Raw genomic sequence first — 207,500 nt, 5'->3', positions numbered from 1 at the left:
TGTAATGCTTTAAATTAGTGCAGTAATTGTAATTCTACCGAAACTATGAACATATTGAAATGAGTGTGTTCAGAATCTGACATTTATTTTCCATCTTTTGTTTGCAATTAATTAATTGAGTGAGTGATGTTGTGTAATTGCGTGCGTGCTTCACATGATTGTCTCTTTCTATCTCGCCGTGGATTCTTATTGCTGAAACCACTGAGGCAGGAAAATGAACAAGGTCCAATTTTCTCCCTGCAAAGTTAAATTGGACAGCAGACTAAATGAGGCTGTGCTGGTAGAAAATCCAAAACAAAGCTGTCATAGAAGAGGTCCAGATTTGTACCCGCTCGCTGCAGATCAGTCTCTGGCTTCATGTTATAAATCTGATTTTATTTTTTTTTAAACTAGAGAAACACAAAGAATAGGGAAAATATGGTTTGCTTTTAGCACATCAGCAGGCTTGGCAAACCCAAAAGTAATGACGCCACTAACTCTATATTTAGAGTGCTCGTTTCAGCTCATTTCACAAATTACTGTAGCTTTTTCAGCACCACAAGCAATAGTGTACCTCAACTAAATCATTAATTTGCATATTCATGTTCAAATGTAGTTTTCTGACAACATAAATATGCACTTATTGATGAAAAATAGGCTCAATTATGTAAACTGACATACAATAAAGGCACACGTGATCAACCTTGATGGCTATGCAGTTTCCATATAAGCATAAACATAAAGTCCTGGAGTAATAATGTAATATTAATTCATAATCTAATCAATAACAGCAATCTGAGATGCTTATTGGAAACACTTTCAAATACATTTTCACAATTTTTTACAAAAAAAAAACAGCACATATAATTCACTGCAGTTTCCAGCTGAAATGAAACAGTAGGACTTTTATCATCTTATTCTCTTTATTCATCAGTTGTCGCCACAGCGGAATGAACCGCCAACTTATCCAGCATATGTTTTACACAGCGGATGACCTTGTAGCTGCAACCCAATACTGGGAAACACCCATACACTCTCACATGCACATTCATAAACTACGGCTAATTTAGTTCATCAATTCCCCTATAGCGCATGTGTTCGGACTGTGGGGGAAACCGGAGCACCCCACGCCAAACACAGGGAGAACTTGCAAACTATAAGCATAACAAGTGAGGTTATTGATTGATTCATTCATTCATTCATTCATTCATTCATTTTCCTTCGGCTTAGTCCCTTATTTATCAGCGGTCGCCACAGCAAAACCAAAACCTCTTCAAAAATTGTAGTTCTGAGCACATATTACCAATGAGACAAATGCTATGGTAATTTATAGTAAATACTATAATGATTTGAACCTTAGTATAGTAGTGTGTTATACTGTATATTATAGTATTGACAACTCTGTTAATGAATGCACAGCATACTGTAGCATCAACTATAGTGAACTGATTAAATTTCTTAAATACTGTAGTTTTATTTATTTTACTACAGTAAATTGTGGTGAATTGTAGAATAATATACCCTATAGTTTAAAAAAACTATAGTATTTGATTATTTGTTTATATTACTATAGTGGGTGGCATGATGGCTCAGTGGTTAGCACTGTCGCCTCACAGCAAGAAGGTCGCTGGTTTGCGTCCCGGCTGGGTCAGTTGGCGTTTCTGTGTGGAGTTTGCATGTTCTCCCCGTGTTGGCGTAGGGTTTCCTCAAAAGTACATTATGTTGTCCAATATTTGTCAAACTGTAGTGAGTTTATATAATTCCGTTCATGTTTATTTCTATAGCTCGTTTACAATGTAGATTGTCAAAGCAGCTTAACATAGAAGTGGCGGAGTAATACAGAAGGGTGAAGAGGCTGTAAAAGTGCTGATATTGCAGAATATCACACGGCTATCAGCCAATCAGATTCGAGAATAATCTTGTATAAAGCATAACAAGTGAGGGTAAGCAAAATTATCTGTCAAAATGAAAAACCCCAGTTTAGCTTACCCCATTGGCAGATTTAACGTGTTTTAAGGATAAACTCACTACCTTTTGGCATATTATTTCTGATAAGAAGAAGATTTTTTTGCTTGTCTAGAAAATGCTTCTTCCTTTAGAAATGTTTTAGATATTTGGACTAGAAACAAGACAAAATCTGAGAAAAAATGTTTTAGTTTTTCTCTTTTCCCCTTTCACCACTCTCTAAAGTACCTTATTGTCTTTATCCAGCTACAGTTCTTTCAAATAGACATAACATATGAGAAACAATTAGCCCTCGGTACTGTAGGCTTAATCTCAGACCAGCTTTGTAAGCACTTCTGCTCTCTCATTCCTTCTTAATTACCCATTATCAGGTTTTTTTTCTCCCCCAGCAATAAATGGTGTTCAATGGAGGCTCTGCTAAACTACAGCACACTAGCTAACTCACATCAAGCATGGACTTTTCACTTGATGGGGAAACTTTTAAGATGAAGAGTTGTTGCATTAATTTGTGCGTCTGTAAATGCGTTATAGCAATATATTTTTAATGAGGGAGAAGATTATTTGGGTGAAAGCACAATTCCATTAAACTACTATACAGTGAGTGATAAAGAAGTGCACTACGGCATATAGGGGACACCTTCCTGTATTCACTACACTATATGTTATCAATGCCTGACTCTACAAACAACCTCAAATACGCTGCAAGCAAACATATTTCAGTAACACGTTACAGTACATGAATAATGATGTACTAATATGTCTTCATTAGGAACTAGTCATGTGCTAATCATGAGCTAACTTTAACTCCAACATGAGTCACATGAGTTATGTGTGAATAACGGTTACCTCAATTACTTGTTAGTTCATGTTTGATAATTAATGTATTAATTAGCACGTTAGTTTAAGCTAAATGTTACCAACATTAAATCATGACCTGTTAAAGTGAAATCAAAACTAATCATATTGATTTTGTTAGCTCACATTGCTAGTTTTGTGCTGAACAATTCGCCTGTGCATGTCATTTAAGACAAAAACAAATAGTTCGCCCTTATAATCTGAAATTAAAATCTGAAAATCCACTTCCTGTTTGTTTCCAGTTAAATTCTCAGATTAGGTCTGTCTGAGCTAATGGGCGTGGCTAACATATTTAACCACGCCCCTCCAGCTGTCAGTTTTTACAACAAACAGAAATGGTGAGGGGGAGGAGTCTGTTAGGTTGTAATAACTCTCCTCAAACCCTTTTCCGGATCTTTCTGAATGACACGCCTACTTTACTACATCCAATCAACTCGTAGTAGAAAACCCAAGCCACACCCACTGTTTTCTCATTTAATATTCTGTTTCTCTAGGGACTGTCACACTATGAAAATAACAACAACAACGGTCACAGCTTCTGGCTTATGCAGACCTTAATGTATCTTTTTGTCATGACTTTACTTGGAGGGTCACATTATTATCATTAATTCATTCTTAACTACTCATGAACTCCTGTGTTTAACAGGATGTCTATCTAGTGCAGGGGTCACCAATCTCAGTCCTGGAGGGCCGGTGTCCCTGCAGGGTTTAGCTCCAACTTGCCTTAACACACCTGCCTGGGTGCTTCAAGTATACCTAGTAAGACCTTGATTAGCTGCTTCAGGTGTGTTTGATTAGGGTTGGAGCTAAAATCTGCAGGACACCAGCCCTCCAGGAATAAGTTTGGTGACCACTGCTCTAGTGCGTCTTTACATTGAAACAATACAGAAATGTCCTGTCTACATCAAAATGAACAGTTTAAATAAAGGGGATCATGAGCTTTTGATTAAGAAAGTGATCTGAAAACTATGAGGTGTTTTGTTCTTTGTTTGTTGTTGCCTATTTTGTAAGATTGTTCATATTTTGGCTGTTTAAGCACAGAGGTCCCTTTTAATTTCAAAAATACGATCAAACATTCATCTGCTCTCTGTGATTATAAATGGAAAAAAGTGACACACACAGTCTATTCGTTCGGATGAAATAAACTTAAATGCATCTATTTTAGAGCTCATTTTCAACGCAATCTCACGGCAATTCGTAACTTTTTGATTTAGTGGCTAATTCGTATGAATTCGTATGATCTAATTCGTACAATTTAGTATGATTTGCCCATCACCCAATGACGGTAGGGGTTAGGGGCGGGGTTAGGTGCCACGCAGTGGTGTAGTCCTAAAAAAATAGGTGGTGTACTATTACCCACCCAATCCAAATTTTAAAAGTAGGCAAAGAAACGACGAAAATCAATGTATCTTTGATTCATTTAATTTATATATATATATATATACACACACACACAAACACTGCACGAAACGAGTTTGGGAGCGGAATTCTGTTGCCGTTTCTATATCAAATTTAAGGGGACTGAGGCAATCATTTAGTAGTGTACAGGTAATCGCAAAGGTGTTAGGGGGGCTGAATGTAAATACAGGAGGGCTAAAGCCCATGCTGTTTTATAATTTTACTTAAATGTTTCAGCGAGACTTCATTCAGCTGATTTGTTGTGATCTTCGAAAAACTCAAATACTCAATACACAAAAATTAGGGAAGTCTAATCACCAAAACAAGTGAGTATACTAAGAGTATGATCCTCAGAAGTCGCAATACCGAAACAGCTCGTGGAAAAAAGTAGGCATACTGAGTATACGTGCGTATAGCAAGGACAACACCGCTGGTGCCACGCCTCCTTTTTAAAATCGTACATTTTCATACGACCTTACAAATTCGTACGAATTAGCCACTAAACTGACAAAATGTAAAATACTTATGTTTCCTCGTGAGATCAGGCTGCTTATTTTAGATTAAATTTGATTTGTGTAGCACTTTTCCCACATAACATGCAACTCAAAGAGCTTCGCTAGCATAAACAAATATTGAAAACAACATTAACGAATTTGGTACTTTAAATATAGAAACAGAGTAAGCACAGAATAATACTTTTATACAAAATATACGCTAGAAATGTAGTATTTCTAAATAATATTAGATAATTAATCAAGTAATAGTGATAAATAAAATTATGGATAGCCTAATAATAATAAAAAAAATCATGACACATTTTTACAATCCTGTCCTGAGATAACAAAACAAATAAAATCATGAACAAGTTCAACAGTTGAAAACATCAGAATGTACTCTTCTTATTTTATATGTATATAGTGATGCTTGCTATAAACTAAGTATGTGTGCACTTCGTTGATTTGTAAAAATTCATTTGCCCTCAAAAACTGGCCTCCCTCCTTGAAAAGACTTTTCTTCACTTCTGGTCACATGGAATGCTTTTGGGTGGGGTTATCAGGGATTGGGGTGGGGTTATCAGTGATTGGGGTGGGGTTATCAGTCCATTGAGGCTGGGCTATCAGTAATTTAGGGCGAGCTTTCACACTGTGTCTCATTTCTTTTCTACCTTTATCCATTCAACTGTGGTCACACCGGGCTTTGTGTGTGCGAAATTCTGTCGTGCGGCGCTGCAAAAAGGGGCGGGATTAAACAAGATGATTAGACATTAAAAAAGCGAGCGATTGCTCCATGCTTTAAGTTTCTGTCCAGACAGGTCCTGTTTTGATCCTCGATTGGTCTCACGCAGTCAAGTGATGCGATTTCTCAGGTCAGAGTTCACAAAGCTTTAACTTTGCACCGCAGCAACATGCGAAACTTAACGCATGACCCCGCGTTTCCGGTCTGACGCATTTGTGTGCGTATGAATGGAAGTCTATGGGAAGAAAAGTCAAGTGTGACCGCAGCTTTCATCACTCTTCGTTTCATTTTGTTAGCAACAGTCATCTTTCAACAATCCAATCAGTTTCCCACCCTACCACCCTAGTTTTTTTAATAATTTCAGGACATTTTTCAACTGGATGTACATCACAATATTGGAAAAAAGGACAATCTTCCGTTTCAAGCCAACTTTAAGGTGTACAAAGGAAAAATAAAATATAAAAACCTAACGTGGTGCATTTTACCTTAAGTTTTTGTTGTTATAGTTAGTTATTTTATTTTTGTCACCTCCTTCTTGCTCAAATGTGGAGCTACACCTATGATTTTAGTGAAATATACTCAATATGTGACATAACCTCCCTACATTTGGTACATTTGGTAGGCAAATTGACCTGCCGGTTCATCTTCTAATTGGGTTTTGCAGCTTGCAGCATAACTTACAAAAAGTCTGTTTGAAGAAAATAGTTGACATTTCTCACTTCTCAATCAATATTCAATTTCAGGTGGGTCAGAGCAATGCTGAGCTATGTCTTGTATACCAGCGGCTCTTTTGCAAACGTCTACTGCTACTCTAACTCAAATACAACCTTGTTTTATAAATGGTAAACTGTGCATTTACCTTTTAAATAAATGTATTAATTCTTGCAAATGAAAGAACATTTGTGAATATAAAGCTGAATTTAGTATAAAAAGCATGAAAGCCATTGCAAGAAACCCACCATATATAAATAAATATATATATAATGTCACACGCTGGTTCGAGCCCTGGCTGGGTCAGTTGGGATTTCTGTGTGGAGTTTGCATGTTCTTCCCGTGTTGGTGTGGGTTTCCTCTGAGTACTCTGGTTTCCCCCACAGTCCAAAGACATGCAGGTGAATTGAATAAACTAAATTGGCCGTAGTGTATGAGTGTGAATGCAAGAGTGTCTGGGTGTTCCTCAGTGTTGGGTTGCCGCTGCGCAAAACATGCTGGATAAGTTGGCGGTTCATTCAACTGTGGCGACCCCTGATTAATAAAGGGACTAATCCGAAAAGAAAATGAATGAAATATATAAATTTTAATGTGTACAGAACAAATCATCATTATACAGTGACTTTCCTAATTACTCGAATTAACCTAGTGAAGCCTTTAAATGTCACTTTAAGCTGAATACTAGTATCTTGAAAAATATCTAGTCAAATATTACGTGCTGTCATCATTAAAAAGACAAAAGAAATCAGTTGTTAGAAATGAGTTATCAAACTTGTTGTTTAGAAATATGTTGAAAATTGATATATATATATATATATATATATATATATATATATATATATATTGCCACATATCAGATTTCTACAAGGGTAGACTACCATTACATTGCAGACTTTCTAATAGTGATACAGCTTCCTAATAGGCCCATTTTCCAGCATAAAACAGTGATGTTTATTTCCCCCAGAGTTAGAAATAGACAGCGATCATGATCATTTGACTGTGAATTTCTGAATCTATTTCAGCAATGCTAGTTTGTGATCACATTGCTGCTGTTCAAAGAAGCTGTTTCTCATTTCACTGTCTGAAAGTACTGCACCAAACTGTTTATTTCTCAGATAGGGTGAATATCTCATTAAAAAAGCAAAACAACATGATTATTTTCTGGCACAGAAAAACTGTAAGTGAATGTCAGGAGAAAAATGCAACAAATAATGTAATGTGAGCCCTATATCAAAGAAACAAAAACAGTTAAATTCAAAGACAAGTCAGAAAAATAGGCAAGGCAAGGCAAGTTTATTTCTATAGCACATTTCATACACAGTGGCAATTCAAAGTGCTTTACACAAACAGGAATAAAAGAAACAAGTATAAGAAAAATAAAAACAAATAATAGAAATGGTTAAAAAAATAAATAAGCATAAAAGCTGATAAAATGTGTTATAAAAGAATGAAAAAGAAGAGAAAAATAGATAGTGCGATCTGTCGGACGTAGCACAGTGCTCATTCAGTAAAGGCACAGCTAAACAGATGTGTGTTCAGTCTTGATTTGAATGTGCCTAATGTTGGAGCACATCTGATCATTTCTGGAAGCTGATTCCAGCAGTGAGGGCCGTAGTAGCTGAAAGCCGATTCACCCTGCTTTGACTGAACTCTTGGGATTTCTAGTTTATTTGATCCTAAAGATCTGAGTGATCTGTTAGGTTTGTATTCAGTGAGCATATCTGTAATGTATTGAGCTCCTAGGCCATTTAGTGATTTATAGAGCAGTAATAATACTTTAAAATCTATTCTTAATGTAACTGGGAGCCAGTGTAAAGACCTGAGGACAGGTGTGATGTGCTCTGATTTCCTGGTTCTGGTCAGAATTCTGGCCGCAGCGTTCTGGATGAGCTGCAACTGTCTGACTGTCTTTTTGGGGAGGCCAGTGAGGAGGCCGTCACAGTAATCCACCCTGCTGCTGATAAAAGCATGAACAAGTTTCTCTAAGTCTTCACTGGAAACAAAGCATCTGATACCTGCAATGTTTTTGAGATGATAGTATGCTGAAAATAATCAACTTGACAAAAAAAAAAAAGACAGAGAGAGAGAGAGAGAGAGAGAGAGAGAAGAAACTGCTCATAAAACGACATTGTAAAGAATGCAGGGTTCCACACAATTCATTCAAGTTGTTCAAACACAAATTGATTAAGTTAATGTAAAAAATTTAAATGACTTGAAGATAAAACAATCAACCCAGGCTCATTCTGAAAACGTACCCCTATATACATTTCTGCAGAGCGCCAAATGCGTCCCAGGAGGTATGTTTTTGTTTTCATGAATCCATTCAGTTTTGGCATTCCATATAACAAACAATATGTGTGTAAGCGTTCTCTTCCATACATTAACACGACGATAAAGACCCTAAATAAACTCTAAATGTAAATGATCAAAATTCTCTTACTTTTGCAAATTGGGGTAAAAAACCCCCCCAAAAAACAGGGCAAATGCAAGTCATTTTCCGCTTGGAATCATAAGCTTCTATCTGGCAGATCATTCATTGAAGCATTACTTTTCAACAAATACAATCACTAATAATAAAAATTTGTGTTTTAACAAAATGCCGATGCTGGAGAGTACAATTTTGCTTTCTATAACATTTATTTAATGTTTTAGGATGAATATTTTTTTCTTGTTCAAATTACACATACAAGGCTGTGCTAAATATTTTATCCAGTGCAGCTGTTAAATTTATGTAATTAATATGGTCATATTTATTGAATTTTATGCTTTTATTGAATTTATTTATTGAATTATATGCCCATGAATTAAATTTTTGCCCTTCAAGCCTTAATGTCAAATGTAAAGAATTTAAAAGACAACAGACAATGAGCAAATGAGTTTAATGAACACTGAAAAAGGTTTCACTGACTATATATACACAAATAAAATAGTTCACATTTAATATATAGCCTTTTTGTAACAACTGTTTCATTTTCAACAATGTAAAATTGAACATTTCATCTCAATGTAAAAAAAAAGCTTTTAAATCATCACATTTACACACACCTTTCCAGCTTCAGGTTTCTTCTCAGTTTTGTGTGGTGCAGCATTATTTAGTCAACCCGTAGTGAATGGAGCAGTCCGAAAGGACAAAGAAAGCTGATCTTGATTGGTCCTCTTCGAAATGCTGATTGGCTCACAGAAAGAATCTTATAGAGCCAAGCTGGAGTTCGACTTTGTAGATAAAAACCTTTTTAATTTTTTAAAAATAAAAAGTCTTAAAGGGCCCATAGTTGACCTCTTTTTTATGATGTAATATTAATATTCTGGTTCTTCTGAGTGTGCCAGTTTAGGTTCAGTTTAAAACACAATTCAGATTTGTTTATTATAATGTGTTAAAAAGTGTCATGTTGGGGGCGTGTCCACAGCTCGCTGATTCATGGGTGTGTTGCTTCACATGTAGATTAGTTTCGGCTTCCCGCCAACGTAACAAGGGGGCGGGGCCATGAGCTCACCCGCTCTGTGTTTGCAGAGAGAGGATCACCATTAAGTCGTACATGTATGACTCGGACACAGACCAAGCAGAGAGTACAAAATCATTTGTGTCTTTGTACAGTTTTACAGCCAACTGTGTGCTAGTTTCAAGTGCCGAGCTTGTACACAGAAACTAATAACCACACACACTGAATTACCTTTGACTGAGGCACCGGATGCGCCGCTCGAAGCCGCGACACGGTACACCAGACACTCTCTGTGGCGTGGCAGAGACATGAAGTGTCCCGAATCGTCGCGCCACGCATTTTTGAATTCTAAACATAGGTTTCTGCAGCGGTCCGCGGCGCCCAGCCGTCGACTTGAGTGTACCCTGATAGAAACCTATGTTTAGTATTCTAAAACGCATGCTAGTTAAGATCACAGGGAGCTTCTGGGATCGCCAGAAATGCAAACGGCTGAAGTATAAGGTAGACTCAATGAGAAGTACACATGTTTGCAAACCTACCTAAAGATACAAGCAATAATTTCGATTAGAGCGATAATGTGGAGAATATTGATCTTGTGTTGAGCCCAATGAGCCTTGCATCTAAAAATAGAGCTAGCGTGTTCCTTTAGTGATATCGCTTCGACTCACGCTGAAAATGGCAGACGTGAATCAGCAAACTGAGGATATGATGACGCGCCTGTCAATCAATATTGGTGGGCGGGGGGACCGCTCTCCTATGTAAAGTAGCGGTCGATTTGAAAACCGCTCCAATTGGTCCACCGTTTTTTATGTTGTTAAATTGAAAAAAAAAGCACTGGGTGTGTTTATATCACCCCAATATGACGCTCTATACACCATACATGCACATATGTCTGTCCAAACAGCTTGAAAAGTAGATTTTTTAACATAGGTGCCCTTTAATGTAAACAACTTTTACAGAAAACATCACACAATGTAAATAAGTTGTCATTTAATAAGAATATGTGAATAACTCAATTTGGACAAAATTGTCAGATAAAACCTTATAATTCTAAGGTGACGTCTTCACTGTGGTAAGAAAAAGCAGCAACAGTAAACAAAAAATCAACAATTAAAGAGCAAGGCAGAAATCTGCATAATTTACTCATGCTATGCTGCATCGCTGATCTGCATTCATTACAATACTTTGTGCACAGCCTGCTCAAAGAATGAATCATCTTTGGCAGAAATGTAGAAAACAAGTCACAAAAAAAATAAAGCGTACTCTGTTAATATGTGAGTGCTCACTGTTTAATGTTTAAAGCATTTCCTATGAATTTATCAAGAAAAAACAGGGATGAAAGGCATCCGATGAGATGCGAAGACATTGTGAAATTATAACTATGAATTTTACATTGTGAATATTTTAATACAATCTGCAGACCTACCTTTCTGCAAGTATTTATTTTGAATACACAGAGATGTCAGATCGAAAAACAAAAACAAAACAACAACAGCAACAACATTTTGATATTTAAAATTTTTGTCATGTAATAATTTAAGTAAAATCCACATAATACCATGACTTTTCCTAAATATGTGTGCATTTGGTAACCCTAATAGTTCATTATTTAATGTATTAACAAACAATAATTATGACTTGTCTTATAAAGTATTTATTAATCATAGTTCAGCATTAAATTATGCATTATTAAAATCCAAAGTTAAGCTTGATAACATTAATTAATGCACAATAAGTTAACATGAGCTATCATCAAATAACATTATTTAACTTAATTAACGTTAAACAATATTAATAAATACCATTATAAATGTATTATTAATTGTTCATTTTAGTAAATACATTAACTAATGGACCATTATTATAAAGTGTTATAATCTATTTATTTCTAACATTGTTATTTTATTAAAATTACAAAACACAAGCTAGTATATATAGATTCAATAAGTGATCCCCAACCTTTTTATCAGCGCAGATAAAGTCAACTCTTGACTATTTTACCGCAGTCTGGGGGTGGGTTGGTTTACGTAGATTGCAAGGCGACCATTAACCGTTTTCTCAGAGGATGACAAGCTGACAAAACATTGCTGCAGCTCTGATACACGTTTTATATATGAAGAAAATTAAAAAGCATTGCAGTGTTTGGGTATTTGTCTGAGATAAGATCCTTCTGAAAAGGTCAAATGTTTCTACACCATCTCACGGCAATCTGTAACTTTTTGAGTCAGGGGCTATTTTGTATGAATTTGTTTGATGTCATCCGTACAATTTAGCACGATTTGCTCATCTCCCAATCATGGTTGCGTTTAGGGGTGGGGTTTGGTACCACACCTATTTTTTCAAACCGTACATTTTCGTGCGTCTGAACTCGACTGTACAAATTTGTATGAATTAGCCACTAAACTGATAGTTACGTTTCCTTAGGCTGGATGTTTTCAACTGAGTGTACCTGGAAGGCGCGCAGTTTATGCGCATTGCTCCCAATATGCATGCAAGACGCAGGTCTCCATTGAAAATAACAAACTTGTGCATGGAAAAGACTTTCCAAAGTCTTTCTGACACTCAAGTGACCGAGATTGACCAAGTGAGAGTATAGGGTCATTATTCAAAATAAAGGATTTTTCAAAATAAAAGGCTGTTCAGACTCAGATAATGAATAAAATGGAAATAATTAATGATTTCTTGTGTTCCCCGGTACCAATTGATCTATGGACCGGTACCGGTACCGTTCCTCTGTTGCCTAGCAACTTCATGCTAACATAAACATAACTTTTTTGATAGCAAAAACATAACTTTACTTCAGGCATGTCTTTCAAAACCACATATGTTAAGTAGTTGCGAAGTTTCATCAGCAGTCTAGTGGCCTAACTACACATTTATAGGCTGTATTACCAAAAAGATTTCATTTTTAGGGTAATGACAGATAATTAAAGCTTAATTTTAATATATTAATAGAAACTATGAATGTAAATAGGATGTGACAATATGATGTCTTGCATGAGAATGCTCACAAATACCACTGTGGTAATTCTAGTAGTTACAGACTTCTGGTAGTTCCAGTGTTAATTCTCTCACACAAACACACACACACACACACACAAAACTCACATGAGGTGGTTTTGGACTCTGAAAAAGGGTTTAATTTGAATAATGGGAGATGGAGGCACATTTGCTGAATAAACTCTGACATAACGAAAATTACACTTAAGTGACCACTCAGCTGTCACATGGAGGTAACTTCACATTAGCAGTGGTCAACAGCATTCTTCTTGTTTTTGCCTATGTGTGATCAAATGTGGCTTTATGTTTTGACTAACAATAGCAATCCTAAACCTTCTTCTTGTAAAAAAAAAACATTTTATTCACTGAAGTATTTCTAAAATTAAGCATCGACAGCAATGATACGATTTCAGCTTCTCTGCACGAAACACACACACACAGATTGACTGACAGCTAATTCGCGTATCATGTTCTGATTTCTTAATTAAGTGTCTTGTCACTACCAGCATCTGTCATCGGTTCACAGTGTATTAATTTGTTTGTTTATCAACCAGCAGGAATGACAAAAAGACTGAGCAAAACATATTAATCACTACACTGCTGTGACGGACACACTGTTCTGTGTCAGATTTTTGAACGGGCCTCCGGTCCACTTGAGGATCGAAGCTATTTTTGACACGTCAATGAAAAATCCTGTCAGAGATACAGCCATGGTCTGTTTAATTCAGTTTAATTCATCTTTATTTCTATAGCGCTTTTGCAATGTAGATCGTGTCAAAGCAGCTTATTAAATTGTCTAGTAAATTGAAACTCAATTATACTCAGACTATAAATACTGAACTCAAATTCAGCTCAAAATACCACACTAATAATGTTTTCTAATTCTCTGAAACTGACCCTTTTAGGCTTTGATCCTAATTGTGGAGTTTTGGTGACTGTCGCTTTAAATTCAAATGAGATTGTGCTCTTTTCAGAAGAGGGCGGAGCTACAAATGCCTGTGGGTCAGCATAGTGGCAGATTCAAAAACAAGACTAACATCCTATGCTAATGAGAGAGAGATAGTCACTAGTGGACGGGGCTTTATCCTTCTGATGACACGTATAAAGGGAAAATGTCAATCAGAGTGTTTTTGCAGACTGCTTTCATCAAGTCTGATTATAAACAATACAATTAATACATGTTTACCATTAGAAGCTGGATATATTCAAACACTGCTGACAGACAACTGTGTTTAAACCCCTTATAAAGTGCTTTTTATATAATAGACCCCCTTAATAGATATTTACAGTAGGAAATGTACTAAATGTCTTCATGGAACAAGAAATTCACTTTATATTCTAATTATTTTTGGTATAAAATAATAATAAAAAAGCTAAATAAAAAAATTAGACTGATACAATATATTTTTGGCTATTTCCAAAAGTGCTTATGCAAGTTAAAGGGTCTGTGAAGTACTTTTTAAATGTGTATTTTTTGTTCAACATAACGTAATTTCAACGTAACGTTCAACGTAATTTAAACTGAAACACAAAGGGCAGGGCAGGACAGAGTAGCTCCTCCCCTTTTCAACAAATAGCCAATAGAATTTAGTTTTTTCTTTGCCAGTTAACCTCTGCTCACACTGTGAGATTTCAGCAACGGTCTCGTCATCTGAGACAAATTTGGGAAATCCTAAAAGATTCTTGAAATCCCAGGTTAAAGTTCACAGATAGCCGCTTAATGCACGTTACGGTCAGATTTTCCCTCTGATGAAGTTCTGGCAGCGTCAGAAGATTTCAGACACTTTCCTGAAGTGTGACAACAGCTGCGATGAGCGTCGATTCAAGAACCAACAGGAGCGCAGAATCTGATGACACAATCCGTGCGACCATTCAAATGACCACGGGGAAATGTTAAGAATTTTTTATTAGTGAGACACGCTGTGTGCAAAATTGCCGCTACAGATTGTTTACATTTGCTATGAGGAATCATTTTAGAACGTGGGATTGTGAAAGTGTCACGGGTGGATGATGTCAAACTCCGGGGGAGTTTTCTTCCCTGTTTGGCGCGTCTTTATTGTCGTTCAGTCTGACTTTAAGACAGCTGAGATCTTACAGTGTGACACGGGAGTCATGTCCGTGCAGTCTGACATGCTACAATAGTGGGAGCCGGCGTTTAGAGTTGTTGAGCTCAAGCACATCAAATGAAGAGCAAATTAGAAGAAGGGGGTGGGGCATGGCAGACATTAGAGAGCATTTGATTGGTCAGGAGATTTGATGAGAAACTGAAGTGTGAAGTGACAGCAAAAAATAGCATTGACCCAATTAGGCGTAAGTGACAAACTGCATAATTTGGATGTATATATCAGGTTTATATCTGTTATATCACTGTATTGGAGCACACTAGCTTATAGATAGGCTTAAGAATTTAGTGATACTAACATCTAAAAAAACTTTAGGACTGGTTTTGTGGACCAGGGTAACATCTTATTAATGTATTATTACGAATAATGATAGTAATTAGAGGTTTATTTTGCATTGAAATGTTACCTGCATGTTTTTGAGATCCAACCCAGTACCGCGGTGACTGATGGGGCTTTTCATAAATCCTCCTCTTCATTGTTTTTCCTGGTCTGGCTTAAAATACGTCTGTTGATAGCAGTGATGTTTTTAATGACAGAGGCCTGCAGGGATTTATTTTGTTGTAAATATGCTTTGATGAAGCAGGCTGTTCAAGCTTCAAATGTACGGCACTAATTCAGCCGAATGTCTTTGGAGTGGCTCGCTTTGATTAATACGGCTTGAGTTTAGAGAAAAGCTCTTAGTTTGATTAAAACGGAGAGGAAAAGGAAACAAAGTCAATCTGGGTTGCAATTTTTCTTTGTTTTATGAGTTCTTGGAAAAGAAGCAGCTTTTAATTTCATCGTAACTATTGCTTCACAGTGTTATCCGAACGCTGTGTTCCCAAACTAAAGCTCATTTTCTCTTCTTCAGACATGTTCTTCCAGTTTTTTAATATATGTAGAACAATGAATAATTAACTGCTTTACAAAAACCAGTGATTTACTTACTTGCAATCAATCATAGATGGTTTTTAATTTGTTTTTCATGAGCAATCAGCTAAATAACAAATATCTCAGCATTTCTCAGCTCTGTACTCATACCTCTCCTTAATCTACAAGAAAATAATTTCATTTTAATACATTACTTTCACAGTAAAGTGAATGCATTAGGATAATATCGCTGCTAAACCAAGTTTTAAACAACCCACAGTGAAAGTAATATATGATTTACATTCATTTTCCTTTGGCTTAGTCTTTTTATTTTATCAGGGGTCGCCACTGCGGAATGAATCGCCAACTTATCCAGCATATGCTTTATGCAGCGGATGCTGTTCCAGCTGCAACCCAGTACTGAGAAACACCCATAAACACTCATTCACACACCAGCCTGATCTCATGAGAAAACGTAGGTATTTTACGTTTTGACAGTTTAGTGGCTAATTCGTACGAATTCGTACGAGTTCAGTCGTTCGAAATTGTACGATTTAAAAAAAAGAAGGCGTGGCACCTAACCCCACCCCTAAACCCAACCGTCATTGGCGGATGAGCAAATCATACTAAATTGTACGAATTAGATCGTACGAATTCGTACGAATTAGCCACTAAATCAAAAAGTTACGAATTGCCGTGAGATTGTGTTGCACACACATACACTAAGGACAATCGGCTTATTCCTTCACCTATAATGCATGTGTTTGGACTGTGGAGAAAAGCGGAGCACCCGGAGGGAAACATGCAAACATGCAAAAAAAATGGCAACTGGATCAGCCGGGACTCGAACCTGTGAACTTTTTGGTGTGACGTGACCGTGCTCACCACTGAGCCACCTTGCCACCCCTAATATATAATAAACAAAAATGAAATGCACATTTAACTGTGTTGTAGAAAAGCTTTAGCTTAGTCCAAAGGTTCCACCATTTTCCTACACATTTCAGCCGATTATACTATCTAGAAATATTGCAGTGCAATGCCTGATTTAGGACCCAAACGTTCTTTTCCGTTCTGAGAAAGTGAGGTGCACCGTGCTGCCTTTTTTGTTGATAAGAAAAAAAAAAGCGTTTGCTTCGCTTTTTATGTTGCTAGGCAACCACTGAATAAGCTACGTATTGTCCACGAACGCTGCTGTTCATATTGTTATAATTATAAACATATGGCTGCATTTCATCTTTAAAACGAACGTTATGGGACGCCGTTCTGTAGCGCTGCCACATAATTGAGTTATGCTGACTGTAAAATTCATTAAATGTGTGAATAGGCCATGCGGTTAAGCATACTCACACTTAGTTTTTTTGTAGCCCAACTATATAATTGAGTAATGGTCTTATTTTGCCGTCTTTATTTTGAAGTGATGAGGGGAAGTGAATGTGTCTAGTCTATTTCCTGTTCTAACTGTTGCTGTTTTTTTCCATAAATACACATTTACATAACATACACACCACAAGGGGGAGATAGTGGGCACATGGACACTGCTCAGTGTGTCATCTGAAGAAGCCAGAGGAGCACATGGAGTGAGAGTTTGCCAAATCTACCTTGTATTGTTTTTTTCTTGATTCGTGGGCAAAGGACAATTGTTTTGCGTGGATTTTTTTGCTCTTTTAGGACTCATTAGTCTTGCAGACACACAGTCAAGACTATCCTAGGAGGACCTTTGAGGTACAGCAACAAGGCATGGTTCCTATTATCTGGATTCAAACTTTGGGGTGAGCGCGACCCATTTTGCACGTACACTCATCCACGGACTTTTGGACTTTACACACACTCACACACTCAGGGATTCACCATTTTTGTATTGTGTTATTGTATGAATGTTGTTTGTTTTTACGTTTGATTGTAAGGACATTTTCAGAGAACTGTGTATCCTTTATCAATCCATGATAAAATTTGAAAACAGGAACTAGAGAATTGAACCATTTTTTATTTTTATTCTTGTGTATCCCGTTGATTTAAAGACAAGCGTTACAGTTCCTTTTCGCGTTTGCAGCTGACTGCTTACCTCTGTATGGACCGCTTTTACGCTGTTGTCCAGTGGCTCACCGAAAAAGCCAAAAAATAAAATAAACAAGTGAGAATGAGTGAGACAGAGTGAGAATCTGGAAACGTGGTAAAAATCAGGCGGCTGTGAGGGCTTTTCTTTTACTGGATTGCTTTCGGTTGGGTTTAGGGAAGGCAGTGGGCGCTGGTCAATCTGTGCTTTTGAAAACACTATCGGTTGGGTTTAGGGAAGGAGGAGGATGGGTCAGTCGATTGGGCAGTCAGTCAGTCAGTTGGCAGCGGCCTCTGGTGGATTTATGTGAAAACAGCAGGCGCGAATGGCACTTGCGAGAGTAATTTAAGATCTCAAAAAGCGTACACAGCTGCCTCTGGCAAAAAAAACACAGCGGCCTCTGGTGGATTTAGGTGAGAACAGCAGGTGTGAATGACACTCGCGAGAGAAATTTGCGATCTCAAAATCTGTACACAGCTGCCTCTGGTGGATTCACGAAAACAAAAACTGCCAAAAAACGTACCTCCTAGGACGTATTTGGCGCTATCCAGATATGTACATAGGGGTACGCTTTCAGAATGAGCCTGGGTTGTATTTACATGTTTACATACATGCTTGGACTTACTGTGCAGTTCATTACTAATTACAGCAGCAACTAAATGAAGTTATAAATGTAAAACAAGCAGCACTTATTCATCGATGCTCATAAATCATATCACAAATACATATTTTAGAAGCTGCACAGCTCATTCCCAAAACGATTCCTCTGACATTTCTCCATAACTGCCGCACTTATTATTATTACTACACACATTACCTGACTCCAGTGTTGCTGACCTCTACTTGTGGTCATCCGGGCTGTAAATTGATCTGTTAGCGCTGCGTTTATTCAGCCTTCCTCTATTGAAGCTATTCAGAATGATGAAATGGACATAGAAGAAGGGCAGCTGTTATTCCTATTACTCTCAGAGCTTTGAGAAGTGAGACAGCAAATCACTCTCATTCCTATACAATTGCATTAGAGGTTACAGATAATTATACTCTCCGTCGAGCTGCAGACATTTCATAGAAAGATTATACCCTTTACATTAGAGACTGCGTGAAAGCTTCATTCACCAGACGTGGATTGAAACTACAACCACCAGTGACAATTAGCAGATCATAATGTGTCACACGTGCATTATGACTGCTTTTGTACGTTTCATTTTCTGGCAATATTTGCAAAACAAGCGCTGGAGCAACACTTTACAACTGTGAGAAGCGAATCACCAACCTGAAACTGAGTATGTACCTCTGAATGGCTTTAACCCATGTGCATTATTCAAATTGTCCACCATTTTGTTCTGTTGGTGACTGTTTTTGCTCCATTGACTTCCATTATAATGACTTTTTTTAGACCTCACTAGATTGTTGCTGGTTTTTTCTCTTAGGAAGAGGTAAAATTGGTCATTTTACTGTTGATTATCAGTTGTCAGCTTAACCTAGGATGGTTGGCTGGTTTTAGCTGGTTGACCAGCTAAATCCAGCTAAAACCAGCTTGACCAGCCTGGTTTAAGATGGACATAGCTGGTTTTGGCTGGGCTCCCAGCTTGGCTAGGCTGGTCAAGCTGGTTTTAGCTGGTCATTTTCCAGCCTGACCAGCTAAGACCAGGCTGGAAATGGCTGAAAACCAGCCTGGAAATGGTCAAAACCCCTCTAAAACCAGGCTGGTCAACCAGCTAAAACCAGCCAACCAGCCTAGGCTGGTTTAAGCTGGATTTTTCAGTAGGGAGGCCTGTGCAAAAAAAAAGTTTCCGGCTTTTATATTGAGTTCAGTAGAGTCAAAGAGCTTAGAATGACCAAGAGGTGACACTCAATACAACATTCCATTGTAACAGCAGCACCCAGCACAATCTTGCGATTCCGCCATTTTGGAGTGAAAGCGATCGGCCGTCCATTGGATCTTATTGCTGTCTTGTAGGCAAGCAGCTGCTTTGTTATTTATTTTATTTATTTTATTTATTTAAGAAGCGCATTAAAGCTGAGATACAACCTGAAAGACGACAATACAACACTTAATATCACAATCATCAGCACTTTTAATAGTTTATTTTACAGACTTTTAATATGCTGTTGTTCTATTGGAATTTTCATTCCAAAATGGCCGCCACGCCATCTAGTGGCTGTTTCCCAAATTGCACTAGAATGTCGCCTCTTGGTGATTCTATGCTCTTTGGTAGAGTAAAACAGCAGATTATAGTGTGTGTGTGTGTGTGTGTGTGTGTGTGTGTGCATAACTGATGATAAACATTAAAAAGGTCACATTGCACCTCTTCCCAACAGGGAATACCAGCAACGATCAAGAATGTATGATTATATGCTGTCATGGCTTCGCAATCAATCAATGTGATTATAATGGAAGTCAATGGGGCAAAAACAGCCCCTAACATAATGAAAGTTCAGTCAATTCGCCCAGAGTGTATTGTTGAATTTTTGAACATTTTCAAAGCATTTTCTCAAAATATGTGTCAAAATAAGATTTGTCAGCAAAAATCATCACATTTGCTGAAACACCGAGAAATCTGTGGCCAAATTAAGACTCAAAATCAACCCAGAGCCAAGAAAAATCTGCTTTGAGGTCAGTGCTTATGTATATTAGAGTAATGTTTTTGATTCAGCTTTAATAATTTAATCCTTTAACTTCTGTTTATTATGTTTGATTATCAGTTTTAACCGATTGACAGATTTGAGTTTATTTCACTTTTGCTGTTGCATCAATTCATGAAAACATTTCTGATTTTAATTGCCTAAATTGCCTCTAATTTTAATTGTCAGCGGTTTGTTTAGTTTGTAATTGTCGTTCATTCACATTCATTTATTCAAAGTTCTGCTCAACCAATTCAAGCAGTTTTGTGCAAGTCAACACTTATCGTTCTCAGACACACATACACACACACACACACACACACACACACACACACACACACTTCAGTGACCTTTATCTGATTAAATGTATTTGATGAAATGCAGAGCTATATGACACACTCCAGCTTTGTTTTATTATCAGATCTATAAGATATCTGCGCATGCTTTATCAGTGCGGAGGCTCAGTGTGATATTGGTGTAAACATTATGTGTGTTTTATCCTGTGGATGAAAAGAATAAACACATATCATAATCTCTAACAGAAAAAATTCTATTACAGATATGAGGTATAGATATTTTGATGTCTCTTACACCAGACCAAATAATGTTTAACATTATTTCCACCATTGTGACTTAATTTTTATTCATGCGATGCAAATGTCTGCTGAAGTTCAGAATTTCCAACTCGAGTGATTAAGCACGTTAGGTGTGTCAAACACGCAAAATGCTCAACTCCACTTCATTCGCGCGAATCGTGCTACAGTCTTTGTATGGACTTACCATGTAAATCACTCGTACTTGACGCTTCATCTGCATCTGGTGTGAATGTAGTATTAGAGTGCTCTACAGGTGAGTGGGCTTGACAAACCACCTGAAGTACACTTTCCTCTCCATATGCTTGGAGAAGAAAAACTCGTAGTTTTAATATCTTAGACTTCATCATAACATTCACAGTAGTGTGAAAAAGTGTTGTGCATGTTTGTCGCCCTTAAGATCATCAAAAATGTTAAATAGTATACAAACATAACAATTAAACACATCATGAAGTTTTGAAATTAATGTTTTTATTATTAAGAGAAATACAAAACTATATTGGATTCTGCAGCAGGATCCAAAGCACACCAGCAAGTCCACTTCTAAATGGCTGAAGAAAAACTAAATGAAGAATGAAGAGTGGCCTAGTCAATGTCCTGACCTGAATCCAATTGAGATGCTGTGGCATGGCTTTAAAAAGATGGCTTATGCTAAACAACCCTCTAATGTGGCTGAATTTTCAAGTGCTTCCTTTCTCCTCACTTGTATGTCGCTTGGATTAAAGCATCTGCTAAATGAGTAAAAGGTTTGTTTTGGGATGCAAGTAATCCTATGCGTTTATTATGAATTTAATTTGATCGGTCAGTGTGATGTAAGTTGGCAGAAAATATGTCTGGCATCTAAACAGACATAAAGCATGTAAAAAAAAGGGTTCGTTCACCATCAGGGCAATATCAAAATACTAGAGAAAGTATGATCAATGGCTGTCCATTTCAATGGCTAGCGGGCTAATAGACCCTCACAAAGATTGATGAGAAATCTCACGGCTACAAAATGAATTCACAGAAGGGAACGAGAAAGGAAAACACCAAACAACTGAAATAAATCTAACAGAAGTATCCCGGTATCACATCAAACACCCCTAATATAAGAATGACAGCGAGTAAATGATGGCAGAAAATTAATTGTCGCTCCAAACATCCACTACATTAGCGCAAGTGAATTATGTGCATCCAGTAGCGTGGTAAACATCAAACCCTGGAGTTGAGTTGATGTATTTATGTGAACCACGTGCTGTTTTCAAGTCAGTCTCTCCTCTGAAATTGACCAAGATTCTTACAGAAATCAGTCAAGTTTGGTGAAGGAAAAATCATGGTTTGGGGTTCCATTCAGTATGGGGGCGTGCGAGAGATCTGCAGAGTGGATGATCAACATCAACAGCCTGAGGTATCAAGACATTTGTGCTGCCCATTACATTACAAACCACAGGAGAGGGACAATTCTCCAGCAGGATAGCGCTCCTTCTCATACTTCAGCCTCCACATCAAAGCTCCTGAAAGCAAAGAAGGTAAAGGTGCTCCAGGATTGGCCAGAACAGTCACCAGACATGAACAGTATTGAGCACGTCTGGGCTAAGATGGAGGAGGAGGCGTTGAAGATGAACACAAAGACTCTTGATGAACTCTGGGAGTCCTGCAAGAAGGCTTTCTTCGCCATTCCAGATGACTTTATTAATCAGAGATTTGAGGCATTGCAGAGATGTATGGATGCAGTCCTCCAAGCTCATGGGATACATACACAAACAAAGCATTAAAAAGGGGGATCATTCACCATGAGGGCAAAATGAAAGTGTGAAGTTTATCTTTATGATCAATGGCTGTCCATTTCAATGGCTAGCGGGCTAATAGACCCTCACAAAGATTTATGAGAAATCTCACGGCTACAAAATGAATTCACAGAAGGGAACGAGAAAGGAAAACACCAAACAACTGAAATAAATCCAACAGAAGTATCAAACACCGCTAATATAAGAATGACAGCGAGTAAATGATGGCAGAAAATTAATTTTCGCTCCAAACATCCACTACATTAGCACAAGTGAAATATGTGCATCCAGTAGCGTAGTAAACGTCAAACCCTGGAGTTGATTTGATGTATTGAAGTGAACCACGTGCTGTTTTCAAGTCAGTCTCTCCTCTGAAATTGATTCAAACGCTCTCGCCGTAATCAAACACATTAACACTGGAGCAGGTGTAAATGATCACAGACTGGAATGAATCTGTGATTTGCAGATTAAATTTAGGACTTGGTTTAATGCTAAATTGCAGAATTATGCGCGGATAGTTTCAGTCAGCAGTAAAAGCTATTACCGATTTACACACCGTCCCTTTGTTAAAGGAGGAATCGATGTTTAATAATCATTAGAGATATGGAGGCACGCTGATGGAAATATGCGCCTTAATTATGAGCTATTTCACAGCACAGAGGACAGCAGACGCGTACGCCGAGCTCCTTTCTGAACTTCTGCCTGCTGCTTTTACTTAGATTTAAATGACCTATTTTTCCATTTCCATGCGTGAAATATATGGGCCGTCATTTGCCTTTTAAATGTGCATTGATAAATCACAGACACACTTGCAGGATTATAACATTTGACTGCTTTACGGCTTCTCCCAAGCCTATGACATGAATCCACAGCTGAAGGTTTCTCTTTTTTTTCCACAGAGATGCATCTTTAGCTGCTTGTGACACATTAAGAGGAACTAGATCACTGGCAACACATAAACTCTAGCACATAACTATCACTCATTAAAGAGAAAAGATCGTATGAAGAAAATAAGGGTTTGATATATTGTAGAAGTAATAAATGCTTGAATAATTGAAACAATACTTTACAAATAATTGAAACAACAATGGCCAGTAGTCACTGCGTTTGTCACTGAATCATTCAATTTACTCATTCAAAATTATTGATTTATTGTGAAACTAAGCAAGTGATTGTCTTTTATAAATCTGCAACTGTCTTTATGATTCTGTCTTTACCACTAGACTGACTGATTCACTTTAGTGAATCTATCAAACTTTATGAATCTGACTGTGTTTATCAATGAATTGACTGATTTGCTTGAGTGAATCTATATGTCTTTATCACTCGATTCGCTGATTCACTTTAGTGAATCTATCAAACTTTATGAATCTGACTGTGTTTATCAATGGATTGACTGATTTGCTTGAGTGAATCTATATGTCTTTATCACTCGATTCGCTGATTCGCTTTAGTGAATCTATCAAACTTTATGAATCTTACTGTCTTTGACTGATTCACTTGATGGAATCTTTTTAATCTGATTGCCTTTATCTCTGAATTGACTGATTCACTTGATTTAAATTTTTGAATCTTGGTGAGATTGACCAAATTGACTGATTCATTTGACTGAATCTATGAATCTTTATGAATCTGACTGTCTTTATCACTACATTGACTGAATCATATGCTTGAATCGGTGAATCTTTATGAATCTTATGGACTTTATCACTGGATTGACTGAATCACTTGATTGAATCTATGAATCTTTATGAATCTGACAGTCTTTATCTCTAAATTGACTGATTCGTTTGATTGAATCTGTGAATCTTTATGACTTCAACTGTATTTATCACTGCATTAACTGATACACTATCAATCTTTATGTATCTCACCGACTTTATTACTGGATTGACTGATTCACTTGATTGAATCCATGAATCTTTATGAATCTGACTGCTTTCATCACTGGGTTGACTGATTCACTTTAGTGAATCTATCAAAGTTTATGAATCTGACTGTCTTTATCATTGAACTGACTGATTCACATGCTTGCATCTGTGAATCTTTATAAATCTTACTGACTTTATTACTAGATTGACTGATTCACTTGATTAAATCTATCAATCTTTATGAATCTGACTGTCTTTATTGTTGAATTGACTGATTCACTTGATTGAATCTATGAATCTTTATGAATCTGTCTATCACTGGATTGACTGATTCACTTTAGTGAATCTATTAAACTTCATGAATCTTACTGGCTTTATCACTGGATTGACTGATTCACTTGATTGAAACTGTGACTCTTTATGAATCTGACTGTATCACGAAATTGACTGGATTCACATGACTGAATCTGTGAATCTTTATGAATTCAACTGTCTTTATTACTGGATTGACGGACTCACTTGATTGAATCTCTGCATCGTTATGTATCAAACTGTCTTTTTCACTCCATTAACTGATTCACATGCTAGGATCTGTTAATCTTTATGAATCTTACTGATTTTATCACTGAATTGATTGATTCACTTCAGCGAATCTATCAAACTTTCTGAATCTGAGAGTGTTTATCAATGGATTTACTGATTCACTTGAGTAAGTCTACATGTCTTTATCACTGGACTCGCTTGAGTGAATCAGTCAAAGGTTTTACTGACTTTATCACTGGACTGACTGATTTACTTGATTGAATCTTCAAATCTTTATGAATCTTACTGACTTTATCACTAGATTGACTGGTTCACTTGGTTGAATCTACAAATCTTTATGAATCTGATTGTCTTTATCACTGGATTGACTGATTCACTTGATTGAATCTTCAAATCTTTATGAATCTTACTGTCTTTATCACTTGATTGACTGATTTACTCGATTGAATCTTCAAATCTTTATGAATCTTACTGACTTTATCACTAGATTGACTGATTCACTTGATTGAATCTACAAATCTTCATGAATCTGATTGTCTTTATCACTGGATTGACTGATTTACTTGATTGAATCTTCAAATCTTTATGAATCTTACTGACTTTATCACTAGATTGACTGATTCACTTGATTGAATCTTCAAATCTTTGTGAATCTTACTGACTTTATCACTAGATTGACTGATTCACTTGATTGAATCTTCAAATCTTTATGAATCTTACTGACTTTATCACTAGATTGACTGATTGAATCTATGAATCTTTATGAATCTGATTGTCTTTATCACTGGATTAACTGATTTACTTTAGTGAATCTATCAACTATTATGAATCTTTCTGACTTCCTGAAATGTATTTATTGTATTTTTTTGACAGAACTGGTTGTTTTTGTGACTGTTATTGACATTTCACTTAAAATGGGATTTTATTACTTTCCAATTTGATAATGTCCTAAAATGTGGTATAATTAGTTCTACTTTTGGGAAAGTTGGCGATTACAGTACAGTAGGAAATGTTCTACCTCTTGTAGTGGGCAGTAAACGCATCTCTCTCTCTCTCTCTCTCTCTCTCTCTCTCTCTCTCTCTCTCTCTTTCTCTCTCTCTCTTTGCTAGTGCAATAAATTCAGCTTTAAGCAGATGTGCAGCAATGCTTTCTTTCCCGTTTATTCTTCCTCTGTCCTCCAGTCCACATAAAGACTCTTATTCTGTCACTGAGACGCCTGACAAAGCACTGCATTAGGATTACGTAAATAAAGATGAATAATATTAGCCTTTTGAACCAGCTCAGCCTCTGAGTAAAAGATCATGCGACTGTAAAATACTTCACTGACAGAGAAAAACAGACGGGAACTTTATCCTCAAAGCACTAAAGCGGCTTTATCTGTTTCCTGGAATAGACAATGTGTAAATTCTCTTCAGAGAAGGTAAAGTTTTGCTGTGCGGAGGCTGTTTTTATATCAAAGTGGAGCACCAATGCTTCAGATGCTAACCTTGGATTAGGGTGAAATAACGTCACGGTTCACACTGACTCATGATCTCTTCTGTTCGAGCACGAGCACAGATATAACTATAGGACTTGGTGAATACACTGTAAAAAATGCTTATTAATTTGTATTTGGGTCAAAGACAAAAAGGGGTTTTCAGATATCCAACAACATAATACAGCTTTGATATTTGTTTATTTCTGAGAAAATAGATTTGACTAAAACTCCCACTACAATGCCATTCAATAATATAACAATGAGTTCATACGTTAAGAAAACTAGTCAGGCATATTTAATTCATCTGGCGTATTCATCTGATCACAGGGCGGCTCTGGTTGTTATAAAATCTACTCTATAAATCTTTATACTACTATGATTTATCCTTTTTAATAACCTTTTTTTAATAATTTAAAATATAAAAGATTCAGCATATGATCGCTTATTCCTTGATGAAAAAGGTCAGGTTCATTTTTCATTAAGGTTTCTGCTACGCTGAGTGATATTATATCATCTGTAATTGGACAAATATTATATAATATACATGCTATCATTATTTTCAGAAATTGTATTTCACGTTAACTCTCTTGGGGATGTTCTCGACCACTCTGGGGTGATTTCGAGTCTTACTTTGTTTGATATGTTACTATGGCACACACATTGAACACATTTTATTTAGGCCTGTTTATTTCTTTATTGGTCCAAAACTATGCAAATTCATAAAGCTTTACCTTTTAACGTTCATTCAGTAAACCATATTTGCTTGTGGAATATATTTCAGAAGAAAACTGATTGTGTTTTTCGACAGTTCAGGCACAAAGAGATCAGATCGCTTGCTGTCCGAGGAGGGATACAACCATTATAGATTTTGAGAATGTTTTTAACTTGGAGCACCTGGAAAATGCGAGCGCGACACTTGCACACAATGTGCTCCTCGCTCCATATTTGCACTTTGCGATTAGAAATAACCCTAAGCTTATTGCCATTTCTTCCAAGATGCTCAGCAGACACATTCTAATAAAACTATAGCACTTCATATCGAAACTTCATACCAAACTATATGTTCGGTCAATAAATATCAATACCGATTTATTAATGCGTCACTGCATGTAAACGCATCAACTTTTCACAGTGTAATTAATATTTACTATTCTTGATTACTTTTAAAAGGGCTACTTTTTACTCATGTTTTGAGTAATATTTACCGCAGAAACTTACATTTTGGCCAAGTAATGGCACTTTTACTCAAGTATGATTTTCAGCACAATCACTGAGTCATTTTTTCTCTGTATGAAAACTTCCCAAAAAGTTTTTTCAATTTTCCCACGGAGTCTGCTGACACCAGTCTCTGTTTATTGAAAGGTCAAGTGGGAAGTGCTTTTCATTATGGCAGCTTACTTCAAGGGCAGAAAAACTGCCGTGCTAAATATATAACAAGAATATTGAGTTACATTCACCAAAGAATGAAAGTGGCATGTTAGAGGAGAAAAGGGGCAGATAGTCGAACAATAACCGTCACATTAGCAGTCCGCCGACAACCGCCTCAAGGTGCCTTTTCCAATGACGGCCTTGTCAAGATGAAGGAACAATAACCGCATGAAACACTTCTGTGAAAACATTTCAAAGACAGAACAATACACTCATGTGATTACCATTGAGCTGCATTACACACTCAGCATTAGTATACATACACTCCGGTGGATAACACTAGTATTTTCGCTAACTACAATTTTGAAGTCACTTAATTTTGTATTTTGTTTTAGTGTAAGTGGTAAATATTAGTTTACATTTCCAATTCCTAAGCCAGTGAAATTACTGTATGCACAATGAGTCTCAGAGCAGTTGAATATGGATGTGTGTGTGGTATTTTTTGTAAGATATTGTGTATTTATATTGCACATTTATGGGGGGGTGGTCTCTCCACACCACACCACCACTAGTGTGTGCGGCATCCACTTTCGATGATGCAACGGCAGCCACAGGACAATGGCACCAGTGCGCTCACCACACAGTGATAGAGCCAATTCTGTTGATGGGGGGATGATTGGGAGGCTATGATGGGTAAGGGGCGATGGAGGGAATTTGACCAGGGTTACTCTTTACAAGAAGTGCCATGGGATCTTTAATGACCACAGAGAGTCAGGAGCTCACTTTAACATGTCATCTGAAAGCCGGCACTCACTGACAGTATAGTGTCCCCTTCACTATACTATACTGGGGCATTAGGACTCACATAGACCACAGGTTGAGTGCCTCCTGCTGGCCTCTCTAACACCACTTCCAACAGCAACATAGTTTTCCCATGTGGTCTCCCATCCAGGTACTGACCAGGCTCAGCCCTGCTTAGCTTCAGTGAGTAACCGCTCTTGGGCTGCAGGGTGATATTGCTGTGACATATCAGGACACACATGTGTATAATGTTTATTGCACAGGTATTACAAGGAGATGGTGAATTATGAGGACATTGCTGATGTTGTCATTTTTCTAAATATTATTTAATCAAAAATACAGTACAAATTGTAAAATTGTGACATGTTATTGCAATATAAAATAACCATTTTCTTACTGAATATAGTGTTATGTAAAACTTTGAATTAAAGCAGAGAATTCAGCATCGTTACTACAGTCTTCAGTGTCATCTGATTATCTGATCTTGCAAAAATCATTGTTATATCACAATTTGATGATCAAAATTATTATTATTATTATTGCTATTATTATTGTTATTATTGGTATTATTATTATTATTATTATTATTGTTATTATTGTTACTATTATTATTATTGTTATTGGTATTATTGTTATTATTATTATTATTGTTATTATTGTTATTATTATTATTATTATTATTATTATTGTTATTATTATTATTATTGTTATTATTGGTATTATTATTATTATTATTATTATTATTGTTATTGGTATTATTGTTATTATTATTATTATTGTTATTATTATTATTGTTATTGGTATTATTATTATTATTGTTATCATTATTATTATTATTATTATTATTATTATTATTATTAATAATGTTGAAATGTGTAGGGCTGCTTCATGTTTTTATGGAAACCAATTCAAAGGCGACCAATTCACCATATATATATATATAGGTCAAACTTTAAAATAAGGTTCATTAGTTAATTTATGCATTTACTAACATGTACAAACAATGAACAATACATCTACTACAGTATTTGTTCATGTTAGTTAATGAAAATACAGTTGTTTATTGTTAGTTCATGTTTATTCACGGTGCATTAACTAATGTTAACAAGCATGGACTTGTATGTTAATAATACATTAGTAAATGTTCAATTATGATTAATAAATGCTGTACAAGTGTTGTTCATGATTAGTTCATGTTAGTAAATGCATTAACTAATGAACCTTATTGAAAAGTGTTTTATATATATATATATATATATATATATATATATATTTATTTATATATATATAAGTGTCAAATGTCAAAAAAACTCAACACAGATGATAATAATAATAATTATTAATGATTTTGTACAAATAATAATTTATCTTCATAAAACATCAAAGCAGCATATTATAATAATTTCTGAATAGGTATTAAATCAGTTTCCCAAGACTTTCTCATCATATTGTAGTATTAACTCCCTATTATTTTTCAAATGTAGTTCTGTTTGATAAGATTAAAATCTTTCTTAAAGGGGATTTATTATGCCCCATTTTACAAGATGTAAAATAATGTATTTTTGTAAAGTATTAGCTCAAAATACCCCACAAATAATGTTTAATAACTCTATAAATCTGCCCCTTTTAGGCTTTGATCCTAGTTGTGGCGTTTTGGTGACTGTCACTTTAGATTTAAATGAGATTTTGGGATGAGGGCGGAGCTACAAATGCCTGTGTGTCAGCTTAGAGGCAGATTCATTAACAAGACTAACGTCTTATGCTAATGAGGGACAGATGGTCAGTAGTGGGCGGGGCTTCCCCCTCTGATGGCACGTACAAAGGGAGAATGTCAATCAGAGTGTTTCTGCAGACTGTTTTTACAAAGTCTGATTATAAAAATTAAAGTTAATACATTATTACAACTAGAAGCTGGTTACGTTCACAGACTGTTGCCACATAACTGAGTTCAAACCCCATATTAACGTTTTTTTTTTACATAATAGGTGCCATTTAAACCTTGATTTGACTGAACTACAGACCTCCATTGCACTAGAGGGTGCTGTCTTCACGTCTCTGTGCTGCAGACAGATGGACGGAGTTGTCCAAACTTCATTTGAAAGTCATCTCGGGCCCTGAGCAGGGCCTCCTCATCGATGTAGACTGCCGCCCTTCTGGCGGTGAGGAAGTACTGCACCTTCCGGAGTTTCCAGCCGAACACGTACATGAGAAGTCCACAGACGGCAGCAGTGGAGCGACCTACTCCTGCGTTACAGTGGACGTAGACGCTGTGACCGTTTTCCAGCAGGCCAAACAGCAGAAACACTGCCTGGGGCAGCATCTGTATACGCCCTGCAGAGATGGGAAGTATTCAATTCAATTCAAGTTTATTCGTATAGTGGTATTCACAAGAATTATTGTTTCAAAGCAGCTTTACAAAAGGCGCATATTATTGCATCACAATTCGGAAAAGTTAATGTTATTAGTTACTGTAAGAGCCATCATTTGACTTCATGAAAATTTCAAATAATACAGAAATTAGATTTAAATGGTTTTTCAAAAGACATCTGCGTCAGTCATTCAAGAACATACAGTCTAACCACACACACACACAACACACACACTGACCTTCTGTGCTCATGTCCTGCGTGGGCATCCAGATGTAAGAAAGGCCAGAGTCTCTGTACAGATGCATCATGGTCTCGGGGGTCATGGGTTGACTAAGGTCCCGCCGGCAGCCGTGCGAGTTGTTTATCACGTCCCACTCGGTCTGAAAGTTCATGACTGCTGTGACACCCAGCTCTTGTTTTAGCTTTAGGGTTACATGTTCGACGCGTCGAGGACAGCTGCCTAACCAGACACGTGGCAGCACCCTAAAGAGAAAACAGACACATGAATGAAGAGCTTAAACTAATTGTGTGAGTAAACACTGCAGCTATTCAGAGGAGGCAAGAAAGGCTGAGCCCCCACAAATCTATTAGAGACACATTGTGAAAAACAAAGAAATAAATAAATATTTGTTGTCCTTTAGAATGTGTTGTTCAAGTTCAAGTTGGGCTTTATTTGTAATTTTAGAGCTTTATTTTGAGGATCTGAGGTGAACGATCTGCTGCTTTTTTCAGTAAATGATATGTAAAATCATATTTAAACTCACATTCTGAGCATTTAAAGGTGCAGTTTGTAAGTTTGACACCCAGTGGTTGAACTAGATGGAAAAATACGATCTGCGCCGGGCGCATGGTCTAACAGTGTTGTGCTTACTCTCTTAATGAGTTATGGGTGTGTTTTGAGCAGAACGTGCATTAAACCAATCATACCCTTTAAGAGTCAGTTGCCTCAGGCCATGGCGCATTTGCTATTTATATGGCGGACTTAATAAAAAGTAAAAACTGAATAAAAGTAAAAACTGAAGGCTTCACTAGCGAGAAAACAGTTAAACAGCATCTGCAGAGGATCAAAAAACTAGCCTCCTCCATTCAGCCTCTTTACTTTCTCTTTACTTTACTTTTACTCCTAACTTTACTCCTTTACTTTGCTGGGGTAAGGAAACGGTGGAAACTCACTCCACTGAACACATCCATTATCCCACATATTCAATTTCCTTTGTTAAGCGCAAAGATTTGTTTCAAAACTATTTCTAAATTCAGTTCTGATTTCCAGCAGAGGAATAAATGAACAATAATAACGAAGTGTGGTCAAACAACTGAGTTATATCCAAACAAAGCGGCGCAAATTGATTTGCTATTTAAACAACGTGGCGTAAAATGTAAAAATTAAAGTTGTGCTGGTCTGAAAACAGCAACAAATAACGGCATACACATCTTGCGCCTTATTGCGCCGGTCATATAATAGAGCCACTTTATGTTTCCTTACTTCACTTGGTCTTTTTAGTTTTTTTTCCAAGTGCTTTTTTCTCTTCTTTTCTTCTTTTTCCCTCAAGCTTTTTTTTCCTTTTCATTCCTTTCCTTACATTTTCTCTCCACTTCTTTCCTTCCTTGTTCTTTCTTTTGTCTTTTATTATCTCTTATATTCCTTTCCAATCCCTTCTTTTATGTTTACTTAGTTTTCATGGTCTTTTCCTTTTCTTTCATGTACTTTTTTCTTTTCTTTATTTCGATTTCTTTATTTTCTTGCCTGTTTTTAACTTTCCTTGCCTATTCTGCTGTATTTTTACAGTAACTTACAGTATTGTTTCCTGTCGACTATTTTCTTTTCCCACTTATCCCACTTCAATGTCTTTCTTTTCATTTAGTGTCTGATAATAATGCGACATGACAAATTTGCAGTCTGCAGTTTAATGTGTAAGGTTAGAGGTTTGTTTCTGTGGCAGAACGCAGTAAAGAGTGAATCACTGTGCAGTAACACTGTCAGTCCGCAGCTCTTAAAAGGTTTTCATCCAGTATATGTTTTATGATCTGGTCTGTCAGCCTGCCACATCTGCCTCCACTTCTTGCTCCAGGATCTATCACAATTAAGCGCTGGGGTGATTGTGTGTTATTGAGGTGGTGCATCATGAGGATGTGTGTGTTTTTCAGGAACGTTGACCTGTGCACAACTTCAATCCAAATAATTTCATGACCTCTACTTTAATGATCTCTATACTGACACTATGCTGTCAGTGAGAACTGTCTTTCTGATGAGAGGTTAAACTGAGGTCCTGACTCTCTGTGGTCATTAAAAATCCCATGGCACTTCTTGGGTGTAACCCTGGTGTCCTGGCCAAATTCCCTCCACTTACCGATCATAGCCTCCCAATCATCCCTGTCCACAAAATTGACTCTATCACTATCTCCCCACAGCACCAATAGCAGGTGTGGCTGAACGCACTGGCGCCGTTGACCTGTGGCTGCCGTTGCATCATCCAAGTGGGCGGGGCATGTCAGTAGTTAGTGATGTCACAAAAATAATCAATCCATTTAGGCGGAAGCGACAAACTGCAAATGTTTAAAAGTGAATTTCTCACTGTTTTGAAGCACACCACCTTATAGATATCCTTAAGATTAACATACTGATACTAACATCTAAAAAAACAAACCTTATTTTGATTTCATGGGGACTTTAATTCTGAATGTAAATACGTTTATTACTATACTCATCGCTATCGCTTCTAATGTACCTTCAGAGGAAAGTAGAGGAGGTACTTTTGGTTTTACATTTCCAGTGTATCTGCGCATCAAACGCAGAGATGTCAGCGGGAGTCTCAGTATGTGGGAGCTCCAGACTGCAGTAATGGAAATGCTAATGAGTGTTTAGCGGCGTGAGGAGACAGACTGACAGCCTGGGGAATGAAGCCAGGAAGGTCACCAGCTTCAGCCGAGGGGTGTATTTTTACCTCAGAAACCCACACGCCCGTTTGAGGATGAAAAATAAGTGAGACGATTGAAGGAAAGGGAGTTTGTGGAGGTTAATGGTCTGTAGCATTGACTGCAATCTATTCTATACCCCCTACAAAACTTTCACCAGATCTGGGGTCTGGTTTATAACATTTGCATAGAAACTTTCCTAAAATCCTGCTGAAAAATCCAGCTTAAACCAGCCTAGGCTGGTTGGCTGGTTTTAGCTGGTTGACCAGCCTGGTTTTAGAGAGGTTTTGGCCACTTTTAGGCTGGTTTCCAGCCATTTCCAGCCTGGTCTTAGCTGGTTAGGCTGGAAAATGATCAGCTAAAACCAGCTTAACCAGCCAGGTTTAAGCTGGACATAGCTGGTTTTGGCTGGCCTTCCAGCCTGGCAAGGTGGTCAAGCTGGTTTTAGCTGGTCATTTTCCAGCCTGACCAGCTAAGACCAGGCTGGAAATGGCTGGAAACCAGCTTGAAAGTGGCCAAAACCCCTCTAAAACCAGGCTGGTCAACCAGCTAAAACCAGCCAACCAGCCTAGGCTGGTTTAAGCTGGTTTTTTCAGTAGGGAAGTGAAGGTAGAAAATGATAAATGTTATTTAGTTATTTACTAATGAGTATGGCCCATATGATGAGTTAACACTAGGTTTTATTAATTTTGTAATTAAACGTAGATTGACCTGTGTGTGCACGAGATGAGACCGAGTCTTATATTTCCATTGTTTTTCTATGTAAACACAGTTGACATGTGCAAGATCACTCACATCTTTTGCAACACCTGTTAAGATAAAACTGTTTCAATGTTTACATATAGTGACGCTAATGGATGTCAGTCCAAAGCAGTGGTACGGAGGTGGGGCTAGCCTTGCAAGCATCGGTTTATGGCAACAAATCGACATGACAACAGCATTTCTGAGCCCTCTTCCGTTCTCTCCAAAGATTTTCTTTGTGAATGAAAGTTGCTAATGCTCAGTTATTTGATGGCTGTGGTCTTTTCTGTCGACTTCCAGTGATTGGCACATCTGGATTGACTGTATTCATCATCAGAGTCCATGAACTGAACAGCGACTACCGTATTATAGGGATGGCTGATGTGAAACTGACGTTTCGACACAGTGTCGAGATCCCGAAGCGCAAGAGTTTCAAGTGCACTGAAGCATGACCCGAAACATCCAGGTTACTTGACTAAGGTGATTCGAAGTGAAGTTTCATAAACTAATTTCGAGAGGAGCACGTGATATGATTGAGCACGACTGGCTGCTCATCTGTAATAATCCAATCAGAGTGATCCTAGTTTACAATAAATGGATCGTTTTCTCCTTCCTGCTCTATCTTCGTTTTGAAGAATCCCCCCTCCCACCCCATCTCCTCCTTTTCCTCTCTTTTCCAAGGGGGAGCTCTCGAGACCTACCTGATCTCAGATCTCCAGATATGCTTATTTGGCCTGGCGGGAGCCCTGGGCTCAAATATCTCCGAGCTCAGGGTTCTCTCCCGGGACAGCATGCCAAACATGCTATAAATGCTAAGCTTATCTAAGTGGGAACTCTTGAAATACACAGGTAATGTGACCAAAGTGTTTCAAAACACCTGGTCACGCGACTAACGCGATTCAAAGCATTGGTCATTTTAGAAGCGTTTTGGGACCTGGCGAATCTGCGTTTGACTGACAGGGTCGGAAAGAACTTCTCTTATGTAGCCTAGTGGACCGTGTGTGTGTGCAAATGGCTCAAGTCCCAACTTATAAATACTCAGAAATTATCACGATGTAATTTTAATGGTGTTACTTTTTTATGACCATATGTATTTATTCACAAAGTGTTCATTTGGATGTCAGACCAATGTTAAAACAAAACGTTACCAGAACAGAACATTTAAACACTATTACAATAGCTGCATCACTCTGGATTCGAACCCGTTATCTCTGCATACTAGTAAGGAACTCTCACCGCTCCACTAAATCAGTTGAAGCTTCAACTCTACAAACTCTCTTCCTTTGCTGAAGCTGTTCCAGAGCAATACATAAAAATTACCACTAGGTGTCACTGTAGAGACACATTCGCTTCGACTGTTTCATAAAGCCTTGCTTTGCCCACCACTAGCGTATCGTGATGAATACATGTAACATTTCACACCTAATAACAATAGAAAACTGCTATAATTTACAAATAAACAATGAGATGTATGACTTCAAAGTAAATCCTGAGCATAGGTTTGTACTGAAGCAGAAACAAACTAAGGTTAACCAAAAAACATAGCAAATGAACCATTATCAAACACACCATAACTTTGTAATCACTGTTTTCATTTCTGTTGTGCTACAGATCCGTAACAGGGTTATTATGCTAGAGTTTTAATGGCGTTTGACAGATGATTATTGCAATTGTCTTACTGATTGTGGTCTTGCGAAAATGGTCTCACGACATCAAAAGCCTTCCAGTCCTGGCTGAGCCAAGAGGGTTTTCTGTGTGTCCAGGTGCTCTGGTTTCCTCAGTTCAAACTCATGTGCTTTAGGCAACACAGGCTCATTGTGAAAACGTAGCCCTGCGGACGTTTCTGGAGACAGCGAATTATGTAGGCGGAGGTACGTATGGCTGCATTTCATTTCTTTAAAAAAAACGCAACAGGGCGGTGTGACGCCGTTCCTTTTCGCGCTTACCAGCTGACCGCTTACCTTCGTATGGACGGCATTCCGGCTGAAACCAGTTTATCCCATTAGCGCGCCACGTCCGGTGGATTTGAGATGCAGAGAGGAGTTGACCAGGAAGACGGGGGTTCGAGTCCGGTGAAGAGCGGTTCCAGAAAGCAGGTAAGACAAAAACAGAATCCAAAATATAAAACAAACAAGTGAATAGCAGGGTGAGAATGTGGTAAAAAAGAAAAAAAGTCAGACGAGGGATTTTATTTTTTTGGATTGCTTTTGAAACGTGTTGGTTGGGTTTAGGGAAGTGGGTGGGCGGGTCAATCGATAAAATTAGTTGGGTTTAGGGAAGAGGGAGGGTGGGTCAGCCGATCGTTCGCTCAGTCAGTCAGAAAGTCTGTCCAGAAGTGAGTCAACAGCGGCCTCTGGTGGGTTTACGCGAGAACAGCAGGCTTGAATGGCACTCGCGAGGAAAATTTGAGATCTCCAAAAGCGTACACAGCACCCTCTGGCGGATTAGCGAAAACAAAAACTGCAGAAAAAAGTGCCGCCAGGACGTATTTCGCAGTCTCCAGAAACGTCCGCGGAGGTACGTTTTCAGAATGAGCCTAGGTTGGCTTTAGGTTAAGTGGGTAAACTAAATTAGCCATAGTGTATGTGTATGAGTGTGTGTATGTGTTCTAGAGTGTGTATGGGTGTTTACAGTGCTGTGTTGTGGCTGTAAGGGCGTCCACCCCATAAAACATATGCCAGAGTAATTGGTGGTTCATTTCACTGTGGCGACCCCTGATAAATCAGAGACTCAACTAAAGGTCAGTGAATGGGTGAGTGAACTTAATAGAGAACAGTCCCATATTCATGAAGTTTACCCTCACTCTAATTTTATAAAAGGATGTATTAGTTGTGTATGCAATTGTAAATAAATGATTTTAAATTTGATCTCTAAATTACCCCCTACCCTAAAATAATAATAAAACAATCTAACTCCAATCATTTTTTGACAGCACTGTACACAAACATGAATAATGTAACCAGTTTGAAGAAGATGACATGTTTTACTTTAGCTTTTAAAGAAAGGGTGCCGTCATCTTGGAATACCATTGCGTCTGACGTCACTGGGTTTAAGCCATTCCCGGTGAACAGATACATAAGTAATGGACTGACCATAACGACTCATTGCACCTTATTACACCTTTTTCTGAAATACTTGATTCTGATTGGTCAAACCACCACATTGCAAATGCTAAAACTAATAACACAGGCTCATCTGGGTACTGATTTTGGTCCAAATGTGCAAAGTGAGAGATGTGTGCATTACCTTCTCTCTCTGACAAAATTTGTTTGTGTGTACTTGAGCACTGCATTAGTAGTGGACACATGTAGTGTGTTTTAATTAGGCTGAGGTGACAAGTACAGGTTGCATTTAATTAGTGGTCAAAGACCCAACAAGGTGTACTTGATCGCGGAGACAAAAGGTCCTTGCTTTTATTTCTTCCTTGGGACTTCTGTTCTTTCAACAGCCAGAGTTTATTTTACATTCCCTTTGTGGTGTGAATAAGACTTAGTAATTATAAAACACAGACCTGTGTCCTGAGCTTCACAGTCGCTGGTTTCTTTTATAAAGTCAAAGCTGAGTTCTTAGTTGGTCCTACGGTCTTTTAAGATTCAAAATGACATAACTATTGCTGCACAAGTCCTTCCTTCAGTGTTTAATTGTACTAAATGTAACCCAGGGTCATTGGAAATATGTGCTCCAAATACCAAATAGGTTGCTTTGGTTACGTTTCATTGCACGTTTCAGATGACAAATCCATCAGAGGGCGCTGTTTACATTTTTGCAAATCTGAAATGTGTTACTTAGCATACATTTTATTACACGTTTCAGATACACATCCATCTTATGTCCAGGAGAAAGTCCACTGACGAAACCCTACCAATAGTGTTTTCAGAAGAAGACATGAGTGAAATGTACTGCGACCACATAGTTTTACCTTGATTTTTTATTGGTTTTATCTATGTTGTGGAAGCATGTGACTCCAGACTCGAACCTGAGTGCTTTGCATCACAAGTACAATACTGTATAAAGTGAGCTACAAGCAAATTGACAGACGCTGGAAAAGTTGTCCAATTGGAGATAGATAATTGAGGCAAACATATTCAATTACAAACCATATACTCTATTGTGAAGAAAGCCCAGCAGAGACTGTACTTCCTTCGTCAGCTGAGGAAGTCCAACCTGCCACAGGAGCTACTCGTACAGTTCTACTCAGCTGTCATCCAATCCATCCTCTGCACTTCAATCACCGTCTGGTTCGGCTCAGCTGCCAAAACCGACCTCCGTAGACTACAGCGAATAGTCCGGACTGCTGAACGAATCACTGGCACAACCCTTCCTACACTTCAAGAACTGTACTCTTCCAGAGTGAGTAAAAGAGTGAGCAAAATCACTCTGGACCCCTCACACCCAGCACACTACCTGTTCGAACTGTTACCGTCTGGTCGGCGCTTCAGAGCACCAAGCACAAAAACAGCCAGACACAGGAAAAGTTTCTTTCCTCAGGCTGTCTACCTTATGAACTGTTAAATATTCCCCTACTGTGCAATAAATATGTGCAATACTTTCTCATACGCACTTGTACACAGCACCTTATATCAATATACAATGCAATACTTTCTACATTTGCACTTGTACACAGCACCTTTTAACCTGTATATTTATAACAATCTGTACATACAACTCAACATCCAGGTTTCTTCACTAACCGCATCTGTTTAATGTTCATCATTTTTTATTATTATTATTTTATTTTTTCTGATTATTTTGTGTTGTCACTTGTCACTTTATGTACACTGGAAGCTTCTGTAGCCAAAACAAATTCCTTGTGTGTGTGAAGCACACTTGGCAATAAAACTGATTCTGATTCTGATACACAACGTTATATTGTCTTGCGGGGTTTATTTGGTGTTGTGCAAAGAACTGCTAGAGTGATCCATAAATCCCTGTAAATATCCTCAATGTAAAAAGGAACAAAATTCTGTATTATATTCAGTTTGCACTTCAGTATATTCTCTTAAAGTTTATTATTTACATAATGGTTGGTTTTTAAACTTTTTTCCTTCTCCTTTTTTAGTATCAGAACACTTCAGCTTTTATTTTCCATCTCTTGTAGCACAGCCTTAAAAAATTGTTCCATTATCAGAAACTGCACTCAGAATACCACCATCAAAACACAAAACTCTGTGTCAAGAGGTTTTTTTTATTATTATTGTAAAATTTATGAAGCATACTGCACTGCTTGCTGGCATGACATGCTATAAATGCACCATTACTTCTACACTTAGTGTGTACTGTAACTACCATCATTCTGACATCTCTGGCCATTTCCCGTTCAGCAGTACAGACTGCATGCACTCAGCCTCCAACAGGCAGCACCGGAAAGCAACAAGATGCTAGATTTGCCGAAGTTTGTGGCGTTAAATGTTTAAAATTAGTTTTTAGAGTGCTGTTAGAAACTCCTGTGAACACTCAGTGACGAGCAGCTTTATTATTGTGCTGTTGCTGACCTCAACATGTTCAGACAGGTCAGACGTACACTTCCTCTTTTGTTTATAATTTGTAACAGAATATACTGAAATTTGAAGATCAGACGTTAGGCTTGACAGATCAATCAAATCAGACAATCCAGTAATTATATGTAAAATTCAGGATTGCTTCGCAGTGAAGCTGCGGCAAAAAATTGTTTGAGAAATTGAGGCGCTCTAGGCTACTTTTTAACAGCAGACGCCGCTCTAGTCTAATTTTTAACAACAGATGACGCTCTAGGCTACTTTTTAACAGCAGACGCCACCCTAAGCTAGTTTTTAACAGCAGATGGAGCTCTAGGCTAGTTTTTAACAGCAGATCGCACTATAGAAGGCATGGGCAAACTTGATCCTCGAGGGCCGGTGTCCCTGCAGAGTTTTGCTCCAACCCTAATCAAACACACCTGAAAACCCTAATTAGTGTCTTCAAGATCACTAGAAAGCTACAAGCAGGTGTCTTTGATTAGGGTTGGAGCAAAACTATGCAGGGACACCGGCCCTCCAGGATCAAGTTTGCCCATCCCTGCACTGTAGGCTAGTTTTTAACAGCAGATGACACTCTAGGCTAGTTTTTAACAGCAGATGGCACTATAGGCTAGTTTTTAACAGCAGATGGCACTATAGGCTAGTTTTTAACAGCAGATGCCGCCCTAAGCTAGTTTTTAACAGCAGATGCCGCCCTAAGCTAGTTTTTAACAGCAGATGGCGCTCTAGGCTAGTTTTTAACAGCAGATGGCGCTCTAGGCTAGTTTTTAACAGCAGATGGTGCTCTAGGCTAGTTTTTAACAGCAGATGGCACTCTAGGCTAGTTTTTTAACAGCAGATGGCACTCTAGGCTAGTTTTTAACAGCAGACGGCACTCTAGGCTAGTTTTTAACAGCAGATGGCACTCTAGGCTAGTGTTTAACAGCAGATGGCGCTCTAGGCTAGTTTTTAACAGCAGATGGCACTCTAGGCTAGTTTTTAACAGCAGATGGCACTCTAGGCTAGTTTTTAACAGCAGATGGCACTCTAGGCTAGTGTTTAACAGCAGATGGCACTCTAGGCTAGTGTTTAACAGCAGAAAGTGCTTTAGTCTAATGTTTAACAGCGAACGGCGCTCTAGGCTAGTTTTTAACAGCAGATGGCGCTCTAGGCTAGTTTTTAACAGCCGATGGCACACCAGGCTTGTTTTTAACAGCAGAAAGTGCTCTAGTCTAATGTTTAACAACGGACGGCGCTCTAGGCTAGTTTTTAACAGTAGATGGCGCTCTAGGCTAGTATTTAACAGCGGACAGCGCTCTAGGCTAGTTCTTAACAGTAGATGGCGCTATAGGCAAGGCAAGTTTATTTATATAGCACATTTCATACACAGTGGCAATTCAAAGTGCTTTACATAAACAGGAATAAAAGAAACAATTATAAGAGAAATAAAAACAAACAGAATAAAAATAAAATAAAATAAAAGCTGATAAAATGTGTTATAAAAGAGTTAAAAAGAAGAGAAAAACATAGTAGTTCGATCTGTCGGACGTAGCACAGTGCTCATTCAGTAAAGGCACAGCTAAACAGATGTGTTTTCAGTCTTGATTTGAATGTGCCTAATGTTGGAGCACATCTGATCATTTCTGGAAGCTGATTCCAGCAGCGAGGGGCGTAGTAGCTGAAAGCCGATTCACCCTGCTTTGACTGAACTCTTGGGATTTCTAATCTATTTGATCCTAAAGATCTGAGTGATCTGTTAGGTTTGTATTCAGTGAGCATATCTATAATGTATTGAGGTCCTAGGCCATTTAGTGATTTATAGACCAGTAATAATACTTTAAAATCTATTCTAAATGTGACTGGGAGCCAGTGTAAAGACCTGAGGACAGGTGTGATGTGCTCTGATTTCCTGGTTCTGGTCAGAATTCTGGCCGCAGCGTTCTGGATGAGCTGCAACTGTCTGACTGTCTTTTTGGAAAGGCCAGTGAGGAGGCCATTACAGTAATCCACCCTGCTGCTGATAAAAGCATGAACAAGTTTCTCTAAGTCTTCACTGGAAACAAAGCATCTAATTCTTGCAATGTTTTTGAGATGATAGTATGCTGATTTACTAACTGCTTTGACATGACTATTGAAACTCAGATCTGACTCCAGAGTCACACCAAGATTCTTGACCTTATTTTTTGTTGTTTGACCCTTAGAGCCAAGGTACGCATTCACCTTGAGAACCTCATCTCTGTTCCCAAACGCAATGACTTCAGTTTTCTCTTTGTTTAACTGAAGAAAGTTTTGGCACATCCAATTGTTAATTTCATCAATGCATTGGCAGAGGGTGTCAATGGGGCTGTAGTCATTAGGCAGTAAGGCTAGGTAGATCTGAGTGTCATCAGCATAGCTGTGGTAGGAGATTTGGTTCTTTCTCATTATTTGGCTCAGAGGGAGCATATAAAGGTTGAACAGGAGTGGTGCCAGAATCGAGCCTTGTGGGACTCCACATGTCATGGGTGTCCACCCTGACCTATGGTCACCTATACTGACATAGTATCCTCTCCCTTCAAGGTAAGATCTGAACCATTTGAGGACCGTCCCAGACAGCCCAACCCAGTTTTCCAGCCTATCCAGAAGTATGCTGTGATCGACAGTGTCAAATGCAGCACTGAGATCAAGCAGTACCAGCACTGTTAGTTTGCCTGAATCTGTATTTAGGCGGATGTCATTGATTATCTTTATAAGGGCGCTCTCTGTACTGTGATGTGGTCTGAAACCAGATTGAAAATTGTCCAAACACCCCTTGAAGTTTAAGAACTTGTTAACCTGGTTAAAAACAACTTTTTCAATGATTTTGCCAATGAAAGGGAGATTTGAGATGGGCCTGTAATTGCTCAATATGGTGTTATCTAGGTTGCTCTTCTTCAAGAGGGGTTTAACAACTGCAGTTTAAGTGAGTTAGGAAAAATCCCCGAGAGAAGTGAAGCATTTACCACTTTTAGAAGATCCATTTCTAAGCAGGTAAATACCGTTTTAAAGAATGATGTGGGGAGCGTGTCGAGACTGCAGGTTGATGTTTTCATAATTTGCACGATCTCTTCTAAGATTTTGCCATTAATTGCCATGAAATCGGACATCATGTCTGATTTCTTAAGTTGTGGTTGAGCTAGTCTGACGTCGACACAATTTGGCTGATTGGATGAGCTGATTGCCTTTCTGATATTATTGATCTTGTCAGTAAAGAAATGAGCAAACTCATTACATTTGCTTTCAGAGAGTAGCTCACTGGGAATCCGACTGGGGGGGGTTGTGAGTTTCTCTATCGTTGCAAAGAGTTTACGAGCATTGTTTACGTTGCTGTTTATAAGGCTTGAAAAGAAAGTCTGCCTAGCAGTTTTTAGTTCCATATTAAAAGCACGAAGACTGTCTTTATAGATATTATAATGGACTACTAGTTTCGTCTTTCTCCACATACGCTCAGCTTTTCTGCACTGTCTTTTCATTATTTTAATTCTTGGGGACCTAGTCCAGGAACCCCTTTGGCTGCTAGTTATCTTCTTGGCTTTAACAGGAGCAATGTCATCTATGACATTCTTAACTTTAGAGTTAAACAAATCAAGAAGAGAATCAACAGAGTCTGCAGATATACTTGGTGCTAGCGATAAGGCCTTCATAAACTGCTCATTAGTGTTCTCATTTATGCATCTCTTTCTGACAGAGACAGATCTGTCTTTAATAGCTGGAGTGATCAATATATCAAAGAAAATACAGAAATGATCAGATAGTGCAACATCCTTAACAACAGTTGATGAAATGTGTAAACCCTTAGTTATAAGTAGATCAAGAGTGTGTCCACGATTGTGTGTGGGTCCTTGAACATGCTGAGTCAGATCAAAAGTGTTCAAAACAGTCATCAGTTCTTTTACAGCATTGATTTCTGGATTATCAATGTGAATATTAAAATCCCCAGCAATGGTAAAATAGTCAAATTCAGAGGTTACTATTGATAACAGCTCTGTAAAATCATCAATAAAAGCTGGAGAATATTTTGGAGGTCTGTAGATAATGATCAGTAAGATACGTGGAGCACCTTTTAGTGCTATACTCAGATATTCAAAAGACAAAAAGTCACCAAATGACACTTGTTTACACTCATAGACATCTTTAAACAGGGCAGCAATGCCTCCACCTCTCCTATTGGCTCTGCAAACACTCAAAAAGTCAAAGTTTAAAGGAGCTGTTTCATTCAGAACTGCTGCGCTACAGCTGTCATCTAGCCAAGTTTCATTTAAAAGCATAAAATCAAGGCAATTTGAGCTGATAAAATCATTGACTAAAAGTGACTTATTGTTGAGTGATCGGATGTTTAAAAGTGCTAACTTAACAGTTTTAGCTGTTTCTGCTACAGTAGTCTCAGATTTATATTTAATAGACACAAGATTTGAGTGATTTGCTATACGGCCTGAACAAGTCTTCGGTTTTCTGTCACGTAATACAACACATATATGTGTAGAGAAAGCTACAGGCACACTGGGTTCCTGCTTGTTCTGTAAACATCTGATAAAGACACTGTTATCTAAGCAGGCACCCGAGACACATCATGGAGAGCAGTTTTGTTCACCAGCTGAGGATGGTGCGTTGTTGTTTGGGCCCTGGCGGTGGGGCAAATGTCGGAGGGCTCTTCCACGTGGGCTCAGAGGTGGTTGTGGAGCAGGCCGCTTTTTGGTTGGTAACTGGGGGCTTGCGGCGATGGAGTGTGAAAGTTTAGTTCCAGCATGCACCAGTTCCTCCATCTTTTTTGAGAAACCCAAGAGAGGCGAGCAAGGTGATAATGGGAACGTGTCTGGCGACAGAGGCTGTGGCTCTGGAGATTCTGGGTGCTGAAATATGTTTTCCTGGGTGTTTTCCTGAGGATCATTTTTTAGTGACGAGACATGATGATAGTGACGATAACTATAGGCTAATTTTTACACGTCAGATGGCACTCTAGGCTAGTTTTTAACAGCCGATGGCACACCACACTTGTTTTTATCAGCAGACTGTGCTCTTGTCTAATGTTTAACAGCAGACGGCGCTCTAGGCTAGTTTTTAACAGCAAATGGCACTCTAGGCTAGTTTTTAACAGCCAATGGCACACCACGCTTGTTTGTGTTTTTGTCTAATGTTTAACAGCGGACGGCGCTCTAGGCTAGTTTTTAACAGCAGATGGCGCTCTAGGCTAGTTTTTTAACAGCAGATGGTGCTCTAGCCTAGTGTTTAACAGTGGACTGTGCTCTAGCCTAGATTTTAACAGCAGACGACACTCTAGTCTAGTGTTTAACAGCGGACGGCGCTCTAGGCTGATTTTTAACAGCAGATGGCGCTCTAGGCTAATTTTAAACATCAGATGGCACTCTAGGCTAGTGTTTAACAGCGGACGGTGCTCTAGGCTAGGTTTTAACAGCAGATGGCGCTCTAGGCTAATTTTTAATTTAACCTAACCCTAACCCCTAACCCTAACCCTAATTTTTAACAGCATCATTTGCGATTGACAAAGCATAGAAAGTCTTGCAGGTTCAACCCAGGCTCATTGAGATACGCAACTCTACAAGTATTTCTGCAATGCCCAACTTATATAACACGTATGTTTTTATGTCTACATCACATATCACAATATGAATGCCTTTTTTTGACATAGTTTGCTTGATATCTATGCGTCTTGTGAAACATGGTTCAACTAAAGATCAAAAAGTAATGAAAAGTCAAGGTAAAACAGTATGGCTGCTTCAGCAGTTTTGTTTCATATGTGTTTGCTTTTATTCACTAGTGGTTACAGTAGGTTTAAGAAGTGGTTTTTGGATAGATGATACATACAACAAACAATGCCCTTGACTCATGTATTTGACAGAATTACATCACACAAAAAGTGCAGCAAAACATAGGCAGAATTATGTATTTCCCTGAGTGTTTATGGGTGTATAATTGCTTTTAACAAGTGGTGATGCTCCTTACCTGCAGTTTTTCTGTGTTCTTCACAGTTTTGACTCTCTTTATCGGAGATGACTGTGCATTCTGTCATAGCAAGACGTAGCATCTCTGCCCTCTAAGTTACAAAGCCTCTCTGACACTGTAAATCTGTCTTTACTCTAATGGATTCCCCTACACCGGACTCAATGACCCAGCCTTTTTTTATCCACCTACACTCTCAACTTTTTTTTGCCTTCAGAGCAAGGTCAGAGGTTAAACCAAACAAGCATTTAAAACTCACTGCCAATGAGACCAGAGACTCAGAGAGGCATTGAGCTAATTATACAGTGCTGTTGAAACACCACACACATGCACACGATTAAAGAGAGAGCAGGGAAATCAAATGCAAATGCTTCTGGGTAATTAGATGCTACTATTTGTGGATTTGAGGTTTGGCAAATGCTTAAATTTTAGCTAAATTTGTACATTTATCTTTAACCTCTTGTTAGGTGCTATAGAATGCATTGATACTATATTTTGAAACTGTTTTCTAGGTAGAAGGTACACTCACCGGCCACTTTATTAGGTACACCTGTCTAACTGCTCGTTAACGCAAATTTCTAATTAGCCAATCACATGGCAGCAACTCAATGCATTTAGGCATGTAGACATGGTTAAGACGATCTGCTGCAGTTCAAACCGAGCATCAGAATGGGGAAGAAAGGGGATTTAAGTGACGCTGAACGTGGCATGGTTGTTGGTGCCAGACGGGCTGCTCTGAGTATTTCAGAAACTGCTGATCTACTGGGATTTTCACGCACAACCATCTCTAGGGTTTACAGAGAATGGTCCAACAAAGAGGAAATATCCAGTTCTGTGGGTGCAAATGCCTTGTTGATGCTAGAGGTCAGAGGAGAATGGCCAGACTGGTTCCAGCTGATAGAAAGGCAACAGTAACTCAAATAAGCACTTGTTACAACCGAGGTCTGCAGAAGAGCATCTCTGAACACACAACACGTCCAACCTTGAGGCGGATGGGCTACAGCAGCAGAAGACCACACCGGGTGCTGCTCCTGTCAGCTAAGAACAGGAAACTGAGGCTACAATTCACACAGGCTCACCAAAACTGGACAATAGAAGATTGGAGAAACGTTGCCTGGTCTGAAGAGTCTCCATTTCTGCTTCCACATTCGGATGCTCGGCTCAGCCTTGTATCAGCGGTTCAGGCTGGTGGTGGTGTAATGGTGTAGGGGATATTTTCTTGGCACACTTTGGGTCCATTAGTACCAACTGAGCATCGTGTCAACACCACAGCCTACCTGAGTATTGTTCTGACCATGTCCATCCCTTTATGACCACAGTGTCTCCATCTTCCAGCTACTTCCAGCAGGATAACACACCATGTCATAAAGCGTGAATCATCTCAGACTGGTTTCTTGAACATGACAATGAGTTCACTGTACTCAAATGGCCTTCACAGTCACCATATCTCAATCCAATAGAGCACCTTTGGGATATGGTGGAACGGGAGATTCGCAACACGGCATGTACATGACATTTGGAAGTCTCGTACACCAGACGCACACATTCGCATTTCATTTAAAATGAAACTATTCAGATGGCGCTCTGTGGCGCAGCAGAAATATGAACAGTGTCCTGAGTTTTAGCTGGGTGCTGCGGACAGCCACCAACTCGCGGCAGTGTGCGTACCCTGATAGAAATCTATGCTTAGAATTCTATAATGCATGCATAGGCATTTGTAGCTCCGCCCTCTGGATGGGAGGACAATGTTGTCGCAACTTTTTCTGATCTGGGGCAGGACATATAAAAATACGAGTAACTTTTGATTTCACAGTGTGTGTGAGTTATATTAGTCTGCAATCCACATTGCAAATAACATGATGTTTTGGTGTTTGTGTCTGGATGATAAACTTTTTAAATGCATTCTAATCTTTAAAACTTTGCAGTCCTTTTATATTCACACACAGCTACATAACCCACCGTAATGAAGGTAATGTTTGAAAAAGCATAATAGGGTCACTTTAAAACACACGTACTGAGAGAAGTGCATGGCCTGCTGTCCTGCTATGCTGAAGTAGAAGTTGGTGGTGTGTTTCATCTCATCTGTGTGGCCCGTCTCCTGGATCCAATGACCAATCGGATGGCAGTAAACCCCGTCCACCATGTTTCTGTCATCATACACACAGCACCGGTTATGATGTGGTCCATTGCCTACAGACAGACATCAACACAACACTTATCAACTACATTTGTACACAATAGGATAATTGAGAGGATGATAAGAAACCTACTGTATTAAATGCCTAAAATTCTTGCCATTGCAACAATATCGACATAATTTGACTATGTATGATGTGTGATAACATTTTTTATTTACATTTCGAATGTATAAAATTGCACACATGTTTTTTTTTGTGGATTATGAAAATCAAAACGCTTTTTATTTGACATTCTGTTTCTGTTGTATTATTATATCTAATTTCTAATATTTTAAAAGCAATACTAATCTTACTGCCATTGATTCGGCAGACAAACATTTAAAGAATTAAACACTTTAAATATTAATGTTTCTAGGAGACTTTGCTCATTACGGTCTCAGGATGATTATACCCCATCGGATTTTTAACATTAATCCCTAAATTAATTTTATTCCAGAAATCAAAAAAAAAAATTTTTTGTGACAAGAGATGTGAATGGAATTTTAATGCATTGGAGAACATTTAATTTGTGAATGAATTGACCCAAACAAAGTTCTAATCTACAGCCAACTAATTGTTTTATTTAATCTTTTACACTTATGTTAACAATTCGCTAATGTTACATTTTAAAAAACACTCTCATTCTAGCCTAATTATACCATAAAGGTAGAATTTAAACAAATTTTGTCCCAATTTGGTTGTAACAGATTCAGAGATTTTTTTTTTTTTTTACATTAAAATGAACACAAGACACTCAGGAAACAACCGCAAACTTCATTTCCATCAAAAGACGCAAATTAAAACTCGTCACATTTTAGCATGAGGTTCCTGCTTATATATATATATATATATATATATATATATATATATATATACATATATATATATATATATATATATATATATATATATATATATATATATAAATGTATACATAACATTAATGCACATCAGTAACTTTTTAAAATATATTTTTTTACATTTTTTTAAATGTCCCTGTAAGAAAACATCATAAATAATTGGAAATCTGGTGACCCAGCCTGATCTCACGAGAAAACGTAAGTATTTTACGTTTTGTCAGTTTAGTGGCTAATTCGTTCGAATTCGTACAAGTTCAGTCGTACGAAGTTGTACGATTTTTAAAAAGGGGCGTGGCACCTAACTCCACCCCTAAACCCAACCGTCATTGGGGGATGAGCAAATCGTACTAAATTGTACGAATTAGATCGTATGAATTCATACGAATTAGCCACTAAATCAAAAAGTTACGAATTGCCGTGAGATTGTGTTGGGTGACCGCAATAATCAAACCCTTGGGAACAACTGTGGTCGGAACCAAAGTTCACAGTGACTGTGTTCTCTGGACTCTTCTCAAGCGGTGGACGTCTTCATTGCGATTGCTTGCCACTGAACCACGTCATAACTCATTACCATAAAGTTGACTTAATTTGAATTCCCTTGACGGCCACACCGGCGAAGATGTGTCGATACGCTTTTCGCTGCTGGCTCCCATTGAAAATGAATGGCTTCCGGCTACTTTAACACTCTTGCCCTTTTCGGTATGAACGCACAGTTAACAGGCCAGAAAGAAACAGAACTAAAACACAGATGATAAGAGCAACCAATAAAAAGAAACCAATGCAGATTTGCTTCGTGAGTCACCTCTTGAAAAAAAGTTTCAAAATCCTCATTATTATCCCTTCCCTAGAAAAGCTACTTTACATGAAAGCCTTGCATTTCTGAAGGGCAAGGTCAATAGCCAATTAAATGCCTGTGTTTTTGTCAGACTCCGAAGGTCACGCGTTCACGACCTCAAAGAGTTCACATCTAAAAGCCGAGGGCTTCTATCATTAATTCAGCCACTTCCTGTAATGACTGTAACTCTGCATAAATTCCATAATCTTGATTCATAACATAATAAACATTCAAATGAGTCCTTGCATTGACAAAACTCCAGCGGACCGCTACATGTACTGCACAGTAATGAGGGAGAGCATATGGCTTTCTGAGCTCGTTTTGGTCCCAAACTCGCATTCATCCTGGAAGTACGTGGGAGTTTTATATTTGTCCAGCATTTATCGGCTCAGCCGCTGTCTCACCGCTGAAGCCCACACAGCAAACAACACTGAGTCATATAGCATGAGCTAAACCTGTGCAAGTCTCACGTTAATTAGCCTTAAAATGTGTCATAAACACTCACAGTATGCAAATCAGTACAAGTTTTAAAGGTATAGTCAGTGCTTAATTTGTGAACTGCAAGGTCCCGGAACAGATTGGGGTCCCGGAACACAAAAGTGCAGGGGCTTTGGGGGTGAATGGCGGAGGGGTGCTGCGGACGGATGTGAAAAACGGGGGGTTGTCACGGACGAAAGTGAAGAGGGTTGGGGAGTCGCGGAAGAAAGTGAAAGTGAACAGCGGACAGGCGAGGAGGGCGGTTGAGGAGGAGGACTGGTCAAATAAGGTGCCGGATCAGATTTCAGAGGTGCCGGATCCCGCGTGTTCCGGCACAAATTAATCCCTGGGTATAGTTCATCCAAAAATTTATATTGTGTCATTTATTCATCCTCCACTTTCTTCTGTTGAACACAAAGGCAGATATTTTGATGTATGTTGGATAAAAGAAGACGTTGACAACCATTCACTGTAAAAAAACTGAAATAAAATGTTGTTAATGTTGTTTTTAAGTTGAACCAATTTAACTTTACAAGTCATTTATACTTGCATCAATTAAGTGGACTTAAAACATCAAGCTTAAATTTGTTTAACTTAAAATAATAAGTTGAAACTTAATAAACTTAAAGCTAAAGTAACATAAAAAACGTACAATGTCATGACTTTTTATTTCTCAGAATGAAACTAAGATTGTTTCAGCAAAAGCTGCGATTCCAAATATGAAATATGGCTCTGTGATCAGTAGTAAATCTCCTTCGAAGGCGAGAGGGCGCTCTCACATGGAAACTGCAGATATGCCACAAGGAAGAGACATGGGAAGTCAAAGAGATTTAACTGCTTTTATTGATTTTAAGTGACTGATAAACATATGACTAGAATCATCCCACAGAATGATTTATTTAGACTCAAGTTATGATGTGGAGTAAAAATGTAAGTAAATGTGGCATTTTTACGTGCTTTCAGATGTTGCAGCACCATAGAGCCAAAGTTCACTGACAAGTGATGCAAAAAGCTATCAAATCACAAAATGATAATCTTATATTGCTTTCTCACTACAATTGATCGGCTCCAGAGTTCGTTTCAATCGAGCCGAGAACACCTCATTCAGGTGGCCTCAGACAGATTGTTTTGGGATGGAACGGAGCACGATTGCGGGATTCACATATTTCGAATGAACCGAGCTAAAAGGGGAAACTCACCAGGTTCCTAAACGAACGTCTAGGTGTGAAAGCACACTTGGATTTCAGGATTGTGGCAATTTATTGTATGCAATTTTTTGTATAGCATGTCAGTCAACTATGGTTATATGTCCAGAAATAATAGCCATGGTTTAACAGTAAAAAAAACCTTTAAAAATAGTACAGTAAAAACAGGTTTGGAAGATGGAAGCCTGAGGAGAGACACAAGAGAAAGGAGAGAGGAAAAAAAATTGGGGTTTGGTTCTTGAAACACATTGCCACTCAGTCCTCATCCAGCTGAGAGATCTGATGATGATGTCGAAACACATTGCCAATCAGTCCTCATCCAGCTGAGAGATCTGATGATGATGTCCCTGCGTAGTAATCTTTCCACCCATCCGTTTTTCTGGTGTCCGGCGATGGCTCCTCCAGTTGGCGGAATGCTCTTGTCTCCTGCTGCACTCCCGCTTCGGTTGACGGTAGCAGACTTCAACTTCATGGCAGACGGCAGGGACTCCCCCGGCCTCTGCCGGTGGTGAGCCCTGTGTCCCCTGCCTGCAGGAGGAAGACTGCTCTTTTGCCAGCCTCTAGCCAACCCAGCACCTTTTAGCAGACAAACGGGTTTCTCCCCCACTCGGGTCAACTCTCAAACACTCGCTCTCCCTCTCAGCAGCGAGGACATCTGGACAACGTGTCCCTCCTTCTCGCAGGTTTCAGCACCACTGTAATGAAGTTACTGGCCACAGGAAGGAGGCAGAGAACCAATTAACTAATTTATTAATGGAAAAATAAAACAAACAGACGGCAGCTCCTCATGGAGACTACCGCCAAACTGAAAGCAAAGGTAAAACAAAGTGTCCAGGCCTGGTCCGCTCTCGTCTTCCACTGCTGTCTCTCCTCCTTTTATGATCCAGAGCTCCTCCGTGGGACTCGAGTACAGTGTGTAAAACAGGTGCTTCTCATTATCACACAAGCGCCAGCCTCACTTTGTTCCCACTCCCTACAAATAGTACAAAGTGTATGTTATTACTTCAAAAAACACTTCAAATAAATGAACCACAGTTGTTTATTTTAGTTTCTACTGTGCTTCCATTGATACAATTCTTGCAACCACTACTGCCATTTGTTTTACCACATAACTTTATAGATTTTTCTTTTTACAGTAACACTGTTCCTCCACTGCTTCCATCCCACTCCGCATCAATGCTCTCACAACTGAAAACTGGTTCACACTCTCTGTGTGTGATATTTCCAATTAGGCGTCACCAGTGCTTAATTTGTGAATTGCGAGGTCCTGGAATAGATCAGGGAACGGATCTGGCATGTTCCCCGAGGATGGGGGGGGGGGCTGTTTCTGGTGGCGGGTGTAATGGCGGGGCGTTTGATGGTGGAGGGGTGTTGTTGATAAAAGTGAGGAGCAGGGGGGGTTGCCGCGGACTAAAGTGAATACGGTTGGGGAGTCGCGGAAGAAAGTGATAGTAACCAGCGGATAGGGGAAGATGGAGGAGGATCGGTAAAATGCAGTGTCGGATTCGATTTCAGAGGTCCCGTATTCAGATCCGGAATGTTCCGGCACAAATTAAGCCCTGTGCTTCACATAAAGAGTTTAAGTCTTAATTATTAGCCCTCCTACATTATTAGCTCCCCTGTATATGTTCTGTAGACAATCTAAACCAAATATTGCGTAAGGGGGCTAATAACATTGACCTTAAAATGGTTTTAGGAAAATTTTAAATTATTTGTTTTATTTTGGCTAGAATAAAACAAGACTTTCTCCAGAAGAAAAAAAATATTTTAGGAAATACCAACACAATCTCACGGCAATTCGTAACTTTTTTTAGTGGCTAATTCGTACGAATTCATACGATCTAATTCATACAATTTAGTACGATTTGCTCATCCTCTAATGACGGTTGGGTTTAGGGGCGGGGTTAGGTGCCACGCCTCCTTTTTATTCGTACGAATTAGCCACTAAACTGTCAAAACGTAAAATACTTACGTTTTCTCGTGAGATCAGGCTGGAAATACTGTAAAAAAATGCTTTGTTAAACATCATTTGGTAAATGTTTGAAAAGAAAAATTCACAGTACTAAGAGGTCATGTACAGGGAAAATGGTGCAGAACGAGGACCTACTGAAGCAAAAACAGGCCAGAATGTCCTAAAGTTAAACCAATCCACGTCTGGACACGGCCAGTTGATTCACTCCACTGATCTGAGTACTTTTAGCTCAGCTGGAGGACTATCAACTCATGCTTGCTTACCTGAGGCGTGCTCAGAGACAATTCATGCGCTGCGGCTGCCATCATTTCAATCAGCAGAACACAATGAAGTCTCCACACAATGAAAATCTCAGCCGTTTTCACAAGACGCCAGCAAACAATGGCTCAATCAAAACCTCAGTCAACAGACGGCGTGAGCACTGGAGCAGATCTCTCGATTTGTCACACACGGGCGTATTCATCTGTACGAGAAACATGACAGAATGAGAAAACCGATGCGACAGGTCTGACAAAACAGGCCGTGTTTGGATGTTTGAATGCTCCTTCGTTTTTTCTTTGCTTTTTAATATTTGCTGCATTGCTCCCAAAGTAAATCTCAAAGTGTGGTCTCTTCACAGTGAAATGCTTTTTTTACAAGGTGCATGCTGTGGATTAGAACAAAACAAAGTGTCAGAGTGAATACACGTAATATAATGGTGACCACTTTTATTTTAATTAAATTTTTCAATTCAGGTTTATTTCTCTAGCGCTTTTACAATGTAGATTGTGTCAAAGCGGCTTAACATAGAAGTTCTAGTAAATTGAAACTGTGACCACAAGTCCCAAACCAAGCAAGCCATTGATGACAAACAAACTTCGGCAATTGACAAAACTGAAGGAAAAAACCTTGCGAGAAACCAGGCTCAGTTGGCCACGACCATTTCTCCTTTGGCCAAACTTCCTGTGAGGAGCTGCAGTCTAGGCGCCGGAGGTTGGAGAATGCTGGACGTCCATTGTGGAGAAGCTGCAGGTGTGAGTAGGTCACCGGCAGGTATACAGGCTGGACCACGGGATCAATGCGAAGACTCATCTGTCACTGAGGTCTTTCAGGAATCAGTCTCATGCTCTCCACTCCTTCATGACCAACACAGCATCTGCTCAGGATACAGCCTGGTCCAGGATTATGGAGACCTCGGGATGATGAAAAACAGACTAACAAGTGTAGATGTCGTTCTAATTATAATGTCTTTTAGGATGTGTTCATGGCTCTGGTTGCCCTAATTAATACAGTCTAACAATCCTTTAGAGGATTTGTGTTTCAAAAGCATTTTGAGATGTCTTTCATCTAGTTTTTAACTGACAGAGTGTGTCTGCCTTCCAAACTGTGCTAGGACGGCTGTTCCAGAATTTAGCTGCCAGATATGAGAAAGATCTACCGCCTACAGTTGATTTTGATATTCTGGAAATAATCAATTGTCCAGAATTAATTGAGCGTAGTGGATTTTACTTGTTCAAGTTTGTGCTTTTAAAATTATCCAATCACAGTGTACACACCGGTCATCATTGGGATGTAAAAATATGAGATCTTTATCACTACGTTACATTAAATGACTGATTCAGAGGTTGCATATGAGGGGTGATGATTGATGCATAGCTCTAATAGAAATGAAGTGAATGCGGCCGTTTTAGTGTTAATTTCAACGTTTTTTATGCCAAAGTAAAGCTTTAAAAAGATTAAAAATATGGGAAATACTTAAAACGGGATGATAGCAGGATAGAAAGGTAAAATATGGGGTAGGCTAAATTGTCTGTAGTGTATGAGTGTGTGTGGATGTTTCCCAGGGATGGGTTGCGGCCGGAAGGGCATCCGCTGTGTAAAAACGTGCTGGATAAGTTGGCGGTTCATTCCGCTGTGGCGACCCCAGATTAATAAAGGGACTAAGCCGAAAAGTAAATGAATGAATGCAATATCATACTCATTTGGATGTATTAAAATGTCTTACACAAAAAGGTCTGGGACCCCATTACTGCTGAGGTGAAAGTTTAAACCTCTTACAAAAGTGATTTTTGTACTATAGGTATCCTTCAAAATACCACGAATGACTGAAAACATGGCAGGAAAGTCTGATTCTCATTGGCTGTTGACATTTTCCTCTCATCTCCCAGCATTAGTGTTTATTTTCAGCTCTGGGTTCAGCTAACAACAATGGAGAGGAGGGGCTAATTCATTTAATTTATTGCACTTCTCTGCTATATGGATACATAGCAGTACATGCATTTCCAAAAGATACACATTTGTCCCAAAATTCGCCACATTGATCTCATAAAAGGTTCACCGTAGCCTACTTAAAGTAAAAACAATGAAAAATAAAATAAAAATAAAACAGTGTAGCCTACATTAGGGGAAAAATTGCAGTTTATGCACAGATCATAAACACAGGATCCTAAAAAATCATATATAATAATTATAAATATATATATTATTTATATATATATATATATATATATCAGTAAAACCTGAAATTATTCATATCCTTGGCAAATTCTGACTTAAAGTTACTTTTATTCAACCAGCAAGTTTTTCTCACCGGAAATGACTCAGGCTTTTCCCGAAAGATTATGTACAAAAGGCTTCATTGTGAAAAAAATAAAAGAATGTGTGTGTGTATATATATATATATATATATATATATATATATATATATATATATATATATATATATATATATATATACAAAATAACATTATCTAAAGGAGCATAAGCTGGGTTAGCCTATTAATTAGCTTATTAAAGAATTAAGATAAAAAGTTGATAAAATCATGAGCTCCTGTCAGACTGTGGATCACCGGCACCATCCAGTGATCCAAATTATGCATTACAGCTTTTCTCCTTTATTCAACATGATCTTTCATTTAAAACTGAGAGACTTGTTTGAATTAAAAACACTGTGTTTCTGTTGCCACTCCTCACACACACACCAGGGTATCCGCAGGGTCCTAAAAAGTATTAAAATGTCTCAAATTTCAAAATCAAAATATTAGGCCTTAAAAGTAAAACCTTTATGTACTGTTGGGAATGTTTTCATCCACTCAGGGGTGACTTTGAGTCATAATATTAAAACTCAACAATACACTCTGGGCAAATTTACTACCCTTTTGTTATGTTCGGGATGAAAACATCCACTAAATTAAACTGCTGTAAAATGCATCAGATATTTTTTCTTTTTTTCCCATAAATTAACCTCAGTCTTTATAAAAACTACTAAATTGCTTAGAAAATTACAGGATTTTAACTCTTTAATTGCCAAATTCATCAATGATGTCACTGATTTGTTAAAAAAAAAAACGTATTTTCAATAGAAAAAGTAATTGTGGACTGTATTTTTAACCTTTTATCAAAGTCTGCTGAGGGTTAAATTCACTGAAATATTGTGTTGTAGGTCTTAAATCATTTTAAAGAGATCTTAATTTTCTTATTTGAATGTAAAGCTACCCAATCAGGCCGACACTCATCCAATCACCAACAATCCATCTCTATAAAACTTTAAATCTTTTTAAAATAAAATCTATGTTAAAAATGCATGTTTACAACTATATTTTGCTTGTATTTACATACTATTTAAAATATGTGGCTAAGAAATAACTAAATTAACTAATATATATTTACTAATAACATATTTATAAGTAACTAAATCTTTTTCACTACCAGACCATTAGAAAAAAATCCTTAGCATTTAGCCCAGTATAAGTCTGAAATAAATAAGTCTTATTCATAATGGTCTTTAGATGTTTGTATCAAAATTGCCCATATTGTTTCTTAAAGCTACAATAGCCAACCAAAAGTGTAAATTTTAGTACCTATAAAGCAAAACAGCATATCTTAAAAAGTATGTCCCCAATGATAGCTCTAATACCTTAATTTCTGAGAGTGTACAAAACATGAAGCACACAAACTGGGTTTTATATATGAAGAGTTCAAGTGTACGTGTTTAACTTTGCACTGTTTTTGCATGCAAATGTGACAGGATACACTGCTGTATGAATATCCGTTACATTAATACAAAATAAACCTGATTTAAGTCCACGAACTCAAAATGGGAGTATTTTGGATCCTATTTTAACGTCAAGAAATTAAAAAAAAAAAAAAGACTTATTGTGTTTCTATTACCCCAATATTACTGTGGACACACTTCACCTACACACAGTTCTGTCCAAACAGCTTACAAAAGATGATTTTCATCATTGGCGCCCTTTAAAACACATCAGTTTATCTGTTGCTTTACTGGATGAGCACTGTACTACGTCACACAGATCACACTATTATATCTTTCTTTTCTTTTTTATTTCTCTAAAACCTGTTTTAATATATTTTAATCTGTTTTTAATAATTTTTATTCTTTGTTGTATTTTATGTTTTTTACTCTGGTTTATGTAAACCACTTTGAATTACCATTGTGTATGAAATGTGCTATAGAAATAACCTTGCCTTACCCTTCAAAGTCTAAAATATGACTTAATGAAACCTGCTGAAACCCTGACTCACCTTCCCAAATGAAGTCCCCATCAACTCGCTTTATGAACTTAAACCACAGCGGGTCTGTGAGTGGCTCGGACAGCAGCACGTCCCCGGTCCACAGACATGGCTCCTGGCAGGACAGACCTGGGCTCGGGCTCGGGCTCATCTTCACAGCACGCTCCAGATCCCACAGATTGAGGTAAAGTTAGTCTTATACTCACACATTCAGACTTTCTCCTTAATAATATAAATTTCACAAAAATATTCTTTGCAAATTCTGAATAGTGAAATCATATTAGCAGCCACTGACCAGTGCTGGGGAAATTACTTTTGAATAATGCGTTACCATATTGAGTTACTTTGCAAAAAGTAACTGTTACTTTTTATTGTAAGTAATGCGTTACGTTACTTTTCAGTTACTTTTCAGCTACTTTTTTCATACTTGGCTGAGGCTTGAGGTCTATCGAAATTTGCAGTTCTCTTTCAAACATTCGCTCGGTATCTCACTATGGGAAACGCCTCAGGCGTGACAGACTGTGGAAGCACCAATTACACCACGTCCGTCCGAGGACGGACAAATCACAGCTCGCGATTAGGAGCCCACCCTCTCCTTTATAATCCGCTGTGATTCCCCGAATCGGCATTCTAGCACTCTTCCTCGTGAAGACTTTCCTTAAGCACCCAGGCTGCGCTGCTCTGTTCACAAACGTACCGTCAAGGCTAACGTTGCCGAACGCAGCTCAGTCATCTGAATCTGTCGTGGGTTCTTTGCTCGTTACGGAGTATTTTTTACTGCTTTTACTAGCAGCAACTGATATAGCTAACGCGTTAAGGCGAGCTAACTTTGACTTTGACTCACCATGTCTAAAGTCACGGTGGAGAAGGGGAAGGAGGCCTCTTCGCGCTCCTGTCCGTCAGCGTGCGGATTTATGATCTCGGGCAGGGATTCACATCCGATGTGCATCGCATGTATGGGTGCGAAGCATGCCCAGGCCTCGTTGGCGAACACCGAAAGCTGCGTGCACTGCCAGGCAATGCCGATGAGGATTTTGGAGAGAAGGCTTCGAGTGGCGGCATCTTCCAAGGATGATCCGGTCCTCTCTGCCGCTCCGTCGTCAGCTAATGACGCCAAATCCTCTCCTCCGCGGGATCTTGCTTCGTGGGGGGACATCATGGAGGTAGAATCCCCCGTGTATGAGCCGCTGTTCGACCAGCAGCTACTGGCGGGCGGGGATGAGATGGAAGGGGATGAGGAGGAGGATGATGAGACACTAGCCCGTCTCCTCCGAGATGAGCCGGACGATGAGGAGGAGGATGTCATCCGCCCTTCTTCCCACACATCCAGGCCGACTAGCGCGCAAAGCGGTGAGGTGGCGTCGACCGTGGTGGATTGCGACCTCACAGAGGTTTGCAAACGTGCTGCCGCCAAGCTCGGCGTGGCGTGGCCTGTGACTCCTGGTCATCCAGGAGTTAAACGGGATGTGTATGACGGGAAAAGGCTCGCTCCCCGCGCTCCCCCAGCAAAACAACTACTTCCCGCTCTCCCAGATTGCATCACGGAGATGAAGCGGTCATGGGATAAACCCTTTACCAACCGCGTGCCCGTCAAGGGTTACTCGTCACTCGACGTGAGCGAGATGGAGGGACTAGGGCTCTCTAACCCTCCAGTGGTCGAGCAGACGGTGGCTCTTCACCTGCATCCAAACAGGCGGGCTGCTGTTTCATCGGCCACACCGTCCCTCCCTGGTAAAATGGAACGCTTCACTGCTTCCATGTATCAGAAGGTATATAAATCTTCGGCGCTAACAGTGAGGGCTTTGAACGTCACTTCATTGCTGACGGCCTATCAAGCCGAATTATTGGAGGAGCTTGGCACGCAGCTGGACGCCGGCAATCCAAACCCGGCAGTCTGGGAAGAGATCTGCAACATTACAGACCTCAATCTGCGCGCCTCATGCGGGGCGGTGCAAAGCTCCGGCCGTACCATGGCTCTCGCCGTTGCGGGCGAGCGATCGCTGTGGCTGAATCTCTCGAGTATCGGGGACAGGGAAAAATTGGATTATCTCGACGCTCCCGTAGACTCGAGTGGGTTATTCGGTCAGTCGGTCGCGTCGATGAGGCAGAGATGCGACCTTAAAAAGAAGGACGAGGAGACTTTTGACCTCTGCTTGCCTCGTAAAAGGACATCACGTCCTCCTGTTCCTGCTACTCGGCCCACTCCTCCGACGCAGGGCAGAAAATTTGTCAGTGCGTCCAGACCGCCTAAACCCCACAGCACAGAGCAGACGGCTCGCCCCCCCGCTGCTCCAAACGCTAAGCCATGGGGAAAGCAGTCATTCGCGGCAGCGGCTGCAAAGTCCAGATCCGCTAACCCCTCCGCCAAAAAGAAGAGGGACTCCTAGGACGCTATGTTTGGAGAGGAGAGACGGGCAGCACCTAGGGTTTTCTGCGATGTCTTCTCCACAGTCCGCCACGGTTGTTTCCCCACCCGCAAAAATGCTGAGGAGGTGGAATTTGGGCGGAGAAATGGTTCAGAGTTGTGTTCAGGCCAGTTCAGCTTCCCCTCAACACACAATGTTCCGTGGATTGCCGACGGCAGTTCCACAAGTTCATGTGCAGAGCATTCGGCCACCATGCGGTCTGCCGAGTTCAGGCACACGTTCGCAAGTGCGTTGTCACAAAGCACTTCATTCCCTGTGTTCATGGCAAATAAAAAATGCCCTGTCGCATCCAGGCTCAATGCCGAGGGCGCAGAAAGCCAAAAACAAAATAAAGACACAGAGAAAAGCGAAAGCTCAAAGCCGAGAGACGGGCCAGTCTCTGAGCCAAACAGATTCTGGCCAAATTTCTCTCTGGCCACAAGAGGGCGCCAGCACTCCATCAGTGGGGCCGGTTCGGCAGCAGCCTCTGTCTCTTCACCCGGAGGCCTGGATAGAGTGTTCTCCGCACCCGTGGGTCCTCGCAACCGTAACCAGGGGTTACAGGCTTCAGTTTGCTGGAAAACCCCCTCCTTTCAACGGGGTTATAGCATCTGTGGCAAACGAGGATTCGGCTCAGGTGCTGGAGGCAGAGATATCCTCCCTCATGGGGAAGGGAGCTATAAGACGAGTTCCAGTGGAGGAAACTCAGACGGGTTTTTACTCACGTTACTTTCTAATCCCAAAGAAAGATGGGAGTCTGCGCCCAATACTGGACCTGCGTGCTTTAAACAAGCACTTGAGGAAGTACAAATTCAAGATGCTCACAGTAGGAGCTCTCACTCGTTCGATCCGCCGGGGCGATTGGTTCGCCTCGATCGATCTCAAGGATGCTTACTTTCATATAAGCATCTATCCAGCACACAGGAAATATCTCAGGTTTTCCTTTCAGAACGAAGTGTTCGAATTTGTTACTCTTCCATTCGGGCTCAGTCTAGCTCCGCGGGTGTTCAGCAGATGCATGGAAGCAGCGCTGTCTCCGCTGAGACACAAGGGTCTGCGCATATCCGCTTATCTGGACGATTACCTGATATGCGCCCGCACACGCGAGCGCGCGGAGCGGGATGCAGAGACTCTTTCGTCTCATCTCACAAGGCTGGGATTCAGAATCAACAACGCCAAAAGCCAGCTGATTCCGTCCCAGGAGATAGAGTATCTGGGCCTGCGCCTAGACTCGGTAACTTACCGCGCCATGCTTTCGGAGAGAAGGATTACGGCGTTCGGTCTATGCCTGACCCATTTTCGCAAAGGAAACCTGGTCTCGTTCAGAACCTGTCTCCGTCTGATGGGCATGATGGCTTCATCTCTGTCTGTGATCCCACTGGGTTTATTAAAGATGAGAGATTTTCAGCGTTGGATTTCCGCGAGGCGCCTGTGCCCGCGCAGGCACCTCGCGCGCAGGGTACGGGTATCCACGGAGTGTGTGATGGCTCTCCACCACTGGAAAAACCCCTGCATATTCCGATCAGGGGCTCCGCTGGGGAGCGTGTCTCTGAGAAAAGTCGTCACTACGGACGCATCCCTAACGGGATGGGGAGCCGTATTTCAGGGCAGATCGGTGAACGGTCGTTGGACACACCGACTGCGCGAGCTTCACATAAACATGCTGGAGCTGATGGCAGTTTTTCTGGCTTTAAAACATTTTCTACCATTCTTGAAGGGTTTTCATGTTTTAGTCAGGACGGACAACACAACGGTGGTGGCGTACATCAACCGCCAAGGGGGAACGCGATCGTTGCAGCTGCACAATCTAGCGCGCAAGCTGATTGTCTGGAGCGCCGCTCACTTGAGCTCACTGCGCGCGACGCACGTCCCGGGAGTCAGAAATGTGGGGGCGGATCTTCTGTCGAGGGGCAACCCGACGTACGGAGAATGGGTTCTCCACCCGCAGGTGGTGAATCAAATTTGGGAGATGTACGGCAAGGCTGCCGTAGATCTCTTCGCCTCGCGGGCAAACGCAAAATGTCCGCTGTATTTCTCTCTCGAGGACGAGGATGCGCCGTTGGGTGTGGATGCGCTGGCGCACCCGTGGCCAAACGTGCTGCTGTATGCATTCCCACCGTTAAGTCTAATTTCTCCCACCCTGGACAGAGTAAGAGAAAGCGGGTTGTCTCTCCTTCTAATAGCCCCCCGTTGGCCGGGCAGGCTGTGGTTGGCAGAGATCGCCGAACTTCTGCAAGGAGAGCCCTGGCCGCTCCCGCTGCGACGGGACCTGCTGTCACAAGCGGGGGCACAGATATTTCACCCTCACCCAGAACAAATCAACCTTTGGGTCTGGCCCGTGAAGGGTTAAATCTAAATGCTCTCGGGCTTCCACGGGAGGTCATAAGCACTATCCAGAGCGCTAGGGCTCCTTCAACGCGCTCACTGTACGACCTGAAATGGCGTGTGTTTGAGGACTGGTGCACTAGTGAAGGGCTTATCCCCTTCCAGTGCTCGGTGAGAGATATTCTCTGCTTTTTGCAAAGCTTACTGGATAATGGGAGAGCGTTCTCTACCATTAAAGTTTACCTGGCCGCTATTTCCGCTTGCCATGTAGGGTTCGAAGGGGTTTCAGTGGGACGGCACCCCCTTATATGCCGTTTTATGAAAGGAGTGAAGCGCGTGAGACCAGCGGTGAAACGGCTGGTCCCGTCATGGGATCTGTCTCTCGTTCTGGACGCTTTAACTCGAGCCCCTTTCGAACCTCTGGAGGATATTCCTATTAAGCTCATATCACTGAAGACGGCCTTACTACTCGCTCTAGTCTCAGCTAAGCGAGTGGGCGAGCTGCATGCTTTGTCGGTGCATCAAGCGTGCATGGATTTTAGCCGGGATGATGACAGGGTTAAACTGCTACCAAACCCGGCATTCGTTCCCAAGGTCAGTGATTCTGCTTATAACTGTTCTGCTATTGAGTTGCATGCCTTTCACTCCCCTCCGCATTTGTCAGCGGAGGAGAGTAAGTTACACACTTTGTGTCCCGTACGGGCGTTACGCCTCTACGTGAACAGGACGCGATCGTTTAGGAGAAGCGATCAGTTATTTGTGTCATGGGCCACTCGCCGTAAGGGTGAGGCTGTTTCATCTCAACGGCTCTCGCACTGGATAGTGGAGGCGATCGAACTGGCCTATACATCTAGGGGTCTTCGTTCCCCAGAGGGTTTAAGAGCTCATTCTTCAAGAGGTATCGCTACCTCATGGGCTTTGTTCAGAGGGATTTCGGTAAGAGATATTTGTAAAGCGGCAAGTTGGTCTTCCCCGCATACATTTATCAGGTTTTACCGCCTTGACGTCACCGCGCCTTCATTGGCTCACGCGGTTCTTAATGTGTGTCCCTTATAAGCTTGAAAGGTTGTCTTTCTACCGATTCTGTCCGGGGCTTCGGAAAGCATGCGTTACGGGAGTGGTATATATCATTCCCATAGTGAGATACCGAGCGAATGTTTGAAAGAGAACGCTAGGTTACTTGCGTAACCCCGGTTCTCTGAGAACAGAGCGAGGTATCTCACCAGACTTCCCTTCACGCATTACACTCGGGAAGAGCGTGCTTCGAATGCCGATTCGGGGAATCACAGCGGATTATAAAGGAGAGGGTGGGCTCCTAATCGCGAGCTGTGATTTGTCCGTCCTCGGACGGACGTGGTGTAATTGGTGCTTCCACAGTCTGTCACGCCTGAGGCGTTTCCCATAGTGAGATACCTCGCTCTGTTCTCAGAGAACCGGGGTTACGCAAGTAACCTAGCGTTTTTCTCATTTGGTTTGGCTCATTTCTTGAAACAGGAATTACATTCTCAATATTATAAGGTTGTTTTGTCTTCCAGTTCAGCACAACACTATAGCTCACTTGCAAAAGCTCACATATTTCCCAAAACTGTTTACTCGTGTGTCAAAACTAAATTTCCTTCTCATTTAAACAGTCAGTGCCCCCCAAAATCCTTTGTCCCTTTGGCATTGCGTAAGCGCTGGGTCACTTGGCGTTTCTGTATGGAGTTTGCATGTTCTCCCTGCATTCGCGTGGGTTTCCTCCGGGTGCTCCGGTTTCCCCCACAAGTCCAAAGACATGCGGTACAGATGAATTGGGTAGGCTAAATTGTCCATAGTGAATGTGTGTGAATGTAAGAGTGTATGGATGTTTCCCAGAGATGGGTTGCAGTTGGAAGGGCATCCGCTGAGTAAAACATGTGCTGGATAAGTTGGCGGTTCATTCCGCTGTGGCCATCCCGGATTAATAAAGGGACTAAGCCAAAACGAAAATGAATGAATGAATGAATAAAATCGCGTTACTTGTAATCATAGACTGTAAAAATGTAATGCGTTACCCCAACACAGCCAATGACTATCAACGTGCAACATTATTCAGTCAAATAAATAGTGCTAATGTTGCTTTTAAATAATACTTGCATTTAATTTTATACCGAATATTTAAAGTAGCATGGTAAACAATATGTGTAAAGTGTCACAAGTTGTCAGAGACTGAACAAACGTGCGAATACAAAACCAATTTTACCTCAGTATCCCAGAGTCCCATTTCCGGCCGAGAGCCCAGCACAAACACCTCTATATCAGGACACTCTGGAGTCAAAATAACACCAAACCTGAACACGACCATTATGTCCTGTGCAGTAAACAAAATACACTTGTACTATAACTGAAGCTGATATTTACGTGTCTTCGGTCACTGACTGACTAAAATCTGTGCGCTAAAAATACAGTGTTATTGACATTTAAAGCGATACAGTGGCTACGAGAGGACAGCTGTGAGTCTGACTTCTACAAACCGCTCTCTCTCTCTCTCTCTCTCTCTCTCTCTCTCTGTCTGTGGTTGTCTTATGCGCTTTATAAAGTATTTATATATCCCTCTTTACACAGGACGGCAGATGTCAACACTTTACGGCAACGGTGAGTAGCTTCAGTTCCTCTAGAGGGCGCACCGCGGCTCAGACAGACGAATCCTCCATAGAGGTGCATTCATACACCAATTTTTTTTAGTTTTTTTTCTTACACTGATAGACAAATAATAACTTGTAATGCTGGTTTATCAATTAAATAATATAATAATAATTATTATTATTTATCAATTCATTTATAATTGTTATATTAGGCTATATACAATAGACAATATGGAAAAAATGTAAAGAATAAAACAAAATAGAGATAAACATATATAAGATAAACAGAGATAGATAGATAGATAGATAGATGTCATAAAATGAAATAAAGATATAGATAGATAGATAGATAGATAGATAGATAGATAGATAGATAGATAGATAGATAGATACTTTTTATCTGATGGTTTATGGTTTCCTTTGCAGTTTTTCTATTGTTATTTATATCTCTTTAGTGAGAAAGCACCTTCCACCTACAAGGAACTGAGGCTCGAACCAGCGACCTTCTTGCTGTGAGGCGAACGTGCTACTCACTGCACCATCGCATTGCCCCATTGTGTGTTTGTGTGAAATGTAATAAAGATCAGGCACGTCACGGTGGTACAGTGGGTAGCACGATCACCTCACAGCAAGAAGGTTGCTGGTTCGAGCCTCGGCTGGGTGAGTTGGCATTTCTGTGTGGAGCTTGCATGCTCTCCCCGTGTTCGCATATAGGTTTTCTCTGGGTGCTCCGGTTTCCCCCACAGTCCGAACACATCCACTATAGGTCAATTGGGTAAGTGTGTATGGGTGTTTCCCAGTATTGGTTTGCTGCTGAAAGTTGTCGGTTTAACTATGTGTAAGCCAACACATATCAGTGATTCAGCATCTACATTTAATAATGTTAAAGAGGTTTAATATGTATTAATTAGATTATAAACCTTACAGTTTCGCTGGAGTGCAGTAAGTGCACTATTCTGTGCTTCTGAATGGCTGTATTTACATTTCTGTCGTGTTTCGTTTGGTGCGAACAGCCAAACTGCTCATCACTGCAAATCTCCTCATGTATCGTGTTGTTAGAACATGGGGTTACAGTGTAACCTGCTCACCTAATGTTTACGCTCATAATGTTTATATTATTTGCTAATTAATAACCACCTCATGTGCAACTCTGAATCTGCGTCTCATTTCGGAGTCTGCTACTGTCCACCGGAGGTCACATTTCCATCCCAGACACACACTTTGAGAGCACTGAATGAATGAAATAGGTGCTGAAATTTAATTGGCTAAACTGGCATTGGGCGGGTTAAATGACCAAAACAAAGACAGCCGTTCCGGCATGTAACACACATGTTCAAAGCAGAATATCTAACTTTAGCATTGTTTTTCAGATAAACAAGAATGTTCACTGAGCATGTTTCTGAATATCTGCAAACACATTATGGTGTTTTATCCTTTAGAAGAGTCAAAAATATACAAAAATCAGCTTTAAGGACTGTGACTGATTGAGAAATTCAGAAGAGCTTCAAAATAATAGATTTATTAATGCACAATAAACCGTATCATTTGTTACTTTAATAATGGCTAATTTGATAGAATTATTAATATGAAGGCTATAGTGTTATATTACATTTGCTTATTCAATTTCTGCACCCGAATACTATTAATAATGTACACCACTGTTTAATTCATTCAATATTTGCTCTGATGAATTTATCAATGCTTAAAATATGCAATTTATTTCTAAATGCAAATGATTCAATCCACTTCAGAATCAACCCAACCGACCTAAAATAAGGATTTCTTTCCAAATATCTGATAAAATTGTATTTAGATCGCAATATTTAGTGCAGAAAAACAAAATATTGCAATGTCAGATTTTTTTCAATATCGTGCAGCCCTCAAATGATATCGTACAAATTAGCTACTCACAAAACATAAAATAGTTACGTTTCCTCGGGCTGGTCTGACAGCCATTTCTTCTTCTTTACAAACACCAAGCAAGAATAAAGATAATAAAATATATATATTTTTAATTCATAAGTCAAACCCTCCAACACATGCACCTTCAACCAAACAGCTGTACTGGCAATTTCTTAGATCCTAAACAATCCACTTAAATACCAGAAAAACAGACTTCATATAACATGGCTTCAGTAATACAATATATGGACTGAATTACAAAAAAAAGCACACACACACACTTCATTTCGATTACAAATGAACACAGCAATTGGTGACCCACAGTTTTGAGAAGCCTAAAACAGCTCCCAGCGTGTAAATACTGCACAGCTGTTCAGAAACAAACAAAAAAGAAACACTTGGGTTGCATTTCATCAGCTGCAGATCATATCAAATATCAGCGTTCACAAATTCTCACAGCACACGTTAAAATGCAGACAGATTATGATATGCCACACGTCACATATATGCAAGTTAAATAGAGCTCATCTGTGTACTCAAAGTGTCATCAAAGGTTTCCATCTCGAAACACAATATTAGCTCCAGGTTAGTGAGGAGAAGGCGGGTAAGAGTGCAGACATCCACTAGTTTCAGTAAAGTGCAAGTATTGTTGATATAAATATATTTATGGTTGGCATGCTGGTACTAAGTGATGCAGTACTGGAGAATGAACAAACAGTTCAGCGTGTTTTATTATGTATGCTTCGGTACATACAAGTTAATGAATGGACTGTAGTTTACGCCGATTTACTGGTGTCATTTCTTCAGGTAGAGAGTATTGGGAATGAAAACCACATTTTCGATGACAATGTGTTTGAAGAAGTTCTCACTCTTAAGGAACATTTCATATATAGGCTCATATAAGGAAATAGGCTGATTTTACATAGCTAAAGGTCTGGCAGAATCACTTTTAGCTTAGCATAAATCATTGAATCAGATTAGACCATTAGCATTCAAAACATAACAGGACATAATTTGCTATTGAGTAGTAGATTAATTTGTACAACTAAAATATCAAATCAATCAGTAGTTTTTTCAATAATTAATCAATCACTTTTAGCTTAGCTTAGCATACATCATTGAATCAGATTAGACCATTAGCATTCAAAGCATAACAGAGGACATAATTTGCTATTGAGTAGTAGATTAATTTGTACAACTATTTTTTTAACAAAAGAAATCTAATCAATCAGTAGTTTTTTCAATAATTAATCAATCACTTTTAGCTTAGCTTAGCATAAATCATTGAATCAGATTAGACCATTAGCATTCAAAACATAACAGAGGACATAATTTGCTATTGAGTAGTAGATTAATTTGTACAACTATTTTTTTTAACAAAAAAATATCAAATCAATCAGTAGTTTTTTCAATAATTAATCAATCACTTTTAGCTTAGCTTAGCATAAATCATTGAATCAGATTAGACCATTAGCATTCAAAACATAACAGAGGACATAATTTGCTATTGAGTAGTAGATTAATTTGTACAACTATTTTTTTAACAAAAGAAATCTAATCAATCAGTAGTTTCTTCAATAATTAATCAATCACTTTTAGCTTAGCATAAATCATTGAATCAGATTAGACCATTAGCATTCAAAACATAAGAGGACATAATTTGCTATTGAGTAGTAGATTAATTTTTACAACATTTTCTTTAACTAAAAATATTAAATCAATCAGTATTTTTTTCAATAATCAATCAATCAATCAATCAATCAATCACTTTTAGCTTACCTTAGCATAAATCATGGAATCAGATTAGACCATTAGCATCTCGCTCAAAAATGACCTAAGAATTTCAATTAATTTCTTATTTAAAGCTTGACTTTTCTGGACTTGGTGTACTAAGATCGACTAAAAATTATTCTGAATGGCATCTCACAAAGTTCTCCAAGGTGCAACATGTTTAGGTGCTTCATAATATAATTATGCCTGCTCAAATCATGGTTTGGCAACAAAATTCCTTGATTATTATACCAGAATAAGAGCATAGTTCCAAGCCATATCGACCTATAAAATAACAACCGTCGGTACATGATGTAACTGGAGAAGATTCAAGCTTTAAAAAGAAAAATGATCAAAACCCTTTGGACATTTTTGTGAGAGATGCTAATGGTCTAATCTGATTCAATGGTTTATGCTAAGCTAAGCTAAAAGTGCTCCCGCCAGACGCAGAAATCAACTGTTTAACTCTAGCTGAGCTGTAAAATGAGCCTATTTAAGAAAAAAGTGGAGCGTTCCTTGAATCTTATTATAAATCCAAGCCCTTAGATTCTGAAGCATGACAACCGTTCCTGGATCTCATAGAAACAAACATGTTTTTAATATCTGCATAAAACGGAGCAAAAAAAAATCCATGCAGAGATAAACAAAGACTTTAGTCACAGTTTCACAAGCCTTAAAGAGATCACAATCCCTCTAAATCACAGGTGTCAAACTCGAATTCTGGAGGGCTGCAGCTCTGCAGTTTTGATCCAACTGTAATGAAACACAGCTGATCCAACTAGTCAAGGCGTTCAAGACTACTATAGACTATTAAGCAGCTGTTTGTTGGAGGTGGTTGGGACTAAACTATGCAGAGCTGCGGCCCTCAAGGAATTGAGTTTGAGACCATTGCTCTAAATTAAACCTTGTTTATTCAGAACACCAGTTTTCGTCCTAATAAGAAGCAAATGTGTGTCAGAGGAAGCCAAACCATTTCATTTTAGGAGATGAACTATTGCATCAAACGCCATCAGACCAAATTTATCCTTGGTATATTAATAAAAAAATAATCTTAACATCACATCAACAGAAAAAAAATACTTTGTTTCCTTTTATTTACAAAGTGATAGTGTTTTGTAGATGGAAGAGGTTAGATACTGTAGTTTCAGTTTGCGTTGTGTTATGACACTGGTTTGAGAACCGACCGCAGTGATCTGCCATCCCGTGTTAGCTCTCGGGTCGTGCACATGCAGGGCAGCGGGACGGCCTCCACTTGTCGGAGGACTTCATTATATGGGCAGCGTTTCAGGTGGTCCGCCATGCTAGAGATTTCCGCAAACTTCCAGCTGTTAACCGGGCTGAAGGCTGTGCTGAAACGCCAAACCTGCGGAAAAACGAAACAGTTATTGCATGGATACTTAAAGGCCTAGTGAAATTAAAATGATGTTTTTTTAGATGGTAATTTGATAGTTTTAAGAAAGTCTGTGCTGCAAAATTTGTGTTTAGATTATATAAAACTATATTTACATGTAAAGATTGCAATTTGTCATTTCCGCCTAAATAGATCAACGATTTTTTGTACGTCAACTCATATTTCAGTTTCTCATCAATTCTTCTGACCAATCAAATGCTCTCTAGTATCTGACATGCCCCGCCCCCTTCTTCTCTTTTCGCTTTCATTTGATGCCACTCTCACTGGTAGAGCTGTGATTAAACTAAACGCTATTGGCTGTTTTTTTTTTTAAAGGGAGGAGCTACTCTGTGTCCCGCCCTCTCTTCATGTTTTAGCTGAGATTACGTAAAACATTAAATAAAAAACTACACATTTCAAAGCACTTTACAGGACCTTTAATAATGATTTTATGATGAAACGTGTTACCTGATCAGACTGTTTCTTCCACTGAGTTTAAGAAAGAGGCACAGTCTGAAGAATATGTGCAAACTAGGAATGGGAGATCTGGCAACAACATCTTGTCACGTTTTTTTTCAGTAAAATCAAGATTTTAATCACAATTCTTTATTATTATTATTATTAATTATTATACTGTAAATTGTCTGAGCAGTGCAGCCAAGCTAATTTCTTTATTTTAAAAACAAAGCCTTACAAGCCAACATATCATCAAATAAAAAAAAGAATGGTGGACACTTGGCCAGTGTTTAAAAATCTTTGGTAACACTTTAGTCGAAGAGGTGTTCATAAGACTGTCATGACATCTTTATAAATATGGCATGACATCATGTATAAAGTTATGCATGATTTTGACAACTGTCATTAAATGTCATTCGCTGAGTAATGTCATTTTAAATGTAAATGCGACATTGTTTGAGATGCCTTTATGACAACTTGGCAAACAAATACATCATAACCTGGCTTTGTCATGACAACTTGACATTACCAAGACAACATAAATCTGTCATAAACATGATTGTCCAAGGCCATTAAAGTTGTGTAATCAATATTTAGAGTATAATATTATAATATTTCATTAAATTACTCAATAAAAGTGTTTTATATTTATATAAACTTTATAACAGCATCATTATTATTTAATTACAATTGTACAAATGTATTTGTATCCCTCTAATTATGGTAAAAATATTCATGATGCTGTTATAAAAGTCACGACACAGTTATTATGGCCTCACGACAATCATGTTTATGACAGATTTATGACAACTTATGTTGTTTTGCTAATGTCAAGATGTCATTACAAAGAGAGGTTATGATGTATTTAGATCAAGTTGTCATCAAAGACATCTCAAACAATGTCACCTTTGCATTTAAATTGACATTACTGAGCAAATGACATTTAATGACATAAGCATGCAAAAAATCTCATTGATATTCATGATGTTAAAAATTGTAAAAAAAAATAAAAATAAGGGATTTCTGAAGTATTTAAATTTTTTTATTAAAACCATTTTTCTTTATTTTGTGAATTTTTTATTTGCATGATTTAAAGGGCACCTATGGTAAAAAAAAATTTACTTTTCAAGCTGTTTGGACAGACATATGTGCATGTATGGTGTATAGAGCGTCATATTGGGGTGATATAAACACACCCAGTGCTTTTTTTTTCAATTTAACAACATAAAAAAACGGTGGACCAATTGGAGCAGTTTTCAAACCGACCGCAACTTTACGTAGGAGAGCGGTCCCCCCGCCCACCAATATTGATTGACAGGCGCGTCGTCATATCCTCAGTTTGTTGATTCACGTCCGCCATTTTCAGCGTGAGTCAAAGCGATATCACTAAAGGAACACGCTAGCTCTATTTTTAGATGCAAGACTCATTGGGCTCAACACAAGATCAATATTCTCCACATTATCGCTCTAATCGGAATTATTGGTTGTATCTTTAGGTAGGTTTGCAAACATGTGTACTTCTCATTGAGTCTACCTTATACTTCAGCCGTTTGCATTTCTCGCGATCCCAGAAGCTCCCTGTGATCTTAACTAGCATGCGTTTTAGAATTATAAACATCGGTTTCTATAAGGGTACACTCAAGTCGACGGCTGGGCGCCGCGGACCGCTGCAGAAACCTATGTTTAGAACTCAAAAATGCGTGGCGCGACGATTCGGGACACTTCATGTTTCTGCCGCGCCACAGAGAGTGTCTGATGTGTTGTGTCGCGGCTACGAGCGGCGCATCCGGTGCCTCAGTCAAAGTTAATTCAGTGTGTGTGGTTATTAGTCTCTGTGTACAAGCTCGGCACTTGAAACTAGCACACAGTTGGCTGTAAAACTGTACAAAGACACAAATGATTTTGTACTCTCTGCTTGGTCTGTGTCCGAGTCGTACATGTATGACTGATTGCTGAACCTCTCACTCCTGCTCCTTCTCGCAGTCTGATGCGTCCTTCTCGCAGACTCTGTTGCAAACGCAGAGCGGGTGAGCTCATGGCCCCGCCCCCTTGTTACGTTGGCGGGAAGCCGAAACTAATTTACATGTCAAGCAACACACCCCTAAATCAGCGAGCTGTGGACACGCCCCCAACATGACACTTTTTAACACATTATAATAAAAAAATCTGAATTGTGTTTTGAACTGAACCTAAACTGGCACACTCAGAACAACCAGAATATTAATATTAAATCATAAAAAAGAGGTAAACTATGGGCCCTTTAAAACCTGTATCGTTTACATACATATTGTTACCGACAGGGGTCATACTGCCCACCCATGATTCATACTGTACCTTGTCCTTGATCTGCCAAGTTCGTCTACCATCCAAACACTGCCTCTTTTCCCACTGCACCACCACCATGCCCCGGCTCTGCAGCAGACTGGCACAAACGTCCCTCATTGTTCGAGACACCATCGACAGCTGGCACAGGCTAAAGCCATCCAGGAACCGGGCTACGTGTTGAAGCACTTCAAACGGCAATCCACTAACGTGATCACACTTGGGTTCTGTCACAGGATCCAGAACAGGCTGCACCCCGAATGACCTGAGGTGGCGGTCATGAACAATCTTCGACCCTTGAGTGGATGGGCAGAATCTGCGCTGGGAGAACGTGCAGCCGTAATACGCTAACGGGCAGCGTTGCTCCATCCAGCCATTGAGTCCAGAGTGGATATCTCCGTGAACATTATGGAAATGCGAGAGGAACTCTTCTCGGCGGAAGAGTTGTCCACATTCGAAGGTAAACATTGAGCCCTCACGTGGAGCCCAGCTTGGACGAGGCACGAGCTGCTCCAGCGTCAGATCAAGGCGAAGTGTGCAAAACGGACTTGGTTGCGAAAGGCGTGGTGCAGCTCGATCGCAAGCGGATGCAGACGCGACCTCTCCAACCATCGTACTTGTTGCCAAGATGGCAGCAGGAAAACTAAACGTCTGGGTGCCGAAGTCAACACGTGTTCCCCCGTATGCATAAACCGTGTCAGATATCCTCCGTGCTCTCGGCGACTCCTCCAGGCAGAATAGAAGTGCGGCTGCCGTGAAATCAATTTCTCCAAGTCCCATAGGGTCATCCACTGGCTCCTGGTCTAAATCTGATGTATCCACAGCTTTGTCCTCCATTTTGCAGCGTGAACTTCTATAGGGGAACGATTCTGTAAAAGAGCCCTTTCGTCCATTAAGAGCAAGCGGCATAAAACTGCGCAGAAACTGCAGGTTTTGGAGTTTCCTCTCAAAAGCCCGGTCTTCAAAGTCTAATGCCATTGAAGGCAGCTCAACGTCTCTCTGGATTGTCAGAGTCTGAGCATGTACAGGCTGCTGTAGCAATGGGGCTTGTGATCCAGAGGCCTCCTGGATCAAGAAAGCATGTTGGTCATGTCTGATCTCAGGTCTATGGGGAACTAAAGGACCAACAATCTCCCAAGAGCCTCGGGAATCTGGGTTTTGATGGCGTTCTGTGGTAGACTCCAATAAGTGATCTACCATACTATGAGAGCCATTACAGAAACCTTGCCTATCCATGTCCACTAACATGTCTGGGTAACACTCATCTGCTGCCGCATGAGCAAGAACATCCAAAGTAGTTTCTCCACCATCAAACCCCCCAATAGCCCCAGACTCACCATCAACCTCCTTCATTTCAACATCCACAGACTCCAAAGTTTCTGATGGGATAAGCTTACCGTTCTCATTAACTATCGAGCCACTAACAGGTTCAGCGCCTTTAACAGCATCTCCCAGTGCACCGAGGGCAGAGGCCAAGCTCCTGCCGAGCTCCATGAGTTTGTGGTGCTGTTGAGGCTGTAGCTCCTCCTTTAGACCATTGACTCCACTGGCTATTTTAGAGTCTTCTGTAGTCCTCACCCTCTCATGTAGTTCCCCATTGCGCTCTGGAAGTGCAGCTGACACATCATTGGCTGTACAGTCCGTTTCCGATGAATTGAGGTGGATTAGGACGTTCAGAGCTGCAGCCAGGCTTTTGGTTGTCTCTACCGTGGTTTGGTAAAGCTCTCCATAATGCTCTTCCTTTAGACCATTAATCCCATTGGATATCTTGTCTTTTGAGCAGCCTGCTGTGTGCTCCATCTCAACAGTTTCCGCCAGCACACATGGAGATTGCGAAGCTAAGACCCGACCAGGCTTTTCAGTTTGTCCAGTCTTTTTCTCTGGGCCGCTTGTGGGAGCCAGAGAGACGAGTTTGAGAGAAGCTAACATGGTACGCTGGTCCTGAAGGGCGAGCGCCATGTCCAGCTGCTCCACCTCATCTGCTTCTTGACTCAGTCGCTCGTAAGAACGATAATCCTTGTCATTCACTGGCCACCTATTCCACTCCATAGAGCAGCAAACCACACCTGCAGGACACACCTCAAGGTGCTCTGCCATCTGGCCACGGGCAAGGGTAAAAGGGCAGCCAATGCTCTGGTTAAGACAAGGCACCCTTTCCAGCGGGCACAGCAGCTTGTGTTCAGTAGCCTTGCAGCTGTGAAAGATGGCGCCGCATACAAAAGAGCAGCTGATGAGGTCACATGAAGTGCCAGGTTCAGGTTTGAGCATGCATCGCCTGTTTATGCAGGACATGCAGTGAGAATGGGGCTCCTCCATTATTAGAGATGACAGAAAGAGCAGGAGTCTCAATCCCTGTAAAACAATGAGAGCAAAGCTGAGATTTGACTCTCCAACATGAAGGCTATACAATAAGTATACATTGGCAGTAAATGGTACCAAATGATCCTAACTCTTCACTGTCATTTTATGAGAAGACCTGTGATAAATATACATCACTTTACCTATGAATCTTTATTATTATCTCCTGTAGATAGCAACATCAGTATTAAAGGATTATCTAAAAGGATAGTTCACCCAGTTTAAAATTTACTCAAGTTTAAATCAGCCCCCAAGTAGTAGCGAACCTTTATTATTAGGTCAGGCTGGTAAAAACCTTTGAACTACCATTGGTCTGTGATGATTATGTAATAGTTAAGTGCCGCCTTCTTTGACTTGGAAAATCTTCTGCAATTCATTTGTTCTACAAAACATTAACACAGAAAAGCTGCGTATAACTAGAAATTGAAGTGTAATGACTGAAAGCAAATATTTAAAAGCAAATCTGCATGCTTTAAAGCAATCTACTGTATGAAGTGAGATTTAAGCGTGGTTTGATTTTACTGTGCAGAATTGAAGAGTTTGTACACACATCCAAATCTTTATTAACAGATGACTTCATAAAGTATTAGTTCACTTCTATAAATGACAATTTCCTGATAATTTACTTATTCAAGATGCTATTTTCCCCCAAATTGTTAATTTTAAGTAAAAATAAATAAATAAATAAATAGGTTAAGGAAAACATGCAAGATTTTTCTTCATATAGTGGACTTCTACGCTACTCAGCGGTTTAATTTCTAAACTGCAATTTTAGTGCAGCTCTAAATAGCTCTAGCAATGGAATGCAAGGTTTTATGGTAAAAAAAGAAGCTTTTTTATTTTATGTAACTGTTTCAATAAGTAAGACACTCACTCATTCCTCTGCTGGGACGGTTTAGAGCTCTTTGAAACTTACATTTGAAAGTCCACTATATGATACTATAAGTCTGCAACTGTATTTAAAGAAAGACTTAGAAGGAAAATAATGTCTTGGATGACAAGGTGGTGAGTAAATTATCAGAAAATGTTTATTCTAGAAGTGAACTAACCCTTTAACTGTTGTTTTCTCACCACTGTAATTTTAGGTATCTTGTCATTAAAAGAAACAAAACAAGCAACAAATGTTACATAGCAGTTTGTGAGACACTAAGATAAACTAAAAAAAAGTCCTGAGAGCATAATGTGGCTTAAATCTTATTTTTAACCAATGTACATTAATTTAATATTGCTCACTTTTCACTTGACGGTACTTTAAAACAGTTCATTGTCAAATACCTATTGTCAAATACTATCTGCATTGTTAAAACACCAACAATTAAATAATTTAGAGGCTCACACTAATTGTATAAAAGTCTGCCAAGTGACATATGCTGATATTCAGTATTTCATAATGAACAAATATTGATATGGGCACTTCAAAATACAGAGAATTATTATTTACAATATAAACTTTGAGAATGTTTTTAAAGAACATCCACACAGTATTTGCAGAACTGTTCATAACAGCACCAAATGCTTGGAGACCAACCAAATGCTTTTTACTACCTTAAACATGAACATTTTCACGTTAATGTGGCCTACTACATGCTGAAATACTAATTGGAAATTATGTTATAATAGTGTAGTAAATGCCTAATGATGTGTCTGAATACTAGTAATAATTGTTTTATTAAATGGAGTCATTAACTAATAGTGTTCAGCTAATCTTTTTAATTTAACATTAACACATTAAATGTAATAAATCTGTTTTTCCCCCTCATTGTTGACTTTAATACGTTAACATTAACGTTTACTAATGATTCTTTATTGTAAACTGTTACTTGTAGTTTTTAATATTTTTTGCAATTTAATTTGGTTGAAACGTTTGTTAATAGTAATCTACAATAAAAGTACATTATGTAAAATTATATCGCATGTTATGTATATTATTAAAGTAACCCTTTGCCGCTTAGGGCAATGTCAATTATATTTCTGTAATAAAAGTTTTAGCAATCAACAAGAACTTTTTGATGATGGCATACGCCTATAATGTATGTTTAAAGAAAAAAAATTACATTCAGATAAAACTGATATGAAAACAGCCATAATTGTCGTTGTCATTTTTCTCATTGAATTAATTTCTGTTAATTGAGCATAGAAATGCATTGAGGTAAAGTTGGTTTTATATTCGCACATTCGTTCATTTAACTGTCTCTATTTTTTTACCACGCTAAATTGAATATTCGGTGAGAATTAGCATGCAGGTATGACTTCAAAACAACATTAGCACTATCTAACTGACTGTAAACAATACTGTACTTTGATAGTCATTGGCAGATATGATTTCACTATGTAGAATTTGCAAAGAATACTTTTCTGAAATAATATTATTAAGGAGAATGTCTGAATATCTGAATATAAAACCAACTTTACTTCTATTAGAAATACTAATTGGGGTAAAGTTGGTTTTATATTCGCATATTCTGATGTTCACCTTCATAATATTGTTTTAGATGTCAAACTTCAAATATTAGCAGCTAATGACTATCAAAGTACAACCTTGTTGACAGTCAATTAAAGAGTGACAATGTTATTCTGAAGTCATATTTACATAAGATTTATGACCGAATATTCAAAGTACTGTGGTAAACAATATAGGGGCCATGTCATACGTTGTGCTCACAAACGTACATCACTATAATTAATCTGTATAAGGCTTGTAAATTCTACTTTTCTATTTTATTTAAGTCTGAATGTGGGAATATAAAACCAATTTTACCTCAATAACTAGTTACACTTATTAAATAAGCAAAAACTTGAATGAAAATGTTTTGTCTGTCTGTCTGTCAAATGTTTGGTTAAAGTCTTCAGGCTTCTGTTAGTCTGACCTACACTTATTATAAGTTAGTTAATATAAGTTTCATATATGCTGCTGTAGGAAAGTTAATAAACAAACTTACTGGCTGATCTCGGTTTACAAGATTGAGGTAAAGTTGATTTAATATTCGCACATTCATTCAGTGACAACTTGTGACATGCTCCCTATATTGTTTACTATGGTACTTTGAATGTTGTGTCTGAAATCACATGTAAGTCTTGTCTTGAAAACAACATTAGCACTAGATATTTTACAATGAACAATGTTGTACTTTAATAGTCATTGACTGCTAATGCAAAAAAAATATACTTTACTATTTAGTATTTGCAAATAATACTTTTGTGAAATTATATTATTAAGGAGATAGTCCGAATGTGTGAATATAAAACTAACTTTACCTCAATGTTTACAAGGGTTAGTCGGGTTAATTTTAACGTCAGCTTGTTTTAGCAATTGGCCAATATGATATTCCTATTGAGAATTTGCAAAGAAAACCTATCGTGAATTATATTAAGGTGAAAGTCCGAATGTGCAAACATAAAACCAACTTTACGCCAATCTTAACGCTGACTTGATTGTATCCAACAATGTCCTAGTTAGCATAAACAAAACTGGCCCAGTTAACTCATGTGTTGCTGAAGTCCTACAAGTATTTAAGGAATTGCACCACATCGAATCACATGCTAAAAAAGAGACAACTTTTAGGTTTTCCATTCACTTATTTTTTAAAGTTTCTCAAAATGCGATAAGTTGGTAAGTTAGACAGACATTTGACAAAACTGACAACTTTACACATCCACAAAACTTCATGACACTTCAAACAGTACAAAATGAAGTTAAGAAGCCTCCTTGGGCCTGCGGTAGTAATATTTGCATCTTTATTTTGTTGATGTTTAACTTTTGCTGTACTTTATTGCATTATGTTGAGGTTAGCCTGTTAGCTAGCTCAACTTTCTGCCTGGAGTCAACATAAACAAACTCCTCACTCACCCACAGACTGTCAACTGACTGCCCGCGTTGCCGGCTCGCGTTCTTCTTCACTTGTCCGGTTTTATGGTCAAACGTGACACTTTAAAACACTGCTGTATTATAATATACACAATCATCACCGTTTGCCCTGTCCAAAAATACTCAATCCGGCCGGGACGCGCCTCGATGACGTCATTACGTAAAGTAAAAAAACGGCCGTCATGATGACGCTGATTTCCATTTTTGCTCGGATATTATTTATAGACAACTGAAAACTGTAACCCACCTCATTTGGCACTGTAAGTTAGTTATGTTAGAAAGTTATGATATGATATATGTCAAAGAAATGTACTCTTTAATTGTATGTGCTGTTATTGAGGTAAAGTTGGTTTATTTTTCGCACATTCGTTCATTTAACTGTCTCTGTATTGTTTACCACGATAATTTGAATATTCGGAATTAGCATGACTTCAAAACAACATTAGCATTATCTAACTGACTGTAAACATTGTTGTACTTTGATAGTCATTGGCTGCTAATATGATTTCACCATTTAGGATTTGCAAAGAATACCTTTTTTAAATAATATTATTAAGGAGAATGTCTGAATATCCGAATATAAAACCAACTTTTCCTCTATTGTGCTGTTTTATAGCACAGCCTTGTTTAGGTGCAGTAGCTGATTGTCTTCAGAAACGTTGTGCTGGTTGAAAGTCTCTTCACATTTTAACAGTAATGATTAAAGTTAATAATCTAAATGTATTAATATGTATTTCTCTATTCTGGGTAAGGCATAAGACTAAACAATGTTCATTCAATTAAAATTCGTCGGGCCAATAATTCCCATAATTCTGATCAGTAGCCCAAACTGTCTGTCACGAAATCTAGATTTCTACACCTGTGCAGCCATTCACACAGACAGATATGCCGATTATGCGTTTACGTGCACACAAGAGAGACTAGCAGTAAAAACAAATGCTTAATCTAAACTTTTAAAAATCCTGAATCAATATTGGAGTTAATTTAACTTCAATATTGGAGTTTAGTTGAAGGAAGAACAACACCATGGCTGAAGTATTTCTTTTAGACAAGTAATGTTCTGTTTTAAAACTATTTTAGTCACGCAAAGCGGATGTAAATTGTGTTGTTTTACAAATGGGTTATATGCACGGAAGTGTTGTTCAGCCAATGAAATCTCCCGGTGAAAGATTGATGTGACTATTTTCAGTTTCATAAGGTCCTTTTACAGCATCAATAATATAGATTTTTATTTTGTTTAACAACAAAACATCAGTAAATAGCGCTATTCCGCCTAGCCTGCTTTACTGAAGTGAAGTTGGTTTTATATTCATATTGGTTCATTTTTTAACAATGACAACCTGTGATACACTCCCTTGGCGACAAGCGGGAGCGACCCAGTGCAAATACACTGATAACGTCTGCTTGTCTCCTCCAAGAACGACTTCTGCAGACATCCCATTATGTTCTGAATGTTTTTAATATTGTTGTAGATAGATGCAAGTCACTCTCTGTATGTTACTAAAATCAAAAAAATCAGTAAAAGCAGAACAACCATGATGTGCATATGTCTTTCCATTTTGGCGCCTTGGCTTTCGTGGCCGTCCATCACCTAGCAAGGGGGGACAATAGAACTTGGGTTCAGACCAGGTAATTGAACCAAGTGTCAAAGCACCCTTAGTCATGTAAAAAAATACCTTTATAAATCCAGATATCCATCTTACTGTCAAGATATGAAAGCTGTTGCACTTTTTTGGTCAAAATTGGATGAGAATCACTTCAGCAAAATAATACATGAAATTTAAAACATGGAGCAATCGCTCGCTTTTTTAATGTTTAATCATCTTGTTTAATCCCGCCCCTTTTCGCAGCGCCGCACGACAGAATTTCGCACACACAAAGCCCGGTGTGACCGTAGCTTCACTTTGCTGGAAGGTTGATCTCCAGGAACAGGGTTGAGCACCACTGGTGTAAAACATATGCTGGATAAGTTGCCGGTTGACTAAGCCGAAAAGAAAATGAATGATCGGTATGATTTTATCATGAGATAAAAATAAGTGTTCTATTATAATTGTTTAGATTTATTTAATGAAAATAACTTTTTATTAAAAATACATTTAATATCCAACTGTTGATAAAAAAAAAATCATGCAACATGATTTTCGAAGGGAAGCACTTTGAATTATACTGGGGGATTAATTAAAATGCAAATAAATAAAGATGCCAATTATTAATACATTAATACATCATTTGAAACAATGTTTCTTCATTCACAGACTTTAATTCTTTCATATGACTTTATGCATAAAAGTACTACTGCAGATTAATAGTAATGCTACATACTCTTAGTATACCTCAGATAGCAAATACAATATATGGCTTAAAAATAATGCTTGATAAATTAACCATTTATTAGATCTAACTAAATAAACATTCTTGATTGAATCACCTAAAGATCTATACAGACTGGACTTCTGAAGATAAATACAAAACCTTCATTAAAAGAAGTCGTTACAGCAGGTTTCTATGAAAAATCAATGTAATTTTGATTTTAAGACACATTACGGGATCTTTTTAATCAGCAGAAATGATTACATATTACACTACAAAAATTCAATCATTCGTTTGATTATGATTAAGTTCATTGTAAAGGACATAATCAGTCAAGAATTTTAAGTTATATTATTTTCTGACAGCACAGTTTGATTTTGTTGTTGTGTTCAGTATGCAATATAAGATAGCGGATATGCTAGTTCACAGAAGGAAGTGCATTTGTGTTGTTGTAGTTGTTGTGTCTACATTGCTGTACAGTTGACCTTGCAGGCCTCAGTGAAGACACACACGGCTCTGGAATATTCGCTCTGGATTGCTCCATCTTTGGCAGACACGCTGACGCAGTACAGTGATGCCGGTTTCAGGTCAGTCACAGTAGCGGTCTCAGTCTTGTAGATGGACAGGATCTTTTCTGCAGGTGGAGACGGGGTGTCCTCTGTGACGATGAGGGTGTAGGACTCGGCTCCTGAAACCTGAGACCACTCCACATGCAGGGACTGTCCCGCCACATGGACACCCTTCAGCTCGGGCACCGGCAGTGTGTCTGAGGAAGACAGAAATGAGCAAAGTTGTAATTCTGAGATTAATTACTCCCCCTGTTTTGTTCCAATCCCAGAGACCTTTACTCATCTTCAGAATACAAATGAAGATATTTTAGATGAAAGCTGAGAGCTCCCCCATCCTCCATTGATAGGAAGTCCAGAAAAATATAAACATCCTCAAAAGCCCATGTGACTTCAGTGGTTCAGTTGATATTCTATAAGACCATAAGACTTATTTTGTGGGCAAACTAAAACAAAAATAACTAATTTATTCAACTAAAAAAAAAAAACAGCCTACGCTGGTGTCACGCTCACACAAGGAAGACAAAGATGGATAAATCTTTAAGGGTATTTATTTGTGCAATGCAACAAATGCTAAGAGATGAAGCAGGTAAGTGGTGTAGCAGAGGAAGAGACAGTTCAAATGGCAAGAATAAGATCATCAGTAAGGCACCAACATAGCTTTAATCACTTCGCTTAAGCAGGTGTGTTTGCATCCACAGGAGAAGAAGGGCATCCACGGAAGAGTACAAGCGGGAGAGCCGTTGAGGAGAACCATCAGACTTCGATTCCAGCTGGTGAGTGAATGAATGAGGTGAGTCTTTATAGTGCATGGGTGATTACGGGTGCAGGTGATCAGTAATCACTTAACGGGTGAGGGAGAGCGGTGACAGGAACGAGCCAAGGGTGTGACAGCTGGTTGGCTGGTCATGTTTTAAGCTGGTCTCTTAGCCTGGTAAAGTTCAGAACACACTGAGCCGATGGTAAAAAAAAATTGTGCCGACAAAAACTAACTATTGTCGGCACATGTCTGGACCAAAACAGAGGATTGAAATGCGATAAGTGTATTCTGTGCCTGCACAGAAGGGGAGCCTTTCATGGGGAGCAGTATCTTTTCTCATTTCACAAAGAGATAAGAGGACAGCTTTTGTTCTCAAACTCTGATTTGTTGCTGATCAGGCCATGTCCACACATTCACAGGTATTTTTATAAACTGAGTTTTTCCCTACTACGATAAAAAAAATCTCTGTCTACAAGAAAATGCACAATAAACTTTCACCAGCATGGACCACGCCACACTATGAGCTAGACTTTATTGTAGGGATGAAGGGTATGGTAAAACAACAGTGGGATGAAGAGAAAGGGAAGTAAGAGGATAAACAGTGAACAGGTAGGAAGGTTGATCGGGTGTCCTATGATAATGCCCAGAGACTCGGGGTTACCGTCTCTGTAATATTTCTGTAAAGTGATTGGACCCCCTTATTCAACCTAGGAGTGAAGAGAGGGTTATAGGATTGTGAATGGGAAGCGAGGAAATAGATTAAGGGAGAGTGGATTCGAAAGAACGAGAAGAACAATGCTAGAGGGCTGGTCTGCCTTAAATAAGTTTTAGGAAGTAGGTGATTGGTTAAAGCAGGGGTCACCAAACTTGTTCCTGGAGGGCCGGTGTCCTGCAGATTTTAGCTCCAACCCTAATCAAACACACCTGAGCAAGCTAATCAAAGACTTACTAGGTAAACTTGAAACATCCAGGCAGGTGTGTTGAGGCAAGTTGGAGCTAAACCCTGCAGGGACACCGGCCCTCCAGGACCAAGATTGGTGACCCCTGGGTTAAAGAGACAATCTGAGGCGTGGTTCCGATGCCGAGCCATTGTTAAACAAGTAAACTCCATGTGATGCATATTAAGACATGTCTAACCAACAGGCGACAATAAAAGCCTTTCATGCTGGGTTAAGACCAAACGTATAATTAAGTATTTGCTAGAATTAAGTACATTGTTTACAAGTAAACGCAAGCGTGAGAACAGAGGTGAATTACCGTCCCATGGTGCGTACAATGCATGTGCTGTAAACGTGCGAAATTTCCTTAATTGCATCATCTGGGTTTGGTGTGAACCCAGCTGTGTTGTCCAATCAGAAATAAGAAAACAGCACACATGCTGACGTCATGAGGCGACTCCAGTTGTAGTGTCCACATAACCACACTGTACGTGTTTTGTAAATTCTTCACCCAGGACAAGGTTTTCATAAAGTTTTGATTTTAGTCACCTGATACTGCATTTTGTGTGGACAAACAGCCTTACCATGTAGAAAAAACGTTTGTGTGCGGACAGAGACAGCCGATGGCGATTCTGCATGCTGAATCAGACCAATTTGATCTGACGTTAACCCAACAAGAGCACATCAAACAAATTAGCCTGACAGATGCTTACGATAACCCGGCAAATTACACGATACAGTTGAACCACTGAAGTCATGTGTAATGTTTTGGTTCCTTATTTGTAAATTGAGCATCTCTGGACTGCTGCTGTCTATGGAGGTTAAGGGAGCTCTCAGATTTCATCTAAATTATATTTTTTTGTGTGTTCTGAATGTGAACAAAGGTCTTGGGATTGAGGTGACATGAGTCTGAGTAATTAAAGTGAAGTGAATCTAGTCTGTAAATCTTACCAATCAGTTCTGCATTCATCCGTGCAAGTTGCAGATGCCTTCTTCGCCGGTTTATGGTCTGACCTGTAAAAGATGCGCAATGAAGGTTTTATTTTGCACATTCAAGGTTAAATAGACAGACAGACAGATAGAAAATATACACTATCAAACATAATACATTTATAAGTGTACATTATGTGTGTCTTGTATTAAATAGGGTGTTAAAATGTGTTTTTATGCACTATGGTTTGCATAGGACAAATCACCTGTGGTAGAGGAATTATTAGCTGTGAAGGTGACATTCATCGTCAGACAGGGTGCTGCAAGAGAGTCATAGATCAGTCATAGATCAGAAGAGAAGATGCTTTATATTTAATATATCTAGGCTTAGAAGCTACCTTTAATGGCTTGGCATGACACATTCTGATATTTTATCAAGTTTATCTCAATAAAAGTGTGACTGGTACCTGTAACTCCAGTAACAGTGTAAGACGGTGAGCTGATCCCAGCTGAGTTTCGTGCAAAGACTGTCACATTGTAAGAAGTGCTGCAGGGCACTGGAATCTCAAAGAAGTTAACGTCTGTCCAATAGGAGGACACGTCCATGGTAGTCTGTGGGTTTTGCTGGATGTATCCGGTCACTCGCACAAGGTATGTAACGTTTGGACAGTCCACAAAGTTCCAGTAGACCCTGATTAGTGTGGCATTGTCCATCAGATGAGTCCTCACTCTCACACTGCTAGGAGGACAAGGCACTGCAGGAGAGATCAGCACAGGGATCATTATTAATATGGCCCTGTTTACACTTTGTATTAAGATACATTTTCATTAATGTGATTACAAGTGGACCACGATAAGAACAGGTGTGAATGGGTTGTAAAAATTTTGAGTTTTTTCATTTTCAACCACTTCCAGAGTGAATGCAGATGTGGTTATTTGTGTTCAAACAGCCGCTAATTGGGGTGATCATTGTTTGCAGGTGTGATTAGATTTTGACTATCGATGTATCCGAAATCGCATACTTCCATACTACACAGTACATTAAAAACAGTATGCCAGCTAGTATGTCTGAATTTATAGCATTTGAAACAAGATATACAAGAAGTACCTGGATGACCTACTACCTCCGGCGAGATTCTGAAGTGTGTATCTGATGGATGATGTGTTTTCCCATGATGCCACATGAGAGAATTCATGAATAGGAGTGAAATGACGTGATAATGACAAATGGCTGATGTAGTACGTCCATGCTTTTGGTTAAGTAATGCTAAAATCTGTGGTAGTGAAATGAGAGAAATGCTAAAGCAAATTCTGATAAGAGACGAGCGTGATGTGGCACAAAAACAGCAGAGCTGCTGTTGAAAGTGATGTGCTGCCCCTCTTCCTATGTAATCTCCACATTAGTCAAAATCATAACATTTACTGCACTGTTGAGCCCATTCGAAAACCTGGTTTCTGAGTGTGCAATCCATTCTAAAACATGGACAAGTATAAGCTACTTTGTGATTCACAAAGCTTTGCTTAGGCCCCCCAGAAGTGTAACATTTTTAAGCATTTCTGATAGTGTACCTGCTCCCTTCTGGATTGGAGCAGTCTGGGAGCTGTTACAGTTTCCATCTGAAGACAGCACCGTGAAGTTGTAGAGCGTCCCACATGTCAGTCCAGAGATGCTACAGGAAGTGTTAGTGGTGTTGCAGCAAATTGTGTGCCCATCCAGGGTTTTGGCCCATGAAAAGTACTGTAAGGAACCTTGGCTCTTTCCCCAGGAGAGCGTGGCAGTCCTGGTGTCGCACTGCACTGCCACAGTCAAATTCGGTGGTGCACAAGGCACTAAGTAAACAAGAAGAAATACACTGAGTAAGGGATTTTACATGAAGACACAAATTTATTTTTGCTGCTTGTTCATCATGACAAAAAATTACTTAAATTATATTCATCCACTTAAATCTGTGAAAAAAAAGATTGTAATTGTTTATTGTGCTGGGCAACCTGGATGAATTGTGTTGATGTAACTACCTGGTTAGTGGATGTGTTGTTCCCAGCATGCTTTTGTGTGGGATCGCATTAAAAAAGAAAAATGCTGAGAATAAGAAACTTTAGGTGTTTTAAGCTAAGAGAAAGACTTGTTAAAGTTTAATCTTAAGTTATGGGCTTCCAATTGAGTTTCCAATGAGAGGTACATTTCAATACAGTGTTGTCACGATAGCGATCTAGCCTAAGCAGATCGCTGGAGAACTACACATGTGCCACTGATATGAACTACAACTCCCAGAATTCTTTACACTCATCGATTCTTCCACAGCTGACAATCATTCAGAGACTGACACACACACATCTGAAGCTCATGACTGACTCATTACCTGGACTGTTTAAAATACTCACTTTCTCAAACACTTTGCTGAGTCTTGCTCACTGTTAACCTGTACCATTACGAAGCGTTAATCCTGTCTAGTCTTTCTGTGTTTTGATCCTTGCCTTGTTTTCCTGTTATTGAATCTTTGCCGCCTGAACTGACCATTTGCTTGTTTTTGGATTACCTTTATGCTCCTGTTTGCTACCTGTTTGACCGTTGCCTGCCTGACTACTCCTACTGATAAACTGCACGTGGATCCTCAACTTCGCTGTCCTGTGTTGAGAGTTACAAGTGTAGTACTATAAACATTTATTTCTGTTTCCACTGTCACTCTCTTTGGCTTAGTCCCTGGTTTATTTTTTTTTACCGCCACAGCACAATGAACCACCAATTACTCTGGCATACGTTTTTATGAGACAAATTCCCTTTCAGGCTCAACCTTTGAGCAATTTGACCAATCAACTGTTGTAATATGTAAATGGCTCATACAGCTTTCTTCTTTGATCAAGAATGACATTGATCACAGCATTCTGTCGTACACCAGGCCTACCAAGTAAGAGTACTTTTGGCAGTAGAAGCACAAGTCTGATCAGGGTTACCATTATTGAACTGTTCCACTCAGTCAAAACAAGGCATTAATTTGAAGATTCAGAACATTTTCAGTTAGGTCTTGATTTTTAAGTTCACCATCTTGAGGAGTATCACTCAAGCTTTTAATTTGGGCAGCTTTATTAACCACATTAATGTTTGTTGCACCACTCAGAGAGCCATAACTGAAACCATAACTCATTTAATATGTTGCATATAATAATAGAAACAATAAGTATTTTATATTGAAGTTTTTGAACTCCAATTGTTATCAAAAAATATGGTTTTCCAAATTTAGTGATTAAGATTGATTACCTTAACCGTGCTAATTAATGTTTTTAATTTAAATTAAAGTTATTTGATCTCATTGGTCTAAAATGAACCAATTGGATGATCCCTTGGGTTCCATTTGCCTAGAATAGGTTTAAATAAATAGTTGAACCATACACAATATATAAAGATATATAATAGTTAATGTGATGTAAGTGGAAATTTGTGCCACCCGCAATTAAGAAAAATCAGTGGCGCAGTAGGTAGTGCTGTCGGCTCACAGCAAGAATGTCGCTGGTTCGAGCCTTGGCTGAGTCAGTTGATGTTTCTGTGTGGAGTTTGCATGTTCTCCCTGCGTTCGCGTGGGTTTCCTCCGGGTGCTCCGGTTTCCCCCACAGTCCAAAGACATGCGGTACAGGTGAATTGGGAAAGCAAAAATGTCCATAGTGTATGAGTGTAAGTGAGTGTGTATGGATGTTTCCCAGAGATGGGTTGCGGCTGGAAGGGCATCCGCTGTGTCAAACATATGCTGGATAAGTTGGTGGTTCATTCCGCTGTGGTGACCCCACATTAATGGGAGTAAGCCAAAAAGAAAATGAATGAATGAATTTCAGGTTTTTCATCTTGACTTTAAACCAGTATGTGGTCTTACCAGTATGGAAGTTGACCTGCTGACTGGCCGGGCTGGTGCAGTTTTTATCAGAAGCAGATATGCTGACATTGTAAACCTGTCCGCAGTGCAAGCGAGGCAGGGTGCAGTTGTTTGTGGTGCTTTTGCAGGTCAGCACATCTCCGTCGCTACTGCTGGCCGTGAGCAAGTATGACTGGGCAACCAGAGATGGTGACCATGATGCCATCATGCCATTTGAGTCGCACATAGGATTAACTACTACATTCTGAGGAACACACGGTGCTGGAAGAGGGTTAAACAGAGAGGTTATACTATAGGTGCTTGACAATGATCTGAAATCTCATAAGGCATCAGGTCTGAGTTGTTGTGTACCTGTGCTGATTTCGAAAGGTGGGCTTCGCAAGCTGCTGCATTTGTCAGAGGATGCAGAGACAATAATAGTGTACTGCATTCCACACCTGGCACCAATGAGGTCGCAGGACGTGCTCGTGCTGTTACACATCAAAATGCTTTGGTCATTTCCTTCAGCTGAGGCCACATATAATGAGGATCTGTCATTCAGCTGCCAGCTAACTGTTATGTGGCTACTGTAACAGTCTGTGTGTGCAGTGATGGAGGTGAGAGTACATGGAGCTGGAAAACCAAAATGACAGGGATCAGTGACCACAAGGGCAATAAACACATGGCATGGCTTTAAAGCTCTCAAAGTTAAAATGATCAGTAGTTTGTGTGTTCGCACCTGTCTGAATCTGAAAGCTTGTTCCAGGGCTACTCTGGCAGAATGAATTCAGAGCAGTGACATAGAAGGTGTACGTTCCTCCACATTGCAGGTCAGGAACATTGCAGTTCAGAGTTGTAGCTGAGCAGCTGGAGTTAGCGCCTCGCTTTTCCACGGCCAGTACAGAGTAAGACACCGCCCCCTTTGCTTGTAACCATGTCACCCAGACTGAATTGGTAATGCAGTCCAGGTTTCCTGTCTCTCCTTGAGGCACACAAGGAGCTAAAACATGCAAATACAAGCTGTTAACTTGCTCACTGTTGTAAGATATTGTGATAATTAGAAATCCAGTCTAATGTAAAAAGCTGTGACAAGCACTAGTAGTAAACTGATTTGAATTTGCTGTCATTAAATTGCCATCTACATCCAACTTTAGTAGATTTCTTGTATTTGTGTGTAGTTACCTGAGGTGACATTAACAGCTGTGCTGGGCTGGCTCTCACAGTCTCCTCTGACAGATGTCACAGTGACGGAATATGACTCTCCGCATGGCAAGCCAAAGATTGAGCAGGTGTTGCTGGTGGAATTACAGGACAGGAACGTTCCTTCACTTGTTACTGCCTTCACGCGAAATGATTGTGCATCTGGATTGGCTGACCATGAGATGGCTATAGAGCCAGTAGAGCAGTTCACCACCACATTTATGGCCTGAGGAGGACAGGGTGCTGAAAAAAAAGATATATGTCATGCATATTTTAAAACCTAGTATAGGGTCATGGGGGGAGTAGGGGAGGATTCTGTGTGTGTAAAGGGGTTTTTCCATTGCATGGTATGGCATGGTTTGGTCTGGTACATTTAAATTCTAGGGGCTTTTTGACTGCATTCCATACCATGCACCTGGTACTTTTTAGTACCACGTCGAGTGAGGTTCCAAGCAAGCAATACTATTACCAAAAGATGATGTACACAAACTGCTGATCACAGACTGGTCCCAGAGTATTCACCCACTATAGTTAAATAGTCAGCAGCAGCTACCGTTCCATCATTATAGCACCCATTGCCTCTGTGTTGTGGGTTGGTTTGTGTCACATGTTTACTCATGTTGCCTTTACAATGATGTCACAGCAGTAGAAGTGGCGCAACAATAGCAATAATCTCACCCACTTTAAGAGGTGCTCAACTGAATTAATTTAATTAACATATAGGACATGTTCCTAGATCAACATTCCAATCAGGTTTAAGGGATAAGTCTACAGTTTGTGTTAAGTTTAGTCTTACAGTTAGGGTTACAAGCTTCTACATAGTTTTTATCCAACTATTATTCCCCTCTGATTTTTGGGAATAATTTACAGTTCCATTAGGTTAAGGGGTAGGGATTAGATATGGATTACATTTTAAAACAGAAATGATATTGCAGGACCCGCATAGGTTTTAATCCAGGATCACATCCTTCTTGGCAAAATCACATCCATTAAACTGCAGTGGTAATGCAAACAAACCAAACTGAACCATTCCATACCGTACCATACTGTGCAGTGGAAAAGTAGTTTAAGTGGTTGTTGCCATGTGGCTACTGTTCTAACAAATAGATTGTTTGAAAATGCTAGAAAATGCTACAGTTGTTCAGGGTTTCCAACCAGCTCCTAGAGAGTTACCTTCTTGCAGACATCAGTTGCCACCTTGCTCCAATGCTCCTGATTGTAATTTTTCAAGCACATTTTTCGAGACCCAAATTTACACCCAAGCATGGAGTTTAAAGAAGTAATGGTGTAAAGTTTACAAGAATGGAGACCCCTGGTTTAGACTTTTTAAAAAGACAACCCCAAAATAACATACATAGTTTTTTAAAATGCTGAACAAAAAAATGAATGTTTACCACTTACCAGTATGCAGTTGTGTGAACAAACTATATTCGCTGCTGCATGCTTGGTCCATGGAGAGCACAGAGATATTGTATGTCTGTCCACAGCTCAGGTGCTCCAGGTTACAGTGAGTCACATTGCTGTTGCAGTAGGCTCTTTGGGCTCCATCTATCGTGATGCCTGCAGCCTGGTAGGACAGCGCCCCACTGGCACTTTGCCATGTCACAGCCGCAGAGTTGGACAGGCATACAAGAGATGCTTGCACACTGGTAGGTGGACATGGAACTGAGGAATAGGAGGAAGTAGAGGTGTTAATTTTAATTAGCGGAATAGTGTGATTGCATGATGGCAATGATGAATTAGCCTTGGCAATTATCTGCGCATGTTCCTCCCATAACTTGTTTGAGAAACTTCACATTGTTGAAAAATGTCTAACCTGATTGTAACTGTGCAAAGCCATTTTGACTGTCACACTGGCTGTCTTGGGCAGTGACTGTGAGGTTGTAGGTTTGGCCGCAATGGAGGCTGGGTAATCTGCAGCTGGTGGCGGGACTGGTACAATGTTGTTGGTCCCCATCTGAACTTGATGCGAAGACCAGGTATGAAGTAACGAGCTCCCCTTTTTCCCAAGACACTATTCCAGTGTGGCTGCTGCACTCCATTTGACCAATGATTTTCTGTGGCTTACATGGAACTGCTCAGACACAGATGTTATGGGATAGACAGGGAAGAATTAGTTTGTTTTATTGGGTATTCAAGTAAATCTCAGTAAATTATTTCCAATGATTCATCCCACCTGTGTCCAGACTTATGCTATTGCTCTGTATGCTGGTACAAACATTATCAGAGGCAGACACACTGATGCTGTAAGTGAGTCCACACAGAAGATCAGTGAATTTACAAGTGGTTCCACTGCTGTTACAGGATGATGCAAAGCCCCCTTTGCCCTGAGCGACAGTGTTGTAGGACAAAGCCCCCAGGCTAGGCTGCCAGGACACATCAACCATACCAGATCCACAGCTCAGGTTTGCATGAATTTGACCAGGAACACATGGTACTAGGGGAAATGGAAAATTATGTTTGGGTCATTCTGAAATTGCATTGGGTGTTGCTTACGCTCACTCTGTTATGGGAAAAGTAGAGCTGCATTGTATTGTGCACTTTTAGAAGTTACCAACCTGAATGCAATGTTGTGATTGCACTCTTTGACACATTACAGTGATGACCAAGGGCAAGCACACTGATGTTGTAAATGGAGCCACATTGAAGGTTAGGCATAACACAGGACGTATTTGTGCTGTTACATCCATTTATTTGCCCATTTGCGCTAATAGCATGCACCTCATAGGATTCGGCTCCCATAGCTGGACTCCACTGCACATTGGCAGAATTTAAAGAACAGAGCATATTTGAAATCACATTCTGGGGTGGACAGGGTACTGTTCACAAAGAGAGAGAGAGAGAGAGACAGAGAGAGAATAAAGCATGTAAAGACCCATTCTTAAGAAAATGTAAAAAATAATTTAATAGTTTACAATTTGGGGGGAAAAACAAAGTAAAGAACATCATATGCACATTTCTGTGAATTTCCTTTAAAAAAATAGAATTACTGTGTGGAAGTTGCATTTTAAGTAATTTTTTTCCCTACCTGACGGCACTGCCAGGGGTGTGCCAGGTCTGCTTTGACAACTTCCATCATATGATACCATGGTAACATTGTATGTTTGCCCACAAGTCAGATTGCTCAATTTACAGTTAGTAGAGTTGCTGGAGCAGGTAGAAAGCAGCCCCTGTGTTGTCCTGGCATTAGCAGTGTATGAAATTGACCCAATGGTGGGTTTCCACTGCAGCAGTACAGAGTCAGTGTAGCAGTCAAGCTGTGTAACAGTAACTACTGGGGCACAGGGAACTTAAGAACACACAAAAATATAATCTGTTATACAAACAACAGCTATATAAGTGTAAAACAAAATAGAAAAAATATGTCAAATTATTATTTTATCTAGAAAAGGGGTGTCTAAAGCTGTTCCTAAAGGGCTATTGACCTGCAAAGCTTCAACCAACACACCTACTTGGTAGTTTCTGACTCAAGCCCAAATGGCACACTTCATGCACACTTAAGTCCACAAGACTATAGGATGTCATCACAGCTCATCATTTCAGTTACTTCTGAGACAGTACTGAGACTGCTCTGCAACTGACTTTTTACATTCAATGCAATTTAGATATAAACTGATGTTGAAGACATTTTCAAATGGACAGGTCCCATCCAAATGGGTGGGGTTTGAGCTCTAAGTGGGCTGTACGAACGTCCTGGTTTTTAAAAAAATTTATTTATTGTCTTGTACATAACAGCAATACGCCTACATTTCTCAGTCCTGGTCCATGTGAATTAACATCTCCACCTACCACAAATCTAAACCTAACCCCTACAGTAATACAAAGCATCACAAAAAATGACATTATATTGATATTCATCAATAAACACATTTTCAGTAGCCACAATTGTAAACTCTTCTAGTCTTGACCCAACATTTCCCTGTGGAAGTCCCTTCCACTTGGAGATCTCCCAACCTACATGTGGCTTACGTCTTTCCCACTTGGAGATCTCCCAACCTAACTTTTGTGTAAGTATCTCCTACTTGGAGATCTCCCAACCTACATGTGGCTTATGTCTCTCCCACTTGGAGATCTTCCAATTTATTTGTGGGGTAAGTCCCTCCAACTTCGAGGTCTTCCAAACTACTTGTAGTGTAATTTTCTCCCACTTGGAGATCTCAAAACCTAATTGTGGTGTAAGTCTCTCTCAGAAGGAGATCTTCCAACCTACTTGTGACATAGGTCCCACCCATAAGGAGATCTCCAAACATACCTGTTGCATAAGTTCCTCCCACTTGGAGCTCTTTAGGTTGCAGGGATATATACTTGGTCAAAGCAGCATTACGTTACTTAAGAATGCCACTTGGTCTCAAATGAGTCAGAAAACCTAGCTGGTTTATGTGTGTTTAATTAAAGATTGTTCTAAACTTTACAGGGCAGTGATCCTCCAGTAACAAGTTTGGACACACCTGATCAAGAACAACAAACCCAACCATTACCATACCTGTTCGGAAACGTTCTGTCTGACTGGGCAAGCTGGAGCATTGATCTCCAACAGCAATCACCTGAACAGTGTAATTATCTCCACAGATCAGATCACTAAGAATGCAATGTGTATCAGGCCCAGAGCTATCACAGGATATGAAATTGAATGTAGTGCTCCAGGCGTACACAGTGTAGTACATCGCCCCCATGCTTGCATTCCAGGACACATGTGCTTCAGCAGTTGCACAGTCCATCACCACAGACACACCTGTAGGAACACAGGGTACTAGAGAAAGAAAAATAGAAAGAGTTAGGTGAATTCACAAAAATAACTATTGACAACTTTTAAACATTGAAATGCATATGAAGCTCATACTATCTGGCCTCCATTACACTCGTCACCCTAATAAACCACTCTCACATTCGGGTCACAATAGATTCCGGTTCTACAATTACCAGTTTTAAGTGGAACTTGTGAATTGGATATGGCATGAAAGGCAAGTTCTCTACCAATTATACTAAAGACCAAAGCCTCTAATTTCTGTCTCTTGTATGTTTTTTAGATAAGGGGAGTAATCTCGGACAGCTTGTTCAACCTCACACATCTCACAAATTCAAGCCTACTGGAATGAGTGGAAGCTTGTGAGTCACTTGGCTCATAAGCTCCTCTTACATGGTACAAGCCTCGCTCATATAAGCATCAACATTTTCAGATGACTTCTCCAGATTTTAAGAAAAATTTTAAGTTTGTTTGACAGCAAAAATCACACAGCATATGTCCAGCTTAAAGTTACCTGCAGAGCTCTTTATACCTAGACTCCGTCAGTGGTTATTTAGCTGAATACAAATTTTGAGGTTGTGTCTTAAATCTTGTTGTGTGTAAAATGTATATTTAGGTTAGTTTGCATGCATTACCTGTGTTAAGAGCAGACATCGCACTGGGTGTTGAGTTACACTGGTGATTGGAAGCAACCACACTAACATTGTATGTTACACCACAGGACAGTTTAGTCATTCCACAGCTCGCTGACCAAGACATGCATGTTCCTAAAGGCCCAGTTGGGCCTTGCACTGTTGCAGTGTAATATTCGGCACCATCAGCTGAGTCCCATGATATTGTAGCAATGTTGGAGATGCAGTCCGTAAACCCGGTGACAGATGTGGGAGAGCAAGGTTCTGCAAAAAGATAAGATGACAATCCAAGTCATTCAACGAGTGTGTCAAACTAATTTTGTCCTTATGAAATCAAAAAGGTTACCTACATGTTTTGACACTGTGCCTGTGCATGTGTGTAAGAGAATTCTAACCTGTCTGTAGCACTGAAACATTGCTGGCTATGCTCCAACATATATGTCCCACGGCTTGCACAGTCAGAAAGTATGACTGACCACACTTGAACTCAGAGATCTGTGCACTTGTGTCATTGGTAGAGAGTTCCACCTGGTGACCGATGTTTGATTCTGCAGACACCATGTACATCTGAGCACTTCCACTTGCTTCCCAGCTGAGGGAAGCTACTTTCATGGCACAATCATAAGAGGGCACCAGTTTCCGAGGGACGCATGGAGCTGTAAACAATACAGGTCTTAAATGGTAGATGGCTCTTGGTTGATAACCAACAATTGTGTAAGCACACAGTCAATCTAGAACAGTGAATGGGTTTCTGTATAAAATTCTACTTTTATTTATTTCTTAGCAACTCACCCATGTGGATGTTTGTTCCTACACTGGGCTTACTGCTGCAGATTTGGGCACTGGCAACAACTTGGACAACATAAAGTTCTCCACAGTGCAGGTCCTCCCAGGTGCAGGAAGTTGCATTTGTTATGCAAATATTAGTGTGGCCATCCTGTCCAGTGGCAATGGCGGTGTAAATTTCCGCGCCTTCACTGGCAGCCCAGCTGACAGCACCAAGGGTATTCTGGCATTCCACAAAGGTCTTGGTATTGTATGGCACACATGGGGCTATAGAAGAAAATGCACAATAGATACACAGCCCAGTAAAACAACTCAAAAATTGTATGAATGTCAGAAGTGGTCACTTTTATTAGTCATTATGAGTGTTGGTTCATACCAGTCCTAAAATTGGCAGGGGTGCTTGGTAGGCTGTCACATATATCATTTTCCCCTACTGTTTTAAAGGTGTAGGTCTGTCCACAGAGAAGATCCACTGTTAGCATAGGTACAGATGTTTGGAGGGATTCTGTGTATCCTAGATTGCTTGTGATAAGCACGGTGTATCTCGATGCACCTCTGCTGATGTTCCAGTTCAGATGAACAGTGTTATTATCACATGATCCTGTAGCTGTCAGTTGGGCTGGCTGACACGGTTCTGAAAAAACAGATAAAGTACAGGTTTTCAATTCATTGAAATATTGTGTTTTTAAATGAACACTAAGAGTGCTGTACTAGTAGAAAGTTTTCTACAAACTTTTGCTGCTGTCATCAGAATAATTTAGGACTGTAGTGTGAGAGCAATGATCAATCTATACACTGGAACTGGAGTTTCCTGTATCAGGGTTAGGGTTACCTTGAAACTTCCAGACAAGTTTGTTGAGTTGGAGCTAAACTCCGCAGGACACCAGTCCTCTATTATTACCAAACCTACCCAAACATTCTGTTTCAACATGAACTGCTTTAATTTTAATTTACACAGTTTGTCGCTTTGCTAACAGCTTACAGAAAAAAAAAACGTTTTCAAAAAAAGTTTGCAGTGTTGCACAAGTGACATTGAACTTCATCTTGCAACCAGATGTTTTATATTATTTTATATAATACAACGTGCATTTGAAGGACAGAATCCTTTACCTGTTGTAATATATACTGTGCTGCTGATGTTACTGTTGCACTGTTTACCATAGGCCGTGACGGTGAATGCATACTCCTCTCCACATTTTAATGCACTTATATTACACACATCAGTTGTAGAGTTACAAACTGTAGCTGCTTCTCCTGTGCTGAGGATGCCTCTTACAAGGTAGTATAGCACATCACTGCTTTGTTGCCAAGTCACTACAGCTGTGTTAGACTGGCACTGAAGATTTCCATTTACATGCATTGGAACACATGGACCTAAAGGGCAAGGATGAACAAATAGTACATTTGATGATCCAGATACCAGTTGAATGTTACAGTTACACTGCAAGTTTCTAATAAATAAATAAATGGCAACTCACGTGTTTGGAAAGTTACTCCTGTCTCCTCTGTAACATGACATCCATGATTGATTGCTGTCAGCCTGACTTTATATGTCTGTCCGCAGACTAGGTTACTAATATTACAGTAATTTTCTTGAGAAATGCAGGTGGAAATGTAACCATTGTTACTGGTGGCAGTGAGCTCATAGGATTCAGCTCCACCACTCCATGCCCAGCTGAGCAATGCTGTGTCATGCGCACAGCTCACATTAACAGCGACTGAACTGGAAACTGGTAGACAAGGAGCTAAACACAAAGATAAAACAGTAAATCACAAGCCTGCTTGGACATTAAACTGGTAGATGGTTAACCATTTAACCAGAGCTAGTAGTACTATACACAATTGTTTCTACAGATACACACTCAGGTATTGGTTCAGTACTCAGTATTGCAATACCCTGAGTTCAGGTATCGGAATCGGTAATGGCAAGGGAAAAAGAGGGTATCAGAACATTGCTTGTGTTATATACACATAAAGTTACAAATTTATATTGTTTATTCCAGTAGTTTTCAACCTGGAGGTCTGCTATTTACTCCCTTACATTCCTTTGGCTTATTCCCTGCTTTATCAGAGGTTGTTACAGAAGAATGAACCGCCAATTACTCTGGTATATGTTTTACTGGCAAATGCCCTTCCAGCCACAACCCAGCACTGAGAGTACAACACCTAGCTGGGAAACACGCATACAATCTCACATTCTCACATTACAACCAATTTAGTTTATGCATTTTACTTATACTCCATGTCTTTGTATTGTGGAGGAAATCGGAGCAGCTGGAGAAAACAAGGGGACAGACACATGTCGAACATGAAAACTCCACACAGAAAGGCCTCCTGGTTCAGCTGGGACTCAAACCAGTGAACTTTTGCTGCAAGGCAATCATGCTAACCACTTCAGTGCTTCAGTTCTCTGCTGGTTTTGACTGCTCTTCTTATCTGATCTGCACTCATAGCCCAATTCAACCAGAACAATATTTAATACATGTGTAGCAACTTGCTATAAGGTGTATGCTTGTTCAAGATTCAATAGGTGAATTCTGATGAGGCCTTATAATTGTGTGGGTTGTGGGTGCTTAAAATTATCGGCGGGACTCCGACTCTGGGACTGCAAAAGGGTTTTATGGGCAAAGACCTTTTAGCCATTCCCAGAACACGTCTTAAGACTAAAGGTGACCGTGCCTTCTGTGGCCCCAAGGCTCTGGAACTCTCTCCCTCTAGCACTGAGAACTCTGGGATCAGTTAAATATATTTAAATAGGTTATTAAACAGCGACAACAAGGATGGCCCATTCACTTGAGACAAAGCAAGTGATGAACTGCAGCATGTGAGTGCTTGTTTATGAAGTTGACCATTGTGGTTGTGTCTGACATCACCATGACATGGTCACATTTGTATTCTGCCTGTTTTCTGGTTGCTCTACTGTCAGTCCGCCTACTTACGACATCTGTCTGGATTTTGATTTTAATGTTTCTCAGCCATTAATTAGTGTTTCTCTGAGATTGGTGACCTGTTATGTGAATTGTATGTTTATTTAAGTCATTGGCAGTTTGAAAACAGTTAACTGTCTGCCTTGCGTCTGAGATTCAATACCAAATATTGTGTTCAATTAAAGATAGTAGTGGACCCCAGAAACAGACATCTTTGCTTGTGTGGGTTGAGTTTATAAATGTTGAGAACCACTGGTTTATGCCAACGAATGAATATGGCTCATGTTTTGTGCTTGATAGATGCCTAACCTGATGTGAGAAGCACGGTCTCGCTGTCTGTGCCATTGTAAGTTCTTCCAAGAGCCCGTACTTGAGTGTTGTAAACAGTACCACAGATCAACCCCTTCACGCTACAGTTGGAACTAGTTGTGTGGCAAGACAAGCTTTGGCCATTACGACCCTCCAGGAATACCATGTATGCCACTGCCCCCAAACTCTCTTCCCAAGACACCGTGCCGACATCACTTGAGCAATTCAGATGGGTTTGGACATTATGAGGTGGGCAGGGTTCTGGTGGAGAAGACAGAAGTTAGTTCATGGATGTCAATACCAAAGTGGTTCTTTACACTTGTTACTTCATGCATTTATTCTTGATCGAATAGCTATCTGATCGTGAAAAAGACAGGGGTTAATTCCCTCCGAAACGCATTTGAGATTATTTTAAATCTGCTTACTCAAACCACTTCTGAAGGGGGTCTGGTACATCTCTCAGACAAAAGTGGACAGGTGCATCTAAATGCATCTATTTGTTGAAACCGCATATGTAAATTTTACTCCTCCCAAAAAATGATCGGAATAATATCCGTTTAGCAATGACGCATTTGTATGGTCAAATGTAAATGGAACCATTTTCAGAAATCAGACAGCTATCCAATCAGAAAAAACAAATGAAGTGACTAGATTTAAACATGCCCAAAGGTACTTAAATCACTGTGAAAATTGGAAACATAATGCACCTGTTTCAAGAAAAGTTGATGCAGACACTGCAGCTCCATGGCAGATGTTGTTGTGTGCTGCTACAGTGATTTCATATGTCTGACTGCAAGACAAGTTATAAAGAGCACAGTAGGTGTCACTGGTGGAACAGGAGAGCACTGATCCCTGATCAGTGGAAGCCTGTGCTGTGAACATAGAGGCGCCTTTGCTTCTGTCCCAGGACAACTGGCCGATAGAGAGCCCGTATTGCACTTCAGCATGCTGAGGTACACAAGGACCTGAGATCATAAGAAAGATAAAGAAATTCAGTACAATGGTGTACACAGCAGTATAGTGGTGTACTACTAAAGTGGGTGTATTTGTACTGTAGGTTGTTGCCAGTGCATTGCTAACTTGTCCAGGAAGTGTTACTAGGGGCTATAAGATATTGTTAGTTTATATATTGTTAGTATAATGTGTTGATTTTTGCTAGTACATTGCCACAGTATGTTTTTGGACACTGTCAGGGGTAGTTCCTGTTAACCAAAACATCTGCTGACCTTGCTTCAGTATAGCAATGTGTTTCCAACTAAAAACAGAAAATTTAAAAGATGGTGGATTGTTTTATACTAATTCTCTCTCAATATAATAGTTTTAAAGCATTGGTTAAGGACATTCTGCTCAAGGCATCAATCTGACCTTATCAGAGAAGGAATGATGATTTTTCTTCTGACGATTAAATTGCATAGATTAATTGTACACCTCAAGAATCACAATATGAGTTCAAGTAAGTACTGTAAATTCTGCTTTCATCTGGCTGAATGGGTCTAGGTGATTAAGCGATTTCTAGGGTATGGTTAAGTTGTTGCTTAAATCAAAATTGTTAAGTATTTGTTGAGTAGTTTCATATTGATGTCTGGATATTTTTTAGGGAATTACTAAGTGGTCATTTAGGTGATGATGTGGGTAGTTGGCAATGTTTTAGAATGTGGTTTAAAGGAAGTTGTTGGTGGTTGGCAGGATGTAACTAATAATAATAATACTTCCGTGCATTTATATAGCATTTTTGCTTTACAGAGTTGGGGGGGGGGGGGGGGGGTACTAGTGTGCTGTATCCACCTGGATGATGCAATGACAGTAATTTTGTGCCAGACTGCACACAAGTTTATTGGTGAAGAATAGATAGAATGATGAAGCCAATTATGATATGGGGATGGTTAGGAGGCCAGGCAAATTTGGCCAGAATGCCTAGGACACACCGCTACTCTTTTCAAAGGACATCCTTTTACACCTACAGAGAGTCAGGAGCTCAGTTTAACATCTCATATGAAAGATGGTGCTTACTGAACAGTATAGAGTCCCTTTACTGGGGCATTAGGACCCACACAGACCTCAGGTAGAACACCCCCTACTGGCATCTCTAGCACCTCTTCTGGCAGAAACTTAGGGTGCACTCACACTATGCTATCCGAACCATGTCCGGGAGCGTTTCCCGGTTCGCTTGACAAGTGTCAGTGCTCCGAATCAGGCCCAGGCACGGTTCAGTTGGCCAGCCCTGGCCCTGTTGGAAGATGTGTGCCAAATTGGTGAGTGCAAAGCGCATCTGAGCCCGAATCTAAAGACACGACGTCACTTTTAAGGGACTGTTTAATATAGATTTAATAAACATTTAGCATTAGGGATTTAGCAAATGTCTCGCTGCAAGCTAACTTATGAATGTCAAAAGTTGTGGATCTGTTCGGCAAAATATTGACTGCATGTCTCTGCATCTCAAACGACTAAAACAACATAACTAAAACAATCTCCACTGTGCTGAGTGAGAGCGGTTCTCTTCCTGTTAAACTAAACAGTCGCATCATCAATGACGTAAGCATGCTCCGGCTCGGAAAGCAAAATGCAGTGTGGGTGCAAACAATCGGGGGAGAAGGGACAATCGCACTTTGGCACGGTTCAAGGCAACTGTAACTAGTGTGAGTACACCCCTAGTTTTTCCCTATGTGGTCTCCCATTCAGGTACTAACCAGGCACATGCCTGCTTAGCTTCATTGGGTGACAATGTGAGAGCTGCAGAGAGCTATCTAGCTAACTATGTTGTTGTTCGGGTGTTCTGAGTGTTTAAAGCATGCTGCTGTAGGACTGATGTAGGAGGTGTTCTATGTGTTTGCTGCAGTATTGTAAGGGGTGTTTTTACCTGTCTTCAGGCTTCCACTCATGCTTGCAACACTGCTGCAGGTCTGTCCTTTTGCTAATACGGTGACATTGTAGGTCTCTCCACAGGCCAGTCCTGTCAGCTCACAGTTGGTATTGTTGCTTTGACAGCTGATATTCTGACCAGACTCTGCTACTGCTGTGGCTGTGTATTGTAGTGCTCCAGTGCCTGGCTGCCATGACAGTATAGCCGACCCAGACTGACAGTCCATTAGTGCCAGAATGTTACGAGGCAAACAAGGAGCTGAAATACAGACAAATGTCATGATACATCCAAAACAGTTAGGGTCCAAATATATATATATATTTAAATATTCACTCTCAGCATGGTTTGTCACATGTTGTATCATGTTGGGTAAAACATGGACCAATCCAGTGGCTGGGTAATTAGTTTTAAACACAACCCTTGAGTTGGCCCATATTTTCCCTACTGAAAAAAACAGCCTAAACCAGCCTAGGCTGGTTGGCTGGTTTTAGCTAGTCAACCAGGCTGGTTTTAGAGGGTTTTTTTCCACTTCCAGGCTGGTTTCTATCCATTTCCAGCCCGGTCTTAGCTGGTGAGGCTGGTAGATGACCAGCTAAAACCAGCTTGACCAGCCTAGCCAGGCTGGGAGCCCAGCCAAAACCAGCTATGTCCAGCTCAAACCAGGTCAAGCTGGTTTTAGCTGGTCATTTTCCAGCCTGACCAACTAAGACCAGGCTGGAAATGGCTGGAAACCAGCCTGGAAAAGGCCAAAACCCCTCTAAAACCAGGCTGGTCAACCAGCTAAAACCAGCCAACCAGCTTAACTAGCTGGTTTAAGCTGTTTTTTTCAGTATGGTTACCCAAATTTGTGTTAAAACAACAGAATTTACTGTAAATTTTGGACCTTCTAATGGTATTTTTGAATATTCCAATTGACAATGTGTGGCACTCTACATGTTTACCAAATGTGTGAATTTACCTACATTTTCATAGACTTTTTAATATGATTTAGAAATATTTTACTCTAAAATTTGTGTTTGGTGGCTGTGTTCAATTTAATTTTCAGTTTGTCCATTTTTCCTTCTTGTTGTTCTGGTCTATCGCATTGTAGGGAATTTGAACCAACTGGAATTTGGAATTAAACCATTGAATTCAATCAAATCACATCTCTTTGAGAATTTAAAAGGAATAGCTCAGCCAAAGATTTTAATTCTCCCATTATTTGCTCATCCTCCGCTTCCAAACCTGTTTAATTTTCTTTCTTCTGTTGAACAAAGTAAGATATATTGGGAAAAAATGCTGGAAAGCAGCAGCCATTGACTTCCAAAGTACTTTTTTGTTCCTACTATGGCTGCTGGATTCAAACATTGTTCAACAGAAGAAGGAAATTAATAACATGTTTACAACCACTGAGTGTGAGTAAATGAAGAGGACATGTTCATTTATGTTTGTACTATCCCTTAAATTGGTGTGCGTCTGTGTAGATCTGTTCTCATTGCTTTCTACCTGAATGTGTGTCAATGACAGCACTAGGCAAACTATCGCAGTGTCCGTCTGATGCTGTCACACTGATATGGTAGGTCTGCCCGCAGGGAAGTCCATTAATTGTACAGGAGGTGTTGTTCATGCTCTGACAGCTAGTGAAATGGCCGCTGCTGTCCTCAAGCATAGCCGTATATAAATCTGCTCCGCTGCTCTTCTGCCAGGACACGGACAGGCTGTTCGATTGGCATATCACATTAGCAGCCACGAAATCCGGCACACAGGGTACTGGACATGAGGAAAGTGAATCAAATCAGCAACTGTTAGTAAATTCAAGCGATTAGAAAAAGTTTAATGCTACATCCCAATTCGCATACTTATACTATGTCCAGCAGCAGCAGGTTAATCTGTTCAATTCTGTTTAATCTGTTAATCTGTGTTTAACCGCCAATTTCGATTACTATGTAGGACGGATAGTATGCGAATTGGGACGCACCATAAGAGTTCATTGTGAGTAATAATATCATGTTTCTTCAAGCTTCTATGATGCACATGGCAATGTAATTACACATACCTGTCCTGATAGGAGCAGCTTGGCTTGGTGCACTGCTGCAGATGCTGTCTTCTGCTACTACTGTGGCAGTGTACGGCACACCACACACCAGCTTTGTGAGATCGCATGATTGACCAAACGCTGAGCAGCTGTCAGAGTAAAATCCATCAGCGCTGATGGCCTGGACTGTGTAGAGCTCACCAGCTTCATTGCTCACCCATGACATGGTTGCTACATTATCAGTGCAGCTTGTATTGGAACTCAGACTCTCAGGAATACAGGGTACTGTGGACAGAAAGGCAATGTAATAGCTAAAAGAGCCTCCCCAGGCAGATGTACAACCGAGATAGTATGTCTATTAGGGGTGTAACAGTACATGTAATCACCCCGAACTGTCACAATTCAGCCATTATGGTTTCATTCATGTACTACAAAGATGAATACGGTCAGTCCAAATGTGCTCGTCACTGGAGTTAAGCATAAAAAAACACAACAGTGAAACAACTTACCTAGCACACCAAGCTAGTATTGAACCATGACCATAAAGCAGAGGTACGTACAGAGCCATGACTTCGTTGTACCATTACTGATTTATACTTCTGTGTCGAGTGATCGGCGTGACCCACAGTGCCTGCCTTGTGCGTAGTCGTGCATTTATGTTGTGTCGTGCATGCAGTTTGTGTTGCTCTGCAATAACACTTCTAACACACTAGCTGGCAGTAGGTTTTTTTGTTCTTCTGTGTCGAGTCTGTGTCGAGTTGTCGAGTTTAGCTAAAACTTCCTCATTCAGGGGTAGGAACCGGTGGACATGCAACAACATTAAATATAAGGTAAACACAAAACAACAGTTTCCATCCAGAGCTACTTCGAGAGACTCGACACTTGTAAACACTCGCTCCAATGGGTCTCGGTCCCGCCCACACTGGTTACAGCTACCAAGCCGACCAATGACAGAGCTTGTGCTACGCGTCATTGCGACGTGTTGTTAAATTTTTTGAGAGGTGTGTGTCAGGGTTATGCGACCGTGTAAATGCTGCACCGGAGCATACGCGTGCACTTGGCCTAGAAGTATAAATCAGTCTTTAGTATTTATAGGCACCCAACACAATCTCACGGCAATTCGTAACTTTTTGATTTAGTGGCTAATTTGTATGAATTCGTACGATCTAATGCGTAAGATTTAGTACGATTTGCTCATCCCCCAATGACGGTTGGGTTTAGGGGTGGGGTTAGGTGCCACGCCTCCTTTTTAAAATCGTACAATTTCATACGAATGAACTCGTACAAATTCGTACGAATTAGCCACTAAACTGACAAAACGTAAAATACTTACGTTCTCGTGAGATCAGGCTGAGGCACCCCTTAAATCTTGTTCAAATTTGATATTTGAAGTATTCATGAGATTTCAAGTTTTGAAACCTTTACCAAAATTTGGGAGATTAATACAGTTTACCACTGTAATGGGGAATTTAGTTACTACTGAATAGACATACAAATGACAGTAAAATCAGATGTAAATATTACCTGACCGTACGATGACCTCAGTGCTCTGAGAGCTGTTGCATTTTTGTCCCTCAGCAGTGACTGTAAGGACATACATCTGTCCGCAAGGAATGGAAGTGACCTCACAGGAAGTGGAGTTTGCAGTACAGCAGATGGTCTGTCCGTCTGTACGCTCTAACATGGCAGTGTAGCTCAATGCGCTAACGCTCTCATCCCAGAACACAGTCACTGAACCAGTGTCACAACCCACTAAGGTGGTCACATTTTGAGGTGGACAAGGGGCTGAAAGAGAAAGACAGAGACAGGACATTTGAAATCATCTTGTCCTAGAAGGTGTCCTTCAAAACTGCATTCTCTTACCTGTCTCGGACTCCAAAGTGTTGATAATGAGACTATCACACTGAATGTTAGAAGCAGTGACACTGAAGTTGTAGAGTCTTCCACATTCTAGCTCTTCAACTGTGCACTGGTTCTCGGTTGAGTTACACTGGTACATCTGTCCATCACTGTCTGTTGCCGTGGCGATGTAGAGCTCCGCCCCAGCTGATTCTTCCCATGTCAGCCAAGCCGAATCAGACAAGCAGTCCATCTCGACATCCAACATGAGCGGAGCACAAGGAGCTTTATACACAAGCACACATTGCTAAAGTTAACCTTGTTAAAGACAAGCAGGATCAAGATTGGGTGGTGGAATACCTAATATTAGGTATTAAAACTACATTCAATAAGACTAACCTGCAATAATATGGTGAACTGGTGAATTTGCCCCAATGCAGCCATCCCTTAATGGTACTACTGTCACATTATAATTCATGCCGCATCTCAGACTGATATTGCAGCTGGTGTCTGTGGTGTTGCACATGTAGTAATCATGGTTGTTATTAGAGTAAAAGGCCTTCGCAATGTAGAGGACACCATCAACACTAGAGTCCCAGGAAACAAATAAGGTGTTTAATTCACAGTCCAAGTATGGGAAGACCATATGTGGTGGGCAGGCAGCTGAGGATGTAGAAAAAAGATGTTAGAGACTTTCAAAAAATTTATTTCAATACTATATGTAAACACTATATGTACCTGAAGTGACATGTTGCACAGAGCTTTGGGAACTGTTGCAGGTTTGACTATAAGCAACTACTGTCACGCTGTAAGTCAAGCCACAGTGGATGTGGGGAACTTGGCATTGAGTAACATTAGAGTCACACCCCAACACTTTACCATCACTGCTCCTCACTGTGGCATGGTAGTAACTGGCTTGACCTTGCTGTTGCCAGGTAATGTTGAGAACAGTGGACTGACACTTCAGGATAGTCTGCACATTCTGAGGCACACAAGGGGCTGAAGGAAGCACAGAGTTCAAAGGTCACTACAAGTGTTCCACTCTCTTAAAAGTCCACTCGAGAAGTGAAAAAGTTGCTTGACAAAGTTGCATAAAAATATAATAAAACTTGGCAACTCTCAGCTTAGTGTATCACTTCTTTTGTTATAGACGTCATTCAACTGACCACATTGAAAACTTTATAGTAAGTGTTCCCTGTGCAAAACATTTAGCCTCAATCCTAGAGTGCTCGCAATTGTTGTAGCATTCTGGGAGGATTTGTAGTAGCATTCAGACTCAGAAAAACTTTAAGTCTTACCTGTTTCAAGAATGTGAACTTCACTCTTGGGACCAGTACAGTTGCCATCCACACCAGATACATAAATTTGATAAGTCTGTCCACACTGCAGGCCAGTAATATTGCAGGTCAGCTGGGCAGTGTCACAAGTCACCCTACGACCTCCATTGTCCTCAGCAACAGCCATGTATGTCACAGCGCCCTGGGAGGATTGCCAGGAAACGGACACAGTGTTTGAGGTACAAGACGATTGGATGGATACCTGAGCAGGTGGACAGGGTGCTGGAGAAGCAAAAGAAATTCAGTTCAGGTGTCAATATACTATCTTATCTTTTTTGGTTGTTGTTGCTGAGTAGCATATGACTAGTGGCTTGAACTCATTACCTGTTTTAAGGGCGATCCACTCATCTGATTGGGATGGACAAGTGAGCCCTTCACCGTCCACAAGAACTTGGTAACGGTTGCCACAATGCAAGTTGGTGACATTGCAGGAGGAGCCAGATGTGCTGCAGCTGACTTTATGATTTACATCAAAGCCTTCTGCAGAAGCACTATAATTCAGAATACCATTACCGGGCCTCCAAGAGATCAGAGCTGAGTCTGTGCTACAGTCCAGAGTTGCTTGTAGATTAGACTGTGGGCATGGAACTGGTAAAGGGTGATACAAACATGTAGTAGTTTTGTTAAAACACCGCTATAATTGCAGCAATGGTACCTTAATCTGTGTTCTGTTGAAATTCTTGATTCTGATTGGCTGGAAGGTGTGCAATAAAATCAAAATCAAGTTCCAGTCAGATTTGATCACTGTTTATAAATGTGCTCCCCTTAATCAATTTTCAAACATGCTTAAGAATATTGGCAAAGAGCTAGCTAGCACATGTTACAATGAGCTTTTAGATATGCCTGTGTCATTTACATGCACTCACACAAGATTAGAGTGTGGGCATGGGACTGGTAAAGGGGATACAAACAGGTGGTAGTTTTATTAAAACACCACTAGAATTCCAGCAATGGTACCTTAATTACTCGTCTGTTGACATCCTTGATTCAGATTGGCGGGAAGGTGTGCAATAAACTCTGAATCAAGTTCCAGTCAGATCTGATCACAGTTTATAAATGTGCTTCCCTTAACCAACTTTAAATATGCTCAACAATATTTGCAAAAGAGGTAGCTAAAACATGTTACTATGAGCTATTAGATATGCTTGTATCATTTACATATCACACAATCTTTCTCTGATTCAAGCTCTCCTGACAATACGTTGATGTGCACTCAGTTCTTGCTTGTGTTTATGGTCTTGGACTTTATACTGACACCTATTGGCCTGGATGTGTCATTTTTTGGGTTTTATTGACAGGGCGTCACAGCAAAGTGTTAACGCTGTCTCAAATTACACACGTCCATATTGTGTACATGAAAAAACTCAGTACCTGTCGTAACATTGATAGGTGTGCTGGTCAAGCTCGTGCAGTTGTTGTCTTCGGCGGTGACTGTTATGGTGTAGTTCTGTCCGCATTCCAGGTCTGCGAAAGAGCAGGTCGTATCTGTGTTGGAACACGTGCTGTGTTTCCCCAATGTGTTGTTGCCCTGAACAATGTATTTGCTGGCACCACGAGCAGAATCCCAGGTTACAGTGGTGATGGATGTGTCACAGTTTGTTGTCGCCACAACATAAGTGGGCACACAGGGAGCTGCAGGAAACAGCATTGTGTGTTAGGAAAGCCACATATCCACAAACATTTGACGAACGTTTGACGAAAAACCCATAATCCATGATAATCTTAGATTTGGTTCATGATTGTATTTCTAAAGGCCGAAAAGAAGCATATTTCGTGTTTCATACTTATTGTTGCATCATGGGGCACTATAACAGGCATGAACACAAACTAACTTCTGTCCAGTTCTTCTTCAGGTGCTCTGCTGCCATGGCAGAGCAACAGTTTAAAGAGAATCTCACTGCTTGGGTTTGTTTAATCTGTGTAAAGTGTCAACATAGCAACTTGGAGTGCTGGTGTTTATTACCATTATAATGTAATTATAAATCTGTGTTTGCAGAAATCCACAGAAAACTCCACAGATTTCTCCAGGTTGTTGACCCAGTCATTCTATCTATTTACTTATGTTTTTTCAATTAGCTACCAAACAAACTATTGTCCAATGACTTGCCGAATTACACTAACTTGCCTAGTTAACGGGTGACACGGTGGCTCAGTGGTTAGCACTGTCACCTCAAAGCAAGAAAGTCACTGGTTCAACTCCCGGCTCCCTGAGCCCCCGTGTTCGCATGGGTTTCCTCCGGGTTCTCCGGTTTCCCCCACAGTTCAAACACATGCGCTATAGGTGAATTGAATAAACTAAATTGGCCATACTCTATGTGTGTGAATGAGTGTGTATGGATGTTTCCCCGCACTGGGTTGCAGCTGTGGCGACCCCTGATGAATAAAGGGACTAAGCCGAAGGAAAATGAATGAATGATTGCCTAGTTAACCTGATCAAGCTAGTTAATCATTTAAATTGCACTTTAAGCTGAATACTAGCATCCTGCAAAATAACCAGTAAAATATTATGTACAGCCTCATGGCAAAGACTAAGGAAATTAGAAATTAGTTAATACTATTATGTGTAAAATGATTTTGTTCTACATCTTTGAAAAAGAATTTAAATGTCACCGAAGCGCTTATAATCTTTAACTGTATATAACGTATTAATTAAAGTATCTCTAACCTGCGTGCAACTACTTCTCACCTGTGTTGAGGCTGAAGGTCTCGCTGGGCAAACTGGTGCAATTTCCATTGAATCCAACCACACTGAGTGTATACGACTCACCACATCTTAGCTGTGTGAATGTGCAGGATCTGTTTGTGCTGTTACACATCGTCATACCGCCAGTAAAGTTGAGTGCAGTCACCATGTCAAACTGATCCGCTTGATTATTGTCCCATGTTACTGTAGCAATGTTAGTGCTGCACTGCAGGTGAACAGATAGACTGTGCGGTTGGCAGGGGGCTGATGGGATATAAAAGATTGATGATAGCTTTTATTGCAGTACAGTTTTTGGAAAGGTTGACAATTGTTGGAATTAATATAGCCAGGTTACCTGTCTGGATGCGGTAGTCTGAACCCTCGACTACACAGTCTGTTTTGGATGTTGTCACAGCAATGCTGTATGTGCGGCCACATCTTAAGTTCTTAATGGTGCAGGAAGTTAAACTTGTGTTACAGGAAACTCGAGTGCCATCCGTACCAATAGCCAGGGCTGTGTAGGAGTCTGGGTTGCTTGCACTGCGATCCCAATGTACAGCTAGTGTGTTATTACAGTCTAGCTGTGCTACAACATTACTTGGCAGGCATTGGGCTGTAACACACATAGACGTTGAAGAGAAGATTTGTTTACTAATTTGAAAGTATGAAAGAAATCCCATATGAATAGTAGACTGGATTTGTCCGCTCAATTACCTGAGTCAAAATGAATGCTGTTGTTAAAGGTGCTGTTGCAGAAGCCAACAGTGGAAACCACTGTAGCTGTATAGGTATTTCCACAGTCCACCTTCACAGAACAGGATGTGGTGTTGGATGTACAGGAAACAGTTTGTCCATTGTTTCCAACTACACTGGCAGTGTAGGAGTATGCCCCTAATCCAGGCTGCCAGCTGATGGCGGCCATATTTGTGCCACAGCTAGGAGCAGCAGTCAAGTTACTGGCTGAACAGGGAGCTGTGGGGCAATAGATGAAACTCAGATCAACACAACTCATATTCTCCTTAGGAATTCAGAAAAACCTTCATTATTGTTGATTAGGATTAGTTCACCCAAATTTAAATATTATAATTATTAATGAATCAGCCTCATACTGTTCTAATCCCCTGAGGCTTTTGTTCATCTTCAGCTTACAAATTAAGATAGTTCACATGAACTCCATGAGCTCCCTCATCCTCCATATGTGTCCAGAAAAGGAACCAAAAACATTGTCCATGTGACTCCTCCATGTCACAAGCATGGTCTTGCAGAGTCAAAACATGATTTGTTGTCATATATAGGGCAGCCATGGCCTAATAGTTAGAGAGTTGGATTTGTGATTGAAAGGGAATCACCAGCACCCTCACCACATTCAATACCATGGCAAAGGTGAGTCCCTAGAGCAAGTACTTCAATACTAATTTATCATACGTTAAAATCCAGCTCTCAGTTGCTGATTCCCAAAAGTGTATATAATAAAAAGTTATGTAATTAAAATGTAGACAAATGTGATAACATGCACTTTCAAAAAGGGCTCAGAGTGAAATAATTTAACCAGTCAAAAGCTGAGAATCCAAATAAAAGGAATATGAATCACCACAATGGTGACTTAAAAGTTTAACTACTTTAATTAAAGTAGAATATGATAGAAATTCTGTAAAAATAGTTAATAAAAAAATCAACATTGTGATCATTTCCTCTAAAGAGTTACTGTTTTCATGCACCAGCAGACCAGTATCCCAGTATGCAACTCGTACCTGAATGCTGGACTTATTTTTAGGGTTGCGATATGAAGACAACTGCACATTTGATGGTTTTTACCTGTGTAGATCTGCATTGGACCTCCATATGGACTGGTGCAGACGTTGTCCTGAGCTGCCGCTTGTACGATGAAGCTCATTCCACAGTGCAACCCTGTTAGATTGTGTGATGTTGTCACTTTGCTGATGGTGGAGTTCAGCCCATTGATCTGACTGATGAATAGGAAGTAAGTGACTCCCAACTGAGGGTTCGGGTCCCACGTAATGCTGATGTCATTAGTAACGCAGGTGGTGTGACTGGCCAGATTCGAAGGTGGGCAGATAGCTAGAAGAATGAGGAATTCGGGCCAAACCAAAAGGTAGTCAGTAACGCAATATGATAAGAAGAGAAATCCTATACTACTACTTGTCCTGATTGCTGACCTGATCGTAGACTGACTGGTGTGCTGGGTAGACTCTTGCAACCACGGTCTACCGTAACGACAGTAATGGTGTAGTTATCGCCACACTGCAGTTGGCTGAAGGTGCAGTTGGTGCTATTGGATGTGCAAGTGTAGTTAGAGCCATTTCTACCGGTTGCTGTGGCAATGTACATTTCAGCATTCTTGGCGGCAGTCCAGTGGACAAATCCGACATTACCATTGCATTGTAGAGAAACTTGCACATCGCTGGGAGCACAAGAACCTGAAGGTGTGTGGAGGGAATAATATGAATTTTATAGGACCAAAATTAAGTAAAAACAGTTAAGTAACGAAAATAAACTGATGTATCACAAAGTCTAGTGTATTTTTTTATAGATTTAAATCCATGTTTAGTTATAACATCAATACTAATACAGAATAAACGCCTTTATGTGCAACCATGTTACAATCACAACACAAGTGGTTTATGACATGCATCAACTTCCTTCCTTCCCAAGATATTTGAGAAGGGTATAAACGGAGGTCAGAGCCAGCTCTAAGTGGGTGGGACCTCCTTGTGTTTCAATTTATTTAATGTCTTGTACATGACACGTAGTCCAATATTGTGCTTTATGAATGTGTACACCTACCCCAACCCAACCTCACAGTAACCTGATGTGTTTTATTAGTATTTATTTTATTAGTATTGTCTACTCCACCTACACCACCTAAACCCAGCCTACTTGTGGCATAAAGCCTGGTTTATACTTCTGCGTCGAGTGATTGGCGTAACCCACGGCGCATGCCTCGCACATTGCCGTGCATTTATACGTCTGCGCGCTGTTTCTGTTGCTCTGCAATAACGCTTCCGAAACGCTATTTAGCAGGGAGGTGTTTATGTTCCTCTGTGTCGACTTCCTTCGCTGGTGTTTTGTTTTTCTACCTTAATGTTTGTTTGCTACCTTAATGTACAAGTGGCTCAAACTCGCTCATTTTGAGGTTTGCAACAACTTTACTCATCAGGTAAACACAAAACAACAGTCTCCATCTAGAAATCCTTCACGGGAATACACACTTGTAAACACACGCTCCATCGGACTCACACGGCTCCTGGTCCCGCCCACACTCGTCAGTGCTACCAAGCCGACCAATCACAGAGCTTGCACTATGCGTCGTTGCGACGTGTAGATACATTTTTTGAGAGGTGCGCGCCAGCGACGGCCACGGCAAGAGCTATGCTTTGACGCACAAGCTGCGTAGGAGCATAGGTGTGCCCTTAATGAAGGAGTATAAATCAGCCTTTAGTTGAAAGTCACTCAACCTACTTACGATCTAAACCATCCCACTTGGAGGTCTCCGGACTGCAGCGATACCTACTTGAAATATTTTGCACCAATTTTCCAGGAAGTGACTGTTTTGTACTCTTCGACACATGGGACTGAAATTGTGCTTTATCTGCAATCCAAGGTAATTTAGCAAATTTGAATGAAAACATACCTAATGTTGTGAGTCTAAATCCAGTTGTTTATGTCACTTCCTATATGTTACTAGTTTATTTAAAGGGGATCATCAAAATAAAGTGCTACCCAACTATTTAGCTATAACAACAATTTTCCCGTCAATTAATTTAAAGAATGATGCTTTATTGTTAAACAGTAAAAAATGCATGGTGCAAATATCGCAACTAGTAGCATCTTAAGTTAATTTCATCTTGTGTAACAGAATAGCTAATAATGGGCACAGCTAGTGTTTTTCAGCCAACGATAAACATCCGGTGAAAGGTTTATGTGACTATTTTCAATTTCATAAGGTACCTTACACCTTCGGTACACCATAAGGTACCTTACAGTGTTATGAAGCGGACAGGAGACAGAGGTAAGGAAACGTTAGGGTGTTTATTAAATGACAACAAGGAGCACATGAAGGATAGCCAGGAGGATCAGGAATGATGTTGGGGTCTTTTCCTCCGTGGCTGGGTAACAGGAATACACGAGGATGTACAGCACACACCAGATACAGCTGACAGAGGATGACACAGACTTGGAAGGACTGGAAGACAGGACGATTCGGGTGGACCAGGAAGACTAGGAGGAATACAAAGAGAACAGGTAAGTAAAGCGTTTGTTTTAGCTGAGGATGACTACGCTGAGTGGTCGCTCAGTTGTCCGCTTTCGTCGAGACGAGCCCGGACAATGAGCGACTGGAGTGCTGTGCTTTTATCTGGTGCTCGTGAATGTGATGCAGCTGTGTGCTCATTAGAAGTCAGGTGATGGTGATCTTCGTGAGTGGGGATCGTGAGAGCCTGACCAATCCGTGACAGTACCCCCCTCCCCAGGGCCCGCTCCTGAGGGCCGACACCTCCGACGCCGTGGTGGTCTCCCTCTGCCTCTAGGCGCTGGGAACTCAGGGTGGCTCTCATGAAACTCCACCATGAGACTAGGATCGAGAATATCAGCTCTGGGAACCCATGTCCTTTCTTCGGGGCCGTACCCTTCCCAGTCCACCAGGTACTCCAACTGGCCACCACGACGTCGGGAACGCAAGATCTCCTTCACTGCGTAGACGGCTCCTTCTTCTAGGAGCAGTGGAGGAGGGGGTTCCTCTTCGTGGTCAGGCTCTGTGGAGGGAAGAACAGGATCGTGATAGGGTTTCAGGAGTGATACGTGGAATGTAGGGTGAATACGGTAGTGAGAGGGTAATTGTAGTTTGTAGGTGACGGGGTTAACCTGTTCCACGATGGTGAAGGGACCAACAAATCGGGGACTTAACTTGCGAGAGGGCAGTCGCATGCGTATGTCCCGGGTGGATAGCCACACCTTTTGTCCGGGTGTGTATCTGGGTTCTTCAGACCTTCTTCTATCGGCGGTTACCTTGCTTCGACGGACTGCCCTCTGCAGATGTTGATGAGCCTCGTCCCAGACTCTCTCGCTCTTAGATTCTTGGGTCCTGGACGATAGGAAATGGAGAAATCAAAACGTGAGAAGAAAAGTGACCATCTGGCTTGACGTGGACATAGTCTCTTGGCCTCTTTGATATATTGGAGGTTTTTGTGATCTGTGATCACCTGGAACGGATGTTTGGCTCCCTCCAACCAGTGACGCCACTCCTCCAAGGCTAGCTTGATTGCTAGAAGCTCCCTGTCTCCTATGCTGTAATTCTGCTCCGCCGGGCTCAACTTCCGAGAGAAATAGGCACAGGGATGCAGTCGGGGCGGTGTATCATGATGTTGGGATAATACTGCCCCGACGCCGGTGGTGGATGCGTCCACTTCCACCACGAAAGGAAGATTTGGGTCAGGATGAGTCAGGAGTGGGGCCCTTGTGAACTCCTTCTTAAGAAGGCGGAAGGCTGCGGCTGCTTCTTTGGTCCACTCCAGTCCTTTGGGTTTACCCTTGAGGAGATTAGTGAGAGGTGATGTAATCCTGCTGTAGTCCTTGATAAACCGTCTATAAAAGTTAGCAAACCCAAGAAACCTCTGGAGCTCCTTAATGGAAGTGGGTTCTGACCAGGATAGAACAGCCTCAATTTTCTTCCCATCCATACGTATACCGGTTTGGTCAATGATGTATCCCAAGAAATGAATCGACTTCTGGTGGAATGAGCATTTCTCCGCTTTGAGGTAGAGGTGATGTTCTCTCAATGTGTGTAGGACCTCCGCAACGTGTTGGCGATGTTCGGCCTCACTCCGGGAGTAAATGAGGATGTCATCTATGTACACTATTACAAAGTGGTGAAGAAACTCCCGGAGGACTTCATGAATGAAGTTTTGGAATACGGAGGGGGCGTTGACCAGACCGTAAGGCATGACCTCATATTCATAGTGGCCAGTAGGGGTCACGAATGCTGTCTTCCATTGGTCCCCCTCACGTATTCTTATCAGATTATACGCGCTGCGGAGGTCCAATTTAGTGAAGACTTTAGCTTCTCGGAGCTGTTCCAAAGCGGCTGGTACCAGAGGAAGGGGATATCGGTATTTTACTGTACCGTTATTTAGGACCCTGTAGTCGATGCATGGACGCAGCCCTCCGTCCTTCTTGGCCACAAAGAAGAAGCTTGAGGCGGCTGGTGATTTTGAGTGACGTATGTACCCCTGACTCAGAGCCTCCCTTATGTAATCTTCCATTGCCTGATTCTCTGGAAGCGAGAGCGGGTAGATCCTACCTCTTGGCAACTGGGCATCTGGAACTAGGTCGATCGCGCAGTCCCATGGCCGATGCGGCGGTAGCTGGGAAGCTCTCTTGGGGCAGAAGACATCATGAAAGGAGCTGTACTCCTTAGGAATGTGGATAGACTGCTTCTCAGGAGGACTCTCGACCGATGTTGTAAACAAAGAAATGGGGGTTCCGACCTTGAAGAGGGAGATTTGGAAAACAGGTAGGTGTACATCCAGATCCCCATTTCTTTATCTCTCCTGTGCCCCAAGAGATGATGGGATCGTGCTTCACCAGCCACGGGCGCCCTAGAATGATGTCCATATTTGCACCCTCCAGAACCAGAAATTGAATCCTCTCTTGATGTAACAACCCCACTTGAAGAAGGATGTCTTCGCATTGTCGATGGATACGGGTCGAAGATCGAGTGCACTGGGTTATCGGTTGTATCTGGTATATATGCGAGGACGCCTCAGTACGTAGGTGGAGTTGACGACAGAGGGATTGGGAGATGAAGTTCCCTGCTGACCCGGAGTCGATGAGGGCTGTGACAAGGAGAGAAATAGAGGCAGTAGTTATTTGTACGGTGGTAGTAAGTGGTTTACATTGTTCAATATTCGTACTGAATACACTCACTGAAGTCCGAATGGGACGAAGGGGACACTCCATACGGGTGTGTCCACTGACACCGCAGTATAGACACAGACCCCGGGTCAGCCTCCTCTGTCGTTCCGCTGATGTCAGTCTTCCAGACTCTATTATCATGGGTTCTGGTTCTGGAGAGGCTGTTGACTCAGGCGATTGGAGGAGTGCAGACGAGGGGGTGATGGTGTCCTGTTGATAGGAACGGAGACGATCGGAACATCGGAGAGAATGTTGGATGAATCTCTCCAGACCCATAGTATCATCTAATGTGGCCAGCTGGATTCGGAGAGTGGGTTCCAAGCCGAGCCGGTACGTGGTCAACAACGATCTCTCATTCCATCCACTTGCAGCTGCTAGAGTGCGAAACCGGAGAGCATATTCCTGTGTAGATAGAGTACCTTGCTTTAGATGATACAGCTGCTCTCCAGCGGCTACTTCCCCATCAGAACGTCCAAACACCTCTTTGAAATACTCCGTGAAGGTAGTGATGGAATTCATGACCGGCCCGGCTTGGTTCCAGATCGTCTCAGCCCATTTAAGTGCAGGCCCAGAGAGTAGTGATACGATGTAGGCGATCTTTGATTTATCTGTGGGATATAGAGAAGGTTGCATTTCGAATATGAGGGAACATTGTAACAGAAAACCATTGCACTCCCCCGCTCCGCCTGAGTAGGGCGCTGGTCGGGCCATGGGACTGGAAGGAAGGGCCGAAGAAGAAACTGTGGAGGCGGAAGTGCTCGGTGCTGGTGGTGCGTTGGAAAGTGGAGCTGGTGGCTGTAGAATCCGCTTCAACTGGTCCACCAGCTCTTGAAAGTGATCGGGGGTGCTCATGTTGTCGTCGTTATTGGTCCGGGCTTCTGTTATGAAGCGGACAGGAGACAGAGGTAAGGAAACGTTAGGGTGTTTATTAAATGACAACAAGGAGCACATGAAGGATAGCCAGGAGGATCAGGAATGATGTTGGGGTCTTTTCCTCCGTGGCTGGGTAACAGGAATACACGAGGATGTACAGCACACACCAGATACAGCTGACAGAGGATGACACAGACTTGGAAGGACTGGAAGACAGGACGATTCGGGTGGACCAGGAAGACTAGGAGGAATACAAAGAGAACAGGTAAGTAAAGCGTTTGTTTTAGCTGAGGATGACTACGCTGAGTGGTCGCTCAGTTGTCCGCTTTCGTCGAGACGAGCCCGGACAATGAGCGACTGGAGTGCTGTGCTTTTATCTGGTGCTCGTGAATGTGATGCAGCTGTGTGCTCATTAGAAGTCAGGTGATGGTGATCTTCGTGAGTGGGGATCGTGAGAGCCTGACCAATCCGTGACATACAGCATCAACATTGTAATGTAATTAAACACACTAAGTTAAATAGACTTAAACATTCATTTAGTTTTTCAAGCGTATAACAAGATGAAAGACTGTGTAAACACTAGCGCCGTCAGTAGTAGCACAGACACTCCATTGAAAATACTGGGGTAAAATAAATGTCCATAATTGAAAGACATGGCCGGGGAAAATGGAATTTAATGCAGTGCTTCTTTTCAGAACTGAGACCCACTTTATTTCATATCTCAATCAGGCAGTGAAGATCATTGAGTTTTAAAGAAATCAGATCTTAAAGTGGCGATTTTGTAATGGTGCAACAGTTCACCGGAATCGCTTGGGCTGGCTGACTGAAAATTAAAAGTCCTAGTCCATATACCCCAATCTCACTGAAAAAACCCACAAGAATAAATAAAACTGCTAGTACCTACCTGCACTGAAAGTGTATGTAGCTGATGGGAATCCCGAACACGTCCTAGAAAAGGGTGTGATTACAATGTCGTAGATCTGACTGCAGTGCATGTTGGGTAGTTGACAGCTGGTGCCATTGACAATACTGTTCTTGAAATCCCCATCGTGGCCCAAAGCCGTGACATTATAACCCACAGCCCCAGGACTTCCATTCCAGGACACAAAGGCAGTGTTGTTCGAACACTGTAGTGCTACCGTCACATTCTGTGGGGCACAAGGAGCTGAGGGGACATCATATCTAATTATAATATATAATAATATACATATAGACATAACATTCAAAATATGTTCTCCAGAGATTAACTATAGAATACTATCTCTATGGAGTATTTAGTGAAACCAATTGTCTATACATTGAGAAAATTCATGCAGGATGTACATGTAGAGTAGTATAAAAGAGAGTGCATAATGGTTTTTACTGTTTTTGGTTCGAGATATGATATGGAGGAATGAATGAAAAATCAGTAAATGAAATGGCAGAGGTGGCCTGTTGCTTGAGAATTTTTATCCACCATCGTCTGTTTGCACACATAGTGTGAGAAATTAACTGCAGTTGAACTTGTCACAAATTAAAAACAAAACACCCAAAATCACATATGGTGCCATGATGAACAAGAACTGTTGTTGCATGAAATGCCGGAGGAAACTAGCGTGGTGATGTAATGACGCTAATCGAACTATGTAGTATAACATGTAAAACAGGATCATGAAACCATTAATCATACCATTGTCTTATTCAGATTAAGGTGAATAATTAGATTACTGATGTCTATGCCAATGTTGGGTTTTGACAACACAGAATTTTTATGTAGTGAATGTCGAAAAACTGAAGTGAATTAAATTTATTTGCCACCTTTTTTTTTAAAGAACCTGTGTTTATATCAACACAGGCTCATTCTGAAAACGTAGCCCTATATATGTTTCTGGAGATTAGGAATTATGTAGTCCAGGAGTGGCCAAACTTGGTCCTGGAGAGCCTGTGTCCTGGAGAGTTTGGCTCCAACCCTAATCACAAACACATAACCCAGCTTATCAAGCTCTTACTAGGTATACTAACTTCCTGGTAAGTGTGTTGAAGCAAGTTGGAGCTAAACTCAGCAGCACCGGCCCTCCAAGACCAAGTTTGGACACCCCTGATGTAGTCAGAGGTACGTATGGCTGCATTTTGTCTTTAAAACGAACGATACGGGGAGGTATGACGCAGTTCCTTTTCGCGCTACCAGCTGACCGCTTACCTCCGTATGGACAGCATTCCCACTGTTACCAGTTTGTCCAGTGGCTCACAAAATCGTAGTAAAAATCAGGCAAGGGCTGTTCTGGATTGCTTTTTAAAACTGTCGGTTGGGTTTAGGAAAGTGGGTGGACGGGTCAGTCGGTGCTTTTGAAAACACTGTGGCTGTTTCTCAATTCCAAGAACGCAGAGAACGGACTTGCGTTCTTGTGAAGACCAGTCTTGCCAGGTCACCTCGGAAGAAGGAACTCGGGAGACCACGAGAACAAAGAACGCGTCCTGTGAGAAATGGGATGCTGCGTTCTCCCTGATGGTCACATGACCTTCACGAATTACTCCTGACTGGTAAATAAGTTATAATTCGGAACTTTAATAATAAATCTATGTAAAATGCTGCGCTTCCCACCTCCAGTCGCAATGACTTCTGGGACTTCTAGAGCGAGTTCAATTTTCAAGTCTGCATCGGTGCATCCTCAATATCAAGAACATATCCGGGAACTTTCACACGTCCTCCGTTCTTGCGGTCTTGAGTTTTGGATCTGAACTTTGGCGGATGATAAAGACGTTACACGAGAACACGAGGACGCAAGATCACATATTGAGAAACAGCCTATTTGTTGGGTTTAGGGAAGAAGGAGGGTGGGTCAGTCGCTCAGTTAGCCAGTCAGTCGATAGCGGCCTCTGGTGGATTCGCGCAAGAACAGCAGGCATGAATGACACTCGCAAGAGAAATTTGAGATCTGAAAAAGCATACACAGCAGCCTCTGGTGCATTCGCGAAAACAAAAACTGCAAAAAAAACGTACCTCCTGTGACGTATTTGGCGCTCACCAGAAATGTACATAGGGGTATGTAATCAGAATGAGCCTGGGTTGGTTTATATGAGGTAAATCTTCATAGGATGCCTGTACAGTGTGTTTATGCGTGTTCACCTGTCTGTAGCTGCGTGCGTGCTGCATAGCTGCTGTTGCAGTGACTAGAAATGGATTGCACAGAGACATTATAAAGACTCCCACACATCAGCATGTTGATGGCACAGTGGGTTTGGTTTGTAATGCAGGAGGTCGAGTGTCCGCTTGTCTCCACATATGCATAGAAACTCTCTCGGCCCAGACTGTCAGTCCAACTGAGCTCAGTGCTGGTCCCGCAACTGTAGTTAGAGCTCACTGCTGCAGGGGTGCATGGGGCTGGAAAACAGCAACAGAGGAAAGTTTTATTTTGAGACTATAAAGTATGTATAGCCCTTATTCCCATAATACATTTGTGTTCTTAAAGGTCCTGTTAAATTAAAATAAAGTTTTTTAGATGTTAGTAGCAGTATTGTTTGTTTGTAGGAGCTCTTTAAGCTAGTAGGCCAAAACAGCGAGAATACTTTGGAAGATATTAAACAGATATAAACTTATAACTCCTCAAAATTTCTTACCAAATCGTGACCAATCAAATGCTCTCTAGTATCTGACATGCCCCGCCCCCATCAAGACACTTCACAAGAGCCCACTCTCACTGGTGGAGCAGTGATAAAACGAAATGCGATTGGCTGTTTTTATAAAAGGGGCGGGGCTTCACTATGCCTCTCAAACATTGAATAAAAATGCACATCATTAGATTCTGAACTTTGAATGTGTGGTGCACGTACCTGTGATAACACTGAACGGAGCACTGGGTGTACTCCCACACTGTGGGCCCTGGGCTACACCATACACACTGTAGGTCTGACCACACAGCAAAGTGTCCAGGGAACAGCTGATGCCAGAAGAGTTGCAGGAAGCCGTGGGTCCTAGGACAGATGTGGCATTGGCCTTTACCCACAATGCATCTGGGTCCTTGACCCAGGAAACCAGGGCCACATTAGTGCTGCAGTTCAGTGATGGAGACCTCATTGTTGGAGGACATGGTGCTGAGGCATCACACAGACAAGTAAAGGAAGATTATGCTGAAGCTCAATCAATCCAGTCTGAAGTAATAAGGACTAAACCAAGGATAGGCGAACTCAGTCCTGGAGGGCCAGTGTCCTGCAGAGTTTTGTGTTAGCATTAATCAAACACACCTGAATCCTTTTTTTCAGTGTATGGACTGAACAAATATGATGCGCTCTGTTTTCTCACTGTCAACTCAGAAACTCTGGAACAATATATATTTTATTTTTATGTTTCTTTTTTTCTCTTAATGCTGTGGTTGTGGTAGGGGAGGGGTAATGTACCCCTTTAAATTGTAAATGCAAAAACTCAATCGATAAATATAAAAAAAAGTTATCATATATAAAAAAGGGCTTCTTCTAACACAGCAACTTCCATTCTTCTTTTGATATTTGATGCCAGTTTATCGGGAAGTGAGAATTTCGTTCTCTTGGACTTGTTGAATGAAAACTGTGCTTTATTTGCAAATGTTTTATATTATTCTAGTTTTGCACATAAATTAATTTCGCATCTTTGAGTGTAAACATGACTAGCGTCTTCTATAAAGTCATAGGCAGGTGTGTTTGATTAGAATCGGAGCTAAACTCTGCAGGACACCGACCCTCCAGGACAGAGTTTGCCCATCCCTAGACTGAACTCTTCATACCTGTCTCCAGTGTGGTGCTGGCCCGTGCCGAGCTGTTGCAGGTTCCATCATTAGCAAGCACAGTGACATTAAAAACCTCCCCGCAGTGGAGCTGCGTCAGGTCACAGGATGTGTTGGAGGTTTGGCAGGAAACAGAAGGAATGGTCTGATTCTGTGTATTTGCCAGGGCGGTGTACACGCTGGCACCAGCAGAAGCATGCCACGACACGTGTACCGTCTGCGAGTCACACTTCAGCACTGCGGTCACGTTCTCAGGATCACATGGAGCTGGAAAGGGTCAAAAATGTGAAAGCCAAATCAGATTCATACTGAGACAATATAATCATAGTTCCACCATCTCCTAACATTGATTGATCTTGTGTAGGGGTGACCAACCCTGTTCCTGGAGATCGACCTTCCTGCAGATTTCAGTTGCAACCCATATCCAACACACCTGCCTGTAATTATAAAGTGCTGTTCAGGTCCTAATTAATTGGTTCAGGTGTGTTTGATCAGGGTTGGAGCTGATCTTTGCAGGAAGGTCGCCCCCAGTGGTTTTAAAGAATATCACAACGGCAAACGTGGCAAGTATAAAAACCTTGTGTCACGATCACCAGCGATCATACTCCCAAGATCGCTGGATCTCACATGGACTACAACTTATGGACTACATATTCAGTCATGCCACACACACACACACCTGCTCCAGGTCTCCACTGATTGGACAGCTGATGCTGCTTCTGGACTGATTGCACACACTACTTTAGCAGCACACACACTCACTTCCTTGCCAAGTCTTGTTATCTGTATAGTGACAAGTCAATGTGGTTTTTCTTGTCTTGCTTTCCCGTGTTTTGACCTTAGCCTAGTTTATCTTATTGTCCCTGTCTGCCGCCTGCCTTTTGACCTCTCGCCTGTTATAGTGACTACGATTCTGGATTACCTTTATACATCTGTTTGCACCTGTGTTGACCTTTGCTTGCCTGACTACCCAATAAACCTGCACGTGGATCCAAACCTCAGTTGTTCATGTCACTCCTCGTGTTACACCTTGTCTGTTTCGTTAGGAGCGCGCACAGTCAGCGGAGGCCCGCGATACGACACCAGGCGAAAGTATAAATCAGGCTCTACGCTGTAGATTTAAAATGTAGGTGCCATTTTCTTCTAAGGGTTTTTTTTAAGCTTACGTTCAAATATTGGCCAATCATGTCCTGTAAATTTAAATTGTTCAAACTCTAAAGAAATCTGATGGAGTCAAACTGTTTCTTCATCTGCCACAAATGTAAACTAATATCTAATCTTTAATATAAATAAGTTTGAATGTTTATTTATTTATTACATTTAAGATTCATTTGTTCAGTTTTTGGTTCAGTGTTTGTTCAAATAATCATTTAATTTTGGTACTAAGAGCTTCGCACAAGAGTTAAAGTAAGCTGTGCAAACATTATAATTTGCTTAGGGTTACACCGGAATTGTACACTTCACCCAGCTACTAAACTACTAAAACTAAATATATAAACAATAATTATGAATTTTCGCAAAATAAAAGTACACTAAAACTAACTAAAGCATCAATCAAACTAACTAAACCAAAAGAAAATGTATGCAGTTAAATTATAGTGTAGTATATTGAGATAAAGTTATTTTAAATAGTCTAATCTACAAGAGCCTTGGCCTTCATATCTGGTTAAACTAATGCGTTTCCCCACCTGTTGTCACAGAGACGTTGGAGCCGGCTAAGCTGTGGCACTGATTATCTTGAGAGATGACGTTTAGCATGTAGGTCTGTGCGCAGGTCAGGCCCTTGAAAGAGCAGGAGAGGTCAGAAGTTGTGCAGGATTGATTGTACTGGCCTGGGCCGGTCAGAACACTGGTGTAGGATAATGCTCCGGCTGTGGGACCCCATGATGCCTTCACAGCGTTGCTCACACACTCCACACTGGCACGGACAGATGAGGGCATACACGGCACTGCCAGGAGAGAGAATTGTTTTTATATTTATGGAAAACACGATTGGTAAAATCACTCAGTTTAAAGGTGAAGTATGTATGATTTTTAATTATGAGGAAGGGAGTAAAGTTTAAGGCAGGCTTGCTCAACTACGTTCCTGGAGGACCGCCAACACTACATGTTTTGGATGTCAACTTTGTCTGTCACACCCATTACAGGTCTTTCAGGCTGCATCTGATATCTCATACTTCCATACTACATAGTATGTTAAAAACAGTATGCGAGCTGAGTAGTAGGAAGTAGTGACAGAATTCGAAAAATAGTATGCAAGAAGTACCCGGATAACCTACTACTTCCGGCGAGATTCTGAAGTGCGCATCCAAATGTGTGCGCACATGAATGCATGAGATTTAGTAAATATTGACATCCAATGATGTGATGAATTTAGTCTAAAGCGTACAGCTCAAAACCTTTAAGGGCGTGTCCGAATCCACTTGTACTATTTTAAGAATGGAAAACAACGCTCTGCGCCACAGCGCATGGTCTAACAGGGTTGTGCTTATTCTCTTAATGAGTTCTGGGTGTGTTTTGAGCAGAATGTGCATTAAACCAATCAGCGTCTCATCTCACATTTCCTTTAAGAGTCAGTTGCGTCCCACGATGGTGCATTTGCTATTTACATGGCGGACTTTTTTTTAATTTTGTTTGTTAAGCGCAAAGATTTGCTTCAAAACTATTTCTAAATTCAGTTTTAATTTTCAGCAAACGAATAAATGAACAATAATAACAAAGTGTGGTCAAAGGTTATATCCTAATACACATGCTGTACCCCATATGGTCCAAAACCTGACAGGTGGACAAATCTAAGCTTGTTTTTAATAAAACAAATATAAATATGTATATAATAAATACTACTACTATTACTAATATTAATAATAACATTATACAAAAGCAAGTTGCCATGAATAAACTGAAAAAAGCCCCCCAAGATGATGGAGGCAGTGGTTTTTATGTTTGTTTATGTAGAAAGTAATAATTTTTGTAATATTTTAATTTGTGTATTGCTGTACACCCTGTATGTTTTAAGCAATGTGTAAGAGTTTGGACCTGCATAGGCGCATAACTAATAACTTTAGACCTGCTTTCAGCTGGTCTATTGCACAGTCTATTTTAGTTCCTCAAAATAACAATGCGCCTTAACACACCTCCTTTCTAGAACACCCATGAGTCCACAAAGTGGTGCAAATTAAGGTTGCGCTGGTCTGAAAATAGCTACACGCACCTTTTGCGTCGGGTGTATGATAGTGCCCAAAATGTTCAAGCTTCTAATTACAAACGAATAGCACCATCTGTTTGCTCAAGCCACATCTGGTGTGAACGCCCCATCAGAACTGCCTTATGTTATGAAGCTGCCATGTGGTCTGTGTGGAGGAAGAGAAGAGGGGGTTCTGGTTTTGTTCACAGGGGTTCGGGTGATCTTGGAAGTGATGGGTTTTTATTGTCCGTGTTTAGTGCGTCTTGATTCAGTTGTTCAATGTGACATTATGACAACTGAGATCTTACAGTGTGGGATCACATCCTTGCAGTCTGACAAGCTACGATCATTCAGGATTCTGAAAAATCACATACTGTGAGCCTGGGCTTATGTTGTGTCTGCTAAGGATGTTTGAAAAATAAAATACAACATATTTAATCTTTAAATGCATTTTTTCAGCTCTTCTGTCATACCACGATCAGGTCAGCGTTGCAGAAATCTCACCTGTTTGGACAGGACGGCTCTGGCTCCCTGGCCCTTGACACTCTCCATTGGATGCTGTGATGACAGAAGTGTAGTTCTTACCACAGTCCAGGCCAGTGACAATACAACTGGAGCTCTGGGTGGTGCAGTTGAGCACAGCGCCACCTGGTGTCATGGCCAGGACAGTGTAGTTTAGAGCTGTGACGCCTGGAGCCCAGCTGACATTAAGGCTGTTAGAGGAACAGTCCACGAATCTGGACACATTCTGAGGTGCGCAAGGTGCTGGACAAAAACACATGAGGAGTGAAACATTTCAGTGTAAATATGGAAATATTGACTACTGTGAACTGTACTGTGAAACACAGGCTCATTGGGAAGATGTACCCCAGTGTACATTTTTGAGAACCCTTGTAGATATTTTTCCCCCAATTTCCATTTAACGGAGAGATTTTTTTCTACACATTTCTACACATAATAGATTTAATTTAAGTTTAACTCATTTCTAATTATTGATTTCTTTTCTCTGCCATGATGACAGCACATAATAATTGACTAGATATTTTTCAAGACACTAGTATTCAGCTTATAGTGACATTTAAAGGCTTAACTAGGCAAGTTAGAGTATATTGGCAAGTCAGTGTATAACAGTGGTTTGATCTGTAGACGATCCAAAACAAATATAGCTTAAGGGGGCTAATAAAATTGACGCTAAAATGGGTTAAAAAAAACTGCTTTTACTCTAGTCGAAATATAACTAATAAGACTTTCTCCACAAGAAAAAATATTATAGGAAATACTGTGAAAAATTCCTGAATCTGTTAAACATCATCTGGGAAAAAATCTAAAGAAAATTCACAGCTGGGCGAAAAATTTTGGCTTTGGAGTTGTCAAACATGCACATGACGCCCTCTTGTGGATTTGTGAAAACTGCAAGACAACGTAGTCAGGGGTACATATTTGTCAGTTCTCAAAACTGTAGCCATGGGCACATATTCCAAAGAAGCCTGGGTTGCTAATACACTAATGAATTGTGCTACCTGTCTGGTGTCTGTTCTCTGCACTGTTTGGACTGTCACATGTGCCATCAGAAGCACTTACGACAAAAACATACTCCTGTCCACAATGCAGGCCGCTTAACTGGCACCCTGGAGTTTTGGCATCACATGTGATATTATGGCCATCTTTGCCCAATGCGGAGCCTCTATAGGAAACAGCGGCAAGACTGGCGCTCCATGACAGAGAGACGGAGTTGATGCTACAATTCACAACGCTCTTTACATTAGTTGGTGAACAGGGAACTGGAGAAAGAAAACAATTCGACAGGAAAAAGAGACAGTGAATACATTTAGGGTGCTTTCACTCCTGTAGATCGATTGTGTTGTTCCGAATTCCGTCATTACTCGACAAATCATTTTTAAGAGCTTGATTAATGTTTAGTGACATTTTAATGACAAATTAGCTCGTACCACTGTAGTTGAGGTTAAATAAAATCATTAATGACACTAAGAAAACTCATCACCTTCATATTTATAACAGCCTCAAGACAATCATGTTTATGACAGATTTATGACAAGTTTTGTTGTCTTGGTAATGTCAAGTTGTCATGACAAATACAAAAACTGGTTGGGGTGTATTAGTTCATGTCTTAAGTTCAATATTTGCATTTAAAATCTCATAGCATGAGCAAATGACACTTAAAAATAGTTAAGCATGCATTAAATCTCATTCACATACATGACGTGTGTCAAAACTTATAATAAATATGGTAGCAATAAACTCTCCATCATGAGTGTTTAGTATTAATTATGCATGCTCATATGATTTACTGATATTATATCTAATCTTTTATTTTTATATTTTGAGTTGTCATTGATATCAACACCAGTATAGCCTGACCTGTGCGCAGTGTAGCGTTCTGACTCTGCAGGCTGGAGCAGTTTCCGTCTACAGCGCTCACACTGATGGAGTACATGATGCTACAGTGCAGGTCAGCGAAGCTACATGAGGTTGTGTTGGAGGAGCAGTTTGTATGGTGTCCATCTTCACCCACAGCAAAAGCAAGATAAGATAAAGCACCACGGCTTGCTTGCCATGATGCATTCACCAAGCTGCTGCCACAGGTCCGTGTAGCCGTCACATTAGTGGGCACACAAGGCACTAGCAGGGACAAGGAAGAAAGCATTAGAATAATACACAAAGAGCACCACTGAAATACAAATAATTCATGATGTAGTGAATAGGCAAATGTACTGACAGTTGTTGGCAGCATAGATTGTTATGAGTAATGATGCTACTAGTGAAAGTAATGTTTTAAGAATGAATCTGTGCCTCACCCTCTCTGATCACTACAGGTGCACTCAACATGCTCAGACAAGAGCCGTTGTATGACTGGAGCTTTATTGAGTAAGAGTCTCCACACTGCAGATTGCTCATGTTGCAGGACGGCACGGTAGAATTGCAGTAAAGCAGCTTTCCAGTGCTGCCAGAAACCACAGTGGAAATATAACCAACAGCACCGTCTGTTGGATCCCAGCTGAGCGAGAGAAGACCTGAGGGGCACTGTACATCAGCCCGGACATGCGCTGGACCACACGGTACTGCAGAGAGATCATGGTATTTGTTTTAATAGCAAACTATAGTAAGATTTTTTAAAATATCTACAGTTGAAGTACATTATTAGCCCTAAGGTGAATTTTTTTTGTTCTTCTTCAAACTCTATACTTTAACTTCGACTTCAAGTATATATTTATTACATTTTCAAGTATTACAGACAACAACAGATGAACAAGATAAGGGGAAGAGAAAAAAAACAGAAAAGGAAAATATCCGACATCCCAACTCTCCCGCAAATGAATAGAGACTCCCGGACGCCAGCAAACGAATGAGAACCCGCCGGAAATTAGGCCTCTCTACCCCTCCCCCCCACTTTTTCAAATATGTCGCGCTACACCCCAACTCGCTCCTCCCCCCTTACATCTCCGACAAATCATCTTTGTTTCCCCCGGAATTGACTTTTCCCAAGTTGGCATGTCTGAAATACATAAGAACTTTTTAAAATAAAGATATAAAATTAAGGAAATTACACATTCATACTTCACAAACCTTCACAAGTTCACACCTCGTTAAACTAACCCTCTGATAAGTACAGAGGTTATGTTTAAACCCATATGCGTAACAAAAATAGACCCCACCTCTCATGGAATACGTTTGCTGTGTAAAATAAACATTGGTTTAATAGTCCAGAGGGACACAATCAAGTATAACCCTGTGCCAAGTGTAACCCTTCTGCAGGATAGTGGACTTGAGGGCCTGAGGTACAATACTACAAAAAGTAAAGCCTTAAAATGCAGAACTTCTGAGTTCATATTAATGCAAATAAGCAGCAACTACAAGTGCAGTGTGAAGTACAGCTTGGAAGAGGATCCAAGTCCAGCCATTTACTTTATTGGCGAAATAAAGTCGTCCATATGACAAAAGAGCGAAAACAAAAAAGTAATCCACAATAGGAAGTCCAAAATGCAGCAGGAAAACCACAAGCCATGGAACATAAAGTAAAAACCTCAGAGAAAGCATACCGAGCAAAATTAAGAAATAACAAGTAATAAACCCAAGGGACATATAAAGGGGAAAACTAACAAGCAAACATCCCAGGCACTCCAACTAAAGTCAGGACAGTTCAGAAGGGAGGTGAAACAGGGGGATGAGGAATGATGGGCCAGGCTGATGTGGTGACAAAAAGACAGGTACAGAACAGGCAGGTGCACAGACCCAGGGGAGAACCATTGAGACAGCAGACCAGATGGGAGATCACCATGGTGGTTCAATTGGAAGGGGATGACCAACAGTGGTGCAAATGGAGGTGCCAAACACTTCAGTGAGCCAATGACTACCATGGTGGCGCAAATTGTGCTGAGGACCATTGAGCGGTGTTGTAGACATCAACGGCTGGCTTTAAATCAATGTCACAGACTGGGACCTGCTCCCTAACCAGTTCTAGTACAGGCTCTGAGACTGGAGTGAGTTCATGAGTGGAAAGTTCTCTGGAGTAGACTCAGAAAACACTTGGACTGCTGTAGGTTTTGAGGTGGACTCTAAATATTCCTGACTGGGCACAGGTTGGAGCATCTGGCATCTGATCCTTGGAGTGTGGGTGATATCACAGTGACCCCTTGTTATGCCCTTGGTGGCCAATAGAGGGCACTTTGTTTACTGAACGTGAAGTGAACGTTGTCAAGTATAGTTTATCCATACTTGGTCCTCTGCCTCGGTCCTCCCATACTTGGTCCTTTTACCAAAATTGGTCCTCTGATTTTAAATAATAAGTGTTTTGAACCATTCAAGTGCACACCCATTGCCTCCAATAGACAGGAGCAGTTAGGTGACTTGCAGTTAGGGTATTGAAACCCCTCACATTTAATTACTGCCGGGACTGGGAATTGAACCAGAAATCTTTGGGTTTCAAGTCCAACTTACTGACCATTAGGCCACAACTACCTCAATGTGTGTTTCTGTATTTTGCCTTTTGGCTGTCACCCTGTCATGTGGATTATCATGCTTGTTTTGGACTACCACCACCTTAGATATTTTTAACCTCCAGTGATTTATTCATTATTAGGGTTGTACACCTCTGTAGAAATGTGGTGAAAAGAAGAGACCTTCAAAGACCTAAAATATAAACATTTTACATAAATGTTATGGCCTAAAGCTTCCTTACCAGACCTCATTTGCATGGCACGGGAAGTCATACTGGGACAAATTCCATCATGGTGAAGAACACTAATGCCATAAACTTGTCCACACTTCAGGTTGGGGATCCGGCAGCTGCTGGCTGTGGTGCTGCAGCTGAGTAACCCGCCGGCCTCATCCTCCATAGTGGCAGTGAAGGAAATCACACTTGGAGATCCCTTCCAGCTCACCAGTGCTTGGTTTTGTTGACAGTCCAGCACAGCTTGAACACCCTGTGGGGGACAGGGACCTGAGAGATAGGGCAGGAAGTTGGTTATGAGGTGTCAGACATCAAGGTAATTGTGCTATGGTAAATTTACATGTCTATTGCACCTGTTTGCACAGTGATGTTGTCACTGACAGAACTGTTGCATCTGATATCGGATGCCATGACAGAAGCGGTATAATTTGATTCACAGCTCAGCCCAGTGATCTGGCAACGTACATCCATTGAGCTACAAGTGTAAGAAGTTCCAAACCGATCCACTGCAGTGGCCATGTAGAATACAGAACCTAATGAGGCCTCCCATGTCAGAGAGATAGAATCTGAGCCACAGTCCACCACTGCTGACAGACTTTGAGGTTTGCAGGGAGCTAAAAAACACAACATAAAGTATTTAAAGCATGCGCATTTTGGCACATAAATGTTAAACAACAAATCTCAATTCGTCCATTCGGAATAATACTCAGGCAATCAGAGGTTCTTTGCATAGCAGTTATTTTATGCATTCTGGCAGGAATTTGGGTAGAATGATTTGTGGAGAGGAGTTTACCCTACTGAAAAAAACAGCTTAAACCAGCCTAGGCTAGTTGGCTGGTTTTAGCTGGTTGACCAGCCTGGTTTTAGAGGGGTTTTGGCCACTTTCAGGCTGGTTTCCAGCCATTTCCAGCCTGGTCTTAGCTGGTCAGGCTGGAAAATGACCAGCTAAAACCAGCTTAACCACCTTGCCAGGCTGGAAGGCCAGCCAAAACCAGCTATGTCCAGCTTAAACCAGGCTGGTCAAGCTGGTTTTAGCTGGTCATTTTCCAGCCTGACCAGCTAAGACCAGGCTGGAAATGGCTGGAAACCAGCCTGAAAGTGGCCAAAACCCCTCTAAAACCAGGCTGGTCAACCAGCTAAAACCAGCCAACCAGCCTAGGCTGGTTTAAGCTGGATTTTTCAGCAGGGTAGCAAGGGTATGTGTGTTTGAAATGATGCAGAACAGTCTAATTTAGACCAAATTCCAATTCTATCTTAAGCCATGGTCATACTGGGACTTTTCGCCCCATAGACTTCCATTCATACAAGACAAGACACGACAAGATAAGTTTTGTATGTTGCTAAGTTCCAATGTTCAAGAGTGGTGAACTCTGTTCTGCGAAAACACATCACATGATTGCTTGAGACCAGATCAAAATGTGACCTCTCTGTACATAAATTTCAAATATGGAGCATTCGCTCGCTTTATCGATGTCTAATCATCATTACCCTGCCCGCTTTCACAGCGCTGTCTGACAGAATTTCACAAGCTCAAACTCTAGTATGACCACAGCTTTAGCACTTCCACTTCCCCCTGCGTTCAAGGGGTATAAATGTTTCGATTTTCTTTTGCTTGGAGGTGTAGGGGTAGGGGATATTTAAAGGGGTTTGAGAGATTTCCTTGAATTCAACAGCTACAGCAGCAACATGGCTGCACAAGCAATCAAAGAGACCCACTAATGTAAAAAAATGACCAATAATAAGGATTTTTACAATAAACACACATCTGCATTATAATAGGAACACCTCAGGAAACCCAGAGGCTCATATGTTGGAGCTGAAAATTACTTTTCAGCTTTGAGAGTGAGAAACCTGTTAAAGGTTCAAGAGGAAGACGCAGGTGTAGGAGTATGAAATAGAATTAGGATTGGGCCTTATTCTGGTTAGCAAAATGCCATTTTTACCCACTTTACTCTTTGTTTAATGGGCTTATTCATTCTCTTCAGTGTTGTAAGAGGCCTGGAATGTATTCATGCTAAAATTTAAAATAATATTTGTACTTTTTTTGCATCAGGCAACAAATTAACTGATGCTTGTGACCACTTGTGCTACATCAATAGTTTATAATTTCACAAACACCCATCTAACCGTCCTCCAAACCACTAGTCTGCCAGCTTAACCTTTCCCATTGTCTCAGTCTGAAGGCAGGAAAAACTCTGGGTGATGGTCAGACCATTTCAGCGCCCACATTGATTAGGATTATGCACGTCTTTGGATTGTGGGAAAACAGATGCACCAAAAACCTGCAAACTCCACTTAGAAAAGCCTGTTAGTTAAGGTAGTATTTGAATAAGGGACTAGGTTTCACTCATTTTACAAAATCTCATGACTAGGAATTGCACCTGCTTAAATTGATTGCATGTAACAATACTGTTTTTCAGCCAGGGGGTATTGTCACTCACCAGTCTGACCTACTTCCCCAAGAGACAGAACACTGGAGCACTCATTATCAGCAGCAGTGATTATCATGGTAAGACTTTCCCCACAGTTTATGCCAGTGATCGTGCAGCTCTGCTTCAATGAGCTACACGTATAGTAGCTCTGATTTCCACGGTTTCCAAAGGCCTCCACTGTGTACCGTAGGGCTCCATCCGCACCTTCCCAGCTGCTGGTTAAAACATCTGTCTGACAGTTCGAAGAAGTGCGCATGTTCCTTGGTGGGCAGGGTGCTGATGGAATGAGATTAACATAATACATAATATGCTGTGAGTTGAATATTTAGGCCAACAAGTCAAGACAACAGTCAAGATCAGGGGTGCCCAAACCTGGTCCCATAGGGCTGGTGTACTGCATAGTTTAGCTCCAACTTCCTTCAACACACCTGCATCAGAGTTTCTAGTATACCTAGAGAGAGCTTGATTAGCTGGTTCAGGTGTGTCCAATTTAAGTTGGAAGTAAACTCTGCAGGACAGGTCCAAAGGACCAAGTTTAATCACGATAAACACGTATAGATTTTGAAGATATATATTTATTACCAGTTCGTATTTGAATTGCTGAACTGGATGCAGAGTTGCACTGCTGTTTAACTGAAGATGAAGAACCCGAGACGGTGAAGTTGTAAAGGCGTCCACATGTGGTGTCGGTAAAGAAGCACGATGTGTCTGTAGTCATACATTCCATGACCTTTCCAACCGAGTCAACAGCCCTCGCAAAGTAGTAAGCAGAGTAATTATTTGGAGCCCAAGAAAAGATGATGACATTGCTGCTGCACTCCCGATACAGCATCAGATTGGAGGGCGCACAGGGAACTGTAAACAAGCGTACAAAGAAATGTATTAAACTTTAGTAAGATAAGCATCAAATAACACAGGTTACAGACAATACAACGCTAATCTTAATTTTCAGTATCTTCTAATCTACTAATCTTGTTATTTGATTTTCTGAAATGAGTTTTAGTTTACTGTTATGCCAGTTCTTACTGCTCTGAAAAGAGTCCCGGCTGGCACTCAATATCATAAGACAATAATATTAGGTTAGCTTTAGGTCATGACGTCAAGCGACCAAAATTCAATGTCTAGCCAGCGTCTAAGGACAATATTATTTTAACGTCCAATAACGACATCAAACTATGACGATATTTGGTTGATTTTAGATTGTGTTGGAAAGTGACCCAAAATTGTCTGATAGATGTTATAGTGGTAACGTCCACACAACGTCAAGTTGTAACATGATTAGATGTTGATATTTGGTTGATTTTAGATTGATTTTAGGTTGGACATTGGAGTCAGCCTGATGTTGGATTCTGACGTCAACCCATTTTCATTTCCAAACAAAATCCAACGTCCCCATGACGTTGTGGTACTTTGGGGTACAATGTCAATATGACATCATGTTGATGTCCTGTGCCTGCAGGGGTAATTCACATAACAGAGCGCATGCCTAAAAAAAAGGCATGTTCTCTAGGTACTACATTCTCCCTGCACAGGACTGGGTGGGTATTAGCTTCCTGTCTGAGAACACATAACACCTTGCTTAGATTTTGATCTTTCATTTTAAGAGTTAACTATAGGTCAACTCATGCTGAATTTTCTGAAGTTTAAAAAAAGGTGTCTGTCCCAGTGGAATTTTGTGAGATTTAGAGCACTGAAACTATACTGAAACCATTATAGGCCCTGGCCCGAAATATACAATGCTCAAGTACATGAATATCAAATTCTTTCTAACTTCATTCTTTTATGTCAGAATACAATTTATAACACATTTTTGCATTGCATTCTCAGCATTGTCATAGCTGGCAGAGAATCCACAGACATATGAAAATAAGTTTGTTGCCCCATTTAGGACTGTAGCAACCATATAATCCATAACACCATTGACTGAGATATAATAGCTTAAAATGGATTAGGAACACAGTACCAGCGGCTTCTCAGCTTCCATGAGTTCACAAACAAGACAAATGGCAATAACTTTGGAAGCATTATGTCCTTCATGTAAATAATACACCTCTATTGAATGAAGAACAATTTCCCACACTGTGACATGACTCTTGATCGCACAATATAAAACTATCTGAAATGGGTCAGCACAACAGAAAAAGAACACTCGCTGTTGTGAAACTATTCAGATGTCCCATTAGAGACAATGCTATCTCCAGGGACTTCTCTGTTGTGGATCAAGTGTCTTTAAAGCTCATGGTTGAATAGAGGGCATTGATAATCAGAAATGCAGGAGGATAGATATCCTGATTGCACATCACAAATCACTGATTTTAGTTCAGATTATTCTCCATGAATGCCAACAGGAAGCAGTGTTTTTGGGTGTAATGCATTGCAAGTAACTTGGGTTACTTATCGGATTACTTTTTCTCAAGTAACTAGTAAAATAACTTTTTTACTAAAGGTAATGCCAGTCTCACCTCACTTACTCGCCTCACTTTCACTACAACAGATTGAGCATCAATTAAAATTAATACAAATATTATTCACTTCTCAAGTAACTACTGTTGTAAAAGGGCCTTACATTTGTCAAAAATGTTCTTAGCTCTGCTTAGATGAAAAAGTAATGGAAAGTAACTCTCAATGGATTACTTTTAAAAGTAGGTTATGAAAGGTACATGGAAAACTGATTAAAGTTTTTGTCGTGCCTACATCTCACCTGTTTGGAAGGATGTGGTGGCATTGCCAGTGCTTTCACAGTTGTTTGATTGTGCGGTGACGTGTACAATGTAGTTTTCCCCACATGCTAGATTTACAAGTTGGCACATTGTAGTGTTTGATGTGCAGGACAGAACTGTACCACTGCGACTTACAGCAGTGGCACGGTAAGAAGTGGCCCCAAACACAGTTGTCCAGGTGACTGAAGCTGAATATGTAGCACAGCTGTAGTCCACCGAGACTGACGTCACTGGACCCAAAGCTGTGTGGGAAAGAGTTTGAGTTAATGAACAGAACTCACTGAAGAGAGTTAAACTCAAGTAAGTTTAAACTTAATAGTACATTAATTCTTATTTCAGTCAGCCATACCAGAAGCTGGAGGTGTCAAACTAACTTAATAGGTTATTTTCATTTAAAGGATTAACTAATTAGCCTATATGGCTAATGGCTCAATTTGATCTCAGTGCCATTTTCAGCTAAACTTGATTGCCTAAGTCTGTCATTGCTTTGGAAGTTGAAGGACTCATTCCTATGCCCTAATTCCGGGGTGACCAACCCTATACCTGGAGTTCTACCTTCTTGCAGAGTTCAGCTGCAACCTTGATCAAACACCAGTCTGCAATTACCAAGTGCTCCTTCAGATCTTACTTTTAGTACAGATCCTACAGTTACTTTTGATCATGGTTGGACCTGAACTCTGCAGGAAGGTAGATCTCCAGGAACAGGATTGGGTACCCCTGCCTGAATCTCTTCTTAGGGTTTACCCTCTGGAGCAGAGGTCCTTAAACCCGTTCCTTGAGATCTAATTTGCTAGAGTTCAGCTCCAACCCTGATCAAACACACCTGAAACAATTTATTAGGACTTGAAGCAGTACAGTACTTAATAAATACATGCAAGTGTGTTTGATCAGAGTTGCAAATGAATTCTGCAGGAAGGGAGATCCTAAGGAACAGAGTTGGTAACCCCTGCTCTGGAGTGATAGCTTCATAGGGATTAGAGTAAAGCAGGGGTGGGCAAACTCGGTCCTGGAGGGCCGGTGTCCTGCACAGTTTAGCTCCAACTCTAATCAAACACACCTGCTTATAGATTTCTAGTGATCTTGAAGACACTGATTAGCATGTTCAGGTGTGTTTGAGTAGTGTTGGAGCTAAACTGTGCAGGACACCGGCCCTCCAGGACCGAGTTTGCCCACCCCTGGAGTAAAGGGATAAGCCCTTGCGAATGAAATGCACTGTTTGGCACCAGTCAACTTCTCTGTGCAAAGTATTATGGTGCCCAAAGTGTCCATCAATTGTAGCATTTGAAATGGCCAATTTTGAGCACTTTGGTTTGGAACAACAATGCAGTGGCCATGATTATTTTCACTCTGAAGTGCCCTTCAAAAGGCCAGTCACATTTGGAATGCACCATGAATCATCTGGATTAATTATGGCTAGATTTAGAGCTAGGGTTCAAGCATTTCTATCAACAAATTCATTTTGCTTGCATCGTAGTTTTCCTCCATTTGTTTTCAATATTTAAAAAGGGTAGATCTAAATGAATCTAAATGCATACCAATATATGATTGCTCCAAAAATGTGTCTTACAAGTTCAACATTTTGAGCTTCATCATCAAGCACTGGCTTATGGACCCTTGCCAGTACTACCCAGTACTTCCCAATACCCTTACCCCTACTTCTAAAACAGTTCCTATACTCTTCTATCAAAATAAAGGCAAAAAAACAACAAAACCATTAAAAAAATGACTCATAATTTGACATAAAAGTAGAAAATCTGCATATATATTTGAAAAGATATGGCTTACTGCTTGTTGTATAGTTGATCTGCTTGGGTTCTCCAACTTCCAGGAGGGCATTAATTGAAGACACTGAGATTAGGTATGAAGAGCAAGGTGACATATTCGTCATATCCAGTGAGTTGTTGAACACAGTGTTTGAATACAGTGTAGTGTTTGGGGAATTCCAGTTTTTGATGGTAATTTGGTAGACTAGAACCTTGTCCACAGGTTGCCAGCTGATGCGGGCAGACTGGGGGCCCGTCTGTAGCACTGTGACCGCCGCTGGAGGCTGGATCACTGAGAGTCAAGACATTAACCAATGGGGGTTAACATTTGAAGATAACTTGCAGTGACATTGACGTGAAAAGCTGGACACCCTACACTCTCAGAAATAAAGGTACAAAAACTGTCACTGAACCACCAACTATTCCAGCATATGTTTTACACAGCGGATGCCCCTCTAGCTGCAACCCAGTACTGGGAAACACCCATACACTCTCAGATTCACACACACACTCATACACTACTGCCAAATTAGTTCTTTCAATTCACTTATAGTGCATGTTTTTGGACTGTGGGGGAAACCGGAGAACACGGGGAGGACATGCAAACTCCACACAGAAACGCCAACTGACCCAGCCGGGATTTAAACCAGTGACCTTCTTTATGTAAGGCTACAGTGCTAACAACTGAGCCACCATGCCGCCTCATCTCCAACTATTGAAGACTATTGTTTTCTTCAGCTGTTCTAGTGTAGATCTGATGCTGGGTTTGGGATCATGGTCTTGATCAGGACCCAGTTTTGGCTCAGATTAAACATCCCGAGTGTGTTCACACACACACACACCTGAAGCTCCAGCCTAACACACTCATCAAACTTTATCAGTTCAGCTGTTTGATTAGCACTGCCAGCAATTTGAACTTCATAGGGTGTCCAGACTTTTTCACAGGACACTTTCAAAGCGAAGCGCTAGTAATGCTCACTTACGTGTGGTGACGGTCCGTACTTTGCTTTTTGCTCCAAGACCTCCAGCATTGGATGTGACCACATAACAGTCATACATAGTCGCCGGTCGAAGATTTCCAACCAGTGTGCTATTATTTGCATAAGTGAAGTTGTACCGTTCCCCTGTCAACGTTGAATTTACCATCAAAATGTATTGCAGCGCTGTTTGCACCCACTCCCATTCTAGCCAGATGGCTGTACTTGATATTGACTTTGAATAGGTTATCTGAGATGTACCCGGTGCTGGAGCGGAAACAAAAGACAAACATTATCGTTATCATATCATCTGCACTCGGTTTATTGATGTCATGCAAAGAAATGCATATCAAATTTTAACCTAATATTCTTAACAATAGCTTAGTTGTTGTCTATTCAATTGATTGCTGACTCACATATATTTAAACATTTCTTTATAAAGGAGGGAATAATTACCTGTTCTTGCTATTTTTGTATCAACACACAAAACAGTATAATACATAAACCCTTTAATTGTGACCGTGTACAGCGTCCCCGTCTTCAAACCAAACACCTCTTTCATCGACAGACTCCCGGGGACCGACGTTACAACCGGAGCTGTGTTTGTGTCGTTCACAACCCGAAGGTCCAAGAAATAATTTGTTACACCCGGTAGTCTGTTCCATTGAACCAACAGCGATGATGCCGAAGGAGAGGATATTGCATTTATATTGCATTCTGAAAATAAAAGATCACGCATTAAAGCCATATATTCTAGGGAAAAACAATTCATGTAAACATATTTTATAAAGTGAATATATATATATATATATATATATTTACTTTATAAAATATGTTTATATATATATATATATATATATATATATATATATATATATATATACACACACACACACACTACAAAAGTCATTTTTGCATGTTTTAAAATAAGTTTCTCCTGTTGCAGGATATATATACACACACATAAGTCATAAGTATGGGGTCAGTAGGATTTTTAAATGTTTTAAAATAAGCTTCTCCTGCTCACCAAGGCTGCATTTATTTAATCAAAAAGGCAGTACAAATTGTAAAATAGTGAAATGTTATTGCACTATAAAATAACTGTTGTAAAGTAGTTTATAATTTAATTTAATAATTTACTCCAGTGATTTCAATGATAACTTCATTACCCCAGTTTTCTACTATTTTTATTATTACTTGTATTAGTAATAAAAGCAATAATGACTGGACTAATAATTTCATTTGAAAATACATACAAGTAATAAATAAATATTTAATAAATAAATATTCAAAAATTATTCTTTTTACATTAAATAAATGCCGCCTTGATGAACAGAAGTATTTTCTTAAAATTAAAAAAGACCGCAAACTTTTGACCGGTAGAGTATGTATATATATATATATATATATATATATATATATATATATATATATATATATATATATATATATATATATATATATATATATATATATATATTCACCCCTCACACATCTCCCTTTTTTAATTAATATTTTCTATGGGATGCTTCACAATAATATATTTGTGTATATTCATTATATTAGACAGTACCACAGTGAAAACAGGAAATAAATAAGATCACAGTCCAAAAATGAGTAAACCCAAATTGAATATGTTGGGGTAAAACTCAAATAAAATTTAATAAACAGGAAAAATCCAGAAAAACATTTTAAAAAGTATCAAATTAATTAATTTAAATTTATTTAATTAAAAATATATATAAAATTTGTAAATTAATAATTATAAATAATGTTATAAAATTTTGTTTGTCTTTTTTTGCAGTAACTTTAATGTATTATCATTGCATTGATGTTAGGTAAAACAAATGTTATTGTAATGGATAAAACTGTTAATAAAACTGTTTTGTTTAAGTGCACCAAAAGATATTGTCTATAATCACTAAGAAATGGATAGAAGTATTAATTTTCAAAAGTGGATGAACTCATTTATGCTATATTGTTACACTGAATTACATTTTAGTGTGTGTTGTCTGGTAAAAAAAATCATGGGGAAAATGTACGATTTCAATATCCATTTATTTTACTAATAAAACAAAGATTAAACAGACTAAATCTGGTTCATTATGAACAATATTTGCAATGTAACTTTAATAAATGTAATAAAAGTAGTCGCCATTAAGATTAGAACTTTTACTGGTCGAATAAAACAAGTCATTCTTGAAAAGTTAACTTACCTTGTGACTGAGTGCTCCATGTCTGGCAAAATAATAAGAACAATTAAAATATTCCTTATAGACAATTATACACATAATTCATTTGTACAGAATCATAAATTTACCTGAGTTAGAGTCAGTAAAACTACAACACCTAGTGTCTCCAGCACTCTCATCTTTGACAATACCTGAAATATTACAAATAATGGTTTACAAGGGTGTCAGAGACAAAAGGTTTTCAGATTCTGGGCTATAGAGCAGGAACACCTCAGGCGAAGGAGCCAATCAGAGGAGCCGCCGGGCCTGTCCTGTTCTGCTTTACTCCCTGAGGAGCTGCCAAATAACAACACAACAAAAAGCCAAAAGGGAGGAACTGAGTGGAAATCTATATTGAGGGAGAAACTGAGGAAATTATCAGCACCATTTATCAGAGTGAGCATTTCATAATGTTTTCCATATCTTAAATATATTGACCTACTGTAAAGCACTTGAATAAAAACAACTACTTTTTTATTATACATAAAATTACATATTTATTAAAGTCTGCGTGGACCGGAAGCTGCAATCGTTTTTTCTTTGTATTATAAAGCAATTTCTAGAGAAGTGGAATATTAAATGAGAAAGCAGTGGGCGTGGCTTGTTTTTTCTACTGTGAGCTGATTGGCTGTAGTAAAGTAGGCATTTCATTCAGAAAGATGGTGTAAAGGGGTTTGGGGAGAGTTATTACAGTCTAACAGACTCCTCCCCCTCACCATTTCTGTTTGTAAACTGACAGCTGGAGGGGTGTGGTTAAGTGCGTTAGCCCCGCCCAATACTCAGACAGACCTAATCTGAGAATTGAACTGAAAACAAACAGGAAGTGCATTTTCAGATTTCAATTAAAGATAACAAGAGCACACTATTGTTTGTCTTAATGACATGCACAGCACAACACTAGCATTGTGAGCTAAAAAGATCATACGGTAAGTTTTGATTTCACTAGCGGACACTAGAACTACAGAGGCGGTCATTTTGACCACTTTTTAATTTTGTAATTTAATAACTTTGCTTGAACCCACATGTCTATAATACCCTGACTTTTCCTAAATGTGTGTATATTTCTTTCTAACGGTGTTATTTTATTGAAATGACAAAACACAGAAGAGTGATTGTTTCTACCTTGAATTAGCATAGTAGTCAAAATTACCACAAGCAATTCAGCGTTTACTATTTTTCACTGAGTACGTTTTGCCGTGAGATTGTGTTGGCTATCCCATGATGCACTGTGAGGAGTTCATGAATGGGAGTAAAGCGACGCAACTGACGCAGGTAGATCATGTGATAATGACAAATGAAGGATGTAGTATGTCCCAATTACCTTCATACTACTCACATTCATACTTTATATGATGTACATTCCTAAGTTACGTAGTAAATTCAAATGTAGTACCCACTCAAGTAATAGGTGATTTTGGACAAGCCTCTAGTACACACTGTTATGATTTTCAAAGGCTGAAAGTGAAACGTCAACATGGTGAATAAAGCCCTGCCTACCAGTACAGGAGACAATCATCGATCGATGTAGACTGATGATTCTCCGGGGGAGGGGCTTTAGTCCAGACGTGTGTTTTTACAACAGTTTCTGCAGCTTCATTTTGAACCCTACTTCAGAAAAACAGGGCAATCAGACGATCATTATTCAGAGGATGATAATGTGTAACAACTGTAGGACTCAATTGGTCCTTTGCATGTTCAAAAATTGACGGAGATCTGACTTGAAAATAAGAAGATTTTATTTTAAATGCAAGAAATTCAAAATACAAATTCTGCGCAGAAGAGGTGTAATATCAGTTCAGCTCTGCCCTATTAGGCTCTCCTTCATGCTTTTATACTGTCTTTCACACACCATCTAATCCCAACCCTATTGACTTATATGGTGTCGTCTGGACAGTTTGACCATTCAGCAACCAGATGTTCCTCTTTCTGGTATCTGCATCTTCTCTTGACAGTTCACCTTTTAAGGCAGATGTTTCAGAGCACGTACACACAGCTCATACATCCTGTCATTCTCAGAACTTTCTGTACTTTCTATGGACCCATACCCGATAACAGGATGGGCTGTTCTCAGCAACCTGCAACACTTCTGTGCACATAATATGGCAGTTAACCCTTTAAAGCAAAAGCCTTCATGTCTATACTTACTACGTATTTACTAGCAAAGCTTAATAAAATGCTTATCCTTCACAACCATTAATGAAGTTGGTGTCATGATCTCGTACCCTTTGAGTGCGCATTAGCTTGAGAAACCTGAAAAATAATGCAGATTTTGTCTGATTGAATGTTTAAAATCAAAACTAAAGAAACAGTTTTAATTTCATTGGTGAGTCCAAATATGAAATGTATTTGTAAGCTTGACAGTTTTGGAGAATTTGATGTTTCCCACTCAAATCGAATACCCGAGAGGCATTTGAAAGATGTCCGCTGAGTTAAATCACTTGCCCTAAAGGGAGTTTGATTAGTTTAGTTTGATCAAAAGTTCACCTCTTGAAATTTCTATGTACAAATGTGTACAATTTGAAAAGATACTGCCCCAGTGTTAACTCCCGTACTGGTCCCACTTTATATTAAGTGTCCTTAACTAATATGTACTTACACAGGAATTACTAGTTCGTTACAATACTTATTGTGTAAAAACATGTATTTACTCTGTACTCATGCTTGATTAAATACCTGTATGTAATTACATCTGTAACTAACTTCTGTAATTACATTTATAATTACACTGTTGACCATCCCTTACACCTTAACCCACCCTTAAACCTACCCATGCCACCAAACCTGTCTATAACCTGACCCCTATCCCAACTCAAGAGCACCACAAGTGTTCTCAAATACATTATAAACACAGTAAGTACATTGTATTTATTTTTTGATGCAAGTACATGGTAGTTAAGGACACTTAATATAAAGTGGGACCCCGTACTTTTATTTCTGAGACTGTAACTGTTTTCACAAACCACATTTCATCCAAATCAAAAGCGTTCCAGCATTCCCAGCGGCTCACCAGCATTTCCTGATTCTCAGACTCTGTGAGATCCAAGATGATAACAATAATAGCAAGACTTGTTTGAACTGAAGGGATTAAAACACAATAGATGAAGATGTGGGAACTATTAGCTGAACTCCGCAGGGAATTTACAACACAAGAGATGCGATCATGTGTTTACCGTCAGCATACCTCACAACAAAACACACAACAATATGATGACGTGACTCATTCCAGTATTATAAAACACTTTTTTAAAAGATATTTTGGTTTTACAAATACATGCAATCATGCTGTTTTCTATTTAATTCTAAACCATTAACGTTGATTAAAGTTATTCTGCTTTTATTTTGGTGCCATAAGTGTCTCTTCTTTATTGATGACTTCTAATTTTCTCAAGTGCTGCTTTGCGGAAAGCCCTTATATAGAACTGGCTAGGACTCGAACCAATGACCTTATTGCTGTGAGGCGACAGTGCTAACCACTGAGCCTCCGTTTTGCCCTAATTTAGATCAATATAAAAGTATTTTACTTCATTAAAAAAAACTGTATATGCTTACTAACAGTGTAATGGCGGAATTTAGTGGTAATTGGGTGAATAAAATAACAACTTCATAGTGCCCAAAACCTACTGATGAGACTTAAACATCAATATGATTTGTGTGATGAATTTGATTTGTGTTTAAAATCTCTCCGCGGATGTTTGGATGGCCATTTCATATGGTCATTATGGCTATGCTGGACATTTGGTCAAAATAAATTAGTTTTAAACTGTAACCATATTAGGTTTTCAATCCAACAGATGGCAGACTTGAGCCTATAATACTTTCATCAGTATGAGTGAATAATGTTGCAACCCAGGCTCATTCTGAAAACGTAGTCCCGAGGACATTTCTGGAGACCGCAAATTATGTAGCCGGCGGTACTTATGGCAGCATTTCGTTTTTTAAGCGAACGCTGCGGGGCGGTATGACGCCGTTCCTTTTAGCGCTCGCCGGCTGACCGCTTACCTTCGTGTGGAGGGGTTTCCTGCCGCAACCAGTTTGACTGGTTAGCTCGTCCTGTGCGTCGGTGGACTCGAGACGCAGAGAGGAGCTGACCATGACGACGACGACCTGGTTCAAGTCCGGGGAAGAGCGGTTCCAGAAATCAGGTAAGACTAAAACAGAATCCAAGAAATAAAGCGAAGAGGTTCATAACAGGTTGAGAATGTGGTAAAATCCGAAAACGTGGTAAAAAATAAAAATTGAATGAGAGCTTTTCTTTTTCCGGACGGCTTTTGTAAATCGTTAGTTGGGTTTAGGGCGGGCGGGTTGATTGGTAAAATTGGTTGGGTTCAGCCAGTCGGACAGACAGACATTCGTTCGACAGCGGCCTCTGGTGGGTTCACGTGAGAACAGCGCGGGCGCGAACGGCACTCGCGGGAGACGTCCAAGAAGCCAAAAAGGCACTCACAGCGGCCTCTCGCGGATTCGCGAAAACCAAAAACTGCAAAAATACGTACCTCCCGGGACAAATTTCACGGTCTCCAGAAACGTCCTTGGGACTACGTTTTCAGAATAAACCTGGGTTGCAACGGAATAATTTGTATTTAATTCCGATCTATTAAAGTGATTGATAAAAAAAAAAAAGTGTAAATTGACAAAAAAAATAGCATAAACATGTAGACAGCAAAAAAAAAAAAAAAAAAAAAAAAAAAAAGGATGTAATCGTTTTATAATTTTTTAAATAACACTCAGTATAAGGCATGTGCCGGTATCACATTTTCATGCTGCGATTAATTGATTGAGCTTTTATCACGGTATACGGTATTATCACGATATTGTAATTTTACTAGAGAAACAGGTAAAAAAACACAAAAAACTTCAGTTTCGTCAACTTAGTAACTTTAATAACTTTTTAATTAACTAAAAGTACTTCAAACATTTAAATACAAATAAATATAAATAAAACAATACACAATATAAAAGTAAACTTGAGCAATTATATCAAAGTGCATGTGCAAAGGGAAACCGTCTTCGATCAGCAATCCCTCTGCATTTTTTTGGAACCCAAAATATTTCCAAACCTCTGACTTTACCCTTTTTGAAGGGGGATAAATTGTCGGCAGCGTTCCTCCTTCCGCCATGCTTCTTCTTCGTGTGAGGATTATAGTGCGGTGGCAGCGGTGGTGCGCACTGCGTGCACACAGGGCTTCTACATGCGGGGATTGTTTACATCAGAGTGCGCATCAGTTCTGCGCAGCATATATGCAGTGTTTCTTCAAGCGGTTGATGGAAAATAAGCTAAGGCGCGTTCTAAGAATATAAATTCGGATCTATTATTTTTCACAGTATTTTGAAGTGCCCGCGATAACAATATCGTGCATATTCATTACCGTGATTTATCGCATTACCGAATACCGGCACAAGCCTACTCAGTATGTTTAGCATGTTGACAGGCTGCTGAAATAAGCAGTACACTGCAAAAAAATGGTTTTCTTTCTTAGATTGGTCTTCTTTCTAGTCCAAATATCTAAAAAATTCTTATATCAAGAAGAATTTTCTAGGCAAGCAAAACATATGGTGTTGTTTTCAGAAATAATATGTCGATAATAAGGGTGTTTTCTTAAAACAAGCTAAATCTGCCAATGGGGTAAGCAAAATAATCTTGTTTTTCCTTTTGACATAAGATTTTGTTGTGATTTTGTTGTCAGTGAGACGGACATTTCTCTAAGAGGGAATAACAAAAATCTTACCTGAGACGGTGTGTGGGAGCTCGAGTGCCCAGCAAGTGCACTGTTGTGATCGATAACTCTCGCTTGTTTATTAATGCCTGTGACAGTGTCGCTGTTTGATTCGTACTCAGGTTGTCGTGTCCACGGTGAAACTGTATTTCGTGTTTGTAAAGTACACCCATCGTAAATTTATCAAACAGACAAAGAAAATGTCGTATCTGTCTGTTCTAATCACAGATTTTGGAATAGTACTCTCGTAAAATTACGAGTACGTTCTGTTTTCCTTTACGTTTTTATAATTACAGATGCGTGAATTTTATTTACGCACAAAATATTTATGACAGCGATTTTATTCCATACTTTGGCGAGCAAATCAAGTCAAAGGCAGATTCTGCAGTTGACTACAATTGACCATAGTGTATGAGTGTGTGTGTGAATGAGTGTGTATGGATGTTTCCCAGTGATGGGTTGTAGCTGGAAAGGCATCCACTGCGTAAAACATACGCTGGATATGTTGGTGGTTCATTCCGCTGTGGCAACCCCAGATTAATAAAGGGACTAAGCCGAATAGAAAATGAATGAATATTATTTGAAATATTATGAAGTAATATAATTTACACGTAGCAGCTTTAATGTAATATAGTTTTATTACGTTCATCTTTGGCCCACGGCTCTCAATGATATTTGGTTTTGGGCCTTCATACATGTAGTACACGAAGTGATTTCCAATGGAGAACACACCGCTGGTGATCTCAACAAACTACAGGAAGTAATCTCCAGCAGAGAAACACAGTGCTGGCGATCAGTAAGCAGTTTCAAATTAAATTATTACTCCAGTCATTATTGTTTTTATTACTATAACCAATAATAATAATAATAACAATAATAATTAATATTAGAGTGATTTCTGAAGGATCGTGTGACTCTGAAGACTGGAGTAATGAAGCTGAAAACTCATCTATAAATGATTAAATTAAATTATAAACTACTTTACAACAGTTATTTTATAGTGCAATAACATATCAGTATTTTACAATTTGTACTGCCTTTTTGATTAAATAAATGCAGCCTTGGTGAGCAGGAGAAGCTTATTTTAAAACATTTAAATATCCTACTGACCCCATACTTATAACCCCATACTTATGACTTATGTGTGTGTGTATATATATCCTGCAGCAGGAGAAACTTATTTTAAAACATGCAAAAATTACTTTTGTAGTGTGTGTGTGTGTGTGTGTATATATATATATATATATATATATATATATATATATATATATATACAGTACACAGCAGCACTAATTAAAGCATTGTCAGTTGATGGTGATGTGCTGGGATATTGAATTTAATCAAATCGATGACACGATAATAACCAAACCTTGAGACCAGTGTAGGTTCACACCTCTAGTAATTATTTACACCGGATTTTGTTTCCCTACAAAGCATGTAAACTACCTTGACGTCAAAACAACATCAAATTGACATCTAAAATTGGTGTCAACAACAAATAAGAAATCGATTACAATCTTGTAATCTATTTTTTACAATAAAGTCCTTTTCTTCAACGCAACGAGCGCCCAATTTGTTAAACTATCCCCTGGTCCCTCTTGTTTAGTTATCAGTTAAAGGCTTTAAGTAAGTTATATTTAATTAGTTCAATAAAGCATTACAGAGCTCTGAGCTGTGCTAAACCTATTGCTTTTGTAACGAAGTAAAAAAGAAACACACACACATGAATAATGCAGGGAATGAATTTTACTGTCAAATAATGTTCTTGACAAACATCCGAGGGAAGTTCAATTAAGAATTAGATTTCCCTCAGAGGCACAGCATATAACGTAGGGGAGTTCAGATTACTTCATCTCAGATTAACTCTCCTGTTTTAAAAACTGGGAATTCACCTTTAGTTTCAATTCATGTCAGTTATTCTTGACAGTTGACCATTACTATTTCACAACATGACCGGATGTGCACAAAATTGCCTTTTATAATAACTATTTAACCCAAAATAATAATGAAAATGACTATTAAAGGGAACCTATCATGCCCCTTTTCACAAGATGTCAAACTATTTTCTGATGTGCCAAGAGAGTGAAGTTTTAGCTCAAAATAGCACACCCTCTAACTCTCTGAAACGGACTCTTTAAGGCTTTGATCCTAATTGTGTCATTTTGGTGACTGTCACTTTAAAATCAAATGAGATTGTGCTCTTTTCAAAAGTGGGCGGAGCTACAAATGCCTGCGTGTGTGTCAGCATTGTGGCAGATTCAAAAACAAGACTAATATCCTATGCTAATGAGGGAGAGATGGTCACTAGTGGGCGGGGCTTTACTCCTCTGATGACATCATACAAAGGGAGAATGTCAATCAAAGTGTTTCTGCAGACTGATTTAATCAAGTCTGATTATAAAGAAATAGAATTAATATTAATATTAGAGGATGTTTACACACACTGTTGCCCCACAACCATTATAAAAGGGATTTTTGCATAATAGGTGCCCTTTAACTGTTTTCAATGTAATCGGGGGAGTTATTGTGGACGCTTGGTTTTACTACAGAACAAAACTCTAAATTTTTCAATCTCAAAATGGTGGCGTTCTTCTCAAAATTGTGAGTCTGATGTACATTTTACAAATTGTGACCCTTATTTCTTTGAAATGCTACATAATCTGTTGTTGATTAAGAAAACAAATGTCTGAATTACAAGCTCAGAAATCAGTTTTCCCCTCACAATTTGAAGTTGAAGTGCAATTTGAAGTGCATTTGCCATTGTATTAATTATTTTTTAAGAAACTTGAGCAATTCCAATTGTATTGTTATTCGCTAATGTGACCCACAATATCATTTACATCTTTAGCTAAATCCCTGAGATCACATTAGGGATCCCTGAAAGTTCAATCAAATAACAAATAGTCATCGCTTGGTAAATTGAATTCATTGTGTGTTGATCACATACTCTAAAAACTTGCAAATTCCTCTCAGTGAATCTCCAATCATTCAGTGTCACTTCTACAAACATGTGAAATGATTGACAACATACATAAAGCTATTTAAATATATAAACATCAGTGATTGGGTCCAGTTAATCAGGTATTGTCTGACTTCATAAGCCAATGCACACAGTAAATGATTTCATTGTTTTCTTCTGGTTTTCAGGTTACTTCTTTGGTTTGGGGGCATTTTCTGATGAATCCAGAAGTCCAATATTACCAGAAGCTGCAGAGAGAAAAAAACTTTGACTGAAATAAGGCTCAAAGTCAGATTGTGCCTCAGAATTGTAGTCATGGATTAGAATTTGTGTTACAAAATAATTAAATTAAATTAAGACTTAAAAGTATATAAAAGTATAAATAATACTAGTTTATGTTTTCTTTTTTCATTTTAGCTGAGGAAACACACACACACACACACAGATATATATATATTATTTGTAAATGTGTCAGAAGGTGGATTTTCCCATGAATCATCTGTTGATCTGCATCCCAATCATCACCAATACTGCAGAAGAGCTACTGGAACCCACATGGACCCAAGATTCTCCTAGTAATCAGTCAAGTTTGGTTAAGGATACATCATGGTTTGGGGTTACATTCGGTATGGGGGCGTGCGAGAGATCTGCAGAGTGGATGATCAACATCAACAGCCTGAGGTATCAAGACATTTGTGCTGCCCATTACATTACAAACCACAGGAGAGGGCAAATTCTCCAGCAGGATAGCGCTCCTTCTCATACTTCAGCCTCCACATCAAAGCTCCTGAAAGCAAAGAAGGTCAAGCTGCTCCAGGATTGGCCAGCCCAGTCACCAGACATGAACATTATTGAGCATGTCTGCGGTAAGATGAAGGAGGAGGTGTTGAAGATGAACACAAAGACTCTTGATGAACTCTGGGAGTCCTGCAAGAACGCTTTCTTTGCCATTCCAGATGACTTTATTAATCAGTGATTTGAGTCATTGCAGAGATGTATGGATGCAGTCCTCCAAGCTCATGATGGAGTCAGACACAATATTCATTCTGTTTTCACTGCAGCATGAGCACATATTCTATACTGGACATTATTGAAGGTTCAGTGAGCAGACTTTAGTCTAAGCAGAGTCAGACCTTACTGTCCTAATTAAATCGTTAAAAATCAAGGCATGATCATATTTTATTTTTGTAAAATGAGAGTAATCTAGAGGCCTTTGCCTTTCATATAAGACACTTCTTATACCAAATGATCAACTAGTAGTCAAGTTATTATTTGCTGTTCCTAAAACCTGGACTTTTGTTAGGTAGTATGTGTGTGTGTATATGTATATGTATATATATATATATAGAGAGAGAGAGAGAGAGAGAGAGGGGACAAAACTGTTGCTACAGTTCCATTAAAGAAAGAATATGACTGAAAAATGACTGAAAATAAATTAATAAAAAGCAGATAAGAACTTGATTTAAGAAGAGCAATCTCATGACAAATATATATTGTTTTGTGCTTGTTGTACCTCAAGAAGATCCATCATTATCTTCTCCCTCGATAGAGTACTGAAAATAAAAATGAAAAAATCTGAATTTCAAATGTTTTAGTCAGTAAAGTTGCTTCATATAGTAACCCAGTGGTCTCCTTGATGCTAAAACGACATCAAAAAACACATAAAAAATGATTTATGCTAATTGATTACCTACATCTACTGACTACCTTGAAGTCAATTTGACATCCAACATTTGTTTTTTACTTTGTTTTATGCATTAATGGTTTAATCATGTTTTAATCAAATATATGAACTTATGTTTGTGTGATTAACCTCAAATAACCTTGCTCCATAACAGCTGTGGCTTCATGTGACTGATAACCAGGGCGCATGATAGAAGAGAGAAGCAAAATTCTGAGAACTTGCTCTCATCAAAATGCTACAACATTTTCTTTCAGAGAGTGCTCTTTTTTCCCACCTAACAGGAATGTAGAGAAGGAAACACTGATGGGAGGGTCCAGGCTCACTCTTCTGTGTGCTCTGTTATGTGTGCATAACTTTTTTCTGTGCAGAGTAGCAGAACTTCCCAAACTCCCTGGGAAACCTGTTGAAAGCTGTTCTGCCTGACATCTGGTGATGGGTTGCCTACCACTGGTTGAGGGAACAGATGAAGCGCCCCAGGAGAGGCTGAAGCAGATCAAAGATAAATAAGAAAGGGCTTAGTTTAGTGAGCAGCAGCAGACCAACCAAGCATATAACTCAGTGTGTAGAGGTTTAGCACAGCTCAGAGCTCTGTGATGCTTTATTGAATTAATTAAATATAACTTACTTAAAGCTTTTAACTGATAACTAAACACGGGGGACCAGGGGATGGTTTAACAAATTGGGGGCTCGTCCGGGATCGGTCCTCAGAGAAGGCTGATGAGGCATTGTTGCGTTGAAGAAAAGGACTTTAATGTCAAAAATAGATTACAAGATTGTAATTGATTTCTTATTTGTTTTTGATGCCAATTTTAGATGTCAATTTGATGCTGTTTTAACGTCAAGGTAGTTTACATGGTTTGGAAGGAAACAAAATCCAGTGTAAATTAGTAATTGGAAGAATTAATTAGATGAATGCCTTTCTTACATTATAATAATTCTTGTGTCGTTATTTTGTGGTCAAACGGGCATCAATGTGCGGATGTCAATTAGACAACAAGTTTTTGAGATAAAACTAATTTGGCATATTTGTTGATGTTGTTTTGACATCAAGGTGCAATCACGCTATATTTTTTGGCTTGACAAGCTAAAAATGTAGTCATTCTTACCCATTCCAACACTGCTGCCCACACACGAGACTGCAAGACATAACACATGCACAACAATCATGCATCTTTATGCTAATCACAGTTTTAATTGCTATTAATCACTATTCAACAGTTAAAATGCCTGAATGTCATTGCATTAGATTCCAAAACAGCAGCATTTCTTTTAAAAAAGGAGATTACAACCATGTCCCACCAAGACATTTGTAAATTATTTAACAATCCTCTTCAAACAGAAATACTGTGGTTCTTCTGGACATGATGGAGAAAAGATAACAGTCAGAGATCAGATAGCTGTAACCCAAGGTACTTTAAAAAATAAAAGAATAAAATTAGTTTGACTAATTGATCTAATGCAGTGTTTCCCAACCCTGTTCCTGAAGGCACACCAACAGTGCACATTTTCAACCTCTCCCTAATCAAACACACCTGAATCAACTTATCATAACATCAGAAGAGCCTCCAACTCCTGAAGTTAATGGGTCAGAGAAGAGAGACATCCAAAATATGTACTGTTGGTGTGCCTCCAGGAACAGGGTTGGGAAACACTGATCTAATGGCCTTTATACACAGGGACCTTTCATTTTGAATAAGGCAGTTCAGGCGTTTGTGGTGAAGTGGCATGCCTTTATAAATTCCCCACATTAAAGAACTGGTCTCTTTTAAATCTGACAAGAAGCACTGCATGAAATTCAACTGCTCTGCACCATGTCTTTAAAATATGGGAATTTATTTTACCACAGTACTTTCAATGGAGTTTCAGCGCTCGCCTGCTGATCCTGATGTGCTTAAATTTCATCTTTCATCTTGTTTTACACTTGAACAACTAAATAAACGTTTAAAAAGTCTATTTAACAAACTATATTTTAATTAAATTACATATTAATGCTGGATATGGATGGCTATTCTGTTATATTGTATTTTCAATTGCATTTTCAATGTATGGACACGTACATTGTCACGTAATCCAAATGTAATTGCAATCAAATTCGCAGTGACTGCCACATTTCAAATGAAAATGTCCATTTGCAGATCACAGCCCAGTACAAACATGCCCAATAAAATAGCCCCACCCCTGTCATTTGATTGACAGGTTTCAGTATAGACGGGAAGGTTACATGCATAACGCAAAGCAAAATTAATATTGCTATTTAGCTCAGGCTCATAGATCGTAACACATGGGAAATGCATTTGGAAATGGACTTTGCTTTTTAATTTTAAATGTGTCAGCCTCTGAAAATGTTTCAAATTGTCTTGGAATATCCTTCAATAGCTGTAAAAGGAACCTTATAAAATTTAAAGTGGTCACATCAACCGAATAAAGCCCCTTGCTTGTCAATTTATCTGCCGTTTGCATTTCTTCTAGTTATTTTATTCTTTGGGATTTTTTTTGGTCGACTCACCAATTGGACTGTTTTAAAGGCGCAATGAATCTTCGGTTGCTTTTTTATACACATCCATAACCAATATTTAATTGGGGTATGTTTACAGATGCCTTTTGGACTAAATAATGCAGTGAAAATTTTAAGTCGTTTAAATCAAACATTTAAAGTAGGACTAAGACTGTATGACACTGTTTTCAGTTCATTCAACTACAGATGTTAAGCTTTTCATGTTTAGCTTGTTCATTTACACAATAAAGGTTTGCATAGCGTGAGCCACGTTTAAAAGTTTTTGGGTCTTCTGTACGTGAAAAACATATTTGTTTTTACAAATTTAAGTGGATTGAAAATAAAACAATTAGGTTGTCTCAAAAACTGTAGGAATGTGTTGTAAAAACTCATTTTTCATGAGTAGTTTGAACAAGCAACAAAATACTGTTTTGGGGTGTACACTGTAAAAAATGCAGGGTTATACCAACGCAATCTCACAGCAATTCGTAACTTTTTGATTTAACGGCTAATTCGTATGAATTCGTACGATCTAATTCATACAATTTAGTACAAGTTGCTCATCCCCTAATGACGGTTGGGTTTAGAGGTGGGGTTAGGTGCCACGCCTCCTTTTTAAAATCATACAATTTCGTACGTCTGAACTCGTACAAATTTGTACGAATTAGCCACTATTCTGACAAAACGTAAAATACTTACGTTTTGTCGTGAGATCAGGCTGGTTCTACACCTTTCATTCAGGTTGTCGCAACATAAGTCAATCAAGTTAACAAATGTAAGTGGATTAAACATTTAAGTTGTGCCCCAAAAACATCTCAAGAATTGTGTTGTTTATTCAAATTGTGCTGTTTATTTAAACTACTTATTTAAAATAAGCTGAAACAACACAATTCTTCACATTTTTGGTGGGACAACTTAATTGTTTTATGTTCATTCATTCATTAATTGTCCATTGGCTCAGTCCCTTATTTATCAGATGTCGCCAGAATGAACCACCAACTATTCCAGCATAGGTGTTATGCAACGGATGCCCTTCCAGCCACAAACAAACACCCATACACTCTCACATTCACAAACACACACACACACACACACGCACACACACACACACACACACACACACACACACACACACACACACACACACGGTTTGACTGTTTCTCCAATTCCCCTATAGCGCATGTATTTGGACTGTAGGGAGAAACCAGAGCGCCCAGAGGAAACCCACGCCAACATGGGGAGAACAAGCAAACTCCACACAGAAATGCTAACTGACCTAGCCGGGACTTGAACCAGCGACCTTCTTGCTGTGAGGCGACTTGCTGTGAGTGCCTGCTTCATGTTCAATTCACTTAAATTTGTAAAAAAACTCATCCGCTAACTTAATACTTTTATGTTGTAAACGTAAACGTAAGTTTTTTTGAGTGTACAATCATTAAGCATTATTAAAAACTGCACAGTGCGAGCCAGGCTTTAATGATTTTATGCCTTCAGTACTTGAGAAATTCATCACCTGAATACATCCTGCTGGTACAGAACTGGACTTTGGTTCCATCTGGATTCAGCGGAGCGACGACCACCGAGTACACCTGGCCACACACAATCTCCGACACCACACACGTACTGCTGCCGGGCTCTGGAGTGCAGGTATTAGTGCTGTCGCTTCCGGAGACTTCTGCAGTGTATCTGGTGAGGGTATTTATGGACCTCCAGCGCACACGCAGAGTGTTATTGGATCCTCTGAAGAGTCGGATGCCAAGTGGACAGCACTCGCCTCAGAAAAGACCAGAAGAAAAATTAAAAAATTTACTTTATTGTTACTTTAATGTTCTGTGACAGTATCCCACACGTCATTTCATTTCAGTTACATGTGTAACGGTAAGCTGGAATTAATTAGTCACGATTTATGCTTAATTAGCTGTGCAAGTTATAACATCTGGATAAATTATAGTACTTTTTTGGATAATGTGCATTGAATAATTGTAAACACCATGCCCAGTATATCGGTGCACCGAAACCTGCCCTAGTTTGCGCATTTGCACCAAACACTATTACAATTACTCCATCTCCTGAAAAGCATTGTGCATTTCTGAGAGAGCCTCACACAGGTGAGTGGGCTTGACAAACCACCTGTAGAAAACAATGTGTATTTCTGAGAGAGCCTCACACAGGTGAGTAGGCTTGACAAACCACCTGTTGAAAACGATGTGCATTTCTGAGAGAGCCTCACACAGGTGAGTGGGCTTAACAAATCACTTGTAGAAAGCGATGTGCATTTCTGAGAGTGCCTCACACAGGTGAGTGGGCTTGACAAACCACCTGTAGAAAGCGATGTGCATTTCTGAGAGCGCCTCACACAGGTGAGTGGGCTTGATAAACCAGCTGTAGAAAACGATGTGCATTTCTGAGAGAGCCTCACACAGGTGAGTGGGCTTGACAAACCGCCTGTAGAAAACGATGTGCATTTCTGAGAGTGCCTCACACAGGTGAGTGGGCTTGACAAACCACCTGTAGAAAACGATGTGCATTTCTGAGAGTGCCTCACACAGGTGAGTGGGCTTGATAAACCGCCTGTAGAAAACGATGTGCATTTCTTAGAATGCCTCACACAGGTGAGTGGGCTTAACAAACCAACTGTAGAAAACGACGTGCATTTCTGAGAGTGCCTCACACAGGTGAGTAGGCTTGACAAACCACCTGTAGAAAACAATGTGTATTTCTGAGAGCGCCTCACACAGGTGAGTGGGCGTGACAAACCACCTGTAGAAACGATGTGCATTTCTGAGAGAGCCTCACACAGGTGAGTGGGCTTGACGAACTAACGGTAGAAAAACGATGTGCATTTCTGAGAGTGCCTCACACAGGTGAGTAGGCTTGACAAACCACCTGTAGAAAAGCGATGTGCATTTCTGAGAGAGCCTCACACAGGTGAGTGGGCTTGACAAACCACCTGTAGAAAACGATGTGTATTTCTGAGAGTGCCTCACACAGGTGAGTGGGCTTGACAAACCAACTGTAGAAAACGACGTGCATTTCTGAGAGAGCCTCACACAGGTGAGTGGGCTTGACGAACTAACGGTAGAAAAACGATGTGCATTTCTGAGAGTGCCTCACACAGGTGAGTGGGCTTGACAAACCACCTGTAGAAAACGATGTGCATTTCTGAGAGAGCCTCACACAGGTGAGTGGGCTTGACAAACCACCTGTAGAAAACAATGTGTATTTCTGAGAGAGCCTCACACAGGTGAGTGGGCTTTATAAACCGGCTGTAGAAAACGATGTGCATTTCTTAGAGTGCCTCACACAGGTGAGTGGGCTTGACGAACTAACTGTAGAAAACGATGTGCATTTCTGAGAGTGCCTCACACAGGTGAGTGGGCTTGACGAACTAACTGTAGAAAACGATGTGCATTTCTGAGAGTGCCTCACACAGGTGAGTGGGCTTGACGAACTAACTGTAGAAAACGATGTGCATTTCTGAGAGAGCCTCACACAGGTGAGTGGGCTTGACAAACCACCTGTAGAAATCGATGTGCATTTCTGAGAGCGCCTCACACAGGTGAGTGGGCTTGACAAACCACCTGTAGAAAAACGATGTGCATTTCTGAGAGAGCCTCACACAGGTGAGTGGGCTTGACAAACCACCTGTAGAAATCGATGTGCATTTCTGAGAGAGCCTCACACAGGTGGGTGGGCTTGTCAAACCATCTGTAGAAAACGATGTGCATTTCTGAGAGCGCCTCACACAGGTGAGTGGGCTTGACAAACCACCTGTAGAAAACTATGTGCATTTCTGAGAGTGCCTCACACAGGTGAGTGGGCTTGACAAACCACCTGTAGAAACCGATGTGCATTTCTGAGAGTGCCTCACACAGGTGAGTGGGCTTGACAAACCACCTGTAGAAATCGATGTGCATTTCTGAGAGAGCCTCACACAGGTGGGTGGGCTTGTCAAACCACCTGTAGAAAACAATGTGTATTTCTGAGAGTGCCTCACACAGGTGAATGGGCTTGACAAACCACCTGTAGAAATCGATGTGCATTTCTGAGAGAGCCTCACACAGGTGGGTGGGCTTAACAAACCACCTGTAGAAAATGTCATTTCTGAGAGTGCCTCACACAGGTGAGTAGGCTTGACAAACCACCTGTAGAAAAATTCTGTAATTTCGTTACAGAAAATAAGGGGACAAATTGTTTATCTATGATCTTTGTCCAAGACTAAGACAAGATTAAGATGGGTTGACATGGATATGATTAGATACTACATTAGAATGCTATATCGTTGACAACATGATTCATTAGATCAGTGTTTCCCAACCCTGTTCCTGGAGGCACACCAACAGTACATATTTTGGATGTCTCCTTTATCTGACTCATTCAATTCAGGTTTTGGAGTCTCTTCTGATGTCCTGATGAGTTGATTCAGGTGTGTTTGATTAGGAAGAGGTTGAAAACCTGTACTGTTGGTGTGCCTTCAGGAACAGGGTTGGGAAACACTGCATTAGATGAATGAATCAGAGTGAGCGCATTCATAGTTTTTAGTAGCAACAGACCTTTTCAGAGAACTTTCATTTTGTTTCAAGCTATAAACAACAAACATTGTCTGTCCTTATTTTCATCGACAAAATATTGTGTCAGAAGTGGAAAGTCAGATATTTTTTGAAAGCAAAACATTCTACCTTATTGCAGGCTGATCAGAAATCCATATCTCTGTTTTGCCAGTTTCAACTGTTTCCTAACCTGAAAAGGTGACTAATTAGGGGCTTTCACTCAGAGACATTACAGGAAACAGCCATCAGTTAAGCTGGTCCCTTGAGAACTAAATTGTCCTCTCAGGCTATTTTTCTGGTGGGTGTTCAAGAAATCTAACGCTAGAGAACAAGTCAGAAGTTTGATGAGAAACTGAAGTATGAGGTCAGATCATTGATCCATGTAGGTAGATGTTTAAGCTTTATATAACCCAAAGTTATAGAAATGTTAAGTTCCGTATTGATAATAAAATATTGCTTCTTACTAATAAATCTTTAAATAATCTAGCTCCTGTTTACCTGACTGTTTCTGTCTCACTACAATCCAACAAGCTCTATAATAGCTTCTGGTAGTAAACAGAATAGCAAAGTCCACTAAAGGAGGTCGAGCCTTCTCGTTTATGGTTCCTAAACTCTGGAATAGCCTTCCAGATAATGCCCGAGGCTCAGACACACTCTCCCAGTTCAAAACTAGATTAAAGACCTATCTTTTTTAGTAAAGCATGCACACACAATGCTTCACATAACTGTAGGATGTTTAAGTGTGCTCCATGTAGGTGAGTGGGTTTGACAAACCACCCGTAGGACACACTGTTCCTGTCTTAATGCACCAGGCACTTTGTTTGAAATGTTTTATATGTTTGTTTATACACTAGATCAGAATTCAAGCATTGTCAAGTATCTCTCCAGCACCCGTATGAACCCCTGAATAATGGCATTAGGGTCAGTTTTGAGAACGCACTGGCTGAGAAACCGTGATAAGTGCACTCCGCCTTGTGTCCAGTGCGACTGATGGCCTCCAGGGAGACGGTGTAGTTGGTCCCGCAGGTGATGCATCCCATCACACATTCAGTCTGCATTGTGTGACACTGTGCATGGCCCCGTGGAGAAGAAAGAGAGGCAATGTAGGTCTGGGCACCGTTAGCGGGAAACCAGCTCACGTTGGTCATGGCCTGCGTCACCTGACTCACTGTGAGACTGAGTGGGCAACAAGGGGCTGAAAGAAAAAAAAAGACACAAATTAAGGATATTTGTAGTCTGTAAACAAGAGAAGGAAGCTTCATTTCATCCTGCTGTATGTGGGAGTGTACTAAAGTCAAATGTTTTTGGGTTAAAATACTGAATATTGTAAGTCAAACCATCTGTAAAGTAAATCCTCTTGATCATCACAGCTTGTGTGTATGGCATATTTGTCCATTTAACTTTAAAGTGACCAAACATGAACGATTGCTGTTAATTTTATGTTTGCAGGAAGATAAACATGTAATTGTGGGTTCTTGGGAAAAAGAAGACAGTCTTGGTGTATCTCAGGGACCTCTTGCCTTGCCATAGAAATGATTACCTGGAAAAGTAAATTCATTTTGGTCTGTTTGGAAAGTACTCTATAGCCGCTTTTCCACTATCGGGCCAGTGCGAGCCAGGGCTTTAATCGGGCCAGGCTGGGCCAATAGCCCGAGAGGTTGAGAAATGAGGCCGAAATCATGTCGCGTTTCCACTGTCGGGCTAGTTGCTCGCAGCGCGTCACGCAAACACCGCCCCCAGAATGTCCCCCGAATCAAACGTCACACAACCCGTCACACAACCCGCCCACTTCAGCGGGAACAAAAAACTCAAATTATAACCACAAACACAACCTGGCATCACTACGAGAGCTGGAAGATGGAGAACACCGAAGCGATTGCTTTTTTACTGTTTGTGGTCTGTTGGTGTAAGACCAGACAGCGATCCCTGGATAAGGACATTCGAGTTCGGCGGCATTTACTTCGAACACAGATTTTGGCTGCTATCCATTTTTTCTTCTTCTTAGTGAGTTGATCAAGCGCGATAGCAAAACAAATGTAAGGGAAGAAAGCATCTTGTCTCCTCTTTACCTGACAGGAAAACTCCGCCTTTGTACGTAACCCCGCCCCAAAGCCCCAGTTGGCCCTCCTTGGCCCAAGGTATTCGGTGGGCCGAAAAAGGCCGGACGCTGGCCCCAAGGAAGCCCCGCTTTGGCCCGATTACGCCCCGGAAGTGATAGTGGAAACGCGACTGGCCTTGGCTCGCCCTGGCTCGCTCGCTTTAGGTGCGATAGTGGAAACGCGGCTTATGACTTTTTGTAGAGTCTAGATCAGGCATGGGCAAACTCAATCCTCGATGGCCGGTGTCCCTGCAGAGTTTTGCTCCAACACTAATCAAACACACCTGAAATCCCTAATTAGTGTCTTCAAGATCACTAGAAAGCTACAAGCAGGTGTGTTTGATTAGGGTTGGTGCAAAACTATGCAGGGACACCGGCCCTCCAGGATCGAGTTTGCCCATCCCTGATCTAGATGGTGACTCTGTCACACTTTATTTTGATGGTCCGTTTATAGAATTAGGTTACTTTGCATCTACACGCCAACTAATTCTCATTAGATTATAAGTGGATTGTTAGGTTGGGGTTAAGGTTGGGGTTAGTGTAAGATGACATGTACTTGTAAAGTTTCTTATAGTCAGTTAAATGTCTGTTCAAGGAGCAATATCAGCAGATATTAAGCAGACAGTCTACTAATACTCAAGTGGACCATCAAAATAAAGTGTTACTGCTGACTCTTTTTTAAACTTATGGAGATTGAAAGTAAATAGATTAGATAAATATGTTATTGCTGTATTATTTTATATTATTATTATTATTATTATTTATATTTCAAAGTGTATTAAGTCATTTTGAGTTTATATTTTATTCTTGTTGTATTTTTTTAACTAAACTGAAAATTTAAACCTTCGTCAATTTGTATGACAATGTTAAAAAAAACTGTTGTTAAAATATTTGTATATATTTGTAGACTTTCAAACTAGAACATTTAGGCTGTGTTATAAAAACTTCAAGACAGCATTTAACCCTCAACCATCAAGCATTTTTTGTAATTTGATGCAAAGATGATAACACATATAATTGTTTTAAATTGCATTTAAAAAAAATCTAAATGTTAAAAATTTTCAAGGATTTAAAATGCTGATGAGCGTTAAACGCATCACAACAGGCTTGTGAAAAGGGTCAAAACACTCAAAAACATATAAAGGTTTGCAACCACTTGAGTGTGAGTAAATAGTGAGTACAATTACATTTTTGGGCAAACTATCCCTTTAACACATGTGTCAGTTACAAGGCCCGCAGGCCAAATGCGGCCCGTCAAAACATTTATTCAGGCCCGACAACAAGTTTTGGTAATGAAGTTCAAGCTCGCTTTAAATATTGGGTCTGGGACCATTACAATATTGAAACGCAGGTGGTGCTGTTGCGCTTCACCCTGCTCTCTAATTTAGACGTTAGCGTAACGTTACGCTTAATGTAAACAAGGTAAAAATATCTGGGACTAGCACAATGGCAAAAAAACACAAAGTGGACAGAGAATATCGACAATTTCAACCGAGGTGGGAAACAGAACATTCATTCAAATATTTATTCATATATTACAAGTGTCCCTTGAAGCAAAATAATTGAAATAATACAATTTCTTACCATTTATTTTTTACATAGGCTACCATTTCTCTATAATAGCCCACTAATAAATATATTGCTTAATTTGTTTTTCCTCTGAAATCCACAAGTTCAGTTGTAGGCATCGACAGTTGGCATGGACCATTTCATGATTAGGTTGCCTTTTTAAAGCTAAAAGAATAAGTTTAATAATACAATATCAGAAGCCATCTGTTGCTTGTTACAATGTGGTATATCAGTTGTTGGCTTTTTGTTTTATTATCAGTTTTTCTAAATATGAAATGGTTTATAAAAATCCAGCTTAAACCAGCCTAGGCTGGTTGGCTGGTTTTAGCTGGTTGACCAGGCTGGTTTTAGAGGGGTCTTAGCTGGTCAGGCTGGAAAATGACCAGCTAAATCCAGCTAAAACCAGCCTCACCAGCCTGGTTTAAGCTGGACATAGCTGGTTTTAGCTGGGTTCCCAGCCTGGCCAGGCTGGTCAAGCTGGTTTTAGCTGGTCATCACCCAGCCTGACCAGCTAAGACCAGGCTGGAAATGGTGGAAGCCAGCCTGGAAATGGCCAAAACCCCTCTAAAACCAGGCTGGTCGCCCTGCTAAAACCAGCCAACCAGCCTAGGCTGGTTTAAGCTGGATTTTTCAACAGGTTACTGTTCTATGCTAGCCTACTGTACTGTTTTATGCTTATATTGGTTAGACACCTTCATGTTTTGATAGAGATAAAAGCTGCTGTGACACAAACGTGGTCCAAATTAAAATGAAATGTAAAACCTTGCTATTTTGATAAATGTGGTTTAATGAAGTGTAAGAGATGTTACACAGTTGTTAATACACTTTTATTTTCTCCAATAAATAATTAAAAAAAAAATGTGCCTGACTTTATTCACAACACGGCCCTTACCAAGTTTGGATTTGACACCCCTGCTTTAACACATTGCATCACACAGAAACTGTACAGCAAATGGGTATCTTGATTTATCTGAATTGGGTATCTTGATTTATCTGAATTGGGTATCTTGATTTGTCTGAATTGGGTATCTTGATTTGTCTGAATTGGGTATCTTGATTTGTCTGAATTGGGCATCTTGATTTGTCTGAATTGCACTGTAAACCTAACCTGTTTCCAGAGGAACGGTGTAGCTGGGCATGCTTTCTCCAGCGGAGGATTTTGCGATGGCGCTGACTTCATAGATGGAGCCACAGGGCAGGTCGGTCACCTGACAGGAAGTACCATTTGATTGACAGATGTGTGTGTCGCCCACGTCGCCAATCACAATGACGGTATAATTGGCGAGCGTGTTATCTGAAGTCCAGGTGATCGACACACCTGACGTGTTACTCTGGCTCATACTGGTGATCTCGGGCATGCATGGAGCTTTTTGGGAAGAAAGATACAGAGTGAGAGTGTGAACATTATACACCTGTGACAAACAAAATATGTGTGTGTGTGCAGGTATATGTGGTTTACAGGGACACAAATGTGTATAATGCCATGGATATGACTTAGTTGTTCTCTATTAAGATGGTTTAGGCAATTCAGCTGATGTATACAACTAAGTGTGTGTGTGTGTGTGTGTCTGATTTATACCTGTTTCATGCATTTGTGGACGGCAGGTGAGGTTGCAGCCGCTTATGTCATTGCACGGTATGACAACTACACTGTAATTGGTGTTGCAAGCCAGGTCGGAAAGGGCACATCTGGGAGCTGTGTCGTTACACAAAACCGGCTGCACTGAATCTACAGCACGCGTCTCGTACAGATCTGCACCGCGCACAGGAGACCACTCGATCATCAATGTCTCCCAAGAAACTGCAGACACCGTGGTGAGCTCTGGACAGCAAGGCACTGTGGATGGAGGGGTGGACAGGGAACAAAATGGTACAGACCAAAAGAGCAGTTTTTCAGGAACTTTTCAAGGTAGGTATTGCTGGAGCCCAGAGACCACCAAGTGGGAAGGATTACACCACAAGTAGGTTTGGGACCTCCAAGTAGGAGGGACTTATGCCACAAGTAATTTGGGTTTAGGGTTGGTGTAGGTATAATAGACATTATTAATAATAAGGTGACTGTGAGTTTGGGTTTAGGGTTGGAGTAGTTGGTGTACTTTATTAAAACAACAGGTCACTGTGAGGTTGGGTTTTGGTTGTGATAGGTGTAGATCAGGGTGTCCAAACTTGGCCCTGGAGGGCCAGTGTCCTGCTGAGTTTAGCGCCAACTTGCTTTAACACACCTGCCAGGAAGTTTCCAGCATATCTAGTCTTGATTAGCTGGTTCAGGTGTGTTTGATTAAGGTTGGACCTAAACTTTCCAGGACACCGGACCTTCAGGGCCGAGTTTGGACACCCCTGGTCACAACCAAAACCCAACCTCACAGTGACCTATTGTTTTAATAACGTATACCAACTACTCCAACACTAAACCCAAACTCACAGTAACCTTATTATTAATAATGTTTATTACACCTACACCAACCCTAAACCCAACTTACTTGTTTGTAGTCTACTTGGAGCTCAAGTCCCACCCACTTGGCCTATCAAAATAGTGGTCTCTGTATGTTAAGTGAAGTGGGATGCCCTGCAGGTCTTACAGGTCGTGTGGTTGAGGAGCGGCCCTGGAGGACTTGATCCAGCATGGTTGTGCGCAAACACACTCATGATGTATGAGTAGCCGCAGTTGCAGTAAAACTGACAGAATGGATTGGTTGAGTTGCACGTCCCCTCGATGCCGTCGTCGCTCTTAATAAAGGTGGTGTAGTAGTCTGCATGAGGGATTGAGCTCCACTTCACAGAGCAGTTACCGGGCACAGCCTCCTCCACCCAAATGGGCTGTGGGGGACAAGGGACTGACAGACAACAGGTTAGGCAGAGACAGTTAAAGTAGAACAACAGATTTCATTATAATTCAGCAGCTTAATACTGTTGCTAACACATTTTAGAAGCATTTTACACCCATGGACAGATCTGGGGTCTGAATTATAACTTTTTTGTATAGAAACCTTCCTAATAGTGAACATACAGCAAAATAAAGTTTCATTTATTAATAATTATGGCTAATTTTATGATTTAAAGTGGTTCAATCAAGTCAGTATTTAAGTTAAATATATGTTTACTTAGAGTTTATTTACACTTGCACACATTCTGCTGTCAAGTTTTTTTTTTTTTAGATCACAAGTTTTGTGTGGGAGGTGGTGTATTATACACACATTTCCACTCCTATATTATGTGTATGCCACATTTATAAATGAACCCCAGAACACCAAACATAAACCAGCAGGATATTAATGTTGGTCCAGCTGCAAAATGCTGGTTACCTGCTTATGTCCTCAGGTCTTGGCTCCCAGTTACATTAAGATTAGATATTAAAGTATTATTACTTGTCTATAAATCCCTAAATGACCTAGGAGCTCATATATGCTGTATGAAATGTGTTATATAAATAAACTTGCCTTGCCTATGAATATCTTACACAAAACAATATATTCTGAAATATTTTGTGGGAAAAAACAGCCATTGAGATTCATAGTAATTAAATTCCTTGTTGAGTAATTACTTTAATTAGAAAAAGTAATCAAAACTAAATTTTAATGATGTATTTAGTAATTAATTACTTTTTGAAGTAACTTACCTAAAGCAGATTAGCACATGCCTTAACTCAAAAGTGTCCAAACTCTGTGCTGGAGAGCCGGCGTCCGGCAGATTTTAGCTCCAACTTGCTTCAACACACCTGCATGGATGTTTCTAAATCTAAGGCTGCGTCCGAAATCACATACTTCCATACTATATAGTACGCTAAAAACAGTATGCGAGCCGAGTAGTATGTCTGAATGTATAGAATTTGAAGAAGTACCCGGATGACCTACTACTTACGGTGAGATTCTGACGTATGCATCTGATGCACGCTGCGCTATCCCATGACTCCCTGTGATAGAAGAGGAGTGAAGTGACACAACTGATGCAGGTAGGTTACATGATCATGATGAAATGGCGGATGTAGTACGTCTGAATTCCATTCATACTACTTACATTCATACTGTACAGAACGTACTTTTCTAACGAGCAAGTAGTACATTTCAATTCAAAAGCAGTACTTCCTGAGTAGTAGGCGATTTCGGACGCAGCCTAAGCCTAGTAATGCTGAGTTCACACCAGAGTGATTTACATGTTAAGTCAATGCAAAGACACAAAGAGACATCCTGCGACATGATACGTGCAAATGAGGCAACGCGAATGACACGATTCGCGTGAATAAATTGGCACAAGTTGAGTGTTTTGCACGATTGACAGGATTAACGTGCGTATTGCGCGTTTCGCGTGAATCGCTTAATTTGGAAAATCTGAACTTCAGCGGACATTTGCGCCGCATTAACCAATCAGGAGCTTTCTCTTGTAGGGGCGTGATTATGACATAGCGCCTGTTGTTGGTGCCCAGGGGAAAAATCCTCAAACTGGGCTTGGCTCAGTCTGAAGCACTGCTGAAAGCCTCGCTCATCCAGGTATAGTTTCTGGAGGAGTTGTTGAACTCACAGAGCTGGGTGCACCTCTAAATGGATCTAGCGGACTCACGCTAGTGGACTACTGGCTCCAAACGAATCAACGATGTTTATCACCCTTCCTAAAGCACATAAACACAGCTATTCTCTCAACAAAATCCATGTTAGCCATTTAGCAATGAAGCTAGAGTCACCGGGCAGACAGAAGCTCTGCCCATGATGCCCAAATCTGTGTCTATTGTGAAGGGAATTTTTTTGCGCGAATGAAGCGAATTTGAAACGCGAACGAGGCGAGTAAACTCAAAATGTTCCTGCCTATTCACGTGCGAATATCGTGATTTATTCATGTGTTCTGCATCTGGTGTGAACATAGCATAAGAGCTTAATTAGCTAGCCCAGGTGTGTCTGATTGGGGTTGGATCTAACCTTTACCTAACACTGGCCATGCAGGACCGAGTTTGGACACCCCTGCCTTAACTCATCATTAATCCATAACAAAGTAACAATTAGTTGAAATATTGTTAGATTACTATTTCTGTACTATTATTGTAAAGTGTTATTAATACATGCTTTTGAAATGAGTAAAGCCATGATCACACTGCATTTTTCACCCTATTGATTTGTATTTATATGCATGCAAATGCAGCAGACTGGAAACGCAAGTTCATGCAAGAGGTTTTGTCGTGATATTCAAGTTTTGCAGATGCATTCTAAAGTTCAAGCTTGGTCAACTCTGATCTCCAAAATTGCATCACGTGATTGCGTGAGACCAATAATATATCAAAACGTGACCTGTCCTACAGAAATTTTAAATATTGAGCAATCACTCGCTTTATCAATGTCTAATCATCTTGTTTTATCCCGCCCCTTTTTTGCAGCACCGTACAACAAAATGTCACATGCTCAGTAAACAAGAAAGTTGTTGGAGTTTGAGTAGGTCAATAACTGTGGTCAAATCATGGTAATAGAAATATGCAAAAAAAAATTGCAGAGAGGTGGATCATGAGGACCAGGATTGAGAAACTTATGAATCAGTTCACTCACATGAAATGACCTGTACTGGGTATGAGGGGATACTACTTCCGGCCTGGTTGACTGCGGTCACTGTGACAGATTTTGTCTCTCCACAGCTCAGAGGAATCAGGGTGCAGGAGTTTGTGGAAGAGGAGCAGTTGTGTCCGGTTGAGCTCCAGGCCACATACTGCTCTGCACCCTGGGCAGAATCCCACGAAACCACTATACCAGCCTCAGGGGTGCTGGTCACCACTACAGCAACTGACTGAGGAGTTGGAGAACCTGAGGAAAAATGCAAACACAGCAGATGCTTATATGCATTACACTTTCCTAATGTTTTCCGGCTGCTTTGTTATACTCTCTCAACCTTAGAGTATTAAACAGTGTTTTAACAAGATGCCAGCGACAAGCAATTTTGCTATCTTCAAGACATGACAGAAACATTTCAATACCAGCCACTGCACTCCAAGTGAAATGGCAAAGGGTTTTAATCTCAAACCTCACCCAATCCTCACAGTTATTAACATCTACACCTACCTCAACCTTAAACCTAAACATCACAGTTACTAACGTCTACACCTACCCCATCCCAAACCAAACCCTCACAGTTATTAATGTCTATACCTACTCCAACCCTAAACCCAAACATCACAGTTATTAACATCTACACCTACCCCAACACTAAACCCAAACATCAAAGTTATTAACGTCTACACCTACCCCATTCCTAAACCCAACCATTAAAGTTATTAATGTCTACACCTACCCCAACCCTAAACCCAAACATCACAGTTATTAACGTCTACACCTACCCCAACCTTAAACCTAAACATCACAGTTATTAACGTCTACACCTACCCCAACCCTAAACCCAAACATCACAGTTATTAACGTCTACACCTACCCCAACCCTAAACCCAAACATCACAGTTATTAACGTCTACACCTACCCCAACACTAAACCCAAACATCAAAGTTATTAACGTCTACACCTACCCCATTCCTAAACCCAACCATTAAAGTTATTAATGTCTACACCTACCCCAAACTTAAACCTAAACATCACAGTTATTAACGTCTACACCTACCCCAACACTAAACCCAAACATCAAAGTTATTAACGTCTACACCTACCCCAACCCTAAACCCAAACATCACAGTTATTAACGTCTACACCTACCCCATCCCAAACCAAACCCTCACAGTTATTAATGTCTATACCTACCCCAACCCTAAACCCAAACATCACAGTTATTAACGTCTACACCTACCCCAACCCTAAACCCAAACATCACAGTTATTAACGTCTACACCTACCCCAACCCTAAACCCAAACATCACAGTTATTAACGTCTACACCTACCCCAACCCTAAACCCAAACATCACAGTTATTAACATCTACACCTACCCCAACCCTAAACCCAAACATCACAGTTATTAACGTCTACACCTACCCCAACCCTAAACCCAAACATCACAGTTATTAACGTCTACACCTACCCCAACCCTAAACCCAAACATCACAGTTATTAACGTCTACACCTACCCCAACCTTAAACCCAAACATCACAGTTATTAACGTCTACACCTACCCCAACCCTAAACCCAAACATCACAGTTATTAACGTCTACACCTACCCTAACCAAAACCCTCACAGTTATTAACGTCTACATCTACCCCTACCCTAAACCCAACCATTAAAGTTATTAACGTCTACACCTACACCTACCCCAACTCTAACCCCAACCCTCATAGTTGTTAACATCAACATCTACCCCAACCCTAAACCCAACCCTCACAGTAGCATGTGCGTTACAATGTCCATTTGGTATTGGACCTAATACAGTACTGTTTAAGTGTGATTTACTAGTTTGAGGAAAAAAAGCAGCTGCCTACTTAATTATGTGATCTCTCTCTTACGTGTGATCTGGCAAATGGTGAAGTCATCTCCGGCAATGTTTTCAGGACTCCAGCAATTCCCTTTAATGCAATACCGAGTTCCTGCTTCTAGGTCTGGAAAGAGAAGCTCTGTGCCGGTGGTGTTGATGCGACTGCGGCTGTACGAGCTGTCCTTGATGATGCTGAGGCTGTAGAGCACAGTGTTGTTCACCGGATCCCACTTCACCAGGATGCTGCTATTACTGGGAGAGCTGGTGTGGAGCTGAGGTGCAGGGAGGACTGGAATCCCACACATGAAGAAGAAGTTTATTGGTGGCTAGAAAACACTTGCAGTTCACAATGCCCATTCTGTGCTATCAGTTTATTTCATGATTGTGCAACACAGGCTTATTGGAAATATGTGCTTGAGACTATATTTTTGTGAAATTGCTGAAATGACTGTAAAACTCTACATTTGACTGTTTCTAGGTAAAATGAGCACTAGGGGCAGGGCCACACCTAGAGGATTTGGGGCCCCCTGAAAAAAAATATTGATGTGGGTCCTTTACCATCCTCTTTATATATACACTCTGTCCAACTACTGTAGCTCATTCACGCAAATTTCTAATCAGCCAATCACATGGCAGCAACGTAATGCAATTAGGCATGTAGACATGGTCAATACGATCTGCCGCAGTTCAAACTGAGCATCAGAATGGGGAAGAAAGGGGATTTAAGTTATTTTGAACGTGGCATGGTTGTTGGTGTCAGACGGGCTGCTCTGAGTATTTCAGAAACTGCTGATCTACTGGGATTTTCATGCACAACCATCTCTAGGGTTTACAGAGAATGGTCCGACAAAGAGGAAATATCCAGTGAGCGCCAGTTCTGTGGGGCAAATGCCTTGTTGATGCCAGAGGTCAGAGGAGAATGGCCAGACTGGTTCCAGCTGATAGGAAGGCAACAGTAACTCAAATAAGCACTCGTTACAACCGAGGTCTGCAGAAAAGCATCTCTGAACATACAACACGTCCAACCTTGAGGCGGATGGGCTACAGCAGCAGAAGACCAAACCGGGTGAGACTCCTGTCAGCTAAGAACAGGAAACTGAGGCTAGTTAGCACAGGCTCACCAAAACTGGACAATAGAAGATTGGAGAAACGTTGCCTGGTCTGAGGAGTCTCCATTTTTGCTGCCACATTCGGATGCTCGGCTCACAATTTGGCCTCAACAACATGAAAGTATGGGTCCATCCTGCCTTGTATCAACAGTTCAGGCTGCTGGTGGTGTAACGGTGTGAGAGATATTTTCTTGGCACACTTTGGGCCCATTAGTAGCAATTGAGCATGATGTCAATGCCACAGCCTACCTGAGTATTGTTGCTGACCATGTCCATCCCTTTATGAGCACAGTGTCTCCATCTTCTGATGTCTACTTCCAGCAGAATAACGCACCATGTCATAAAGCGCCAATCATCTCAGACTGGTTTGTTGAACATGACAATGAGTTCATTGTACTCAAATGGCCTCCACAGTCACCATACCTCAATCCAATAGAGCACCTTTGGGATGTGGTGGAATGGGAGATTGGCATCATGGATGTGCAGCCCACAAATCTGCAGCAACTGTGTGATACTATCATATCAATGTGGAGCAAAATCTCTGAGGAATATTTCCAGTACCTTGTTGAATCTATACCACGGAGGATTAAGGCAGTTCTGAAGGCAAAAGGGGGTCCAACCCGGTTATAGTAAGCTGTATATAAAGGGGCTGGTAAGTGTTTATACAAAAATATATATCCTATAATATATATATATATATATATATATATACCTATAGTTTTTAATCTCACCACTTTCTTGTGTGTCCACACATTAGCAGCTCTCAGACTGCAGAAATCACTGCAATTCTAATGTTGCTAATGTTAACAAACTAAGAGAAATGTTCACGGTTGGTCAGTTAAATAAATTTGTCTACCCTCTTGGTCTTTTTTTTTAAACGCACAGTGGTCATTTATATCTATTTTATGTTTTTAGCAGGAATTTGGTATCAGAACTGCTCTTTTTATTTTGCTTTATCAATTAAATCCTTTCTTTTTTCTTTTTTTTTTCTTTCCGAAACTGGATTATATTTCCAAAAAATAAAAAACGGCATGGGCTCTAATCTTACCGCTTTCCTGTGTGTCCAAACTTAGCAGTTCTCAAATTTCTTAATCTGTTTTGTCTAAATTGTGCTGCTGGCCCTTTGTGCTTTTATCATGGATCATATTCATGATGTAATCCTGTAAGCAACATATTCTCTATGAAGATCAAGGTTGCTAAACTTATTATTTCAAGTTTGACCATCTCAGTTAATAACCTGCACTCCCCAAACAATAACACACAGGTCTCAGAGGTTAACACACTGAACACATGTTCCGTGGCCTGTCCCTTGAGGAGGCCGGTCCGGTTTCTGCCATAGCCCAGCTGCTCATATTTCACCTACAGGGCATTCAGGGTATTGTTACATGCGTGAGAAACTTATTTCTTTAAATATGAACACTACCTATGCATATACTGCACCATCAGGCCCATGAGATCTGCTGTTTAGCTTAACCCTCCTGTTATCCCAGAAGTCTGTATACACCGTTTGTCCTTTGTTTCAAAAATGAACCGCCTTCACTAAACCTATGAACTTGTAAAAAAAGTAGATTAATTTCAATCCTCAAATCTGTTTTGCATTTAAAAAAACAGCTGTCTCTTCATCACAAACTCTGTGAATGTTTTGGTTTTCCCTCATTTATGTGCAGTGTTTAATAAGTAAATTAAGTAAAGGGTGTATATATATTCTAATGCTGAAAGCACATGCATAATTGTAAAAAGTATGATAACTTTACTTGAAGGGGTGTTCATAAGACTGTCATGAAACCTTTATACTCATGACATGACGTGTCATGAATGTGAATGAGACTTTATGCATGCTTATAACAACTATTATTAAGTGTCATCCGCTCAGTTATGACATTTTAAATGCAAAGTTGGCATTGTTTGTTATGACAACTTGACATAAAGTAATGGAAGTAATACAACCGGTTTTTATCTTTGTTATGACAACTTGACGTCACCATGACAACAAAACCTGTCATAAATCTGCCATAAACATGATTGTCATGAGGCATTATAATTTTGTCATGAATATTTTATTTCTGATCATGTTTTCAGTGAAACAAACTGTATTTGTCATTAAAATCTCTCATTAAAAGTGTCATTACTCTGTCAAGTCATTTTATAGGAACGTTTAATGATATTTTAATGACAAATTTAGCTCGTACCACTGTATATTATATATATGATCATGTGTCATGTCATGATTATAAAGGTTTAATGACATTCTTGTTAACACCCCTTCAAGTAACGTGTTACCACAGGTTTTTTGCAAGAAAGTATTTATTAAATTTAAAGCAGCAGAGTCTTATTGTGAGGGTGTGGTAGAGTTTGCATGTGTGTGCTGGTAGTGGTGCAACCGTAGTACCCTAAATGTGGATAGCCTTCAAGAAAATACTAAAGGTCCAGTGAAATGCTTTGAAATGTGCATTTTTGATTTGAGTTTGTGACATAGCCTCACCTGAAACACGACGAGAAGCTTTTAGTGCTGAAAAAAGGGTTTTACAGCTATAAAAATTGACCCTAATGACAACCGTAGTACCCTAAATGTGTACAGCCTTCAAGAAAATATTAAAGGTCCTGTGAAGTGTTTTGCATTTGTTATTTGATGTTTGACGTAATCTCAACTGAAACATGAGTGGGAGACAGAGTAGCTCCTCCCCCTTTAAAAAAACAGCCAATAGCTTTTTGTTTTATCACAGCTCTGCGAGAGTGGTTGAGCTCAAGCGCATCAAATAAACAACCAATGAGAAGAAGGGGGCGGGGCATGTCAGACGCTAGAGAAGCTCTGATTGGTCAGAAGAATTGATTAGAAACTAAAGTATGAGGTGACGTCAAAAAATCATTAATCGTTGGTGCGATAGCTTAGTGGTTAGCGTGTCGACATATGGTGCAATAGCATGTCAGGGCGTCCCGAGTTTGAATCCCAGCTCAAGGACTTTTTCCCACCTTCCTCCCTCTCTATCTCCAATTTCGCTTCCTGTATAAATACTGTCCAGTCGAATAAAGGTAAAAAAGGCAAAAAAATAATAAAAATCATTGATCCATTTAGGCGGAAGTGACAAACTGCAAGATTTGTATGTTTATAAATCTTCTTAACGCGATTTTTGTCACTGTTTTGGAGCACACTAGCTTTTAGATATCCTTAAAGCCAACAGGCTGGAGACTAACATCTAAAATGTTTTATTTTAATTTCACGAGACGAGATTTCAAATAGAAATGAATTCATTTGTTCTGATCTCGGGGGCTAATTTAAAAAAACCCACTAAACATTGTTTTATTTCTGCTATTAAAATGGCATTTTTGACTCGTAAGTCTACACGAGCTTTGTCCTGATTGTTTTTCTTAATGGGAGGACAAGAAACTTTTTTGCACAGGCCTATCTAAAGGGTTAATGATGATCCACAGAAACAATGACCCATTTTACCTCCTCCCAAAACCACTAGTCCTCCCAAAACTCCTCCCAAAACCACTAGAATGCATGATTATATAGTTCCAATGAAAATGTGTTTATAATGGAAGTCAATGGGGGCAAAAACAGCCTGAACATAACGAAAGGGTAGTTCATTTGAACAAGGGTTAAAGGGCATTGTTTAGGTTTTTTCTGCTCAAGCTTTATCCCGATTATTTTTCTCAATGGGAAGATAAGATTACAGCACTGGGCGAGAGAATAGCCAACTCTGTCCCTTCATGAATGGATCATTTCTTCGTCCTCCAGGTCAAAAAGGCGGATGTGGAGGGGAAAGAAGAGAAGAATATACCTGTCTTAGCCTCCACGGAGATGGATGGCTGGCTCCGGCCCGCGCTGTTGACGGACATGACGCTGAGACTGTAGAGTGTGTATGGCTGCAGGCCGGTGACGGTCCCCGGAGAGCTGGAAACCGGGATCTCTGTGAAGAAAGAGCCGTCGCTGGTCTCTGCGCGCAGGATGTATGAAGTGGCTCCGCTGACCTCGGTGAACTCCACTGTGATACTGGCACTCTCTTTGGAGGAGGCCATCAGGATGGAGGGTACATCCGGAGCTGCACAGCACAAACCATACAGTACACTGCAGCTAAAGTACACATGAAATCAAAACTAACCATGTTGATTTTGTTAGCTCACATTGCTAGTTCTGTAGTGAACAATTCATCCGTGCATGTCATTAAGAGAAATAGTTTGTTCTTGGCATTCAAAATTGAAATCTGAAAATGCACTTCCTGTTTGTGTTCAGTTAAATCCTCAGATTAGGTCTGTCTGAGGTATTGGGCGTGGCTAACATACTTAACTCCGCCCCTCCAGCTGTCAGTTTTGATAGCAAACAGAAATGGTGAGCAGGAGGAGTCTGTTAGGCTGTAATAACTCTCCCCAAACCCTTTTCACCATCTTTCTAAAAGAAATGCCTACTTTACTACATCCAATCAGCTCGCAGTAGAAAAAACAAGCCCCACCCATTGTTTTCTCATTTAATATTTTGTTTCTATAGGAACCGCATCACAATATGAAAAAAACAACAACAACAACTGGTCGAAGCATCCGCTTCATGCAGACTTTAAGGGCTGTTGTTGCTAGAAGGGATACAGCTGTGGCTGGAAGTTAACAACAATTATTTATTGTTTATTAAATTACTTATTAATTGTATTTTAAGGCAAGTCAACTAATCGCTTTAAAAGCAACAGGTTTACTCACTTATTTTAAGGCAAGTCAACTAATCGCTTTAAAACCAACAGGTTTACTCACTTATTTTAAGGCAAGTCAACTAATCGCTTTAAAAGCAGCAGGTTTACTCACTTATTTTAAGGCAAGTCAACTAATCGCTTTAAAAGCAACAGGTTTACTCACTTCTTTTAAGTCAAGTCAACTAATCGCTTTAAAAGCAACAGGTTTACTCACTTCTTTTAAGTCAAGTCAACTAATCGCTTTAAAAGCAACAGGTTTACACACTTATTTTAAGGCAAGTCAACTAATCGCTTTAAAAGCAGCAGGTTTACTCACTTATTTTAAGGCAAGTCAACTAATCGCTTTAAAAGCAACAGGTTTACTCACTTCTTTTAAGTCAAGTCAACTAATCGCTTTAAAAGCAGCAGGTTTACTCACTTATTTTAAGGCAAGTCAACTAATCGCTTTAAAAGCAGCAGGTTTACTCACTTATTTTAAGGCAAGTCAACTAATCGCTTTAAAAGCAACAGGTTTACTCACTTCTTTTAAGTCAAGTCAACTAATCGCTTTAAAAGCAACAGGTTTACTCACTTATTTTAAGGCAAGTCAACTAATCGCTTTAAAAGCAACAGGTTTACTCACTTATTTTAAGGCAAGTCAACTAATCGCTTTAAAAGCAACAGGTTTACTCACTTATTTTAAGGCAAGTCAACTAATCGCTTTAAAAGCAACAGGTTTACTCACTTCTTTTAAGTCAAGTCAACTAATCGCTTTAAAAGCAACAGGTTTACTCACTTATTTTAAGGCAAGTCAACTAATCGCTTTAAAAGCAACAGGTTTACTCACTTCTTTTAAGTCAAGTCAACTAATCGCTTTAAAAGCAACAGGTTTACTCACTTATTTTAAGGCAAGTCAACTAATCGCTTTAAAACCAACAGGTTTACTCACTTATTTTAAGGCAAGTCAACTAATCGCTTTAAAAGCAACAGGTTTACTCACTTCTTTTAAGTCAAGTCAACTAATCGCTTTAAAAGCAACAGGTTTACTCACTTATTTTAAGGCAAGTCAACTAATCGCTTTAAAAGCAACAGGTTTACACACTTATTTTAAGGCAAGTCAACTAATCGCTTTAAAAGCAGCAGGTTTACTCACTTATTTTAAGGCAAGTCAACTAATCGCTTTAAAAGCAACAGGTTTACTCACTTCTTTAAGTCAAGTCAACTAATCGCTTTAAAAGCAACAGGTTTACTCACTTATTTTAAGGCAAGTCAACTAATCGCTTTAAAAGCAACAGGTTTACACACTTATTTTAAGGCAAGTCAACTAATCGCTTTAAAAGCAGCAGGTTTACTCACTTATTTTAAGGCAAGTCAACTAATCGCTTTAAAAGCAACAGGTTTACTCACTTCTTTTAAGTCAAGTCAACTAATCGCTTTAAAAGCAGCAGGTTTACTCACTTATTTTAAGGCAAGTCAACTAATCGCTTTAAAAGCAGCAGGTTTACTCACTTATTTTAAGGCAAGTCAACTAATCGCTTTAAAAGCAACAGGTTTACTCACTTCTTTTAAGTCAAGTCAACTAATCGCTTTAAAAGCAACAGGTTTACTCACTTATTTTAAGGCAAGTCAACTAATCGCTTTAAAAGCAACAGGTTTACACACTTATTTTAAGGCAAGTCAACTAATCGCTTTAAAAGCAACAGGTTTACTCACTTATTTTAAGGCAAGTCAACTAATCGCTTTAAAAGCAACAGGTTTACTCACTTCTTTTAAGTCAAGTCAACTAATCGCTTTAAAAGCAACAGGTTTACTCACTTATTTTAAGGCAAGTCAACTAATCGCTTTAAAAGCAACAGGTTTACTCACTTCTTTTAAGTCAAGTCAACTAATCGCTTTAAAAGCAACAGGTTTACTCACTTATTTTAAGGCAAGTCAACTAATCGCTTTAAAACCAACAGGTTTACTCACTTATTTTAAGGCAAGTCAACTAATCGCTTTAAAAGCAACAGGTTTACTCACTTCTTTTAAGTCAAGTCAACTAATCGCTTTAAAAGCAACAGGTTTACTCACTTATTTTAAGGCAAGTCAACTAATCGCTTTAAAAGCAACAGGTTTACACACTTATTTTAAGGCAAGTCAACTAATCGCTTTAAAAGCAACAGGTTTACTCACTTATTTTAAGGCAAGTCAACTAATCGCTTTAAAAGCAACAGGTTTACTCACTTCTTTTAAGTCAAGTCAACTAATCGCTTTAAAAGCAACAGGTTTACTCACTTATTTTAAGGCAAGTCAACTAATCGCTTTAAAAGCAACAGGTTTACTCACTTATTTTAAGGCAAGTCGACTAATCGCTTTAAAAGCAACAGGTTTACACACTTATTTTAAGGCAAGTCGACTAATCGCTTTAAAAGCAACAGGTTTACTCACTTCTTTTAAGTCAAGTCAACTAATCGCTTTAAAAGCAGCAGGTTTACTCACTTCTTTTAAGTCAAGTCAACTAATCGCTTTAAAAGCAACAGGTTTACTCACTTATTTTAAGTCAAGTCAACTAATCGCTTTAAAAGCAACAGGTTTACTCACTTATTTTAAGGCAAGTCGACTAATCGCTTTAAAAGCAACAGGTTTACTCACTTATTTTAAGGCAAGTCAACTAATCGCTTTAAAAGCAACAGGTTTACTCACTTATTTTAAGGCAAGTCAACTAATCGTTTTAAAAGCAACAAGTCTACTTATATATTTTAAGTAAACTCAACTAACTGTTTTAAAAGCAACAGGTTTACGCACTTATTTTAAGGCAAGTCAACTAATCACTTCAAAAGCATCAGGTTTACAGTGTATGAGATCCTCAGTTTTCAGTATACGCACCAGTAGATCCATCCACATTAGCGTCTGCCAGTCCATTCATAAGGCTGTCCAGTGCCTCCACACGAAAGGTGTAAGCCGTGTTGGGGTTCAGGGAATTAACAGATCCCAGAACAGTGTTTTGTCCAAAACTGGCAAAGACCAGAGGCACTGGAGAGTTGCGGAGAGAAGCTGTAACTCTGTAGGACAGCGCACCATCATATCTGCTCCAGCGCAGCACTGCACTCTTTGACGTCACCGTAAACACACTCACAGTCATCACGCTGCCTGAAAAACAAAGGAAAACGAAGGAGGTTTTGACAAATTGCCAAAAACAGCATTTTTTTATGAGTGTGAAGTTTGATTTGAACAGATACTGTAATTTTGCTCCAGATCAGCAGTACCTGATGCCTGAAAAAAATACACAAAGACTGTTATTAGACTTAAAACATTTCAATAATTAAAGGTTAACATTTATATATAAATATATTGTTAATTATATTAGCCTTTGATATCTGTTTTTAGTCATAAAAATAGGAAGTAGTTAAAAATGAACCCTTCATAGAGCACTCCTTAAAATACTCATCGGAAAATCCAGGAGTGCCACTGGGGTTTATTACAGGACCTTTGAACTTTTATGACTTAAAAAATACATATACTTATATTATTTCCCAAGTACTGTTTAATGGAGATAATATTTTTTCAACACATTTTTAAACACAGTAGTTTTAGTAACTCATTTCTAATAATTAATTTCTTTCGTCTTTACCATGATGACAGTACATAATAATTTACTAGCTATATTTTGAGGATTCTTTTATTTAGCCTAAAGTGCAATTTAAAAAGCTTAACTAGTTTAATTAAGTTAATTATGCAAGTTAGGGTAATTAGGCAATTCACTGGACAGCAGTGGTTTGTGTCTTTAGCCAATCGAAAAAACAAATCTTAGAGGGCTAATAATATTAACCTTTAAAATAGCTTTAAAAATAAAACTGCATTTATTCTAGTCAAACTAATATAAATAAGTTAATAAATAATAAATAAGATAATAGTTAATAAATAATAAATAAAATAAATGAGACTTTTAATAGCCTTTGATATCTGTTTTATTCATAAAAAATATATAGTAAGAACCCTTTAGGGCACTCATTTAAATAATCATTGGAAAACCTGGAGTGCTACAGTGAGTTATTACAGGACTTTTGAATTTTTATGATGTAAAAATACATTAAAAAAAACAGACAATATTTTTTCCATTACATTTTTAAACCCAATAGTTTTAGTAAATAATTTCTAATTACTAATTTCTTTTGTCTTTGAAATAATGACAACACATGCTATTTTACAGGATACAGCTTACAGTGCAATTTAAGGCTAAACTAGGTTAATTATGCAAAATATGATAATTAGGCAAGTCATTGGACAACAGTGTTTTTTTTCTTTAGTCAAGCAATATATATATATATATATATATATATATATATATATATATATATATATATATATATATATATATATATTCTTAAAAGGGGTAATAATATTGACCTTAAAAATAACTTAAACATGTTAAAACTACTTTTATTCCAGCCAAAATTAAAAAATAAGACTTTAATAGCCTTCGAAATCTGTTTTGTTTCATAAAAAATTAAATATGAGCCCTTTAAAAATTATTATAAAAATAATATATAAATTATTTCTCAAGTGCTGTGTAATGGATAGAATATTTTTCCTTACATTTTTAAACCCAATAATTTTAGTTAATGATTTATAATACAAATTTTCTTTTGTCTTTTTCATAATGACAGCACTATTTAACAGGATACAGTGCAATTTAAGGGCTAAAATAGGTTAATTTAATTAGTCAAGTCATTGGACAGCAGTGGTGTGTTTCTTTAGCCAATCGGAAAAAAAATTATCTTAAAGGGGGCTAATATTATTGACCTTAAAATAGCCCTAAAAATTAAATCTGCTTTTATCCCAGTCAACCTTAAAGAAATAAAGCCTTCTCCTTGAAGAAACAATATATACTATATGAAATACTGTGAAACAATACAATATTTGCTCTGTCACATCACTTGAGGAATATTTAAAGATGATTCAAAATGGAGGGCTAACAATATTGCTATATATAATCTACATATAATCAGTTATTTCCCTTAAATGCTGCATGTTGTTATGCAGTTAAAGAGAGACTAGAAAAGTGAATGTGATTCATATCTCTTTACCTGTGAGATTACTCCAAGCAAAAACACCAGTTCCTTAATGGCTCCAAGGCCTGCCATCTGTTTAAAATCCAAATTTTTATCTTATTGTCTTTGTTGTTTTATTCTGAGCTCTGCACTCTCTTCTGTTTCTTCTGTTTTGACTGAATATACATGAAGATTCAATGCGTCTCAGACTTGTTGACCTAGCCCAGCCCTCTCAGAAGAGTCGACCAATAAGAGCTAGAGATGAGGTCCAGTTGGCCAATCAGAAGTGGAGATGAGATCCAGTTAGCCAATCAGAAGTGGAGATGAGTAATTCTTGGAAACAGGTGTAACAGAAGACTGCTGTAGCTATAGTTTAATGGTATTTTTGTATTTTAGACACATTTTATAGTTAGTTTAGTACAAAATGAGGTAAAAACATCATTTTGTACATTTATATTGTACATTGTGTATAGCAAATACTTCTTGAACAGACACTTTTTAAGTTTTGCGGTGCGGCTGCGGCCACTGTGTTATAGAAGGGATACAGCTGTGGCCGGAGGTTAACGATAATTATTTATTGTTATTTAATAGTTTACCCAATAATTGTATTTTATTAGCGTCCATCACTACCGCAACTATAAACCAAACTCCCACACTGATGTGAAAACAGTAATTATACCAAGCACTAAATATATTAATAATTAAACTACCAATTAAATTGCTTTTTATTTATGCCTACCACTACCGCAACACGAAACCTCACAGTAACATAAAAATATTAATTATTGTTAGGCTACAGTGTCCCATAAATTACGCTATATTGTATTGATGTGCGTGTCCACAGCTGTATCCCCTCTAAACTTTGCGCCCAATTTTCTTTTTTTGTGTGAGTGAACTATCCCTATGATTGCCGGTTGACAAACGGGAAAGGAATAACAGGGATATAATAAAATAACCATAAAATATGTGAAACAAAATGCTATAAAAACACAGTAGACCTGCATAAAAATTACATTTTGATAAATTGCAAGTTAGATTTAAAAACGACAAACACAAATCACTGATATTTCATGACTTATATATTCCTAATGTCTTTAAAAGAGGTTTTAAAACTCCATGGTGTTCCAGAAATTCATGACCCGTGGGAAAAAGCCTGTAAAAAAATCTCCGCTGAAAAGAACTGTCCATACGTGAACGCGCGCGCACACAGCAACTCACTCACTCCTCCCAGACGACGGGAGCGCGCTTTTGCCTGGACTCACTCAAGATGGCAACTGGAGCAGATCACGGCTTGAAAAAAATAGTATGGCAAAGTAAGTAAATTGAGCTGACATCTGTTGCGTGCACGGTCTCGTGGTTCAACACATACACGAGTTCAACTCTCAAAAAGAGCTGTCAGAAGTTTAAACAGACACATAGTGTTTGCTGGGTTTGCCCAGAGGAGTTAAAGTCGTTTCAAAAGTTGTTTATGCGTATGTTTTTTTGTGTTTAATAATGACGTAATGCAGTATGGGTTGTTTGGTGTGAATCGTCGTCATGTTTATTCTGGTTAAATGTCTCATGTGTCATTGAGTCACTGTTTCCGTTAACGTTAGCTGCTCTGCTAATGTTAGCCTGTCCTCTTCAGTTTCTCCTTTTATTGGTCGCAGACTCATTTATGTCGTCATTACTTGTGTTGACGTAATTGTTTGGCTGTCTGATGATGATGTCATAAAGGTACATCAGTCATCCCGCGCTACTCTCTGTGAACTTTTATCAGTGACTGCTCGTCTGCTGTGTTGTGACAGTAAAGTTATTAAAAAGTATAGAGGTAAAGTTGGTTTAATATTGGGATATTCAGACATTTTCCCTAATAATATAATGCCAGAAAAGTATTCTTTGCAAATTTTAAATTGGGAAATCATATTTGAAGCCAATGACTATCAAAGTACAACCATGTTTACAGTCAATTAGATAGTGTTACTGTTGTTTTGAAGTCATACTCACATGCTAATTCTGATTGAATATTCAAATTAGCGTGGTACACAATATAGAGACAGTTAAATGAACGAATATGCCAATATAAAACCAACTTTACCTCAATCAGCCCATGCCCAGTAAGAATGACTTCAAAACAACATTGGCACTATTTAATTAAATGATAACAATGTTATACTTTGATAGTTATTAGCTGATAATATAATTTACCTATTTATAATTAGAAAATAATACTTTTCTGAAATTATATTAAGGTGAAGGCCAGAATGTGCTAATATAAAACCAAATTATTGAGGTAAAGTAGGTTTCATATTGCACATTTGTTCATTTGACGGCCCATATATTGTTTACCACGCTAAGTTGAATATGGAGTCTGAAATATCATGCAAGGATGACTTCAGAACAATACTAGCACTGTTTAATTAACTGTGAACGATGATGTACTTTGATAGTCATTGACTGCTATTTAAAACTCACTATTTAAAATGTGCAAAGAATACTTTTCTGAAATTATTTTATTAAGCAGAAAGTCTGAATGTGCGAATATGAAACCAACTTTATCTCTATCATGGGCCTTTGTATGATCCTGACGGTGTGATAACATTGGATAAAATATTGCGGTTTCACAGTATTGTGATTACTGCTCTAAAATATATTCTTTTTAAATGTCTGGGTAAAAAACAAAAACTTGTTTCCCCTTTGAACACAAAACATTTTATTTTGAGAAACATTTATGATATTTTGGAACTGTAAACATGTCAGGCTAAATAACTCGAATGAATCATTGACTTCTGCTGTCTTCATTTGTTTAAATAAACACTGATTTATTTACAATTTAAAACAGCATCTTTGGATATCTCTTCAGCTGGAGATACTGTTGTCCTAAAAAAAACACACTAGGGCTGCAATTAACGATCATTTTAATAATCGATTAATCTGTCAATTTTATTATTTTTTTCTTCGATTAATTGAGGAATCGGATAAAAAAAAAAAAAAAGAAAAGCATTTATTTCCAACCTTTTATTCAAAAACAGAACTAAAATCTTGCACAAACGTTGTGCTTTAACATCCCTGAGCTGTTATAATAATAATAATAATAAAAAATAAAAAACGGGCTCCCTTCCTCTTCATCAAAGACGTTTCAGGTGCTGGATCATTGCGGTGGTGCTCCCGTCATCACTTTTGCATATTTGGCCATTAACATATTTTTATTGCTTATTCATTGTGAAATGCTCTCACACCTTGGATGACTAGGGTCGCACAGATTTCTCTTCCTTCGCCATGTATTTCTCTGCTCGTTTTTTGCTCCGTCCTGTCTATGAGGCACTGAACTCTGCTGGCTTAAGTGTGCAAGAGAGGCAGAGTGTGTTCACTTCGCTCCACGCTCAACTAAAGTTTTTTTTTTAAATGTTTTTTATAATCAAACGTCTCCGCATCGCGTGACACGACGAATCGATTGTGAAATTTGTTGCCAACGCATTTACTTATCGATTTTAAACGATAGAATCGATTCATTGGTGCAGACCTAAAACACACACATACCTTAGGAACGGTATAACAGAAACTTTTGGCGGTTTTAAAACCCTGACTTTTTCAAATCGCGGTATACCTTGAAAACAGTTATCATCCTATGCAGGGGCGCTGCTGACCGGTACGGGCCCTATGACAACATTCCTGGGTGTCGCAAAAAGTGAAGAGCATGGTCGTTCTGGTGGGCCACTAATAGTATCTCTGTGGGCCCCAAAACGGCGTGGGCCCTTGGAATCATCCTGACTTTCCCCCGCCCAGCGGCGCCCCTGATCCCATGCCTAGTGAATTTTCAAAGTGGCATAGTAAACAATGCAGGAACTGTGTCACAAGTTGTACTCATAACAGTACATCATTATAAATAATCTGTATCTGCTTAAGTCATGATGTATTGGTGAGGAATACTGTTTTTCGGGTCCATGCTGCTACTCAATTGCAAAGTGAATTTGATATAAAATCATGGTGAACACGTCAGTCTCTGGGCTTGCTGTATCACAAATACCAAAATTTTTACAATTTATAAAAAATGAATCCCTTTCTGGTCATCGTATGTTAGGCGTGGATATGTGTATGGCGATCGTGATTTTCGAAAGTATTGCAACGATTTGTAAAAGTTTTTCCATTTTCATTTTTCCCAACAAATTTCCATTTGTTGAGTCTCCCCGTACAGTCTGATAGAGCGCTTAGACCCGACCCGGAAGCCACTTCGCGTAACGTCACACTTAACAAGCGGGTTAACCTATTTGAATTCTGCTTCATTATTTTATTGAAAGCCAAAGCTTGAATGTGAATATAAAATCACTTTTACCTCAGTTATTTGCCTAAATGGACTTCTAAGGGTTAGACCATGAATTAAACTATTTGAAACCATTAAATTATTAAATATGTAAGATATTTCGTGTGGACAATTGTGTCCACTTTTTTTATCATTCATTCATTCATTTTCCTTCGGCTTAGTACCTTATTTACCAGTTCCTTATTGTCGCCACAGTGGAATGAACCACCAACAATTCCAGCATATGTTTTACGCAGCCATTCCAGCTGCAACCCAGTACTGGGAAACACCCACACACTCTCGCATACACACATACACTACGGTCAATACGGTGTTTTCCATCAAGGGGTACTGAAATATAATTGGCATTGGGCGGGTTCAAATGACCAAAACAAAGACAGACGTTCCAGCACGGAAAACACATTTTCAAAGCAGAATATCTGACTTCAGCGTTGATTTTCAGATCAACAAGAATGTTTAGCATGTTTCTGAAATATCTGCAAACATATTATGTTATTTTTATGCTTGAGAAGAGTCAAAAACGTACATACAGCACCTTTAAGGCTGCATATCTTTGCAGAACAAGCTTAAAACAGGAACTAAATCTGGAAATTTTTCATTATGATTTATACTTTCAGTTTATAAAATAATATATTCCTTCATGTGTCTTCACAGGAATCAAGGACACCATCATTGCAGACTGCAAAAAGTGGAACGTAAGTTTGAAGGGTTTCTGAGGCTTTCTCTTTATATTTATTCCAGTAGTTTGTCCGTTCGGGGCCCTCCATGCCAATCTGTGCTTAATGGACTTTCTCATACAGTGATCCTCTATTGTATAGTAAACACAAAGACCGGCTGACCTGATTTATATCAGAGTAGGGCACCTACAGGAGTACGCAAAACAACAGTATTTCATGAAACATCTTAAAGGGACAGTACACCCAAAATAGAAGGTGATTGTTTTTTCCCATGTAGAACATTACAGACAATTCTTAGTTGAAAACTGAATACAATCATCAGTGGCTACTGGATCTTTAAGAGTAAATGTATATATGCAGGCAAAACGGATTTATTACCAGCTGATGGTATTAGTGACTGAACTTTTCAGCTAGGGATGCACCGATCCCGATACTTGGATTGGATATCAATTCGATACGGCATATTTTTGCTGAATCGGGTATCGGCCAGCTGGTACCGATCCAAATCCAACTTGCGAGTGTGATATATTCTGTGTACTTTATAAGCCAACAAAAGCCACGAAGGTAGCCTATAAGGCACTAGAAAGTTATCATGTAGGACTGCTATATCCCAAATGTTCTGAAGCCATTCAATAGTCTGATGTGAAGCACAGATGAATACTCATGTGCTTAAACTTAAACTCATGTTCAGTTCAGCGCTGGCCTCCGCTGCGCATGTCAATCATTCTCCATACATTCACAATTCAAACTGCGTGTCGCGGTTATGACAACTCGGAAAACTTTCTCCAAGACTATTTGTTCCTGTTAGTTTAAATAATCAGTGAAGAAATGCATTTAGTTTTGCATTAAATGGGTTAATTTTGACCTGCAACAAGGAGTTCATTGCTGTTTCTAAATCAAGTTGCGCTGTGTCTGTTAGACCAGCAGATCGCATTCACAACACTGGAGTAGAGAGGGTTAATGTTTCAAGTAGTCACAAAATTCACTGTCCCTCTTCAAATATTTCCCATATGATGTTGAACAGATTCAGGAATTTTTCACAGTATTTCCTCTAATATTTTTTTTTCTGGAGAAAGTCTTATTTGTTTTATTTCGGCTAGAATAAAAGGTCAATATTATTAGCCCCCTTAAGCAATATTAGTTTGGATTGTTGACAGAACAAACCACTGTTATACAATGACTTGCCTAATTAACCTAGTTAATTAATCTTTAAATGTCACTTTAAGCTGAATACTAGTATCTTGAAAAACATCTATAGTCATATATATGTTGCTGTCATCATGGCAAAGATAAAATAAATCAGTTATTAGAGATGAGTTATTATTAAATTTAACCCTGATTACTGCTAGACTCCCAGAAAGCCATATTATTTCATTTGTATGTTCTCTCCGCTCTCAGATCCTCATACTGGATGATTTCACCACGCGCCTCCTGTCCTCCTGCTGCAAGATGTCCGATCTCATGTCCGAAGGCATCACAAGTGAGTGAGCGTGAGGTTTTGCTCCAGATTCTGCTCAACATCCTGTGTGTTTGATAAAGCTGTTGATCCAGTGTTTGAACCTCATTGTGTAGTGAGAGTTGGACGCTCTTCCTTCCTGTGTTTTCCAGAAGGGAAGCTTCCCTGTTTCCAGTGGTGTAAAGTAACAAACACTCAGATAACTGTAATTGAGTAGTTTTCCTCAGGATTTGTGCTTTACTAAGTAGTTTTAAGTGTGTGCTTTTACTTTCATTTGAGTACATTGTTGAATCGGTGCTGAATCGGTACTTTTACTCCACTATTTCCATTCAACCTGCAGTTACTACTTCATGTTTTATCTATATTTTTAATATTTCATTGGCTAAGTAGAATAATCAGTCTTGTGATTTCCATCAAATCAAATCAAATGTAGACAAAATTGCATCACACAGAATAAGCTTCACATGTTGTTCTTTTGTTATGAAACTATGATTTCCGGCAGAAGATTTAGGGGAACCTACGTCACACATTAGGTCACACGGGTTCAACCGTCTGCAAAAAAAGACTGGTTGTAATAGCAAACATGTTGTGTTGTGCGGTAGGATGCCAAAATCGAAAGTCCAAAAATAGAAAACTTAAATTTTACTGTACACCACACTGCTTTTAATGCCAACCGCAGACGTCTTTGGCTAACAGCCATCATAAGAGCTAAATGGAGTGCGGACCTGATTAAAAATGCTGGACTGCAGTTCTGTTTATATCATGTTCATGATATGCTGAATCATACACATTACTCGTTTTGATTGCAGCAATGATTTCAGCAAAAACTTATATGGTGAATTAAACTGCGAACACCTAATGCTTAGAATGAAACGTAAAAATGGACATACACATACCCTTAATGCAGTTGTTTTGCTTGTTGATGATGACGACCCAGGCCTTGTACAGCTCCGTCTTCGTTCCTTGTCTTTGGCTAGGCAGAACCTCGGTTTTTAGCACTACAAAGTTTTGAATCTGGTAATCATGGAACATTATTTCCTGCACATCACCACACAGAACTAAATCGTTGGCGTCCAAAGACTTGTAGGCCTTTAACTTCTCTCTTGTAAAATCACTTGGAGTTTAAATGAGGTAGTTGTATGTTTGGGGCTGGATGCTTGGCCATTTCATCTTATCCAATATCCATTGGTAAGGTGCTATCGCAAATGGACCTGTCAGACGAACGCCGCTCACTTTAATGTTAATTTTGCCGAATATCTGCGCTTATCACTGGGTGACAAACTGTTATAATACGCTGAAATCATTATGTAAATAATATATATAATATGTAATCAATAATATGACTTATTTCTAAGACAACAACAAACTCTGTACCGCATCGGATGCCAACCTTGCTGTGCGCGCATCCTGAATGTTTACAAACCGGTAATTCATCTATATGGTCTCATTATGCAGGTATAATAGATATGAATATTATTTTGTTCCTTTTTCAGTTAAAGTGATTGAGCAATTATGGTCGGGTGGTTAAAATAAGATGACTCTATTGGTTGGCATAAGAAATGGCGGTGGATGCACATTGCATCATTATTGTTATAACGGAACTGTATTTATATTATGGTGTATTTTAGGATTAAGATTTTTAATGTGTGTGTTATATGTTAGGGGTGTGAACCTACACTGGTCTCACGGTTAGGTTACGATTATCATGTCATTGATTCGGTTCAATTCGATATCTCGGTGCATCGCGGTGCATTGATGATGCTTTCCATACATAATTAGATATTTTTCTTCACAACACAAGAATTTTTTTCAAATTAAAATCTATAAATATATAAAACAAAACAAATAAATGAAGGGGAAGGGCTGAGGGGTAGAATTGGGATTGGGCCTAAATCTGACCTTTATCTTGAACCTCAAGCATGCATGCTTCATAAATGTCCAAGAAGACAAAAAGTCATTGCACACAATGACCGAGAGACTGTTTAGGTTTATGCAATGTTTACTTTTTGAGGACTGAAATGACCAAACGGCCTTTAACAATCACTAAATCTCTCACAGAATGTTAAATTTTTCACAGACACATGTGCAAATAGCATATAAATGCATCAATAATTCACATCGTGATACTCACTACTCCTGATTTTTTTTAAATGACTACTTTTTACTAATAATATTCACTATAGACATTTTTACTGTACTTCCACTACATTTTAAGGGGGGTGACGGTACTTTTACTTGAGTGTGATGACTCAGTACTATTTTCGCCACTCATTATTTTCATTATATCAAGAAAAAAAGTGTAAATTGTTGATCAATGTCATGATGTGTTTGCTTGTCTGCAGTTTTGGAGAACCTGTTCAAAAACAGAGAGCCGGTTCCAGATATGAAGGCCATCTACTTCATGGCTCCCACTGTTGAGGTCAGTTTTCAGGAGAAACTCGGGCTGGGTGATGTGGACGAAGAGTTAGCATGATAACAATCTTTATATTAGAGCTGCACCAAAGGGTTGTCATGGTACTGGAATTCAGTACCAATTTGAGCGCGTTCTTAAACATTGCTTATTAGCCATTGTGTTCACATGCTCAACAGAAATGACTGTGATTGGCCGTGAAGATCATCAGTTCACCGAACTCACCGCTGTTTACTGAGTGTAACCACAGATACATGGACACTAGAGCGTTTTAAAGCTGTGAAGATCAGCAGGTCCGTTTATGAGCTGACATGCAAGCCGTCGCTTGATGAATTGACTGATCTTCGTGGCTTTAAAAGCTCCACTGTCCCTGTATCTTTGATGACATTCATCTCACTACTCAGTGCAAACATGTAAAATATTCTGACAATAAACCACACTAAACGAAATAACTGTTGCCTGTAGAGGTGGAGTAAACAGTTCAGAGGTAGATCGAGAGATATGTACAGATGTAATATGTAAATGTAAGACGATATATATATATATAGGAGTGCAAAATAGGGGATGAGAGAGGGTAGGGTGAGGTGGAGTAAACAGTTCTGGGGTTGAACGAGAGATATATACAAGATGTGAGACAATGTATTGCATTAAAATGAATGAAATTTAAGTCAGTTCATGTGTGTGTATCAGTGGGGTCAGTGCATGTATGAGTTGAGGATGGTAATAGCTTTTGGGAAAAAGCTGTTCTTGAGTCTGGATTTCCTCGTTCTGATGCACCTGTAGCGTCTTCCTGAGGGCAACAGGTCAAACAGTTCTTAAGCTTAGCTCAGCTGAGGCAGCGGGAGGTGTAAATGTTCAGCAGGGAGGGAAGAGGGCAGCCGATGATCTTTTATGCAGCTTTGACTACCCTCTGCATCCTCCATGGTGCACTTACCATACACACTGTAATGCAGTATGTCAGCAAACTCTCAATGGATGTACGGTAGGAGGTCAACAGCAGGCTTGAGTCAAGGTTGTGCTTCCTGAGAACTCTTAGGAAGTGAAGTCTCTGCTGGGCCTTTTTGATGATGGCTTTACCCATGAGATGTTGTTTGAGATGAGCATTCAGAGAAAACGGAAAGTGTGGACCCTCTCCATTGATGTAGAGTGGGGCAGTGCTGTGCCTCCTGAAGTCGACAATGATCTCTTTAGTTTTCTTGGTGTTCAGAGCTAGGTTATTCTCCGAACACCAGGTTGCCAGCTTCAGGACCTCCTCTCTATACACCGCTTTATCACCACTTGAGTCAGACCACTGTCATCAGCAAACTTCACAATGAGGTTTCTGTCACGGGACGGACTACAGTCATAGGGACACTTCTGCCTGTTAACAATAAATAAAAAAGCAAGCACTTTGGATTTGTTGCTTATTTCTGTGGTATTGAACCGTGAATTCTGTGTACCGTTACACCCCTAGTCAGTATCAATGGTTATTACATGACAGTCTGGGATTAGAACTAATAATAAGCAATATCACTGACATTACTGTGATGAGCTGTTTATGACCTGAATGTTTTATTTTGCAGTGTATTGATGCATTTATTAATGACTTCAAACCCAAGCCCAAATACAAAGCTGCGTATGTCTTCTTCACAGACTGTGAGTTCACTGCTTCAGCTCTGGCTTGATTTACTTATGATTGAAGATAGATTATGTTCTTATTTGATTAATATTGTGTTCGAAATCCCCCCCAGACTGTCCTGATGAGCTCTTCGACAAGATGAAGAAGAACTGCGCCAAGCACATTAAAAAGTGTAAAGAGATCAACATATCCTTTCTGCCACAGGAAGCACAAGTGAGTGTATCTGTTTTCTGGAAATCCATGTTGCTGTATTGTGTTGTGTACAGTGTTGGGTATGTTTAAAAAAATACTTCTCACAAATAGTACCTGAGTTAGTAACTTAATTACATGATTATAACAGTTACTAGGAAAAGTAACTACTGAATTACTTTAAAACAAGAAATAAATACTTTACAATATTACATACTGTATACGTTGAATAAAATGGACTCTTAATTCAATCAATTATTATCATTAAACATATTGTACACTATTCTATACCATTTTAATATTACTTTGGGTCAGTGTAGGACACATCTAATTAAATATTTTATTATAAATTAATCATTTTCATATTGGAATAAAACAACAATAAAACAGAATAGATTTGTTTTGTTTACTGCATAGACCACGGCTAAAAATACATTATGCTTAAGAAATGTAACAAATATAGTATGAATATAACAGTGTTAATTTTAGAGTATTTGTTTTATATTTATACGAAATATAGCAATAACAATGACATTTTTTATGGTTGAAACACTGATTCGATGAATATTTGAGATACTGCACATTACAACCTGATTCTTTCAACAAACTTTGTGCTCAATCATGTTTTAATCTTGGTATAATTTAAGTACATTTTAACTGACTGACGCTGTATGGCCGAACCTCGCCTTCATTTACGATAAGCCGATGATATCGAAATGTATTTGTAAATTATTTCAAAATATCCTCACATGATTGACTTGTTTTGCAACTCTTGATTATTTGATTATTTGCCTCACCCCTGCCACATGCCAATCATCAGTTATGTGGTTGTCCCACCCCTACACACACTTGCCAATCATCGGTTATGTGGTTGTCCCACCCCTACACACACTTGCCAATCATCATTTATGTGGTTGTCCCACCCCTACACACACTTGCCAATCATCAGTTATGTGGTAGTCCCACCCCTACACACACTTGCCAATCATCAGTTATGTGGTTGTCCCACCCCTACACACACTTGCCAATCGTCAGTTATGTGGTTGTCCCACCCCTACACACACTTGCCAATCATCATTTATGTGGTTGTCCCACCCCTACACACACTTTCCAATCGTCAGATATGTGGTTGTCCCACCTCTACACACACTTGCCAATTGTCAGTTATGTGGTTGTCCCACCCCTACACACACTTGCCAATCATCAGTTATGTGGTTGTCCCACCCCTACACACACTTGCCAATCATCATTTATGTGGTTGTCCCACCCCTACACACACTTGCCAATCGTCAGTTATGTGGTTCAACCACCCCTACACACACTTGCCAATCATCAGTTATGTGGTTGTCCCACCCCTACACACACTTGCCAGTCGTCAGTTATGTGGTTGTCCCACCCCTACACACACTTGCCAATCGTCAGTTATGTGGTTGTCCCACCCCTACACACACTTGCCAATCATCAGTTATGTGGTTGTCCCACCCCTACACACACTTGCCAATCGTCAGTTATGTGGTTGAACCACCCCTACACACACTTGCCAATCATCAGTTATGTGGTTGTCCCACCCCTACACACACTTGCCAATCCTCAGTTATGTGGTTGTCCCACCCCTACACACACTTGCCAATCATCAGTTTTGTGGTTGTCCCACCCCTACACACACTTGCCAATCATCAGTTATGTGGTTGTCCCACCCCTACACACACTTGCCAATCGTCAGTTATGTGGTTGTCCCACTCCTACACACATGCATGTCAATCATCATCAGTTATGTAGTTGTCCCACTCCTACACACATATACCAGTCATCATCTGTTATGCTGTTTTCCCACTCCTACATACACATGCCAATCATCAGTTATGTAGTTGTCCAACCCTCACAAACACATACCAGTCATCATCAGTTATATAGTTGTCCCACCCCTACTTACGCATGCCAATCATCATCAGTTATGCAGATGTCCAACTCCTACATACACGTACCAATCATCATTGGTTATGTAGTTGTCCCACTCCTAAGCATGCAAGCCAGTCATCATCAGTTATGCAGATGCCCCACTCCTACATACACATACCAATCATCATCAGTTATGTAGTTGTCCCACTCCTACACAAACATGCCCATCATCACCAGTTATGTAGTTGTCGCACCCCTACATATACATACCAATCATCATCGGTTATGTAGTTGTCCCACCCCTACGCACATACCAGTCATCATTAGTTATGTAGTTGTCCTACCCCTACACACATATGCCAATCGTCATCAGTTATGTAGTTGCCCCACCACTACATACACATACAAATCATCATCAGTTATGTGCAACACTCCCCCTGCAACACACCAATTATGTATCAATTATATAATGCCTCAATGTATTGTAAGTAAAGCCATTGTAAGGGGAGAAACTGAAAAAAAGATATCCAAAAATAACGCCATTTATTTATAATGCTGCTATAGCCATCACTGATTGTTTTCACGTTTGTGTCACTTGTACAGGTGTTCACCTGCGAGAACCCAGAGGCCTTTAGGAAGATCTACAGTGAGGTCAGTCAGGACAGAGAGAAGATGCTGGAGAAAATTGCAGATCAGATCGTAACTCTCTGTGCTACACTGGACGAGTATCCTGGAGTCCGATACAAGAGGTGCAGATGCTGTTTCTCACTGCACAGCAGCTGGAGTTGCACTGCTTTAATGAACACTTCAGCAATGTTTAGTGAATATATTTTTGGTTGCATGCAGAGAATCGACTCCTGGATATGGAAAGATGTTGGCCGAACTTGTTGATAATAAACTGGCACGGCATTATGAGTTGGATGAAATTACGACAAAAAAGGTGAGAGATGTTGAGTGTTTACAACCACCAAGCACATCAGCGTTGTGCTTAAATGGTATATTTATATGGTATATTTGTGTGTTTTGTTATGATGAGATAGCGATCTGATTGTGAAATTAGACAGGTCTAAATGCATCTGGTTGTTGAAATCTTCTATGCAAGTTTTGCTCATTCCAAAATAGTAGGCTGTGAAGGCTATATGGGGCATAGTCAGATATAACTGCACTACTTTACAACATGTAAAGGCAACACTACAGTTGACATTTTGAGATGTTTATTTCATTATATTATATTTTTACATCACATTTAATTTTTGACCATTCATTAACTGTTAAGTTGTACAACTAGAATGTTAAATCAGTATCAAATGGCATCCTGCATCTGTGAATGGAGACCCAGTAATCACAGAGCTGACCTTGTGTGTGTTTGCTGATGTTTTACTGAAACAGTAATGTTTCTGGAAGTAATAATAATAATTAAATAGAGTCAAGTGTGTTTGATGCTTTAGTCGATGTAACCCAGTTAAAGTTGCAAATAGCATGGGCTTTGAAGATCAGAATCAGATTTGTTTAGGAGAGAGGCAGTTTTGTTGCCTAATGTCAATTCAATTGTTTTCACAAATCAGTCAGCTGTCCAATCAGAGAAAGCAGATGAAGGGACCAGGTGAAACAGGCCCTATGATTGGATTATCAGTGCCAAATAATGACTTTCATGCATATTTTTGAGGATTGACACTTGTTAATCTTTCAGAGTTTTAAAGCATTAAAATGAAAGACAGGTTGTTAAAACGGCTCATGCATCATTGCCAAGTAAATCAGATACTTACCAAAGACTTTTGAAGACTTACTGAAGAGTTTTGAAGACTTTTAAAAACTAAATGAAGACTTACTGAAGACATTTGAAGACTTCCTAAAGACATTTGGAGACATAACGAAGACTTTTGGAGACTTGCTGATTACTTTTGAAAACTTTTGAAGGCTTACCAAAGACTTTTGAAGACTTACTGAAGAGTTTTTAAGATGTACTGAAGACATTTAAAGACATACTGAAGACATTTGAAGACTTACTCAAGACTTTTGTAGACTTACTAAAGACTTTTGAAGGCTTACTAAGTGACTTGTAGAATTACTAAAAACTTTTGAGGACTTCATGAAGACTTACTTAATACTTTTGAAGACTTACTAAAGACTTGTAGACTTACTAAAGACGTTTTAAAGACTTAATAAAGACTTTCTGAAGACTTTTGAGGACTTTCTGATTACTTTTGAAGACTTACTGAAGACTTTTGAAGACTTTTGAGGACTTTCTGATTACTTTTGAAGACTTACTGAAGACTTTTGAAGACTTTTGAGGACTTTCTGATTACTTTTGAAGACTTTTGAGGACTTTCTAAAGACTTTGGGGACTTAATGAATACTTTTAAAGATTTACTAAAGAGTATTGAAGACTTTTTAGGACTTCCTGAAGACTTTTGTAAGACTTACTAAAGACTTGTAGACTTACTAAAGACATTTTAAAGACTTACTAAAGACTTTTGAAGACTTTCTGAAGACTTTTGTAAGACTTACTAAAGACTTGTAGACTTACTAAAGACGTTTTAAAGACTTAATGAAGACTTTCTGAAGACTTTTGAGGACTTTCTGATTACTTTTGAAGACTTACTGAAGACTTTTGAAGACTTTTGAGGACTTTCTGATTACTTTTGAAGACTTACTGAAGACTTTTGAAGACTTACTAAAAGCTTGTAGACTTACTAAAGACTTTTGAAGACTTGGGGACCTAATGAATACTTTTGAAGATTTACTAAAGAGTATTGAAGACTTTTTAGGACTTCCTGAAGACTTTTGTAAAACTTACTAAAGACTTGTAGACTTACTAAAGACGTTTTAAAGACTTACTAAAGACTTTTGAAGACTTCCTGAAGACTACCTGAAGACTTTTGAAGACTTACTAAAGACTTTTGAAGACTTTTTAGGACTTCCTGAAGACTTTTGTAAAACTTACTAAAGACTTGAGGACTTACTAAAGACTTATGAAGACTTACTAAAGACTTTTGAAGACTTACTAAAGACTTTTGAAGACTTACTAAAGACTTTTGAAGACTTACTAAAGACTTTTGTAAAACTTACTAAAGACTTGAGGACTTACTTAAGACTTAATAAAGACTTCTGAGGACTTTCTGACGACTTTGATTACTTTTGAAGACTTACTAAAGACTTTTAAAGACTTTTTAGGACTTCCTGAAGACTTTTGTAAAACTTACTAAAGACTTGAGGACTTACTAAAGACATTTTAAAGACTTAATAAAGACTTCTGAGGTCTTTCTGATGACTTTGATTACTTTTGAAGACTTACTGAAGACTTTTGAAGACTTAATAAAAACGTGTAGACTTACTAAAGACTTTTGAGGACTTTCTGAAGTCTTTTGAGTACTTTCTGAAGACATTTGAAGACTTACTGAATACTTTCTGAAAACTTGCTGATGATTTTTGAAGACTTACTGAAGACTTTTGAAAACTTACTGATTGCTTTTGAAGACTTGCTGAAGACTCACTGATGATTTGTGTTTTGGACGCTTAATGTTATCTGTTTTTTAAGTGATGTTTCTGCTTATAAAACTCATAAAACCTGATCTTTAATATTCAGGAAAAAACACCGGCGCAGCTGCTGATTGTTGACCGTGCACTGGACCCTGTTAGTCCCATTCTTCACGAGCTCACTTACCAAGCCATGGCTTACGACCTCATACCTATAAATGACAACACCTATCAGTAAGTTCCCTTTTCACCTGCTCTTTCTCCAACTCTGAAATGAGCTGGAAACCAATGCAGTTATCATTAGGGATGAGTCTTTACTCTTATTTAAAGCTAAGGATGGTAGTGTCTTTGTTTACATGCACCCAAATTTAATCTTAATTAATGTTCAGTCGGATTTAAAAATGATCAGTTTTGATCAGATTGGAAGCAGTGGTTTATTTCTTTTCTAATCTGATCCAACAGCAGTAAAATGAGCATGTTAACACTTGAATCTGACCACTTTTTTTGTATTCAGATGTTTCAGGGACACATGCACAGTGCAATGTGGACATTAGCCTACGCATATTTTGGTAGTAAACCTTGTAAAACCAGTGTCTGTATTATTTTCATTTGGCTGCTTCATGAAGCATGTTATTTTAGACATGCACTATAACCTAAATAGTTTAAATTAGGCCTGTAAATATGTCATTCAAATTAAATAGATCTTGAGCCAAGAAGTATTTAATAGCTTCACCGCTCTGACATGCAGAAATAAGGTTAATAAATGACCCAGAATGATACATTCAATATTATTGATACACAGCTGCCAGTAACAATATATTGATAATATTTTATTTGGTAAATCAATTTCTTAACAGTCCACTAGATGTTTTTTCTTTTTGGTCAGTGGGGTCGACATCAATGAGTAGTGTAGACAACATTTATGACATGTTTTCATTAAACAAACTGAGAAATGTTTCTGTTTAGTTGAAACCGAAGATCCCAAAAGTTTAAAAAGGTAATAAATTGCGTATAGCAATATGATTAAAATAACAATAATATTGCATTGAGACAAAAGTATTGTGATAATGTCTCATCTTGGGTATCTGTAATCTCATGTTACAGAAATACTTGTTTATCTTAGGTCTTACGATATGATATAATAAATTAGAATTATCTGCAAATTCTTGTCAGCGCCAATAGCCTAGTGGTTTAGTGCGCTGACATATAGCACCATGGTGCTCACGGCAATCCGAGTTCGATTCCCGGCTCGAGGTCCTTTGCCGACCCTTCCCCTCTCTCTGCTCCCAACTATTTCCTGTCAATTCTCTGCACCATTTTATCCATTAAAGGTTAAAACCCTCTAAAAAATAATTATTAAAAAAAAAAAAAAGAATTATTTGCAAATTCTTATTACAAATAATAACGTTTAAGAATTGGGATAAATTTGGATGCTTATCGGTGTATTTACAAAATGTTTTTCTCGAGTTACTAAGTCTTAAATTGTGCCATCGAGTTTGACAGTACACTCTTCGGTTTCTTACCAGGCAACCAAAACTGCTAAAGAGTTAGCCTAAACAAAACAGGCATAAAAAAAACAAGACAAAGTGCATGCCTAAACATTTTAATCTAAATGTATATACAGTAAAACACATTTAAATGGATATTTGAATCAGACCACAATGTTTAGAGTTAATGTAAACAAATCTGTGTTGGATTAAATTCAGTCGTTATTGACTAAAACTAGGGCATGTCAACATAAGCAGTGTAAAATCAGTTTTCTCCGTTGTTTTTCTGTTTCTCTTAGGTATAAAATGAAGGATGGCTCCAAGAAAGAAGCTTTACTAAACGAAGAGGATGAATTATGGGTCAAGCTGCGGCACATGCACATTGCTGAGGTCACTGAGTGAGTAATATCAATTGAGTTCAACATTTTCTTGATCACCGTTTGACGTGCAAATACTAGATAGAGTGGTCAGCTCTTGTCTAAACTGGATGTTTTAAAATCATTTTTTAAAGTAGGGCTAGGCTGATATGGTGATATATATATCATAGAAACCGTATACCATCTGTAATTAGAGATTTTAGGGTTGCAATGTTGAGTTTACATCAGTGGAAAAACCACTAGTTTCTTGTGATTCGATTCAAGGTAAAGCGAAGTTTGGTAGATTTACTTCAGCAAAATAAGCACAAGAAAAAAATCAGCAGTTTAAAGTGCATCTGATCACAAAGAATATGTTATTTTGGACGGACAGACAAACAGAGAAGATGGTAAAGGAATGACTATTAAGTTCAATTGTTAATTTTAAGTCAGTCAAAGGGAACCTATTTGACAAAAGGGGTTTAAACACAGTTGTGAGGCAACAGTGTCTGAATATAACCAGCCTCAAATGGTAAACATGTCTTACGTTTTTATTATTACAGTCTGCAGAAACACTTTGATTGACATGCCCACTTGTGATCATCTCTCCCTCATTAGCATAGACATCCCTGAGTGAGAGGCAGCTGTCCACTATTGGAGTTTTGACCTGCTGTAGATAATGTCAGTGGCCTCAGAGGATTATAAATGTGGAGTTTTAGATGAAGCACAAATGAACATCGACACACTTCTGTTCACATTTTCAGTTTTTCACTCAGATAACATTAATCCTGTTCTGAATCTGCCACTATGCTGACACACAGTCATTTGTAACTCCGCCCCATTTGCACAATCTCATTTGAATTTAAAGTCACAGTGACCCAAACGGCACAATTAGGATCAAAGCCTAAAAGGGTCAGTTTCAGAGAGATGTAAAACATTATCTGCGTGGTATTTTGAGCTGAAACTTCACATACACACTCTAGGGACATCATGTAGATCTTGTAAAAAGGGGCATAATAGGTCCTCTTTAAGTCAGTACAGTATTATACAAAAACTGTGTCAGTGTTACTTGACCTTTTTTCTTGAAGGTAGAGCTATCTAATTTGAAATCTTTTTGTTCGCGAATGAAAGGGAAAACCAAGCATATTATTACATCAAAATGCAATACTTTATTTCTAATAATACTTCATAGCCTCAGGGTTGTTTTGATTATTGAAACCATACACATTTTGTTTAAATAAAAGGTTGTGTTACCCTTTTTTTTTCTTCTTCCTCCATGTTTATTGTTCCATGTCTATAAGGAGATCCAGAATGAGGCATCAAACATGTTGTTAAATATTGTTAAAAACGCTAGAAATGAGTCGGTCACACTTTAGTTTGTCACAGTTCACACTCTAAACTATTGGCTTATTACCAGCCTATTTCTAAGATATTAACTGTATGTGCATTCATTCGATTTCCTTCGGCTAAATCGCTTTATTAATCAGGTGTCGCCACAGCGGAATGAACCGCCAAATTATCCAGCATATGTTTTATACAGCGAATGCCCTTCCAGCTGCAACCCAGTACTGGGAAACATCCATACACTCTCATTTACACACACACTCATGCACTACTGCCAATTTAGGTAGTGTAGGTAGTGCTGTCGCCACACAGTAAGAAGGTTGGTGGTCGAGCCTCGGCTGGGTCAGTTGGCGTTTCTGTGTGGAGTTTGCATGTTCTCCCTGCGTTCGCCTGGGTTTCCTTCGAGTGCTCTGGTTTCCCCCACAGTCCAAAGACATGTGGTACAGGTGAATTGGGTAGGCTAAATTGTCCATAGTGTATGTGTGTGAATGAGTGCGGATGGATGTTTCCCAGAGATCGGTTGCAGCTGGAAGGGCATCCGCTGCGTAAAACATGTGCTGGATAAGTTGGCGGTTCATTCTGCTGTGGCAACTCCGGATTAATAAAGGGACTAAGCCGAAAAGAAAATGAATGAATGAATGAATATAATTTTATATATGTTTTTAAAAACAGACCGATTCAAAGAGAACCACAGGTCAACAGGGAGATCGCAAAAGACCAGCTTCAGCTTTAAATTGGACTGACTGAATATCTACGATTAAATATCTGCTATTCACAAATATACAGCAAATGTCAAATACAGTAAAACACCTTAAATCTGATGAAACGCGTCGATCTGATGGCGATTGAGTTTGCAGCTGGATATTATTGGGAGATCGCTGACAGGAACAGTGAACAGCTCCGCCAGAGCACGTCTGAAGCTCATATGCAAGTTTATTTTACAGTCTATGGCAGAAACACCATTGAGCCTCACCTGATCCTCCTGTATGGGCGTGCGTTCATTATAAAACACTCAAAGGACATTAACTTGGAGAACTATCCGGATATATTAAATAGTTCACTCAAAAATACACAAAGAGAGACCTTCACTTTCACTTCACGCATAGTTTTTGAATGAACAGACTTACATGTACTAGTTGCAGACGCGATCATGAGGTTGTTTTTGTGCCGAGTTTGAAGTAATCAGTCAGAGAACAGGACAAAGTGCATTAGAGATCCAAAAATTATTGTGTAATATTAGAGTTATTTTTAAGCTATCTCGCAGCTCACCTGCAGGATCGCTGAGGCCCACCGGTTGAGAATCCCTGGTTTCATTTACATTATTACTCTTCTAAAAGTCTTGTGTGCAATTATAAATAGAGCTTGTGAAATTTGATCTTTAAATGACAAGTTTTTTCTTTAGCATTTTTGTATCCTATAATTAATTATAAATATGATAAGGTTATATAGGTTAATAACCTTCAACTCCAAGCAGTTTTGTTTGTGGGGGGAAAAAATGATTTAAATCATAAAACAATTTTTTTTTTAACTACAAAGTCTGGGATTTATTGGGATTTTTTTAAAGGCCATAAAATGCAGCTCTATTGCCGCGTCCAAAAGCAAAGGCTGCTACAAGTGCATCTACACAGTTTAACTATGCGAAATAGGATAGCACTTTAGTTATGCTTAAAGTCATACTCGTCATAAACACAAATCTAGTTAAGATGTGAAATATTCCTATTTTAGTGGCATTATTGAAGTGCAGTACAGACATGTAAACTCCATAATCAAACTATTACCATCGTGTAGGACTTTTAGCCGCATTTTGCGACAGGATAAGCCATACACACACACACACACGGCTGTTTGACACTATTCTCTGCACCTACTGAGTCAGTAAAGCACCACAGACACACACCGCTTCTCAGAGAGTGAGCACACACACAGCGAACTCCTGCAGACTCAACACACCCATCATCACCATCATCACCATCATCATCACCATCATCATTTATGCCATCCGGAAACAACGAAACTTTTCTTTTCATTCAAAACATCCAGTAGCTCAGAGAGTGTCCGGTCAGTAGAGTTTATAGCTAAATATTTAGCAGTGTTTGCATGTCCTTTATGGCATAATTCATTAAAATAGAAGTACTGTAATATAACATTCATTATAAGTTGATTTTTGAAAAAGCATCTAAATTGTTTTGCATTTTGATATTGTTTTTTATAGTTGAATAAAAGACTTTTCCATTCTCATATTTCATCATTGAGAATTCCTTAAAATGGTATAAAAATCTTGTCTCGTCTCGTTCTTATGAACCCAATCTCACTATTAACTTATCTATAACTTAGCAAATAACCATGGGATTAGCAGGATAATCAAATTTGCTGTGCATCGAGCGGTTCTTTGCCTTCACGTTGTGCATTTAAAGTCCTTTTACACACAGCAAACCATTGATTATTTTGTATGTATTCAACACTAATGATGGTATGTAAATTATTTCAGCTTATCACAGTAATATGTTTATATGTTTAGACTGTCTGCTTAATATCTGCTGATATGCTCCTTCAACAGACATTTAACTGACTATAAGAAATTTTATTCGTACATGTCAACTTACACTAACCCTAAGCCCAACCTAACAGTCTACTTTTAATCTAATGAGAATTAGTTAGCATGTAGATGCTATGTAACTTAATTCAACAAACAGACCGTCAAAATAAAGTATGACCATATGTTTTGTCAACCTGAAAAACCATTTGTTTTCGCTGTATTGTCTATTTTGTATTATAGAATTAAATAAACCAATAGTAGTCATTCTGTGAAATATATTACTGCAATTTCAAATGCTCTATCTTGTGAAAACATGTGAAAAACTAATTTATTTCAGTGTCTCAATATTGAGTTTTCAGCATAATAACTGGTCTTTAGTGTTACATTATCATTGGGAAGTCATTCAGGTTAGAAAACTAGCTGATCAAGAAATAATACCTAGTTATTATCTATTGGAAATCCATTTCTGGTGCTTAATATTTAGCCTTTATTTAATGAATGTTTAATTTTATTTTTCAATATTTAGAATATATAGAGACTGTATTTAATGAATATAATTATTGGAGTATAAATTGTGTATAACACGTGTATAAATTGAATTTTAAATGTCAATTTTTGTTTAATAATTGCTCATATTTAATGAATATATGAATATTCTACTGACTGCAAACTTTTAAAAGGTGTAGTTTACATCTCTACGCCTTAATCCTCCTCCTCGTTGCACTGCATTATGGGAGTGATTTAACCTCAGAAAACCGCGTGACCTTGTTATTTCCCAAATAATTATTGTCACGAAGATCTCCAGTAATGTAAGCAGTGCATATTTGTTTATTTCCAAAGGCAAATCCCCAAACTGGTGAAGGACATCTCTGCCAGCAGAGGCGAGAAACAACAGGGTGATGGGAAGGTACAGTATATACTTACACAGATTACAGCGAAGAACAATATCAGCATTCTCCGGTTTCAGATGGCCTCATATGAGCATGTCATAAATGTCATTGGCAGATCACAATCGGAGCCCTTTCACAGCTCATGAAGAAGATGCCAGCCTTTCGCAAGCAAGTGACACAGGTAATCCAACGCTGGCACAGACACCAGAGACGGAGAGATCACTTTCACGTTCATATGACCGGGCTAAAGTGTGGGATCTCGACCATTTCCTAATGGTTTTAAACTGTCTTTTATTTTCCCCACTAATGCATCACAAATACAGTAAAATTTGTCGAATTGTGAAATCTCATTACAACTTAAAATAGCTGTTTTCTTATCGAGTGTAGTTTTAAAGTGCAATTTATTCCTGGGATTTAAAGCTGAATTTTGAGCATCATTAATACTGTCACATGATCTTTCAGGAATCTGTATAATATCATGATCTGTTTTTCTGTTCTTATTAATACAGTCTCATTAATACTGGTAACATTAATACCGTCTTTGTTGTCACATGATCTTTCAGGAATCATTATAATATCTTGATCTGCTTTTCTGTTCTTATTAATACAGTCTCATTAATACTGGTCACATTAATACCATCTTTGCTGTCACATGATCTTTCAGGAATCATAATAATATCATGATCTGCTTTTCTGTTCTTATTAATACAGGTCACATTAATACCATCTTTGCTGTCACATGATCTTTCAGGAATCATAATAATATCATGATCTGCTTTTCTGTTCTTATTAATACAGGTCACATTAATACCATCTTTGGTGTCACATGATCTTTCAGGAATAATAATAATAATAATAATAATAATACCATAATCTGCTTTTCTGTTCTTATTAATACGGTCTCAATAATACTGGTAATATTAATAACATCTTTGGTGTCACATGATCTTTCAGGAATCATTATAATATAATAAAATAATAATAATAATAATAATAATAATATCTTGATCTGTTTTTCTGTTCTTATTAATACAGTCTCATTAATACCGTCTTTGCTGTCACATGATCTTTCAAGAATAATAATAATAATAATAATAATATCATGATCTGTTTTTCTGTTCTTATTAATACAGTCTCATTAATACTGGTCACATTAATACCATCTTTGTTGTCACATGATCTTTCAGGAATCATTATAATATCATGATCTGTTTTTCTGGTCTTATTAATACAGTCTCATTAATACCGTCTTTGGTGTCACATGATCTTTCAGGAATAATAATAATAATAATATCATGATCTGTTTTCCTGTTCTTATTATTACAGTCTCATTAATACTGGTCACATTAATACCATCTTTGGTGTCACATGATCTTTCAGGAATAATAATAATAATAATATCATGATCTGTTTTCCTGTTCTTATTATTACAGTCTCATTAATACTGGTCACATTACTGTCTTTGGTGTCACATGATCTTTCAGGAATAATAATAATAATAATAATATCATGATCTGCTTTTCTGTTCTTATTAATACAGTCTCATTAATACCGGTCACATTAATACAGTCTTTGGTGTCACATGATCTTTCAGGAATCATTATAATATCTGTTTTTCTGTTTTTATTAATACAGTCTCATTAATAATGGTCACATTAATACCGTCTTTGCTGTCACATGATCTTTCAAGAATAATAATAATAATAATATCATGATCTGTTTTTCTGTTTTTATTAATACAGTCTCATTAATAATGGTAACATTAATACCGTCTTTGCTGTCACATGATCTTTCAAGAATAATAATAATATCATGATCTGCTGAAAGTAAAATGTATTAATAGCTATATTCAGAATGCTTTGAATGTTGATAATTGTAGGAATCATGATTATTGAGTGAACACAAATAATAATAGATCATTACACTATGGGCGCTATCATACACCAGGCGCAAGATGTGTTTGGTGTGATTTGTTGTTATTTTCAGAGCAGCGCAACAGTAGTTTTCACGTTTTGTGCCACGTTGTTCACATAGCAAATCCATTTGCGCCACATTGTGAACTCATGGGTGTGCTGGTCTATAAAGGAGGTGTGTTAAAGTGCATTGTTAGCGCGTCCAAACACTTACACACACAGTTTAATACACACTAGATGTACAGCAACACACAAATATCTTTGGATATGAAAACAATTAAAGAATTAAAATGTTACGAAATGTATTATTTTCTACATCAATATAAAAACCACTGCCTCCGTGTCTTCTTCACCTCGAGGGGGTGTTTTCAGTTTATTCATGACAATTTGTATCTCTATAATGTTATTACAATTAGAAGTATTATTTATTATTTGCATATTTTTTATTTCTTTTAATAAAAACTAGTTTAGATTTGTCCACCAGATTTTAAATTAAATATGTAGACTAATTAATGTCTTCAGTGGAGTGTGTATAACACCATTTCCTTACTCCACCAAAGTAAAGGAGTAAATAGTAAAAGTAAAGTACAGAGGCTGAATGGAGGAGACTCGTTCTTTAAGTTCTGTTTAACTGTTTATTCGCTATTGAAGTGTTACGTTTTTCCACTTACAAAGTCCGCCATGTAAATGCACCATGGCACGACAGAGCTGACTCTTAAAGAGAATGGGAGATGAGACTCTGATTGGTTTAATGCACGTTATTCTCAAAACACACCCAGAACTCATTAAGAGAATAAGCTCAACCCTGTTAGACCATGCGCTGGGGTGCAGAGCGTATTTATCCATCCTTAAAATAGCAAAAGTGGATTCAGACATGCCCTTAATGCTTTTGTGCCATGCGCTTTAGACTTTGTGCCTAGATTTAAAGAATAGTATTCAGTGTTATTAAAGGCTGCCTTAAACATGGTAAAACCCCACTGTATGAATCACTTGCATCTTTCCCATTTTTATTCTCTCTCAGAAAACTGTGCACTTACATTTAGCCGAGGACCTGATGGGCCATTTCCAGAAGAATGTGGAGAAACTCTGCAAAGCGGAGCAGGTGAGAGAGTTTGGACATGTTTGATCAGCCCATGTGAATATGTGATTTTAAATTCAGCCACAAGTGGTGCCGTGCAATGCGCAGATCTAGTATAGCGAGTCAACCAAAGAGGCTGTTGACACATCGCGTCTTTTGTATTCTCAAATTAGTTATTTCAAATAGAGATGCACTGAGATGCGTTTTCCGGACACAGCGAGTTGAAAACAACCTTTCAAAATGCTGCGAGTAAATACACAGTAAATATACACAGTAATAATGGAGTGGCTGGAATATATTGGAATATACACAGTAATAATGGAGTGGATGGAATATATTGGAATATACACAGTAACAATGGTAGACTAATGTCCTGATACAAGCACTTTAAGAAATCAGATCTTTTGTGTGCTGTATTACACAGTGCACTTGTTCAAGCCCAACACAGGCTAGAATTTTTCTCACTGAACATAAATGAAAAAACAAACATATCAAAAAATGCACACATAAGTAAATAAACGAACTAATCACAAATTCATGCACATTAAAATACATGTTTTTATCAATGTTTATTAAATAGTGATAGTATTTTGTGCTCCACAGTTTGTCTCATTGAGGTTTCATGTAATTGTATATTTTTTTCCCCAGTTTCTGTTCAACAGAGAGATTTTTTCAACACATTTCTAAACATAATAAATAAAATTTTGACTTCAACTGAATAGTCAGAAAACCAATAATATTTTGGCCGTTTCTAATGTGTCCCCTGGTTAAGAGGGACACAGCGCCCTCCTCTGGCCACCGTCTGTCCTCACGTCTCTGATTTCTGTGTGTGTTCCAGGATCTGGCTGTAGGTGCAGACGCTGAGGGACAGAAGGTTAAAGACCCCATGCGGACGCTGCTCCCTGTGCTTTTACACCAGCACGACACCACCGACAAGATCCGCGCCGTCCTGCTCTACATCTTCAGCCTCAATGGTGGAGCTTTCTCTTTCCTTTCTTGTCTTTTCTTTTGTTTCCTTTAAGAACATCGTCCATTAGATTGTTTTCATACCCAAACACATTCACCAAACAAACACTTACACAGCAGCTAACAATAACACAGACACAGAAAAGTAAAGAGTTCAAGGGTGTCTTTTCCTCAAGAACTCACTCCTTCTAGTTGAATTGATCTTATTAGCCTTTTCCTTATCTCAGAATCTAGCAGAACACATTTTATGTTTGTAGGTTTAAAGATTTAACTAATTAAAAACAAGTTATGGGGGAAAAATGAAAAGTATAATAGACATATTCATTCATTCATTTTCTTTTCGGCTTAGTCCCTTTATTAATCTGGGTCGCCACAGTGGAATGA

The 207,500-nt window shown here is 39.5% G+C and overlaps 6 protein-coding genes across 7 annotated transcripts in view; 1 reads left to right on the top strand and 5 right to left on the bottom strand.

Moving 5' to 3' along the window:
- Positions 1 to 30,080: 30,080 nt before the first annotated feature.
- epm2a (EPM2A glucan phosphatase, laforin) lies at positions 30,081 to 65,507 on the bottom strand. 2 transcript variants are annotated; one of them, XM_056448953.1, is made up of 5 exons: positions 65,117 to 65,507; positions 58,178 to 58,328; positions 48,143 to 48,317; positions 31,262 to 31,506; positions 30,081 to 30,985 (listed from the first exon to the last, which is right to left on the bottom strand). In XM_056448953.1, the coding sequence occupies exons 1-5, from the start codon at positions 65,216 to 65,218 to the stop codon at positions 30,702 to 30,704; spliced, it is 957 nt and encodes a 318-aa protein (XP_056304928.1). In that variant the 5' UTR covers positions 65,219 to 65,507; the 3' UTR covers positions 30,081 to 30,701. The 2 variants fall into 2 exon arrangements, with proteins under 2 accessions (XP_056304928.1, XP_056304929.1); XM_056448954.1 differs by lacking the exons at positions 48,143 to 48,317; positions 58,178 to 58,328; positions 65,117 to 65,507 and adding an exon at positions 36,639 to 36,666.
- Positions 65,508 to 69,160: 3,653 nt separating this feature from the next.
- Positions 69,161 to 79,702, bottom strand: fbxo30b (F-box protein 30b). The gene is made up of 3 exons (XM_056449783.1): positions 79,544 to 79,702; positions 73,351 to 75,690; positions 69,161 to 70,533 (listed from the first exon to the last, which is right to left on the bottom strand). The coding sequence occupies exons 2-3, from the start codon at positions 75,652 to 75,654 to the stop codon at positions 70,330 to 70,332; spliced, it is 2,508 nt and encodes an 835-aa protein (XP_056305758.1). The 5' UTR covers positions 75,655 to 75,690; positions 79,544 to 79,702; the 3' UTR covers positions 69,161 to 70,329.
- Positions 79,703 to 81,801: 2,099 nt separating this feature from the next.
- On the bottom strand, positions 81,802 to 129,036 carry LOC130216807 (uncharacterized). The gene is made up of 47 exons (XM_056448690.1): positions 128,778 to 129,036; positions 128,341 to 128,601; positions 127,482 to 127,742; positions 126,466 to 126,726; positions 124,466 to 124,726; positions 122,778 to 123,044; positions 121,852 to 122,112; positions 121,148 to 121,402; positions 118,946 to 119,206; positions 112,416 to 112,676; positions 112,054 to 112,317; positions 110,953 to 111,210; positions 110,594 to 110,851; positions 110,242 to 110,502; positions 108,927 to 109,187; positions 107,880 to 108,143; positions 107,517 to 107,777; positions 106,957 to 107,217; positions 106,618 to 106,881; positions 106,243 to 106,503; positions 105,904 to 106,164; positions 104,401 to 104,664; positions 103,851 to 104,114; positions 102,363 to 102,623; positions 100,213 to 100,470; positions 99,506 to 99,766; positions 97,748 to 98,014; positions 97,380 to 97,643; positions 96,646 to 96,903; positions 96,276 to 96,536; positions 95,879 to 96,139; positions 95,487 to 95,747; positions 94,591 to 94,857; positions 93,136 to 93,396; positions 92,666 to 92,926; positions 92,284 to 92,544; positions 91,924 to 92,181; positions 91,509 to 91,772; positions 90,090 to 90,350; positions 89,647 to 89,907; positions 89,280 to 89,540; positions 88,929 to 89,189; positions 86,635 to 86,895; positions 85,533 to 85,820; positions 85,332 to 85,385; positions 85,087 to 85,149; positions 81,802 to 82,637 (listed from the first exon to the last, which is right to left on the bottom strand). The coding sequence occupies exons 1-47, from the start codon at positions 128,875 to 128,877 to the stop codon at positions 82,336 to 82,338; spliced, it is 11,787 nt and encodes a 3,928-aa protein (XP_056304665.1). The 5' UTR covers positions 128,878 to 129,036; the 3' UTR covers positions 81,802 to 82,335.
- A 2,065-nt stretch (positions 129,037 to 131,101) lies between these two features.
- On the bottom strand, positions 131,102 to 141,400 carry LOC130216844 (fibronectin type III domain-containing protein 7-like). Its single transcript, XM_056448724.1, has 11 exons — positions 141,362 to 141,400; positions 141,258 to 141,279; positions 139,498 to 139,758; positions 139,048 to 139,308; positions 138,087 to 138,356; positions 136,283 to 136,543; positions 134,164 to 134,436; positions 133,591 to 133,857; positions 131,503 to 131,763; positions 131,159 to 131,419; positions 131,102 to 131,109 (listed from the first exon to the last, which is right to left on the bottom strand). The coding sequence occupies exons 3-11, from the start codon at positions 139,601 to 139,603 to the stop codon at positions 131,102 to 131,104; spliced, it is 1,968 nt and encodes a 655-aa protein (XP_056304699.1). The 5' UTR covers positions 139,604 to 139,758; positions 141,258 to 141,279; positions 141,362 to 141,400.
- Positions 141,401 to 148,714: 7,314 nt separating this feature from the next.
- Positions 148,715 to 178,620, bottom strand: LOC130217255 (fibronectin type III domain-containing protein 7). The gene is made up of 11 exons (XM_056449326.1): positions 178,359 to 178,620; positions 174,618 to 174,878; positions 169,758 to 170,015; positions 167,866 to 168,117; positions 164,920 to 165,174; positions 163,920 to 164,177; positions 163,449 to 163,706; positions 159,614 to 159,868; positions 155,637 to 155,897; positions 151,459 to 151,498; positions 148,715 to 150,193 (listed from the first exon to the last, which is right to left on the bottom strand). The coding sequence occupies exons 1-10, from the start codon at positions 178,612 to 178,614 to the stop codon at positions 151,476 to 151,478; spliced, it is 2,337 nt and encodes a 778-aa protein (XP_056305301.1). The 5' UTR covers positions 178,615 to 178,620; the 3' UTR covers positions 148,715 to 150,193; positions 151,459 to 151,475.
- Positions 178,621 to 181,757: 3,137 nt separating this feature from the next.
- The window catches only part of stxbp3 (syntaxin binding protein 3), a 37,812-nt gene continuing 12,069 nt past the window's right edge, over positions 181,758 to 207,500 (top strand). Inside the window, exons 1-14 of the mRNA XM_056449370.1 lie at positions 181,758 to 181,836; positions 185,478 to 185,518; positions 186,899 to 186,980; positions 189,299 to 189,375; positions 190,929 to 191,001; positions 191,097 to 191,197; positions 193,676 to 193,821; positions 193,919 to 194,012; positions 196,659 to 196,783; positions 198,336 to 198,434; positions 203,110 to 203,176; positions 203,275 to 203,340; positions 206,094 to 206,174; positions 206,989 to 207,124. Of these exons, the coding sequence (XP_056305345.1) occupies positions 181,791 to 181,836; positions 185,478 to 185,518; positions 186,899 to 186,980; positions 189,299 to 189,375; positions 190,929 to 191,001; positions 191,097 to 191,197; positions 193,676 to 193,821; positions 193,919 to 194,012; positions 196,659 to 196,783; positions 198,336 to 198,434; positions 203,110 to 203,176; positions 203,275 to 203,340; positions 206,094 to 206,174; positions 206,989 to 207,124 (1,234 nt within the window). The 5' untranslated portion in view covers positions 181,758 to 181,790. The remainder of the gene's footprint in view (positions 181,837 to 185,477; positions 185,519 to 186,898; positions 186,981 to 189,298; positions 189,376 to 190,928; positions 191,002 to 191,096; positions 191,198 to 193,675; positions 193,822 to 193,918; positions 194,013 to 196,658; positions 196,784 to 198,335; positions 198,435 to 203,109; positions 203,177 to 203,274; positions 203,341 to 206,093; positions 206,175 to 206,988; positions 207,125 to 207,500) is intronic.

This window comes from Danio aesculapii, chromosome 23 (assembly GCF_903798145.1).
Source record: "Danio aesculapii chromosome 23, fDanAes4.1, whole genome shotgun sequence".
Taxonomy (NCBI): domain Eukaryota; kingdom Metazoa; phylum Chordata; class Actinopteri; order Cypriniformes; family Danionidae; genus Danio; species Danio aesculapii.
The sequence above is the reverse complement of the archived record's forward strand: the minus strand, read 5'-3'. Positions and strand labels throughout refer to the sequence as shown.

Coding starts and splice junctions, on each gene's coding strand:
- epm2a (XM_056448953.1), bottom strand. CDS start 65,218: ATGGTCGTGTTCAGGTTTGGTGTTATTTTGACTCCAGAGTGTCCTGAT. Junction 58,329..65,116: donor TGGGACTCTGGGATACTGAG/GTAAAATTGGTT, acceptor TGGGATCTGGAG/CGTGCTGTGAAGATGAGCCC. Junction 30,986..31,261: donor GCAGGACATGAGCACAGAAG/GTCAGTGTGTGT, acceptor CCATCTCTGCAG/GGCGTATACAGATGCTGCCC.
- fbxo30b (XM_056449783.1), bottom strand. CDS start 75,654: ATGGAGGAGCCCCATTCTCACTGCATGTCCTGCATAAACAGGCGATGC. Junction 70,534..73,350: donor CTTGGCAGATCAAGGACAAG/GTACAGTATGAA, acceptor GTTTTTCCGCAG/GTTTGGCGTTTCAGCACAGC.
- LOC130216807 (XM_056448690.1), bottom strand. CDS start 128,877: ATGAGCAATCTGCAGTGTGGAGACTCTTACTCAATAAAGCTCCAGTCA. Junction 102,624..103,850: donor TGTCATTGACACACATTCAG/GTAGAAAGCAAT, acceptor TCTGTATTTCAG/CTCCTTGTTTGCCTCGTAAC. Junction 90,351..91,508: donor GTTCACACAACTGCATACTG/GTAAGTGGTAAA, acceptor CTTTTTTTTCAG/CACCCTGTCCTCCTCAGGCC.
- LOC130216844 (XM_056448724.1), bottom strand. CDS start 139,603: ATGAAAGAGGTGTTTGGTTTGAAGACGGGGACGCTGTACACGGTCACA. Junction 138,357..139,047: donor AGTACGGACCGTCACCACAC/GTAAGTGAGCAT, acceptor CTTGACTCTCAG/TGATCCAGCCTCCAGCGGCG. Junction 133,858..134,163: donor AGCAATTCAAATACGAACTG/GTAATAAATATA, acceptor TCATTCCATCAG/CACCCTGCCCACCAAGGAAC.
- LOC130217255 (XM_056449326.1), bottom strand. CDS start 178,614: ATGACTGTGAGTGTGTTTACGGTGACGTCAAAGAGTGCAGTGCTGCGC. Junction 165,175..167,865: donor CCCAGTACAGGTCATTTCAT/GTGAGTGAACTG, acceptor GTTGTCTGTCAG/TCCCTTGTCCCCCACAGCCC. Junction 164,178..164,919: donor GCTCCTCAACCACACGACCT/GTAAGACCTGCA, acceptor CTCCATCCACAG/TGCCTTGCTGTCCAGAGCTC.